At 41.0% G+C, this 288358-nt stretch overlaps 1 long non-coding RNA gene across 1 annotated transcript; it reads left to right on the forward strand.

Moving 5' to 3' along the window:
• The first annotated feature begins 25641 nt into the window (after nucleotides 1-25641).
• On the forward strand, nucleotides 25642-169569 carry LOC129636130 (uncharacterized). Its single transcript, XR_008706662.1, has 4 exons — nucleotides 25642-25954; nucleotides 112348-112436; nucleotides 159608-159815; nucleotides 169341-169569. It is a non-coding gene; the product is annotated as an uncharacterized LOC129636130 (long non-coding RNA).
• Nucleotides 169570-288358: the final 118789 nt, after the last annotated feature.

Below are 288358 nucleotides of genomic sequence, written 5' to 3' on the forward strand. Positions count from 1 at the left end.
ATTGAAATATACATTACACATACACATTCATATATATGTGTGTATTATATATTTGTATATATGTGGATAAATGTATGTATATATTAAAAAAATTTTTTTTCCCGATAGGGATCTGTAGTTTAACAACTTAGATGTGTGAGCAGTGCATTTATGTTTAGGCTATAATTTGTAACTATGGTAATATACTGAGAGGTTTTTTGTGAGAGGTACATTATAAATAATTATTTAATGTTAAAATGGGTGAATGGAAAATCCTGAATATTATGAGATTTTTCATCATTTTTGGTCTCTTTTAGGAAATACTGATGATAATCAATAGTCTCCTCTCTCCTTTTAAAAATAATCCGCTAGTTTTGGGTGACACATTGCTGCCTACCTAGTGACTGCGTTTTACAGCTTCCTGTGGAGGAGGGGCTGGAGTGATGTGTGTGACTTCTAGATAACAGTTTGTAAAGTATGCTCCATTTTCTCTCTTCCATTTCCCAAGGGCTTGGATATCACATGTTAGTGGGGAGACCCAAACTTAACATTTTAGAAAATTACTTAGAGAATGACAGTGCAGCTAAATTAAATGAAAAGTCTCCTGAATGGCCTCATGGATCCCCCTACTGCCCATCTGCCTGGATGGTGACACGAGAGAAGTAACACTTCTGTCTCATGAGGCTCTTTGTTGTAGCAGCAAACCCCATATTCTCAGGTAGGGTCACTAAGGGAGGGCCAGTTCATACTACCTGTGACATATTCTGTGTGGAGTCACAGTTTTTAGGAGTGACAAGTTTTTATTGTGTGTGTAGTGTACTTCATAGTTCATATTCTTAACTAGTGAAACAGGACAAAACCCATTATATTTCCTTTAAGATCATATTCAGCTTTCCACCACTTGAATTAGCTAAATGCTGTATTTAGTAACAATAGATTTAGTTAAAGTACTGGTAAAAAATATACTTACTATTTATTATCATTTGGCATCTTTATACATTTTATAAATAGCATGTTTTCTAAATACTTACTTTGAGGATTATGTTTTAGATAGGGCTTCATAAAATCTCTTATGATTTTAATTTTATTATGGCTTCTTTTGCCCTAACTTGATCTTTGGACCCTTTTCTCTAATGTTCTCTTGCTATTTTCCTTAGTTTTCTGACTTTCACTATCTGAAGTGTATACATTGATTCTAGTTTACCTGCCAACTTTCCTTTGGAAGGGGGAGGGCCTTAAGATGTACTAAAAGCATTCTAACTTTATACCTGTAGCAGCTTTTATCATTCGGCTTCAGGTCAAATATAAAGAATTTAATATCTATAGGAAGTGTAACTATATTAGGTATGGAAGGATATCTTAGAATATTGATTATTTTTCATACTTTTTCATACACATCAAGTTTTTTGAACTTTTAGGACTCCTGACATCATGGACCAAAATACTGTTTATAGCTATCAAGGATTTTATCTTCTATCGATGCGACTATACCAGGGGATTATTTCGGTTAATGCTTAGCTTAGTAAATTAATAACAAGAAAGTGTGGCAGTAGCTTTCTTTTCAGTACTAATATTAGTCTATCCATAGAAATCCTATTCCTATTCATTAATTTCAGTATTCCATTCTTTCCCAAGATCTTGCTTCACAGCAAGCTTTCATACTTCAAACTCAACATGTTAGTGCTCAGTCCTCATTCCCACATAAACACAACCATTTTGAAAACATGAACTGATATTAATTACCCCCTTGGCACCAGAATTCAGGATTTCCTGATGCGGCATGCTAATGTAAAATGCATTAGTGCAAATGCTGGCTCCAAGGGGTAATACTCTCTAAATAAACACAGCAATGTTTTTCTTTATTCACGATTCTCAGGCTATTCTAAAAGTCATTCATCCTCCTTCAGCCACCCCCCCCCCCAACTTAAAACTTAATTTTGAGTTTTAATAAGTTATAACTGGATTTTCATAAGAAGAAATTGAATTCCAAGTTGCAGATCAGTGGCACTTAACTCTGGTTCTTTGAAATAAAATATACCTCAATGTTCCCATGATTAAAGGACTTTGGACCATAATTTACGATAGTCTTCTGGGAGGTAACAGTTTATGTCATTAATATCACTAAATAGATCATTTGATTTTAAAGTTTCTTTGGAAATGGAAAATGATTAAGATCAGTCACTCAAAGTCAGAAAGAATGTGTATGGATTTTGGGGGTTTGTTTTGGGGTGTGTATGTATTTGAACATTCCATGTAGACTTCCGATCAAGTAGGGATGGTTCATGTTTTGATGTATTATCTCCAAAGGCATACTAATAACTAATACTGCTACTGTAAGATAAGACAAAACAATGAACCAAAGCAGATATAGTCACGCTCAAAGAACCAAGTATCTCTGTTGAACAAAAACAGAATAAAAAAATGTGAATTGGTGAGTGAGACTGAAACCACAGATCACCTGGGTTTTGAGTCTAGAAGCAGGTAGTGGTACTTAAGAAATTGGCTCCTGTGAAGTAATAAAAACTAAAAGTAATAAGATTGGAACACTGGAGCCAAGTTTACTATTTAACATCAGAGAAGCTCGAATGTGACTCTTCCCAACTGTTCACACATCCAAAAGGAGGTTTTGTTTTTTTAAAAAAAATCTGCTGATCACTATCTAGGGCCTTCTTTCCAGGCAGCTAAGTATAATGATGCTAGATAATACATATTTAGCATCTTAATATGGAGCAGAACCAAGGTATTCTGAAACTTGGTAATTAGATCTAAAATATTCCTAAAATAATTATTGTAGGGAAAGAAGTTTTTAGAGATTTGGTTCTGAATTTTCTGCAAGGGTCCAGGAGTGCAAATGGAAATGCAGAAAGAAGGAAGAAGAGTAGGGAAAAGAGAAAAAAAGTACAAGTAAAGCCTTTAAATAAACCCATGAACTAAAATTTCAAGATATGTCAGAATCATTTGGAAGAACATGTATTTCCACTATATAAAATTAAAAGTATAGAATGGTCTGACATTTTAAAATGTGAATGCTTAAGCAGCTCAAGGAAATTTATCCAGTCACATCCTTGAATGGATATGAAATTACAAAACAAAAACATGAAGAAACATGTTATATAAAAACCACTGAGAAATCATACAAGTAAATAACATCACTGAAGCAAGCTCAATTGGCATAAACTGTAGGCTGGGCACAACTGAAGAGGAAATTTGTGATTTAGATGACAGTGTGAAAAATTGTCTCATACAAGAACACAAAACGTTAAAATATATATATGAATGAAGGAACATTGAAGAGATATGGAAGTGAAGGCAGAGTTTCAATAAGGTAGCCCCAGAAGAAAATAGAGGGATTAGTAGGAAAGCTATGCATAGATACAGTACTCCTGCCTGGAAAATCCCATGGATGGAGGAGCCTGGTAGGCTGCAGTCCATGGGGTCGCTGAGAGTCTGACATGACTGAATGACTTCACTTTCGCTTTCACTTCCATGCATTGGAGAAGGAAATGGCAACCCACTCCAGTGTTCTTGCCTGGAGAATCCCAGGGACGGGGGAGCCTGGTGGGCTGCCATCTATGGGGTCACACAGAGTCGGACACAACTGAAGTGACTTAGCAGTAGCAGTATGCATAAATAAAAGCTGACAGTTTTCTACAATTCAGTCTATTAATACTTGAATTATCAATTTGCCCTAGGTCCAGTGAGGGCAAAGGAAAGTGAATCCATATTCAGATAACATTATGGTGGTGTTCAAAACATCTAAAAATTACCTGAGAGAAAAGACATATTACCTATGAAGAAATAAAATTTTGGCAAGAGAATTAATCTGCAACAATCTAAAAGACATAGAGAAGCAGGTACTGAGGGAAAATAAGTCAGTCTAAATGTTATTCCTAGCTAAACTAGCCTTCTTCAGTGAAGGCAAAATAGAAATGTTCAGACTTACAAAGACCAGGAGAATTTATCATCCATGGAAGATGTACTTCAGCAAAGAAATAATAATAATGATCAGAAGAAGGTATAGGATGATGAAAAGAGATTACATAAAATTTGTCAAATGTAATTATTCATAGGAAACAGATCACTTCTTTAGGGGATGGAAAAGAAAAAGTGTTAGTCACTCAGTCACTGACTGTTTACAATTTGCAACCCCATGGACTGTAGCTGTCCAGGTTCCTCTGTCCATGGAATTTCTCAGGCCAGAATACTGGAATGGGTAGCCATTCCCTTCTCCAGGGGATCTTCCCAACCCAGGGGTCAAACCTGGCTCTCCTCTATTGCTGGCAGATTATTTACCATCTGAGCCACTAGGGAAGCCCATGGAAAGGAAAGGTAAAGGTTAAAAAAAAAAATTCATAAATGTAAATGTGGTAGGTTGGTTGCATTCATGATCTCAGTTCTTCACCCTTCTCTGAGTTCATGCACCTTTGCCATCACTGAAGAGGCTGAGTTCATTTTCTGGGTTCTGGATTCTGACTTTGGCTGTGTGACTTGCTTTTTATCCATGGGTTGTTACATCCATAGCTGTAACTTGTATAGAGGGCTTGTAGAGGACTGGTGCAGTTCTGCTTCCACTCTGTACCTCTGCCTTTGCCTTGGAAATCTGCCTGGGCTAACCAGCCCAGGAACGGGAGAGTCATGAGAGGCAAAGCCGAATCAACACAGTGAACACCAGGCAAGGCCAGCAAAGCCACCCAGCCAGTCAGCTGACCACAGGTTAGATTCAAGTCTGGTCCAGATCAACTACACCCTGCAGGCTCTTAAGCTTTTGTTTTATTATATGTCACTGACCATATGTGTATGTATTTCTTGGTTTTGAAGCATTATTGCAGCCATAGATAGCTGATACAAAAACAAGATACAAGATAGGAGGCGTGTAGGTTTTCTTTCATGTTCAGGGGAATAGAAAGACTTAAAACTTTAGACTTTGTTGGAAATTTTTAGGGTATAATTGTAAGAGTAATGTTAAAAGTGTCAGCATAAAGAATGAGTCATGTTAAAAAACAAATACAGTTAATAAATTTAAGAGCCAGGAAAGAGGGAGGAAGAGGAAAAAAGGAGAAGAAGAAATAGAGAAAATGTGTTAACCCAGTGGAAGGAAGAAAAAGAGATGGGGTGGTAAAAACTCATGAAGAATATCATAGAATTAGATCTAAATACATCAGTCACAGTAAGTATAAACAGATTTAGCTTACTCATTATAGGATATTTAATTGGGAAACCTAACTATTCTTACTGAGATATTACTAAAACTATAACAAAAAGGTAGAAAAATAAACAGGTATGTTAATATCAAAGTAGAATTTATAAGCAAAAGCAGTAATAGAATAAAGGATCTGACATAATTAAATAGAAAAACCACTTAAGGTATAATAACTTTGGAATGTATAAAGCAAAAACTGAGAATTAGAAGCAAAAATGTAAAACGGCAAGACCATAGTGAGTGAAAGTCACTCAGTCGTGTGTGACTCTTTGTGACTCCATGGACTATACAGTTCGTGAAATTCTCCAGGCCAGAATACTGGAGTGGGTAGCCTTTCCCTTCTCCAGGGGATCTTCCAAACCCAGGGATCGAACCCAGGTCTCCCGCATTGCAGGCGGATTCTTTACCAGCTGAGCCACAAGGAACACCTGCATGGCCTTAGTGGAAGGATTTTAATCTACTTCTAGTAGAAACTTGGCTCTGCTATCCAGACAACAATAAAGATAGAGAAAGATTCTGTCTAATAGAAATGTAGTGTCAGCTCCATATGTAATTAGAATGTTTTCTAGTCGTACATTTAAAAGTAAGGAAACAGAGAAACTTAATAATATGTTTTGTGTAACCCATAGTAACCCAAATGCTATTTCAAGCGAGATAAAATTCATGAGATGTTTCACATTCTTTTCAAAGTAAGTCTTAGAAATCTAGTTTGTATTTCATACTTAAGAGTGCATCACTTGTCACATCTCAAGTGCTCAGCAACCCTATCTTAGTGGCTACCATGCTGGATAGCCTTGATGCAGAAAATCTAATAGGTAAATATAAAGTCCTATACCTGACAGTATACATTGTTTTCAAGTATATGTAATATTTACAAAAATTGACCTTATGCTACTTTATAAAATCTGATCAAATTTTACAGATCCATATTGGATGAGTCACTATCTGACAACGTACATGTGCTGGGAACTTGAAAAATTTATTAGTAAACATCTGTGGTTAAAGAGAAAATTGCAGTGGATATTTAAAACATTTAGAACTGAGCTAAAATAAAAGTCAATATAAAAACTCGTGAGGTGTTGATGCAACAGTTCTTAGAAGTAAATTGATAGCCTTAAATGTCTTTATGTGAAAACAAAAAGGTGGAAAATAAATTCAACTCAGGAATATGGATGAGGAAGCCAAAACTAAACACAGACAAAACAATCTAAGGAAGATTTTTAAGGGGAATAATAAAGATCGTAAATTAATAAAATAAGACAGGATCATCAAATAAGAACCACATCTGTGTTTTGAAAATAACTAACAGAGCTATAATTTGACCATGAAAAAATATTAAGGTACAAGTAAGTACCCCAGGGACAGAGGAGCCTGGTGGGGTGCCGTCGGACACAGAGTCGGACACGACTGAAGCGACTTAGCAGCAGCAGCAGCAAGTAGTTTGAGAATGAGAAAGGAGTGTGGTTACAAATGTACTGTGTATTCCAAATATTTGCTAGAACTATAAAAGATCTGTATAGCCAACCTGATCATAAACTTCTTACATTTGGTATTAATGTCGCAAAATAGATGTAGGATGTGGTCTTTGGCTTCTTTGGGAGTCATGACTAGATTTAGGAAGGAAACCGAATTCTTTCATCACTTTATAGCTCATTTATGAATCTTCCTGTTGCTCAAAGGGAGTCATTGTCAACTCCCTGAAGCAGGCACTTTGTCTATTGCTGGTCTCTCAGTGTGTGGAATAATGCCTGATAGGTAAAGGAAATTCCATAAGTATTAGTTGAAAGTGTATCAGGAATGTTGGTTATGAATTAGGATGTAGAAATTTAGGAATCATAAATGAAATAATGAAACAAATGGGTTAAAATAGAAGGGTTTTATTATTATTAATAACACAGGTCCACAATTCCCTTTTCAAAACTCCCCAGTCCTGACCTATCCTGCGGTCATCTGCCTGCAAAGCCTGGCCTGTCTTTATCTGACTCAGATTCCCCTTGAGGTGTTAATGTAAGATACTGTATATGAAATATCTTGTCTTAGGAATTTCAGATAAGGGATTGTGAACCTGTGTCAATATCTGTGGTGGTTTAGTTGCTAAGTCATGTCCAACTCTTTTGTGACCCCATGGACAGCCCTCCAGGTTCCTTTGTCCATGGGATCTCCCAGGCAAGGATACTGGTGTGGGTTGCCATTTTCTTCTCCAGGGGATCTTCCCAACCCAGGGGATCGAACCTGCATCTCCTGCATTGCAGGTTTCTTTATCAACTGAGCCACCTAAGCTGTATAATAGAACAATACATTTCATTTTTAAGTAGGCAAGGAGTAGTTGCCTGTTTATATTGGTGACTTATTAATTATAGAATTGCAATAAGTTTATAGTTATAAAATGATAAGCAAAGCTAACTTTGTCTTATTTCCCCTTGTTAATAAAAAAAGGGAATTCTCCTCAGGGATGTCTGTTTAGATGAGGAGAATGATGACATTGATGACAACATTCCTGTCTTTGTTTTGGTCTCAGTTATTCTCTACTCTGTGCCCAGAGCTAAATGATTAGGATCCTACAACTTACGAGGCAAAAATGCAGTGTTCCTCCTTCACCCTTGTAGCCCTCTGTGTGGTACACAGAATGATCTTGCCATCAGGAACTTCTTTGTCCTCTCCACATCTTTCTTGTACCCTTGGCTGTGCGCCCATCCTACCTTAACAATGCCCCTTCTGTTTCCTAGAGCTTCTCCCCCACCTCTCCATCACCCTCCACAAACATACCTTTACATTCCAAGTGGCTTTCCTTACCGCATAATATTCACTCAACCATGTTCATTCAAGTTGCCTGTTAAACCTGTTTCCTTTATTAACCTTTTATGGCTTCTAAGCATTTCCAAGTTCCTCTGGTAGACAGCTCCCTTACATGAGGGGCTTCTGACATGGCATTACTGTTAACTAATAATTTGTCTTTTTCTATGAGAAATAGATAGCAAGAGCTCCTTGGAATACCTTGGTAAGCACATGTGGGATCTGTACATTCATATTTGGACTGATGCATAGAGAAGTTTGCCACGACAGACAAAGGAAAGGGTATGAAAATTCAGACTGACAAAGATAAGCCATATTCTATCATTTCAGTTTGGAAACTCAGATAAAACACAAGTCTTAGGTGAAATATAGTATATTCAGGTCAAACTAGGAAGTAGTATTTCTTTCTGAAGATAATTTTACAGAGGCGTCTCAGTGATACAAGGAGGACTGAATGGCTAACGACGTAGGCAGGTGTGGGAGTGGGTGGATAATGAGGATTAGTGAAACTGAGAAATCAAGAGGAAAACTGGGAGATATTATGCCATAGAAACTTAAGGAAAGAAAATAAATATGGTAAAATGGGCAGCTGTGATCTCTGCAGCCAAATGTATACCTCCAGCCATTTTCCAGAGACTGCTTGGCCCTCTGCAGAATGCCCTTAGGATGCATTCAAAGGGGCCGAGGTCCTCCTTTGAGGTGGTACTTCTCAAACGTAGCTTCCTTCTCTGGCTGTAGAGGGCTTCCCAGGTGATGTTAGTGGTAAGAGAGGAGGATTCCATTTCTGGGTCTAGAAGATCTCCTGGAAGAGGAGATGGCAACCCACTCTGGTATTCTTGCCTGGGAAATTCCATGGACAGAAAGGCCTGGGGAGCTACAGTCCATGGGGTCACAAAGAATTAGACACAACTGAGTGTCCGAACACCCAGACTATAGACCACTTCAGCCTGCCCCTCAGGTGGACACTTTCTCCTGGAGTGAGTCACCATCAGGCTGCTGTGCTGTGCTTAGTTGCTCAGTTGTGTCCGACTCTGCGTGACCCCATGGACTGTAGCCCGCCAGGCTCCTCTGTCCATGGGGATTCTCCAGGTAAGAATACTGGAGTGGGTTGCTCTGCCCTCTTCTAGGGGATCTTCCCTACCCAAGGATCAAACCCGCATCTTTTACATCTGCACAGTCAGGCATGTTCTTTACCACCTGGGAAGCCCAGGTACAAACAAATACTATCTGATTCCCCTTATACAGAGATGGGCTTCCCAGGTGGCACTAGTGGTAAAGAACCCACTTGCCAATGCAGGAGACATAACAGATGCAGCTTCCACCTCTGGGTTGGGAAGATCCCCTGGAGGAGGGCATGGCAACCCACTCCAGTATTCTTGCCTGGAGAATTCCATGGACAGAGGAGCCTGGTGGCTTACAGCCCACAGGGTTGCAATGAGTCAGACACAACTGAAGCAACTTAGTGCACACACATACAGAGAAACTGCAAAAGTCAAATCCAGGGTCAGAAAGTACATTGGTAGACGCCAAGGGCCAGGGGGTGGCGGCAGTGGGGGACGGGGAATGGGAAGTTGGTGTTTAATGAGAACAGAGTTTCAGTTTAGGAAGGTAAAAAATCAAGGAGATGGATGGTGGTGAGAATTGCACAACCGTGTGAATGTGCTTAGTGCCACTGAATTGTACAGTTAAATATGATTAAAAGTATGTTTTTTATATTATGTGACTTTTACCACAATAAAAAATTTTTTAATGAATTATTAGTTAGTGTTGAATGAGTAAACAAATGATCCCATGAATGAATGGATAACTTTCATTCCTTGTGATCACTTCCTGGCCTCATTTCACAGTGTTACCACACCCAGTTTCTTACATCACTTTTCACCCTTGCCCTCCCCCCTACCCTCTGCTGCCTCATTTGTTCTCTTTCTTTGGCTCTGTCTCATCTCCTCCCCATACTCACTTTTCTGCTACCTGCCTTTAAATGTTGGTTTCCTCCTCACTACCTTGTCTTACCTTTTTATGAAAAATATTCGCCCTGGGGGAATTTCATCCATATCCCTGATTGGGCTATTACTTATATACTTACTGTCTCAGCCCAGACCACTCAACTTCACTTTACGCTGATGGTGTGCTGCAGCCAGCCAGCTATTACATTTTCAGGAACTTTGTGAGCCAGCTGCCAAATGCCAAACCCAGCCTTTATTATAAATTTACAACAAAATAAATTATAGTAAAAAAAAAAAAACAAAGGTAATAAATACGTAAAACTCATTACTTCCTAACAGTTTTTCTACATTTTAAAACTATTAATGCACTTGAGATTTTGTGTGTCGGTTGTATTTATACATTGAAAGGACTTGATGGTGGCGTATTACTGCACATCTCTTGCAGCTTGCATTCTGCGATGTCATCTTGGTAACTTGAAAACTGCCACAGTGGGAATATTTACGCCATGGAAATTGGGAAATGCTTCAAATCAGGGTTTAATTTATTGTTTAGTTGATTGTCTAGACTTACGAAGGTGATAGAGAAAATGTTAATAATGTAGATTAAGCTTAATAGTGTCATGTCTATAGCTGTAACATGCTGCTAAGTCGCTTCAGTCGTGTCCGACTCTGTGTGACCCCATAGACGGCAGCCCATCAGGCTCCCCCGTCCCTGGGATTCTCCGGGCAAGAACACTGGAGTGGGTTGCCATTTCCTTCTCCAGTGCATGAAAATGAAAAGTGAAAGTGAAGTCGCTCAGTCGTGTCCGACTCTTAGCGACCCCACGGACTGCAGCCCACCAGGCTCCTCCGTCCATGGGATTTTCCAGGCAAGAGTACTGGAGTGGGGTGCCATTGCCTTCTCCTAGCTGTAACATAGTAATGCCAAAAATTGAGGAAATAGTCTTTTCGTATTCAAAAAGTATTACCACTTCAGCGAAGAAATTGGTCCTTTCATTGATGAACAAGAGCAATCCTGACCTACAGCTTTATTGTTTCACTTTCTCTTTTTAAAATTTTTCATTTATTTATTTATTGCTGTGCTGGGACTTTGCTGCGGTTCGAAGGCTTCTCAGTGAGGTGGCTTCTCTTGTTGCAAAGCATAGGCTCTAGGCACGTGGGCCTCAGGATTTGTGGCACATGGGCTTAGTTGCTTTGTGGCCTGGGGAATCTTCTTGGACCAGGGATCAAACCTGTGCCCCCTGCATTGGCCGGAGGATTCTTATCCACTGCACTACCAGGAAAGTACTTGTTTCGCTTTCTCTTAAACATAAATATTGACCATAACTGCACTCATTTGTCAGTTGCATTTATAGGTTTTCTGTGGATCCAAGCACAAAGTCAACAAAAACATTTTATGAGAATTGGTTGGTGATACGGAGTTTACAATAGAGTATTATATTTTATTAGTATGTGTAAGTTGGGCACCACACATCCTTCACATCAGGAAAATGTATAAATGCTTATGTATGCATGCGTTCCCCTCCTCCACCAGGAGCCAGTTATGTATTTACCAACACAAAACTTCTTGAAACCCTCAATATCAATTGCCTACTCAACATCTCAAGTTTAATATCACAGGCATTGAAGACTTAACATGTCAAAAGCAATTCATTTTTCTTATAAAATCTCTTCTGATACTACTCTCTATCTTCTCTATGGGGTAGGGAAGAAAGCTAAGCAAGAGTGTAATCTTGACTGGAAACTAATGTCACTCTAATGGAAGGAGGGGCTGCACCACAAGGTTACCCACCTTGAGCCAGAGGACTGGCCTTTCCTCCTGACAGTTACTCATTGGTTAAGCTCTGCCCACCAGGGGAATGGGTCATAGCCTTCCAGACTAGGTACATACAGTTGATCTAGGGCAATTCTCTGCGGAAGGCAGTAGCTGTGAATTTTAAACAACCAGCTCTCAGAACAGCTGAGGGACAAAAGCATGTGTGCTCAGTCGTTCAGTTGTGTCTGACTCTTGAGATCCCATGGACTATAGCCTGCCAGTCTCCTCTGTCCATGTGATTTTCCAGGCAAGAATACTGGAATGGGTTGCCATTTCCTCCTCCAAGGGATCTTCCCAACCCCAGGACTGAACCCACATCTCCTGCATTGACAAGCTGATTCTTTGAGCTGTGGTGTTGGAGAAGACTCTTGAGAGTCCCTTGGACTGCAAGGAGATCCAACCAGTCCATCCTAAAGGAGATCACTCCTGAATATTCATTGGAAGCATTGATGCTGAAGCTGAAACTCCTATACTTTGGACACCTGATGCAAAGAGCTGACTCATTTGAAAAGACTTTGATGCTGGGAAAGACTGAAGGTGGGAGGAGAAGGGGATGACAGAGGATGAGATGGTTGGATGGCATCACCGACTCAATGGACATGAGTTTGAGTCAACTCTGGGAGTTGGTGATGGACAGGGAGGCCTGGCGTGCTGCAGTCCATGGGGTCACAAAGAGTCAGACATGACTGAATGACTGAACTGAACTAAGTCACATGGAAAGCCTGAGGGACAAAATTACCTTTCAGTAAAGAAGATGTGGGCACCCACAGGATCCACTGTTGCATGGATACATGCAGAAGTGCAAGTCGGGAGAGGTAGAAGAGAAGAGTTGGAGACAGGTCCTGGTGAGTGCATTTTTCTCTAAGAACAAGTTAGCTGCTGAGGGTAGGCAGGATCTTCATGGAGTATGGAGAACTTGACTAGCGTGGGAAGCTTTGGAGCAGCTGCTACATGTAGGCAGTGAAAGGGAGGCTGCCCTGGGCAGTGTAGGCCTCAGTTACTGTTGGGAACCATGGTGGGTGATGACAGCAATTTTCTGTGGTCTCAAGATAAACATTCTTCAGCCGTCTCAGTGTAGCTTCCAGGTGATGCTAGTGGTAAAGAACCCGCCTGCCAATGCAGGAGACGAAAGAGATGTGGGTTAGATCCCTGGGTTGAGAAGATCCCCTGGGGGAGGGCCTGGTAACCCACTCCAGTATTCTTGGCTGCAGAATCCCATGGACAGAGGAGCCTGGCAGGCTACGGTCCATGGGGTCGAAAAGAGTAGGACATGACTGAAGCGACTACACATGGCCTTTATTTCCTATGGTGCTCTCCTAGTCCAATCACAGTCCAAGAGAAAATCCACCCAGCTCTGTTTCTTCATATACTGGTAAATACAAAATATCAAGCTGAATTTTATCTTCCTTGAATCCCTATTTCAATATAAATAAACTTTGCCCATCCTTTTTAAATCTTAGCCCAGGTCATGACAAGGAGAAGTGGATATAGAAGTTCTTAAAATGTCTCCTTTTTGCATTCAGTTTTCAGAATTCTCTTCATGTCATGCAGGTCTGAAAGGTTAAAAATAACTGCACCTCCAGAGACTTCTTCTTGGGCTGTGTTCTTCCTTGGGAATCTCTAAGCTTTTCCCACCCAAACCAGGTCATCATCTTTACCTAATTTAAAAATCTCCCAGATCCAGTGCTCTACAAAAATCAATGAGATCTTTCTCACCAGATGATCCCAGCAGCCACACGTGATAGTCTCTGGTCTGATTCTGCATGAGTTTGATTTTATATACTCTATTGTAATAATTTATTAACTTGATAAAATCTGCTGACTCCTCATGGAAAATATTCTGTTTATATTTTATATTTCCTGCAGCTTCCTTTCCATAGCCTTTATTATGGAGTATTTACATGAGAATAGGGCCTTTGTTTTTTTAAAAGTTCATCTGTGCCTGCTGCTGATTGCCTCCCCTGAAGTCAGAGCCCTCTGTTTGTGACATACATCGTGCTTTTCATATTGAAAGCACTTGGCGAACCTTGAATAATTCATCTTCTCTTCACGTTTGCGGGGCTTCCCTGATGGCTCAGACGGTAAAGAATCTGCCTGCAATGCGGGAGACCTGGGTTTGATCCCTGGATCGGGAAGATCCCCTGGAGAAGGAAATGGCAGCCCACTTCAGTATTCTTGCCTGGAGAATCCCAAGGACAGAGGAGCCTGGTGGGTTACAGTCCATGGGGTCACCAAGAGTCAGACACGACTGAGCAACTAACACTTTGACTTTCATGTCTGTGGGTTATCTAGGAGAGCTGAATTAGCCCCGTTTTACCGGCAGGGCAATGCAGAGAGAGGTAGAAGGCAGTCCCTTGAGGATGTTGGAATTCAAGTGTAGAGCCCTCGTGTCTCTTGTAGATGAAGCCCCTCCCTTGGTTACAGTTAGCTCTGCTGGGTTACAATCTTGTATCTTAAGTTATTCTTGCTTTTAGTCTGTGCATTTGAGATGGAAAGATGTATTAGTGGGAAAGGATAGATGAACATCAGGCGATAAAACTTCACAAATAGTCCCAAGTATGTCTCAAGGGAGTTTTTGCTGTGTCATCTGTTGGTCAAGCTGAAGGTGTTAGTCGCTCAGTCGTGTCTGACTCTTTGTGACCCCATGGATTGTAGCCCGCCAGGCTCCTCTGTCCATGGGGTTCTTCAGGCAAGATACTGGAGTGGGTTGCCATGCCCTTCTCCAGGGGATCTTCCCGACCTAGGGATTGAACCTGAGTCTCCTGCATTGGCATGTGGATTCTTCGCCCCTGAGCTACCAGAGAAGCCCACATATATGTATATGTGTGTATATATATGTATGTATATATTTCTTGCCTGGAGAATCCTATGGACAGAGGAGCGTGGTGGCTACTGTCCACAGGGTCGCAAAGACTTGGTCACAACTGAAGCAACTTAGCATGCATGCTATATATATATAAATGTATATATAAAATCTAGTTTCAGAGTAAATTCCATGAGGAAAACCAAACTTTAACACATAGTTTGCTATAATAATTCTGTTATTAGGAGTTTATCTAAATCAAATCCAGGATCACAGTTTTGATGAATTTCACAATTTTTATAGCAATCGTATAATAGAAACTCCAAAATTTTGGAATTCAGATTTTCAAAAGGATCAGGTTTTCTTAGAAAGAATTCGAGTACTGTGAACAAGGCTCTGCTGTGTGTCATCTATAAGAAAAAATACAGTGGTATTTAAGTAGGGGGAGAGCATGTTCTCATGTGTACGCAAGAATTAATTCCACTGCTATTCACCAACCTTTAGGAATCTGGAAATAATATGCCTGTTGGCTATTTGTGTTAGAACAGATGTAAAATTAATCAGTCCAGCTAACAGTACCGGGTCTCCCTTGGCCAGTGAAAGATTTTAAAAGTTTCCCCAAAATAGGAATCATAAAAAAGTCTTCCAAGTCACATTATTAGTGGGCCCAAATATTGTCATTGTGTTGTGTTTACTCATTCTTCCCATCATTTTTGCCTTCATCCAGGAAACATGGGGTCATTTCTCCCCATAACTCACCTTTGGTTGAAGGCAGTCATCTTGCTTCTTGCATCAGTGCCTTGTTGGCAAGCTTGATAAGAATGACACACCTGATGTTAGCAGCTAGCTCTTCAGCAGCTCTTTCAGAACTAGAGTAAGCCGCAAGTGATGGCCCTGTTGAATTCCAGAGAGTACAGTGTTCCCCCCGTTAGCCATGGTATTTGAGGAAGCCATATACCCTCTAATTCTCTTCTTCCTTCTTTACTCTTTTGCAACTAACATGAACCGTGGAGATGAATTACTTCAGTAAATATTCTTGATTCCTAATCATCTTTCAAGAGTGAGCTATACAAGGAAGTTATTAATTAAGTTGTTAGATGAGAATGACATCTACAATCCATAAAATGGATTAAGGAAACCAAGAGCTTTATATCATTAAAAAAACAAAAGTTAATGGTATTTGAGGAAGAGGACCTCAACTTGAGTCCTAGCCTCAACATTTTCTGATCAATCCCACCAAACAGCCAGTAAATATAAATTTCAGAGATTATGTGAACATCTCCGTTGTTCTGTGGCAGTTATCCAGACTCCTCCTTGCTTGGTTTATGCAAATGTGCTCCCAGGCATCCTAATCTTTTCTACCTTTTTCTCCTCTTAACTCTGAGCATTCTTTAGAACCCAGATTCAGACTCATTCATCGTTGCCTTTTTGCTACATTATCTAGTTCTGGGATTCCTGGGTGGCTCAGTGATAAAGAACCTGCCTGCTGATGAAGGAGACACAGGTTTAATCCCTGAGCCGAGAAGATCCTCTGGAGAAGGAAATGGCAACCCACCCCAGTATTCTTCCCTGGAGATCACCATAGACATAGGAGTCTGGTGGGCTACAGTTCATGGGGTCTCAGAGTTGGACGTGACTAAGTGACCAAACAACAACATCTTGCTCTAGCACCAACCCTTGGTGACTTGGTTCCCACTCTGGCTCACCCAAGACCCTGTGAGCATGGGAGTTACACAGAACTTCGCAGAGCCTCAAGTTTCCTCATGTAAGATGGAGCTCATCATCTATCTCATTTGTTCATGTGACTTTTAAAGTACCCTGATAGCTCAGTTTTATTAGCTTCTCCAGGCACTGGGTTCTACAGATGAATACACTCTAGATCTCTGGTGAAGACAAACAAGAAGTCAAGGCTCAAGGAGAATAGAGAGGAAATTATGGGAGGAGGAGGGGGATTCTACAGAGATAAGAGCAGGTTAAAAGGCATATCAGGTGTAGGCTTGGTCCTAATGAGTCTAAGGGAAAAGTGAATATCCTAGTGTGAACTTTACAGAGATAATATGGCCAAGAGAGTGTTTTTATGCACATTGTTTATGGACTTGTATACCTTCATTTATTCGACAAGTATTTATAGAGTGTTTCTCCTGTGCAAGGCACGATTCTAGGAACTGGGAATACAGGAGTGACCAAACGCCCCCAAATCCATTTCCTCATGGCACCAGCATCCAGGTGGTGTCTGTGTGTCTGTGTGTGTGTACAGTGGCTCTGGAGAAAAAACAGAGAGGATCCGGGTTTGGGCATGGATGGGTTGCCATGTAAAATTGGTGGTCAGGGAAGTCCTTCTTGAGAAAGGGGCAACCAAGTGACCAGAAAAGAGGTGAGGGAGTGAGGCACCGTGTCGTGTCACCTGCTCAGAGTATTTCAGGCAGAAAGAACATAATCATATGAATAGCTCACACATTATTTTTACGTGAGCCGTTTCTTTTCTCCTTGGGTCACTCTGTAGAACCAGTGCACAGTGGTGACTCCAGGGCACTCAGAAAAGAAATGGTTCTACTAAGAGGAACTTGTCTCCGGAGCCACAGGGTCACTGCTTCCTGTAGTCAGTACACAGGCCCTGTGGGGTTCTGGGCATAAGACCGACGGAAAGAGAAAGGCCTCGTCACCCTGAAGAGGTTAGGAAAGCAACTGGAGACACTGGTGAAATTCAAAATATCAATTTTTCCCTTCAACTTTTATGTGTAAATTTACAATTATGTTCTTCTAAGTATAAATGAGTTCATTTTGCCTTTGCTTAGAACCAGTTTATGAGAGGAATGTTACAAATCATCCTTTTGTATTTGCTAAATCTGGACCTAATTCCATTTTTCAAGAAATTGTGTTTGCAGAAATAAGGCCACATGGAAATGAACAAATAATGAAAAATGGAATATAACAAACCCCTAAAGTCCTAGAGAATTAAAGCTCTGCCAGAATTATTTATAAAATGTTCACCAGTATCCCAAAGTATTTACAATTTGCTCTGTGGCTTATGAAGTCTGGTGCCATCTAAACATTCTTGGTGGTTCCATGAGACCCAAACCTTGTTTCTGAAACCCTGTGCCCAGGTCCAGTGCAAAGCCAAGAGCCCCATATGGTGGGATCATCATCTTGACATGCAAAGGTCTTTGTAACTAGAGACCTTTAGGATCATTCCGAAAAGAAGTTGAATTCTGTATGCAAGTCTGGGTTGCTCTCTAGTATAAATGTAGATGATCATCCAATTTCCTATGAGTCAGTGAAGTTGGGGCAAAAGGCAGAGAGTCAGGAATCCTGAATCTGGGATTGGTGGGGGGTAGCAGGGGTGAAGAGGGTTGCATTGTACAAAAATCAACATGGAGGAGAAAAGTGAATACAGATCAGAAGGTCCTTTGAAATACAAATGGGTGTCTCAGCACTAAACAGTCCAGTGATTTATTAATGTTTGAGCGATGTAGAAGCAGATCAAGCTTTAAAAGTTTCCCAGTACATAGCAAAGTCGGGAGGGAACACAGAGGGATTTTGGTGTACGTCCTCCACCACACATCCCTTACTCCCAGGACCCATTCAGATGGTGGAAACACAATGCCATCCATCTGTAACTCTTTGAAACAAGAATCTCACATTCGAGCGTCCCTTTTAAATGGTGGCTACAAGAGCCAACTCTTGCTGCTAGCACAAGGTCTCACAAGGCTGTTAATCATCAAGTACTGATAGCTACTGTTCCACGTTGGATGAATACCAATTAGAGACATGGGGCGACCTGAGGACTGGAGAGGAGAGAGCAGTGGGGGACTGGCTTTGTTGTTTTGGGGAGGGGTTGCCAAAAAAATATTACCTGGGGCGCCAGTGCTCTTCTCGCCAACCCTGAGGGGCGACTGATGAGAATGGCAGACTGATTTACAAAGTATAAAGTAGGGGGTGTACCAGAAGCATCCTATTATTATTAATAGGGTTTATTTTCCTAGACAGTGATGGCTGAATCTTATTTGTTTTTAGTTTTAGAATCAGGTAGCGTTGGTCTAAACTTTATAATTCTCTGCGCCTTTTCTCTTATGCTATTTCCGGAAAGAGGCAGTATGAAGTTCTAGGAAGGCTTAGAAGGAAAAGCCTTGGAAACAAACAAACAAACAAACAAACAAAACTTACCACATGCAAAAGAGAAGAATTTACCTAGGAATGTTTAGGAAAATAGAACAAAGAGTTCTTCCAAGTTAAAGAACATCTCAATGGGAAAACAGTCCAAACTGGAGCAGGTAGCCAAAACCAGTAGGGTTTTCAACACAATGAGATTTTATTTGCTCATGTACATCTCTCCACTCATACCCAGCCAATGATGTACAAACCCAGCATCCAATGTGGAGACTGCCTCTCTTGAGTGCCCCTTCCTTGGTCTTGTGAAATCCCCTGCTTGGTATCAGCAGTCTCTCTGCACCTTTGGATGCATCTTGGGGGCAGTGATTCTCAATATGATCACAAGGTTTTATGCCTGGCTACTATATCAGAAGCAAACTTGGTGAGAACCAACTGCATACTTGGGAATCGGGAAAGAAAAACATGCTTCCCCCAGTTTATTTCAGCGCTGTCTTGCATTGTCCCAGAGTGCTGAGAGCACAGCATGGAGCTGCTTAGAAAACCTGATTAGGTCCCCCAGTGCTGAGCACATAGAGTTTCAAGAGGCTGGGAAATTGTTACCAGTGGAAGAGGTATGAAAAATGGTGCATGTGTGGGGGGAGGACAAAAATTAAACTGAGATGACTAAGAAACATATTAACTCAAATTATGTTTGATTTGCCATCAAGAGCTCTCTCTTCTGGATGCTTGGGAGAGTGCCTCCATGGGGAGTTGAAAACTGTTCAAGGCCTCTTCTGAATTGATAGTGCTCCCAGGGTTGATGTGAGCCGTTTAGGAGTAGGGGGAGCCACGGAGACCTTTCACTTAGTTAGGAGGCGCTTTTGATGGATTTGAGAAGCACAGGCTTGAAGAAATAAGGGGAAAAAATCTTTAGGCTGTAAGAGTTGTTCCTTTCTTCTTTTGTTCTTGCATCTAAGTAGGCACTGAATAGATATTGATTGCATAAAGGAATGTTTATTCTAACATATTAAAATAGTTTGCAATTTGAAACGAAGTTGTGGATCTGGCCAGATGTTGTTTCTCAGATTATTATCCCATGACAAGAAACACTTCACTGTGTGTGAAAAGAGTCAAAAGATGGCTTTGTAGAAATTTCCCTTGGATTTGTGCTTACTGGCTCATTATTTGCTCAAGTGATTCATGATGTTGAGTTTGTGGAAGTCATAGCAGAACTGAAATTGCCAAGTAGAAATAAAAGCAAACCCTATGTAGCAAAATCTTGGATTGAACATGATTGTGGAGGCAACTGGAGGAGGAGAAGAATCTTTAGAGGCTGCCTGGAGGACAAAGCAGATCTTGGCTTTTTGGTTAATATACTAGTTACCATAGCGATTGATGGGACTTTGCCATAAAATGATTTTGTATCTGTATTAACATGGTGCAATGGACCTCATGTAGCTAGGTTTGTCTTTTTGTTTTTTCTTTTCCTTAAAGTTCATTAGAGGATATATGTCCTCAGGTATTGATGTCTTTTGCAGTCTTCCAACAAAATCACACAGAATGTGAACACCGTTCCACCTCTGTTGATAGGGTAGAGTGAAAAAGTGGGAGCCTGAGAAGGCCATGAAAGGAAGCGTTTGGAATCACCCTAGGGAGGACACATTCCTGACTGGCCATATCTATAAAGGACAAATGTTACTTCTGCAAATAGCTTCCTTTTGCATCAAGTCTATCAGATCAAAACCGGTTACTGTACTGGTCACTGTGCTCAGTCACGTCAGACTCTTTGCAACACTATGGACTGTAGCCTGCCAGGCTCCTCTGCCCATGGGATTCTCCAGGCAAGAACACTGGAGTCGGTTGCCATTCCATTCTCCAGGGGATCTTCCTGACCCAGGGATCAAACTGTCTCTCCTACATTGTGTCTCCTGTATTGTGGGCAGATTCTTTACTGCTGAGCCATGAGGGAAGCCTCAAAACTGATTAATCCCAGACAAATGAAGAAGAAAATCAGAGTACTATCTGTAGAAGAAAAACTGAAAGAATAGAAAACTTGATAAATTCAGGCTGCCAAGTTGCAGCAGATTGTTAGATCAGGGGAGGCATATGTCAAGTCTGGGGAGAAAAGCAAGCCATCCTAACAACAGTTCAGGTGCAGAAAGATCAGTCTGAGAACTACTCTGAAAATGTATAGCATCAATATCTTGTCAATGTGTCTGTGAGGAGCTCCGTAAAAGTGGCTCTGTTGAAAAGAAGAGCTGGGATCCAATCCTCTACACCAGTGGTATTTGTAAAGAATTCTTGGAAAATGTTGAAATGCAGTGTGACTTTAGGGAGATCAGCCACGTCATGAAAGTCAAGGAAATGACTGACAAGTGGGGAAGTAGAAAAAAGCTGCCCCTGTCCTGTGACTAAAGGCTTTGTGAATTTGGGCTGACCTGGGTCCTGAAAACAGGTAGAAAGCCAAGATCAGTGCTTCTCTCCTTAAAGATATGAATGAATCATCTGGGGATCTTGTGAAAATATAGATTCGGTCCTGGGTGGGGTCAAGATTCTGCATTTCCAACAAACGCCCAACCTGTGCTCATAATAGTGCTTTCAAAGATCATACCCAGAGTAGCAAGGGGCTGGTATCAAAGACCATTAATTTGAACAGCTAGTAGCGAGGGACTGGACCTTTATATTTTAGTTTAACCAACTTAAATTGCTGTTAAAGAGTTTAGCCTGGTGCTGTGTTCAAGATTATCTACTTTAATTTTATTAGATAATTATTCACAAGTTTTTAGTTGTTGAGATTCTAAATGTATCAGCATATAGGTTGTTCAAGCTGCCTTTTAAGACAGCTACTGTATCGATGTTCTATTCTGATTACAGACAATTTGTATCTTGGGTTGCTGGGGTTTGATTGTGTCTTTCTAGATGGTATTATGTAGGGAAAACTCTGAGACATGACATTTCCCTTATCTAATTCTAACTGCAACAGGATGTGCTGAGATTCCTTTCTCCCCCTTTCTTTCTCTTGGTTTCTTTCTTTCCATTTTTTTTTTTTTTTAAACCACAACTGAGTTCATGGATCTCGGCCAAATCCCTGGAAATAATCCAGACCTACACATTTCTCTTGCCCATTACAACTGAAACAGTAGTAGCAAAACAGAAATAGCTCTATTTATGAAAACATTTCCCCCCTACAATTTAAGATTACAACCGGCATGCCAAATCAATATTAGGGACATGTTTTATACACTTATGTATTTTGGAGGTGGGGAATAGAAATAACACCTTTTATTTCAGAATCAATTTGAAGGGAGCTGACTTCAGATACTGAATAGAGATCTCAGCCCATAATCTTGGGTTCCTGAGCACACAGCACCAGTTTAGTTTCTAATTTACTCTCGGGTGACTTAATGGTATTGCTTAATTATAACAGTTGCAAATTCCATCCTCCAAAATATATCACAGGCAGCCAAACATCTGCAGGGTTTTGTAGTAGGGAGGATGCCAAAATGAAATGTTCATTTTTTGCCTTATTTTGCTTTTATTAGTTTTTAATACATATATGTAATAAACAAGATGAGCAAGACAATATTTAAATATGCACCAGTGGTAATCAAATGTAAGATATTAAGTTGCAAAAATGCCCATTCTATGGAAAGGAATATGCTCCTCCAGAGAATCTAGGCTGTGACAGGGGACATTTTAAAATAACATTAAGTTTCCAGTGTTAGAAAAGAAGTAGGAAGACTCTTCAACATGGGAAGTGCAGATGAGAACTTAGGAAAACGACCCTGCAGAATGTACTGACTGAATACCAACAAGAAAATTTTCCTTTTCTGGGAGGAGGAGGGCTATCTGAATGCAAAGTGGTGTCAACAAACTCAGAAAGTTAAAAATGAGATTAATTGCCTCAAATGTGCAGCTGACAAATGATACAAATGATTAAGATAATCTGTTTCTTTTTTTTCAGTTAGAGAAAAGATGTTTTCAAGATAAGCACAAAGTACATGGCTATTATTTCTAGACATTAAAATTATACCTTCTTTGGCAAAGGAGTGAATGATGTAATTTTCTATATGCCACAGTTTGGGAAATTATTTTAGAGCTAGTTTTTCTTTATTAGGTTATACAAAGATATTCCCCACCCTTAAAAGATACATATATATTTTAAAATTGTATAGGTCTAAGAAAGAGAAGATATGCTTTACCATCATGCCTTAAAAAATTCTGACAAATAAAACTTCAAACTTCACCAATGACTCATCTCCCTTGTGCAATAGTATTTCTTCAATTTAAAAAAAAGAAGAAAGAAAAGTACAAAATATAAAAAAAAAATAGCCAATAAAAAAAATTGCTTCTATGTATGCTCAGTAGGGATCTGGTAAAAATTAAGCTGGGGCTAATGAAACTCCAAGTCCCTGCATCACGCCACAGAGGGAGGAAGGCTGGATATTGCCTGCTACGCGGCAAACTGCTTAAGGAGCTTTGTGAAAGTCTCACTGAAACCAACTTAGCCAACACTCCTGTCCCCCAGCCTTTATGAAGATCATCTCCAATCAGATAATATTGCTGCCGCGGAGGAGCTAGGTGCGACTCCAGTGCGTGCTTACCGCTTAGTCACCTCAGTGAGGTGTTAGCTTGAAAGTCAAGGGAGCCTGGGAAGTGGGTCTTATTAAACAATCCAGGACACCAGGCTCTCGTGGTTGCCCAGGTGGGTGCTAAGCATAGAGATGGCTCATTTTAACACTCACCCATTCCCTTGGCTGAACTCAGCTTTACTTTCTTTTTCAAACCAGGCAGCTTCCAGCCAAATGGTCTTCGGTGCCCTGCCTTTTCTGTGCTTCGTGACCACACTGAGGTCCTTCTTGGAAAATGTTTAGAATCTCCCCCACTAGAAACGCCCAAGACTTGGCCTTTGTGAATCTAGAACTCATGAAGAAACTCTGCCTCTAGATTTATGCCTGTCTTCTATTCCCGCCAAGTCTTTTTCTGGAGACTATTTAATTTCAAAGTGTGGTCCTAGGGTGGCGGTATCAAGGCACCTGAGAGCTTGTTTGAAATGCACAAATTCAGCCCTCACTCCAGAAAGACCGAATCAGAAGTTACTTTGTAAGGAGAGCCCTAGATAAAAGCTGTGCACCATTTTTTGAATTACTGATCTAATTCATTTTTTATAATGACAATTGGTCTACCCAGAAGCATTTGCATTAGAAAAAGGGACTTCTGGTGATGCAAAATTTTGTGCTGAAAGAGCAGAAGTCTGGTAAACAGAAATCTCTATCAAAAGGCTTGGAAATTGGGTTCTCTATGGTGTCGCCATAGCCACTCCTCTTCAAGTTGCACCACCAAGGGAACCCTTTGTCCCACCTTAACCCAAAGCTAAGTCTGGGGAAAAGCCATGACCAACCAAGACAATGGGGCTGAATATATTTTCCTGGAAGTATGCATCTATTTTTCCATGGAGCAGATTAGTGCAATTATTCAGCAAGTATTTATTGAATGTAGGACCATAAGAACTAGAAGTGTGACAATGCCAGTCATAACCCTGGGCTGCAAATCTGGGGACCTCGGTTCCAGTCTCTGCTTACCACTGATCAGCGGTGTTGTCTCGGGGTGGTGGTTGGTTTAGTCACTAAGTCGTGTCCGACTCTTGTGACCCCATGCCAGGCTCCTTTGTCCGTGGGATTCTCCAGGCAAGAATCCTGGAGTGGGTTGCCATTTCCTTCTCCAGTGTTGTCTTGGGCAAGTGCCATGTATGGAGTTGCTACTGCAGAACATGATGGTGACGGCAATAAGAAAGCGAAGGCCATTTGGTGGCTCTTGTAAAAAAGCGCTCTGCTTTTTAGCAGGGGTTTGTTTCCCAGTTGTTCACTGTCGTGCTCAGTCATCTGACTCTTTGCAACCCCATGGACTGTAGCCCGCCAGGCTCCTCTCTCCATGGAATTTTCCAGGCAGGAATACTGGAGTGGGTTGCCTGTCCCTCCTCCAGGAGATCCTCCTGACCCAGGGATTGAACCCAGGTCTCCTGCATTGCAGGCAGATTCTTTACCATTTGAGCTACAGGGTAGTCCAGGCTCCTGCATGAGGACCCTTTAAAAAAAAAAAGAAAGAAACAATTTGTGTAAGTCTCATATTTAAACATTACATTTAAGCTGTTCCATTTAAAGTTGCAGAGGAACGTTCCTAAGTCACATAATCAGTTGTCCCTTTATTCCTGGTGGGGACCCTGAGGCATTCCTATGGAATTCTGTGTTTCCAAAGTTCGAAAAGAATTGAACTCGATGATATTTATAGTCACCTTTGACACTACCAACTTTAACATTCCCCAGCTGTGTATGTGTCTTGCCGCCAAAACCTAGTTCCCCTAAAACTGAGTTCCTCTGTGGAGCTGATAATTAACCTCTCCGCCCAAAGCCTTCTTCCTTTTCTTGTCCCACCTCTGTTTTCCCCAGGACTGAGAAGTGTCAAAGCAAAGGGGGGGTGATTGAAACTGAGCAGGACCCTGGGGGAACCTTCCTAAATATAAAAGCCCACTTAGGCTCCCCACTTCTTGTTTGTAAGAAAAAGATCTTAGTCCCTTAGGCCTTTCCTGAGTTCCAAAGAGCAGGCAGGAGCAATTGCAATTAGGAGAGCGAGGGAATGCAGAAACAAAGGAAAAGCAGTCGAGAACCTAGTTCGGTGATAAAACGGATACCTAGTTCCTCCAGAAGGGAGGAACAACTTGACACACATCTTTGAGCTGTTCTGCAGGAACGAAGAACCACCCCCCCCTCCAGGTGGAGGATGCTGTTATGTGCTGAGCACAAGCACAAAGACCCCAGATTGCTTTGAATCTGAGCACTGATGATTAATGTCACCTAACCTTTCGAGTTGCTCCCCAATGAGGGTCCTCCTGTCCCATGTTCTTTGAGGCAGTGGAGCGAGACAGAGTTGGGTTCAGAAGCAAAGGGTAAAAATGCTTTATTCTTTCATCACAGATTGGAGAGATGCAGGCTCCTGCTGGGAGCACACGCTCTTGCGGACAGGTGTGGGTCATGGTCCGCGGACAGGCTGCTTTACAGGAACCTCGGAGGGGACGGGCCTCATGAGGCAGGCCCAGGTGCGCAGCCCTGGGCTCCAGACGGCAGTGCCGGGCACGGCGCTTCTGCACAAGGCCCGCCGCCCCCACCCTGGATTGCGGGGTGGTGGGCACGGTCTCTGCACACGGCCCTCCCAGGTGAGGTGCCGGGGCAGCCGTTTTACAAGAGGAACTCTGATGTCAAGTGGCAGGTGTGAGGCCTCAGCACACAGCACCCGGTGAGCCAGTAAGAGAGACTACGCACAAGGAAAAGAAGGTTAGACTTTATCACTCCCACTCGAGTCCCTGGAAATTGTTAATGGGCTTTGCTGGTGACAAACCCCTCCTCTGCCTTTTGTCCTGCTCCTCATTCCCAGGGGACGCTGAGGGACGCAGCTGCATTTTCTGTTGTTCGTTGTTCAGTCGTGTCCAACTCTTTGCGACCCCATGGACTGCAGCATGCCAGGCCTTTCTGTCCATCACTATCTCCCTGAGTTTGCTCAAACTCATGTCCATCCAGTCAATGATGCCATCCAACCATCTCATCCTCTGTTACCCCCTTCTCTTCTTGCCCTCAATTTTTCCCAGCTTTCTAAGTGTGGGTGTCTGAGTGTGGGTGTGAGTCTGCTCCTCCTTACACCTGCGGGTGGAGAAGCAGACCTCTTCAGCTACCTTCAGATGTGTTTAGTGGTCCTCAGGCCTCAGTCTCCCTGAGTGAATACCATCTGTCTAACCTTTTGAAGACAAAGGACTCTAGACAATTTAGGATGCTTGGCTCAAATATTAGCAAGGGAATAATGGTCACATGTTACATTTTTCCAAAAAAAAAATGAAGGGATCTACATCTTTTGCCTGGAAGTGAGTGTGCCCTGGTGTCGAGGCCTGAATATCCCTGGCGTATTGTTGTTTAGTTTTGGAAGAAGAGCTTCATGTGGGTCTAATGCAGAACCAGCTCCTGGTGGACAGTAGAGCAACCAGCAGGGTGTAGGAATTGGGGACCATTGGTGTATATCGGAGCGGGGGGGGGGGGCACTTCACTGACTGCGCTGAGGTCCTGCACCACCCTTCATTCCCGAGTGCATTTCTTTGTGGGGAGAATGGAGAGAGAACAGGCTGACTGGCCTGATGTAACAAGGCCCTGGTCAATTAGGCCCTGTATCAGGAGGCCGTGCCCAACAAGGTCTCTCTACAAAGAGGTGCTCATGTCTGGTGGGTGTGAATGTTCAGGTGTTTGATGGACTATCATGGGATTGGCTCCTTATTATAAAGCAAATGCAAATGTTACCTCATTATGTGGGTCTTCCCAGGTGCCGCTAGTAGTAAACAACCCGCCTGCCAACGCAGGAGACTAAGAGATGTGGCTTCGAGCCCTGGGTCAGGAAGATGCCTGGAGGAGGGCCTGGCAACTCACTGCAGTATTCATGCCTGGAGAATCCCTAAGGACAGAGGAGCCTGGTGGGCTACTGTCCAAAGGTCACATAGCTGAACACGACTGAAGTGACTTAGCATGCACGCACATACCACTTTATGTAGTATAGCCAAAATGAGCAATATTATAATCAATTATATTTCAATAAAAGAGACTCCACTGTAGAGAGAAACCATATAAAACTAATGTATGTGATCTTTAATAGTTACTGGGTTGAATTTTTATTTGACACTAAACCTATAGACATCAAGAGGCTAGTAAGAGACTGTTAACAAACACTCAACGTCTATAGAGTATATACGAAGATCGCTCACTTGAAAACATACGTGAAATGGTAAAGGTAGAACCTATTACAAATCACCCATGTGAAACAGGTCATTTGAATAATTATTTCAAATTACAGAAAAAAAGTTCCATGAAGTAACATTTGCAACTCACCTACCTGTGAGCCCCAACCTTGGAGTTTACTCTGGGCAGATGGATCTGCTCTGTCCATGGAGGTTTGCCCTCAGCCATTAATATTATCATATTGTGCCCTTTGTTTAAGGGGGGTGCCAATCTCCAATCTGTACATGCAGGAAAGGATGGCATTCTAAAGGTTCTGTGGATGCCTCTTCTTAGACCTTCCCTGACACCCCCGTAGGTTTACAACCATCATGACTGAGTTTGCTCAGTGTGGTGTTCAAAACTGAGTAGGTGGCTCTGGTGTCGACTAAGAATTCGACAGGCTTTCTCCACGTCCAATGTCAGCTGGGGCTCCTTGGGGTCAGTAGGCCTGCCTCCAGCCCCATCGTGCTCAATCTATTTGGACCATCTGCATTCAAGTGTAGTGGCTGGGATCTGCCGTTTACATCTCTGTGTGGGGACAGTGAGGCCCTTCTCTTTCCCAGTGTCCCTCTTGTCCACATGGGGCGTGCTGACTGGGTCCTAGTTTATTTGGCTGGGTGTCCCTTGATGGGAGCCAGGGCTTGCTCACTGGAATCAAGTCTCTGTGGGTGGTTTAGTCCAGATTTTCCTGCTGACCGACTGACCTTGGAGGGAAACAGCCAGTAGGTGGCCTTGCCTCTGGGCTTTTTATCCTCCTCTATATCTTGTTCTTAAACACCTGCTAGGCAACCTTGACCAGATGAGAGGTAGGAAGCTTATGCCTAGAGCTAGGGGCACTTTGGGAAATGAAATGCAACAGGATTGCCTTCCCTTCCCATGACTCAGGGTCAGTGGCAGGCATTCCCTGAGGTGCTCCAGGAGTGCCAATGGGTCTTCCACCGGCTTCTGATTGATTTCCTTTATCTTTAACAGTTTCTTTCCTGTTGCCTAGACTCCCTTTCAGGATCAAATTTTTTTTTATAATCGGTCAGCCTCTGTCGTCTACCTCTTCTCCATTGTCTCTATGGTCCCAGTTGGGTTTGTTATCTGGGAACACTTGATTCCCTGGTCTGAAAATAGCATGAAGTTCTGAATTTATCTTTCCTCAAACGGATACTATGATTTAAAACAGTATAAATTGAATGCTTACTACCACATTTTCCAGTCCTGGCTTTGTTACATTCCAGGGTGTTTTAATCATCTTGGCAGGTGTTGCAAAAGTGTTAAGAACAAGATGTTAAAAAATGTGATCAGTTCTGGCTCAGGTCCCAAAACAATGGGTGTGAACAGAGGTCCAGACTACTAAGGAAGCAGTTGTGAAGATGTTGTCTGAGAAATGGTTTGGTAACCCTTGGCTGGTCACCTGTCTCCAACCTATGAGCATTGTCGAAGAGACTCAGAGGGGAACTGGACATAAGAAATCTGGGGGAAAGTTAAGAAGTTCCAAAGGGAGAGGAGGAAGAGGTTGACTCTCCTCTCATGCCTAGGGAATGATGCTGCTTCAGGTCTGGCACTGGTTGCCTGCTTTGGCAGAACGGGGAATATTGGTTACCGGGTAGGGGGCAGGCTATACGCTCAAATTTGTGCAACAACAAATGTCAGTGGTTCTGTGAGCAGCAAAAGAGAGAGAACTGATATAGATCATTTGAGATCTGCCCCAAGGTCCATCTGGAGGGGTCCATCAAGAGGATCCTGGAGAAGCACAGACAGATGGCAGTTGAGGGAGGAGGTGTAAGCTGTCAGTCTAAGATGATACCTTTTCCAGCATGTTGGGATTATAAGTCAAGAAGTCCTCTCCTGCCCAAGAACCCACTGAAGAGCCCAGGAGAGGGAGTCAGCTATACAGGTCTTCAGAAGACAGCGTCACACCATATTGTAGCTCTTACCCTCCTCCTTGCTCCTCTCCAACCCCGAGAGATCTGAGGGCCCAGCTGCAGCTGAGATGGGGATGGTGGAGAGGAAAGGGGTAGTGCTGGTAGAGAAAAAGTGGAAGCATCACACTCATCTTTGTCACTGTCAGTGTCCAACCTGAATCAGGCCCAGCTTAATAGTTGGAAATTTAACAGGTACCGGGAGTGGGAGCCTGGTGGGCTGCCATCTATGGGGTCACACAGAATTGGACACGACTCAAGTGACTTAGTAGCAGCAGCAGAGAGTGAGGACTTCCCTGGTGTCTCAGTGGTAAAGAATACATCTGCCAATGCAGGAGACACAGGTTCAATCCCTGGGCCAGGAAGATCCTCTTGAGAAGGAAATGGCAACCCGCTCCAGTATCCTTGCCTGGGAAATCCCATGGACAGAGGAACCTGGTGGGCTACAGTCCATGGGGTTGCAAAAGAGTTGGGCATGACTTAGTGACTAACAACAGCAATCAGAGAGTGAACATTTTATAAATGTACTCAGACTGGGGGACCAGAGTCATGAGACGAATGTTTCTTACCTAAGCAAATCCAGAAAAACTCTTGAAACTGCCCTAATTTTTATCTAAGGAGGTGGGAGAAACTTGCTTCAGATAGGATTAAATTGAAGGACAGTGGGAGACATATATAGTTGCTTTATGCCTATCAGTCTTATTTGTTCAAATGGATAGTTTTACTTAAAACATTATTAATCCAGTAATAAATTCCTTTTTTACTTCTACAAAAAGTATTAAAAATCAAGTAAAAATAATAGTATTAGATTCTTAAAATTTGTGAGTTTAAAACTTTGTAAGTTTTAGAAATTCCCTGGTGGCCCAGTGGTTCAGATCAGATCAGATCAGATCAGTTGCTCAGTCATGTCCGACTCTTTGCGACCCCATGAATCACAGCACACCAGGCCTCCCTGTCCATCACCAACTCCCGGAGTTCACTCAGACTCACGTCCATCGAGTCAGTGATGCCATCCAGCCATCTCACCCTCTGTTGTCCCTTTCTCCTCCTGCCCCCAATCCCTCCCAGCATCAGAGTCTTTTCCAATGAGTCAACTCTTCGCATGAGGTGGCCAAAGTACTGGAGTTTCAGCTTTAGCATCATTCCTGCCAAAGAAATCCCAGGGCTGATCTCCTTCAGAATGGACTGGTTGGCTCTCCTTGCAGTCCAAGGGACTCTCAAGAGTCTTCTCCAACACCACAGTTCAAAAGCATCAATTCTTTGGCGCTCAGCCTTCTTCACAGTCCAACTCTCACATCCATACATGACCACAGGAAAAACCATAGCCTTGACTAGACGGACCTTTGTTGGCAAAGTAATGTCTCTGCTTTTGAATATGCTATCTAGGTTGGTCATAACCTTCCTTTCAAGGAGTAAGCATCTTTTAATTTCATGGCTGCAGTCACCATCTGCAGTGATTTTGGAGCCCAGAAAAATAACGTCTGACACTGTTTCCACTGTTTCCCCATCTGTTTCCCATGAAGTGGTGGGACCGGATGCCATGATCTTCGTTTTCTGAATGTTGAGCCCCAAGCCAACTTTTTCACTCTCCACTTTCACTTACATCAAGAGGCTTTTGAGTTCCTCTTCACTTTCTGCCATAAGGGTGGTGTCATCTGCATATCTGAGGTGATTGATATTTCTCCCTGCAATCTTGATTCCAGTTTGTGTTTCTTCCAGTCCAGTGTTTCTCATGATGTACTCTGCATATAAGTTAAATAAACAGGGTGACAATATACAGCCTTGACAAACTCCTTTTCCTATTTGGAACCAGTCTGTTGTTCCATGTCCAATTCTAACTGTTGCTTCCTGACCTGCATACAAATTTCTCAAGAGGCAGATAAGGTGGTCTGATATTCCCATCTCTTTCAGAATTTTCCACAGTTTATTGTGATCCACACAGTCAAAGGCTTTGGCATAGTCAATAAAGCAGAAATAGATGTTTTTCTGGAACTCTCTTGCTTTTTCCATGATCCAGCAGATGTTGGCAATTTGATCTCTGGTTCCTCTGCCTTTTCTAAAACCAGCTTGAACATCAGGAAGTTCATGGTTCACATATTGCTGAAGCCTGGCTTGGAGAATTTTGAGCATTACTTTAGTAGCGTGTGAGATGAGTGCAATTGTGTGGTAGTTTGAGAATTCTTTGGCATTGCCTTTCTTTGGGATTGGAATGAAAACTGACCTTTTCCAGTCCTGTGGCCACTGCTGAGTTTTCCACATTTGCTGGCATATTGAGTGCAGCACTTTCACAGCATCATCTTTCAGGATTTGGAATAGCTCAACTGGAATTCCATCACCTCCACTAGCTTTGTTCGTAGTGATGCTTTCTAAGGCCCACTTGACTTCACATTCCAGGATGTCTGGCTCTAGATCAGTGATCACACCATTGTGATTATCTGGGTCGTGAAGATCTTTTTTGTACAGTTCTTCTGTATATTCTTGCCATCTCTTCTTAATATCTTCTGCTTCTGTTAGGTCCATACCATTTCTGTCCTTTATCGAGCTCATCTTGGCATGAAATGTTCCTTTGGTATCTCTGATTTTCTTGAAGAGATCCCTAGTCTTTCCCATTCTGTTGTTTTCCTCTGTTTCTTTGCATTGATCGCTGAAGAAGGCTTTCTTATCTCTTCTTGCTATTCTTTGGAACTCTGCATTTAGATGTTTATATCTTTCCTTTTCTCCTTTGCTTTTCACTTCTCGTCTTTTCACAGCTATTTGTAAGGCCTCCCCAGACAGCCATTTTGCTTTTTTGCATTTCTTTTCCATGGGGATGGTCTTGATCCCTGTCTCCTGTACAATGTCACGAACCTCATTCCATAGCTCATCAGGCACTCTATCTATCAGATCTAGGCCCTTAAATCTATTTCTCACTTCCACTGTATAATCATAAGGGATTTGATTTAGGTCATACCTGAATGGTGTAGTGGTTTTCCCTACTTTCTTCAATTTAAGTCTGAATTTGGCAATAAGGAGTTCATGGTCTGAGCCAGAGTCAGCTCCCGTGTTAGGATTCTGCAGTTTCACAGTGGAGGCCCTGGGTTTGATCCCTGGTCAGGGAACTAAGATCCCGTAAGTGGTATGTTGCAGCCAAAAAAAAAAAAAAATTAATAAATTATTGTATGTGTTACTACAGAACATGTAATCAAGGTAATATCAAACATGTTTGACTGCCTCAAATATGGCATAATGGCATTGGTTATTATTATTATTATCTTATAAAATTTTAATTGGAGAGTAATTCCTTTACAGTGTTGTGTTGGTTTCTGCCATACAGCATCGAGAATCAGTTATTATCTATATATATATAAAACTATATATACATATGATATATGTACCCTCCTTCTTGTCCCACCCCCATCCTGCCCCTGGGGGTCATCACAGAGCACCAGGCTGAGCCCCTCGTGCTATACAGCAGCTTCTTACTAGCTATCTGTTTTAACATGGAAGTTTGATCCCTGGATCTGGAAGATCCCCTGGAGGAGGCATGGCAACCCAATCCAGGATTCTTGCCTAGAGAATCCCATGGACTGAGCAGCCTGGCAGGTTACAGTCCATAGGGTCACACAGAGTCAGACACGACTGAGCGACTTAGCATGCACACACGCAGTGTGTATATGTCAGTGGTACTTTCTCAATTCATCCCACCCTCCCCTTACCCTGCTGTGTCCACAGATCCATTCACTACATCTGCGTCTCCATTCCTTCCCTGGAAATATGTTCCAAAATGCCATTTTTCTAGATTCCATATGTATACATTAATATCTTATATTTATTTTTCTCTTTCTGACTTACTTCAGTCTGTATAACAGGCCCTAGGTTCATCTACCTCACTACAATGGACTCAAATTTGTTCCTTTTGATGGCTGAGGAATATTCCATTGTATATATATGTACCACACATTGGTTATTTTTGAATTAAATCCACTCAAGTAACAGCCAATTCAAAAGGGACACTCTGACTCTCCTCTCTGTCTCCATAAAAGGAGGGTATATATCTCTCATGTGAGAAGTGCCCTTCACGCGTCTGGAGGTAGAAGGACGCCCTTACCTCCAGAGACAGGGTGTTTATAAACAAACCTTGTGATTTCTTTAATTTACTACCCCAAGTCCAGGCTCCAGATTCTTCACTAACTGAGCACCCAGAGCCTAAATTTCTTTGTCTTGGCAGTTCCTCACAAGCTTATTCTTTCTCTGTCTAAAAAGTATGAAAGCTGCCTGTGATGACCACTTCTTAAATCCTGTGTCTATGAGATCTACATGTGGATGAATTAAAATTTTTTACTTTTTCTCCTGTTACTCTGTCTTATATCAATTTTATTATTAGTCCAGCCTCAAGAACTCAAGAGGGGTAGAGAAGAAAATTTCCCCTCCCTGACATGTGCTATTGAAAAGTCATTTTTAGGTTATGGATTACATTCTCTTAGGTTAAAACTTTCCAAACCAACAGGTATGTGAGTCTTTTTAAAGCTTCCACTGGGTCACTTTAGCCATATTTGAGTCATGTGAGGGTGAAAAAACTTACTTTCTGCTCTAAGAAAAGTGCTGTGACCTTTTGAGGCTTATATAACTCAAAGAGCTGAAGCCATAAACTTCAAATTGAATGTGAGTAGCGTTCTCATTGAGCAAAGAAAATGAAGTCAAATTAGAAGAAAAATGGTTCATAGTTTTTAGATGGGAGTATTAAAAATTTAAGCCTGTGTCCAGACATTTAGACAATTCACAATAATTTTCATGATTTTAGAGGTACTGAGGTCAGGTTAAAACAAGGCACTATTTGCATTAATCTTTAACTTTGCTCTTATTTTTGGCTCAGGACTTTTCATACTCATGAAATTAAATGCAAATATATATATATAAATAAATGTTTACATTGGCAAATGAAGCACTTTGGTTTGAAATTTTACTGAAGATGAAAGAATTAGTAATAGAGCAATATTATTCATATTTTATGATGAATTTCTCTTATTTTAATCTGATCTTTCTCTAAGAAGGTGAAGAGAGCAACCCACTCTTCTAGACATTGATCTGAAAACTTGGGACATTTGGAAAAGTCATTAAGTTTCTGAACAAATGACTAATATTAAATACATTAAACATAACACAGGAGGCAAATGCTTTTCTTGGTTTTGCCACTGGATTTTGTAGACTGTCTAGGACTACTATGAGACTTCTTGTTCCAGCTGCATTTCATCTGCACTGATACCTCTCTCTGTATAAGTTAAAATGAAAGGGAGGGTGAACCCCATCCTTCCTAAGGAAGGATCCACTGATTGGTGCAAAGGAGGTTGATGAACTCTTCCGTGTTTCTAGGAAACCATTTACTAAAGCAATCACCGGGTGAACCCAAGCCTGGGACCCAGTTTAGGGCATTTTATGCAGGGACTTTTATCAATGTTGGGTATTGCTACTTTCATTCCCATCAAATTCCTCTCCCCAAACTTCCTCTACCTTTAGTATAGTAGGCAATGAGTGGAGCGGGTGGAATCTTCTTTTGGTCATGTATGGATGTGAGAGTTGGACTGTGAAGAAGGCTGAGCACCGAAGAATTGATGCTTTTGAACTGTGGTATTGGAGAAGACTCCTGAGAGTCCCCTGGACTGCAAGGAGATCCAACCAGTCCATTCTGAAGGAGATCAGCCCTGGGATTTCTTTGGCAGGAATGATGCTAAAGCTGAAACTCCAGTACTTTGGCCACCTCATGCGAAGAGTTGACTCATTGGAAAAGACTCTGATGCTGGGAGGGATTGGGGGCAGGAGGAGAAAGGGACAACAGAGGGTGAGATGGCTGGATGGCATCACTGACTCGATGGACGTGAGTCTGAGTGAACTCCGGGAGTTGGTGATGGACAGGGAGGCCTGGCGTGCTGCGATTCATGGCGTTGCAAAGAGTCAGACACGACTGAGCGACTGAACTGAACTGAACTGATGTGGGGAAAGGATAATTCTTGCCTTTGATACTAATTCTTCCCTTTTCTAAAATTAGTAAGCCTCAACTTTTAAAATACATTTATTGCTAACACATAAGAAACCTGTCCACATTCTAAAGTGTCTTTCCAGATACCAGGCTGTGAATGTAATGATCCCTACTTTTTTTTTTCAAACTTGTTAGATATTTCCTTTTTAAAATAGTGCTCCTTCATATATATTTTTAGGGTAAAACACCCTAGTAGGAGTCTTGACCCTTAATATGTTTCTCTTTTTAAGTAGGGGTAACTGTGGTGTAAGAGTGCATGTAGTAAAAATCTTAATCTTATGTATTTTTATTTAAAAATATTTTGTATTTGCTCTTCATTTTAACATAGTTTCAGATTTCCAGAGGATTTAGAAGCATAGTACAAAGAACTCTTGTATGCCCTCAGTCTCCACATTGTTGCCCTACACTGCATTTGCTTTATTTATGCTGCCCCTGTTCTCTGTGTATGTGTGTATAATGTACATATACACATGTATGTGCATTTTATTAGGCTTTTCTGAACTGTATTTTGAACTCTACAAAGATTTTTTTTTTAAATAGTGAATATATGATGAGTGATCTATGATGATCTTTTACTTATTTATTTTTTGCCGCGTGGCACGTGGGATCTTAGATCCCCAACCAGGGATGGAAACCTCACCCCTTGCATTAGAAGTGTGGAGTCTTAACCACTGGACAACCAGGGAAGTCCTTGCCCCTCTACTCTTAAATGCTTGCACGTTTCTTAAAGTAAGGACATTCTGTTACACAGTTAGCATTGATACGATACTATTGACTAATCTCTAGCTTGTGCTCAGTCACTCAGTTGTGTGTGACTCTTTGCGACCCTCTGGGCTATATAGCCCACCAGGCTCCTCAGTCCATGGGGTTTTCCAGGCAAGAATACTGGAGTGGGTTGCCATGTCCTTCTCCAGGAGATCTTCTCAACCCAGGGATCAAACTCGCATCTCCTGTGTCTCCTGCATTGGCAGGTGGATTCTTTACTACTGAGCCAGCTTGGAAGCCCCCATTATCTAATCTACCTTTTTCAAATTGCTGGTTTTCCCAATAGTTTTCTTTATAACAAGTGAAAACCTCAGATGATGCATTGTATTAAACTTCAAGTCTCTTTCATTTTCTTCAAACTGGAACAGTCTCCAGTCTTTCTTCATCATGACCTTGACATTATTGAAGAGTACAAATTGTTTATTTTGTAGAATGTCTCTCAGTTTGGATTTGCTTATGTATTTTTAAAAGTGTAAAATATTCACTATGAAGGAGTTGGAAAATTCCTGTTGCTCTTGAAACTCATAGCCTCAAAATTTATTGACTTATGTGAGCTCAGATATGTGGAACAGTAAAGAGATTTAATCTCTGAATTTATACATACAGTTCCTGAACCATTTGCACATGTGTGTACATTCTTCAGAATTCTGTAGACTTTGTTCTTAAATAAAAGTGGCAAAGGCCAAAGTCATGACTTGGAAAATTTGTAATTCATGTTTCTTATTCTTTTTTTTCTTGTATAATTCATTTTTAAGAGAAAAACTCTTAAGTTCTTGATTTTAATAACCATTACTATAGATTTCTCCCCCCCCCCCCCCCCCCCCCGCCCCGTTTGAACTATTTATTTCACTTTCTCTTAAGTAAAGAGAGGAGTGAAAAGTTGCTAGTGAAAGGTTCCGGAGAGGTTTAATAGATAATTGAACTGGTTTATTAAAAAAGTCCAAAAAGATGTGTAATCAACCAAAGGCCTTTTTTCAGGGACAACTGGCCCATTGCTATCTTTGTCTCTTATTCTTTTATTCTCTTATTCTTATTCTTTGTCACTTATTCCAAGACTTCTTTTCAGTCGTGTCATTGTCTTGGTGACTGTAATATTCAGGCCTATTAGATGAACACGACTTTTCACATACAATATTGTAGGAATTTTTTTTTCAATCATCAAATGAAATTTGGGAATCTTGAGACCCCTCAAAAGTGCAGGGAAAACTTGAGAGATCGGTGTTCTTTCTCCTTTAGTGCAGTAAATAAACTGAAGCATGATGACTATCTCAGGAATCCTGTCTCTCTTTGAATAGTAGATTTTTATCGTAGAGCTGAGAAGGAGGCTGGTTGGGTAACACAAATGCTATTATTGAAAGGAAAACATATGAGCATAAAGCTCCTTTCCACTGAGGGTGAAATTTATCTCCCAGGGTACAAAAAGTTGATCTTTTTCTTTCTAAATTAAAAAAAAATTTTTAGACAAAAAGAAAGGATGATAAATAACTTTTAGAAACACAAATAGCAAATGACATTCAAGCCCCAGATGGCTGTTGACTTTGATAGAATCATCAACTGGACGTTAGGAGCATTTTTGTGTTGGAACTTCTGCAGGTCTTGTCCCTCTACAACCATCAGTTCCGTCTCTCCAACGATTTTCTCTATAACAGCAAATAGTTAGTGTAAGAATTATTGAATAGCTGTCTTGGAAAAACAATTGTAATTCTCTTTGCTGTTAAAAAATGTGACTGGACTCTTAAAATGCTGTACTTCTGATTAAAAAAACAACAATAACCTATTGTATACACCTTTCCTTTGGATTTATTCTTCTTTACAAGTGATTAATATTAGAATTCTTTTAATTGGGCTTAGACATTGCCATGCTTCTTTCCAGAAAAAGCAATGTAAAAAAAAAAAAACCAAAAACCTTTTGTTCCTCTGTTAATTGCTACCACCTGCCTTCCATAGGCACTTGAACTGTTTTCTGGTGGTCCTAGTATATACCTGATTTTGAGCAGCAGCAGGTTAGTTTGGTGCTTATTTACTTCTCGCCACCTCATGTCTTCCCATTTTCTTGCTGAATCAACTTTTTGCGCTCTCAACTTCCTTTTCAATTGTCTTACCTCCGTGGCTGATCTTCCAGGCCTAGGGATTCAGCTTTGTTGCACCACCGCACACTTCAAAGCTATTTCAGCATTCTCACTTCAAAATTAAAATATACATTTTTTTTTTCAGTGACTGAGCCATGAAACACAATCACATGGGATAAGGAAAATGTGGTAGAGTAGAAAAGAAAAAAAAAAAAGTTACAACACAGAAGCAAGTACTTCCCGGGGAATTCACTTTCTCAAACATGTGTTTCCCAGAGCTCAGAAAACACTGATTTCTGTGTTGTTGTATTGTTTCTTTGTTCTACTCAGCCACTTCCTTATCCCACATGATTCCATTTCACGCCTCAGTCACCAAGTAAGAAAATGTATACTTTAGGTTAGATTTTAACTGTAAGCACATTTTTGAAGTGAGCCCCCAGTACTAAAAATGTTAGCACTTTGGGTATTAGCTAGAAGCTAAATGATAGGTTCTAAAAGACTCTTCATAATCCCAAACACAGGAGTCACTATGTAGCTTGGAGATGTAGACAATGGCTCCCTCCTCAAGCCATACATCATTTAACTAGAGTCCTGCAGGGACCAAGGGAAACTCAGCACCTGAGTTGCCTGATGTCGATGTGGGATGGTTCCAGGTTTCAGAACATTGCACAGTTGTAAGGCCGTTGTAATGGGGATGGTGTGTCCCACCACTGTGGGTGCTGATGGGAGGCTGATTTCAAATGGTTCCATATGGTCCCTGCCTATTGGAGGTCTTCCCTTCCTGCCACCACCCTGAAGGTGAAGATGTTCACCCTCCATTCTGAGAAGAGTTTACTAACATTCCGGGCCGTCACAGGAGGAGGGTGGTGTGAGAGGGTAGGTGGGGAGAGGAGGGTAGGGAAACTTCTGGTGTCTTTATGAGAGTCACTCCAACCCAGAGAATGCCTGGGTGATGGGTTGGCTGATGTCAGTTTGGGGGTCCTCAAACACAGGAAGGAGCGGGTGGACTCGGTGCTCTTGGCTCTAGCAATTTTCTTGTCAACCCCCCACCCTTATTGTGATCCCTTTCCCTTATTCTCTCCCATTTGAAGCTGAGAAGGGAATATTTTCTTATTTCCAAGAACATAAAAACACACTTTGCAGATATGCATTTGAATCTTGCACCTTGGATTTAGGTTAGTAGATTTTCTTTTTCCCTGAAATTATTAAGTACCTTAAGCTTTTCCTGCTGGTTCTATTAAAGAAAATAATTTCTTTTCAAAGATGTTAAAGTAAAAGTGTAAAAGTTAGTCTCTCAGTTGTGTCTAACTCTTTGCAACCCCATAGACTGTCACCCACTAGACTTCTCTGTCCATGGAATTTTCCAGGCAGTAATACTGGAGTGGGTTGCCATTTCCTACTCCAAGGGATCTTCCCAGCTCAGGGGTTAAACCCAAGTCTCTTGCATCTCCTGCATTGGGAGGTGGATTCATTACCACTAGCACCACCTGGGAAGTGGTAAAACTCTTGCTCAGACAGTTAACAAACCCTAATTAAGTTCCTAGAAAATTGCAAGCTCTATGCTAGTACTGAGAATTACAAAGAGGGGTGAAAATCTCTGCCTTCATGGAGTTTAGAGTTGAACATGAGAAATAAACACATGAAATGATACAGGCAACAGTAGAGTCTATACAAATAAAGAAATAGTACAGAGCTGGGAGTGATTTATTCTCATGGAGAGAGGGAGTCATCAGGGAAATATTTATGGAAGTGGTAAGGCCTGACCTGGGTTTTGAAGGCTACAAAGGATTTTGATGGAAGAACAAGAGAGAGGCAGGTCCACTTCTCCCAACCTTGTACCCTGCCTTCCTCTGCTGGCTGCACTTGGGATCTTTGAGATCCACAATGATTTAGGGAAAGAAGCTTAAAGCCTGCTGGAGCTTTCAGCATCTGCCTTGTGGATCTAGAGAAGTCTGAAGATTTCAGAGTAAAAAGTGACTTCTGGATACTCCAACAAGCTCTTGGGTAACCAAGTTTGGAAAGCAGTTGTTGGAATTCCACCTAGCTCCAGAAGTCTACTTTTGGTCTCCAAAATCTCTGTTCTTTGAATTGCGATGGGTGCTGAGCACTGCTGCTCCATTCTCAGGGATGAGAGGCTAGGCAGCCCTTGGGTAGATGTCTGGTGATCAGGGTTGAACCAAGCTTGAGATTTCGAAGGGACAAACCAGCATCCATCCAGCGGACAAGAGGAATCCATGCTTTTGAATTTTGGGAATGAAAACAAAGAAGCAACAGCAGCCCTAGTTGGTTGCTTGGCATTGTGGAAATGCGCCTGGTCCATTTGGGAGGCTTATCCAGTGCTGCCAATGGCTTTCAGTGAAGTTCAGGGCACTCAGTTCAGCATGAACGCACTGCTGTTTCAGAGAATTCTTTGTGATCCTGTATGCTAGGACTTGGTGGACTGGACTAGCTTACCTTGGCCAGGTGATCAGCAAGTGTTGACTGAGAAGTCAGAGAACCCCTTATGGTCCTGTTACAAAGTTCCAAGTTACACAAGTGTATCTGTGCAAAGGGACAGCTCAGCAAGGTGGGCAACTGAGCCTAGGATGTTCAGTTTTACCAAAGAGTCTCTCGGACAGCATTTTTATTCCTTCTAAAGATAGGGTTCTATAGTTAGCAGCAACATTATATTAGGTATTCCTAACAGACTATAATCTGACTCTGTGCTTCAGTTGTTTTTTTTTTTTTTTTTTTAGTATTGATTTAAAGTATTTTAAAACCTGTTCTTGAATATATTCTTTGAAAATTGTTCAATGTCTCTTTCATAAAAATCTATACAACAAATTCTCAAAAATGATCAGTTAATGAGAATGACGTGACACAGGATGTAACACATCTCACCTTAGCTATCTGGAAACTCAGAGGTCAATATTCTGATCAATTCCATCATTCTAGTTTTCTAGGTCTCTTGCTCTCTTATCTGTTACAAAATCCTCCTATTGTATAGGTTTTTTTTCTTTATTAGTGGTTTCTAATCCAATTTTACAAACAGTAGGAACATAAAAAAGAAATGTGCAATGAAACCATAACATTTTGTTAAATAGTTTTGCCTCATTTCTAAAACATGTATGTGGAAACGCTTTTGTGTTAAGCACAGGTGAGGGCTCTGATTGTGGCTGCTATTCACTTGGAAGTGTTATTGACAGGAAAGCACTCTTGCTCATACTGGAACGCCTATGTGGGTAGTTCCTCTGTTAAACTCTCCTAGATTAACTTGCTCATCTCAAGACACTCGTATCACTCTAAGCACTCATGTATATGTGTCTGGGTAACCATAACTGTCATTAGTTATGTATTTCATAGAACATAGAAATTTAGAGCTGGAAGGAATGTAATCACCCAAATCCCACTTAGCTGAAACGATAGATGGGCATTTTGCAACCACTAAGAGATTGCAACAGAAGTTATCATGCTGTAGGTTATTGCATGGGCTCTATGGGACTCTCTTCCAAATGTGTAGACTGGGCCTAAGAGACTCTGGGTGATGTTTGCATTGTTCTTCCTTGAATGGCAAACAGAAACTTGGCTTTGGGACTTTCTTCTGGAAAATAAATTTTCATCTAGTTATTTGTTTCTGGTTTCTATTTATACAAAACTACCTTCTCCTCTGGAAGCCGTGATCCTTGAGGGCAGGGGCTATGTCTCAGTCATCCTTTTATTCCCCCTCTGGCACCAGCTCAAGTCCTTGCACAAAACAAACACATAATAAGAGTTGACTGACTGAGTGAATGAATGGCAGACTCTTTGGTAGCACTGTACATTCATTGGAGGAAGATCTTACCCTGACATTTCTTTTCTGCTTAAAAGATGCACTGCCCACAGAGAACACAATGGACAGTGACTGACAAAAACAGAGGATACAGCTGAGTCAGTGAGCAAAGCATCCTCTCAGGAGGCTGGCAAGGAGCCTTAGTTGCCGCTGTCAGTCTCACTACCCATCAGATAGCTGTTCAGGCAGATCCAGGCTAGGAGGGAAGAGCCAAAGCAGTGATGAACGAATCAGAAAGACGAGGTGGAGGATTTGCTGTCTGATGATAGAGATAAGGGAGCTGAAGATGATGCCGGAGTTGTGAGTAGTTCTGTGTCTAGGAGGGCAGTAAAGCTGTACCTGGAGACTGTGGAAGCGGACAGGAAGTAAATTTGGGGAGGAAAGTAAAATCGTTTGTGGGTGGTTCTGCAGAGTTGTCAGAAGCCTGGTTTCCTTCCACTTGCCTAGGGTGTGACCCCTGTCTTTGTGGTCCCAATGGCTGCCAGCGCTCTGGCATCAGAACAGAGGAAGGGCAAGGAGGAGGAAGACAAAGACCAGGGGTGAAGCCTAGATGGTGAAGAGGTTTCCTGGAAGGCACACACTTGTGCTCTTAATCTCATTGGCCAGAATTTTGTTACATAACTGCACCTACTGCCAAGGAAGTTTGGGAAATGCAGTGTTTTAGTGAAATACAAACATGTGTACATATGCTCAGTCACTTCAGTCATGTCCGATTCTTTGCCAACCCATGGACTGTAACTTGTTAGGCTCCTCTGTCCATGGAATTTTCCCAGCAAGAACACTGGAGTGGGTTGCCATGCCCTCCTCCAGGGGATCTTCCTGACCCAGGGATTGAGCCCATGTCTCCTGCGTCCCCTGTATTGCAGGTGGATTCTTTACCTGATGAGCCTTGGGGAAGCCCTAGTGAAGTACATGCCCTAAATAAAATTGGGAGGTCTTTTGCTATTGAAAATGTGAGGCTGAATATTGAGGGAGCACCAACAGTCTATGTCACACAAAGCTAGACATAGAACCTGGACTCTGAATTCCTAATCCAGTGCTCTTTCAACTCTACTAAACAACTGACAATGTGAACTCTATACTGTGGAGGCAGAAAGGAGGACTGAGAAATGCCAAGGGCTGGTGGCACTGAGAAGTGCTCAGGGCTGGCTCTGCCATTTATGTCTCTGTTTTACTTCAGACATAACATAATGTCCTTTGAATCCCTGCAAAACTGTTTGTTGATAAAATGATTTCTGAATTTCTAACAGCTAAAATATCTTATGATTTAAAAAAATATGATAGTTAAAATCAAGTGAACGATTGGACACATCAAAGGACTCAATGTAGTAATTTCATGGATGGTCACTCTGGTTTGAGATTCATAATGGAGCCTCATGATTAGGCTGGATTACAAATACACCTCTTTTCAGAGACGATTTGCCCAAAAAAAGGTGAAAGTGGTTGCCTACTCAACAACTATTTTCCCACTTTTTCCTTGTCTACCAAATCTCAATATTATTTGAATGTTGGTCAGAAATCCTGTGGTAGCTTGACTCCAGAGATGGCTGGCATGAATCCTTCCCTTCCTGTACATGAATGCCACTCTTGCCTTGAGAAGTGGACTCTCTAGAATCTCGGCTGGGCTGGTTTGATCCATAGATTTGGCAGAACAGTGTGACATAACAGAGTATGGCTAGTTCCAGACTTAGCATTACAAAGGACTTGCAGTTTCTGCCTTCTGCCTTCTATGTCTGCCCTGTAAGAAGTTTAGGCTGCTCTGCTAGAAAGAGAAGCATGTGGAAGCATCTTGAAGGACCAGATGTGTGAGCAGGGAAGCCATCTTGGAGAAGGCACCCCGTGGTGCCTTCAGGAGACTCCAGCCTGACTGTAGCCACATGAGAACCCCCAAAACACCCAGATGAGTCCAGTCAGCTCACAAAACCATGAATGATATAACAGTAAATTGCTTTAAACTCCTAAGTTTTTGGATGATTTGTCATATAGTAATAGACAACCAAAACAAACATGCTCAGGAAAACAGCCATTTCTCAGTCCCAGGAAGTGAATCCTGTTTGGTTTAAGCCAATTTTGGTAATTCAGCTCTTTGCCAAAGTATTTTAGGGGAATACATTTGACTGGTTCCAGTCAATGAGATGCTGGGTGACCTTTCTTTACAGATAAAAAGAGACTTATGGGAGGAAATGTATGCACTTTTTAGCCTGACGTTTTTGAGCATACATTTGACTTCTGGAACCATGGCAACTATACTGTGACCATAAGGAGACAGCTCTAAGGATCCAGCCAGTAAGCTGATGATGACAAAGCAAAAAAGATGGGGTTTTTGTCCTTGAAATCAGTCCCAAACCTCCCAAACCTTAGACTTCTTGTTGTTGAATTGCTAAGTCGTGTCTCACTCTCTGTGACCCTATGAACTACAGTATGCCAGGCTTCCCTGTCCTCCACTATCTCCAAAGTTTGCTCAAACTCATGTCCATTGAGTCAGTGATGCCAGCAAACCATCTCATCCTCTGCCTCCCCCTTCTCCTTCTGCCCTCAATCTTTCCCAGCATCAAGGTATTTTCCAGTGAGTCTGCTCTTCGTATCAGGTGGCCAAAGTATTGGAGCTTCAGCTTCAGTGTCAGTACTTCCAAAGAACATTCAGGGTTGATTTCCTTTAGAGTTGACTGGTTTGATCTTCTTGCTGTCCAAGAAACTCTCAAGAGTCTTCTCCAGCACCACAGTAAACCTTTTTGATTTAAATCAGTTTGATCTGGGTTTTCTATTACTTATAGCTGAAATCATCCTAAGTGATACAGTGGAAAAGAAAATCTCTCTAGTACTGCCTTCCACTGATGCAGAAAGAAAAAAACTGAAATGACCAAGTCTCTTCTCTTTCTTTTATACAACTGTGGGTCCCAGAGAAGACAGTCCTTTCAGACTCTTGGATGTGCAAAGGTAGTAGCCGAGGTGTGGGTGAGACCCTAAATTGTTTTGTATAATGAAATGAGAGGATTTGTGTTTTGAGAGAAAGGAGTAGAGTACAGAGAACCTGGGAAAGAGGTTGAAAGTCTTGAGCCCAGATGTGAGCATGCGTCCGTCTGTGCGTGTGAACGGGGGAATGAGAGATAGGAGGGGGAGCTGGATTTTAAGGAGAAAGATGTGAAAATCTGGTACTAGGAAGCCTTCACTGAGTGTGAGGATGGGCTCCAGGCTCTAGGGTGAAGCAGAGGAGACGAAGTGCAAATGAAAAAGGGAGTTAGAGGAAGAGAAGTGAGTGCTAGAGGCAGCTTGGAGGAATTGTGAGCACTGAACGAATGTCGGGCGTGGGGGTTGGGAAGCTGACATGTCAGGGTTTTTTTTTCCCCCAAAAAATCTTTAATTCTGAAAGTGCAAAATGACCTCTTCTGACATATTGATTGCAGACTAGCTTCCTAGACAACAATTATGTGCTAAAAACACATTTTTCCCTCAAGTTTCAAGTATTCAAATTGAACACAGTTTCTTCAGGTCCTTGTTGCTGTTTAGCTCTTAGGCCGTATCAGGACTATTAAGATACCCAGGATAGCCTGCAATGGCAATAAAGGATCTGAGTGACTGGGAAGCGGCATTTGTCAACAGATGAGAGCAGAGCTTTACCCGGAGGCCTGGTTACTTCTCACTGATTTCCTGAGTGACCTGAGCAAGGTGCTCAGTGATTCCGAAACTCAGCCTTCTCATCCGTAAAGAGCTGACCTAGATCAGTTCCTTTTTTAAAAATTAAAAATGTCATTTTAAAATGACAAAAAATAAAAGACCAAAGTGATACATTATTGTTGTTAGAAAAAAATTCAAGTAATGTGCTGGCGGACTTGCCTCTAACATTTGCAGGTCCTGAAGCAAAAAACAAAAACAGCCCATGTAGTCTAAATAGCTAAAGTTTATAAATTAAAGGTAAATACAATTTAAAATGGGAATTGCTGCCCAATTTCCACTTCTAAACAGTGATTTCTCACCTTCTTGATAATATCTGCATTTTCTTTGCTGTTTCAACCTACATTTTCCTAATTAGCAGAGAAGTTCATCATCTTTATTGGCCAATAGCATACCTTCTTCAGTGAATTTCCTTTTCATAATCTTTGTGCCCTTTTTTCTATCAGTTAGCATTTGTCATTTTTATTATTGATTTTCAGGTGCTTTTAATATATTGATACTAATCTGGTTCTGTGGTTTTCAAATTGCTGTCTATGAAGCTCCAAGTTTTTATGGAGCCCCAAGTTTCTGCAGAGCTTTGTGAGGCACGTAGGGGTGTATTTCCTTGTAAATGAGAAGCAGAACAGACAGAGCTCTGCTTCCCTCAACCCAGAGCTGGAGCAGTTCTCCTTTACTTCACTTTGAGATAAGAGCCTTTATAAGATTGCAGGTGTGTGTATTTTAAAAAAGGATCTATTGCTTAAAACAGATGTTTAAACTAGATCATCTTTAAGTATCACTACTGCTTGGAAGTACTATGATCTTTGAGTCTATGAATTAAAAACATGATGCTATATATATCAGTTCAGTTCAGTTGCTCAGTCATGTCTGACTCTTTGCGACCCCATGGACTGCAGCACACCAGTCCTCCCTGTCCATCACCAACTCCATACGCACACATACACACATTTTAAAAAATATTCTTTTCCATATGGTTTACCCTAGGAGATTGCATATCATTCTCTGTGTTATACAATAGACCTTGTTTATCCTTTCTAACTGTAATAGGGGGCTTCCCTGCGCCTCAGTTGGTAATTGCATGTACCAGCTGCAAACTCCCAGTCCATCCCTTTCCTACCCCTCTCGGCAACCATAAGTCTGAGTGATCACTTTTTCAGAGCTTCATGCATTTATTCATTTGCTAAATATTATTGGGCACCTACTGTTTGCTGGGTACTATGCAAAGTGTGGACACTGCTTACACAAGACAGCCATGGTTCCTACCCTCTTAGACTATTGATAGGTGGGAAGGCAGCTAGTAAAAAAACGATTGCAAATAAAGAATGTTGAGGGCCAGGAAAGTGACATATGGCATGTTATCCTAAGTCAGTGATAGGCAGCCAGGAGGAGCTGAACCATGATGTTCAGCTGTAACTTGAAAGTGACCGTGAGCTAGAAAGGAATAGGGAAAGGGGGTAAAGATTGGGGATAGGTGGGCGGGACTTAGGACAATAAATAATGTAAATATATTTAAATTTTCTTGGGGTACTGTCTTGATTAATGACCTGGTCTTTAAATGAGCAAATCTAGAGAGATTTTTGCTTACTTTCATGTATATATAGTATATAAACAATAAATTGTAGTGAGCTGCCATTCTTCTCTATTTTCTTCCCACCTGACTCTCCCTTTAACGTGAATGTAAAGCTTTACTTGGGTAACTTGCAAATTAAAATTATATTTACAAGATGGGATAAACCTAAATTGACAGTCTTCTAGATAGCAATAACATGGAAATTTGAATGAGACATAAGATTTTTGACAAAATTCCAGTAACATAAAGAACCACTTGACTTGAATTCAACCAAAACAATTGATCCAGAATTTACGGTCACTGAGAGACTTCAAACAGAAGTGAACATGCTGTGGGTTATTATATGGGCTTTGTTGGGCTCTCTCCAAAATGAATAGGCAGAGCCCAAGGGAGTCAGGCGGTTTTCACATAGGTCTTACCTGGAGAGAGAACCAGGGTGGATTCTCTGCCAGCACCCTTCTGTCTTCCTCCTTCCTTTCACTATCAAACATTTAAGAGAGAATAGTCTCTCCTCTGTGTTTCTATTTTCTCATCACCACTCAGTATTCGCTTTCTTGCAATCTGGCTGTAGTTCCCATTTCTTTAAAGAGATGCTTTTGACCTTTACTGGTAACTCCCTGATCCCTAATCCAGTAGCTTTTGGTTCAATTCTTCTCAACCTTGTGTTTCCTATAATGTCTGGTACCCTTGTTCTCCTGTTTTCTCTAAACTTGCTGAAAGCCTTGGTTGGAATGATCATGACTGATTTTCCTCTTGTGTATCTCTGACCGCTTTGTCTTCTCCTTCTCTACTCACCTTCCTTTTCTCCCCTGACAATAACTGTATTTACAAGACTCCTTCTCTGTCTTCTTTTACCTTTCTTCTTATGAAGATGAGCCCCATATTTCTATACCCAGACCTGGTCAGGCTTTAATTCAGCATTTGTACATTGCTTTATACCCACCATGGTTACCTCCTCCCTCTATCCAGCACCCAGGAGTGTCCTGTTTTTGTTAATGGTCCCAGTATTCTCCAAGGTATCCAGAGCCCACTATCGCATTTGACTCTCCTTTTTGCTTTTTTTTTTGTTTTTGTTTTTGTGGCCACACCTTGAAGCATGCAGAAGTTCCCTGACCAGGGATCAAACCCATGCCCCCTTAGTGGAAGTGTGGAATCTTAACCACTGGACCACCAAGGAAACACCCTTTTTGCTTTTATGTACATTTCTCTCTCATCTTTCTTCCTTTACCTTCCTACTGGCTAGGGTGACCATACACCCTACTGTTCTCAGTACGGTTTGGATTTATACCCTGAGCATCCCATTCTGTTAGCACCCTCTTTTATCCAGAAGACTGTCCTGCTTAGGTCAGTAGATGAGACAGTCACCCTACAACATACACAACACTATATCAGATCTTCAGTCCCTCTTGCAATACCTCCTTACTGGCCTCTTGCCTCTAGGTGCTCTCTGAATGTAAGCTACAGGAAAAGATCGATTCTCTGCTTTAAAACCTTAACCAACACTTCACTGCCTCTTAAATAAAGTAAACGCTCTTTGGTCTTTGTTTAAGGCTCTCCACCATGTGTTCCCAACCTGTGTTTCCAGAATCATTTCCTGCTTCCCTCTGGAAGTATGGAGCATCAGAGTAATACAAGGCACATGTGAACATGCATTTTGACATGGTTGCCAGGGTGGGCACACAGAAGATATTTTAGGGACTGCCATGACTAGAAATGAGTCCTTTTTCTGGGATAGGTCCTACTTTGGTTCTCCTAATAATAACAAGATAGAAAAGGGCTCCAAGAGACCCCTCAGGTGGTTTTTACTGTCCCTTTATTCCCAGTTCTGGGCAGTATGAAGGTGCTATTTGAGGCCTCTACCCAAAATGGAGTGATTCACAGAACAAGCCATCTAGCACCCCTGAACCAGCGCGGTCCTGCTGGTTGAAGAGATGTTCACGGAGGCTTTGCCCACAACCCACAGCCATTTCCTGGGCATGACCAGGCAACTGCTTTCATTTTGAGGTAGATATCAAGTCTGAGGTGACATCTAACACAAATTTCTTAAGAGAAGACTGGTTTTTGAATCTCTAGTGGAAATATTACTCAGTAAACAAGTATAAATTTCTATTCAAGGATGAACTTGACTTTCCCTCAAGAATTTTGGACATCTCTTGCTGCTGTGCATGGTTTTTTCATGTCCTGAGTTGGATTTTCATGTCCACTAATAATACTTGAGTTTTAACTTAGTAATTTAAAAACATAAGTCTATTTTATTAAGCTTTTAAAAACAAAACTCTATTAAAATAAGAACAAATAACTCGTATTATTTCATTAACGCAAGTTGAAAAACCTATAAGCAACTAGTCTTATTGAAAAATCTAGTTTAATCAAATTCAAATTTAAATTCAAATTTAATCAAATTTAAAGCATTTAAAAATCCACCAGTTATTGAATAGATTTTATTTTCTTTTATACCAATTTGAATGCTCACAGGGCAAATGATTGACTTTAATAAGAAGAAACTTCCCAAGCACTTCACTCTTGTAAATCTACTACATTAATTTGCAAGTAGGGTAAGACAAATGAGAAATATGAAGAAATTCTCTGAACCATTCTGGTATTATTTAGCATGTTTTGAAAAATTCTCTTAATCCTTTCAAAACAATTCTAAAAGTGTTTATACATTATATGTTGGAATCACAAAGCTTAATAACCTGTCAGAATTCATAATATACCAAGTTCTCTTTAAAATACTTTAATACCAGATATGTACTGATTGTCTTAATGGTAAAACCTTTCTTGAATATAACACAAAATCATTAATACTATAGATTTGATTTATTTCATTATATTTATATTTCATTTAGGCCTTTCCCAATCTGGAGAATGTATTTACCCATTAGACTATTTCCTCTAGTGGGTGAGAAGAGTTGATTATTGGGTTGACAAGTCATGGCTAGGATGTGGTCAGAGGTGGGAGAGGATTGGATGTAGGGCTTGAGGGTTACATGCATCTCTGATGATTCTGTATCACCAGCCAAATGGTGAGCTAATCTTCCAAGTCTCTATATCAACTTCAAATCCACACTGTCTCCCCATCTTGTTATTTCATCTGAATCTTCACCCCTGTCCAGACTGCCGTTGTGTGTGTTAGTTGCTCAGTCATGTCCAACTCTTTGTGACCCCATGGACTGTGTAACCTGCCAGACTCCTCTGTCCATGGAATTCTCCAGGCAAGAATACTGGAGTGGGTAGCCATTCCTTTCTCCAGGGAATCTTCCTGACCCAGGGATTGAACCTGGGTGTCCTGCATTGCAGGCAGGTTCTTTACCATCTGAGCCACCAGGGAAGCCCAACTGCAGTTATCCGCATTCAGTTAATTTATTTACTTCCCAGTTTAAATTTGGAAAAGGAAATGGCACCCCACTCCAGTATTCTTGCCTGGAGAATTCCATGGATGGAGGAGCCGGGAGTCTACAGTCCGTGGGATTGCGGAGTTGGATATGACTGAGTGACTAACACATAGTTTAAATTACCATATTTTTCACCTAGACTTTGACAGTATTTAGGGCAATACTGGCCAGTAGAAATATGATGTGAGTTACAAATGTGAGCCATATATTAAATTTTACTGATCAGTTCAGTTCAGTTGCTCACTTGTGTCCAAATCTTTGCGACCCTATGGACTGCAGCATGCCAGGCTTCCCTGTCCATCACCAACTCCAAAAGCTTGCTCAAACCCATGTCCATTGAGTCGGTGATGCCATCCAACCATCTCAACCTCTGTTGTCCCCTTCTCCTCCTGCCTTCAATCTTTCCCAGCATCAGGGTCTTTCCCAATGAGTCAATTCTTCACATCAGGTGGCCAAGGTATTGAAGCTACAGCTTCAACATCAGTCCTTCCAATGAATATTCAGGACTGATTTCCTTTAGGATGGACTGGTTTGATATCCTTGCAGTCCAAGGTACTCTCAAGAACCACATTTAAAAAGAGACAAGTGAAATTAACAATATATTTTATTTCACTCAGTATATCCAAAATAGTATCATTTCACCATGTTATCAATATAAACATTACTTGTATTCTATATCACTTTTACTGTGCTACTGAGGCCGAGATATTAAATTAGGATCAAGATAGGAGCTGGGTGGCTGTGAACAGACTATTTCAGGATATATTTATAGAAAGTCTAGAGATTGCTTCCAGGATCTCTGTGGTTAGATATTTATCCTTTCCTCTAGAAGATAAGCATCCTGAATGTAGGAACCATTTCCTTGCTGCCTCCCAACACCTGCTTCATTAATATATAAATTCTAAGTAAATATGTTTTGAGTGAATGAGTGAAAGAAAGTAAGAGATAGAGTGGCTTCACTGCTTTAGAGTGGACCTCAGCAGGCCTGAGAGTAAGGATGGATACCCAAGGACAGGAAACTTCCCACCTGACTAGCAGATTTGGGACCTGGGACATGTCTCTTTACCAGAGTTCTGGGTCTCAAGAAAATCGTAGCAAGGATCTTCCCAACCCAGGGATAGAACAGGCAGACTCTTTACCCCACTAGCCCCACCTGGAAGCATAAAGAAATATACTTATGCATATATATATGCATATATTTATATATATAATTCATATATATAATATATGTATTTTGTATTAATGATATATAATATATATTTAATATATAAATATATTAAATATATATAATTTGTATAATTTATATATATATAAATAAAATTTGCATTAATGATATTAGCTGTATAACAAGCCACTCCAAAACAAACTAATTTGAACCAATAACTATTTGACTAACAAATAGTTGGATCTTGGATTCTTGGGTAACTGGCATTACTTCTTGTCTGGGCCAACTCTGCTGATTTCAGCAAAGTTTGCTCAAATCTCTGTGTTTAGTTGGAAAGTTGGCTGGTGTCTGGGGGATCTAAGATGGCTTCACTTACATGTCTGGTTGTTGGCAGGTCTGCAGAAGGGTTGGGAGCAACTGGGCCTTGTGTCTTATCCTTTAGGAGGCTAGCTCGGGCTTGTTGATATGGGGACAGAGTTCCCAGGAGAGCAGGGGACCAAGCTCCATAGTGAAAGCACTTGGATGCTCATTATTGCTAATATTGCATTAGCCAAGTTAAGTTTCATAGCTGAGCTCAGAGAGCAGGAGGGCACTCACAGTTACAGGGTAAGAGGCCTGGACACTGAAAGGGGAAAAACTGCTGCCATTTTTGCAATAAATCTACATAGGCAATCAAAACATTATGCATGAAGATGTTCATCACCATGGCTTTTATAGTATAACAATACATAAATGTAATTCAGATGTCCAACAAAAAGCAATAAAAAATTACGATACACTGAGAGAACTATTTGGTACCTCTCAGGCAGTAACATTAAAAATGCTTCTGATAAATGGTTAAGTGAAAAAAGGATATCCAGTTTTATGAATTCTATGGTAACTATGGGAGTTTCCCAGGTGGCGCCAGTGGTAAAGCACTTGCTTGCCAATTCAGGAGACATAGAGATGCAGGTTCGATCCCTGGGTCGGGAAGATTCCCCTGGAGAGGGCATGACAACCCACTCCAGTGTCCTTTCCTGAAGAATCCCAGTGGACAGAGGAGCCTAGTGGGCTACAGTCCACGGAGTCGCATAGAGTCATATAGGACTGAAGCAACTTAGCGCACACACACATGGTAATTATGTAATAAATATTAATTTGTTACTGTTTAGTCACTAAGTTGTGTCCAACTCTTTTGTGACCCCATGGACTGTAACCTGCCAGGCTCCTCTGTCCAAGGAGTTTCCTAGGTAAGAATACTGGAGTGGGTTGCTATTTCCTTCTCCAAGGGATTTTCCCAACCCAGGAATCGAACCTGCACCTCTTGCTTTGGCAGGTGAATTCTTTTCTGCTGAGCCACCAGGAAAGCCCCAATAAACACTAAAACAAATGTTAATAAAAAATGTTGGAAATGAATATAAAAAATTTTCTTATCTATGTTGAGGTATGACATCATGAGTCAGTCTGCCTTTCATTAATCAAAACTTCTCAAAAACTATACCATACACATAAAATCTACCTACAATTTTATTCAAAATCAAACTTCTGTGTTTATTAAAAAGAAATAATTTTGCACATCTCTAAATTATTAATATGTCATATTATAGATACCAAGAAAATATGTTCCAACAACATTTTCCCTTGGTATAAAGGAAAATTTTACAATTTCTTCTTATGAAAGTGTAATATAAGACTACAAGAGCAAGAAGTAATTTAAATATGTTCAGGGACCATTTTCATCTTCAGAATTAAGGATTATTTTAATTTTACATCATTGCCTTTTCTCTTTTACTTTCCTTTTTAGTTTTATCATTTTAGGATTCCCTATTTTTAATTTTCATACAGAGATTTCTTTAATTGATCATTATAATTAAGCATAAAGTCATAAGTTACAAAGTCATATTTTGCTGGATCTAGAGTTCTAAATTATTCATTCCACTTACTGTTTTTAGATTAGTTCATCTGAAAACTTCCAGTTTATTGTTGCTTTTTATTTTGTACAAATAAGAAGACAGCAGAAAAAGGAAGGATCTATAATAAAATAGATCTTCAAGTTGTTGATCTTAAAGTTTATATTGTTTGATACTCTGGTGTCATTACCAGACATCAATTTTTTTCCCAGAAGCCCTTGCTTTCATTTTCCATAAACCTTGTTGTACTCCGTGTATTCCAGCAAACCCTCACCGTTTCTTCTTGGACCTTAACTTCTTAACTAAAGCTGTTTATTGATATCCTACTTTTTTGCAGTGAGGTAGCAAATCAATAAATTAAAGATTAGTTCAGCGTGTCAGCTTCCCTAAGCATTCTGGGACTCATTTACTACTTTGGTAGACATGGAGGCCAGGTGGCAGCCACCCACAGAAATAATGTGTTTCTCTGTCAAACGTTTCTAGAAGTCACCTTTCAGACTAATTACTGAGTTCCGAACTGTTTGAGATGAGAAATTGGATGTAGATCATAACTTCATATGTACTAGCATTATGAGTTAAAGGAAATTATTTTCAATACATCCAGTTTTTATATTACCTGCCAGGCTGAAGATCTAGCTTCAGGAGGATTCTTTGGGGAGACGGTTTGTTCATTACACAAAGCAAGCCCACTGCCGTGACCTGACACAGCCAGTACTTTTTTTTCTTTCTTTCTTTTTTTTTTTTTCCTAGGGCACACATTTCCATAAGCTCTGTTCCACAGTCCTATTTTTATAACCACGTGGGTGGGATATATTAGCGCCACACTGGATTTCATCAATCTTATCTCTTGGAATCGGTACAGTCTATTTACTCTGATATTGTTCCGTTCACTCCTGCTAGCTTTTACCCAGCGTTCATTCCTCAGAGGTCCGTTCAGGGATCTGAGCTGTTTACTTTTTAGATCTTCCTGTTAGTATCACAGTCATTGCCGAGAACTCTCCCCTCAACTGAGAGTTTTACAATTCAAAACCTCATTACATTTTATAGAATCATATTTGGAATCTCTATCCCCAACTGTTTGAAATTGCCTTTATTTTTACTTAAGAGCATTTAGATAGATGATCAGAAACCTTTTGTGTGGATGATAAAGGACAGATTAGCCATAGAAAGTGAGAGGATGAGAGACACCTTAGAACAGTGTTCGGTCATCAGATTTATTATGTTGATGGCCAGTTTTGCCTGACAGGTCTAAGGCCATTCATTTACTGGTTTAGAGATAATGGTCAGAACAAGTTCTATCCCAGGAAGACGGAAGGTCAAAATAGTGGGCAATCTAGTGTTGGAAAATGGGGGGAAATGCACTTTATACCCCACTGGTAGGAAAGTAAGTTGATGTAATCTCTTTGAGAAGCTATTTTACAATATATAGAAAGCCTTAATAATTGCCTAATCCCAATGATTCAGCAACTCAATTTATAAAATTTTACCCTTAGGAAATAATTTTAGATTTAAGCAAGGATAAGAGGATATTCAACATAATTTGGCTAATAGTAGCAAAATATTCGGAGAAGGCAATGGCATCCCACTCCAGCACTCTTGCCTGGAAAATCCCATGGACAGAGGAGCCTGGTGAGCTGCAGTCTATGGGGTCGCGAAGAGTCGGACACAACTGAGCGACTTCCCTTTCACTTTTCACTTTCCTGTATTGGAGAAGGAAATGGCAACCCACTCCAGTGTTCTTGCCTGGAGAATCCCAGGGACAGTGGAGCCTGGTGGGCTTCCGTCTATGGGGTCGCACAGAGTCGGACACGACTGAAGCGACTTAGCAGCAGCAGCAAAATATTGGCAATAACTTAAATATCCAACAGTAGGAGATGGTTGAATAACCTTAGGTATATGCATAGTATGGTGTATTAGGCAACTCTTGAAAATTATGCTTTAAAAACATTTAATACATAGAAAAATATGTGTTACATGTTAAGTGAAAAAAACCTCTTTATAAAATAGTATACATAGTATAATACTATTTTGGAGGAAAAAAAAAGTGTATATATGCATAGAAAACCAGATTAGAAGTATATGCACCAAAATGAGAGTGTTTATTCTTGGGTAGAGGCTTATGAATGATTTTTATTTTCTCCTTTGTGCTTTCCTTTACTTTCTAAAATAAACAACTATTCCATTTGCAAGTAGGGAAAACATTATTTTAGAAAATAATGGAAAGTAAGGCAAAAATGGCTCAAAAATTGTATATGGTGCATACATATATATATACACTCACTACAAGAATTCCCATTAACAAAGAGACATTAACATTTGCAAAAAAGCACATGCAGGCTGCTAAAATGTGATGTGTATATGTATGTGCAAAACCAGTGGTCTGAAAACTCAATGATCTTTATGCAAAAAGGCATAAACAGAATTAACAATCCATATAATTTTCTCTTTCCATAGACAGATTGACTTAATTTTTTAAAAGCAGAAATGTGGGGTTGCTGAAATAAACAATGCCATGCAATGTGGGAACTTTAGACCTCCAAAGTTGTGATATATTCCACTCACATCCTTCCTTCCTAGCCTCTGGTTGAGAAGAGCTGTCAGGATTTTGGGGTGAATCCCTGTGTAGCTGTGGTCTGTGGGGGACATAAGGTGGCCTTAGAGATGTGGGCTGAGAGAGATTGGGAGGAGATGATGCTGCCCCTGTAGTGTTTGTGAGCTCCGTGCATCCTAATAGTGGAGACCAGGCAGGAGAACTTGACAAATATTGACCTACTCCAGTATTTAAAAGGGCTTCCTCTGTGGCTCTAGTGGTAAAGAACTGGCCTGCCAATGCAGGAGATGTAAGAGATGCAGGTTTGATCCCTGGGTCAGGAAGATTCCCTGGAGGAGGGCATGGCAACCCGCTCCAGTATTTTTGTCTGGAGAATGCCCATGAACAGAGGAGCCTGGCAGGCTACAGTTGATAAAGTCACAGAGTCAGACGCGTCTGAAGCACTTAGCATGAATACACCAGAATACATAAAATAATGACAAATAAAATAACTGCAAAAGTGATGGGAAACATTTTCTTTTTTCTATTTCAGTTCCGTAACAAGGGCCACCAACTCATATGGGAAGGTGAAGGGAGCACCATGTCCGCATTTTCCTCCTGTCTGCTCTGCTCCCGCCCAGGACACCCTGGGTGACTTTCCTAAGAGGTTAAACAGGGTAAAATGCTCTCCCTATCCCCAGTTTAGCCTTTATTTCACTCGGTAAACCTATTATCCTTGAACGGTGTGCTGAACTTGCTACTTGCCCGGCTGCTTTGTGAGCCGTGGCATTGGGGCTGCTTCTGCTCCTAAACACCTGTTTTCAAATCTGGCTCATTTGCAGGAACTGGGGTTAACCTTCTAATAGGCAAGGCCAGGAGTCCCTGGGATAATTTGGAGCGCTTGTAGCCCTCTCAGTAGGCCCCTCCTCAGCCTGAGTCTCTTACAACATAACCTTGCTTGGTGGTCAGTAGGAAGATGCCCTTTGGAAAGTGGGAACAACTGGAGATTTTGTAGGGACCTGTGTTTTTCTCAAAGTCTTCACCCTAGAAACTCCACAGTAAACTTGCTGCATCTCTCTGTGAAATATTTGGGGTTACTTTTTGAGGAATTTACTGGAAGTCATTTAGGCAATGTGCTAAATTTTACTTGCTCACTCGAATTCTCCTCTACTTAATTAAAATATCATCAAGAATTATACCACTTTGGCCAAGAGTAGGTAAACCAAGGCAGCCTACCCTTTATTGCTTTTCTGGGATAAAGGAACCTTGCTCCTACTTCTTGTCACTTCCACAGACTTGGCTAAATCCATCCAACCCCAGCTGGGAAATCCCTTTTCAAGGGGTGCCTGCAAAAGGCGTGTACAGAGATATCATCCTAGAACATTCTTCAGGGCCCCCTGGGTGAGGATTCTTATCACAAATGTTGTACAACTGTGTTTCATGTCTTATGCTCCTGGCCCTGATTGGAATTTTTCATTTTTTTTCTCTTTGTCTTTTTTTTTCTCAATGTGTTGGTGTTGTGCCTGACTCTGGGGTGGTGGGTATCAGGGATCCTGGAAAACCATGGCATTTGCTCTCTTATTGCTTCTTCTAAAGTATTTCCTAGATTTTATCAATACATTCTTACTGTACCAGTTGATTTGATTTTCCCTGTACCTTTAGTTTTTCCCTTTCTCTGGCTTCTTCCCAAAAACACATAAATGCTCTCAGATCTCCCCTATCTTAAATAATTCTTTCCTTGGCCAAGATACTGCTGTCTCTCACAAGAGCCCATTCAGTTCAGTCGCTCAGTCATGTCTGACTCTTTGCGACCCCATGAATCACAGCACACCAGGCCTCCCTGTCCATCACCAACTCCTGGAGTTCACTCAAACTCATGTCCATCGAGTCGGTGATGCCATCCAACCATCTCATCCTCGTTGTCCCCTTTTCCTCCTGCCCCTAATCCCTCCCAGCATCAGAGTCTTTTCCAATGAGTCAACTCTTTGCATGAGGTGGCCAAAGTACTGGAGTTTCAGCTTTAGCATCATTCCTTCCAAAGAAATCCCAGGACTGATCTCCTTTAGAATGGACAGGTTGGATCTCCTTGCAGTCCAAGGGACTCTCAGGAGTCTTCTCCAACACCACAGTTCAAAAGCATCAATTCTTCAGTGCTCAGATTTCTTCACAGTCCAACTCTCACATCCATACATGACCAATGGAAAAACCATAGCCTTGACTAGACGGACCTTTGTTGGCAAAGTAATGTCTCTGCTTTTGAATATGCTATCTAGGTTGGTCATAACTTTCCTTCCAAGGAGTAAGCGTCTTAATTTCATGGCTGCAGTCACCATCTGCAATGATTTTGGAGCCCATTATAAGCCCTATTTCTTCAATGAGTATTCTGCATGGTTTTTTAATCTCTTCCTCCCTTTCACCCACTCTTCAAAATTCATAATATTCTCACTTCAGCTCCCACAAAACTACAAAGCTGCTCACATATGGTTTATCAAGTACTCGCAATTGCTCATTTCCAGTTTCTCTCCTAGGTGACCTCTCTATAGCATAAGATCGGTTGTTCTCTCCCTGTTTGATGAGACTCTGCTTTCTGGATGACCAAGACATCTTTCTAACCACTGTCCACTCCTTCTATTTCCTGTTTTCCAGTGTGGTCTCTTTGATCTTCTTTTCTTGTCACTTTAGTCTACACAGTTGTCCTCCCAAGATAATCTCTTGCAAATTGGTGGCTTTAAACACCATCTCCACATGACTTCCAAGTTGGTAACACTAGTTCTGATGTTTTCATGTCCAGAAACATCTCTAGCAACCTCTGCCTTCTTTCCTTGACTCCTCTCTCTACCTAAGTTAAACCTGAGACTACGGTTCCTCTCCCAGTTATAAACTTAATCAGGAGGTTAGATTACTTGATTGTCATTATCTGATGGCTTCATATTGTTCAGAAGTGAAGCCCAGACTCCTCAGGCTGGCACTCAGGGCCCGTCATGAGTCACTTCAAGTCTAGTCAGTTGAGACAGGCTCTCATCACAGCCCTCATTTAGCCAGTCTGCTAGTAGTTATGCCAATATTCTTGAGTGCATCTGCCTCTGCCCTGTCATTCATGACATTTTCAGCATAGGTTATGGCTCAAGAAATAGCCACTAAATAAATGAATGGAGTATCTGCTCAGCTATCAAATGGAGCTCTTTTCACTCTTCTCAGTCCAGTTGCTGTTCTATCACCTCCATGAAGTCTTTCCTGATCTTTTTGCTGGAAACCACCTCTCTTCCTTTGAGCTCCTGTGGTGTTGTTTTCTTATACTAGTCCTATGCCACTTTATACATTTTTGTAGTCTTTCCAGTGCCCATCATGATACCTTATACCCAAGAGGTGATTATTAAATGAAAGACTTAATTCAGTCTTTTTAAAACTGCTGCTGCTGCTAAGTTGCTTCAGTCATGTCTGACTCTGTGCGACCCCATAGATGGCAGCCCACCAGGCTCCCCCATCCCTGGGATTCTCCAGGTAAGAACACTGGAGTGGGTTGCCATTTCCTTCTCCAATGCATGAAAGTGAAAAGTGAAAGGGAAGTCGCTCAGTTGTGTCCAAATCTTAGCGACCCCATGGGCTGCAGCCCACCAGGCTCCTCTGTCCATGGGAGTTTCCAGGCAAGAGTACTGGAGTGGGTTGCCATTGCTTTTTCTGTTTTTAAACTATGTAACACAAAATCCTTGGGATATGAATTTTGTGGGCCCCCTTGAAAAACTTAAAAAACACTAAAATTAAAAAGTTTAATTAATTTTATTTATTAATTTAATGAATTTTATTTATTAATTTAATTAATTAAAAACTAAAATTAAAAAAAAGTTCTATTTTTTTTTAACACCATAGAAATGTTCCTAGAACCTATACAGAGTGGATTAGTATATGGATCTGACAAAGGAGCAGTAGAATATTAAAGTAAAAACCAAATAAGGTCAAGAGATTGGGGTAGTTTTCCATATATTGCACACATGCATGCTCAGTCACTTCAGTTGTGTCCAACTCTTTATGACCGGCCTCCCCACCACCCCACCCCATGGACTGTAGCCGCCAGGCTCCTCTGTCCACAGGACTTTCCTGGCAAGAATACTGGAGTGGGTTGTCATGCCCATCTTCAGGGGATCTTCCTGACCCAGGAATCAAACCTACGTCTCCTGCATCTCCTGCATTGCAGGTGGATTCTTTACTGCTGAGCCACCAGGGAAGACCCTGTTTTCCATATACCAGTAGTTGGTCATTTCCAGCATAATCTGCTATTTCAACAATGTCATAACTTCATTTCTAACTCAACAGCAGGTTGCTCTAATGAACTATGCTGTGCTGTACTTAGTCGCTCACTGGTGTCCGACTCTGCAACCCCATGAACTGTAGCCCACCAGGTTCCTCTGTCCATGGAATTCTCCAGGCAAGAATACTGGAGTGGGTTGCCATTGCCTTCTCCAGGGGACCTTCCTGACCCAGGGACTGAACACAGGTCTCCTGCATTGTAGGCAAATTCTTTACCATCTGAACCACCAGGGAAGTCCTGTATTGTATGAACCTGGCAGCTATTAAAGAGGGTTCTTTGCTTTTTAGCAGTGAGACACATTTATAACAGTCTTTGGGTTGACAGAGTATATTTTCAATGTACATGGAGTTGGTCTGCATATCAGGTGGTGACTTGGCATGAAACCACAGGTAAGCTGTCACGCACATATGCAATGTGGATTCCCCTGTCCACCTGCAGACCTGGCGTGGGTACGAGACAATTTAAGGAGTGTGCTATTGTGGAGGAACTGGGAACATGTTTTCTAATCTTGGACTTGAGCTGGATTTCTGATGACTCCTAACACAGAAAAACCTACTAATGAGGATACTTGTGTAATTTTTTTTTTTTTTTTTGTACTTAAAGTAAAATGTAAAATGTCAGGCAGCTATCCATGACCTACTCCAGGGAAAGGGAACAGCTAATGATTAGTCTTCTGTTTACAATTAAAGTCTGATTTCTTTTCCTAATTTTGGTTGACTCGCTGTTGGTCCTCTGGACTCCTAATAGGCCTTGTGGATTCTAAATAGATTCTGCTTTGACTCCCAATTACCATGCAATTAAAGGACCTCCAAATGCTGCCCTTTAATTTTATGTTCATTGTCTCTAGGCTTTTGTTCTGTAATCTACTTTTAGATACCACGTCAGTTCTTTATAACCTTCTATTTGTTTTTTAGAGATACACCACCCTCATTTTCTAATATAGCCCTTCTTTATAAAAAAAAAAAAAAAAAAGCGTAAGAAAATCACCAAAACAGCTGCATAAATTTAGGGGGAAATAAGTGTTATAAGAATGGAGTAAACGGAGAGAGGACTGGCTTAACAATATGGGTTTGGTAACAAAGTCCAGTCCTGGAATGAGAGGGTGACTACCTTGATCGCTTTGTGCTTAGCATCCTAGGTTTAATTGAGGAGACAGACACTTTGTTTTCTAAAGATGGACCTATTTTGTACATTCTCCTGGAATCTGTGCATGAACTTAATAGTCAGGTGACTGAATAATGGATAGTCAACCTCTATCCTTTCACTGTTCTGGTATAGTCCGGAGGTTCTTTACAAAAAGTTTCCTTTGCAGGCTAGATTCTCTGAGCCTTCCTAGGTGACGGTTAGTTAAGCTGATGAGAAAAAATTAGGGGAGACGCCCCATGGCAGGCAGGCCACAAATGTACATTCTAACAGTGACCTTTAAGGAGCCTGCAACAACCCTTCAAAGAGTCACTCAAATAGTGAATAATTAAGACTTTTTCTGAAAGCAGCAGAAAAAGTGACTTTAATACTTGGGATTTCATCAGGGTAGAACACCTGGTATATGGTGGGGCCTCTTAAATCACACTTGGTCTCTTCTAACTCCAGATAGTGGTGCCCCTAGACCCAGAGACCTTCACAGGTCTGAAGGCTATCGTAAGAAGCCAGGACACTTGTCCTTAATGAAGATCAGTTCAGCACAGTAAGCAGTAATCACCATCAGGCCTTGCAAAAAGTGCTGAGCTACTTTTCCTACTACTTTCTCTTGATGATTCTGGAGGGTAGAGGGGAAAAGTCAAGATATGGGTTACCCTAACCAATAAATAATTGAAAGAAAATGAAATGCAAATTCAAATTCGCTTCTTTTCATAACAACCCCACTTAAACAGCTCATTCAACTGTGTTTGCCAGTAAATGGAGTGGAATTGGAATTGACAGGAGGGGTTTCTCTTGAATAGCCAACTGAGATGCAGAAATGCTTTCTGGTGCAAAACAAAGAAATCAGCAAATGAAGGCAGTCATTCTGAGCTACTCCACTTCTTCCCTTCCTGATGGAGCACCTAATGAAATGTGAAGTGGTCCAGGAGCTATAGGCAGAAGAATGCCTTGGTGTAATAATAGAGAGAGAGGTGTTTGCTATCAAAATGGGCACAGGCTTCTTGGTGAAGGTATAAAAGACTTCCAGGCTGGGCGTAAGCAAAGAGCAAGGCTCATGGTCTGAGAACCAGCAAAAGAGCCTGAAGGGAAGGCATCTTTCAATTAATATCTCCTGAGATTAACGAACAAGACAGTTCTAAATCAAGTATTAATAAAAGCAGATACAAATGTGATGGCATTTAAAAATATTAACAGATGTTTTTCTCTCATTCACCCTTGCTTTTATTCTCTCCTTTTCCTGTACTGCCTTACCTGATTAAGTCCTCTAGAGTCATTGCCCAAAGGGAGGGATATGACAAATATCAAAGAGAAAGAGGAAGTAGGAGCTTTGGTTTCTAAAATCTGAGCCCTGGAAAGAACCCAGAATATTTGGGATACAGATAGGATTTGGTAGAATAAGGTTTGAGGAAAGTTTTCTGTTGGACTAGAGGAAGATTCCCTTGGATTGGAGGAATGGAAGGGACTGCTTGGGGAAGGGAGGAGAGCAGAGATGGTGAAGCGTGCTGGAGGAAGGGCTGAGTGCCCCGCTGTTTGGACAATTCCAGGGGAGATGGTGAGACAGCCAGTCTTCAGAGACTGTGCACAGCTTTGCAGAAGTTTCTGAGTCACAGAGTGATACCCAAAAAACAAGGGGGTCCTGTGCCCCAGTGAGTGCCATGACAGCTGGGGAGAGAGCCATTGGGCCCAAGGGGGGCACAAAAGAATAAAGAACAGATACTTCAGGGCTTCATATGAGGACTAAACATGTTAGACACTGTCTGAGGCCTCCTTAGAATTGAAACACAACCCTGGGGAAGCAAGGCGGATTCTAAAATGGCTGAGACTAAATTTCTAACACTTTGGAAGAATATGGTATTAATGTAGAAATTGAGTTAATATAAAAAAAAATAAAGGGTTTGTAAAAATAAAGAGTTATAAACCACAATTTGTGCTTACTACGAGTAGGACCAGATCCAGGGTTTCTAAGCCTCTTGAGGAAGTTTGTGGGAGGTTGATTTCCCCCTCAAATTAGAGGGTAACTATTTTGAGGCAAATGCCATGACCTGGGCAGAGAACAGGTGGGCAAAAATGAGAGAGACTCTTGGGAGTAACCATGGAGGTTGAAGTGGATTGTGAAGAAATTGAGTTTAAGAGTCTCGAAGAGTACTTTAATCCCCAGGGACAGACTCAGAAAAGGGAAGCAGGAGAGGAGGGGTTGAGGTGGGTAGAGAACAGAAGGAGGGTGCCTTAATGGGATCCATAGAAGAGATGAAATTTTTGATATTCAGGAAAGTCTTCTAGAAAGGGAAGGAGACTTGAACTTCATGGCTCCATCACAGTTCCTGACAGGCCTGATGGGGACGACAGATAAGTCCCATGGACACTTCTGGGGCTTTTTGGAAAAGCAGGTGGAATTCCTCTTTCTTAACGCTGACCCAACACATAACACGCAAACAGGCACACAGCTACTGCAGGAGCCTGGGCCCATAAGCTGGGGGAGACTGACTTGTTTGCAAAACATGCTCAGGCTTGGAAGTGCAGCACTTTGAAGACAGTGCCAAGAATTTGAGAAACACAAGTTCCCCTCTCTTTCCTTTTCTCTTCCCATGAAAGTGAACTTTTCATGGTAGACGGTAGAGAACCACAGCTGATAATGACAAACCTGAAGTAGGGTTGGGGGGATCTTGGGAAAGGAAAGACAGATTCAGGTCTTGACTCTTGACTCTTGGCTTCTTGACTTAGGAGACTCGAGAATCATGGGAGAATTGTTTCACCTCTGGCACCAGGCACCCTCCCAGATTTAACTGAGGAGGAAGGGAGCCGATGGAGCTGGGGAACCTGCCAGTCACAAGACTCACCATCTTGAAGCCAAACTCTGACATGACATAGTCTTACCTGTGGCCAGACTCTCTCTGGTGAAGAGGGCTGTAAATGCAGAAGGAAGATACTGAGGGTCTCCCAGGTTAAGTGATCCCCACTTCATTGAGACAAGAAATTTGCTCTGAAAAAGGGCTTGCCAACTCAAGCCTGAGATGTTTAGTGCCCATACGACCGTGGGGGTATGTTGCTGGAGAGAATTACTATTTCAAAAATCTAGTGTAGGACAGAGATCCAGTTTGCTGGGGGTACCTGGAGGAACTCTTGCAAGAAGGCAAAGATTTACTAGGACAACATGGTGAGAAAAATTTTGCACCAACGTTCATTTCTCTTTTCATCTTTCTCACCCTTGCAGGAGCTCCCTCTTTGCCAGACTCTAGTCTCTGATTATTGTATTTCCAAAGTCTAAATCTGTGCTAAACCTTTAGAAGCAAAGTTCTCTTAATGGAGAACTGATTAAGAATTTTCTCCAAGAGGGTCAGTAAAGGGATCCCTGGGCTGGTTATCAAGGAAGGGAGAGGGTAAAAGACAGAAAGTCTGATTTTGGTGAAAAGGGGTTTCCTGTGAAACTCGAGGGAAGAGAATGAAGCATTCCCCTAAATGTTTTATACATTCTCTTGCATGTGAAAAGTGGTGCTGGCAGCAAGGACAAGTTTGGGCTTAATTTTTCAGGGTTATTACTGGACTCTACCTGGCAAGGTGTTTCTATGCCCTTTCTGGTCTCGTGTGGGCTTCCAGTTGATGTTCTGAAAGATCCCATTGCTTTTGGCTTTAGAATTTCAGAATTCCCTTATTGTTGTACAGACTGGTTCCCTTTTGTTTTGTCCCACTTAGTTGCAAGGTTCAAAGCAGTTTCTGAGGGATGATGAAAAGGGCATGGGCTCCTTAACTCTTTCCACTTGCTTGAGAGGCTGTTTCTAGTATTCATCATCCAAAGAACAATTACTGAGGCCCTCCACGTGTACCCGGCACTTGTCTGGTCCTAGAAATCAGATGGAAGTCCCCTCTCTGCCTGTCTTTCATAAGAACAGTAGTGAAAAGTGAGAATCACAGACCACTGTGACAAGGGCTAGGATTAGATGTGTGCACTAGGGGCTTAAGGAGGGATATGATCAGCCTTTAGGGGTTGGCAGGGGTGTCCCAGTTGCTTTGAATTTGTTTGAGGAGGTAGCTTTTGCAAGAGAATCATAGAGACGTTAATGAGAGGGCAAATCAATCCCTAGAACTTTCTGTCACAGACATCTTGTCCTTTGAAGTAATTACATGTATTTATTGCTTAGACAATGTTAGATTTTCTGCAGCTTTCAGCCAAAAGCAATCCTGACTGATACAATATATATACATATATATTTGCCAATTTTTGTATTAAAGCATGTTGAGAAAAGAAGTTGAAATTTTGTGTTGTTTTGACTGTAATTACCATTCTTTTTTATTTGCACTGCAATTTTACAGGAAGAAAAAAAGCTGGTTTTCTCACTCTAGGAAGATGGGAACAGACTTTTCTTTTTTTCTCTTTCTCTCCTTCCTTCCCTTTCTCCTCCCTCCCTCTTATCTTCCCTTCCTTCCTATTTGAATTTTTCAAAATGTCAGTAAATATCAGTGGGTTAAGTATTATATTGACAAATTGACTTAAATTCATTTCTTACATAACAAATGAATAATGAATAAATAAAGTTTTCTATAACAAGCAAATAAGCATACATATTAATCTCAGTATTAAAGGTTATATAATAATAAACTATTATTTATAAACTAGACCCTCACAGGAGAGCTTCTTGCAAATGACCTATCCAGCGTTCAATTTTATAATGAAAAGACACTGATTAAGCATTAAGATGATAAGAAAGAACCTTCACTCCAACCTGGGTAGTATTTTTAGTCTTAATTTCTTTGAGTTTTAAATATCCTGCAGTTTCTTCCTTATCTTTATCCGAGTTTTAAATATAAGTACCTGAGTTTTAAATATAATCATCTAAGTTTTAAATATAAGTATCTGAGTTTTAAATTTCCTGCAGTTTCTTCCTTATCTTTTTAAAAAAAATTTACAGCCCTGCTCAGTGATTTGTTTTCTCAATATTCTCTCAGTATTCCTGCTATGAAAGGCTTGTGGTTTCTGATTTTAACTTTAATTTTAGAGTTAAGTTTAAGATTTGGGGCTTATAATTTTGGGGTCTGCTGATAGTCATCGTTTTCTCACTGATTTGAAAGGGGACTTATGTGCATTAAGATGCTAACCGTCTGTCATATATGTTGCCTTTTTCTCTATGTTTTATTTGTATTTTAACCTTACCATGATTTTTGCTTTAGAGAATATAAACCAGGTCTATAAAAATAGTTACACATATTTTCTTCTATTATTTTCATGGCTTTGTGGATAACTTTTAAATATTTGATCCATCTGGAATTTATTTTGGTATAAAAAAGTTAGGAATACAGGCATATTTATTTGAGAAATAGCCGATCTTTTGTTTTAATAAAATTTACTGAGTTTATCTCTTTTCTGCTTTGACATACCACCCTAACTCTGCACTGAATTTCATACCTCCTTGATTCTATTTGTGGAATTTATTTTCGATTTCACTCAACTGTTTGTCTATGTAACCATGCCGCTCTCATTTTAAAAATGACAATGACTTTAAAGCCATTACAATAATTGATGTTTCAAGTTCTCACAAGTTATTTTACTTTTTAAGAAACCTCTTGGTTCCTCTTACATTTTTACTCTTTCAGATCGATTTTTAAAAATAGTGCTTACTATCCCAGGCATTTTATTTGTTTTTGTTTTTTTTTCTCCTGTGTTGATGTTTCAGGGAAACAAATTACAAACGTAACATATGCTTGCTATAACAAACCATACAGACAGGTACAAAATATGCCTTGAAAACCTTCCTCTCTTCCTCTTCACTTTTTTTTTTTGCCTCCACAGCATGTGAGATCTTAGTTCCCCAATCACGGACTGAACCCCTGCCCTCTACACTGAAAGGATGGAATCTTAACCACTGGACCACTAGGGAAGTCCCTCTTCCTTTTTAACACAACATAGCCCAGAGACAACTCCTGTTTCCCTGTGTTGAGCATCCATCCATTTGTACTTTCTCCCATTCCTATGTACAAACACATTTCATGAAGTGCCCTCAAAATATTAGTCAAAAGTGCTATTTTATAATTAATAAATTATTAATTTGACTATTTAATAATAGTCAAAAGTGCTATTTTGACTAGGATTTCAGAATAAATATTTGGAAAGACATATTTTCTTTCACATTTTTGGCTTTCAAATCATATAATTACTTAGTATTCCAGTTTTTTAAAAAATATGTACATTACTCATGTATGTCACAGACATTGCATGAGACAGTTAATGGTAATAAAGCACAGTTTGAATTTATCTTATCATGGTATTTCTCAAAATGTGTTCTATAAAACACAGACCCTGCAAGATAATTATGCAAGGAAAATGTTTCCCTGGGCAAATGAGTTTGGGAAATACTAGGTGGTACGTTTTCCTTTTGACTATTTGTAACGTAAGGCAATGTATTAGAAACTCTTAAGTCTTATAATAAAAGTTTAACTTTGTCTGATTCTGTGTTTTCCAAACTTGTTTAGTCAAGGAAACTACCTTGACTATTGACAGGATATTCGGAGAACACAATTTGGGAAATGCTGAGTTACGTGGATTGATCCAGCTACAAACTGGGAGTGGGGTAGTAAAGAACCTGGGAAAACTCCCAGGTTTTTGCTTTGATAAATGGATGGTTGGTATTGTCACTGACTGAGATGAAGAAAGGAAATAGAGGATCAATTTTGAACGTATTGAGTTTGATGCCTCTGGGATATTCGAGTGGAGATGTTTAGTAAGCTAAGAATATACAGGTCTGGAACTCAGGTGAGAGGTCAGAGCTAGAGAGCGATGGGTTTGGAAGTTTGCTTCGGATTAAAGTGTGTTGTCTAAAAAGACCCATTTTAAAATGCACATATATTACCTAGCAAGGGTAAGCATTAAATTATTAATACATATTATATTATCATATTAGCTTACTATCATTTTAAAGCAGAGATCGGGCCCCTGAAGGAATGGAAATCAGAGCTGGTGAATTTTGAGTGGAGGGTCAGCAAAGAAATAGTCTGATGTGATTTCTAAACCTTTAGTATCTGGGGGCCATTTTTTAAGGCTAAATTTTTTTCCCCCAAATTTCCAATTGACCCACACATTTCTGCTTTTAATATTTTTTGATTGAGAAAATATGCCTTGACTGAAACTAGTGAATTAGCTTTGAGAAGAATCAGTATGAAATTAGTAAGAGGTGTATTTCTTCAGTTTACCGGATGTGACAGTGTGCATGTAGATTTCTGATATTCTGGTTACTCCTGTGTCTCCAGGCTAAGATGAATTTCAGAACCCTGACTTTCAGTTTGGGGCAAATGCTGAGTTCTCCCACTTACTCAGGCTCATATTAAGCTCAAATGAGAAGCTGAGGATAAGGAAGATGCTACTATAATTTTTAGGTCAGTCATCTGATATCTTTTCGGCCTGGGTCTATTTTAACCAATACTGAGCTCTTAGTCTGTCTTTCCCATAACTAACCAGGGGACCTCAGTGAAACCCTACTGCCTCCCTTACCTTAACTATTGAAATGGGATAATAGCAATAACTTTACTCACCTCCCAGGGTCCTTGTGCAGAAGTCAGTAAGATAAATAGTTGTGAAAGTGAATGGGAAGGTTAAAAGTGCTCTTAAAAGTGAGGTATTTTCATGGCTTCATTTTAATATGGCTCACCACTAGGTATCCTGAAGGGAGCAATTCCCTGCGAGTGGGTTTAATCATCTGGGCTCACCGTAGGGTGGACTCCATTTAACCCGTGTGTTCTAGTTGATTAGGTTATTGTGTGGAGATCGCAGGAATTTCAGGCTCTACTCCCATCTTTTTCCTTTTGATATAATTTTAATGAGATTTCCCCCCATTCTTTTATTGTATGGCAGGCTACTGCTAGAATAAATATAAAGACGTTTTTAAAAATGCAGAAAACAGGAGGGCTGGGGAGATGGAAAAATACAGGGGGTGAGGAAGGGGATGAGGGTGGGAGGCTGTTCTCAGATCTGCGCAGGTCTCCTGATGACTTTAGAATTCCTGGGGGCACTTCCTTATGTGCCAGGCACTCTGAAAGATAAGAGGGGAAACCCAGCTAAGGCTGCTGAGAGAAATGTCTTTTTTAATCGTTTAAAGAGTGACACATTCCTTCCAAGAAGCTTCATCACCAGACACAGGAATCCAGTCCTTTTCTTTGTATTGTACAAGAAAAACCTGCCTAGCCCAGAATCTTTGCACACAATGGCCTCTAGTGTGTTTCTTCTCTAAATGGGCAGTTGTGTGGAAAGAACAAATATTTTTTTCACTAGACCAATCCAGGTAATACTTAAAAGCCATTTATCCTGAGTTGAGGTAGTCATTTTTTATTAAATGAGTCTCCTCCATTGAATACTAGGAACTGTCACTGACTGTGGTGTCACTAATGAGCAAGTCATTTCATCCCTAGGGCCTCATTCATTTTCTTCTCCTGGGAAGAAGCGTGTGTGTGTACATATGTGCACACGCACGCACACACACACACATGTCTTTGTGTTGAGGTGGGGAGCGAGAGCAGGGAAAGTATTTGATATATGCCAGGTACACTCTGAGGTGGAACACTGAGGTCAATTAATCCAATAACCTCAGTAGGCATCAGTTCTCCCATTTCACAGACAAGATGCAGAGATGGAAGAACTTTTAAAGGTCAAATCTAGAGTAGTTAGGCTAGAGTTTGAACACATGTCTGATTTTTGGACAAACTCTTCCCACTGTACTAAGTTGTCTTTGATTTGATTCAGACGAAAAGAAGTTTCTACTCATTCTTCAACTCTGGAGTGGCTGCCTGGAGGTGGGTACCCAGGAAAGAGCACTGTGAATCAGTCTCATTTATTTGAGGCAGTAAAGGATGGGGGAGTGGGTCACATAAGCCACGTATCTGCCGCCACTTGTTTGTAAGATCTTCTTCACTAAGCTTTTCAACTTGAATATCTCATGTTTCTTTCTGGGTGAGTCCTGAGTCTCTGAAAGAAGGAAGGGAGGAAATGAAACATTTATGGAGCACAGAGAGGATTCCCTCCCAGCCTGAACATCCAAGATTTGAAGAAGAAATCATAATTAACCTAGAGAATTTCCTCAATGTTTCATGAATTCTCTCATCACTAATTTTTTCAATGACTTATTTCTATGCTGCGCTCTTTTTTTGGTGGGGGGGCGGTGGCCAGGAAATTCTGGGAATGAAGCAGAGTTCCTTTTGTTAAAAGGATGAGAGTCTGTCCCTTGGATAAGGTACCATCTTTTCTGGCATTGGGAATTAGTGCCTCTATAAAGACAGCCTTTGACTATACTGATGCCAAGAATAGCATGGAGTCTCTATGTGGCCAAAAGAGTGGGCAAATCTGCCACCGTATATGTCACCATGACACGAGGCGACACACCCTGGCTTGGGAGAGCCATAGCAATTAGGACCCACAGTGGGGGGTGTGGAAACTGTGTTTGCAGCAGTCATTGTTTTTCTTACTGCTTGGGGGCAATTTTAGGACAGACATTATTTATTGTAATTTGACTACCTTTGCTGTGCCAATTTTACCCACTATTCACTTAGAGCATTTTATAGCTGCCAACACTGGAACCTGGTCATCTGCTTATATCCTCTTGAGGTATCTGGGGACAAAGAATCCCATTCCCTTGGCTCCAAGCACTAGAGCAGTAGTTCTCAGTTCTGATTGTACATTAGACTCCCCTGAGGGGTTATTAAAAATATTGTTGGCTAGGCCCCATCCTATGAGAATCTGACTTAATTGTTATGGGTGGGACCATCATCACATTGATATTTTTCAACAGCTCCCCACATGAGCCTCATGAACAACCAAAACTGGGAACTGCTGCTCTGGATGGTTGATTCATTCTACATAACTTGTCAGCTGGAGTCTCTGTGGCTTCTAAAGCCGAGCAAGTACATTGGTGCCTTTGTGTGAATGAGAAAAAAGGTCCCTTTGCCTGGACATGTTAGATAAATATGCTACTTCTTCTGAACTGACAAGCTCCATGGGCTCCATGGGCACATAGCTTGGTGAGGAGAATACACAGTCTTCACAACTCTGTAGGTTAGTCCTGGTGGCCTCTGGCCTTAGATTCCTCTTCAAGTCTCCTGATTTGGCATAGTTCCTCTCCTAATGGTCTCTCCTGGGTCTTGATCTTAGCGCAAATCTCACCTGTTAAAGAAAAACAGAAGGAACACTTCTAAAATGGCCATTTGAAGAGCTCCACTGATCTCATCAGCTATGCAACTCTAACCCATGAAACATGTAAGAAGCAACCACTTGAAGTTTCTGGAAATTTTCTTAAGGGTACACAGCAAACGGAAAAATATTTATTTGAGAAAATCTACTAAACTGCTGTATAGTCAATATAGTCAAAGTTATGGTTTTTCCAGTAGTCATGTACAGATGTGAGAGTTAGACCATAAAGAAGGCTGAGCACCAAAGAATTGATGCTTTTGAATTGTGGTGCTGGAGAAGACTCTTGAGAGTCCCTTGGACTACTAGGAGAACAAATTAATCAATCCTAAAGGAAATCAACCCTATAATTCATTGGAAGGACTGTTGCTGAAGCTCTAGTACTTTGGCTCCCTGATGCGAAAAGCTGATTCATTGAAAAAGACCCTGATGCTGGGAAAGATTAAAGACAAAAGAAGAGGGTGGCAGACAATGAGATGGTTAGATAGCATCACCAACTTAATGGACATGAATTTGAGCAAACTCAGGGAGATAGAGAAGGACAGGGGAGGCTGGCATGCTGCAGTCCATGGGGTTGCAAAGAGTAAGATGACTTAGCGACTGAACAACAACATAACTGCTGTTAAGAGCAATGAATCTGTGTCGCATGAGCCATGGGCCATCCCTCCCCTCCCAGCTCTGTGTGATGGAAGTTCTACTTCAGGCAGGAGTAGCCAACAAGGAGGGCTTCCACTTCCCCCAGACCCCTGTCCTTGTCCTAACTCAAGTGCTATGGCACAGAGGTTTTGTTAGCAAGAGATAAGCTGTAAGAACAGAGAGCTCCATAGTTTTCCCTAAGGGCACTGATTTTATTTGAAATAGAGTGTGGTAAACCTAAGAATGCTATCAAAAACAGTGGGGATTCAGGACTTCCCTGGCGGTCCAGTGGTTAGGACTGGGTGCTTTCACTGTTGGGGCCCCGGATTTGATCTCTGGTTGGAGAACCAGCATTCCACAAGCCATGCAGCATGGCCCAAAAGCAATCAAATGAACAAAAAACAGTGAGGATTTTGATAGTCAATAATTATGAAAAAGTTAGAATGCCATGATAGCAATAAGTTATGAAGGTTAGAATGCCATGATAGCAACAAACAACTGTAGAGCAGCTGGAAATATAACTGAAAGAGTAAAAAAGAGACAGCTAAGAAGAGCCCTCCTGGGATTGCAACAAGCTTCAAAGGCTGGCCTCAAGGATTGTCCTTGTGAAGAGGTCTGAATTTAATTGGATTGGGCTGTGGAGAAATTTGTGACATAGGGTATTGTTTAAAATACTAGGAAAATCAGCTAGCAATTTGTGGAGGCTAAGATCTGGGTATGATTCCAACAGAGGCAGATAAACAGGAAGCTAAAAAAGAGACCAAGGAAGGAAACCATCAAAAAGAGTCCTGGTAAAACAACTGCCAACGCAGGGTGATTGTAAGCCTGTCTGCCAGAAGCTGCACACTGGTGGAGATAATCTAGTCAAATCACTAAACAAATAAACAAGCAGACAACAATAAAAAAAAACAAGACCCGAAGAGGTGTTGGTGAAGAATCAGTATGCAGAGCTGCTACAATCTATTATTTGAAATGCCAGTTTTCAAAGAAAAATAATGAGACATGCAAAGAAACAGAAAGATGTGATTCATTATGCAGGAGAAAAGAGCAGGCACCCAAAAAGCCTTTAAGAGAAGCCAGATGTTGGACTTAGCAAAGATCCTGAATCAACTATTGTAAATATGTTTAAAGAATTAAAGAAAATGGTGCCAAAAGAAGTAATAGAATTTATGATGATGAGACCTTATACAATAGGAAATTTCAATACAAATATAAATTATATAAAAAGAACTAAATGGAAATTCTGGAGTTGAAAGTACAATCAGTTCAGTCGTTCAGTCGTGTCCAACTCTTTGCGACCCCATGAACCGTAGCACGCCAGGCCTCCCTGTCCATCACCAACTCCCGGAGTTCACTCAAACTCACATCCATCGAGTTGGTGATGCCATCCAGCCATCTCATCCTCTGTTGTCCCCTTCTCCTCCTGCCTTCAATCCCTCTCAGCATCAGGGTCTTTTCCAATGAGTCAACTCTTTGCATGAGGTGGCCAAAGTATTGGAGTTTCAGCTTTAGCAACAGTCCTTCCAATGAACACTCAGGACTGATCTCCTTTAGGATGGACTGGTTGGACCTCCTTGCAGTCCAAGGGACTCTCAAGAGTCTTCTCCAACACCACAGTTCAAAAGCATCAATTCTTCAGCACTCAGCCTTCTTCACAGTCCAACTCTCACATCCGTACATGACCACTGGAAAAACCATAGCCTTGACTAGACAGACCTTTGTTGACAAAGTAATGTCTCTGTTTTTTAATATGCTGTCTAGGTTGGTCTGGAGAAGGCAATGGCAACCCACTCCAGTACTCTTGCCTGGCGAATCCCATGGACAGAGGAGCCTGGTAGGCTGTAGTCCATGGGGTCGCTAGGAGTCGGACACGACTGAGAGACTTCACTTTCACTTTTCACTTTCCTGCATTGGGGAAGGAAATGGCAACCCACTCCAGTGTTCTTGCCTGGAGAATCCCAGGGACGGGGGAGCCTGGTGGGCTGCCGTCTATGGGGTCACACAGAGTTGGACATGACTGAAGTGACTTAGCAGCAGCAGCTAGGTTGGTCATAACTTTCCTTCCAAGGAGTAAACATCTTTTAATTTCATGGCTGCAATCACCATCTGCAGTGATTCTGGAGCCCAGAAAAATAAAGTCAGCCACTGTTTCCACTGTTTCCCCATCTATTTGCCATGAAGTGATGGGACTGGGTGCCATAATCTTAGTTTTCTGAATGTTGAGCTTTAAGCCAACTTTTTCACTCTCCTCTTTCACTTTCATCAAGAAGCTCTTTAATTCTTCTTCACTTTCTGCCATAAGGGAAAGTATAATAACTAAAATGAAAATTTCACCAAGGGGTGCTCTGCTGTAGATTTGAGGTGGAAGATGAAAGGATCAGTGAACTTGAAGACATTGATAGAGATTATACAATATGAAGAACAAAGAAAATATAATAATGAACTGAGCTTCAGAGAAATGTGGACAACATTAAGTACACTACCATATACAAAATGGAAAATACTTGAAGGAGAGACAAAGACAAAGGAATAGGAAGTATATTCAACAGAAGCTCAGTTGGTAAAGAATTGGCCTGCAATGCAGAAGACCTGGGTTTGATCCCTGGGTCTGGAAGATCCCTTGGAGAAGGAAATGGCAACCCTTTGCAGTATTCTTGCCTGTAAAATCCCATAGCCAGAGGAGCCTGGTGGGCTTTAGCCCATGGGGGTCACAAGAGCCGGACATGACTTAGCTACTTAGACTCTAGAAGGAGAGGAAAAGACAAATGAACAGGAAACATGTTCAATAGAATAATGGCTTTAACTTTTCCAAATTTGATGAAAAAGACCATCATCTTAGGCAGGTAAAGCTGAGGGTTTTATTACCTGATCTGGGGATTCCGTTCAGCAAGAAAGCCAGGAGAAATTGAACTTACCCGACACAGAGGCAGTTTTCATGAGTAAGCACATCTCAAGTTTGCTTCTATCTTTGGTCATTTTCCAGTGGCCTGAGATGGTTGTTTTTGTTAAGGTTGTCCAGTTTTACACTTATTTCTGTGGCGGTGGCTCTCCCGATCTTCTCACACTGCTGTTGGTGGAAGGTGAGTCTTGGGACACTCGTCTCTGGAACGCAGTCATCATGCCGAAGAGAAGCACAGGGACTGTTTGGAGATGCTGTGTGTGGGTGCTCTGGCCAACAGCCCCAGCTGGGATCTCAGATGACAGGTGTGAGAGAGGGCGTGTCTTTCTTTCTCTGGATCTGGCCCCAGCTGCTGTCACCCCCAGCACTGAGTCTTCCCAGCTGAGCTCCCGGAGCCTGTGGAGCAGATGAGATACCTCTGCTGATCCACTGAACTGGGAATATAATAAAATGATCTGTTTTCCAACTAACTCAGAGTTGATTGTTATGCAGTGGTGGATAATTTGAGTAGCTTAGTGTGGCGATTGGAATACTTTTCATAAAATAGTGGGCATCTGAGGACAAAACTGCAGTCTCCTTTGCCAACATCATTTAATAAGGAAATCAGATTCCGTTTGCGTGTTTTACTGACAGCATTGTATTAGATACAGAATCTGCCTGTTGTCTTTGAGAGTTATCTTTCCACTCTGAATGTTTGCTTCATAACACAAATCTGAATTGCTCTTAGTACTACTGGAAAATCCAAAGGAAAAAAAAAACATGTTTTAAATTATTTGTAAAACATCTCTATTTTGCTGGGAAGGATTACTCCCAAATACAAGACTGATTTTTGCCCCATAAGACATGTACTGAAGAAAGTACTGGGCTGAGAAACCAGGAAACCTGGACTGGAGGCTGGACCAGTGACCTGGACCACGTGACACCGATTCCAGAAGCCTCAGTATTGTACAGAAAACAAAAGATTTTGACTGGAAAATTTTAAGAACCCTTCCAGTGTCAACATTGATGATTAGCTCTAAAGACCTGGCAACTTCTTAAATATTTCTGCCTTTTGCACTATCTTCTGAAATTTAATATTGGCACATCCTCCAGCCCAGGAGTTTCACTTTTGGGTATCTAGTCAATGGGAACACTTGCATTTGTTCACAAGATAGTTCAAGGTGTTCATTACAGTGTCATTTATGACAAGAAAATGCTTAGAAACAGCCTTAAATTAATAGGGAAATGACTCAAGAAATAGTGATACACCCTGTTGTTCAATGCTGTGTAACAATTAAAATGGACAGAGGTTCAGGACATTGTACAGGAGCCAGTGATCAAGACCATCCCCAAGAAAAAGAAATGCAAAAAGGCAAAATGGTTGTCTGAGGAGGCCTTGCAAATAGCTGAGAAAAGAAGAAAAGCTAAAGGCAAAGGAGAAAAGGAAAGATATACCCATTTGAATGCAAAGTTCCAAAGAATAGCAAAGGGAGATAAGAAAGCTTTCCTCCGTGATCAATGCAAAGAAATAGAGGAAAACAATAGAATGGGAAAGACTAGAGATCTCTTCAAGAAAATTAGAGATACCAAGGGAACATTTCCTGCAAAGATGGGCTCAATAAAGGACAAAAAAGTTATGGACCTAACAGAAGCAGAAGATATTAAGAAGAGGTGGCAAGAATACATAGAAGAACTTATACAAAAAAGATCTTCATGACCCAGATAATCACAATGGTGTGATCACTCACCTAGAGCCAGACATTCTGGAAGGCAAAGTCAAGTGGCCTTAGGAAGCATCACTATGAACAAAGCTAGTACAATGATGGAATTCCAGTTGAGCTATTTCAAATGCTGCACTCAATATGCCAGCAAATTTGGAAAACTCAGCAGTGGCCAAAGGACTGGAAAAGGTCAGTTTTCATTCCAATCCCAAAGAAAAGCAATGCCAAAGAATGTTCAAACTACAACATAATTGCACTCATCTCACATGCTAGCAAAGTAATGCTCAAAATTCTCCAAGCCAGGCTTCAACAGTATGTGAACCGTGAAATTTCAGATGTTCAATCTGGATTTAGAAAAGTCAGAGGAACCAGAGATCAAGTTGCCAACATCCATTGGATCATCGAAAAAGCAAGAGAATACTAGAAAAACATCTGCTTTATTGATTATGCCAAAGCCTTGGACTGTGTAGATCACAACAAACCTGAAATTTCTTCAAGAGATGGATATACCAAACCATCTTACCTGCCTCCTGAGAAATCTGTCTGCAGGTCAAGAAGCAACAGTTAGAACCAAACATGGAACAACAGACTGGTTCCAAATCGGGAAAGGAGTACAACAAGGCTGTATATTGTCACCCTGCTTATTTAACTTATATGCATCTTGAGAAATGCTGGGCTGGATGAAGCACAAGCTGTAATCAAGATTGCTGGGAGAAATAGCAATAACCTCAGATATGCAGATGACACCACTCTTATGGCAGAAAGTAAAGAAGAACTAAAGAGCCTCTTGATGAAAGTGAAAGAGGAGAGTGAAAAAGCTGCCTTAAAACTCAACATTCAGAAAATGAAGATCATGGCATCCGGTCCCATCACTTCATGGCAAATGGGTGGGGAAACAGTGGAAACAGGGACAGACTTTATTTTCTTGGGCTCCCAAATCACTGCAGATAGTGACTGCAGCCATGAAATTAAAAGACACTTGCTCCTTGGAAGAAAAACTACGACCAACCCAGACAGCATATTAAAAAGCAGAGACATTACTTTGCTGGCAAAGGTCTGTCTAGTCAAAGCTATGGTTTTTCCAGCAGTCATGTATGGATGTGAGAGTTGGACTAAAAAGAAAGCTGAGCACCAGAGAATTGATGCTTTTGAACTGTGGTGTTGGAGAAGACTCTTGAGAGTCCCTTGGACTGCAAGGAGATGCAACCAGTTCAGCCTAAAGGAAATCAACCCTGAATATTCATTGGAAGGACTAATGTTGAAGCTGAAACTCCAGTACTTTGGCCACCTTATGTGAAGACTGACTCATTTGAAAAGACCCTGATGCTGGGAACAATTGAAGGGAGGAGAAGGCGACGACAGAGGATGAGATGGTTGGATGGCATCACTGATTCAATGGACATGAGTTTGAGTAAATTCCGGGAGTTAGTGATGAACAGGGAGGCCTGGCGTGCTGCAGTCCATGGGGTTGTGAAGAATCGGACACGACTGAGCAACTGAACTGAACTGATAGCTGATTCATTTTGCTGTACAACAGAAACTAAGACAAGTAAAGCAACTATACTCCAATAAAAAAATAAAACAAAGGGAGAATAAGAAAATGTTTTATTAGGTTGACATGACAAAGAGGTATGAGAGAGGTCTATAGCTACCAACATAAATCTCACATCAGTACATAATGTTAAGCAAAATGCAGTGGGACATGGTTGGTTAGGTGAAGTGAGTCATTCAGTCTTGTCCGACTCTTTGCAACTCTATGGATTATACAGTCCATGGAATTCTCCAGGCCAGAACACTGGAGCCAGTAGCCTTTCCCTTCTCCAGGGGATCTTCCCAAACCAGGGATCGAACCCAGGTCTCCTTCATTGCAGGCAGATTCTTTACCAGCAGAGCCACAGGGTTGGCTGCAGTGTGGCAGGGGAATGGTGGCGGGGGGAGGTATCCCTTTTTCTGTAAAGTGGAAAAAACCAATCTGTTTATTTGTGGTATAAGGAAGCTTGGAAGGAAACAAACAAATGTGAGTTGCTTTTTGTCTTGGGTCATTTCCCAGTGATCAGAATTGACTATTTTTTAACATAGTTGTCCAGTTTCATAGTTAATTCTGTGAAGGGGATGCCCCTGACTCCTTCACGTTTTGGGGAGGGGGAGTGAGATGAGAGGGGAGTTGGAATATAAAAGAGTCTTCATGGTTTAGACATTTCTGTATGTAAATTTTTTATGGGAGTGTGTTCATGTGTTTCTTATGTAATGAAATATGTATATAGAAGTTTATCATCTGTTACGAATTTCCTTGCTACTTTTTGAAACCAAAGTTTTGGTTCAGAAAGAAAAATTTCTAAATGTCCATGCAGTTCCTATTTGCCTGAGGGAGAAAAACAAAATCGGACCAGCTGCCAGGGTGGAGAGCATGTGGCCAGTTGAGTAAATCAGCAGGGGGACCTCCTGGTGACCAGATTTGTCCACCCTGAGCAGGTGCCACTGCCATGAATAAGAATTACTATTTACTTTTTACAACGAAAAAGTTGGGAGATGGGGGACTAATATAGAGTGTCTGTCAGTAATAAAAAGGAAATAAATATGGCCCAGTTATTGAAAAGAAACCTAGTTCACTCTCCCTTTGACTGCCAGTTTTGTCCTTAGACTTCAAACTATGAGATCTAAACACTGCTGGGTAGAGAGAAGGAACTCTTCTGCTGAAGCTCCTGTCTGGTGTTTAATTAAACTGTAATATGTAGTAAAATAAACATTGGTGAAATTGCAAGTAACACTGAATGCGAATTGGGATGTTTTAAAATGATAGATTCATGAGAGTATTTTATTGAGACAAACTGAAAATGCCCCAACCCCACTATTTTTAATCCTTTCTTGAAAGCACTCTTGTGCAAGTAATGTTTGTTGAAGAACTGTTGTTGGAGAGTGAGAGAATTTAATTAAGAGTTATAGAAGCCAAAGATTGTAAATGAAAGAACATGTAAAAAAACTCACATTAGAATTGGATATTTTGAAATCTATTACTTTATTATAGCAATAATTTAAAAATAAAATTTATTTAATATTTTGTTACCTTTGCTTTGTTTCATGTTTCGTAGTCAACAAAAATACGTGACCTTGTGTGAAAGTCACTCAGTTGTGTCTGACTCTTTGCGACCCCATGGACTATACAGTCCATGGAATTCTTCAGGCCAGAACACTGGAGTGGGTAGCCTTTCCCTTCTCCAGGGGATCTTCCCAACCCAGGGATCAAACCCAGGTCTCCCGCATTGCAGGCGGATTCTTTACTAGCTGAGCCACAAGGGAAGCCCTATGAATCAATACAATTGATATTATAGCATCTTCATTTATTTTTCTATCCACCTAGTAAAAAGAAACCATTTTATTTGTATTTGTACTAATATGCGAATACTTACCACTAGTACCCACTAGGGGTCAGGCTACTTACACCGTGGAAGTACCGATTGTAGGACGGGTGTTGCTGTAACGGGATACAAGGATTCTTTTCTTCTCAATCACGTTCTTTTGCAGAGAGGTGGGTAGCATTGTTTTCCCTCTTCTGGCACATAATCAAATGTTAAAAATATGGAAGTTGCTGTACCAAAAATATGTGCCTCACTTTCTAATGTCAAAATAGCCAATTTCTAAGTAAGATTTCTTAAGTTTTTTTTTTTAATTCCTAAGATGAATAGTTAGAAAGAGACATTATCTTTAAACTTTTCTTTTGTTGGCAAAACTAATACAATTATGTAAAGTTTAAAAATAAAATAAAATTAAAAAAAAAAGGAAAAGTTTCCCCCTGAAATACTGTGTATTAATTAAACAAATATTCAAAGAAGAGATTTACTATGAAGGACTTCCCTTATGGCTCAGCTGGTAAAGAATCCACCTGCAATTCAGGAGACCTGGGTTTGATCCCTGGGTTGGGAAGATCCCCTGGAGAAGGGAAAGGCTACCCACTCCAGTATTCTGGCCTGGACAATTCCATGGACTCTATAGTCCAGGGGGTCAGAAAGAGTCGGCCATGACTGAGTGACTTTCACTTTAGCTTTTTACTGCAGAAGTGGGAGAGGAAACAGAGGGCAAGAGAAGCGTCTTGTCTCAACAGCAACAGCAATGATAACAACAACAACAGCAACATAAACTTCTGTTCTAGTAAGAGAAAAGAAATATGTGCCAACAACTAGATTCACGGCAGTATGTGGCCAGTATTCTAAGAGGTGTATAAAGATGAGTCAGGTGACATAGAGTTGCTTGGTGGAAAATATGTGCTTTCAAGTCTGACAGGCAAAGCTTTCCTTGAAAGAAGATGGAACCTTTGTGGACTGTTGGTGGGAATGTAAACTGATATAGTCACTATGGAAAGCCATATGGAGGTTCCTCAAAAAAAAATTAAAACTAGATCTACCACATGATCCAACAGTTCCATTTCTGGGTAGATAACTGAAGGAATTGAAATCCCTGTCTTCAAGAGACATCTACACTTGAATGTTCACCATAGCGCTACTCACAATAGCCAAGATATGGGAACACCAAGTGTCTGTGGATGGATGAGTGGACAAAGAAGATGTGATTACATACATGTATGATTAAACAACTGAACTCATAGAACTGGAAAGTAGAATGGTGGTTACCAGGGGCTGGGGGATGGTGTAAATGGGGAGATGTTATTTGAAAGGTATACATTTCCTGTTATAAGTTATGCAGACCTAATGTACAGTGTAGTGAATATAGTTAATAGTGTATGTTATACTTGACATTTTAAAATTTCAAGTATTTTCACCACACAGTAAGATGGGAAATACATAAAGTGATGGATATGTTAATTAGCTTGATTGTGGGAATCATTACACAATGCATATATATATATCAAAATAACACACTGGGTACCTCAAATGCATACCATCTGTGTGGTCAACCACGCCTCAAGAAATTTGGGAAAAAACAGCCTCAGTTTCATTATCTGTGAAATGATCATAATAGTTTGGTCCTTTTAGGATTGTATAAGGGTTAAATGAGACAGCTGTAAAGCAATGAACAGAGCTATAGTTTGTTGCCTTTCTTTATCTGAATGTCAGGACTTGTTTTTCTCTGACCTTCTGCAAAAAGGAGGAACTGTATTTGAGAAAAGATGCTGTTTCCCTTGCTGTAAGAATTTAGAAAGAAAATTCCCGATCAAGGAATTAGGGAATGCTTCACCAATGAGGTGTATATGAATTGCACCTTAAAATTTGTGTAGGATTTTAACAGGAAAAAGTAGAAGCAAGGATTTGATAGGTGGCGAATATGACTTGTAAAACTTGGAAACATTTTGGTTTCCTTGAAAGCCCTGAATAGTTCTGCTTGACTTGGATTATGATACATATAGGGAAACAGTTGGATAAAGTTGGATTTAAATTTAGGGACATATCATGGAAGGTCTTAAATGTCAGGCTAAGGAGTTTGGCCTCTTGGTGAGGAAAGGAGAGTAGTTAGACATCAACTCTAGAAAAGAAAGATTTGGGATTTTAAAAGAAGAATCTTTGTCTTTGCAGTTGGGATTAGGATAAGACTATAATTATCCTAAACTTTTAAAAATCCCACACTGGGTAACTGGTGGAACACAGCTCTAGAAATACCAAGAAAAGTAATATGTTGATTCATAATAATTTATTCTCTGTAGTTTTGGGGGTCTATTCTATCATCTCAAACCCCAAGAAAGGAACAGAAGAAGTTAGTTATAAGATAAGGAATTCCCATACTCCTGTATAATGTATTTAAATTTTATATATATTAATATATATTTCATAAAAGTATTAGTTGCTCAGTTGTGTCTGACTCTTTGCGACCCCATGGACTATGGCCCGCCAGTCTTCTCTGTCCATGGAATTTTCCAGGCAAGAATACTGGAGTAGGTTGCCATTCCCTTCTCCAACGGATCTTCATGACCCAGGGATCGAACTGCCTCCTCATCGCAGGCAGATTCTTTACTGTGTGAGCCACTAGGGAAGCCTTATTTCATATATATATATATATATATATATATATATATATATATATATATATATGTATTTTTTTCCTCTTTTAGTTGAAGAGAAAGACTTTCACCTGAATCCAGTGTGGGCGGTTCCCAGGAACCAGACTCTACTACCTACATGTAGCTCATATGCCAACATGTTGCCATCTTAGGGTAATGATGATAGATTTTAGGGAATCAGAAATGTGAGAGTTGATGCTAATAAAGCGGTCAGCTGTTCTGCCTCCACTTGCAGATTTAAACTGAAAGCTAATCCTACTCAGGAGAAGGGGACAACAGACGACGAGATGGTTGGATGGCATCCCTGACTCAATGGATATGAATTTGAGCAAACTCCGGGAGACAGTGAAGAACAGGGAAGCCTGGTGTGCTGCAGTCCATGGGGCTGGAAAGAGTCAGACACGACTGAGCAACTGAACAACAACAAAATCAGCTACTCTGTCCCTGGGTAGATGTAACCACGGTTACGTAGGTCCTTACTGTGCTACAGTCTTCCTTATACCAACAGATCATGAATTATTATTCCTTTTCATTGTATCAGATGAGATCAAGTTAAAATGATGTTTCACATAAGGGAAACACACACACTGCTGCTGCTGCTGCTAAGTCTCTTCAGTCGTGTCTGACTCTGTGCGACCCCAGAGACAGCAGCCTACCAGGCTCCCCCGTCCCTGGGATTCTCCAGGCAAGAACACTGGAGTGGGTTGCCATTGCACACATACCTCTTAAATTGCTCTGGGGTAAAAGACTGCTGCTGCTAAGTCGCTTCAGTCGTGTCCAACTCTGTGTGACCCCATAGATGGCAGCCCGCCAGGCTCCCCTGTCCTTGGGATTCTCCAGGCAAGAACACTGGAGTGGGTTGCCATTTCCTTCTCCAATGCATGAAAGTGAAAAGTGAAAATAAAAGTAAAGTCGCTCAGTCGTGTCTGACCCTCAGCGACCTTATGGACTGCAGCCTTCCAGGCTCCTCTGTCCATGGGATTTTCCGGGCAGGAGTACTGGAGTGGGGTGCCATGGGGAGCTGTTTTTGTCATACGGTTTGGGGGTGAATTCCAAAATTCCATTTGCACTTTTTTTTTTTCTATGCTGTATTTTATTCATTTGGGAGACAAAGGAGAATGAAATTATTGGAAGAAACTTTTAAAAATCCCACACTGGGTAACTGGTGGATAATAGCTCTAGAAATACCAACAAAAGTAATATGTTGATTCATAATGATTTATTCTCTGTAGTTTTGGGGGTCTATTCTATCATCTCAAACCCCAGAAAGGAACAGAAGAAGTTAGTTATAAGATGAGGAATTCCCATACTCATTACTTCTGCCCATGGCTTTCAGCTGTATTTATCAGGACAACTTTGCTAGGTGCAATCAAACAGCACACTGTTTTGAAGGCAATTAAAGCAGGAAATAGACTTAAAAAACACATCATATATTGAATACCTGCTTTCAAATTATCAGAGTTTTCTTTTTGGAAAAAAGGTATGCACTTGTGTGTCTATGTCTATGTGTGCTTACTCTTCAAGTTAAACGAGTATCACTGCAGATGTGTACATTATTATTTTATAACCCCAAGTGAATATTACCCAGACAGGCTATATTCAATTGATATAGATATAAACACAGCATTGTGGTTGGGGTTGATTTACAGGGAGGTGAATCTGGTTGATGAGCTTGTAAGGTTCATTAATACATGACAACTCTTACCGGAAATTGGGTAGCATTTGGAACCAATTATTGTGAAGGAGGATTAATAACAACATGTTAACAACATTTAAGTATTGGTACAGTTTGCAAAATCTTTTAACATGTATTAGCTGTACCCTTCAGTGTGCAGTGTACCCTTCCTGCACAGAAGCAGGAAAAAAAAAGATGTTAAGTCATCTTGCAAAGATCCTTGCTAACCTGACGGCCCACTTGGGGTACCAGGCCAATCTTTTAACAGTAGCTGAAGTTCTCTAACTTTGAAAAAGAGAAAAGGGATTTGTTGAAACTGACAGAACCCATCTTCTGGAGTGCACAGTGTACAGTTGACCAAACAGTTAATTTAAAGTTAAGTACATATACTTTACATGACAATTATGATCAAGTAAACTATGGATTCAACTCCAACCTCTCTTCACCAGGGAATGGGCAAAACAGAATAGAGTTCTGGCTAGATTCTCTTCTTTAACTGAGCTAACTGTCTATCATTTGCTGATCCATTGTGTCTACCATCATCCTGTGTCCCAAACAGGTTACTTACTTGGATGAGGGGAGATACAAAGAAGAAATGTAGAGATCTCAGATTTTCTGATGGAATTTACTCAAAGTTCAGAATAAGTTCAGATTTTCCATAATTCTATCTTGATGAGTCTAATGATTGCTCTTTTTTAATTGGCTAGAGCATTGGTTCATGCAACACTACAAGTAAATCCACAAACTCTCTGACCCAGATATCTGGCCATTAAGATTTCACATTCTCTCCCCCACCCTTAACTGACACTGCTTTCTACCTGGCCACCTTTGTGCTTAAAATCACCAAACGCTGGGATGGTATATTTTGCAGGAATATTAACAAGGTGGTCTGAAGCCATGTCATTCTACAACATAACTTTTACCAGCTTACTCCTGAGAGCTTTCAGATAATACAATAATCCTACTTCATTTCCCTTCAAAAATAGCTGCTGTGTACTGGGCCCCTGGGCCATGGTAGAAAGTAACCAAATTCTGTAGTGTGTCAATTGCTAAATACTGTGTCTGTTATGATCTACAGTGAACTTTGAATCGAGGAAGGGTCACCCAGGCTGGCACTTTACATCCCATAAAAACATTAAGAATTGTCTTGAGCTTTATGAGTTTAGGGAATTTGCTTTAATAATTTGATTTTTAGCAAGGGACAGTTTTAGATCATCTTTTGTCTTAGATTTTTTTTTTTTTAAGTGAAAGTGCAGAGATGAATCTTATTTGTTTTTGAGAGTTAAATGCATTATAGAGAATAAGGATGCTTCTGGGTTCCTGTGGGTTTACTTTCCTTCTCGGGCAATAGATTAATCCTTCAACTCCACTATTTGCTATAGAAAAACTAATTTCACTTCTGCCAATAAAGTTCTTGGACAAGTTTGATTTTCTCTTGATGAAAATTAATATTCTCTCTGTTTGCCCCTGCTCTTCTCTTTGCTAAGATACAGTAGAAGTTTATAGTCTTTCACCCAGCTCATGATCAGGCCCTGTTTGTCCACAAAGAAGCTAGAAACTCCAGGTGGGTGGCCTGACATTTCAATGGTATTATGCCACTGATGGGTTTAAACTCTGTATTTTGAATGCCTTGTATTTAGAGGTGAGATGTTTTGAAGATGCATTTTTTATAGGCATTTAAAGATGCATTGAACAACAAAATATTAACCTTTACTTCATTTCCACCTGCCCCCTCTGCCAGTCCTTGCGCTAAACAAAATTTTTTTCTGCTTGGCATCAGGAAAACTTATTTTAACAGAATGCTTGAAAAAAAGGAGAAGGAAAACAAAAACCTCTTAAGAGTGAGGTTTACAATGTGTTCACATCTTTTTTTTCCTTTTTTTTTTACAGAAATGGAAATGGATCTTGTGTGTACTTAGTAGAGTCTGAGGCTCCAAAAATTTTGGAGGATAATTATTCTGTTTCACTTATGGGCTGAGATGTTTGTTTTTGTTTTCGTAAGTCAGCACAATTAAAGGAACTTTGAATTCAAGCACAAGCAAAAACCAATTATGCTGAACAATTACTGGTAAATAGATTTTCCTTGACTCACAGTAGGCTAAGCTTACCAAAGGCTTACCCGTTAGGATATTTGGGTGGTGTTGGCAGGGTAACACCAAGCAGAACTGTCAGGTGGGGTGCTCTTTCTAGGGAGGCAGGTACTGCACAGGGAAGAGCAGGCAGGGCTGAGTCTGGCAGACCCTGGGTTTGGTCCTAGCTTAGGTACCTGCTGGCTGTATGATCTTGACATATTTTGCTATTCCTTCACTCTGTTTTATTTTTCTCATCAGCACTTATCACTATCTGCTAAACTATAGATTCATTTTAACGTGTTATCTCTCTCCCCTAAATTCCTTGAATTAGCTCTGTGAAAGCAGGGACTTTACCTGTTTGATTTTTGCAATATTTCCAGGCACCAGAAGAGTGCCAAGCATTTATAACTCATGCTCAATAATTATTTGTTGAATGAATGAATGTCAACAGGGAATAATAACCCTGCTTCACTGGGGTGGTAGGATTAAACACCTTGTGTATACAACAACTAGACGAAAGGCCAACACACAGAACTATTCATTAGATATGTGTTCCCTTGATCATTTCTCTTAAGTCTCATCCCCCTCTTGGGTGTGTGTGTTAGTTGCTCAGTCGTGTCCAGCTCTTTGTGACCTGACCCCATGGACAGTAGCCCGCCAGGTTCCTCTCTCTATGGAATTCTCCAGGCAAGAATACTGGAGTGGGTTGCCGTTTCCTTCTCCATTCATCCCCTTTTAGGCATTCATCATTCAGGTGTTCCTTTCAAAGCCTTAACACTAAACAATAGGTGTATATGGCTAATGAACTTTCCAGCAGTTCTTGATTTCTTTCTTTAAACTTTTCTTTAAAAAAAAAGAAAACTCTGAGAATGTATGTAAATAAGGCATATATATAGTAAGAGAAAGACAAAGTTATTTTTATTTGGGAACAGAAGAAATAAAGGGATAAAAAAAATCTTTACTGCACTGAAAATACAGAGACAAGAAAGACATTGTTCTAGCCGTCCATGAGTCGAAAAATGAGAACCATCCTATGCGCTGAGTGGAATGATAGACACAGAGCGGTCGAGTGACAGCCAGAGGGAACTACTCCCTCACGCCCATCTGCGGGCACCCCTGCCCCGCCTCTCACGGCCGCATGACTGTGGCTACCAAGTTCTTCTTTCAGTTGAGAAGTATGAGGATTAGACCTCTAGGTATCTTCAGGCTTTAAAATTCTTTCATCATTTTCAGGTCTATGGGTACAAAGCAGTTACAAATGTCCAAAGCTTGTAACCACAGGTTTGCCACTTCAGCAAGCTTCTAGGTCACACTTAATCCATTGGTCTGTTCCCTGGAAATGAAAACCATAGATACTGTCTCTTTTTCTCTCCAACCCTCCTCAGCTGTGTGTGAGAGAGACATGGCAAAATAAGATCAATCTGACAAAAACAAAAAATTCTGGAAAGAACTAACCGCTTGCCTTCCCCTCCTGCTTAGGAGTTCATTTGAAGCACTTCTGTGTAAAATAGGCATATGAATTCAGTGGCTGAGATCAGACTAGGGAGGTGAAGTTTTTATTAACAAGGTTTTATTAAATCTTTGAGATAATTGCAAGACCCAGGATGTTTTGAACCTAATGGGACATCAGTGCAGTTGAACTCCCAAACAGCTGTCATTCATTTTGGGGTAAAACTTGTGAATTAATCCCTTGATGTCTTTTTTTACACTCAGTCTCCTTTTGGACTGTAGGAAGTGTGCCTCAGCTAAAGGTTAAACTTTTAAAACTGTTCAGGAGACATCCTTTCAAAGCTTTGTGTGGAAAATATTCTTTTAATTCAAATTTGGTGAGAGTTGCCAGGGTAGCAAATTAAAGATTTATTGTCTGGGAATTTTTGGATCACAACCTAACATAGATCTGGTTGTTTTATTCTGTAATGTTTGGAGGTTTTCCAGCCACTGAGCTTTCTACTTGGGCCAGGTATTGGAAGCGTAGCCAATGCACTGATTGATTAATCAAAGCAATGCATGTCGTGAATTCTGTTTCTGTAGCAGATATTCAGAAAAAGGAGATGTAGATGTAGCTGTTTAATGGTGTTTTTAACCAGATCATGGCAAGTTAGCAGTCATTTCATATCATGATAACCATACAAGGATTTCTTCTATTTAGGCAGACAAACCCTTGGAAGATCAATATAGTTTTTGCAAGAGTGTGAACTCACTAAACGATGGCACACCCAGGATCACAAACAAAAGCAAAAATGCAGTTCTGGGTGACTGTGCCATGTAGCTACTGAACCCAGATCAAATGCAATAAAGTGAAAGGGTATTTTAAACTTCAGAAACTTCAGGATAAATGGAATGTTACTGATCTGAACTCCCCCAAGGCACCCAAATGGATGCACTTTTACTCTGTTTTGAAATTAATTCCAAGTCCAGGGAGTGGAATACATAATGTCTGTAATAATTTCAGAGTGAATCCCAGGGAAATTAAACATTAAATCTGGCTGAGATTTCACGTTATAGGAATTATCGAATGTGTGCCATTAGCAAACATCATTCAGCAACTCACTGTATCTGAAGCCGCAAGGTTTAAACAAATACTCCAGTGTAACGTTTCACTTGTTAGGAGGCGTGACCAAACAATCAAATTACCAAGAATAAAATGGGAGTTCTAAACAGGCTGGTGGTGTAAATAAAACCACTCTCAAGCTCTGCACTAGGCATTGCTCTCTCTTTTGGGTATCTTTGAATCCAAAAGCTAAGAGAAAGGTGTACAAAATGAGTTTAAGGCCTTCTTTCACTAGGCATAAAGATTTTTAAATCACATTTTCCTCCCTCACTATTCCATTCGCTTCAGCTGAGTCTTTGGGCTTTCTCATATATTTCACGTTATTTCTTTCATACACACACACACACACACACACACACACTGTATCTCCTCTCTTTATCTCCTCTTCTCTCTCTCAATTTTCCCTTACAAATAGTTTATCTTCCTGAAAACCTTATTACAGAACTGAAAACTTGTAGCTGGCTGGCTGAGATGGATTTTTCCTTGTACGTTGGCTTTATGACTAACAGGTCACCCGTTCTTTGTTTAAACTCTGAGTTCATCCTCTCGGCTCCCTCATTTTAGTACCAGTGCATCTCCACACAGTGGCCAGGGCTCTGCTGTGTGCATGTTGTTCTCCTGTCTGTAGCATCTCTGATTAAACTCCCTGGTTGACCACCTGAAGTCCACACCAAGCCTTTGCTTCTACCTGTCAAGGGGAAAGAGGCCAGAAGTTCATTGCTGAGGAGTGAATAGTGTCTGGCTTCTCCAGACTCCGGGGTTCAGGGAACACTCTGACCTTTGCCAGCGCTTCTTGCCCCCGGGAGCAAAGTGGATGGTGGAGGATAAGACTTGCTGCTGCTGCTAAGTTGCTTCAGTCGTGTCCGACTCTGTGCGACCCCATAGACGGCAGCCCACCAGGCTCCCCCGTCCCTGGGATTCTTCAGGCAAGAACACTGGAGTGGGTTGCCATTTCCTTCTCCAATGCATGAAAATGAAAAGTGAAAGTGAAGTCGCTCAGTTGTGTCCGACTCTTAGCGACCCCATGGACTGCAGCCTACCAGGCTCCTCTGTCCATGGGATTTTCCAGGCAGGAGTACTGGAGTGGGGTGCCATTGCCTTCTCCGGAGGATAAGACTTAGAGTAATCAAAAAAATTCCAGACGTGGGCAGCATCTGGTCAAGTCCCCAGACACGACGCCATGTGTATGTGGAGCCCTTGGGATTCTGGTGGGGAGCACGTGACGAGTTGTAGAGGTTGGGCCTGGGGTCTGATAGCACCTCTCTCTGTGGCAGCTGCTGGGCCAGCCTGCTGTTGGTATCGTGGGGGACCAGGTCTTTGAATGTCAAGGGACCTGGAAAGCCTACTTAGCTCCTGAAAAAAACCACCAAGCCACTCAAAGTTTAGGGCTGGCTGGTACATATATATGACGAATGTGTTTTCTGAATGAACCCCAAGTCAGTCCATGCTGTCCGCCAAAAACTTTTCTAGTTGTGTTTTTAATAAATGGCCTTTACTGAAAGGAATGTAGTGACAGGCAGTTGGAGCCATTGCTAAAACTGGGGATATGTGGTTGACGCACGTAAGAAGGAGGCCGTTGTTTCCAGCTCTTCCCTCTAGGGCTGTAGCTCTCTTTGTAGGACGTGTGAAGGGATCCTTTCCCCTGTAAAAGCCCCTGAGTCTTTAATGCACACAGGCATATTGTAACTTGCAGTCTGACAGCAAAATAAAAGTCACGATGTACGGTGCGCTGCCTCAGTATATTTTCTCCATGTATGACAACGTGGAGATGGAAACCCTTTTAAACTAAGCCGAGAGCACCCAGGAGCTAAATCCGAAGCACATAAAACAAAAATCCCAATTTAACAAGTGGAAGGAAATATCACATTCCAGCTGCACTATACATAGCATTAAGAATTTTATTTTCTGCTTTTCCAAGAAAACCTCCCTGAACTTTAACCCCCTGTGACTCACAGAACCAAGAAGAAGGCCTTCACTCCCCCCTGCCCCCCAACTGCATTCCCCCTGTCCCCTGATGCAGGCTGAGCCGAGCGCTGCCCGTGTGACGACCTGCCAGCCTCACCGGCTCAGTAATCTCACCAGCCCTTCTCTCCCTTTCCCCACTGGATGGAATGTTTTTTCAGCTGCTGTCGGGGTTCCAGCGAGAAGTAGGCGTGTGCGACAGGAGGAAAAGGGCTTCGGGAAAACCAACTATGTGGGTTGCCTGAAGGAGTGTGTTAGTTGGAAATAATGATTCCACTTGGAGATAGCATTCAACAGCATCTTTTCCTTTTCATTTAACACGTCCCTGGGTTTCGGAGAGTCGGACTTCGCTGCGTTGCCGATTAATCTCTTCTCCCTCGTATTTCACCTTTAAGGAAGTGGCCACATCTGGACGCACTCACTGCTCTGCTGACGCTCCTCCAGGGCAGAGCTCTTGATGCACAGAGCAGCCTAATCAGCAGAAGGGGTGAGGGGCAGGACTTCCAAGACGCTCTCCAGGAGTGCTCAGCCAGATGGAGAGGATCAGAGTTTGCTTAAATGTAAACATCCCCTTATACGTCACCGTCACCGCACTTTTCCCTAGGAGAGTGGCTCCCTCAGAAACTCTGAGACCTTTCTTTGGGGATGTAAAGGGTTTATAGATACATGTGTGTGTATGTGTATATATATGTGTATATGTGTATATATATATATATATATAACGGAATCCATTTGCTATACATCTGAAACTAAGACCACATTATTAATCAACTATATTCCAATATAAAATACAAATTAAAATGAGTTATAATCATGAAAAAAAAGCTAAAAAAGAAGTTTGAAAGGTTAACATTTTATATTTGCCTCTCCAAACACTACAGCAAGTCTTATTTCAGCTTGTCCTCTTTTAAGGTTTGGTTAATAGTCATCCAGTTTTTCCATAATAAGGATCAAGAGCCAAGGCTCTTCAGGACACTTCTGCCTTCCATCTAGATTGGAATATTGCCCTCAAGGGCGAGGGAAGGCAAAGGCTTTGTTTGAAAGCAGCGTGTAAGCTAGGGCCATTCTTGCTGCTACTCTCTTTCTAGCCTGGCCTAGTCCAAGTCCCCAGAGTTGTAATTAACTTGGCCCCTTGCCATTTATATACTTAATTGGGCCAAGTGACATTAGGGCTTGAGTAGCTCTTTTGTGGAAACATGTAAAAGCAAGTACCTTTTCTTTATAGCGACCCTGAACCAATAACTAATGATCCCCTTTTTATTTGCAGGATGCAAGGGCTTCCAAGTTCAGGTAGAGAGCAATGTAAAATTCATAACTTTTAACTACAGAAGTTATTCCTGGTTTCTAAAGAGCAGCCAGAAGAAATTGGTAAAGGCTCATTTGGACATTTGACCACTTTTGGAATCATTACTTAGACTACCAGTTTCCAAATGAATCTGGTCCTCAAGACATTTTGTGGGTGGAGGAACAGATTTAAAAAAAAAAAAAAAGCAAAACCCAGAGTCCCTGCTCTGAAGGGACTCTGTCAAATTTGAAGTCTCTTGGGCATTAATGAGGAAACTAGAATTGATTTATTTAATGTATTAGATACCATAGTGTAGATGGTTTATCAAAATAATATAAATAATATCTGTGCTTTTCCTTTGATAATGTCGAGTTGTCACTAGGAGACACTGTCTCGCTTCTCTTTCATCCACAAGTGGCCATGTGACTGGTTCTCTGTGATAATACATAAGTATAGAGGATATGTAGTCACTGTCAAGATGAGGCTTTCAAGTGCATAGGGGTTTCTCTGTTCTCTCTTTCCCCCTCCCCCTGCATGAAAGCTGAGGCCTCAGGGATGGTGGCAAAATGTACAGAAGGACCTGGATCCCTAAGTCACCAAGTGGAGGAAAACCACCCAAATGACCAACAAAACCCTTATTGGACTGTTAGATAAGTGAAAAATAAATTCTGTTGTGTCCAGTCATTAAAATTGCCATTGATGTTCAGTTGCTCAGTTATGTCCGACTCTTTTGTGACCCCATGGACTGCAGAGTGCCAGGGAAGTGCCCTATCTTTCTCTCTCAAAGTTTGCTCAAAGTCATGCCCATTGAGTTGGTGATTATCTAACCATCTCATCCTCTGCCGCCCTCTTCTCCTTTTAATTCAATTTTTTCCAACATCAGGGCCTTTTCCAATGAGTCAGCTCTTTGCATCAGGTGGCCGAAGTACTGGAGCTTCAGTTTCAGCATCAGTCCTTCCAATGAATATTCAGGGTTTGATCTCCTTGCAGTCCCTTGGACTCTCCAGAGTCTTCTCTAGGACCACAATTCAAAAATATCAGTTCTTTGGCACTCATTCTTCTTTATGGTCTAACTCTCACATCTGTACATGACTACTGGAAAAAGCATAACTTTGACTAGATGAACCTTTGTTGGGAAAATGATATCTCTGGTTTTTAATACCATGTCTAGGTTTGTCACAGCGTTCCTTCCCAGGGGTGTCTTTGAATTTCATGGCTGCAGTCACAATCTGCAGTGATTTTTTTATTTTTTTGATGACTTTGGAACCCAAGTCATTAAAATGTTGGAACTTATTTATCACAGAAACCAGCATGACCCTAATATACCAGTAAGTTGGTGTCTGATTTTTATATTTTAAATGAATAATTCGTTTAGTAAAAAAGCATAGGTATTGTGTTACTGTGAACATTCATAATACAAGATAGTGTAGACCATCCTAGAAGGTCATTGAGACCATGAGACTCCAATTCAAGAAATAGAGGTCAACCATTTTCATTTCCAATCTGTCATCTTTTCTCTGACAGATTATCTTCATCTTGCTCTAAAAAAGGCAGATTAAAACTGGCAAATGGATGCCTTCTGCACAATAAGAATCTTGTATTTTAAAATCCAGCACATCCCTGCATTTTTTTCTGATGTTTGTGTTGTTACAGAGGTTGATGTTGCGAGCCCATGTATAGAATGCCCATATGGAGTTAGTATAGTGTAAGCCCAAATTTCTCAAATTGGGGCATTTACTTTTGTATTATGAAAGAATGCTACAAATTCCAGTTCATTTGGACCTTTCATTCTTTCCCACATTCAGCCAGCACCTGTGCCAGTAGTACTCAGAAAGCTTGATATCACGAGTTTGCTTTCTGGAGGAAAATCTTGACCTAGGTAAAAGATAATAAAAACGTAATAGTTGAGTAAGTCATGTGGTTCATTAATAGAAACCTGTGCGTGGTCACGGAAGTGTTTTCAGCAGTAACTCTAATTTTCAAGAGCACAGATGTTAAACTGCTCTGCCCCTCCAGACGTGCTCCTAGAGGGATCTGTTGAAATGGAGCAACGTGTAGTTTAAAACACACTGCGCCTTGGAGAATGGAGAGGTGCTTACTTATTCAAGTGGTCCAACACCTTTGTTTTTCTTCCAATGAAGGTCAAAACGGAGCTCCTAATATGTGTTTGGCTTAAATTTAGCGACATACAGAGTTTACTCCCATCAGTACTTCCTCTCACCTGTGGAGATACACTGTGTTATTGTACTACCAACCCATATGTTTTCCATCTCTTGCTTGCCTTGGTGTAGTATCTGTTCACTGTGGGTTGGTCACTGCCTCCTGTGAACACTTCATGCAGAGTGACAATAGACTGACCTTCACGTTTACTCTGTTCTGTTCAGCTTGTGTTAGCACTATCTTGAAATAAACACAAATTCACTGAAGAATATTTTCAACCAAACTGAGCTTTAAATACTGTCAGAGCAGCTAAGACAGGAAAGTTTCAAGGAATTTTGTAATTGCTTGGAATATCAGTCTCCCCTACCCTGACCTCTGTGCCTTTTTTTTTTTTTTGTATGAACTTTAATATGAAATATATATATATTTTTCAGGAAACCAATCTGACTGCTTTTATAGAAAATATTTCACGTGTTCTCCTTTTTTGGGGATTTTTGTGGCATAGTGAGTTCAGATTCAATTTTATGAAAGAAAAGGAAGAGGAATCAACATTGATTGATTGATTTAATTCAGTTAAGAAATGCTTTTAAGGCACACTGAAAGTGCAAAACATAATATGAGGTGGTCCTGTACCTCCAAGAGGGAATAAAACAGACATGGCACATGTTATAATAGGACTGCACAAGTAGTAAGAACAAATAATTCTAAAAGTGATGAGTATCACAAAAGAAGATATTGAGGACTCTACAGGCTCCTCAGATATCTGTTGCTTCATTTGGAGATGTCTTCCTCAGATTGGGAGAATCCAGAAATGTTACAAAATCAACATGCTATTAGAGTATGTTTAAAGTACACTGAGTTATAGACCAAATATGTAGACTAAGTTGGCCCTCAGGCATTGTAGGTGTGTGCTCAATCGCTCAGTCCTGTCTGACTCTTCACGACCATGGAGTGTAGCTCACCAGGCTCCTCTAACCATGGGATTTCCCAGGCAAGAATACTGGACTGGGTTGTCATTTCCTTCTCCAGGGGATCTTCCCCACCCAGGGATTGAATCCCAGTCTCTTGTGTATCCTGCATTGGCAGGCAGATTGTTTATCATTGTACCACTTATATGTAGACTAAGTTGGCTGTCAGGCATCGAAGAATTTCAAATAGGAATAAAGACTGATCCTCTTTCTGACTTGGTGGATTATGGTGAAATGCGTGCAAAAGTGGTACAGCAGCACAGCAAAAATAATGATAATATTCTATGAGAAAAAGCTTGCTAGGGCTTAGTGTGTTACTCTTTACCAGGTGTCCTTCTCCCCTCCCTTCCTTCCTCCTTCCTTTCCTATATCCCTCCTCTTCTCTTTTTGAATAAAGCAACAGTACTTAGAAATGAGGTACGAAGTTTAATTATGCTCCCACCTATTCGAACAAACCATAAGAAACAGAAGAAAAAAATGCAGGGAAAACAAATTGCACTTGTTCTCTATGATCATTTTAAACTGGACAACACAGATGGTGATTATTTGAGTGTGAAAATTGGGCTGTAAAATGAGTATCTTCAGAAATGTCAAGTATAAATGCCCTTTTTCAGGCAAACATGGTACTGAATGAATTCCAACAGTCCTCTACCCAAGGTTCTTCATTCCATGTAAACTGAACATAAATGAAAATTTGTCTCTAAGAGAGATTTGCCAGTGCCAAGGTACACTTGGATGAGAAGACAAGATGCTGGGTTCTTGAGTACTTTGTAGGTTATGGTTGAGAAATAGGTATCAGAATCTGGGTTTCAAGCTATAAAGAATCTGTGTACCAGCTTTGTAGGGAAAATGCACAAAACACCATTAATAGGATCAGGCAGTTCAATGGCCAAGCTGATCTCATCCTTCTTCCATTTTCAAATGAGATTGGGAAAGTTAAAAAACAGGGTAGGAAAAATGGATTTACCCTTAACAACTCAACTGTCCTCTTTTAAAAGATGTACGATCTGATTACAAGAATAAATTAGAGAAAGATGTACATCTCGTTTAGATGCACAAGAATTGGAAGGGAATGCAAATCATGCAATTTTACGATTAAACACAATGTAGATTCTAACTGAAGCTACTGCTTTCTTGTGTTTACTGGAGAGGCGAGCGACTTCACTTTCACTTTTCACTTTCATGCATTGGAGAAGGAAATGGCAACCCACCTCAGTGTTCTTGCTTGGAGAATCCCAGGGACGGGGGAGCCTGGTGGGCTGCCGTCTATGGGGTCGCACAGAGTCGGACACGGCTGAAGTGACTTAGCAGCAGCAGTAGAAAGGGAAAGGGAGGGTTAAAGAGGAAGAGGGAGAGAGAGAGAGAGAGAGAGAGAGAGCTCTGTACAAGATACAGATGCAAAGAAACACATGATTGGAAAGGATGGTTGGAAGAAAAAATGCCAAGAGAAAAAGTAAGTTTCTTTCTCATCCAAATAGCCTTTTCTCCTTGGAAAGCAGCAGAAAATTAAGAAAGAAAATACAGAAGCAAGGGGTAAATAATACTATTCCCTTTTTGTTAACACTCTGCAGGTGGTTCACTTGCATTAGACAATCCTATGGTTCTTTAGGATTTCTGAACAGATTTTTCCCCTTAAATGGTGTCACATTTCCACCTCTCAGCCATGTGGGAGTAGGTGAGTCCACTGAGAGTCGATGAAATGCTGGAACCAGTGTATGGAAGAGGCCAGGGGAAATTTGTATGGCTTCAATCCCAGTTTTCCTCCCAGTACCCTGATTGTCCAGGATACTGGATCCCAATGGGTGGGAAATACTCAAGTTCTTAGTAGGAACACATTAAAATCGAAGGTCGGAGAGAAGGATTTGATGGAAAAAGACTTCTGAGAGATTGCAGCTCTTATCACCTGATGGGAACTCATCTAGTTCCCCCTAGAAGGAGGTCACAGATTTTATGTGAGTAAGAAGCTGGGCACCAGCTCCAGGCTGAAGCATTAGACTTCAGTCTGCAGGGAAGGGATAGGTTCTAGTTCCTCCCTAAGGTCTATAGAGAAAACTGGACACCAGATACAAGGGCAAAAAGGCTAGATAGGCTGCACACAGAGAGGGTAAGCCCACGAAGTTTCACCAGATGTTCCCAGAAGTGCCTGGTTGCCTAACTGTACCCTCAAGGAACCAGATGAGCCCAAGAGCTACAACTATGTCCACACCTAATTTGCTGATGGAAAAGGCCCTGGCTATATCAACAGAATTGACTCTCTGATCAGTCAGGGGCCAAGGGGAGCTCTCTGTGCAGGTGGCAGATGCCACTGCAAGTGTCTGTGTATTGGAGGGTAGACGGTAGAATTTGGGGTAGACCCTGACTTAATAACTGCTTAAGAACATGACTGAGTGACTAACACTTTCATACTAAGAACCACTGGATTATCAAAGCATGGTTTCTAAGCCACACTTTCTGAAATACTACTACTGCTCACTCCACAAAAGAAAGGCTGAGAACCACTCTGCAGGTGGGGAAAATAAGAGGAAAAAATTATAAGTGGTTACTTCAGTTGTGAGACGGTTGGATGGCATAGCTGAATTGATGGACATGATTTTTGAGCAAGCTCTGGGAGACTGTGAAGGACAGGGAAACCTGGCAGGTGACAGTCCATGGGATCACAAAGAATCAGACATGACTTGGTGACTGACCAACAGCAGCTTCAATTATAGTGAAAATTGTTTTCAAATTTGGTATCCCAAATTTGGTTTTTATGGATGGAGGAGCCTGGTAGGCTGCAGTCCATGGGGTCGCTAAGAGTCGGGCACGACAGAGCGACTTCACTTTCACTTTTCACTTTCATGCATTGGAGAAGGAAATGGCAACCCACTCCAGTGTTCTTGCCTGGAGAATCCCAGGGATGGGGGAGCCTGGTGGGCTGCCGTCTATGGGGTCGCACAGAGTCGGACACGACTGAAGCAACTTAGTAGCATGACCTTTGTTTATTATACATCAAAATATTTTATTTCTTTTAGACACACATCTGCAGATCTTTTAAGAATCAATTACTGTCAAAAATATTTTAAAAGCTTCCTGGAAGTTTTCTGGTATATATTCTTTACCAGAATTGCTAGTTAGTAGCTCTGTACCAGATTAATGCTTCATATAGCTCAAAGTTGAATAACTCCCTTTTATTTTTAATGATCAGTTATTCATTGATTGCTGTTAGGCCTAGGGAAGGATTGTAAAAAGAGGAAGGTTATAAGGGTTTACTCTTGTGTTGCATTTGACATTGCTTCTCCTCCTGATTTGTTCAGCCCATTAGGTTTTATTTATGAAAGTTCTGTAGAAAACAAACAAAACACTAATACAGAGCCAAAAAACCCCCCAAAAAATGAAGCAAAAGAGGCAAAGGCTCAGGGAGATGAAGACAGCCTCACTAATGAGTCCCCAACTGATTAAAAGCAAATACATTTCTATTCCTAGAGAAGTGTTAAGTAACATGTGTGCCATGAACTGTTTAACTTTAGCAAAAATAAAGAGTTGCCCTCAAATTTGTTATGAGAGGACAGCAACACGGGAGCTAATTATTTCCCAGGTGCCCCTGGTCTGAATTTAGAAATAAGCTACTGCTGGCAACATGTGGAAAGGGCCCATCTCTGTGCCAGCTTGACAGATAACTCATCTTTCTGGTTATCCTTACGGGGACACTGCATCATTGTTAAGCATTAACTTTACCCAGTGGTGCTGGCTAGATTCTTGGGAGTTTCACAGTATAATAGGGAGTTAAGTATTTGGGCTGTATAGTCAAGACTTTCTGTTTGAATCTTTGTCCTGCCTGTGTGACTTGAGAAAAGCACTTTGTGTCAGTTAGCTTGTGCTGTGTAATAGACTATCCCCAAGTTTAGTGGCTTAAAAAAAAAGCATCATGTGTTTGCTCATGATTTGATGGGTTGACGGTTCAACAGGGCTCCTTTGGGATAGCTTATTTGTGTTCCTCACAATATTGGCTGGGTTCACTCATTTTGTCTGGGGCTTCAGATGGGGCCCTTCTCCACATAATCCCTCTTCATCTAATAGACTAGCCTAGGTTTCTTTATGTGGTGGCTGAAAGTTCCCAGCAGCAAGAGAGGGTAAGTTCCAAGGAGCAAGGAACTTTCAAACCTTGACTTGTATCATATTCACTATTGTCCCATTGACTGAAGCAAGTCATGTGACCAAGTCCCCATTCAAGGCTTAGAAACCTAAGCTCTAGTTCTTGAACAGGCGTGCATTCAGGCAGTTGTGACCAAATTTAATACCATAATAGCAACAATCCACCACACTACTCTGTTTCCAGATTCTCATGGATTATATGAGGATATCCTAGTATCTTTCAGAATTCTTGTGAAAATGAAATGAAATAATTTATGTAAAGTACTCAGCATAGAGTTAGCTATAATTATATTACTACTAATTAAGAAAGGAAAAGAAAAATAAAAGAACTTAGAAGGAATAGAATGCAGGAAAAGGATTTTGGATAAATCTTGAAGGCTGAGGTGGGAGAAGGCTCTGGGGAGAGTTTGTTGATGATGTCATTAGGGACTAATATTTAACTGGATACTGGCTCCCTGTTATCACTGCCCTTTGAGCTTCTTATTAGCTTTTCAATAATTTAGAAACAATTACTTCCATATCAGAAAAATAGATTCTATTAATGATTTTTATTTTCAAGAGTTTTCTTTTTTTAGTCACAGCGGTTGTGTTAGGATGTATGTTAGCAATTGTGTTAGGAGCCATGGTGGATTCTCTTTATTTTATGCATTTTCTATAATGGAGTTATGTAGTAAATATTAAAAATAAGGAAACATTAAAAATACCAAAGAGTTTGAACAAAATTTCTTTTTGTTTTATTTAAGTCCTTTTTAGAATTCTCCTGGAATTCTAAACAATTTCTCATTTGTTTCTAAAGCTGACAGTTTTCAAAATTTCCTTTGTCATCTTAGAAGCATCAACTGGTCTTCTCACTATACCCTGAAAATTTCCTTGACATGTGCAAACTCTCCGCCCATCTGCTTTTTTGAGGGATTAGAACTTCCTAATTCCAAAATGCCTGAAGGTTACATTTGGAACAAGCATTTGTTTATGTTATGATACAAGTTAAAACTTCATTTAGCTTTCTGGTCTGCTGGAAGAGGAGTTCTATAAATTTAAAATTGCCTTTTACAAGTATGGAGTTGGAGTATTAGCAGTATAAATTTGAAGGCTAAATGAACAACCACACACATTCCTGGCTAAATGAATTAAAGAAGCCTGGAAATTTAAATTTATCCTCCCACCCTCTGCCAAATTTGTTAGAAAGTGCAAGAAAAATCACAGCTGCAAGTGAGGATTTAAACCAGATTTTTTTATTTGGTGAACTTTTCTGAGAGCACCCAGGCTTATGCATTCGTGCATCAGAAGAGTCAGATCAGTCCCCATTTCTGAAAGTGTGGTCTGTGGGCTAGTTGGGATGGAATCACCAGAGGGGCTCTCAGTCACCTGATGAATGTTTGTGCTTTCCTGGCAGACACCCCCCTCTGTTGTCATCCCTGAAGCTCCTGCTCCTCTCCAGTTCACGAACCCATAAGCACCATCTCTTCTAGTCCAGTGTGGGCTGATTATGTGTCTGGACCAATCAGTGGTCTGAAAATGCTTTCTGGAAAGGCATAGAGAGTTCATATTTTAGGCCTTGAAGGCCACTGGGTCACTGTCACAACTCCTCAACTCTTCTGTTGTAGCTGAAAGGCGGCGGTGATGGTTTAGTCGCCAAGTCGTGTCTGACTCTTGCGACTCCATGGACTGTAGCCTACCAGGCTCCTCTGTTGGTGGATTTCCCAGGCAAGAATACTAGAGTGGGTTGCCATTGCCTTCTCCATGGCATCTTCCCAACCCAGGGACTGAACCCAAGTCTACTGTGCTGCAGGTGGTCTTCTGCACTGCAGGCAGATTTTTACTGACTGAGCCATCAGCTGGAAGGTAGGCCCTGACAATGTAGAGTGAGTGCGTGTGTCTAGACTCCAATAAGACTTCATTTACAAAAGTAGGCATCTGGCCAGATTTGGTCAATCCCTCATCTAGACAGACTCTGGTCTAGAACATTTTAGTCTTTTCCACCTCCAAATCAAAGGGAAATTAAAACAAAACCCTGTTCTGCTTAGTTCCTCAGAGGAGGCAGATTTATACAAAATGAGATCTGAATACCTCTTGGCAACACCAGGTGCTGTGCAGAAGAAACGGAAGTGTTCTGACTACCTAGCCAGGGGCATGGAGGGAAGTAGCAGATTTGGACCACAGTGGCTGAGATGACTACTTTCTAGATGAATGTGAGGGGAGGACAGCAATATTGAGTGGCTTCCATAAGGTCATCTGTTGAGTGGGTGGCCAGGTTAGGAGCTGACTATGAAGATCCCTTTGTATTCTCCAGAGCTATGGTTTTCTGACTTGAGCATCAGAACCAAACCTCCTGGGGGCTCCTTAAAACACAGATTGCTTGGTCCTACTGCCAGAGAGTCTGGATCAGTAGGTCTAGGCTGTGGCCAGAGATTCTGCCTTTCTAGGAAGTCTGTGTGTGGTGATGATGCTGCTGGCCCAGGGGCCATACCCTAAGAACCAAGGCAATGGGATAGGCCACTCTTATCATATCTGGGAGCAGCTGAGCAGTCTCTCGTTGTATAAAGCTTTCCAGCAGCGTCTGTTTCACACTCTGATGCACATAAAGTGCTGTTGTTGTTCAGCTGCTGTGCCGACTCTTTGTGACCCATGGACTGCAGCACACCGGGCCTCCCTGTCCCTCACCATCTCCTGGGGTTTGCCCAAGTTCATGTTAAAGTGCTTCAGAATCTTTATTTTCTTTCTGGGTAGCAAGCTTAACATATCTCCGAGAGGCAGTCCACGTTGGCATCATTATTTTTTGACGTGAGATCAACCTAAACGTGATAAATGCACCAATAATGGGTATGTTAAACAGCCTATCCGTAATGAGGCTCTGGCCCCAGTGCTTCTTGCTCCTGAGAATGAGTACACACGATCACCAGGCCGGTTTCTGGAGAAAGTTCTTTACCAGCTCCCTATGGCATCCCCACACTCTGCTCCAACCCCTCCTGCTTGCCTGATACATCCAGTCACATTTTAATGGCTAAAATGGCTTTGAAGCTTTCCCCATGGAGCCAATTTTCACTCTCAGCACAGGGCATCTCCTGTCCTTTCAGCAAGGAGTCTAGTTCAGTGATAAGTTTTCACATGAGTCCAGAACTCAAATATGTTTTGACCTTTGTCCTGATGGCAGTGTCTTAACGTCGGCACCAGAGGTAGATTTGTCGTGGAGCTTTTCTGATGAGACAAGCTCTCCAAATTCATCGAGGCCGATGGCAGGTTTTGTCAGCAAGATGAGATGTTGCCCACAGCTAGTCAGCCGGCTGGAATTTTTGGTGCTAATGGCAGGGATTCATCGAGAGACGTGTTTAGCAGAGTCACAGCTAATATGATTCTAGATCCTCCCAGGAAAATGGTGAGCTTATAAACCACAGAGCACTGATATTAAGGCAGCTGTTTTTACACTAGCCCCAGATTCATGACTGAGATTCCTTAATGAATTCTTTGGGGGTTGGGGGGTATAAAAGCCAGCCAACCAAACTGTTCAACTGAAATATCAAAAGCTTGGAAAAAAGATCTTTAAGAGTCCTGAAATGTATTACAACTTATCTCCAGAATTCTGAACAATACTGACACCAGTTTAAGTGCGTCTGTTGATTGTAATCCAAGAGAAATATCATACCTCTTGGCTTTGCCCTGGGCAAACTTTTCACTGAAGTCATTCCTTTTGCTTTTTGTTATGGTTACCTCACCTCAGTCAGAACGCAGCAGGCTACCAAAAATGTGAGGCAGACACTTCCAGTTCCCGACATATCTCTGCTTTGGAAATAGGATGGACTCCACTGACTTTTTCTGAATTTGGTCTTTACTTTAGAGATACAAGAAAGATCTGATTAGACACGGGAGGGGACTCGAGTGTCAGCTTGAGAGAAGGACACTGTGTCTCACAACACACACATGCCTGGATTACTAACTTGGCCAGCCGCCTGGAAATATTGGCACCACCCAACAGCTCCTCCCGTTTTCTCAGAGGAAAGCCCTGGGACAGTGAGTCTCGACAACAGCTCCTGTTCCCAACTGGAAACTTGTCAAGTCTTCTAGTTCCAGAGTCAAAATATTATATTGTTTGAAACTTTATAGGGCACACTATAATCATGAGGCTCTTTTAGATGTTTTCAGCTTTAATGAATTTGGTCCAGGAATCATCTTTATGAGAGCTCATTTACTGCAGGCAGTTTTGTACTTAATTGTTAACTCAGACCCCTGAGAAGGGCTGGTGAGAAAGTCAGTTTTCTTTACTTTTTTTGTTTGCTTGCTTGCTTCTGTGGGAAAATCTTTCTAGAGCCTGAGTGGGTAGCCATTTCCTTCTCCAGGGGATCTTCCCAACCCAGGGATTGAACCTGGGTCTCCCGCATTGTAGGCAGGCTCTTTACCCTCTGAGCACCAGGGAAGCCCTCACTTTTGGTGGGGTCATTCACTCATTCATCCATTCATATATCAAGTAAGAGTGTTACAGGTGCCTAGCATTGTGGTGGGAAGTTACTGATGAGAGATAATCTCATCTTCTGAAATGGAGTTAGATGTGCAGACACATAATTGTAAAGCAGGATGATACATCCACAGTAGATATTTATATTACTTAGGGGCTTCCCCAATGGTTCAGCGGTAAAGAATCCATCTGCAGTGCAGGAGACACAGGAGTCATGGGTTCAGTCCCTGGGTTGGGAAGGTCCCCTGGAGGAGGGCACGGCAACCTACTTCAGTATTCTTGCCTGAAAAGTCCCAAGGACAGAGGAGCCTGGTAGGCTATAGTCCATAGGGTCACAAAAAAATGGACAGGACTGAGCGATTGAGCACAAACACACCGGAGCATAGAAGAGGGGAAATACTGTCTTAAGAGATCAGAACTGTAACATTTGATCAGAGCCTGGAAGATGAGAAGGTGTTTACTAGGAAGAGAAGTGAAAAGATATTCCAAGCAGAGGGCATGGGATACACATGGCAAAGAAAATTGTACTCACTAATTGTCCCTGTGTGCCACGGTGTTTTTCAGATTGCTTGCATTGGATTCATGAGACTGAATCTTAGTGAAAGGGATTATAAGCAGAAATGATGCATTACTTATTATCCTAGGCACCTAAGCCTTTCAGTGCCTATTCTATTTCTCTTCTCCTCCTGTGGCATACTTGGTAGTAATGCGTTGAAATGGATAAGTTCACAAGACAGAGGAGCTTGGATCTCTAGGTCACTGGATGGAGGAGAGCTCCCTCAGACCTGCATCCCTCTTCATCTGAGAGAGAAACTGACTTTCACTGTATTCAGTCTATCTGTTGTGGTTGCTGCTACTGCTAAGTCGCTTCAGTCGTGTCCAACTCTATGCGACTCCATAGACGGCAGCCCACCAGGCTCCCCTGTCCCTGGGATTCTCCAGGCAAGAACACTGGAGTGGGTTGCCATTTCCTTCTCCAATGCAGGAAAGTAAAAAGTGAAAGTGAAGTCTCTCTGTCATGCCCGACTCTTAGCGACCCCATGGACTGCAGCCTACCAGGCTCCTCCGTTCATGGGATTTTCCAGGCAAGAGTGCTGGAGTGGGTTTCTGTTGTGGTAGCTGGCATTAATTACTCTGACTAATGTAGTATGTGAAAAGATTTGGAGAGTAGTAGAGTCTGGTGTACCTAGAGAATGTTTGACACTTAAATAGAGCTAGCAGGCTAGCATATGGAGAGAAGAGTTTATGAGTGAGTTGGAACCAGATAGGAACTGTTTTCTAAGCCATGTTGAAGAGATTGAATTTCTTTCTTGAAGTGACTATGAGATGTGTCTATGAGAAGTGTTTATGCAGGAAAGTATTTATGCAGGGTAGTCATGTAATCAGAATTGATTTTGGAGATAAAACTGTGGTGGAGTGCATAGGATACATCAGAGTAAGTAAAAGCAAGGCAGAAGTCAGTTAGAAGTTACTATAATAGTCTAGGTAAAAGGTGGTGGAGGCCCAGGATGTGGAAATATTTCTTGTTTTTTCTTTTTTTTTTTTTTTTGCACCAAATTACTTAGGTTAAGAAGGGATGTTGCTTCATTTTACAGGTTAGACCACAGGTCTGCAGACTATTGCTTTCCTGCTTTTGTAAATCAGGTTTAACTGTAGTAGAACCACACCCATTCATGTATGTGTTATTTATGACTGCATTTACCGTGTAATGACAGTGCTGAGTAGTTGTGACAGGGACTAAGGCCTAAATTATTTATTATCTGGATCTTTAAGAAAAAACTCACCTATCCCTGGGTTAGACTCTACAGACAGGCATCAGTTGAACCACCATGCTTATATAGAGATACCTGTACCTGGCTACTTGTGTAAAGGACAACTTTGTACCAACTAGTTCATATCTGTTATTACACCCCTGTTTAGCTCCCCTGTGTAGCAACATAGTAGTACTGGGAAGTAATCTTGTCTCCTCTCTGAATGGTCAGATAGCAAGGGTGCAATTATCCAGTGTTTCACTAATGGAAGCTGTTTTACATAGCTTACATGTGGCTATGTATGTATGGCTTCTCTTAATTCAGGACTTTGTGCTTAATGCGGTGAATTGAGCCAAAGTCTTTAAAAAGCATTTTTATTGATGGGTTGATTTGCTGCATTGAGTCTTAGTTGTGTCATGCAAGATCGTTCAGTGTTGCATGTGGACTTGCTAATGTGGCTTCGCAGTTGCAGTGTGAGGCCTAATTGCTCTGTGGCATGTGGGGTCTTGGTTCCTGGACAAAGCATTGAACCAGCATCTCCTGCATTGCAAGGCAGCTTCTTAACCACTGGACCACCAGGGAAATCCTGAGCCATAGTCCTTTAAATGACTAGTTCATTATCTACCCTGTTGTCCCAGATTTCCCATGTACAGAGCCTAAACTCCAGACTTCATGGGACAGTGCAGAAAGCCTGTTTTTGTCTTTGGTCATGTATACATGCATGCCCATATAAAGATGACATACACCATGGACAGTTATGAACCTTGCTTTTCAAATTTAATTATGTATTTTGGAGCTTGCTCCTTTTCAGTAAACATTGTACTCATTGTACCAATAAAATTGGTATTTTCATCATTGACTCTTACATTGATTTAGATCTCAGAATGGAGAGGATGTGCAGATTAGTAGCCTCCGCAAAACCCCTATATAGGATATAAAGTCTGGAAATTTCAAGACTGGATACTGGATATCCATTCAGGAGTCTAAATATTGCTCAAGGAGATTAAGGATGCTGGTAAGGTTTGGAAGAGGTCTTTGGAAAGGGTGGGTCTTTCAGGTTTCCGTTTACTATCTGTGACATCTTTACTGCTGGTAGTCACCGGTGTGTGGCTATTTTTGTTAGGCACAAGATATGGTAGCTAGGTTTTTGTTTTTGACCTTAGCAGCTGCACTAGCTATAAAATACAGCAACTTTTGGTTTGAACAGTTTTTTTTGGCATTGATAAGTAGAAACATCTTTGTTCTCCTTACATATTTCTTTGTAGGCCAGGATTTAGGAACATGGGTGTGCATGGTTCCTGCCTTTATATTGTAAAGGGATTGGGAGCAGTCATTGATTAGCTGTCTCAAATCCTGTTCTTTCACTTCTTTTGCCCTGTAACCAGTTCTAGGGTCAAAGAAGGGGCAGTGTCAAGACCATCCCCTTGGAATCATGTGGTTTGTTCATTAGTTATTGAAGCCAACGTTCTTCCTTACTCAATATAGTCTGAAATTGACTATTTTTTTTTTTTTTTGCCAAGTATGTGTGTGTTAGTCATTCAATCATGTCCGATGCTGTGCAACCCCATGGATTGTAGCCCACCAGGCTCCTCTGTCCATGGCATTCTCCAGGCAAGAATACTGGAGTGGGTAGCCATTTCCTTTTCCAAGGAAGTGTGTTGCCTCCTGTTATGGTTGTAGATTTCATGAGCCCAGTCAGGAATTCAGACACAGGCAGAATTTTTGTTATTTAATCTGTAAAGAGGACTAAGAAGTCATCCTCTTAAGTTAGGTGGAAGAAAAACTCAGTGGAGTTAATGGAATTATTGTAATCTCATCTTTTTAAAAAGAAAAAGTTAAAAAACCTTGTGTAGGTCTCTGGGAATCAGGTTTGCTGAGACTTTCCCAGAGGAACTGGATAGGATTCAAAGCAGGTTTTCATCTGAAGTAGAAACAAGAACAGGGGGAGACTGAAAGAAAAATAGTCATTTTGATTAGACTCAAGGAAGAAAAGAATTTCTTTAAAAAAATATTGAGATTGAACAGCTTAAGATAGAAAGGAAAGGGAAAATGAGATCTACTAGATCATAAGGGAAGGTTGGGACCGTGGAAGCCAGGTAAGAAAGATCTGAAAGGAGGAAAGAGGTTGAGATCCTGGGGGCCAGTTGTTTCAGGAGATTCTAGGTCAAATTCTCCTCTGCAGCCTTGATAAGCCCCTAAATCCCACTGTATATTTGATGATTCAGTCATCCCTTCTCTGTGGAGAAAGAAGGAAGTACTACACTGGGACAATTAGCTATTGTCCTCAAGAAGTCACATAAAAATTTGTATTTTTCCCAGAAGAGAAATTTTATATCATTTCAACATATAAGCTGTATATTATTGGCCATGTATTCAAACACTGTGGTAGCTTCATCTTTGAGATCAGTCTAGAAAAGCTACCTCAGATGGTTGACCGTCATCATTGCTCATCATTTCTAGCCCAGGCAGTTTCACTAAGAGGACCAGGGCATGTCCACCCACTGCCCTGCTTTGCAGCAATGGTCTGGTTGTATGTAGACCAGGCCTCCATGCTTGCTTCCCTCAAGGGACGGAGTCCAGGCTGTGTGGGTGTTTGGAGGCATTCATCTCACAAGCAAGAGACCAAAACCCATGAGCAGAATTGAAATGTTGAGTAGTCTGCGTAGAGTCAACAAAAGTCACCACTTTTGTTACCACAAAGTAGTGGTAACAAACTATGTATTAACTGGGTGTCTGGATCAGTCAGTGGTTTGGACCTGCAGAGGCAGGTCTGTGGTCGCTATGCCTCTGTCTGCCTCCTTGACTATTTTAAAAGAAATACAGGTGGGTCTTGTTCAAGGTTGTTGGCAAGCACCTGAAATACCAGGCTAGGCTGTTAGAAAAGGGAACATAGCCATGTTTACTGCTTGTCACAGGGGGACTGAGAGAGTTGGTTTTTTAGTTGTTCAGTCATGTTTCACTCTTTTGAGTCCCCATGGACTGCAGCCTGCCAGCCTCCTCTGTCCATGGAATTTCCCAGGCAAGAATACTGGAGTGGATTGCCATTTCCTTCTCCAGGGGATCTTCCTGACCCAGGGATTGGACCCGCGTCTCCAGTGTTGGCAGGTGGATTCTTTACTATTGAGCCACCTGGGAAGCCTGCTACGAGAGCCACTACATCCGAAAAGTGACCAGATTACAGAGTTATTCAACAGAGGAGCATGGTCAAGAACTGGGAGAACCCCCAGGGAGCCAGAAGTCCCTATTGTGAGAAGCTTATTAACGAGGAGTCAAAATAAAAGTTGTGGGGGAGACTGGGATGGCAAGGCTGCACTTCTGGGATGGAATTGATCCTGGAAGACTAAGGAGATGAGCACTGAAAATTTTAATCAGAATTAGATGAGTTTCGGGGTAGCACAGAAATTGTAGGTGGGAATGCAGCTTTTGTTTATCCCTCCAGGGAAAGTTCCTGGGAAGTTTATGGAAGGAAAGAGAGAAGAGGTAGGGAGGGGGAGGAACACTACTGGGACTAAGTGGTGAAACAATAGATTATATGTGTGATAGTCACTCAGTCATGTCCAACTCTTTGCAAGCCCATGGACTGTAGCCCGCCAGGCTCCTCTGTCCATGGGGATTCTCCAGGCTAGAATATTGGAGTGGTTTGCCATGCCCTCCTCCAGGGGATCTTCCCAACCCAGGGGTTGAACCCAGGTCTTCCGCCTTGCAGGCAGATTTTTTACTTTCTGAGCCACCAGGGAAGCCCAGATTGTATGTAGTTCTTGGTTAATTGTTGTCTGGTGGGAGGTATTTCCTTTTTTTTTTTTTTAAATTTTATTTTATTTTTAAACCTGAAACACTGTATTAGTTTTGCCAAACATCAAAACGAATCTGCCACAGGTATACATGTGCTCCCTATCCTGAACCCTCCTCCCTCCTCCCTCCCCACACTGGGAGGTATTTCCTGATGCAGGATTATCCAATTTAGGAAATAGAGGCTAGGCAAGATGAGTTTGAGCAGTTTTTTTTTTTTTTTTCAGACTGTTCGAGAAATCTTAGACTTTATTTCTTTTTATAGGGGCTCCAGGAAAATATGCAAGAATATGAAAAAAAGATACATATCTGGGCTAGAGAGAAAAGGAAAAGGAAAGAAGGCTCTGGGATTTAGTCCTACATGTGAAAGAGGAGGAATGGATTTAGCCTGGAATTAGGTTAAGAAAGGAAAGACCCAGCTCCACTGCCTACTGCAATGAGTAGGAGGTGGGCCACTAGAGGTCTATTCTGTTACTGCCGATGGAAGGAGGAAAAAGATACATTTCTATGTTGCTGAGATAGCACATGTTGTGCTCCCTTTTGGATTTCAAGGTGTCAGTTGGCTTCAAACTAGGAGTAGTAGAAAACCCAATTTGGCCTTGAATCAAGCAGGCTTCCCCAATCCAGTTTCACCATTTGCAAAAAAATATTTGGATTCATTTGTAAGCCTGAGTCTGTATCTTAGTTTGCTCAGAACTCAGTGTGGAGAGGAATCAGTTAGATTAAAAAGTATCAGACTTTCTGTATGGTAGGCTCTGCCCTAAATTCCCTGCATGGATCCTTTTATTTAAACTACATCAAGCTGTGCAACGAACAGAGGTGCCCTCACTGCATTCTGCTGATTTATGAGATTACTATGACTTCCTTGGTGGCTCAGACAGTAAAGAATCCATCTGCCATGCAGGAGGCCCAGGTTCGATCCCTGGGTCAGGAAGATCCCCTGGAGAAGGGAATGGCAACCCACTCCAGTGTTCTTGCCTGGAGAATCCCATGGATGGAGGAGCCTGCCAGTCCAAGGGGTTGTAAAGAGTCGGACAGGACTGAGCGACTAACACTGTTATTGGTGTTGTTAACCTTGACTACTTGCTTAAGATGGTGTCTGTCATATTTCTCCACTGCAGTGTAACTATTTTTCCCTTTTCATACTCCATTTGTTATAGACTGTTTGTGTGCTTGCCCCAAACTTTGTATGTTGAAACCCTAACCTGAGAGAGCTAGCCATGTGAGGATACAAGTTTGCAGCCCAAATAAGGGCTCTTCTCAGAACTTGACCTTGATCTTGGACTTCCAACCTCCAGAACTGTGAGAAGTAAATTTCTGATGTTTATAAGCCGCACAGTCTGTGGTTCTTGGTTAAAGAAACAGGACTGGACAAAGACACTCTGTGTGGTTGGTATCAGCCTCATTTTACCGATAAAGAATGTGAGGCTCAGAGAGCTTCAGTCTTTTGTATTGAAATTGGAATTAGGATGTAGGTTGCACAATTCCAGAGTTTGTACTCTTACTGCCTTAAATCACATTGCTGGAATATTATTAGCTTGAACTCAGGGATCTATTCTGAGATGGGACCTTCTGTACAGACACCCAGCTGTCCATGGCTTCCTCTTCTTGTGGTGGCTTTTAGGAGGAGCCATAGGTAGGGCTGCTCATAAGTGCTCCCTCTGGCCCTGACCTCTGTCTCAACATGGGCTCTTTTGAAAATAATCATCAGGAGCTATTGGCATGGCTGTCCTCTTCAAACTCACAGGCTCATTAGAATGGAAAATGAGTCTAAAAAAAATCAAACGTGCATTGCTATCCTCTTTTACTAGGCTGTGTTTGTCAGCTGGCATTGACGCTTGTGAGGTCTAGAATATAGCAGATGAAATGATGTGACCAAGACCCCCTATTTCCTGGCATCAGGGGACTGATGATTGGGACAGAGCATCCCAGGAGAGAAAGCTGCCTGCCACATGCATCCATCCACTCGGTCATTCATTAAGTCAATCAGCTGGTCATACAACCAACTCGGACCATCTTTTGTGCTGGATTCTGAGGACAGAAGGTCGGAGATAACACAGTGATAATAGTAATGGAGTGGTCACAACAGTAGCAGCTAACATTTATTGGAGGCTTATTTTGTACCAGGCATTGTACTAAGAGATTTCATGTGCATTAATATAATCCCCACTTAATGCATTGAATGGCTTGTAATTTGTCCAGAGTCACACAGCTTCATAAATGGTAGAAATGAATAAGAACCTTATTTATTCTTGAGGAATTCATAATGAGTAGACTGACATGTAAAAAATTGCAACGAATAATATATTTCTGGAAAACAGAGAATGGAAAGTTTTTTTTTTAAATAAAAACCTAAAGTCCTTTAGTTTAATATCCATTGGGTTTTCCAAGAGTCAACACCCTCGGACTTCTTTTCTGGACTTTGCAGTGTAAACATTCATTCCTCCCACCTCCTGCCCTTAATTCACCTGGGAATTTTTATTGTTATAGATTATCTGCTGGCCTGAATTGCCCTTGGAATTCCAAGCTCACACCTGGGTATCCTGGACTAGGGAATGGACCCAGACCAGCTCGCCTTGGTAATCTGGAGCAGGTAGACGGGCTGCACGGGGGGAAGAAATGGAGTGACTCTTTACTGTCTCCTCTGTGCTGGGACCATCCATTACTGTGTCTGCCGGCACAGGCCAGAGACACTGCAGCTACTAAGAGGACTGCAGATGACTCCCCATGTAACTTCTCTTAACCAGCACATAAGTGTGTTGGTGGCTGTTTCCTGGTTTGCCTGGCCTGACAGGGCCAAGGCACAGTTGGCATCCTTCTTGCTGAATCTCTTTTAATTAGCTGTTTAATGACCATCGTTCTTTTCCTTGTTGGGCTTCCCTAGTGGCTGAGTTGGTAAAGAATTCACCTGCAATGCGGGAGACTGCCTGCAATGTGGGAGACCTGGGTTCAATCCCTGAGTCAGGAAGTTGCCCTGGAGAAGGAAAGGGCCACCCACTCCAGTATCCTTGCCTGGAAAATCCCATGGACAGAGGAGCCTGGAGAGATGACTAAACTGCTGGAGGCCTCCAGGAGCCTTGATTCCTGTAAGGCAGCACATATTGAGTCCAGCCTTGGCAGGCAAACCCTGATAGGCTTCTGCACTCCCAGACTGGGTGGCTGTACGTGCTCATTGATTGCCAAGCACCCATTTTCCCCCTGTGGGTCTCTGAAATCCCAGATATGGAGGTGGGTTGGCAGTGTGGGGGTGGATGAGGGGTGGGCAGCTGTGTGCTGCTTTGTGACAAGTGTCCCCATTGTGTCTGCTTTGGAATGTGCTATCCTGGAGCTAATGACACCTCTCCATTAAATTGCAGTTTTTGCTCTCAGCAGCTTTGCCCTATTGTCCAGGCCACTTGACCTGTCAAGCAGAGAGGAGAGGGTGTGTGGGAAAGGAAAATTCCCTCCCTGCTCACAGGGAGAGAAAGGCTGCTTGCATTCTGAGGGGCCCTCAACTCTTCAGAGCTGGCTCGGCCTATCTCTAGACGTAATCAGATGCAAATAAAACAAAGCCTTGGCGCTCTGGCTGTGCAGTGCTCTCTATCTGCACCGTGAGTCACTGTGCCCAGAGTAACGGCTTGCCTTGTAAGCTGCTATCAAGTGTGTGCGTGTTTTCCTTTTTGAGAGCTGACAGTTCCCAAGAGAAAGGACACTTCAGCTCTGATAAAACTTTCCTTCTATTGTCTGAGTTGTGTGTTTGTTTTCTGGCAAAGCCCACCGCTGCCTGAGCATTGTGTGCTGTGAAACACTTTCCATTTTTGTACAGCGAGGCCAGCCAGGGTCTTTGGGGGGTTCTTACTAGTATTGCCTGAAGCGAATACCACAGCTCAATAGCAATTTAATATAGTAATCAGGGAGCAAACTGTGCAGTTTGGGCACATTGTGATAATTATTAACTACATCTATTAGTGCTACGGTTCTAGTAACTAATATTTACAAAAGGTTCCCTGTGTAGGGGAGACCTTGCCCAGACACAAATGTCTGAGTTATTCCTAAGTGATTGTCATGGGCCCTTTGAGCCAATGTTCATGTTCACTGTTTAAAGACGAAGCATCAATCCCGAGAAATCAGACTTCAGAAGGCCTGCTTCATGAATAACAAATTCTCAGGGCATAAGCCTATGCTGAGGTTTGGAACATTTTGTGAGTTTTGGGGAAAGTGTTCCTGGGGAAAAACATCCAAGATATAAGTTGAGAGAATTGGAAGATAAAATTAAAAGGGAATATCATTTAATTGGTGTCACCAAGGAAAAGTCAAAAACATGTTCCCCTTTATGTGACAGTAAAGTAGCTTTGGAATATCAATGAATCAGTGATGGATTACCTGGATGAGTTAACTGGATGCAGTGGGTGTTGGTGAGTGGCTTTGAGGGTGGATGCAGTTGCTTGCTACCATTGCTACCCTTTAGCCCAGAGATTCAACAAAGTCAGTTACGCAGGATCAATGAAGCTGATAAAAGCATGAGCCTTCTTTAAGCCTTGTAATTCTGCCATTGTTCAGATAATGTTCCCAGACAACATGAGTGTCTCATATCTGTCATTTATAAAATAGCATCATATGTGTTTTCCCTGAATCTTCTTCAACATGTATTTGATGAACATAGTTCATTGCTAAATAGTATTCTGGGTAAAAAAAATGGAAGAACTTTATGAACTTCAGAGAATTGTTCATTTACAAATTTGCTCATTTTTTTCATTATTCTTTTATTGTACTCCTACTATGGTATTGTTCTAGGGACTGAAGATACACAGCATTGAAAAGGCAGATAACCCTTTGCTCCCAGGAAGCAGGGAGGAGACCCCAAATTTGTAAATGAATGAATAAATAAATACAAAATAATTACAGAGTGATAACTACTATAGAGGAATAAAGCAGCATTGGAGAGAAACTACAGGCTGGTCATGGAGGTCCTCTCTGAGCAGATGATATTTAGCCAGAAGTCTGAAATGAGAAAAAAAAAAAAAGTCAGCCATGTCCCTTATTAGAAAGTGCGTCTTGAAAATCATTGATTTGTTACTCTATAGTGTTGGGTTTTTAATCTGTCATCTGTGAAATTCTTGAGCAATGTTTCTCAAAGTGTGTATAAGGATCATTTGTATCACAATAACTCTGGGTATTTGATTAAAATGCAAGTTCCTGGGCTCCATTCAAGAGCTACTTAGAATTTCTGGGGCAAGAAGGTCTTGGAATCTGTGTTTTAAAGCACTGCAATGAGAGTGATGGGCCTCTCCAGCTGTACACAAAAGGTGCATGCTGAATATCAGATCTCAGAGACTCTTCCTTTCCTCTCTTACAGAAAAGTTAAGGAGCAGAAAAGGAATTCAGCCTTTCCCATGTCTCATTTCATCTACAGAGAGAAGGAATTTAAATATGGGTTGGGGACAACATAGAGTCTCCAGGAACACATAGTAATTGCTATGGTAGGGATGTTACTTTTATGGGAGGGGAGAAGCTGTCAATAATTCTCTTTTCAGTGTCCTGTAGGCCTGGATCAGGAGGATCCAGGAACATCAGTGTGAAGGCTGTGTGGAGGTAAGAAGTATTGAGTTAAGGGCCAGTCTTACACCTGGACCTTAGAAAGAAGTACACTCTCTTCCCTTCCTTGTGGTTGGTTGATAAGACAGGATGCCTTCTACTGAAGAAGTAGCTTCTGTTTCCCTGACAAAGCCAAACAAGACCAAGTAGGGTCCAGAAGTGGAAATGGACAGAGTGGATGACTAAGGTTGGCTTTAGTCTTGACTAGAGCTGAAAAATACAGGGAAGATGTCTTGATTTCCTTTCTAAACCCTTTGAGCCATTGGTCATCAGTCAAGGCAGTTTCCTGCTTCATAATCAATCTAAATGGATGCCCCAGACATCTATTACCATAGGTTATTATTAACACAAAACTGGTTTCCACCTCTGGGTCTTAAGGGAAAAAGCAACAGGGTTCTTTGAAGGTTAGTCATAAGCCAGCTGCAGTCTTCGTTCATTCATTCAACAAATATTTATTGGGATTTAGACATGGGTTTGATCCCTGGAGAAGGAAATCTCTTTGCAACCCACTCCAGTATCCTTGCCTAAAATCCCATGGACAGAGGAACCTGGTAGGCTATATAGTTCATGGGGTCGCAAAGAGTCAGGCACAACTTGGTGACTAAATAACAACAACAGGTATTATACTGGGTGCTGGGGATATATTAATAGCAGTGTATAAAATAAGCAAAATGCCTGCTTTCTTGCAGTTTGTGTTCTAGTAGGGTGAGGTAGACAATAAACAAATTAAGAAGTAAAGATACACTAAAGTTAGGGAATGGTAAGGGCTGCTGCTGCTGCTGCTAAGTTGCCTCAGTCATGTCCGACTCTGTGCGACCCCATAGACGGCAGCCCACAGGCTTCCCCGTCCCTGGGATTCTCCAGGCAAGAACACTGGAGTGGGTTGCCATTTCCTTCTCCAATGCATGAAAGTGAAAAGTGAAAGTGAAGTTGCTCAGTCGTGTCCAACTCTTCGTGACCCCATGGACTGCAGCCGACCAGGCTCCTCCATCCATGGGATTTTCCAGGCAAGAGTACTGCAGTGGGGTGCCATTGCCTTCTCCCATGGTAAGGGCTATGAAGAAAAATAAAGAACAGGAGGTGGGATGAAGAGTATCAGATTATTTCTTTATAGACAATTTCCCCATGGAAGTGACATTCAAGTAGAGACCTGAATGAAATGAGGCAGTGAGTCTCGTGGATATCCCCATGGCCAAAGACCAGAAAAAGATTTCTAGTCGAAATGATAACCATTAGTAAGAGTATGAAATTGCCAAGAAAAACATCTGGGCTATACATTTCTTAGAACCAGGCATCAAAGAGGTCAGTGTACTGAGGAAGCAGAGCTTCATGACGATGATCACTGTATCTTCAGGTACAACCAGTCATGTAAGCAGTGAGATAAGCTTCTAGACTCAAGGTGCTTTGTAATTAATTGAATGTGAACAAGCCACGAGCCATCTTTAATTATGTATTTAAGTATTTTCTATGTGCCTGGCATTGTTCTTAGTGCCTCAGATGTGTTTATTTAATTATCACAATACTTTGAGGTAGATTATTATCAACTCCACTTTATATATAAATAAAGTGAAGCATAGAGAGGTTAAGTAACTTGGTCAACATTACATACCCGTAAATGGCAGAGGGGGCTAAACCCAGGTAATCTGAATCCAGGACTCTGTGTTACCTTGCCTCTCAGCTTTACTGTGTGATATGAAAACATATTGGAGTTTTAGGCTTTATGTTTTTATCTTTGCATTTCGTGATTTATGACTCATCTTCTGGTTTGTTGGAGGTAGCTGCTTTTCCTTGAGAAGGTTTAGGTTCATGATGGCAGAAGACAGAGATAATATTCAGCCTATTTAACTTTCAATATAGACTTGAAATTCAAAAAAGGAGGGGAGTTGAGGATGAATTTTACACCATCACAGTAGATTGGAAAAAGAATACAGGAAAAACCAGATCACATGGAGGAATTGTGCAGAGGTGGTGTGGGAGTATGGCAAAGCTGGGAAGGGAGGGCTGGAAATGGGGAGAGGTCCATGGTGAGGTTATTGAGAAGCTCTGAGTGCTATCAGCAGCATTACCAGCGAAGCCCGTAGGAGCAGAGCCAATCCTTCAGAATGTTCCTTGCACGTTAGAGGGCATAACCAATGGCCTGAGTAGGGGAACTGGGAAGAACCTGGCTTGCTCTTTGTGGTACTGTCACGTGAGAGTCATCCACCGCTAGCTGCCTGCATGTTGCCCATGCATCATTCAGTAGAATGAGGTGTACCTGTGCCCAGAGAACTTATTGAATTGTACTTGAATGGCCTATGGGGACCATCTCCCAGTCCTGTACTCTGAGCGATCTAGAGGCAATGGTGTTGCAGCAGAAAAAGCACAAGTACTGATTGATATTTGATGAAGGATGGGCAGTTGTTGTGAGTGAGTACTGGTATGGTGGAAAGCAGTACATTGCAATTATGTCAGCCAGTATCATCTGTGAGAGATGAAGGATCGATTCTCTGCCTGACATCACGTGGCAGAAAGAAGAAATTGCAGGTATTGATGTTTTGAGGATGTGGAAAACTTAGAGGAAAGGCTGGAATTCCAAGAGTTACTTAAGTTCTGCCATCATGGAAAGTAGATTCTCAATAAATACAGAAAGGATCTCATTTCATTGTTTGGTTTGTTTATCGTCTTATTCTCACTGGACCAGCCCTGTTAAACATAGGGCCTAGGACCTAGTAGGCATTAAATAATACTTGTTGAATGATTGAAGGCTGAGCTGTATGTTAGTGAATGAAAATACTCTGCTGCTGCTGGTGCTAAGTGGCTTCAGTCATGTCCGACTCTGTGCGACCCCATGGACTGCAGCCTACCAGCCTTCTCCATGCATGGGATTCTCCAAGCAAGAACACTGGAGTGGGTTGCCATTTCCTTCTCCAATGCATGAAAATGGAAAGTGAAAGTGAAGTCGCTCAGTCATGTCTGACTCTTAGCAACCCCATGGACTGCAGCCCACCAGGCTCCTCCATCCATGGGATTTTCCAGGCAACAGTACTGGAATGGAGTGCCATTAAAGTACTTTTAAAATGTAAAGATTTCTTCGCTAGATGTTGCTTATTTGTTACAAATACTGTTTCTTTTTGGAGAATTATTGATTACCCAAAAATCAATGGCATATCTGAAGATGGATAATAGTACTTTTACTTTTCAGTTGGAAAATGTAGTACAGAATACTTCATTTATATGATCAAAAAACTATAAAATATCTTAAAATTCATATGAAAAACATTCATGACACCTTTTTCAGGAATCTGACAACCCAAACCATTGAATGGCATAAAGGAAGACTGAATCAGATGAAATACAAACTTAATATGATCTAGAAGACTGGCAAAAAAACAAAAACAAAAAAATTATCTTAACAATACCATGTGTTGATAAAAAGATGGTGAAATAGGAGTTTGCTTATATGACTTGTGGGAAAGAAACGTGTATAAATATTTTGGAGAACAACTGGCATTATTGGAATAGTGCTAAATTGGAAATAAGCTACATGTTCCTACATGAAAAGGGAAATAGGTAAATAAACTCAGGCTGTATTTATACAATGGATTAAAATCACACAGCAAGTAAAGATGAATAAGCCAGATCTATATGTTCACATTGATTATATCTCAAAATATAATGTTAAGTGAAAAAAATCAAGTTATATAGAAATGCATGTAATCCAGCACCATTTATGTGAATTAAAAACACTCAAGATAATGCAATACATTCTTTATGCTCAGACGGGCTTCCTTGGTGGCTCAGATGGTAAAGAATCCATCTGTAATGCAGGAGGGCTGGTTCGATTGCTGGGTCAGGAAGATCCCCTGAAGAAGGGAATGGCTACCCACTCCAGTATTATTGTCTGGAGAACTCCATGGACAGGGGAGCCTGGCTGGCTACAGTCCATGGGGTCGCAAAGAGTCAGACATGACTGAACGACTAACACTTTTTTTTTTTTTAAATTAATATATAGTTAAAGGACTTCCCTGGTGGCTCAGACAGTAGAGAATCTGCCTGCAGTCTGGGAGACTGGGGTTTGATCCCTGGATGGGGAAGATCCCCTGTAGTAGGAAATGGCTACCCACTCTAGTATTCTTGCCTGGAGAATTCCATGGACAGAGGAGTCTGGTGGGCTACAATCTGTGGGATCACAAAGAGTCAGACATGACTGGGCAATTATATACATACACATAAGATAGTTACAGTATGAGCAGACACACTGCTTTTCTCTAACACGGGAGAGATGGAAATGAGCAGAGGGACATGGTCTATCAGGTGTGTTTCTTGTGAATATCAAGAAATGTGAACGTTTAAAAATATTGGGTGACACACGCAGGTATTTGTGATATTTTCTTTCTATTAAATAACATTACAGAACTTTTAAAAATGAAAACTCATACATACATAGATACTAAAACCATTGTAATTCTTTATAACAAAAAAATTGGTCTTGTCAGTTTTCTCTTTTTTTTGCACATGATGAAATAAGGATCCTTTGGCAAGATCTCCTCCAAATGAAATGACAATTTACATAGATATATAAAACAAGGTTAAAATAAAAAATATATACTGAGGAAAGATCATAGAAAGTAAGAAAAGATATTCTTTAAACATTTTACTAGTCCAAAAAGAGAACATTTTACTTTGTCATCAACAGAGAAATATCCCCTGTATGATCTCCAAGGGAAAAACTGAGGTCAACATGAGAAGACTGCAAGAGGAGAGATTTTGCATCAACATTAAAAAAGAAAATCCTAATAGCTTGTGGTTTAACTGTACAAGAATGTGCCTCTTATTTATATCATAGTCCAGCGCAGGTCGAGTAACCCTCCTGGCAGCACTCCTGGTTGGTTATTCAGGTGTCTGGTCTTCTTTCCTCTTGTGATGCTGCCTTATCAACATGCCGTGACCAATGGATGTCAGTAAAGGGGACAGTAAACAGGAGGGGTTATGGAGAGAGTTTTCGTTCCAGGCCAGAAAATGGTGGGCATCATTTCTTCCATCAATGGATTCACCTATTCCCAATCCCATGGCTTCAATTTAACCACAAGGCAGCCAGGGAATGCAGTCTTCCAGTATGCGAAAAAGGAAAAGAATATGGGACATGAACATCTGGTATTGTCTCTGTCAGAGACACTACAGCAGAAAAAAGAATGAAAAGGTAGCGCTTTTTACTTTATTTTATTTTGCAATGTCCCCTTGACTCCCCTCCTCCAGGGGGAAAGATAACAACAGCTGTAAATTGCTGCCTGGAATAAGTCCCAGTTGTAATAGGGGGATAGAAGGCCAAGGGGACGCCATAGTTAGAAAAGTTTAAAAAAACCTAATATGTTCGAGTCAGCGGGACCTGATGGCTTGCCCTGTAGGATACTGAATGGATTTTCAACTTTCATCTTGGGACTATTAGCCAGTGTTTCTTCCAAATCACAGAGGATTGGAAAAGCCCCTAAGGACAGCAAAAGGGTAAATGTCCAAGAGGAAGACAAGATGACACTAGAAATTTCAGACATGTGAGCTTAACATCAATACCTGGGAAGATCTTGGAATAAATCATCAAATAATCAATTGGATGGCGCTTGAAAGAACATAAAATACTAAGTAGCAATCAGTAAAGCTTTGTAAAGAGCAAATAGTGCCAGGCAATTTAACTTCCTCCCATGATTATGAGAGGCTACATACACCAGGGGAACTGATAGATGGGATCTATCTTAATTTTAGTAAGGATTTTGATTTTTTAAAAGTAGGTATAGTCTTTGACACATTAGAAGAGTGTGTTCCCATCTATACTTCTGCCTGAGGCTGGAAGGCTTTATCCCAAGAGGAGTTATCAATGACTTGGTATCAATCTAGGGGGACATATTGAATACTGTCCCAGAGGTATTGGGGCCAGGATCTATCCTACTCAATAACCATATTGATGGCTTGGATGAAGGAATTAAGACTATGCTCATTAAATTTGCAGCTGGCACTAAATTAGGTGGGGTTGTTATTGCTCTGCAAGACAGAAATAAAATTCAAAATGGCCTTGACTCATTGAGAAAATGGCTCTACAAAAGTGGGATAAATTTCAACAGGGACAGTATAAAGTGGCACAGGTGCCCCCACAGCCCTAGAACAGTGTCTTGGGCATACTTGGGGCTCAGCAAATATCGTGACTACCTTCCTTGTGGGGTTGTTGTGAGGATCAAAGTGTGATAATGATGCGGAAGTGCTTTGTAAATCTCAAAGTGCCTCACAAATGAGAAAGGTCTGCACCAATGCGAGCAAAGTTATTATTAAAGGCAAGGAAATATGTCCTGTGAGGCACTGTGAAGGGAACTGAAGCTGTTTAAGCAAGAGAAGAATCAGTGGTGATTTCATGAGTGTAACCATTTTATGACGGTATTGACAAGAGAGATGGTCATTTCGTCTCTATTTTATTTGTGTCAAGGAGAAAGGGGGTCGAATGGTACTAGAGGGATTTCAGTTAAATGTGAGGAAGAACTTCTTATCTAGGTTGGGTCCACCCAGGGGAGAGGCTTACCTTCTCCTGCCTCACAGATGTTCCATTTGTCCAATGTTGACTTTTCTAGTTCACTGCGACTAAGAGCAGGCTCTCTGCAGATCCCTGTTGTAACCCTGATGTCTGGGACCGGACTTGAAATATAGCACATGCACAATAAATACTTGTTGAATGAGTGAATGTCAAGGGTATAAAATACTGGCTCAGATCTCAGGGAGTCTTCATTCTCGGAGAACCTACAAAATGAGGGTGATTTATTCAGAGACCAAAGGATCTATCCAATGCTGATTTCATGACTCTATGTCAATCAAAAAGAAGTGAAAATGTTTACGATACATTCTCATCCCAGTCTTAGCTTTGGTTCTGTAACTGCTGGTGGAAGAGATTATTGGCAAGAGCGGAAGGAAGAAAAACAATGTGGATTTCGTCCCATCCTTACCTCTTTCCTATGAAGAACCTTTATGAATAGAACCCCTATGAAGATAAGAGGAAGAGGAAAGGGTCTATTTTCTCCATCTCAGCTGTTTGTTGGCATATTTGCATTTCTAGAACCTCTGAACCAGGCCACAAAAGCCATAATCAGTCACTTGATACTGAGACATTCCCATCCCAACTCTGCCTTAAGGCTTGAAGGGCGCCCGATGGGCTGAGGAGGTCCCTGTCCCCATGGCTTGGGTATTCTTGAAAGTCCCAGTTGGGATTCTAGACTCATTTTCTTCCACTGAAGCCTGTTTTTGATGGATTATTGCAGAATTTATATATATATATATATATATATATATATATGACATGCATTATCTAATTTTAAAGGTAAGCCATAAATTTTCCAAATGAATATTCTAGAGGGATGCTCAGAAGAGGTCACTCTTTGGTGGAGTTAACCTGAATGTCTTCCTCGCAGCATCTAACATTACCATCAATGACTTGGAGCTGGGAGTGTCCACTCTCCTTCTCAGTTGCTAAGTGAGATAAACTGAGCATGTATTGAGCTATGTAACTGAAGGCCGCAGTGCTTAATCAGGGACTCAGGCATAGGCCTCTGATGGGTCAATGAACCACTGTAGCCAAAATATATTTCCCTGTGTATATGAATATGTGCTTTTTCCTGAGGAGAGATCTCTCAGTTTGGAAAGACTATCCTGGGGTTTTAGGGAAAAATCTAGTGGTGAGAAGGTTGGATTGGTCCTACAAAAATGGAAGGGATGGCAGAGAAAGTGCTTTGGTACAACTATGTGGGAGACCTGGGTTTGATCTTTGGGTTGGGAAGATCCCCTGGAGAAAGGAATGGCTACTCATGCCAGTATTCTCACCTGGGCAATCCCAAGGTCAGAGGAGCCTGGCGGGTTTCAGTCTATGGAGTCGCAGAGTTGGACACGACTGAGTGACTAAGCATGCATACATGTGATATATGGAGCAGCTACTGTGGGAGACAGTTCAAACACGGAGTCAGACGGTAATCACTGTCATCTGAGAGGTCCGTGTATTGGCACGAGAATGCACATAGAAGGTAGAGATGTGGGCCAGTCCCAGGAGGAGGGATGCTGTGAGGGAGCAAGAGCCTCAGTCTCAAACTCAGAAGTGCATATAAAATTATTTTATTTTCTAAAGTGGTGTAATTCGTAGAACCCCTAGGCTAGTAGGAAAGTTATTCTCAGTCATTTTAGGATTCTTTCTACTCTAGAGCTGTGACGAGGTTACAGGGGGATGACACAGGGCATAGAGAGACCCTGTGGAGGTCGGTCATATGTCCCCATAAGTCACTGATAAGATGTCCATTGTCCAGTCTGTGTCTGGAGAAGTAGGCAAGATGAGGGCCTTCTCTTTGCCAATACACAGACCTCTCGGTTAGAATTATGGGGTTTATGGATTATACCCACGTGAGGTGAGTCTCAGGGCTTGATAAGAGAGCTGTAACTCAGACAAAGCTGACCCCAAGGAGTTTATAGGAATTAAGGCACCAAGTGTGTTTCATGATCAGGAAAAGGGCTTAGGGAGAACGTGGACTCCCAGCAGTCATGACTGGGCCTGTGGCTGGTCCACGGTGATGCTGGAACAGCAGGATATGCTGAGACAGTTGGTGCACTTTTGATGCTAGGCAGAACTGGCTTGAGAATTGGGGTGGAACTGAGTCTGGAAATGAGGGGCATTATAAACCTCCCTAGGAGAAGGCAATGCCACCCCACTCCAGTACTCTTGCCTGGAAAATCCCATGGACGGAGGAGCCTGAAAGGCTGAAGTCCATGGGGTCGCTGAGGGTCGGACACGACTAAGCGACTTCACTTTCCCTTTTCACTTTCATGCATTGGAGAAGGAAATGGCAACCCACTCCAGTGTTCTTGCCTGGAGAATGCCAGGGACGGGGGAGCCTGGTGGGTGCCGTCTATGGGGTCGCACAGAGTTGGACATGACTGAAGTGACTTAGCAGCATAAACCTCCCTAGAAAAGTCTATGGGAGGCCAAAGCCAGAGGCATGACTGCATGCACTAGGAAGAACCTGTGCATGCCTGACAAGTTTGGTCATCCATCACACAATAATGAATCTGCATTTACCTTGAACTGTGATGCCTCCATTTAAGAAAAAAGTCAAGCTGCCTCAAACTTCAGTTCTCTCTTTCCTCCAACTGTTGGATGGAAATATTTCACTTTGAAGCCTTTAAAAATAGCAACTGCAAGGTTTTTGTCTAAAGTGGGGAGGTTATTTGGTGGTTAATATATTGGGGCCAACTGGCTCTGCTAATGGCAACAAAAATAGCAAAAATGTTGAGAGTAATAGTGGTGTCTGTCATGTGCCTAGAGCTTCTTGGATGTTACATTAATAGTGATTACATTCAATCCCTGGGTAGGGAAGATCCCCTGGAGGAGGAAATGGCTACCTACTCCAGTATTCTTGCATGGAGAATTTTATGGATAGAGGAGCCTGGTGGGCTACAGTCCATGGGGTGGCAAAGAGTTGGACAAGACTGAGCAACTGACACTTTCACTTCACTTTCATCACTGCTGTATTAAGAAAATGAAAACTGGATGAATGAAAATGATGCTTTTACCCAACTTGCCTTTCACTTTAAGGAACGCAGAGGATCAGACATTGGGGAAGTCTCACAACTTCCTAATTGTTGGGAGGTCTTCCCAACAATCCAGGGTAAGCTAAGGCAAGTAAGTGAAAGTGAAAGTGAAGTCGCTCAGTCGTGTCCAACTCTGCGACCCTGTGGACTGTAGCCCACCAGGCTCCTCTGTCCATGGGATTCTCCAGGCAAGAATACTGGAGTGGGTTGCCATTTCCTTCTCCAGAGGATCTTCCCAACCCAGGGATTGAACCTGGGTCTCCTGCATTGCAGGCAGATGCTTTATCCTCTGAGCCACCAGGGAAGACAGGTAAAGACTGAGAAATTTGTTCCAAGTCCAGTCATGGCTCAGTTGTGGAGAAGAGACCAAGGACAGGTTCTTAATTCCCAATTTCTTTCTTGTAATAAGTATTTAGGAGCTGCAACCCACCACTCCCTATGTGTTCTCTCTCTCTCTCTTTTTTTTTATTTACTTCTTTTCTCTCAAACAAGTACAATTCCTATTAGAGTAATATTTTTAGCCTTGGTTTGCAGTTGGGAAAATGGTGACAGAGAGTTTTGGCAATGCCCTTGTCTGGGGCAGGGTGAGGGGCACATGTTCCTGGGATTGATTTTCATCCTTAGATGCCCTGGTTATATAATATTCAGAGCAATGTCCTCTGGAAGGTGTCTCTCTTGGAGGCTTCTGCATTCAGAGCGATACTTCTCTATTTAAAAATGATTTTAAAATCCCCTTTCAACCAGTAAGTATCCCCAATGAAACTTCATTTCCATTAAAAAAACCAAGGTTGGAGACTTTGGGGTGCATCTGTTAGGAGGCCTGGACACATGAGGGTAGCTGGGGAAATATGTAGTTGAGGGTAAGGCAGATGAAAGGGGGACTTCATACCCTAATGGCAAATATGACTCACCATTAAATGGTAAAAACAACTTACTGTAATATATTCCAGTTCCAAGTTTACCTTTCTGTTCTCCCCAGAGCAATTTCTGAAGGGATTTAGTTTTTATCCCTATTGCTAATAGTCTTCATATTTCTGTAATAACCACAGCACCAACAACAGCATCTAAATGTGCCACTGTTTCCTGGGTACCGGGTACTATTCTAAATGTTTTACGTATTTCAGTTCAGTTAATATCACAGCAACCTTATGAGGTAGATGTTATTATCATCTTCACGTTATGAATGATGAAATTGAGGTACAATTTCACAGTGAGTAAGTGTGAGAGACAGAATTCGAACCCAGGCCGTTGGCTTCAGAGTCTTGAGTCTTCTCTTTAACTGCATGGCTATTCTGCGTGTTACTTTGAGAGTCACCTTGTTTCTTTCCTCTCCACACCCAGTTTTCGGTCCTGTTGATTTTTCATTCACAGGAGTTTTTCACATACCTTTCACATACCTTTCTATTTCAACTATTCTTAAGATAAGGTCTCTACTACTTTCCTCTGGCCTCTAGGATCTTCAGGGTTCCCAGGTGGCACTAGTGGTAAAGAACCCAGCTGCCAAAGCAGGTGGATGTAAGAGACGCGGTTTCAATGCCTGGGTCGGGAAGATCCCCTGGAGGAGGGCACGGGGACCCACTCCAGTGTCCTTGCCTGGAGAATCTCATGAACAGAGGAGCCTGGTGGGCTATGGTCCATAGTGTTGCAAAGAGTCGGACACGACTGAAGCAACTTAGCGTGCACATATGACTAGGGGCTTCACTAATCCAGTTAGCATATTTTTGTCTCCTAAGATGTTACTCCCAAAATATACATCCTCTGAACATAGATCATAAGTGACTCCCACTCCTCCGCCCCCACATCTACAGAGGAATATCTCCTTCCTGACACTGCAGACCTTTCACATTTACCATCAACCTGACTTTCTAACTACATCTCCCATTGCTCTGACACACAGCTCTGCTTCAGCAAGACTAGGAGTAAACGGAACTCATCCTAAGCGTTCCTGCCTCTGTCTTTGCTCTGCTTGCCTGGAATATTTGTTCTTCTTAGCTCCATTTTAATTCTATTAGCTCTTCAAAGCTAAACTGAAGTCTCAACTTCTCTATTGCTTTCCTGGAAAAAACTCCCTTTCCATGTGTATTTTTTTCTCTTCTATTTGGATAAGACAGATGTCAGGATCATTAAATTGACAATTCAGACAGTAGACAGTGATCATGTATTGGTTCAAAAGACTTCTTGAGTCAAAAGATAACTTTGTAATGGTGATTACAGGAATGGAGTTGATCCAGCTGGAAGATTGTTCCGATTTATTAAACTTTTTTCCTCCTAAGTTAGATAAGGTAGCTGTTCAGTTCAGTTCAGTTGCTCAGTTGTGTCCGACTCTTTGCAACCCCATGGACTGCAGCACACCAGGCTTCTTTGTCCTTCACATCTCCTGGAGTTTGCTCAAATTCATGTCCATTGAATCAGTGATGCCATCCAACCATCTCATCCTTTGTTGTCCCCTTCTCCTCTTGCCTTCAATCTTTTCCAGCATCAGGGTCTTTTCCAAGGAGACAGTTCTTCCCATCAGGTGGCCAAAGTATTGGAGTCTCAGCTTCAGCATCAGTCCTTCCAATGAATATTCAAGACTCATTTCCTTTAGGATTGACTGGTTTGATCTCCTTGTAGTCCAAGGGAATCTCTAGAGTCTTCTCCAACATCACAGTTCAAAAGCATTGATTCTTCGGTGCTCAGCTTTCTTTATGGTCCAACTCTCACATCCATACATGACTACTGGGAAAACCATAGCTTTGACTAGGTGTAGCTTTGTTGGCAAAGTAATGTCTCTGCTTTTTAATATGCTGTCTAGGTTGGTCATAGCTTTTCTTCCAAGGAGCAAGCGTCTTTTAATTTTATGGCTGCAGTCACCATCTGCAGTGATTTGGGAGCCCAAGAAAATAAAGTCTGTTACTATTTCCATTGTTTCCCCATCTATTTGCCATGGAGTGATGGGACCAGATGCCATGATCTTCATTTTTCTGAATGTTGAGTTTTAAGGCAGCTTTTCCACTCTCTTCTTTCATTTTCATTAAGAGGCTCTTCAGTTCTTCACTTTCTACCTTAAGGGTGGTATCATCTGCATATCTGAGGTTATTGATATTTCTCCTGGCAATCTTGATTCCAGCATGGGCTTCATCCAGTCCAGCATTTCACATGATGTCCTCTTGAGAGAGTCATTTCCTAGGCAGGTTGATAGGGAGTCTAGGGGTCCCCAAGGAGAGAGGGGTCTGGAATTCTCAAGGAGGAAGAAAGGACAAACTTTTTTTCTTTTTTCGCATTCCTTAGGATTATATAACAATAATGTATCCTGCCTAAGGACAGTCTTTGGATTCAACCTTCTGTTATCTTAAAATGTAAATTATGGGAGTAGACCTGGTCTTTACAAGGATGTATCTTGCCTGAGGACAGTGTTATCTTAAAATGTAAATTATGGGAGTAGGTCTGATGAGGTCTTTACAACCTCCAGACATTCTTTGGATTATATAACTTCGTTGTTAACACCAGCAAGCGGGTACTCTTTCTGCCTCCTTCTGATGCCTATGTCAGAGGCTTTCTCTGTCTCCTTTATACTTTAATAAAACTTTATTACACAAAAGCTCTGAGGGATCAAGCCTCGTCTCTGGCCCCAGATTGAATTCTTCTCCTCCGGGGGCCAAGAATCCCCATGTCTTTGCGTGATTCAACAACAACCTTTCACTCTGCATATAAGTTAAGCAAGTAGGGGGACAACATACAGCCTTGATGTATGCCTTTCCCGATTTGGAACCAGTCTGTTGTTCCATGTCCAGTTCTAACTGTTGCTTCTTGACCTGCATACAAATTTCTCAGGAGGCAGGTAAGGTGTTGTGGTATTCCCATCTCTTGAAGAATATTCCACAGTTTGTTGTGATCCACACAGTCAAAGGCTTTCAATCTGTAGTCAATAAAGCAGAAGGTAGTTGAGCAAATATTAGTAGTAACCAGTCATCCTCTCCTCTGCCTACATTCTAAGGAAATTAGCCAATGAGAGAAGAGCTCCCTGTTTCTAAGGCGGTGGGAGAGAAGTGGATTGGAAAACCAGTTATTTGATGCCAGACTGAAGCTGGGGGACACATTTTAAGTTCTGAGTCCTGGTCATAGGCAAGAACTATTGTTGCTGACCTTTCCTACAGTCAGTCAAGACGGTGCCCTGGACCTAGCTTTATTGTTAAGCATCCTCTGGGAAGGGGGAGATGGGGATCTTTGATGTTAAAGTTTATCCATATTTTTTGTAGTGCTAGTCATGTATTAAAGGGCTATGGATGGTGTTCATCTCTGGATCTCTTGTCTTTTCATGGCAGAGACAGTATGTTAAACCTTTGCCCAGCTACCGTAGTTTTAGCACAATGCTTTATATGTGCACATGCAGTAGATACTTAATAGGTAAATCTATTGGTTATAATCACATCAGAGAATCTTATCTTCTTTCCAGTCTGATATATACTTAGTGATTTTCATCTCTGCAGAACCCTTGCCTGACTTCAGATACTATCCTGGGAGAATGAATACAAAATTTATAGAGATGCCCAGGTAAATGGTGTTGAAATAAAAGTTCATATGCAGAGTTTGGTGAAAGATGCCACAGAAAAAGAGTTTTTGCTTTTCAAATGTGATAGGAAACAACTTGGTTGACCTGGGAGAGTTTTGAAAGGTATATAACTTCAAAGTTCAGTTTTGACTGAAATAAAGGCCATGCATTTGAAAGAGGACCCATGTGGCTCTGGGTGGGGCTATTTTAATTGAGCTGACCAAGTCACTGGGATCAAGAATGTCCAGAGGGGAGGTCCAGAACCTGGGTTTTCCATGACATAAGCTCATTGGTGGAAGGCCTTGGCTCTCCACTGACCAGGATGTCTGCTGACCTCAAGATGTGTTTTAAGAGTTGCTTTATGATAAGCATATTATTCTGTGGGAAAAAAGTTGCTTTATGAATTCCTACAAAGCATTTTGAAATTTTGAGTGAAAATTTTCTTCAAACATGTCTGTATAGCTGAGATGAATTTACACATTTTTTATTTCTAGCCAATAGATTCCTAGTGTGGGTTTTTTCATTACTCATTTATTCATTAATTCATTTCTTTATTCATTCATTAATTCATTTAATATGTATAAAGCATGTGCTAACCTCTGATGCTATAAAAGATCAATAAGATCAGGCTTCCCTCAAGAACTTTATTATCTAGCAGAGAAAGATACAAGTCATTTAAAGAGATGCACGACAGTGTTGATGGCTCAGACTGTAAAGAATCTGCCTGCAATGCAGGAGTCCGCGTGCAATGCAGAAGACCTGGGTTTGATCCCTGGGATGGGAGGATCCCCTGGAGAAGGGAATGGCAACCCACTCCAGTATTCTTGCCTAGAGAATTCCATGGACAGAGAAGCCTGGCAGGTGTCTCAAAGAGTTGGATATGACTGAATGACTAACACTTTCAAAGTGCTATAGATGCGAATGAGATAGCTATGGTGTTCCTGGTGCCACTGAAAGTGAAAGAGGGCAGTGAGGAAAGACCGAGCACTGGAGTGCAGGGGTGATCAGAAATGAAATTTGCCAGGGAAGAAATGTTTGGATTGAACTTTAAAAAGACAATTATCAGGGAAAAAAATGAGGAGCCGTGTGGAGCGGAGGGAGAAGGCACTCTGGGCAGAGGGCGAAATAAGAAATGGGAAGGTGCAACTGGCTCAGCCCCCTCAGGGCCATCGCTCTAGTGTGAGCAGAGAGTGAAGTACGAAGGGGCAGGGGAGGCAGAAGAGGCATCTGCGTTGCGTTCAGAGTGTCTTGTGTGGCCAGCCCAGGAGTTTGTACTTCGCTGTTTAGGCACTGGAAGGTGTTTGGTTTTGTTTTTAAAACAAAACCATAGTTTTATTTACATTTCAGCAGTTTATTCATGTACATCTTTTTCTGTTCCAGGATGGAATTCAGGATCCCACACTCCATTTAGTTATCACATCTTCTCCTCCAATTTGTGACAGTTTCTCAATCTTTCCTTGTTCCCATGCACTTGACACCCTAAGAGAGTGTGAGTCAGATATTTGTAGAACGTCCCTCTGTTTGGGTTCATCTGATATTTTCTCATCATTAGACTGGGATTATGGATTCGGGGGAAGAATACCACAGAGCTGAAGTACCCTCTCAGTGCATCATATTGAGGGATACACGGGAACAATGTGACTTCCTAATGGCGATCTGAACGTTTGACTACTGAATTAAGGTGGGCTCTGTCAGATTAGGAGAAGGCAATGGCACCCCACTCCAGTACTCTTGCCTGGAAAATCCCATGGATGGAGGAGCCTGGTAGGCTGCAGTCCATGGGGTTGCTAAGAGTCAGGCACGACAGAGTGACTTCACTTTCACTTTTCACTTTCATGCATTGGAGGAGGAAATGGCAACCCACTCCAGTGTTCTTGCCTGGAGAATCCCAGGGATGGGGGAGCCTGGTGGGCTGCCATCTCTGGGGTCGCACAGAGTTGGACACGACTGAAGCAACTTAGCAGCAGCAGCAGCAGCTGTCAGATTACTTTGCTGCAATGTTACTGTTTTTCCCTTTTCATACTCCATTTGTTATGGATTGAATGTTTGTGTCTCCCTGCCCTCCCCCACCTCCTTCCTGTGCTGGACTCCTAACCTCCAAGGTATTAGGAGGTGGGGCCTTTGGAAAGTGATTCGGCCATGAGGGTCTCAGGAGTGAGATTCAGTTCAGTTCCGTTCAGTCGCTCAGTCGTGCCCGACTCTTTGCAACCCCATGAACTGCAGCACGCCAGGCCTCCCTGTCCATTACCAACTCCCAGAGTTCACCCAAACCCATGTCCATCGACTTGGTGATGCCATCCAGCCATCTCATTCTCTGTTGTCCCCTTCTCTTCCTGCCCCCAATCCCTCCCAGCATCAGAGTCTTTTCCAATGAGTCAACTCTTAGCATGAGGTGGCCAAAGTATTGGAGTTTCAGCTTTACCATCAGTCCTTCCAATGAACACCCAGGACTGATCTCCTGGTCCTGGTTGGATCTCTTTGCAGTCCAAGGGACTCTCAAGAGTCTTCTCCAACACCACAGTTCAAAAGCATCAATTCTTTGGCGCTCAGCCTTCTTCACAGTCCAACTCTCACATCCATACATGACCACAGGAAAAACCATAGCCTTGACTAGACGGACCTTTGTTGGCAAAGTAATGTCTCTGCTTTTGAATATGCTATCTAGGTTGGTCATAACTTTCCTTCCAAGGAGTAAGTGTCTTTTAATTTCATGGCTGCAGTCACCATCTGCAGTGATTTTGGAGCCCAGAAAAATAAAGTCTGACACTGTTTCCACTGTTTCCCCATCTCTTTCCCATGAAGTGATGGGACCGGATGCCATGATCTTTGTTTTCTGAATGTTGAGCTTTAAAGCCAACTTTTTCACTCTCGTCTTTCACTTTCATCAAGAGGCTTTCTAGTTCCTCTTCACTTTCTGCCGTAAGTGCAATTAGTGCCCTTGTAAATAAAAAAGAGACTCTAGAGCTCACGTGTCCATTTTGCTATGTGGGACATAGCAAGCACTCAGCTGTTCATGGACCAGGAAGCAAGCTCTCACCAGACACCAACTCTGCCAGCACCTTGGTCTTGCCAGCCTGTAGAACTGTGAGAAAGATACTTCCGTTGTTTATAGGCCACTCAGTCTATGATATTCTGTTAAAGCAGCCTGAATTGATTGTGGAAGTAGTTCATCAAGTCCAGTCTGTACTCAAAGGGAGGGGACTTGCCTCACTTCCTGGAGAGAGGAGTATCAAAACATTTGTGGACATATGTTAAAGCCACCATAGTAAGTGGCAAATAATTAATACAGAAAGATATTTGAGGCTATACAAACATCTTGTTTCTCCTTAATATTTCACTTTCTAGTTTTAGTGTTCATTAGCGGATCTTGCCTGTGGCAATGATTACTGTGGTGTTCTAATGGTAATTTTCTATTTCTCTCATTACTTTTACATTTATTATTTGGAATTCTTCTGTAAGGAAGATTGGTCCCTTCTCCCCCATTTATTTATTTGTATCACTATGGACTCATGTGTATTTATTAATTCTTGTGTAGTTCTAGGGTTATAACCAATACTATTGTTATTTAAGGGGCTTCCCAGGTGGCTCTAGTGGTAAAGAACCCATCTGTCAATGCAGGAGACGTAAGAGACATGGGTTCAATCCCTGAGTCGGAAAGATCCCCTGGAGAAGAGAATGGCAATCCACTTCAGTATTCTTGCCTGGAGAATTTCATGGACAGAGGAGCCTGGTGGGTTGCAGTCATAGGGTTGCAAAGAGTTGAACATGAATAAAGTGACTGAGCACGCACACATTGCTATTTGTTTTGTTTCTCCAGTTATTCTAGCTTTGGCTCTTCGGAGCTCTTTCAGGTTGTCTCCTATGTTTTTTATTTTTATTAAAAAAAATTTTTTTTTTAATTGAAGGATAATTGCTTTACAGAATTTTGTTGTTTTCTGTCAAGCCTCAACATGAATTTATGTCTGATTTCTGTGTTGTTTTGACATGTTTCCATCACTGTGAGTATGTGCCTCCATGCATGTGTTTTGAGTACTTCATTGTTTGGGGTATTACAAGATGCTCCAGACTCATATTTTATCTTCTCTGTCTCAACCCTAGAATCAGCCATGCCTCCAGAGAACCTTGGCTCCTTTTATTGGAAAATGGTATTTAGAAACCAATATCTGAGCACGGGATGTGCTTGTTGCTGCCTAATCACTGCTTTTAAGCTTTTAAGTAGAGAAGTAAGAACTATTAATATAATTAGAATGTGTCCTGTCAGGCAATGCACAGGACCAGTAAGATGACTGAGGATGCCATGCCAATTGTCCCAGCAAGAAATGAGGAGGCACTGAACCTTGTCAATGAAGGCCTTGATGGAAAGGATAGTATGGATTGTTGTTGCTGTTTAGTTGCGAAGTTGTGTCTGACTCTTTGTGACCCCATGGACTGCAGCACTCCAGGCTTCCCTGTCCTTCACTATTTCCCAGAGTTTGCTCAGATTCATGCCCATTGAATCTGTGATGCTATCCAACCATCTCATCCTCTACTGCCCCCTTCTCCTTTTGCCTTCAATCTTTCCCAGATTGAGGATCTTTTCAAATGAGTTGGCTCTTTGCATCAGGTGGCCAGAATATTGGAGCTTTATGGCCACCTACTCCAGTACTCTTGCCTGGAGAATCCCATGGACAAAGGAGCCTGGCAGGCTATAATCCATAGGGTCGTACAGAGTCAGACACGACTGAAGTAATTAAGCAGCAGCAGCAGCAGCTTAAGCATCAGTCCTTCCAATGAATGTTCAGGGTTGACTTCCTTTAGGGTTGATGGTTTGATCTCCTTGCAGTCCAAGGGATTCTCCAGCACCACAATTCAAAAGTGTCAATTTTTTTGGCACTCAACCTTCTTTATGGTTCAAGTCTCACATCCATACATGACTAGTGGAAAAACCATAGCTTTGATTATATGGATCTTTGTAAGCAGAGTGATGTCTCTGCTTTTCAATACATCTAGGCCAATATTTTGGCCACCTGGTGGTCTAGTTTTTTTTATTAATTTTTAATTGAAGGATAATTACTTTACAGAATTTTGTTGTTTTCTGTCAAACCTCAAAATGAATCAGCCATAGGTTGATACATTTATCCCCATATATTTATCCCCACCCTTTTGAACCTCCCTCCCATCTCCCTCCCCATCCCACCCCTTTAGGTTGTTATAGAGCCCCTGTAGGAGTTTCCTGACCCATAGAGCAAATTCCTGTTGGCTATATATTTTACATATGATAATGTTCAGTTCAGTTCAGTCTCTCAGTTGTGTCCAACTTTTTGCCACCCCATGGACTGCGGCATGCCAGGCCTCCCTGTCCATCACCAACTTCCAGAATTTACTCAAACTCATGTCCGTTGAGTCAGTGATGCCATCCAACCATCTCATCCTCTGTCATCCCCTTCTCCTTCCACCTTCTATCTTTCCCAGCATCAGGGTCTTTTCAAATGAGTCAGTTCTTTGCATCAGGTGGCCAAAGTATTGGAGTTTCAGCTTCAGCATCAGTCCTTCCAATGAATATTCAGGACTGATTTCCTTTAGGATGGACTGGTTGGATCTCCTTGCAAGGGACTGCCAAGTGTCTTCTCCAAAACCACAGTTCAAAAGCATCAATTCTTTGGTGCTCAGCTTTCTTTATAGTTCAATTCTCACATCCTATACATGACTACTGGAAAAACCATAACCTTGACTAGACGAACCTTTGTTGGCAAAGTATGCTGTCTAGGTTGGTCATAATTTCATGGCTGCAGTCACCATCTGCAGTGATTTTGGAACCCCCCAAAATAAAGTCTACCACTATTTCCAATGTTTCCCCATCTATTTCCCGTGAAGTGGTGGGACCAGATGTCATGATCTTTGTCTTCTGAATGTTGAGTTTTAAGCCAACTTTTTCACTCTCCTCTTTCACTTTCATCAAGAGGCTCTTTAGTTCTTCTTCACTTTTTACCATAAGGGTGGTGTCATCTGCATATCTGAGGTTATAGCTATTTCTCCTGGCAATCTTGATTCTAGCTTGTGCTTCTTCCAGCCCAGCATTTCTCATGATGTACTCTGCATATAAGTTAAATAAGCAGGATGACAATATACTGCCTTGACATATTCCTTTTCCTATGTGGATCCAGTCTGTAGTTTCATGTCCAGTTCTAACTGTTTTTTCCTGACCTGCATACAGATTTCTCAAGAGGCAGGTCAGGTGGTCTGGTATTCCCATCTCTTTCAGAATTTTTCACAGTTTCTTGTGATCCACACAGTCAAAGGCTTTGGCATAGCCAGTAAAGCAGAAATAGATGTTTTTCTGGAACTCTCTTGCTTTTGCAATGATCCAGCGGATGTTGGCAATTTGATCTCTGGTTCCTCTGCTTTTTTAAAACCAGCTTGGATATCTGGAAGTTCATGGTTCATGTATTGCTGAAGCCTGGCTTGGAGAATTTTGAGCATTGCTTTACTAGCGTGTGAGATGAGTGCAATTGTGTGCTAGTTTGAGCATTCTTTGGCATTGCCTTTCTTAGGGATTGGAATCAAAACTGAACTTTTCCAGTCCTGTGGCCACTGCTGAGTTTTCCAAATTTGCTGGCATATTGAGTGCAGCACTTTCACATCATCATCTTTCAGGATTTGAAACAGCTCAACTGGAATTCCATCACCTGCACTAGCTTTGTTCGTAGTGATGCTTCCTAAGGCTCATTGACTTCAAATTCCAGGATGTCTGGCTCTAGGTGAGTGATCACACCATTGTGATTATCTGGGTCGTGAAGATCTTTTTTGTATAGTTCTTCTGTGTATTCTTGCCACCTCTTAATATCTTCTGCTTCTGTTAGGTTCATACAATTTCTGTCCTTTATTGAGCCCATCTTTGCATGAAATGTCCCCTTGGTATCTCTAATTTTCTTGAAGAGATCTCTAGTCTTTCCTATTCTGTTGTTTTCCTCTATTTCTTTGCATTGATCGCTGAGGAAGGCTTTCTTAACTCTCCTTGCTGTTCTTTGGAACTCTGCATTTAGATGCTTATATCTTTCTTTTTCTCCTTTGCTTTTCACTTCTCTTCTTTTCACAGCTATTTGTAAGGCCTCCTCAGAGAGCCATTTTGCTTTTTTTGCATTTATTTTTCTTGGGGATGGTCTTGATCCCTGTCTCCTGTACAATGTCACAAACCTCTGTCCATAGTTCATCAGGCAGTCTGTCTATGAGATCTAGTCCCTTAAATCTATTTCTGACTTCCACTGTATAATCATAAGGGATTTGATTAGGTCATACCTGAATGATCTAGTGGTTTTCCTTTTTTTCAATTTAAGTCTGAATTTGGCAATAAGGAGTTCATGATCTGAGCCACAGTCAGCTCCTGGTCTGTTTTTGCTGACTGTTATACAGCTTCTCCATCTTTGGCTGCAAAGAATATAATCAGTCTGATTTTGGTGTTGACCATCTGGTGATGTCCATGTGTAGAGTCTTCTCTTGTGTTTTTGGAAGAGGGTGTTTGCTATGACCAGTGAGTTCTCTTCGCAAATCTCTATTAGCCTTTGTCCTGCTTCATTCCATATTCCAAGGCCAAATTTGCCTGTTACTCCAGGTGTTTCTTGACTTCCTACTTTTGCATTCCAGTCCCCTATAATGAAAAGGAAAACTTTTTTGGGTATTAGTTCTAGAAGGTTTTGTAGGTCTTCATAGAACCATTCAACATCAGCTTCTTCATCATGACTGGTTGGGGCGTAGACTTGGATTACCATGATATGAATGGTTTGCCTTGGAAATGAAAGAGATCATTCCGTCATTTTTGAGATTGCATGCAAGTAGTGCATTTCAGACTCTTTTGTTGACCATGATGGCCACTCCATTTCTTCTAAGGGATTCCTGCCCACAGTAGTAGGTATAATGCTCATATGAGTTAAATTCACCCATTCCAGTCCATTTAGTTCGCTGATTCCTAGAATGTCGACGTTCACTCTTGCCATCTCCTGTTTGTCCACTTCCAGTTTGCCTTGATTCATGGACCTAATATTCCGGGTTCCTATGCAATGTTGCTCTTTATAGCATTGGACCTTGCTTCCATCACCAGTCACATCCACAACTGGGTGTTGTTTTTGCTTTGGCTCTTTCCCTTCCTTCTTTCTGGAATTATTTCTCCACTTATCTCCAATAGCATATTGGTAACCTACCAACCTGGGGAGTTCATCTTTCTGTGTCCTATCTTTTTGCCTTTTCATGCTGTTCATGGGGTTCTCAAGGCAAGAATACTGAAGTGGTTTGCCATTCCCTTCTCCAGTGGACCACATTTTGTCAGAACTCTCAACCATGACCCTTCCATCTTGGGTGGACCTACACAGCCCTATGGTAATGTAAGTTTCCCTGTTACTCTTTCCATACATTTCACCCTCTCCTCCCCTCTCATGTCTATAAGTCTATTCTCTATGTCTGTTTCTTCATTGCTTCCCTCTAAATAAATTCTTCAGAACCATTTTTCTAGATTCTGTATACGTGCATTAGAATATGATATTTATCTTTCTCTTTCTCTCTCACTTCACTCTGTATAATAGGTTCTAGGTTCATCATAGCTTTTCTTCCAGAAGCAAGCATCTTTTAATTTCATAGATGTCACTTTGTGGATTATCTAGACATTGGTCTCCAGCAGATGTAGCCTGAGTTCAACTCTGCTACTTGCTGGCTGTTTAGCTTGGCCAAAGCTTTCAACCTCTCTTGCTCTTAGTTTCTTCATTTAGAAAAAGAGGTTAAGAACACCTGTCGAGAGAGTCAACTGAAACAAAATGTGGAAGTCCTTGGTGATGTCAAACAATTGTTCCAAGAATCTAACTTTATTGATAAACAGTCTTCAATTTCTCTCTTTGCTTTTTTGGTGGTCGAGGGCCTAGCACCCTAGAGAGGCAAGGAGGCATGGATACGTCATGGGAAAGGCCAGAGAAAGGGGCCCGGGGAATGGCAGACATCCTGCCAATCTGAGTGCTATGGAATAGACTTTGCGCCCTCTCAAATTCACGTGTCGCATTACCCAGTGCCACTGTAACTGGACATGGGGTTTTTCGGAAGAAAATTAGGTGAAGATAGTGGGGCCCTGATCTGATAGGATTGTGATTTCATAAGATGAAGAGAAACAGATATTTCTCCCTGTCCTGTGAGGATCCTGTAAGAAGGTGCCATCTGCAAGTCAGAAAGAGTTTGCGCTAGGAATTGAAGAGGCTGATGCTTTGATCTGGGACTTTTAGCCTCTACAACTGTGAGAAAATGAATTTCTGTTGTTAAGCCACTCCAGTCTATGGTATTTTGTTATGGCAGCTTGTGTTGCCTAATCCATTGATTATAAACCAAGGGAGCAGAGGAAAACCATGGAACGTGTTCACAACAGTTGTGACGAGCAACGGCTGGCAACTGAGGCGGTGTCTGTGCCCACAGCTTCTCCACTGCTCCTATCAGACAGGGTTTCCCCAGGTTTGCGTGGCCTGAGGCTGGGTGGTGGGAATGACTGAGAACATTGGGCTGGCATGGACGAGAGAAGGTGGCTCCTAAGAATGCTGTTGGCTTAACTGGGCACCAGGAGGCTGCAGAAGAGAGTGCTTTAGGAATGTTTCTTTGCTGGGGCCTATACGGCTAGTGAAAGTATTTCCTGGTTCTCCTTCAAATTAGGATTTGTAGTCTGGAAAAGAGTTTTTCTGTGCGTTGCTTTACTCTGTGTAGAAAATATAGCAACGTACTATCTCCATGTGCAAGACGTGTGCAGTATGCCCTTGGTCTTGCTGTTAGCCATTGTAAGACCCAAGATGTCTTGTATTTGGGGATTTAAATAATAACTTCTGAACTATTTTGGAGCTTTCCAGGGCAGCTAGAGATTTGGGTGGCTTGTCTGCTCTGTCCTACTGATTTTGCCTCCAACCAATTGCCTCATTGGCAGAGTCCCCAGTCCAGCTCTCTAATCGTGGAGTAGAGGGGCTTCTTATTTGACTCTCTGTCTTCTCCCCCATCCATCCCAGGACCTTCTTCTGTGCTGCTCATCCTCTCCTTGTTTCTCCACCCCCAGAGTCTCTCTTTTGCTGGTCAGTTCTCCTGCTCTCTTTGCCTCCTTATTACCTCTCAGGAGGCTGAGGGTGGTGTGGGTGAAGGGAAAATGGAAAGGTACCTTGACAGAGTTGGGATGCTAAAGTACTTGTAAAATAATAAAATTTCTTCCAGACCACAGCTAACCATCCTGTGAGGAGTTTAAGCTCAAGAGTGTCTTTGTCTCCTTCAACCATTTTAGTTCTGTATGTACAAATCCTAGGAAGAGGGAGAAGAAGGGGGAAAAAACCATATCATTTCTCGAGGATAATATAATCCTTGATATTTGAGTATGTTCAATGTTCCAAGCACTCTTCATGCATTAAATAGACTCAGTCATTATCCCATTTTCTAGGCACCATTGTTATACCCATTCTAACAATGGGGAAACTGAGGTTCAGGGAAGTGAAATAACTTATCCACATTCTCATAGCTAGTCAGTGTCAGAGCATGGTTTCAATTTGAGGGTGGTGTGACAATTAGAGCCTGCCTTTTAACTATGGCACTATGCAAAGTTACAGAATCAAATCATGTATTTATGTTTATAGGGAAGTACTTTTACTGGACTGGATATGTACTGCTGATATCAGAAATGTCTGAGAACATAGATGATACATGGGTGACAGTGAGAGAAGACCCAGGCACCCAAGTGAGAGAGGATGTGCAACAAGAAATGGCAATGTACGATAGTACCAGTGTTTGGCTGGCGAGGAAGCTCTGCCAGGTGGAGAGCTAGGGAGGCTCAAGACCCCATTTCCCGCACCGATGGCCATGGCTGCTAAGCTTACTTCCTTTCCTTACACCGCCTAGCAACTATTTTTCCATAGCGATCCCTTTAGTTCGGCTTTCTGATATCATCTAGACTTCTACATAATTTAGGAACTTCTTTGATGCAGCACGATTTGCTGGGTTTGTAATCTGAAAGGCATCTGGGGGAAATTTCTTGTAAGTGGGCCATGGTGAGCACTTGGAGTCTACGGTGCAATCATTTCATCCTCATTTAGTGCTGGCTCCCCCATGTCCACGCCAGCTCCAAGTCCTTTTGGATCACTTGTTCTTTAACCTAAACCTTTAGTTGCCCCATTTTCATTGTTATCCTAGAAATAGCTCACAATGTCAGAAGTTCTTTTGATGTATGGTAGAATGACTGAGCGACTGAACTGACTGACTGAGAATGTCATTCTCTCCACTTTTTTTTTTTTCCTATGACCCTTATAGAAATGATCTGTTTTGACATTTTGGTCATAGGATGTGTCAGATTTTTCATTTGTCACTAGTAGAACTTGTTTGTGCACAAAAGAACCAGAAGGTTTGGAATATTTATGTTATACATAACTAATTTTTCATTTACCTATTGCTTGTAAAGAAACCAACCCAGGGGACCTCCCTGTTGGTCCAGCAGTTAAGACTCCACACTTTCAATGCAGGGGACATGGGTTTCATCTCTGGTCAGGGAACTAAGATCCCACATGTGGTGCAGGGTGGCCAAAACAAATAATAATAAAAAAGGAACCAATCCAGACTTATTGGGTTGAGAACAATTTCATATCATCTCTTCAAGTTCTGTTGGTTGGCTAGGCTGAGGGATTCTTGCTTGGGATGTTTCATGTGATGGAAGTCAGACATAGTTGAATCTGGAGTCATTTAAAGTCTTGATGGGGCCAGAAAACCCCCGATGCTTCCTCATTCCTCATACCTCATCTAGGAGGCCTGGCAGAGCTGAGGACCATGGGACCTCTCCTTGTCATGGGACTCTTAGGATAGTAAGACTTGTTACACAGTGGGTGGCTCCTTGCAGAGCAGAAGCTGAAGGTTTCTTATAACTTCAGAAGTCACAATGAATGATTTTTACCACATTCACCATTGGTCACATATTCACTGTGGAAGGTACAACATAATACCTAAGGTCTTAAACATTGGAGGCATGGCTCACATGGGACCATCTTTGAAGAGTAGTTATCTTAGTCTACATTTTACCTCTAATAATTCAAACAATTCCACATGCAAAGTATACTCACCCCTCCTTACAAGACACTGCCCCCTTTCCCTCACAAAATCTTGTCTCATTTTGGCATTGGGCTCAGTGTTCTGGTTATCTATTGCTGTATAACAGGGCACTCCAAAACTGTGACTTTAGCTGCCATTTTATTATTGTGATTCTGTGGGATGTTTGGGCTCCCCTGGGATATTCTGCTCCAGGTGGGGTGATGCTGGATCATCTTCAGCTTGACTGGGCTGAAAGGTCCGAGATGGTTCCCTGCATGGCTGGCAGTTGATACTTGCGGTCCTGGTCTTGAGCAGAGAATGATAAACACCTGTAGACTTTGACGGTGGCTTTCCTGGTGGCCCAATGGTAAAGAATCCATCTGACAGTGCAGGAGATATTGTTTGATCCCTGGGTTGGGAAGATCCTCCAGAGGAGGAAATGGCAACCCACTCCAGTATTTTTGTCTGGAGAATCCTGTGAATAGAGGTGCCTGGTGGGTTACAGTCCATGTGGTCACAAATGAGTCGGACATGATTTAGTGACATGATTTAGCTACAACAACAACAGACTTTGACTATTTTTGGTGAGTTCAAGACGGACTCAGATCTCCACATGGACCAGGGGCAGGCTGCTTTCAGCCAGTGGGTGTGTGACTCCCCGTGAAGTTTCCTTGGGACTAACACCATTTTTGTAATGTGTGTTTAGGGCTTTAGGGCACCAGGAACCCAAAGGGTGAGTCCTACCAGGGGCCGCTTGCCACGTCACATGCAGTAGATGGGGAGAGACCATTGCTTCTCATCTCAGGCTCCTCCTCTTCAACTCTGCTGTTTTATAACCACCGTTGAGTGTATTTTCTTTCTCAAGCGTGTGCTCTCTGGCCTCTGTTCACAGTGACTAACAGTAGACAGAGCTGGTGAAAGACATGAGTACCATAAAGAAAAGCCATCAATGCCCAGGCATTGCCCCATCCGGCAGCCGCTGTCACCGTTTCCACTCAACTTCTCTGTTTGTATCCTGTTTCCTCTTATTCCAATCCATACACACAGGTGGAGTTCCCACAGTTTCCCTGGAGAGAGCTGTGCTGTGGTGAGAAGGCAAAAACAAACCAGAAATCATATCTCATCCTGAGGAGCTAATGCTGTGTAAGGCAGAAAAGATGCATTTACAAATAACCAGACCATACTGCAGAAACGAGTGCAGCCTGAAGAAAGGTGCAAACTGCCTGTTACAGGAGGTCAGAGGACAGAAAAATTCCACTTCTGTTTTCTGTCTTTGATTCTCCTCCCAGCTCCAGACGAATTATTAAATGTCCCACTTCAATTTCCCCAGATGTCTAATGAGGAAAACATACCTTCTTTTACACGTCTTGCTGGGGAGTCGTGAGTTAGTGACAAGGTATCTGAAAAGGCTTTGGGATTTCATTTTCACAGCATCCAAACACCTCTTTAACCTTCTAGCACGTGAAACCAGGAGGGCAGGTGAAGTGGTTTAGATCTGTGTGTGTGAGCCTGCGGATGTCTGTGTGTGCACACGTGTGTCATGCGCATGTGTGTGACCGCCACGCTCCAGAGGAGGCCGCAGGGGGTAATAAAAGGGAGGCCTGCTGGGACCACCAATTTCTTTTTCCCATCTGTGATGGCTGGGCCCCGTGCTTCACACTGGGAAGGGTATCAGCAAACTCTTCTCTGCCTTGTGGCGCGGCTGCCTTTAATTCATATTTGCATGTGTTGTGAGACTAGCCAGGCAGCTGAGCGACTGCCCAGGAGTGGAGCTTGTGATGATGCAGAGAAATGAAATCACTGTTTAATGAGAATCGGTGAGATAAGGTCCACAGATGGACCATTCGGGGGGCTGTGTGTGAACCACGGTATTCCATTCATTTTATAATATACCTTACTGTGGGCTTAAATTGCATTCTTAGAAAATTTAGCCCAGCATGACTAGTTCTTCTTAGAATAGCATCACTAACATAATGTTGTATTCAATAAGTCTATTGCATAAAAGGTTATCTTGTAATTTTTATCATTATAAGTCTCCAGTGCTTCTAGAATCTACCTTCAAAAATACTGCAAAATGATACTTTTGATGCAGTTGTGTTTTGGAGTAAGCTCTAAAAAGCTGTGTCTACAAATTCTATGCCTCAGTTTACCCTCTATAACGTTGTTTCTATTTTTTTACAGGTCTTTTTAGAAATCAATCTCTAAAAGAATATACTAGTGATATTTTTCCTATAGCACTTAATCTTTGACAGTGTTTTGATTGTTTTTTTGATTTTTTCTCTATTTTTATCTTTGCGGTATATGTGACTAAGTGTAGGGTTAGTAGTTAGACAAACTAGGGTCTGAATCTCAGCTCTCAAACAGTTGTGATCATAGGCAAGTCACATATTGTTACAAAGACAAGGTAGGTACAAAACATTTAACCCAGCCTATCATGTATTAGAAATGCTATAATCAATTCTAGCTATTATTGTAAGAATGATAAATTTTCTGGTTTAGCCTCTCTAACCTAACTATAACTACATTATTCTTTGAAAATTTCCCCTGACCTTGTTTTGTCTGTATCTGTGGAATTACTTTTCTTATTGAAAGACACATTATTCACAGCTGGTTTTAGGCTCATGAGTTCTTCTTACACAGTGGGAAACTAATAAATGAATTAAGCACATATTTCATAAAAGATTGCTGTATTTATATGTGTATACATAAATATAATTTTCAACAATGAAAAGTAACTTGTCATGAATAGCTTATTTCATGAGATAAAAAGATAGGACAACAGTAAATGACACTTAAAAATGCAATTATGGGTCACACAAATCTTCATGAAATTACACAAGATCTTGTGATTGTATTACACTGAAAAAGAAGAGTGGATAGCAAAATAGCCAGCCACCATGAGAATTATTCTATTGGAGCAAATTATTAGAAAAGGAAGAAGTAAACTTTCTAGGAATTTCAAATCACAAAGAATTTAGATCGAAGGAATTTGCCATCGCGTTTTCTCAAATAGGCATTGAATTTTATGTTGGATTAAAGAATTGGTTTAGGGAGGGAGTGGTTCCTCAGAATGAAGCTCTTCCAGGCTCCCTCCTGCTTTGTTTTTGCCTGGGGCATTGTTTTCTGTTTGCCAAGACCAGCTGCTTCCTTGCTGGCCAGGTTTCCATTTAGCAGCCCAGGGCTGCTTTTCTGAAGTGGGGGAATCTGCCCCTCTGAGGCTGGACGGGGCAGCTGTGTGTCCCCAGGCTGGGCGAGGAGGATGAACTGCCTTGAGGCCTGGCTGGATGCGTTCTTGCTACTGTACTTTCACCGTGCTCTCTTCTCGGATCTTCAACAAACGTAACCTCCGCCAGCTGTGTCTGAGCTCCTCAGCTCTGCTGCCTCTGGGAGGCAGGCCGGCAGACAAAGGGGGCTGGCTCCTCGTTAGATGCCAGCTTTTTTTTTCCACATGTCTCCGGGAACAGTTACTAATCATATCAGACCCTGAAACAATTGAAGACGTTCCTATCTGCTAAGCGTGAGATCTGTTGCTAGCACACAAACAAATCTCAAACTACCTTAACACAAACACAGTAACACGCACATTGTAAAATGTACCATTAATCAGCCATCAACAAGAATTCATTCATTTATTATGTGATGTGGGGGAGACAGAGGAATACAGCCCTGCTCTGTAAAGAGTTAGTCAGACCTTTAGGGGTAAATCTTGTCCCCCACTGTAGCTGAATGGACCTCCTTGAATAGAGTCATTGCTGATATAATTAGTTAAGGTGAGGTTTTACTCAGGATGTGTGTGTGTAGGGCTAATCCAATAGGACTTTATAATCCTTATAAAATGAGGAAATTTAGACACAAGCACCCCACAGGGAGAATTCAATTTTTTCATAAATTTGCCACTGACAGGCATGACCTTGCTTATTTTCGTTGATTTATTTCTCAATTTTAAAAAAAAATGAAGTATAGTTAATTTACAATGTTGTGCCACTTTCTGCTGTACACCAAAATGAGTCAGTTAAACACACATACACATTCTTGTGTTGTATTCTTTCCCATTATACTTTAATCACAGGATACTGAATATCCTTCCCTGTGCTATATGTCAGGACTTTGTTGTTTATTACACTACAAGTGTAATAGTTTGCATCTACCAACCCCAAACTCCCAGTCCACCCCTCTTCCCCCCTCTCCCCTTGGCAGCTACAAATCTGTTGTCTATGAGTCCGTTTTTGTTTTGCACCTAGGTTCATTTGTGTCTTATTTTAAATTCTAGATATGGTATTCGTTTCTCTCTTTCTGACTTATTTCACTTAATATGATAATCTTTAGTTGCATCCATGTTGCTACAAATGGCATTGTTTAGTTCTTTTTTATGGTTGTGTAGTATTCCATTGTAAATATGCACCATATCTTCTTTACCCATTCCTCTGTCAGTGGACAGTTAGGTTGCTTCCATGCTTTGGCTTTTGCAAATAGGGCTGCTATGAACATGGGGGTGCATGTAACTTTTTGAATTATGGTTTTGTCCAGGTATACTCCCCGGAGTGGGATTGCTGGATCATATGGTAATTTTATGTTTAGTTTTCTGGGGAACCTCTATATTGTTCTCCATAGTGGCCGCCCAACTTACATTCCCACCAACAATGTAAAAGGGTTCCCTTTTCTCCACACCTTCTCCAGCATTTGTTATTTGTAGACTTTTTAATAATGGCCTTTCTGACAGGTCTGAGGTGGTACCTTTGTTGGTTTTTTAAAAGTCATCTTTTTTCCCCACACTTAAACTCCTAGAGGCCGGTGCTCCTGTTTGTTCGCTTTAGTGCTTGGCACAAAGCAGATACTTGAAAATTCTCTGTTGCAAGAAGACATAAATAGAAGAGTAAGGTTTAATTTGGGAAGGTAGACTTTTGCGTGTGGGCATAGCTGTACTTCTCCCCCTTCTCTCCCTCCCCCCTCCCTTCCTGCTTTCTTTCCTTCTTTCCTTCCTCTCTCTCTCCTGTCACTTTAAGGCTAGAAGAAAGTATCTGTGCTCACTGCACAAACGCACGTTGTTCTCTCCCTACTGTGGTGACTGTGGTTTTGTCTCGTTTTGCACTTCACTCTGTCTCTGAGCTGCAGAGAGGTCAGGTGGTCAGTTCTCAGTCCTGCTGGGCCACCTCTCCTGGGAGGAAAGGCAGTACTAGGGAACTAGCCCTGCATTTGCGGTGCTCAGAAGCCACTGACACCGAATTGTTCAGGGCCCCTCCCAAGGACCCGTGGAGGAAGGCATTACCTCCACCTCTGCATTTGAGTGGAAGAGGCTCTGTACATCCAGGAATGGAGGACCAACGTGTGGATATGTCCATGCAGTCCTGTGCATCAGAAAGACTTAGGATGGGATACATTGTGCAAGTCCTACTTCCTCCTTTTAAACACCCAGTAAAACATGAAAAGGGCTCAGAAACATAATTTGGTCACTGAATGATAATGGCTGTGTTTGGGCTCACCAGCTGGAGAAATACAGGAAGGTTGGACTGAGATGATAGGCAGTGGGTGGAGGAGGCTACTGGGAAAATGCTTCAGATAAACGTTTCGGGGATAAAATCCTGAACCAAGGGAATGACAGTGGGAACAGAGAGGAAAAGACTGATCTGACTGTTGATGATGTATTTAATGTTCAATGATTAAATGTTATCTTTATTTATGTACAATCCATACTTCACCTACTGCTGAGAAGGATTTGAAGGGGATGACAAGTTGAAGGTGAGGGATGAGTTAAGAATGACTCTAACTCCCCAAGCCTGAGTGGTGAGGAAAAGAAGGGTATTCCTATCTGAGTCAGGAAGGGCTGGGAGGAGAAAATACTTGTGAGCAGACAATGACGTGTTCAGTTTTGGATTTGTCACTCTTGAGGTGATGACGCATATTCAGATAGAAGAGTCTCCTAGACTATTGTAAACAACTTACTCAAAGAATTCCTGCCATTCATAGGCAGGGTGCCTGAAAAAGAAATATATGTGATGAGCAGATAAATATGAACCCCATAGCTTGTAGCTGTAGCCATTGTTTGTGTTGTACTGCCTTTCAGTGTAATAACTGGAGAAGGTGGTGGCACCCCACTCCAGTACTCTTGCCTGGAAAATCCCATGGATGGAGGAGCCTGGTAGGCTGCAGTCCATGGGGTCGCTAAGAGTCGGACATGACTGAGCGACTTCACTTTCACTTTTCACTTTCATGCATTGGAGAAGGCAATGGCAACCCACTCCAGTGTTCTTGCCTGGAGAATCCCAGGGATGGGGGAGCCTGGTGGGCTGCCGTCTATGGGGTTGCACAGAGTCGGACATGACTGAAACGACTTAGCCGTGTAATATCTTTGCTCCAAAGGAGTGGTAATTTTGATTATCATATGTTTGCACATGCATGTACCCTTCCCCCCCAACACACATTCCGAGAAGTCTATTTTCTGTGGTTGCATCCTAGGATCTTGAAACTATACCAAATTGCTTGAAGTTTTGCTTTCCTGTATCCCGGGAGAGCCCTTCTTCTGCTGCTTTGTGTGGTCTCTCCACTCTCATTCTCCGATAGGAACCCCCGTGTGTTGTCCTGAGATCTCTTCCTCATTTCTTGAATAGAAGGACTGCGTTTCCTGCAGCCTCAAGTAAATTTTCTTCTGCTCTCCTTCATCTGAGAGACGCTCAGAACACTATAGTGTTCTCCTTGGAAAAACACATGAAACAAGGTGTGGTAGGTAAGATGGGTAAGGTGGGAACTCTGCAAATGTGCACCAAGTTAGGACTTAGAAGCAGAGGAGTGAGGTTACAGCTGGAAATATCCAAGGATGCTGATGGGTGAAAATGTCTGATTGGCCAACGCACCCTCCTTAAAGGCTCACAAGTGGAAGGGCATAGATTTATTACCTCATTTCTAGAACTGATTCTTTCATAGAATCCACACCAAGATTTTATTACTTTCTATCAGTTCAGTTCAGTTCAGTTGCTCAGTTGTGTCCGACTCTTTGCGACCCCGTGAATTGTAGCACGCCAGGCCTCCATGTTTATCACCAACTCCCAGAGTTCACTCAAACTCACGTCCATCAAGTCGGTGATGCCATCCAGCCATCTCATCCTCTGTCGTCCCCTTCTCCTCCTTCCCCCAGTCCCTCCCAGCATCAGAGTCTTTTCCAGTGAGTCAACTCTTCGCATGAGGTGGCCAAAGTATTGGTGTTTCAGCTTTAGATTACTTTCTATAGTGTGTGTCAAAATTCATATGTTTAATTTTCACCAGTATCTAAATCTTAAACTCTTTTTGATTCAGTGGGGCCCAAGAAAAAGATATTTTTCTTTTTTTGTTTCGAAGTTGTTAGAAACATAATTTTTTAAAATTATGCAAGCCAAACATTCACAAACAGAAAGACATTAATGAGTAGAATCTGTTATCTTATCCCTCCCTTGAATTCCATTTCTTTCAGGAGGTAGCTGGTAAACAGTTTGATATATAGTTTTCTATGTCTGTTTCTGTATATTTAAATATAATATATACCTGAAATGCTCTGTCCCCAGGTGGTCACACAGCTGGCTCCTTCAGTTCAGATGCCATTTCTTCAGGGAGGCCTTCTCTGATGACAGGATCTCAGTTAACTCCCACCTTTCCCTATCCATCTATGTTTCCATTGTGGACGTAGCTTTAGGCTCAGATGGTAAAGAATCTGCCTGCAATGCAGGAGACTCGGGTTTGATCCCTGAGTCGAGAATATCCACTGGAGAAGGGAATGGCTGCCCACTCCAGTATTGTTTTCTGGAGAATCCCATGGACAGAGAAGCCTGGTGGGCAACAGGCCAAGGGGTCTCAAAGAATCAGACACGACTGAGTGACGAACACTTTCACATGGGGAACAGCCAAAGAACGAATGCAAGTGGCTTCTAGAATCTGGGAACAGCCCTCAGATAATAGGCAGCAAGAAAATGGAGGCCTCTATCCTAAAACTGAAAGAAACTGGGAGATAATAAATTTGTGTTGTTTGAGCCTCTAAGTGTGTGGTTATTTGTTAATGGAAATGACAGAAAAGTAATTCATCATCAGAATCATCTTGGTTTTTTATTGGTTTTCTTATTTATTGCTTGCCTGCCCAATTGAAAGTCAGGTTTAGGAGCCTTTGTCTATCTGGCCACCACTTTGTCTCTATTGACTAAAATAATTCAGTAGGTGCTAATTTTGCAGTTGTTGAGTGAATAAATGAATATGAAATATATACATATTTGTATGAGATCAGTGTATACATATTACCTGATGAATTGCTTTTTCCACTTTATGATATGTCTTATGGATCTTTCCAGATCAGTTCTGTTTTTTCTCTTTTAAAATTAATTTTTAAATATTTATGTTTAATTGGAGGATAATTGCTTTAAAATGTTGTGTTTATTTCTGCCATACAACAATGAGAATCAGCCATAAGTGTACATGAGTCCCTTCACTTCTGAACCTGCCTCCAACCCTCTGTCCTAGCCCACCCCTCTAGGTTGTTACACAGTACTGGGTTGAACTCCATGTTATATAGCAATTTCCTCCTGGCTCTCTGTTTTAGATTCCATATCAATTCTCATAGCTATAATTCATTATTTTTGTTACTACATTCAATTCATGATTGGATGTTTAACTGTCTTGTTAATCATTCCCTTACTGATGGACATACAGGCTATTTTCAGTTTTTCTCTGTGTGTGTCTCTGAGCACATGTCTAAGTATTTCTAGGGGACAGAAACGGAATTGTTGGTCAAAGGATATGTCCTTGTAAGCTTGATGGACAGTGCTAAATTGCCCTCTAAAAATACTGCACAATAGACATCCCGAATAATTGAGTAGGAGAGTTACTATTTCTCTACACTCTTGGCAATGTTGGTCTTATTAATCCATTTGATATTTTAAAACTCTCTGGTAGGTAAATATTCAATGGTATATTTAATATTTGGTCATGCAAATTCACATTTAATTTTTTCCTTACCTTGTGTATTTTAAATATTCAATTATATTTTCCTTTATAAGAACTTTACACTCAGTATGTTGTTTTTTCAGATTATTTTTAATATATATTAATTTGGAGAGAATTATTACATGCAAAGGGACTTTTCTGGTAGCTCAACTGGTAAAGAATTTGACTGCAATGTATGAGGCCCCCGTTTGATTCCTAGATTGGGAAGTTCCCCTGGAGAAGGGATAGACTACGCACTCCAGTATTCTTGGGCTTCCCTGGCGGCTCAGATGGTAAAGAATCTGCCTGTAATGAGGGAGACCTGGGTTCGATCCCTGGGTTGGGGTGATCCCCTGGAGGAGCACATGACAACCCCCTCTGGTATTTTTGCCTAGAGAATCCCCATGGACAGAGGAGCCTGGCAGGCTACAGTCCATACGGTCACAAAGAGTTGAACATGCCTGAGCGACTAAGCACAGCACAGTTACATGCAAACTATTGACTCCTTTATCACATTTATTATCAGGCTAATCTTAGTGCTTTGATGTTATCATGATATGATCCTCTGTCTACTACATTTTCAAAGTGGATATTATTGACAAGTAAAGATGCTAGTGGTTTCTCTTATATTAGTCACAATAGTTTTCCAGTTGATTATTTTAGATTTCTGGGTAGATAATCACATCATACACAGATAATTAGTTTTGTAGGAATTTGTTTCCATTTTCCCATCTAATTTCTTTTCTGTACTTCTTGTATTGGCCAGGACTACCAGTATCATGGTCATAATTGATGGCAGAATTTCTTGTCCTGTCCTTAGCTTAAGTGGAAGAGGTTTTATTTTGCTTCTTACTTAACTCAGTTTGATCATGTATACACAGATTTTTAGATTCATTATGACTTAATTGGAGAAATTTCCTTTCTTGTTTATATCAAGGAATATGGGCAGACAGTAGATGATGTGGTGGCTTAAAGAATGAAGAATAGGTCTGCAAAGATTGTTGTTTTTTGGTACAGTGCTATGGAAAGAAAGAGGGAGGAAGAATAGAAACTTAAAGTACAAGGAAGTAGGATGAAAAAGAAGGTAAGAAGAGCTAGGAGAGAGACAATATGAACACAAAACAAGACAATAACAGTAGAGGGTGCATGTTCCCAGACCTCAGTAGAAAATGTGGCTGGATGACTTGCCTTTTGGGTAGAAGAAAGGACATGTGTGGCAGGAGAAAGGGAAAATGAATGATAGGCACTGGGTGAGGATGGCCATGATGGGCATCGTCATGGCATCAGGACTGAGGTGGAATTGTGGGTAAAACCTTAACTGCCAAGATTTCCCAACACATGGCCAGAAATCCTGCACCATCTAAGCAATGACAGTGCTGTACTCAAACACCTTTGACCGCTCCAACTAATGTTGATGGGGCTCAGATGTCAGGGTGTGGCAGGGTTGTCTGTGTGCTTAAGACTGCGCAAGGTTGGAGTTGTAAGCACGTTTTCCACTGTAGAGTCCGTCTGGCACCCCACCCTCCACCTGTCTCCACAGAAGTGGACTGCTCAAAGGTGACAGAACACATTGTGGGATGCTGTACATGTTCTGCCAATTTCCAGCTCACATGAAGCATGCAAGTGCCTTGGAGAAAGATAAGGATTTTCCTCTGTAAATGTAATCAGAATGACTGAAACTCAAGTTTTCCTCGGTATCTCGGTACTGTATTACAGCATCTCTTCTGTACACCTGCCACTCTAAAGATGCCAGACTCTGACATCTGCATATTTCCAAGTCCATATTATTTTAAGGGTCTTTTCTTCATAATCATGATTTTTTTCCCTTTAAGTCATTTACTAGGAATAAGCTTAAAGTTAGTTTATTTTTTAAATGGCAAGTTGTTTTTTTTTTCATTTTTCCTCTCTCAAAGGAATCTCTACCAAAGTTCTCTTCTCCTAGGCTGTCACTGTACTTTGTGGTGTTATTTTCCTAACACTTACGTCACTGTTGATGTCAGTTCTCCTAGACTGTGTGGCCTCTGAGGACTGATAACTGTGTCTTTTTGACTTGCCTTCTTTCGTTCTTTACACAGTGCCTGGAATAATATAAAGAGTAATCAGCAAATTTGTTAATAAATTAATTCTTAAAAGAAATGAACAAGATAATGTATTTACATGTATTTTTCTTAGGAATAGTCTCAAGATGGTGGTTCAGAGTGAATTTATCCAGGCAAGCATGAGAATGGAGGTAATTGCTTTGCCAAATATATTTTAGTAGTTTTGCTTAATAGAATACTTTAATTGATTTGTCATGTGAATATTGGTTGATATCTATGCCGTTACCATGGAGTATACCATCACAACCATCATCATCACCAGACTACTAGGTAGTGTTCTTGGAGGTATAGGATTTCAAGCACTCTTTGGTGACTAATTCATTCTTTCTCTCATTATTATTCCTATGAGCTAGTAGGTGGTGGGGCATAATTTTTTTCTGGACTCTGTGTCTGGGGAACTTCTTCCTGGGGCCAAGCTGAGCAGATTCACTTTCTTTTTACAGCCCTTTGTCCAGAAGGACAGTCTTTGCATAAAGACCAGAGGTCACTGGGTTGTTGACAGGGAGGGGTCTGTGGATTCCTTAGGAAGGCGCATAGTCACACTCTGAGGGAAGGGAGCTGGCTGGGCAAATTTCCTCTCATTTTCTGGGACCTGTTGCTTTCCAGTCCTGCTCTGGACAGTTTCCCTTTGGGGCTTATGGGTTTTCGGAATAAATATCATAGGACCATGAACCTCTTCCCAGGTGGCACTAGTGGTAAGGAACCCCTCTTCTAGTGTTAGGAGACATAAGAGACACAGGCTCAATTCCTGGGTTGGAAAGATCCCCTGGAGGAGGGCATGGCAACCCATTCCAGTATTCTTGCCTGGAGAATCCCATGGACAGAGGAGCCTGATGGGCTACAGTCCACAGGGTTGGAAAGAGGCAGACACGACTGCAGCGGCTTAGCAGGCACGAGCCTCCTCTCATTCCTCTATATTCTGCAGGGAGCTTCGGCAGGAGCAGAGGGGAAAGCTCTGCTTGTTCTTTCTTATTGGGGAAAATGAGGCAGGTTCAGTATTGATATGGCATTTACAACAAATCTTAGCATCCTAAAAGATTTCAGATTCATAAAGTCTAGACCTAGAAGAAATAAACTGATTTAATCTCTTTATTTTAAAAAGGGCAAAATCGATACCTAAAGATCACCCAGTACTAGAATAGGACCAAACCTTAGAGTCCCTGGTCCAGGACTTATTTGGTGATACAAGTACTTGAATAATTATTCAGTTAAAGTGTTAACATTATTTGAGTATAAAAATTTACTTATAACTTTTTAGTAGAGGAAGAGATCATTTAATTCCTAGTCCAAGAATAAAGCAGGACATTTTCAAGATACACTTTTGTGGAAACTGCTCTTTTAAATATGTACTTGATTATGTATTAGTCATGTGTTTTCCGAAGAAATAGAGCCACTGAGTCAAAGTATAAGACTGACTTATTTTCTGAGTTTCTGATTCTAGAAAAAAGTGGCAGCACAGAGCAGAGCTGGGAAGAGGCAATGGGAGAGCTGGGGTCTGGTCTGACTCTGCCCCCAGCTTTCCGCGGGCTGTCGAGTTCTGTTTAGCTCTGGTAGCTCGCCTGTAAAATGCCTTCTTTCCCTCGTAGGATCATGCGGACACACACGAGCAAAGTTAAATCAAAGTGCTTTGAAATACACTTTCTTTACAGAAAGGAATTGCATCCCTCTGTTTATGTTAATATGCAGAGCTATTAGCTTAAGACACACTCCTGAGAACTTTATTTCAAAATGCCAGGTATTACCGTCTTTGTAGACTTTCACCAAGAAGAAAAATGTTGTTAACTTTGGAGAGAAGGTTAAGAACAAAGGATAATAACCCTAGGCTGAGGGTTTCAACTCCTGGCCTGTCTCCTCCATGTCACACACCTGCCCTCTGGCTGGGGCCATCGGTGATAGCAAAAGTTAATTCTGAGACTTCTGGAACTTAAGATAATCCATCACTTCAAAGCATCTACTCTGCCAAAAACGTTGCCGATCTCTCAGTTTACAATGTCAACAAGTACTCACCGTTGCTTATAAAGAACACTTTGGTCCCTATTTCACTTTGGAAATGGTGGAGGGAAAATTTTAAGCATCTTAAATATTTAAGATGTTGTATGAATTTGAACTAAGACACTTTGTCTGAAATGTGTGACTAAGTGTGAGAGGTGTGGGTTGAATAAAATGCCAAAGAAGGAAAGAAGATAGTTGACAAGAAAGGAAACAGTGCTAGCCGAAGAACGCTAGGACAGCTGTCTGCCTGCGTTTGTCTAGTAACTGAGTTTATTGCTCAAATGTAATGACTCTGTCTTAACAGCAAGAAGAAAGTACTGGAGCAACAGGCTGTTGGTCGAAGCACATCTCACACTTTGTCATGGTAAGCAGTTGGCCCTTTCAACACCGTTCCTGTCAACATATAGGTCACTGGGTTGAGTTTTGTGACACATTTTACCCCTCTGAGGTCCTGACTCAGACAGTAGAGAGTAGGTGAATGGTCTTAGCTGCTCACATAACTTTTCCTTTTTTTTTTTTTTTTGCTCAGGGTTATTTCTGTTTCTGACAGTTCAGACAGTTCATCACATAAATCTGGGGTAGAGATCTCTCATGTTAGCGGGCAGTGAAAGGCTTAAATCATTTTCTGTGAAGCTGCTTATGTTGCTACATCATTGATGCTTTATCACGTATTTTTTCGCTCTTTCTTTGGCCAGGCAAGGATATCTATATTAGGCAAATGAAAAATGAGCAGCGCTCTTATCCTCTTGTTAATACAGCTGGTCCTATTCCAAAAATCATACACTACCGCTGACAAATCACCGTAATAATCACAAGCCTAAGCTTTAATTTCTTGGACCATTTTTATAAAGCATTCATTTTTCAGCTATTAGGGTAGACAAAATTGTTTTGAAAAAACATCTAGAGTTTGTAATGCTTTCTTACTTGAGACCTGAAGTTTATTGACCAGAGCCTCAGTTCTATTGCTCAGACTAATGCATGGCCCCAGGAGCATCTCTCTGTCATGCTCTGCCTCAGTTTCCTCATCTATAACATCTCTTATCTTCAGTTCCCAGCACTGATGAAGTGACAGAGACATATAATCAGTTTCTCTAGAGGGCGCTCTTTAATGCAAGGTATTATTGACACTCAGATATATGTTTTTAAACTGAGAATTTAAATTTTTTCCCTCAGAAGACATCTTTGAAAATTTAAGAATTTAAAATTATAAACCTAAAAAATAATGTTTGCTTAGTCACTCAGTTGTGTCTGACCCCTTGGACAATTGCCCATTGGACTCCTCTGTCAATGCCTTTCCCAGGCAAGAATACTGGAGTGGATTGCCATTCTCTTCTCCAGGGCATTATTCCAACCCAGAGATTGAACCCAGGTCTCCTGGATTGGCAGGTGGATTCTTTACTGTCTGAACCACCAGGGAAGCCCATGTGGAGAGTTGTCCCCAAAGGATGTCCCTGAGAGAAACACTACGGCTCCAACACCAACATTTTTTTCTGTAAGCAAATATCTAACAGAGAAAATGAAATTACCTAGTAATCAAAAATCTAAAAGAAAAAAAAAACACAACTTCTGATTGGCAGAACGGGCATCTTATCTCCTGTTATGTACCTCGAAGAAGCTGCTTAGTTATTTTTAAGCTGAAATGTGAGGAAGGCAAGTTTTGTTTTCAAAGATGCTCTGTATTCCCTTTCTTCTTCCTTCTATACTATGTCCTCTCTTCTCATGGATTCTCTGATCCCTGGACAGCTGATGCCCTTGTGATGCATCTCAGCTCTTCCTAAGTGTCCTGCCTATACCTGTTACCCCAGGGAGTGCTTTGAACTCTGGATTTCATCCAACCCTATTTTCCAACAAAATTCCCCCCTTGTATTATTTTCCTTCATGACCTTGTCTAACAGTAATAGCTACTATAATAATGGATGAAGGCATGTCTGTCCGATGAAGGAATATTAATATTTTAATCTACAGGAGAAACAAATGCTGGGCATAATCGATGCTGTGATGGAGAGCTCTTTGCTATCAGATCACTCTGATCCAATTCCTGTGTGTTATTCTCAACAGACATGGAAGTCAGTCCATGAAAGGCCTGCTTCTAGGTCCCAGGAGAGCACAGGGCTCTAGCTGCATCTCACCAATTCAAAGAGTGAAAGTGAAAGTTGCTCAGACGTGTCTCACTCATCGTGACCCCATCGACTATACGGTCCATGGGATTCTCCAGGCCAGACTATTGGAATGGGTAGTTTTTCCCTTCTCCAGGGGATCTTCCCAACCCAGGGATTGAAACCCAGGTCTCCCGCATTGCAGGTGGATTCTTTACCAGCTGAGCCACAAGGGAAGCCCAATGTTAGTTTCTCATTCGTGTCTGACTCTTTGCAACTCCATGGACTGCAGTCCTCCAGGCTCCTCTGTCCATGGAATTCTCCAGGCAAAAATACTGGTGTGGGTAGCCATTTCTTTTTCCAGGGGATCTCCTCAACCCAGGGATTGAACCCAGGTCTCCTGCATTGTAGGCAAATTCTTTACCATCTGAGCCACCAGGGAAGCAAAAAAGTCACCAGGAGCCTGTGCAGCTGATTAGCAGCAAACACCTACTTACTTTCTCAATGCTCTGAACAAAGAGGCCAAGCCAAGGATGTTCAAGTCCAGTCTGTCATGAGTTTCCAGAAAATGACTGACCCCGAAGCCACAGTGCTTTCAGAAGGCCTGAAATTAGAGATGGTAATGAACTCATAGATGGGTGAGGGGAAAGGATTAACACGTGAGCTGCCCATTTCCATGGATACAAGGCTCCTTTCATTTATTTTTACTGGTCTTTTTACAGGGAGTCAGAGCTCCAATCCGATAGGACATCTGTGCTTCATTAGCTGTGTTTCATTAGGTTTATAATGTGATTTAAACGGACCCCTCAAAGTTGTAACAGGGGAGGCTCCTGAGAGTCCCAAGTTCCAGGCCTTGCCTCGCAGGGGGCCTGCAAAATGGCTACATGAATGGAGATGAGTGTTTCGAGGTCATGGGGCTGCTGGATGATGGATCTCAGGCTTGGATGAGGTTGAAAACATCTTTTATTCTGCAATTAAGGTCTTAAAAAAAGGGGCCTGCTACATCTGAGTGCATCTCTATAGGGAAAAAGAAGAATTTGGCTGAGAAGGCCTGGAAGGCTCTGCTAATTCTAGCAGTTCTAGCAGTTAGAGGTCCCTCACCCACCACTATAGTCTTCGTTCTCTTTGCCTTGGAAGTCAGCACAATTAACATGTGTTTTTTAGGCTGTGGAAAGAAATGCAAACCATGCTGGTGGTTTGGTGGGCTGCAACAGGAAGCAGGAAGCAGCCACTTTTTGAGTGTCCCCTCTAGCAATGATTAAAGTAGAAGCAGGTAGTCAGTCATGTGACAGGGTTGAAATGTATAAACTGGGTATCACACTGCTCTGAGAATAGTTGCTATGGTAACCCAGACAGAGATGGAACAGCAGTAAAGGAGAGCTGCCCTGAAAGCAAATGTTATTGATTAAATGAGATTTTTTTTTTTTTTGGTGTGGTGGGGGCTGGTGCTGGAAGTGGTGAGAATGGGCGTAGAGGCAGGTGAACCTACGCTAATGACCATATGGACAGTGTGGTTCTTTTTTTTTTTTTACTTGGTCACTCAGTCATGTCCGACTCTTTGAGACTCCATGAACTATTGCCTGGCAGTCTCCTCTGTCCATGGGATTTTCCAGGCAAGAATACTGGAGTGGGTTGCCATTCCCTTCTGCAAGGGATCTTCCTGACCCAGGGATAGAACGTGGGTCTCCTGAATTGGCAGGTGGATTTTTTACCAACTGAGCCACCAGGGAAGCCCCATGGTTTGTTTACATATTGACAGATCTTGTCAGGAGTCCTCAGAGAAACAGGAAGTTAAATGATCATCTGCATGAGTTACTGTTTCTGGGGCTGAACTTTTGGATTTCAATGTTGCATAGTAAATTCATTGTTTCTTAAGAAAATCCAACATGCTGCAACCAGCTGGTATAAGTTAGCCTTGAGTTCAAAATCCGATCACTTGAAGCTATGTTGTTTTCTGCAGAGTTTATGGCTATGTCCTCTAAGCACCTGATTATTTCTAATTGGGTCCCACACTCTGCTTTAAATTGTTCACATTACCATTCCAGAGGTAGTTATTTGGTTGAGGAGATGGAGTGGCCCTCTAAATGTGTCCTTATTCCGACTTTGGAAAGTGCATCCCCTGTGAACTTCTTGCATTGGAACCCATCTACGCTTACTTTCTCTTAACTGTTACATTGAGGAAAGAATCCTTGTCCTACTTTACAGGACAATTGTGAGAAACAACTTATTAATGATTACAAAGCAGCTTGAAAATACAAGCTCTTCACAAATGCAAGATGATAAAAAATTCATAGAGTAACAATAACAATAATTCTATCAAGGCCACTGGGAAGATGACTGGAGTGTGCCCAGAGGTCCAAAGCGGGTATTAGGAACTGTGTATAGGAAATTTCCCTCGATGTATACCACATGACATATGAGACTACCAGATACCCTGGACTTCTTCAACTGTCATCTATGTGTGTATATGCAACTCTTGGAGCCCTGGTGGTGGTGGCTTAGTCACTAAGCTGTGTCCATCTCTTGTGACCCCATGGACTGTAGCTCTCCAGGCTCCTCTGTCCATAGGATTTTCCAGGCAAGAATACAGCAGTGGGTTGCCATTGCCTTCTCCAGGGGATCTTCCTGACCCAGGGATTGAACCCAGGTCTCCTGCATTGCAGGAGGATTCTTTACTGACTGAGACACCAGGGAAGCCCCTTGGTCCGCTGTACAGACAAATTGCAGATTTGGCAAAAGTCTTTTATTTTAGGGAATTGTTGGTCTGATATTCAGAGTCCTCAGCATGCCCTTACTAGGAGCTGGTGGAAATGGTGTTCTAATATCACCAATACCACTCACTCTTGAGACTGATGACCTTCCCTTTGTCCTCTTGTCTTTCCTTTTTGCAGCAAGCCACACAATACAATACATTCCTTTGCTAGCAGATCTGTTACTAAAGGAATTCATGCATCTTGCATCTTGAAGATGCATTATTAATGCCTGGACAAATCACATCAGGTGAAACGCAGCAAGTCCCTGGCACTGAAAAAAAGGAACAAAGGCTGGTTCTACAAGAGAGCGATGGATGAGACAAATTATAACAGCTGGGAGTTTCTTGTAAGTAAGGTGGCATAAAAACCAGAAATGCTAAAATTGTGTGCACAGACAGTAACTTCATTTTTTTCCTGGTAGAACAGATTACACATGGTGCTGGAAGAAAGCCACTCTAATTGTGGCTTCGTTAAAGTCATGGCGTTGCAACTCTTTGAATTTCTCAGCAAAAGGGGCCTGCTTGCTGGTGACCAAATTACTTCCAAGTGCAACCCCAGGCTCTTGTACATGATTTCTGAGATGGACTAGGAAAGATGGATTTTTCTAATGGAGCCCGTAATCAGCTCTGGCTGCACAGGGGAAAAAAATAAGATGTGGCTGGGGAGAGTTTATCAGGGAACTCTGAGGGAATGGAGACTGTCTGGGAGAGGTGGAACAGAGTCCCTCTTTTCACCTCTCCTGGCCAAGGTGGAGATGCCTGCGTAGGCTGATGTGAGGCAGTGGTTTACCAAGAGTGTGATTCATCCTCTGGCACGAGAACTTATAGATCCTTTCAACTTTAAAACCAGGGGATTGGAGATAGATAAATATCAGGAGTATTTCAAATGGATTAGAAAAGGCCACAAGTGAACAATCATTTAGCTGTGTCGATCCATGACTGTGCCTACTCCCAGCAGTCACTAATGACTCATGAGCTGCTCGAGCACTCATGAGCCCCTTCTCACCCTTTTCTGTTGGGTCCATGACAGAGAGGACTTGTTTTAAATTGCAGGCCACAGCTAAAGTTTATGGTGACGTTAGAGGGAGGCATTTTTCTAAACTACTTCTATGTCATCAGTTTATTAAATAAGACTTCTTTTGGCACCTTGAAAGAAATGATATTCTTTTAAAGTAAGAAAGCTGTTGATACGTTGGAGAAAGCGGCAGTGGTGTGTGTGTGTGTGTGTGTGCTTGTGTGTGTGCATGCTTGTGCCTCACGCATACCATTCTCTTGAGGTTTCTGTGTAATATTGCCCACATTTTCTATTTGGAGAATCACTTTCTCCTACATATACTCAACAACAAACATGAAACCACCTAATTATATTTTCATAATCGTGATTAAAAACCGTCTAAATTATCCTGCTTGATGTACTCAAAGAGTTTGTTGATTGCTTTTTGATGTGTATTAGAGCTCCATGCGCAGCCACATCAAATGATTTGCTTCACAATGAAATGGAGGAAAAAGCCCTTTAATATGCATACACACTTACTTAAAATATACATATATAATTCATACCTGGCTAATTAGCCAGCATCAACACAAAATCTGTGACCGTAAAATAATTGTGGAAAAGTTGATTACCTTCAAATAGTACATTAAGTTTGTATATACATATATATATATATATATATGCATATAAATATATATGATTTTTTTTTTTTTTGCACAATATTGCTTCTACCTTTTACAGAGGCCATTGGTCTTTTGGACAATCAGTGCCTCTAAGTGCTTTTCACATGCTGATAAAGAACCTTGAGATTAAGATTTGAACTTTAGAACTTTTATGACAAATCATGTGTAAATGCTCCCCTCTTAGAATATATGTTCCTTTTGATGATAGAAGGGTCATGGGCCAGTTTTCATGAAGTAATAGACATGACCAGCAGACTCCATGGTGGGCTCTTCCTGCTGATTCCCCCACAAAATGAGCAAGTGCCCCTATCCTTCCTGCTGCTGCTAAGTTGCTTCAGTCGTGTCCAACTCTGTGCGACCCCATTAGACGGCAGCCCACCAGGCTCCTCTGTCCCTGGGATTCTCCAGGCAAGAATACTGGAGTGGGTTGCCATTCCCTTCTCCAATGCATACATGTGTGCTAAGTCACTTCAGCTGTGGCCGACTCTGTGTGACCCTACGGACAGCAGCCCACCAGGCTCCTCTGTCCATGGGATTCTCTAGGCAAGAACACTGGAGTGGGTTGCCATTTCCTTCTCCCCTGGGGAATAGCCGTGTGAAGACTCCTTGTGGTTCTCCTGTTGACACACATTAATTGGTCCCAGGGCAGGAGGAACTCACATTTAGGTCTTTGTGTCAAGGCAGCTTTTTGTGTTTGTGTTAACATTGCAAGATGTGCCTACAAATTAGTAAATTTCATTTTCACACTCAAATTTCATCAGCTTATTTCTAACAAAGGTATTTGTAACTGTTTACTAGTAGGGTGTCGTGCTCTGTGTGTGAATCCTTACAGGATGGGAAGCCTATTTGTTGCTTTGGGAAAGAGTGGTTTGGAATAAACAGCAGCTGACACGTAGGCCAGTGCCTTATGAGGTGTGCATAGAAGGCGGGGCAGGGGGGCGGTGAGATATTTTTCACATCAGTGATGACTGGTCTTAATAAAAAGCTGAAGTAATGAAGGCTTTATATTTTAATATGAGGAACAGTGACTCATCTATTTATTCAACACTGAGTACCTGTTGTTTCCCAGGCACCAGCTAATTCTGAAGGGTAATGGCAAAGCAAATAGAACTGAGATACGGTTAATCCCCTGGATGGGGAGGTCACATAGAAAGAAACTCAATATAATGTGCAAATTGATATAGTTGAGATATGTGCAAGGGACCCCAAGAAGATGGAGGAATAACTGCCTAAATCTGGTGGGAAAGGCTTTCCTGAAGAGCATCTTGAAAGGTGAGTTGGACTCTTTCCATGAAAAGGACTTCTCGGCTGAGGAAATTCTGGGCACAGAGGTCAGAAGTGGGAGGGGGCATGGCATGGGAGGATTTGTTGAGTACTCTTGTGTTACTTCATTTTAAGTTGTGAGGAGAGAAGAGGCAGGAGGACACGTTAGAGGGGCAAGGGGCTGGAATGTGGAGTCTCAATGTGCTGCTCTAAGAAACTTGGATTTTGTCTCATAAGCAAAGATGAAATTGAGGCATATCACGATCAGATTTGTGTTTTGGAAAGCTAAGCCTTTTGAAATGTGGAAGATGAATTGAATAGTGGTAACAAAGATTGGCAGAAAGGAGAGCAGTCAGAAAGTTATTAGAACACCTCCAGAGAGAGGCGCTGCCAACCTGAAAGAAGGCAATATCAGTAGGTTACAGAGGTGGAAGCAGTCCTGGCATCTGTCCCCACTGACGGCAACATGACCAGAGTGATTGAAGCCCCTCCTTCACGTGCACCTCAGACTTCAGCCACACCAGACCATTTGCAGTTCCTTTGCAATGCTAGTTCGATTTGCAAATGCTATTGAAAAACTGCTGACTCATCCATCCTGCTGACTTCTATTTTACTTTAAGATTCACTTCCTGCATTACCTCCTCTGGCAAGCCCCTTTTCCCCAGGCTGAGCTAGGTGTCCCTCGTTTGGACTCCCATAGAACCTGACGTCTTTCTGATGAAGCTTCTACCACACTACTTAGTACTTGGTTATCTGGAGGGGGCCCTACTCATTGTGCGTATGTAATAAAAGCAGCTACCAAGCAGCGGGCATTCAATGAATACCCTTTGAATGGCCAAATGCAGTAGCTTACTGTCATTTCATCAACTACTTCAACAAAAGAATACAAAGTGCCTGTCATCCTAGGATATATCACTGGGTATCTTTTCTATTGATTCTAGACCCGTGGACTGTAGCCATAGAATGTAAAATCTCATGGTACTTTGGCAATTTTGTGGTGATTTCAGTTCAGTTCAGTCGCTCAGTTGTGTCCGACTCTTTGTGACCCCATGGACTACAGCACACCAGTCGTGATTTAGATCAATATTAAAAAAAATGTAAGTGGAAAAAAGAAAGGCCTCCAAAATTGTCAATGTGGATGCCATATATATGTCAGAGAAATGGGCCAAAAAATTCCCCTTACCACCTATATTTATATTCTTATTGACCCAGGTAACCAAGAAGTTGTTTCTTGTCTACTGTTGTAGAATCAGACATTGAGTTTTAATGAGTTTGCTCAGACCTTTAATTATACAAGTGCATTTAGGATTATGGTCTTGGGTTAAGTATTGCCACAGAGCCTTGAAATATGACATCACTACTGCTACTGCTACTACTGTTTTGTCTTTTCATAACTCAGCAAATGTGATGACAGATGGTCAGTGAATGAGATGAAAGGCACCTTACTTTTCCTCTGGTTCTGTGCGTTGTCTCTTTTGCTTCTGTCCCACATTTGTCTTAACTTATTACAGTGATGACTTGACCCCTTTTATACCTATAGAGATGCTTATGGTGTCCCTAAGTAGACAAGAGATCCAGAGTTTCTTGTCTTCATTCTTTTCTGCAAAGAGTTTCAAGGCAACTTAGAATGATGAAAATAGCAGTAAACTGGTTCAAGTCTAGGCTCTGCCCCCAAGAGCTTTGTGACTTTTGAGAGGTCACCAAAACCTTTAGCACTGCACTTCCTCTCTGTGGAACGTGAAAGTCGCTCAGTTGTGTCCGACTCTTTGGGACCCCGTGGACTATACAGTCCATGAAATTCTCCAGGCCAGAATACTGGAGTGGGTCGCCTTTTCCTTCTCCAGGGGGGGATCTTCCCAACCCAGGGATCGAACCCAGGTCTCCCACATTGCAGGCAATTTTTTTTTTTTTTTTTTTTTTTAACAAATAAGCCACAAGGGAAGCCCACAAGGGACTTCCCTGGTGGCTCAGACAGTAAAAGTGTCTGCCTACAATGCCAGAGGCCTGGGTTCAATCCCTGGGTTGGGAAGATCCCCTGGAGAAGGAAAAGGCAACCCGCTCCAGTACTCTTGTCTTGAAAATCCCATGGACAGAGTAGCCTGGTAGGCTACAGTCCATGGGGTCACAAAGAGTCAAACACGACTGAGCAACTTCACTTTCACTTTCTTCTCTGTGGAACAAGGGAGTTAGGCTGAATATTGTAATCATTCTTTTCATTTCAGAAATAATCTGCACTTATTATAACCATTTATTTATGAAGAATGTGTTAACCATCAATTTGAGCAAAGCCCTGCTCTAGATCAGATAGGAGACACCAGGAGAACAAAATCAGTCCATAGGAGATAACTATTTAGCATGTCTATTTTGCTTTTGAAATTTTGGGGCTGTGGGTCTTGATTTTTCTTGGGGACCGACTTTATTTTATAGTCAAAGGTGATGTGGCTTTGAGTCTAGAGTCAAAAGGGAGTTTAGAGGTCATCTAATTGAACTTCCATTCCACTATATAAAATACCATATGGATGTTTGGCTTTTCAGGTTATTCCTGGACACTTTCTGTATAAGGAGTTTATGATTTTTAAAGGAATCTTAAAGATTCCCAAGTATAAGAAAGTTCTTCCTTATATTGAGATGAAAAATATGCCTCTATGACATACAGATATTTTTCATTCATTTAATTTCTCACTCATTCTGCTTACAAGTATTAATAGAGTATCCATCATTTATCTGGTGCCATGCTAGGGCCCTGAGATAAACCAATGAAAAACACAGAATTGGTCCTTGCCTTGAGGGATCTTAAACTCCACTGAAAGGGCAGGCAATTAAGCAAACAATTGTAATGCATTCTAACAAGTACTATGACAGTGGAAATATAGATGTGTTACAGCAATGTTTAGGAGCATGTCAGATCTGAGCCTGAGTGATCTGAGAGAGCTTTTCTGAGGGTCATCTAGCTGACAGTGAAGGGTGTGTGCATGTGTGCTCTGGACTGTAGCCCTCCAGGATCCTCTGTCCATAGGTTTCTCCAGGCAAGACTATTGGAATGGGTTGCCATGCCCTCCTCCAGGGGATCTTCCTGACCCAGGGCTCAAACTCGCATCTCTTGTGTCTGCTGCATTGGCAGACAGGTTCTTTACCACTAGCACCACCTAGGAAGCCTGAAGGATACAGCCATGCTCAATGATATGACCCCATGGTCTCTAAAACTTAAGACAGTATTTCCCTCAAGCCCTTTTCTCTAGGCTAAACATAAAATAATCCTTTCAATTCTCACTTTCACACACCATAAGTATGCCTCCAATATCTTCTCATTTACCAATTCAGTAACTTTGTTAGAAAATAAATGAAATTTGTTTGGCTTTATGTCCTCTGAGTGAACCCATTTTGGCTCCTAGTGATAATCTTTTCCTCTCAAAGTGCTTACAAACCATCTATTAATTATCCATTATAGAATTTACTTGGGACTCAGTATCAAGAGGTATTCTGAAGTGTTTGCTATTTAGAAATTAAAACTTTCGCCTACTTGTAGTTTTTTTGGCCTCTCTGGTTCTACAGGATTTTCCAAAAATTACTAACAGTGCCTCTCCAATTGAATTTGCACACTCTTATCTGGGAGTACTTACCCGAGTTCAAGTACACTTTTTCTGTCATCTCCACACTCATACTTTCTGGGTGTGTCTTAATTATGTTTATTCTCAACATTTCTGTTGATGATCACCCTCTTTAGGGAAGATGATTGCAAAGTAAAACTATTGTTTTATTTTTAACACCTGATAATATTGTGCCATCTTTCCAAACAGACACTATTCCTTTTATGTTTCAACTATGGCACACAATAAATGCTTTTTTGGGGGGTATCTTCACCAGTCAGAGCTAACTTATGGCCTGTGAACTTGGTGACATTCTTTGTGTGGTTTCATTGTCTCCTCTCCCTCTTCTTTCTCCTCTGAATCATTGATTATGCAACTTTCCTTCTTTTTCATTCACATACCTTATAAAAATTGAACGTATTAGATGATACTCTAAACAGCTGCCTGGATTTCTGGAGATGTTTCCCCTTTGTTAACATTATTTACAATTGTATAGCCAGACTTCCATTTTTAGTGTCTCCAGTACTTCTTAGGCCATATCTTCTTTCATGGTGGCACTTTCTCAGATTAAAAAAAATTCCCTTCTAAAATCTAAGATGCGCTAATCTTATGGCATTAAAAAAGGGGAAGAGTGAGTGTTTATTGATTATTTACAATCCTTCATCCTAGTGTTGTCTCTTATTCACTTTCTCAAAATTTTTTGGAGTTGGTTTGATTATTTCAGTTGTTCAAACGAGAAAACTGAGGCTCAGTATATTGTCCAACCTAGTAAAGAGTAAAACTGGCATTTTAGCCTGAATCTGTCTGATTCCCAAACTCCTTCTAATGTACCAGAGCTAATTACTCCCATTTGCGGGCATATCTGTGTGTTCCATGGATTACAGATTGTTGCCACTTCTTTAGAAAGTCAGAATTCATCTTCCTTAGAGGGTAAATGGATATCCCAAAATACCAGTGCCACTATTTCTTCTGTGTATCACATCATTCCTCTCCATGATACCTTGACAAAATTTGGTTCTCTATTGGGAAATAGATGGGGAAACAGTGGAAACAGTGTCAGACTTTATTTTGGGGGGCTCCAAAATCACTGCAGATGGTGACTGCAGCCATGAAATTAAAAGACACTTACTCCTTGGAAGGAAAGTTATGACCAACCTAGATAGCATATTCAAAAGCAGAGACATTACTTTGCCAACAAAGGTCCGTCTAGTCAAGGCTATGGTTTTTCCAGTGGTCATGTATGGATGTGAGAGTTGGACTGTGAAGAAGGCTGAGTGCTGAAGAATTGATGCTTTTGAACTGTGGTGTTGGAGAAGACTCTTGAGAGTCCCTTGGACTGCAAGGAGATCCAACCAGTCCCTTCTGAAGGAGATCAGCCCTGGGTGTTCTTTGGCAGGAATGATGCTAAAGCTGAAACTCCAGTACTTTGGCCACCTCATGCAAAGAGTTGACTCATTGGAAAAGACTCTGATGCTGGGAGGGATTGGGGGCAGGAGGAGAAGGGGACGACAGAGGATGAGATGGCTGGATGGCATCACTGACTCGATGGACATGAGTCTGAGTGAACTCCAGGGGATGGTGATGGACAGGGAGGCCTGGCGTGCTGTGATTCATGGGGTCACACAGAGTCGGACATGACTGAAGTGACTTAGCAGCAGTAGCAGCATGGTAAAGAAGAGGAGCCCTTCGGAATGAAAGAGCCTACTTAAAGCTCTTGGTGTCCATCAGCAGTTTTTTGTTGTTGCATAACGATTTCCACAAAGGTAGCCATTTGCAGGGCTTCCCTGGTAGCTCAGCTGGTAAAGAATTCAACTGCAATGTAGGAGACCCCAGTTCGACTCCTGGGTTGGGAAGATCCCTGGAGAAGGGTTAGGTTTCCCACTCCAATATTCTTAGGCTTCCCTGGTTAGGCTCAGCTGGTAAAGAATCCACCTGCCATGCAGGAGACCTGGGTTTGATCCCTGGGTTCGGAAGATGCCCTGGAGGAGGGCATGGCAACCCACTCCAGTATTCTTGCCTGGAGAATCCCTATGGACAGAGGAGCCTGGCGGGTTACAGTCCAGGGGGTCGCGAAGAGTCAGACACGACTGAGCGACCTCACTTTCACTTTTTACTTTCATGCATTGGAGAAGGAAATGGCAACCCACTCCAGTGTCCTTGCCTGGAGAATCCCAGGGACGGGGGAGCCTGGTGGGCTGCCGTCTATGGGGTTGCACAGAGTCGGACACGACTGAAGTGACATAGCAGCAGTAGCAGCAGCAGATTTACTATCGCACAGTTCCACTAGATAGGAGTCTGCGTATAATTTAACTGTGTCCTTGGGTTCAGGGTCTTACAAAGATGCTCTCAAGGTGTCAGCCAGGCCCCAGACTTGACTGGGGCTGGATCCACTCCCAGCATTCGGTCCCCTGCAGGCTGCTGGACTGAGAGCCTGTCGTCTGAAGAACACTCTCAGTTCCTTGCCACATGGGCTTTCCCAGCACAGTTTCCCCAAAGCCAACACGGGAGTGACTCTCCTCTTGAGATGAGCATTACAATCTTACGTAGCATAATCTCACATGGATTCATGGACATCCCCACCTTGGACAGATTCTATTAGTTAGAAGCAAGCCATAGTCCACATGTACTTGGTGGGAAGAAGCCACAAGGACATGGATACCAGGAGGTGGAACACTGGAGACCGTTTTTAGCATCCATGTGGCACAGCATCCATGCTTTTGCATAGTGACTTTTGCAGTTCTCTGAGGATTTTCCTTGTCAATTTACCCTTAAATGACCACAGAAATACCTTCTGGCTGTTTTTTATTTTTTTGCCCTTTCTTTTTCTAGTGTTGAATCTACTATTCTTCTATGAACTTTCAGCATATAATAAGTTCTTTTAGTTATAATTATTTAATATCACTATTTTAGCACAGGTACACAATACACTCTAGAGAAGGAACTGGCAACCCACTCCAGTATTCTTGTCTAGAGAATTCCATGGACAGGGGAACCTGATGGGTTATAGTCCAGGGGGTCACAAAAGTTGGGCATGACGAGTGACTAACACACACACACACTACACTCACACATACACGCATACACTTGCACACACAGTAGAATACCTCACAGCATCGCCTCAGAGTCCTTCCCAAAGACCAGTCACCTGTTTGGTCCCTGTGGTCACATGCAACATTCTGTCCCTGACCTATTGCTTAGGCTTATAAGTCATTTCCCAGATTTGAATTCTTTTCTTCCCATAAATATTAAAGGAAGGAAATTTGCTTCTCTCACCATGACCTTTCTAGTCTTCAAGGCTTGTTTATGTGTTTTAAAGAATTCATATCAACATTATGTCTCTTGCAGGAACTTTGGCCATTATACCCTACAAGAAATAGCCTGTGGTCAAGTTAATTCAAAGCAGAATGCATGAAGTCTGTGCTGGCAGGCAGGAATGACAGTATTGACCCACGTCTCTGCAGCTATCAGCCAAGTAGACCACTTATATCGTAAAGAAAATCAGCACGGCTGGAACCTCAGCTGTTAGGACTTGAGTTGGTATTTGCTTCTTTGGACTCTCATTTCCCACCCAATATATTTCATTTTATTACAGGAAAAATAATTGAGGGCTTCAGCAAAAACAATTAAATAATTCAGAAACTAGTGATTTTTTTTCAAATTTGTAGCTGAATCAAATATTCATAAGATGTAGATCCGTAGGTACATTTCTTAGATGGGAAGGGCATGGGACCACCAGGGCTGTATCACACTGTGGTTGACAGAGCTCAAAGGCAGGCAGCCCTGAGCTTGGTGTTTATGTAAAAAAAAAAAAAAAAAAGTGCTCTGTACCATTGCCTTAAATCCATTCTGCCATGTCTAGACCCCTGGTGCTTGTCACTTGACGTGGCATCATTGACAATGACTGGAGCTTCAAATACACCTTTTATCCTCTATGGTGTTTCTAGTATCCTTTTCAGTAAATTTTTAATGACCTTTCAGTTTGGGGCCAAACAGCATTTGACAGAATGCACCATTGTCTAATACTAGCACTTAGACTGGAGTGGAGTTTTTAGATAGCAATTAGTATCCACAATGCTATCATGATATTTGTGAACATACTTTAGTGTTGATCTTAATGATCCCATTACAATATGCTCTGTTTTTTTCACAAATGTGATGCTCTTGCTTTTATGATACTGTGGAGAAGCTCTGGATTTGACTTTTGATTGTAAAGGACTAAGCTAGTATGTTTTTCCTTTCTGGACCTGTGACTTGCTGGCGTATGATCTGTTGAAGGTCTTTGGTGGATTCCCAGTGTAGCCCTGCAGGGCAGTGTGGGAGAGAGCTGCAACTATTCTACATGGAATCACTAGGGCATGGAGATGCTAAAGCAATGTTTTGTGAACCATTAGGTGTGATGAAAGGTCTCATGAGTGTCCAAAAACTGTAGGGCAAGACACAATGCTTCAGACAATATTTGTCTTTTCCATAAAACAATTCTGAATGTTTTTGACTATGTGTAGGTTCTTCTAAATGTATAACTGCCACCACCTTTGGTTTGCATGAGTGAAATAAACAACTTGGTACTTGAGTAATAATTCAGAAAACAGCCCAAAACACTCTTAGAAGTAAGAGGAATGAAAATGTTTGCTGCTGTTACTCCTAATTATTCTAGGTGGTATTATACAATTTTAATATTTGGGCTTGGTTTTTATAGCTGTAGAATGGCTATAGGTAGTAACCTATCTATATGGCATAGCCAGGCCCCATTAGAAGTTAGATCGTGACAAGAACAGAGGGAGACTCCCGGCTAACAAACCCAGAATGAACCCAGGATGAACGCATAATCTCCTATTGGGGCTGAGTAATAAAATAGGGTTGATCTTTTTTCAGTTCTGGACCTTTAGTGCTCCTTGGACATTTTTCAGTCAAATGCTTATAAAAATAAAAACGTATTTTTCTGTAGTGTATTTATATTGTCATTTAGATATGACCTTGAAGTCTATCTCTGTGATTGATTTCTGACTTCTCTGTTAGGAACCTGCCTTTGCAGAGCTAAAAGGAGTTTAATGGCATTCAATAAAGTTACTCTTGTATTAATCTGTTCTCTTTCCAAACCATATTTGTGGGTTTTCTGTTTGTTTTTTTTTTTTTTCCATCAGTTGGGTTTTAGATTTCTAAATAAAACCCCAGCTGGCACGGATTTCATATTTCTATATTATGATCATATTTATTAATATATACCCAAAAAGTATTCTCTATTTAAAATTTATGATGTGGAATAGTTACAGACAGTTTTGCTTATATCACTTTCTTTCATATCCTAGAGCACTATTTCTGCCCCAGGCACTTTGCACATGAGATTCCTTCTACTTGGAATTCTCTTTCTTTTTGCCCAGTTAATTCACCTTAAAAACTTAGCATAAAGTAGTTTTTCAGAGAATCTTACATGAAATCTACTTTGCCTTGAACTAGGTCTGTTTTTTCAATTAAAAGTTGTGAAATTGATTCTTTTTATTTATTTTTATTTATTTATTATTTTATTTTATTTTAAAACTTTACAATATTGTATTGGTTTTGCCATATATCAACATGAATCCGCCACAGGTATACACGTGTTCCCCATTCTGAACCCTCCTCCCTCCTCCCTCCCCTCAATTAAAAGTTGTATATCTCTTTTTGGTGGCCTAAATCTCAAATATTATTAGATAATATATTGTGCAGCCAGTTGTTTAATATCTGAATTCCCAGTCAGAATACACAAGTCTTGAAGTTGAACACTGTCTTCTTCACAGTTTTACCCTAAGCTCCTCACTCAGATCCTTCAGCTACTATTTATTGAATATTCAGCTACTATTTATTGAATGAATGAATGAATGAATATTATTTGAAGAATTTGGCCAATTTTGATCCAATTTGATATATTATTAACAGATAGCAATGTATACTTTAGATCTAGTTGTGGCTTCAACTACTGCTGATTTTCTGATGTCCCACAAATCTATACAGAATTCTTTTCTGAGCTCAACATCCACTTAACCAACTCCTAATAGAACATCCTTTTCTAAACCTAAGAGAAGCCTTTAAATCTCAAGTTACCCAAAGTGGATCATGACAGACCAATAGGATGTATATATATAAATATATATGAGGAGATTTACTATAGGAGTTGGCTCACATGGAGGCCAAGAATTTCCATGATTTGTGTCTATAAGCTGGAGACCCAGAAAAGCCAGTGGTATAATTTAGTTTGAATCCAAAAGCCTGAGAACCAAGGAAGCGAGTGGTCTAAGTCCCAGTCCAAACCCAAAAGCCTGAGAATTGGGGGAGGGGAAGGGAACCTAATGTAAGTCTCAGCCTGAGACCAAAGTCCTGATTTCCAAGAGTACCATGTCCAAGGGCAAGAGAAGATGGATGTTCTCTCTTTAGAGAAACAGCAACCTTGCCATTCATTTATTTTCTTGTTCTCTTAAGGCTCTCCACATTTTGGCTGATGCCCACTTGCACTGGTGAGGGTGATATTCTTTACTCAATCTAAAGAGTCACATGTCAATCGCTTCTGGAAACACCCTCACAGATAAACCCAGAAATAATGTTCTACCAGCTATTTGAGAATTCCTTAGCCTAGTTAAGTTAACATATACAATTAACCATCACAAGTCACAAAATTTAGTAACATTTTCTGGATGGGGATTCTCAAAGGCAGGGAATTCTATAAATTGGGGTTTTATAGTCATGGATCCATTAGAAGTTGTGGTCTGAAGGGTTTATATGAAATAAAATTCAAATACACCTGATTGTGAATTTTTAACTCATTATAATGGAAGTATGATTCAAATTTGAACCAAAATAGAGTCAAAAACAGCTATTGGGAGAGAAGAGGAGCTATTTCTCATATATCTTTGTTTGGAATCAAAAAATGCATCTTTCCTTCTGAAGAGAAATTAGATATTAAATGACATTTAACATGTGACAAGTAAACAGTGTCTAATCTGATAGCAGAGGGACATGATATATTCCGAGATAGATGTTGAAATTGAGCAAGAAACTGAGGTTGGAAAATCATCTTCCCTAGTTACATATGGGGAACATTGTTGTTGAACAAAGTTTTAATGGAAAAATTTGTTGAACAGGATCCCACATAGTTCCATTTTAACAAGACTGGCTCCAGAAGTTGATCCGGTCTCGTGACTTAGTGGGAGTGTGTCAATCTCTCATTCGTGTCCAACTCTTTGGGACCCTATGGACAGTAGCCCGCCAGGCTCCGCTGTCCATGGCATTCTCCAGGCAAGAACACTGGAGTGAGTTGCCATACCCTCTCCAGGAGGTCTTCCCCACCAAGGGATCAAATCCACGTCTTCTGCCTTGCAGGCAGATTCTTTACTGTTTGAGCCACCAGAGGCTTCAAAATGCTTCATTCTTTAAGGCTTTTCCATATACCAACTCTCAAATCACTCTCTGTATCTCACACTTTTCTCAACATCTATACCAAAAAGTATTCTCTTGAGAGGCGAGAAAAGATTATGATATTTTAAATTTTACAAGAGACATGCTGAATTTTAGATTTTGGAGGAAATATGAAAAATGAAATATATCTGGAGTAGTTTATCACAATTCTGGAGCAAGTACTGGGTGAGGAGATATCCAGTAACGTTACAGTTCATGGAACTGCCTTGAGTTTATTCTTTACCCCCATATTGGTCATGTTGGAGTTAGAGTTTTTGAATTTCAAAATGTTTTTAGTAAAAGAAATATTTTCTGTTAGGGGTCAACTCTGGTCAATTGTTTATCCCTCAGTGCTCAGTGAGCTTCTCTTCTTCTTCAAGTACTCAGCCCAGGACATTGCATGCAAGACTTTTAATAAATGAAAGAACTTGCAGAGCTCGAAAAAAAACCGCATTTTTTCAAGGTCCAGGAATTGATTGGTGTGGTTAAGTGATAAGAGGACTTATCAGAAACATGTAGTCACAGGAGTTGACACTTGTGTCTGGCAGTGATAAAAGGAACCTTCCTTTCCTTTGTGATCATTTGTTTTTTCTTTGCCTCGAGGATGAGAAGATGCAGTCACTTAGAGTTGTGAGCTTCCAACGTAAATAGCATTTCCGTCCTAATTGAGAAATAGCCAGGGATGGATGAACCTTGCCCTCATGGACTTCAGATGTAAAGTTCCTGGAGTTTCAAACAACTCTGAAGACTTTTAAAAGCATTAAAATGCATTTTTCCTATTATAAAAGCAATCTCTGTTTAGGTTTTCTTATATGTGGATAGTAGCAAAAAAATTAGTATATTATTTTCTAGTAGCACTTAACTATTTTCCAGTGACTTTTTGATTTTTTGCCATTTCACTTATAAGAGTGAGACAATCTCATGGAAGGAGGTTGCTTATCTTTCTATGCTTAGTACCTTTGTTTCACATCCATTTATGACTGTGGACTAAATGAGCAAGAGAGGTTACTGCAACCATTGTTTCAGGTCTACAGTCATATAACCAATAACAGTAACTATCACACAGGAGAAAGTAATCTGATTACTAAATGGGCAGAGGAATTGAATAGACATTTTCCCCAAGAAGACATACAAATGGCCAACAGGTACATGAAAATGTGCTCAACAGTGCTAATCATCAGGGAAATTCAGATCAAAACCACAAGGAGATATCACCTCCCACCTGTTAGAATGGCTACCACCAAAAAGACTAGTATTGGCAAGAGTATGGAGAAAAGGAAATGCTTGTACATGGTTAGTGGGAATGTATGGGGGTGGGGTACAGCCATGATGGAGATTCTTCAAAAAATTAAAAATAGAACTACTATACAATCCCACAATCCCACTTCTGGATGTATATCCAAAGAAAATGAAAACTGGATATTGAAGACAGATTTGCCTTCCCATGTTTACTGTAGCATCGTTCACAACAGTCAAGATATGGAAACAAGCTAAACAATCAATGAATGAATAGATAAAGAACGTGGGGCATATATACTCGACACAATGGAATATTATTCAACCATGAGGAACAATGATGAACAAGGGAGTCAACATTGGTATTAATAATAACAATAATAATAGTATCATCAAACTGCTTTCTAAGTGAGCCCTTGGGTAAAACACATTGTTTTCCTACCCAAAATCTACAGTGTTGAAAATATTCTCTCTCAGTGAATCTGAGGGGAAATAGGCATTCTCATACATTGCTTGTGGGAAGCAAGCAATGGGAAAAATGGTATAAACCCAGTGGAGGGGATTAGACAGTAGCTAGCTAAATCACATACACTTGTCTCTTGACTAGCAATCCTCTTTTTAGGAATCTACCCAAAGACTGCCTGGAAAATATGAAAATATATATACCCAAGGCTATTCATTGTAGTATTGCTTGTTTCAAAAGACTGGGAACGATGCACTATCAACAAAGTTTTAGATGAATAAACTAAGGTACAATTGCACAATGAATACTATGCAGCTATAAACGTAAATGTGGAGTTACCTATGTATACACTGCTCTGGAGTGATTTCCTGGACAAATGAAAACCAAAGAGCAGAACAGTATATCTAATTGTCTTATATCTAAGAAAGGTATGCGATAAGATTACAGATCCATGAGATACTCCAGGCAAGAATACTGGAGTGGGTAGCCATTCCCCTCTGCAGGGGATATTCCTGATCCAGGAATCAAACCCAGGCCTCCTGTATTGCAGGCAGATTCTTCCCTAAGTCACCAGAGAAGCCTGTATAAATATTTTGCTCATACTTAAATAATGGAAGGATAAGACCAAACTAATAAAAACAGTTGTCTCTGTAGGAAAGGAGGGACACAGCAGATAGGATAAGTGCTTTGTAGTACTGGGTTTTGATCTGTGTGTATGTTCCATACACGATCAAGGAACAAAATCAAATTGAAACTGGTAAGCCCTCCAAATCAAAAGCAAAATGAAACAAGCTTATTAAAATAATCCATCCCTTATGATGCACATGAACTCAGGCCTGGAAGTGGAATTACACATTTTTTGTTGTTGTTGTTCAGACCTAAAACTGAAGAACTAAGAGCTGAACTCCAGTTGATGGGAGGAGGCATCTTGGAATTCTGGTTTGCTTGTGGACCTTGGTTGGTTGACCAGTCTCCTCTCATTGCACCTACTTTCTTTATTTGGTAGATGGCCATATCACAGGAAAAGTAACATTGATCCCTAACAAAGCCAATGATAACATACTTTGAAAGAGGTATGCTATAATTGTGTCATCTGGTCAGACTTACTAGTGAATGAGAAAAAAAGCTATGAACAGCAAGCAGCTTAGGATTCCTGAGCGAATAGGATACCTTAGGATACCTCAGGCGACAGATTTGCACTCAGAGGACCGAAGTTGTGTTGATGAAGAAGCTATTGGTGCATCTGAGCTGTCAGTCCTTGGACGTTGTCCTTGGAGCCATGTTCCCCATCTGCACGTACGGCGTGGAAGAACGTGGCATCTGGCCGCTCAGCAGAGCCAGCCAAAGAAGTCAGTCCCAACTTTCAAGGCAGCTTTCCTCCAAGTCGTTCTGGATGAAGATTCTGAGCCCGTGCTCCAAGCACTTTCAAAAAGTTTCTTCAGCCATAGGGAGAGAGTGAATGGTGCTGCAAAGCTGCCAAAACAGGATTCAAGTTTCCCTCTTGGAGCGGCTAGAAGAGCCAGCTTCTTAGGAAGCAGCCGGCTGCTGCGGGATGACATGGGGCCCCAGCAGCGCTGAAAAGTCTCCGACTACCCTGAAGCTGGAGGCCGTCCCAGGGAATCTACGCAGCGTCAGCTCGGGCAGGCCAAATGGCCACTCGGAGCTGCCAAAGGCTGCCTGGATCACTAGTTCACATAAGCTTGGGCTCAGCAGGCTAAGCTGCTGGCATTTGTTCAGTGGGGAGAAAAAATAAAATAAAATAAACTTTGTGTGGCAAGTGATAACCCTGACATTTCAATATATTTACCACAATGATGTTTCCTAGAGTCACAGAGTAAAACAAATTAGAATTATAAATACCATGCAATTTTCCTAACAGCTCTTGTGAGTTATTAGTGGAAATCAAATCACCTTAGTCAATCAAAGGCAGCTTAAATGCCACTATGCTCTTCTCCCTGAAGAACTGAAAACACCTATCATTCCTATAAGAGTGCTGCAACTCCTTCCTTGCAGTGGAGGTTAAGCATGTCTGCATAAATATGAAAATCAATTCAATGATTTGTACCTGTCCTTAGTACTTGGTTACCTCTCTGTGTGTGTGCTAGGTCACTTCGGTCATGTCCGACTCTGTGCAACAATATGGACTGTAGCCCACCAGGCTCCTCTGTGCATGGGATTCTCTAGGCAAGAATACTGGAGTGGGTTGTCATGCCCTCCTCCATGGGATCTTCCCAACCCAGGGATCCAACCTGTGTTTCTTGTAGCTCCTGCATTGACAGGTGGGTTCTTTACCCCCCAACCACTGGAGGACTCTGATTTTGACCCTAAATTCTGAAGCAATGCTTAAAGCTTCTTAGAAGCTCTGGAAGTGAATAAAAACATAACATTATCCTTTTTGCATGGAAAGTCACTGTATTAGTGTTGCACTGTCTGCATGTATAGAGAATTTAAAATCAGTGTGAACTCATGATACTTCTATGTGAGATGTTGAATTGAGGATCTATGACTGTTTTTCAAGGAGACTTCTTGGTGAGGAGCAAGACACTCAGAAGGCTGTTTGAAGTAAATCTTTCCTTCCCATTCACCTACACCTGGGGGGAAGCAGAGAGGCCCTGGTTCCTCTCATGGTCACGGGCTGTGGTAATTGCTGGATATTTGGATGAGTTGTCAACTTGATAGCTGTTTGTTATGTCCTACTTAATTGGAGCCCTATAGAACAATAATGAAGTGTCCTCTCCATGCAGATGACTTTGTGATTGATGACCCAGCTGAGGAAATCATTTACAAATACAGGCCAAAATCCAGCCCGCTGATGGATCTCATCTCATATTCTCTTGGTCCTCTGAGTGTGGCTCTTTGATTGACACCCCTGGTATTGTGATAACCCAAGAGAAAAATCTTGCCTCTAGACACAACAAAGGCCCTTAAATTGACTCACTCTTATTGAAATAGAGTGAAACTTTGTTAGTCTCTTTTTTAGCTGATGGAAGTTTTAGTGCATATATATTTTTAATGCTGTGTGGTGAAAATATTACACTGGAAGTAATATTGGTTGATTGACATTTTAAAATATTGAGTTCTGTCTTTACATGGTCATTTTCTCGGTTAGATGTGCAGAAGCAAGAGGGTGCTGGAGGCACAGTGATGCCTCCTTTGGGAGGGGGTGTTGTAAAGGGCACAGAGGATGTGTTGATTTAATGATCAATTTCAACTTACACAAGATTTCCTACTCCTTTCAACAACAAATTAAGTTACATAGCAATACTTCTGTGTGTGTGTGTGTGTGTGTGGTTAAAGGTACTCAGCTCACATTTAGAAATAATTGGGTTAATTTGAAAATTATAAATGAAAGACAGAATATTCCAAGCAAGAATGACCTAATAACCTGCAGCCAACCTTTGTAGGGAAAGCTGCTGTTAGTCCTAAGGAGGGCTACTGAGATTTAAAAATAAGAATCAAATGGCTAATATTCACCAGTTTTTGTTCTCATTATAAGGCAAAGGAATCTATTCAGGCAAGAGGGTTTGGAAACAATGAAAGGAATTAGAAGAATGTGAAATTATGTGATTAACATTGATGCAATATTAAGTGCAATGCTTTTATATCCATGTAGACAGATTCTTGCATTTATGTTTTCCCTGAGAATCATATTAAAGAGAATTAATGTTTATCTGTTGTTCTCAGACCTTAGAAATGTACTCCCATGGATCTTGAGTAAAGATATTGCCAAGAACATAAGGCAATTGACAACAGTATATAGTGACCTATGATATCTCATTCAATTAGAAAGTAAGTATAGAGAAATCCACCCATTCATTCACTCAGTCATCCCTTATTGCACACAGCTACATATTGGGGGCTTACTAGGTGGCTGAATTTCAGGGTTAAAATGAGATCTATATCAATTCTGTGGTTATAAAAATACACGTGGTTATAGGTGGTACATATATAAATCCATGTTTTCATGGTTTCATTTGAGTGTTCTTGAGCACCTATTAAAAGTGAGGTACTGTGGTAAGCATGACTGGAAATACAGCAATAAGTTGGACAAAATTCTCTACCTTTTTGTGATCTGTAATCACCTCTTGTCAGTCCTGAGGAGGGTCGAGCTTGCTTTAGAGAATGCTCCATGAAGCGGACAGTATTTGAACTGGACCCTGGAGGCCTTGGTGGCTTTCCCTTGGTGGGGATGTGTGGAAGAGGAAACAGAAAACTTTCTAAGGAACGGTTCAGAGGTGGAGAGTGGCAGGGAATGTTTAAGAATGACCATTTGGCAAGGCACAGTGTGGGAGCAGAATGCTGGAATGAGCCAAGAGGAACAGCTGCAGGAGATAAATCAGGGGCCAGATCGGAGCAGGCTTGCCTCGAATACTGGAGCGCGTGAGCTTGGTTCTTACCCGTTGGGGTACCATTTGTGCTTTCTGAGGAAAGCGTAATGAGACCAGAGCTGGGCTAGAACAACCTTTATCAGTGGCGGTGGAAAGGATGCTTTTAAGGAGGAGAAACCCCAGGTATGGGGACCAATTAGACGAGTGATGGGGACACACGTGGGATGTGCTGAGCAGCGAACTGACAGGACTCGAGGACTGAATGTGGAAGATAAGGAAGGAGGGGTCAAGGTGGCCTCACACTTGCCAAATGTGAGTGGGGAGAAGGAAAGTCAGAGATGGGAAATATTTGGAGTTAAAATGATAAGTTCTACTTCATGCTGCGTGAAAATGCAGACCATATAATTTCTCTTAACACAGTGATTTCTCCTTTTCACAGTAAAATTTCTCCTAAAAGTAAAAATTGCTTTACTTCCTAGGACTAAATTGTCAAAAGGTTCTTAAAGTTGGCATTGCCCAGGGAGTGACTTCCTACTGCAGGTAAAAGCAGTCTTAGGAGCACTGACCTGCCTTTCTCAGCGTTTGTACTACAGGAGTCTTTGAAATTACAGCACCTACTTCAGGACAGGTAAATAAGATGACCCCCTCAAGTCCCCTGGAATAACAGGGATCTGCCTGCTTGGAGCTAGGAGTGCAGAGGTGAGCTGGCTGGGGTCAAGGCAGCCCTGGATTCCCTCACCACCTCTCTATCCCTGAGAGAGTGACTGAGTGGGTGGTGTCAACAGGGGAAGAGAGAGTGTGATGGTAGATGGTGTTGCACACTTGCGTTCCCTCACACGTTGGCCAGCAGTTGATTTCTTTTGCCCGTTTCCTGCTCATCTTAATTATCTGTTTGGCTCTTCCTTTTGGTGTTACCTTCTTATATGTTTTCCTTCTCTCCAACTCAGAGAGAAGGTCTGAAAGTACAGAGATGGGAAATATTTGGGGCTAGGGAAATATTTAACCCCAAGTGTTTCCCATCCTCTGTTCTTTTAGAACTTTTTCCTGCCATCTGTTTTATTTTGATTTTTATTATGAAATAGTCCAAACATACAGGAAAAAAAATCATAAAGAATAAGCAATATAAAAAACACCTTCTCATCTTGAAACTTTACGAACATTAAAGTTTTGCTTTATTTGCTTTGGATCTTTTCTTAAGAAATAAAAGTACTCTTTCCCTGTGTCTCTGTATAGGTATAGATATAGATGTATCTCATACATGCATGAAATCTGTTTGTGCATCTCCTCCACACCATGACACTCCCCAGATGTCAGCACTGTCTTGAATTTCTCCTTTTCATTTCCATGCATGTTTTTATATTATTACTGAGACTACATATATACCACATATAAATATTAAATACTGTTGTTTTGTACTTTTTTGATCTTTGGACTGATAATATATGGATATTCTATAACTGGCCTTCCTCCCCTCAATCTAATGTTTTTGAGATTTATCTGTGTTGATAAATTCACCTTTAATAATTTGCCTTGATAGCTGTATAAAGTCCTTTGTATGAATATACTGCAATTTATTTATATAATTTACTCTTAATGAACATTGTTTCCAATTTTTTCCTTTCTACAGCAAAAATGGCTACAATTATTCTTGTGCATGTCTTCTTGAGCACATACACTAGAGAATTTACCTGGATTACATATAAAGAATTATTATCAGGCATATCATCTTTACTAATTATTGCCATATTGATCTCCAGAGCTGTGGACCCAGCTTGTATGCTCAGTAGCAATGTATGTGGGGTCAGGAAGATCCTCTGGATAAGGGAATGGCTACCTATTCCTGTATTCTTGCTTGGAGAATGCCATACACAGAGGAGCCTGGTGGGCTACAGTTCACATGACTGAGCGACTAACACACACACACACACACACATGTCTGTCTGTCTATCTATCTATATCTTCTCTTAGTTTGGGACTAGATTCTATTTGTGGTATCTTTGGATGTAGGAAAGCTTTCAATTCTAATGAGCTAAATGTATCAATCTTTTTTATATTGTCTGTTCTTTTTTTAATCTTTTCTTCTATTGTGTTTGTTCTCTGTCTTAATAATAATAATAATATAACATGTATTATTACATGTTATAACAACCTTATGGACTTAATTGGCTTACCTTCCTACTTTTTTATTTTCTGAAACTATTGTTGTTTAAAGTGGCATTAAGGACTTCCCTCGGAGAAGGCAATGGCACCCCACTCCAGTACTCTTGCCTGGAAAATCCCATGGACGGAGGAGCCTGGGAGGCTGCAGTCCATGGGGTCGCTAAGAGTCGGGCACGACTGAATGACTTCACTTTCACTTTTCACTTTCATGTATTGGAGAAGGAAATGGCAACCCACTCCAGTGTTCTTGCCTAGAGAATCCCAGGGACAGAGGAGCCTGATGGGCTGCTGTCTATGGGGTTGCACAGAGTCGGACATGACTGAAGCGACTTAGCAGCACTTAGCAGCAAGGACTTCCCTGGTGGGCCAGCGGCGAAGACTCTGCCCTCCCAAGGCAAATGGCCAGGGTCATCGGGGAACTAGATACACATGTTGTAACTAAGAACCGACAATGCCTAATAAATAAATATTACAAAAGATAAAAAGAAAATGGAGATTATACATTTCTTGAAGGTTTGTTCAACTTTATCTGTAAAATTATACCCCTAATTTTGAGGAGGGAGATTTTGTGAGTAGAAGAAATATTTGGCTGCTACTGTTTTTGATGTGTGGTTTAATAATTTACTCAGGTTTTCTATTTCTTCAGTCAATTTTGTAAATTAAACTTTTATGGAAAAGTTTCCATTTATTGGCATAAATTAACTCAAATTATTTTTTAAGTAATTTTATTCATCTCTATCTGTAATTATGTCCTTTTAATTATAATATTACTTATTAAGTTCTTATTTTCTCAAAGATAAACTTTTATTTCATAGAGTCCCCCTGTTGTTTGTTTCTATTTCATAAATGTCTTGTTTTACATTTTACTTTATATGCTTTTATACTGTACCCTGGTGTTCTTTTCCTAGTTTTTTAATTTGAATGCTTAATTATTATCTTCTTTATTTACATTTTACAGCTTTACTGAGATATAATTGACAAAAATCACAAGATATTTAAAATGTGACTTGATATACATACACGTAGTGAAAGGATTCCCCCCATATAGTTAATTAACATGTTCACCTTAAAAATAGTTGATTATTTTATAACACATTCATTGACAACCATACATTTCACTTTAAGTAATATTCTAGATGCATATTGCAAGCGTTGAAATGTCTGTTTAGCATTATATAGTAACTTCTGATTTTGTTTCAACCCAGGAACATATAGAGGTCCAATTTTAATTTCCAAACACATATTTCTCAACTTACTATGTTTTTACTGTTGATTTTGATTTTATTTGTGTTGTCTTCAGAGAGTATAGGCTGCATGATATGTATTCATTGGAATTTATTAGGGCTTCCTTTTTGACTTAGGTATCTTCCACATTTATCAATATGGGCTTGAAAGCACCTGTACTTTCTATTTTGGGCATATAGGATATTTCAGGGAGAAAGCAATGGCACCCCACTCCAGTACTCTTGCCTGGAAAATCCCATGGACAGAGGAGCCTGGTAGGCTACAGTCCATGGGGTCCCTAAGAGTCGGACACGACTGAGCGACTTCACTTTCACTTTTCACTTTCATGCATTGGAGAAGGAAATGGCAACCCACTCCAGTGTTCTTGCCTGGAGAATCCCATGGACGGAGAAGCCTGGTAGGCTGCAGTCCATGGGGTCGCACAGAGTCGGACACGACTGAAGTGACGCAGCAGCAGCAGCAGGATATTTCATAGATAAAACATATTAATTTGCTGTTCAAATATTCTATGTTATTACTCTATTTTAAAATTTGAGGTATTCGTTTTATTTCACCTAAGAAAGGTATAACTTGAGAATTATTAATTTCTCATGATCTCTCAGATTTGGCTTATATATTTCAAGGCCTTGCTGACTAGAGTGGGTTCAAGGGAGAACAGCTCTGTGCATTCTTGTTATTTGGTACAAACAGCATCATAATTAACTCACTGACCTCTATGTTCATTCTTTCAACAAATATTTACTGAATACTTATGATGTGCCAAGCAGTGTTCTAAGTACTGTGATTAGAATAGTGAACAACTCCCTCCACCCCAAATTCCTACTTTCAAGGAGCTTACCAGTGGAGAGAGAGACAATTTAGCATAGACCACCAGTCTCTAAGGTTTGGCAGCTACAGGTGCTGTGAGCATAAAGCAGGGAAGGGGAGAGAGATGACAGGTTGGCATGAGGAGCTGCTGTTGCAGGAGGTGGTCAGAGATGGCACCTGAGGAGGTGATGCTTCAGGACTGAACTAAGCAAGGTGAGACACCCAGTACCCAGGGACAATCATTCCAGGCAGAAGCAGAAAGGCCCTGAGGAGGGAGTATGTTATGCTGAGGGAGCACAGCTCATATGTTTGAAGAATGGCAAGAAGGCCGGAGTGACAGGAGATGACTTTCCCTTTGAATGGGTACCTGTGTCACCTGCAAGGGAACTAACTTATTGAAACAAGAGGGAAGGAGAGCAGTAAGGAGGCTAAGATGACAGTCCAGGTAAGAGGCATGATAGAAGTGGGAGGATTTGGAATGTATTTTGGAAATGTGGCCCACTATTTGCTGATGAACTGAACGTTAGATAGACTAGCAAGACAGGAATCAAGGATGGTTTCTAAGAGTTACGCCTAAGCAACTGGGTGAATGAGATCACACTTAGTGAGAGGGGAAAGACTTGGGAAGATCAGGTATGGGGTAAAAGTGAAGAGCTTGTCCTCAGAGTATTAGCCTGGTGAAATGGCAACCCACTCCAGTGTTATTGCCTGGAGAATCCCATGGATGGAGAAGCCTGGTAGGCTGCAGTCCATGGGGTCGCAGAGTCGGACATGACTGAAGCGACTTAGCAGCACCAGCCTATTCGTTATTGTCAGTTGTTTGTCTGGTTGCTTGCATATCTACTCCTGGACCCCCTGTCTCTCTGCCCTGCATCACAGGGAACTTTAATACAATTAACTCTACCCCAATACTTTGGCCACCTGATGCGAAGAGCTGACTCATTGGGAAAGACCCTGATGCTGGGAAAGACTGAGGGCAAGAGGAGAAGGGGGCAACAGAGGATGAGATTGTTGGATGGCATCATCCATTCAATGGACATGAGTTTGAGCAAACTCCAGGAGATGGTGAAGGACAGGGAAGCCTGGCGTGCTGCAGTCCATGGGTTTGCAAAGAGTCAGACATGGTTTAGGGACTGAACACCATCACCACCTGCATCCTGCCCACAGCCTCTGCGGCTGTTCTGAGGAGGCAAGAGCAGTCTCTGCTGTGAGCTTGTAGATGGAGAAGAGAAGACACTGGAAGCTTGAGCCCTCAGCCCCATGAGTAGTGTGTAAGTTTGGGCAAATCAGAAGGGCCGGGAAGAGAGAGTGAAGAGTATGGTGCTGCTTAGAGGAAAGGAGAGATATTCAGAATGATGACTGGAAACTGACCATTGGTTTTTGATAACATGAAAGTCTTTGATAACACTTACAAGAGAGTTCTTCTTTTTTTTTTTGAGAAGTAGAAACTATAGCTTGACTAGAGAGGGTTCACGGGATTTTTGTGGTTGATATTCCACAGTAATGCTATTCATGTGTTTTGACTTGAGTTTTATTTTGATCTGATGTTAGATTGCCACACCAGTTTTGTCTCTGTGTGTGTTTGGTCAGTGTATTAGCTTGCTAGGGGTGCTATTGTATAACAATGTACCTCAGCCTGGGTGGCTTAAACAGAGAAATTAGTTTTCTCACAGTCTGGAGGCTTGACGTCAGACAGCAAGGTGTCAGCCAGGCTGGCTTCTTCTGGGGCCTCCCTTGGTTTGTAGACAATCCTCTGGCATCTTCTTCCTGTGTCCCACACTTCTTCTGTACCTGTCTGAGTGCAAATTTCCTCTTCTTATAGGGATGTTGGTAATACTGGATTAGGGCCCACTCAAAGGACCTCATTTTAACTTAATTAACTCTTTTTAGAGCCTATCTCTAAATACTGTCATGTTCTGAGGTTCTAGGGGTAAGGGTACAACACATAAATTGGGAGGAAGGAGATTCAATTCAGTCCACAATTATTGTTCATTTAGTGCATCTTTCATTTTTTTTGTTTTGCTTTGTTTAGGTATATTCTTTATAAAGCAGCAAATGACCGGACTTAAAAATATGCAATCTGGTTAGATTGTTTGATCCAGTGGGAGTCTTTTAATATGTAACTTTACTCCTTTCCTTTTATTGTGATTTTAATATTTTGATGTATTTCTGCCACATTCTTTTATAATTTCTGTTTATTATCATTTTCTTTACCTTTTTCTTCTCCAAATTTCACATGAATTGAGTGAGTTTTCAATATTCTACTTTCTCTACCTTGCTGTTTGAAAGCTATAAATTGCCTTTCTATTCTTCTGGTAAGGATCCTTAAATTGTAAACATGTGTAAGTCTCTATACATTTTTAAACAAAGCTTAAGATTATTCTGTGTTTCTATTGTCTTCTAGAATATTTTAAACTCTCTTTTGAACATACTCCACATTGTTACCTAGAGATTTAGATGTTCATTAAAATTTAGCATTTTTATAATTGATTTTTAATTCAATTTTCAAGCATATTTGATCAATTTTTGTAATCTCTCTGATTTTGTATGATTGTCTTTGTATCAGCCATAACAAACAACCTTAAAAAGCAGTGGCTTGAACAACAGAGTTTTATTTCTTGCTCACATCCCTGGTTGGCTAGAGGTTCAACTCCTGCATTCTGAAGCCACTTAAGGGGCAGCACCTGTTTTGAAGAGTGTGGGTGGTGGGGGTAGAGGAGAAGGGGTACAGTAGACTTGAGCTGGCTCTTAAAGCCTCCATGAAAGAGAATTAGGCATCACTTTGCTTGCTTTTGTTCTGTTTGGCCAAAGCAAGTCGCATGGCCAAGCCTGACTTCAAGAGATATAGGAAAATCTAGTTCTCCCCTGGGTAAGGGAACATAGATTGGATCTGATCTATGTGCAAGTCATGTCCATCTTCACTCTGGCTTCACTGTCCTTCTTGCCAAAACATATTCTTTAATAATTTCTTTAATGAGTATCTGTGGGTGGTAACTCTTTTATTTTTGGAAGTATAAAATGGCCATTATTTTGCTCTTACTCTTAATTAAATGTTTAGCTGTGTATTAAATTTGAAGCTTACTATTTCTTTTCCTGGGCACTTTGAAAATATTATTACATTGTCTTTTGGCGCCTATGGTTGCTAATGAAAATTTTGTTGCCAGTCTAATTGCCATTATTTTGTCCATCATCTATCATTTTGGGCAGCTCTTAGATTTTTAAATTTCATTTGGGCATTCATTTTTTTTAAATCCTACTCAGAGGTTGGAATATACATTGAATCTGAGGACTCCTATCTTTCTTCAGCTCTGGCAAATTCTCAGCCATTATTTCTTCAGTTCTTCTGGAACTCCTTTTCAATGTATGTTGGAACTACTCAAGTTTACTAATTCTTTTCATCCTGGTCTATAATTTGTTCTATTAATTTTTCTGTTTCTGATATTTTCCTTTCCAGAATTCCTAGTTATTCCTAATTATTTCATAAGTGTCTTGTTTCATTTCTGTGTTTTTATTTTATTATTTATTGTTATATTTTTCTGTTGTTGGTTTTTGGCCATACTCATCATACATATTTTTAAGTCTTTGTTAGATTGTTTTATGACTTAGATTCTATTTAGAGTGATTTATTTATTTATCTATCATTCTCTTTGTTAGCATTAGTTTTCTCTGTGTTCTAGAATTTGAGTGTGCAAGCTCACATTAAGTGGGGTGATTTTCTCACTTTTTTTCTTGCTCTTTTCCTTTCTACTTTCCTCTTTCTGCTTAGAGACTTGGCTGTTGCTTTCACCCAGGCCCCTAACACCCTACTTTTGATCAAGGTTTTATAATTGTACAAAATTTCTGAAGGTACTAGGGAAATAGCTGATTCATTCACAGACTCAGAAAGCTTGGTTCCTCCTTTGCCAGATCACAGACTTTCTAACAGCTAAAGCCTTGGGCTTCGTTCAGTAGCATTAGAAAAAGACTTCCTTTCAGGAGCAGTGGCTAACCACCTCTAGCTTCTGGCTTCAAGTAGTGAACTTGGCTCTAGGTATCTTTGTGGCACGGAACCATTTTAATCTCCATTATCTTGTAGGAGCAAGTGTTTTGACTACTAGCGGAGTCTGAGAGGTCATGGTCTGAGCATCCTTACTCTTGTCTATCATTGTTTTGGGTTTTTCTTTTTAGATCCATAGGACAGTTTGGCTAACCTTGATACATCTTTCCTGTTTGTTGCTTATTTTTCTTTTTGTTATTTTTTATTTCTCATCTATTATTTACAAGTGTTTGAAGCACAGGTTTAGATCAACTTTGGGTTTTGAACTTCCTAAGTTATTTTAGTGGGAAATACCTTCCTCTATTCCTGCCCTCTCAATCCCTTTATCCTAAATGCCATCAAACAAGTAAAGTTTAGATCATAAACTAAAAGGAAGACACATCTTAGAAAATCCACAGTGATGCTTTATTTTTCTTGGATTCTGGGAGTAAAGAATGCATTGATGTCACTCTTAAATAGCACAACAATTATGAGCATGGGCTGTACAACTCACCTGCTATATGACCAGAGCCTTCTCTGTAGTGCGGGGATAAGAAGTTGTAACTATTGTATGGAGCTGTTGAAGAGGGTACATGGAATAATAAATGTGAAGAGCCCTGCACGGTGCCTACAGATGGTAAGTAACTGTAGGGATAGGGATACACAGTTCAAGTTCTAGCTCGAGTGTCCTCCCTAGCATTTATGCTTTAAAACTTTTGTACCAGTGGCAGGGAGGGTTATCTAGTAAGTAGATAAGGCAGTGTTAGAGTTACTGGAATGGCTTTCCTTTTCCCCAAACAACATTTTTGAAATCTCATTATTAGAGAGACTTTTTATTTGGATCAATACATCTCTGTTTAAATTAAAAGGTTTTCCATGGGCTTCCCTGGTGACTCAGATGGCAAAGAATCCGCCTGCAATGTGGGAGACCTGGGTTCAGTCCCTGGGTTGGGAAGATCCCCTGGAGAAGGAAGTGGCCACCTATTCCAGTATTCTGGCCTGGAGAATTCCATGGATGGTTTAGTATTTTATATATCAAGCTGAACAGCAGGGTTTTCCATGCATGTACCTTCCTATGTATCATATTGGTCAAGTGGCTTTCCTGATTGCTAATAGAGGGATAAAAAGGAGTTAGAGTTTTATCTGGGCAGGAGAAAACTCATGACACTGCCCAGAATAGGCTGACGGATCTGCATGGCATATGCTGGTGGGGTTTCTAGCAATTTATGGATGGTGTAACACGGATAGACAGGAACCTCAGGGGCAGGGATGAGAATGCAGGATGTATCATGCAGATTTGACTAAACGCTACTATTTGTTGTTCGGTCACTCAATCGTGTCAGACTCTTTGTGACCCCATGGACTGCAGCCCTCCAGGCTTCCCTGTCCTTCACTATCTTTCAGAGTTTGCTCAAACTCATGTCCACTGAGTTAGTGATGCTATGCAACCATCTCATCCTCTGTTGCTCCCTTCTCCTCCTGTCCTCAATCTTTCCCAGCATCAGGGTCTTTTCCAATGAAACTGTACTAAGGTAGCAAACAATCCCCAAATCTCAGCAGATTGCAACAACAAAGGCTCATTTTACTCAGGTTTTGTGCCTTTTCTGAGAAAACATGGCTTACTGCCAAATGAAAGGCTAGCATGGTGGGGCCATGCAATGGCTCTTCTGCTTCTGCTTGGAAGAGGAACATCTCACTTCCACCCACATTTTATTGGCTAAATCAAGTCACATGGCCAAGCTTGAGCTATAATACTGTCCTCCACAGCTTAACTGCACATGTGATACTGGCTGATCCATTGTGGGATCAAGAAGTATCAAGTCCTCTACTGCTTCCTCAACACCATGTTCTTACCATATCAGGCAGAGGGTGCCCAAATATGTCAACGTATTCATGACTAATATTGCAAAACCACAATGAATTGGGAAGCTCAGTAGAGGTGAAATATTATTAATATCAATGCCTAGGCTTGTTATGCACTGAATTCTGTCTCTCTTCAAATTCACATATCAAAATTCCTAACTCCTAGTACTTCAGAGTATCACTAAATTTGAAGATAGGGCCTTTAAGGAGGTATTTGGGTTAAAATGAGGTCAGTTGGATGGGCAAGAATTCAGTATGACTGGTGTCCTTGTAAGAAGAGAAAATCAGGACACAGATACACACCAATGGGGTATGATGTGTAGACACGGGGAGGAAATGATCATCTACAAGTCAAGGAGAGAGGCCTCAGAAGAAACAAAACTGTTGACAACTTGATCTCAGACTTCTAGCCTCCAGAATGGTGAGAAAATACATTTCAGTTGTTTAAGCCACCCAGTCTGCACTATTCTGTTATGGCAGCCAGAGCAAATGATACAAAGCTTTAACTTACAACACGAGAAGGATCTATTGACCTCCTCCCCGTATATAACATGATGAAGAATTAATAAATTGCAGTCTATCCTTGTAGGGGTTAGTGTTGAGGAATTCTCATGGGACTTTCCAAGGGTAAGGACCATCCTCATTGCCATGAAAAGTCTGCCTCTTTGTTTCCCACCGCACAGTGCCTTCTTGCTGGCCATCCCATTGAGATAATAATGGTTGAGGTCAAGCCCATTGGGAGTGTTCCTTCCCACTGCTGGTGCCAGTGTGCCGTTAGTCTAGCTGCCTGTGTCTACATGCTTTTCTTCTCTCAATTTAGATACAGACACTTGAACTTGAGATTTGTTTATGATAAATTTATTCTCAAATTCTAAACAAGTAATACATTATGGATGTGTTGGAGTCTAAACAATCAAAATATGAGATAGCTCTGTTGGTTCAAATAGCCACATTGCATACTTGTTTCCACTCTGGCACTCTTTAGGCTGTTGTAGAAACAGCTGCCAGTGAATTGTGTGTGTGTGGAGGTTGGCACATACAAACATACTTGTTCTTGCTCAATAAAGATGTTGTGAAAAGAAATGATGAGAAATACACTGTTCACTCTTCATGTAGGAAAATGCCTACCAGACACATGTCATTTAAAGTCATACTCAGTTGATATTGCCAGTCATATTTACTAGGAATGGAATTTTTCTCAGAGCTACCCTATATGCAGAGTCTTCCTGGGTTTGATGCTTAAAGCAAAGATGCCTCTATTTTGAACACTTGGGGTTTTAAAAAATCTAATTTATTCTGAAATCCCTTCTGCCTTCTGCATTTAAAAAATTGTGTCTGAATCCTCAGTGCAGTCAGAGTGACTGTTTGGTAGACAAAATGTATCCCTAAACCATCAAGGGATTTTCATAAGCAATTGGGATTACTCCAAAATACATTGCAGATTGGTATCAACTATCATATTTGAATTTGTATTCTAGCGCTGAGAGCAATTTGTAGCACATTATAAATCATGGCTCCTCCCTCACAATTTCAAAATGCTCCTGTCACTGACAAGCACTAAATATGCTGTTGCTACAGCAGCAACATCAGAAATTGCCCAGAGATATCACACAACACTGAGTGACAGAAGAAAATTTCATAATCACTTTATAAGTACAACCCTTCAGTATAGCCCCATCCCCTTCAGCCGGAGAAAAATTGAGATGAGTTTGGATGGAGAATGTTAATTGGAAACTGATATGCTTAGCTCTCTAGCACAGTATTGGGCTATTATCAGGGCTGTCTTCCCATACAAGGAAACTACAAAAAGTTAACTTATCTCTCCCCCAACCCCAAATAAAAGCTTAGATTCCAGAGAGTACAAGCCAAATCCACAGAGGAAATCCTAAAATTGCAAACTCTATAGCTATGAATTGACCCTAATAATAGCTTTTATTATTTAGATGTAATAAAAATTCTAATGATCTGCAGAACAGTAAAATCTCTAGGTTAACCGGAGATCGAAGTGTTTTTTTGGACTGTGCTATATGAAAGCCATCAGAGACAATAGAGACTTGATAGATATCCACTCTAACATTTGCAAAAAGCATTAACAATATATCACACTTCACTGCCAGCTGCACACCCATAATATTATTCACAAATTATGTATTTAAGATTGGGGAGCCAGAGACATTTTTGTAATGCTAATATATTAAGACATCCCCTCCAGAGAGGTTCTATAGAACCTCTGCCTGTATTTTTCATATCCACCTTACCGCTTGACCATGTGATGATTTTGAAATTGTTGCCTGGCTACACTGATCCCTATTTCCTAGAGTATTATCTGCCAGTGTTTAGGGGGGTTATGTTCAGAAGTGTTACTTACAGAAGCTAGACTATAATATATATAATTTATCTAAGGAAATTTCTGAAATCATTAAAAATACTTTTAACTGTAAGTTGATTCAATCTGAGGAAAGAGAAAAGGATTACTTTGAATAATGAAATGATAATAAGACCAGAAGAATTAAAATTGAATAGCATGCAAATAACATGGGCATGGGGATTATTACTAAAGGTGTACCTTTATTCTTATTATTTTGATTAACAAATGACATAGAAACTACAGAATAGAAAAAAATAAGTAAATTTATAGCAGATGCTTTTATAGAGACCTAAAACTTTAAAGTATCCCAAAGGAAGTTGAATTAATTTATGATGAGATTGGAGTCTTTGATATCTCTATTAAGACTAATAAGAAAGAGGCATATGGTGGGGAAATATCAGTAAGGTAGACATGTCTGGCTAAATGGTGTACAATGAAAGCATTAATTAAGAGACATGAACAACAATAATAATAATAGCAGCAGCAGCAAAATTAACCATGATGGTAATAATAACTAAAAGCCTAGGTGAAAAAGAAAAGCAAGTAAAAGGGTTAGAGGTCATTCTTTGTTATGATTTTATGCAAGCAATCAGGAAATGCAACCCTATAGACCTAGTCTGACAGCTGATTGGATTAACACAGTTCCTTTTATTAGACTCTGGGTTGTTGGAATCAGATTAGTCCACTAGACACTGAAGTGGAAGCAAGAAAGTAGGGACAGAGGACCATCTTGGGTGAAAGAGCAGGGGTAAGAAGAAATAATAAGGTCAGCCTTTTAAGTTTCTGTTAGACAGAGATGGGACAGAAAATTGTGATCTTCTGATAATGCCAGAAACTCATTTTAGCTGCTACCTTTTTTCTGCAGTCAACATTTATTTGAGCCTCTCACAGTGAGAGAAATGATAAATTTAACTTACACTTTTTGCTCTTTACTAGTCTATCCATCTGATGAAACTGAACAAGAAGTAGGTACCTATTAAATTGGAAATCCATACATCAGCTTTCATTTATTCTCAAAGACAGTTGTGGTTAAGAGTATTACCTTTGGTATCAAACAAACCTGTGTATGAGCCTCAACTTAGTTTCCTCATCTATAAAATTAAGTAAAAATTATCTACCTTACACAGCTGATGCAGTGACTCAGTGGGATGGTACATATGAGCAGTAAGCACTAGGCTTGATCCATAATATGCATTTAAAAATCTTTAGACATGATTAGATTAAAGCTATTGATATTATTATTGTTATTAGTGGTTATAAGTTAAAATAATATAGAAGGGCAGAATTTATTTATGTTAATAGGAAAAATTTAATACATTATTCTAAGATTCATTGGGCATCTTTCAATACTTGAAGGAAAAGATTATTCTCTTATTAAAAATATGCATAATAATTTCACAGTAACTTCCTCAGAGAGAGATATATTCATATGACTGTTTTACTTTATGTAATTTTCATATCCTAATGAAATAATGTATAATTTTCATTACTATATAATGAAAAAGTAGTTTTTATGAATAACTTGGTCCTGTAGCAGAGAAAGTTGGCAAATTATGTTTGTAGTACATTTAAGAAGCCCACAGTGTTCTCAACTACTCCATCTGACATTTATTTAATACAACAGAGAGTGTCTACTTGACAGTGAGAAGGGAACATTATACAAGTCACCATGTTCTGCAGAATTCTTGTCAGCTTGCTTTATGTTCATTTAACTGGTTGCTCTTTATAATTACCATGTGCCTGGCTAGATTTCAAATTACAAAAGGATTATTCAACTTTGCTGGTCCATGTTGCCCTCAGCCTTTAAACAAACAGGACTTTAAAAATGAATATTGGCCCTAAAGTAATCCTTTCCTCATAAAACAACTAAAGAAGAAAAACTCCTTAGTGGAACTTACAAATTAAAAACTCTTTTGAGGTAGCAAGTAATTAAGACTGTTTGTTCTTTTACTTCCCAAACGGAGACTGAAGACTCCCACCACTGGGTAGAATGGAATAGTTATGTCAAACTTGCATTCCTGCTGAGGACAGTCAGAAAAGACGGATAAAACACACATAAAAATCCCTGTGTTTAAAGACATCGAAGAAATGGAGAAGTAAAGAGAAACAGATTAAAGTTCTGGAGAGGAGAGAACCTTTTAGAGATTAGCTAACAATTTTCATTCTCTTTGTTTTTTGAACGGAGAAGGCAATGGCACCCGACTCCAGTACTCTTGCCTGGAAAATCCCATGGATGAAGGAGCCTGGTGGGCTGCAGTCCATGGGGTCGCTAAGAGTCGGACACGACTGAGAGACTTCACTTTCACTTTTCACTTTCATGCATTGGAGAAGGAAATGGCAACCCACTCCGGTGTTCTTGCCTAGAGAATCCTAGGGACGGGGGAGCCTGGTGGGCTACTGTCAATGGAGTATCACAGAGTCAGACACGACTGAAGCGGCTTAGCAGCAGCAGCAGCATAGGTTCCAGGCATTGGCTGAAATTTTTGGTTCAAGGAGTCTCAAACACTTGATTACTTTTCTCCTCAAGATATATGCCAAATCCTGAAGGAAATTTGTGAGACCAACAGATACAGAGAGGCATTTCCAAGAGACTCTTGTTTCTAGAGAAACAAAAGATTCACTAGATTCTCTTAAAAACTTTTGCTTTTAAAAGTGCCTTGCTTTAGGGACCAGGTTTAATTAGAACTAGACTGTCTTACTAAAATTGCAACACAGCCTAAACTCAGCAGAGTCCCTAAGTGCATAAGGGGAATCACCCTTCCCTTGAGTCTATTATACCTAGTAGAAGTGATTAACTTTCTCTGGTGAAAGATTCTGGCTATCATGTCTGTCATTTAAATAAAACTCATTATATATGTCAAGAAACATGGTCATATAACATCATTGCAAGAAAAAAATCGGGCTGTAGAAACAGACTTATAGGTGATGTAGATATTATAATTAAATAACATGGGCTTTCAAATAACTTTATTATTATACTCAAGAAAAAAAGAAATATAGATTAAAAAATGAAAAATTTCATCAGAGACTGTAGAAAAAAGCAAATAGAAATTTCAGAAGTAAAAGATACATTATATGAAATTAAGTCACAATAGATGGGTTTAACGTAGACTAGACACGAGAACTAGAAGGTAGATCAATAGAGTATATCCCCAAGTAAAGTATATATAGAAAAGAGAATGGAAATAGGGATAAGTGTGCAGTAAATATGTGGGACCACAGAAAATATCTGACATGCATATAATTAGATCTAACTGAACGAAAGAAAAAAGAAAACCATAAATCTGATGGATCAAGTAAAGAACAAATAGTAAGATGTTATGTATACCCATTATATCATTAATTATATTAAATGTAAATGAAGTAAATGCTATCAATAAAAGACTAAAATGGTGAGATTTTTCTGAAAAACAAAAATTTAAATCTGTGTTGATTACAAGAGGTACATCTTATACTTTAGATGTATAAACTAAACTAAAAGAAATGGTTTAAAGTAAAAGAAAACATGACAAAGTATCAACCAAAGGAAGCTGGTATAGTTACTAATACCAGACAAAAAAATCTTTAAAGTATTACCAGAGATTAAGTGAGACATTTCACAACTACAAATAAGCCAGACCAACAGGAATATATTGCAATCCTAAATTTGTATATACCCAATAATATAGTTTAAAATAAAGCAAATGGTAGAAATAAAAAATGATATAGAAATATGTCAGTGTCATTAAGGATATAGAATATGTGCATGACTTAATGTAATTGACATACACATAACACTGCATCCAGCAACATCCAAATTTAAGATTTTTAAGTGCACAGTAAACATTTAACATCATAGATGATGTATTGGTTAAAAGCAAACCCCAATAAATGTCAAAAGATTAAAATTACTCAGGGCATATATTTTATCTACAATATAAATAAGATCAAAATGAATAGCAAACAGGTAATCAGAAAATCAGAAAATCCCCAATTGCTTTTTCAGTTGACTGATAGCCTCTTAAATAACCAATAGGTGAAGAAGAAACAGTAATAGAAATTAGAAAGTGTTTTGACCTGAATGATAATAATACAGTATATCAAAATTTGTGGCATGTGGCTAAAGAAGTGCTCAGAGAAAAATTTAGAGGCTTTAATGCATACCTTAAAAAATAATAAAAACTGAAAATTCATGATTTAAGCTTCCATCTCAAGAAGCTAGAAAATAGAAACAAGAAGTCAAATCAAACAGGAGGGACAAAATAATAAAGATGAGAGCAGAAACCAATGAGATAGAAAATGAATGTAAAACAGAATAAATAAACCAAACCAAAAATTGGTTCCTTGCAAACATTAATAAAGTTGATAAACCCTTAGAAAGATCAACTGAGATTAAAAAATAGAGAAAATACAAATTACTAATGTCAAGAATGAAACAGAAGGCATTACTGCAAACCCAAATTAAGAAAATAAGATATTATAAGCAATTTTATGTCAATATATTAAAAAATTCAGAAAAAAGATCAATTCTTCAAAAACATAATTTACCACAATTGACAGGAGAAATGAAAATATTTAAGTATACCTATATGAGCTGAAAAAATTGATTTTGTTAATAAAAATTTTATTATAAAAACCCTGAGATATCTTTATAAATACAGTTTGTCAATATGGAAGCAAGAAATAGCATGAATCTTAAACTCTTCCAGAAGATATAAATAGAAAAAAAAAATATTCTAACTTTTTTTTTTTGAGGTGGTATAATCTATAATTTTGATCTTTAAACTGACAAGATCATTAAAAGAAAGAAAAATTATAAACTCATGTGTTTCAACAGCTTAGATATAGAAACTCTAACCCAAATTGAATCCAATAGCATGACAGTAGGTAGCACATCACAGCTTTATTCCAGGAATGTAAGAGTTTGTTTTTTTTTATCCATAAAATATATATTTTTTGTTAATTAGCTGCCTTGCATGCTCTTTAATACTTTATCTTATTAAGCAAATCCCAAAAAACATAATTCATCATATGAATAGATGCAGGAAAAGTTTACGATAAAATTCAAATAAAACTTATTTATCATTAAACTCCTAACAAAATGTAAGCAGAAAGGAACTTCCTGATGTTATTTTTGCATTACCTACAAAAGATAAAAAAAAAAAGTGGTGAGCAAATATCATAATTATGATGAAATAGTGGAAGATTTCCCATGAGACAGAATGAGACATGGAAATCACCCGTAACTATTGATTCTATTGGTACATCTGTTCAATAGTGAACTGAAGGTCTTAGTTGGTACATTAATTTCAAATAATACATCAGTTCAGTTCAGTCACTCAGTTGTGTCCGACTCTTTGCGACCCCATGAATCACAGCACACCAGGCCTCCCTGTCCATCACCAACTCCCGGAGTTCACCCAAACTCATGTCCATCGAGTTGGTGATGGCATCTAGCCATCTCATCCTCTGTCGTCCCCTTCTCCTCCTGCCCCTAATCCCTCCCAGGATCAGAGTCTTTTCCAATGAGTCAGCTCTCCGCATGAGGTGGCCAAAGTATTGGAGTTTCAGGTTTAGCATCAGTCCGTCTAATGAACACCCAGGACTGATTTCCTTTAGAATGGACTGGTAGGATCTCCTTGCAGTCCAAGTGACTCTCAAGAGTCTTCTCCAACACCACAGTTCAAAAGCATCAATTCTTCGGCACTCAGCTTTCTTCACAGTCCAACTCTCACATCCATACATGACCACTGGAAAAACCATAGCCTTGACTAGACGAACCTTTGCCGGCAAAGTAATGTCTCTGCTTTTGAATATGTTATCTAGGTTGGTCATAACTTTCCTTCCAAAAGTAAGTGTCTTTTAATTTCCTGGCTGCAGTCACCATCTGCAGTGATTTTGGAGCCCAGAAAAATAAAGTCAGCTACTGTTTCCTCATCTATTTCCCATGAAGTGATGGGACCAGATGCCATGATCTTAGTTTTCTGAATGTTGAGCTTTAAGCCAACTTTTTCACTCCTCTTTCACTTTCATCAAGAGGCTTTTTAGTTCCTCTTAACTTTCTGCCATAAGGGTGGTGTCATCTGCATATCTGAAGTTATTGATATTTCTCCCGGCAATCTTGATTCCAGCTGGTGCTTCTTCCAGACCAGCGTTTCTCATGATGTACTCTGCATATAAGTTAAATAAGCAGGGTGACAATATACAGCCTTGACATACTCCTTTTCCTATTTGGAACCAGTCTGTTGTTCCATGTCCAGTTCTAACTGTTGCTTCCTGACCTGCATACAGGTTTTTCAAGAGGCAGGTCAGGTGTTCTGGTATTCCCAACTCTTTCAGAATTTTCCACAGTTTATTGTGATCCACACAGTCAAGAGCTTTGGAATAGGCAGTAAAGCAGAAATAGATGTTTTTCTGGAACTCTCTTGCTTTTGCGATGATCCAGCAGATGTTGGCAATTTGATCTCTGGTTCCTCTGCCTTTTCTAAAACCAGCTTGAACATCTGGAAGTTCACAATTCATGTATTGCTGAAGCCTGGCTTGGAGAATTTTGAGCATTGCTTTACTAGCGTGTGAGATGAGTGCAAATGTGTGCTAGTTTGAGCATTCTTTGGCATTGCCTTTCTTTGGGATTGGAATGAAAACTGACCTTTTCCAGTCCTGTGGCCACTGCTGAGTTTTCCAATTTGCTGGCATATTGAGTGCAGCACTTTCACAGCATCATCTTTCAGGATTTGAAATAGCTCAACTGGAATTCCATCACCTCCACTAGCTTTGTTCATAGTGATGCTTTCTAAGGCCCACTTAATTTCACATTCCAGGATATCTGGCTCTAAGTGAGTGATCACACCCTCATGATTATCTGGGTTGTGAAGCTCTTTTTTGTACAGTTCTTCTGTGTATTCTTGCCACCTCTTCTTAATATCTTCTGCTTCTGTTAGGTCCATATCATTTCTGTCCTTTATCGAGCCCATCTTTGCATGAAATATTCCCTTGTTATCTATAATTTTCTCAAAGAGATCTCTAGTCTTTCCCATTCTGTTGTTTTCCTCTATTTCTTTGCATTGATCACTGAGGAAGGCTTTCTTATCTCTCCTTGCTGTTCTTTGGAACTCTGCATTCAGATGTTTATATCTTTCCTTTTCTCCTTTGCTTTTTGCTTCTCTTCTTTTCACAGCTATTTGTAAGGCCTCCCCAGACAGCCATTTTGCTTTTTTGCATTTCTTTTCCATGGGGATGGTCTTGATCCCTGTCTTCTGTACAATGTCACGAACCTCAGTCCATAGTTCATCAGGCAGTCTATCTATCAGATCTAGGCCCTTAAATCTATTTCTCACTTCCACTGTATAATCATAAGGGATTTGATTTAGGTCATACCTGAATGGTCTAGTGGTTTTCCCTACTTTCTTCAATTTAAGTCTGAATTTGGCAATAAGGAGTTCATGATCTGAGCCACAGTCAGCTCCCAGTCTTGTTTTTGCTGACTGTGTTGAGCTTTTCCATCTTTGGCTGCAAAGAATATAATCAATCTGATTTCGGTGTTGACCATCTGGTGATGTCCATGTGTAGAGTCTTCTCTTGTGTTATTGGAAGAGGGTGTTTGCTATGACCAGTGTGTTCTCTTGGCAAAACTCTGTTAGTCTTTTCCCTGCTTCATTCTGTATTCCAAAACCAAATTTGCCTGTTACCCCAGGTGTTTCTTGACTTCCTACTTTTGCATTCCAGTCCCCTATAATGAAAAGGACATCTTTTTTGGGTGTTAGTTCTAAAAGGTCTTGTCGGTCTTCATAGAACTGTTCAACTTCAGCTTCTTCAGCGTTACTGGTTGGGGCATAGGCTTGGATTACTGTGATATTGAATGGTTTGCCTTGGAAACAAACAGAGATCATTCTGTTGTTTTTGAGATTGCATCCAAGTACTGCATTTCGGACTCTTTTGTTGACCATGATGGCTACTCCATTTCTTCTAAGGGATTCCTGCCCACAGTAGTAGATATAATGCTCATCTGAGTTAAATTCACCCATGCCAGTCCATTTTAGTTCTCTGATTCCTAGAATGTCGACATTCACTCTTGCCATCTCCTATTTGACCACTTCCAATTTGCCTTGATTCATGGACCTAACATTCCAGGTTCCTATGCAATATTGCTCTTTACAGCATCGGACCTTGCTTCTATCACCAGTCACATCCATGCAGCCTGGCACTCTCAGCCGCCACCCCTGACCTTGGGCGAGGGGTAGCTCCTCTCAGCTGCAATTCTGTGCAGTCTGTCCAAGGTAAGAGAAACCCAAGTAAAGATGGTAGGTGTTGCAAGAGGGCATCAGAGGGCAGACACACTGAAACTATAATCACAGAAAACTAGTCAATCTGATCACACAGACCACAGCCATGTCTAACTAAATGAAACTAAGCCATGCCGTGTGGGGCCACCCAAGACGGACGGGTCATGGTGGAGAGGTCTGACAGAATGTGGTCCACTGGAGAAGGGAATGGCAAACCACTTCAGTATTCTTGCTTTGAGAACCCCATGAACAGTATGAAAAGGCAAAATGATAGGATACTGAATGAGGAACTCCCCAGGTTGGTAGGTGCCCAATATGCTACTGGAGATCAGTGGAGAAATAACTCCAGAAAGAATGAAGGGATGGAGCCAAAGCAAAAAAATAATACATATATACATAAATATAAGTCATATGCATTAGAAAGAAGAAATAAAATATTTACATTACAGAGAACATGATCTTGTCAAAAATTTAAATGAATCCAGAGACAAGCCATCATAATTAAAAAATGAATTTAGTAAGGTTACAGAGTATAAGAAAAAAAATTAGAGTTAGTAAGTAAATTTAGTATGCTATCTGGATAAAAGATCTTTTGCTAACACAGATTTCTTTTCTCTGTACCAACAAAAAAAATTAGAAATTGACATTTTAAAATGATGCCGTTACAATAGCAACAGAAAACATCATATATCTAAGGGTAAATTTAATGTAAGATATGAAAATTAAAATTTACATTTTAAACCCCAAACCATGATTAATTGGTGGAATCAATGGAGCAGAGACATTACTCTGTCAACAAAGGTCCGTATAGTCAAGGCTATGGTCTTCTCAGTGGTCATGTATGATTGTTTAAGAGCTGGACTGTAAAGAAGGCAGGGTGCCAAAGAATTGATGCCTTTGAACTGTGGTGCTGGAGAAGATTCCTGAGAGTCCCTTGGACAACAAGGAGATCAAACAAGTCAATCTTAAGGGAAATAGACCCTGAATACTCCTTGGAAGGACTAATGCTGAATCTAAAACTCCAGTATTTTGGTCATCTGATGTAAACAGCTGACTCATTGAAAAAGTCCCTGATGCTGGGAAAGATTGGGGGCAGAAGGAGAAGAGGGCTTCAGAGGGTGAGAAGTCTGGATGGCGTCACTGATGCAATGGACATGAACCTGGGCAAACTTTGGGAGATGGTGAGGGACAGAGAGGCCTGGCATGCTGCAGTCCATGGGGTCACAGAGTCAGACATGACTGGGCGACTGAACAACAACCACCACCACCTATGGAAAAGGCAACAGTGCTGTCCAATGGGAAAAGGAGAGTATTCTAAATCCATAGTGAAAAAAGTAAAAGTGAAGTCGCTTAGTTGTGTCCAACTCTTTTCTACCCCGTGGACTACAGCCCACCAGGCTCCTCTGTCCATTGGATTTTCCAGGCAAGAATACTGGAGTGGGCTGCCATTTCCTTCTCCAGGGGATCTTCCCCACCCAGGGATTGAACCCGGGTCTCCAGCATTGCAAGCAGGTAGTTTTACCATCTGAGCCATGAGGGAAGCTCCAATGATTACTTAAATAAGACATAAGCATTTTTGATACATTAGAATTATATTCAAATAAACTCCTGTTCATCAAAAGACACCATTAAAAGAATAAAAGGGCAAGCCAAACCACAGAATGGGAGAAGATATTTTTAAAACATATAAATGTATACATATTTTCATATGTATACATTCATATGTATACATAATGAGGTTTCATTCAGAATATATAAAGAACTCCTAAATGACAAAAAGGAAAAGATAGCATGATTCCACTTAAACATAGTTTAAAAGCAAGCATAACTAAGTTATGGTGTGAACACATGATAGTTATTTTCCTTGCCTCATCTAGAGATTCCAAGGGGGCATGAGAGGAGCTCCTGGTGTCTTGCAGTTGTTCTATTTCTTGATCTGGGTATTGCAGACATGTGGTGTTGATGTTGGGAAAAATCATTGTGATCTATGCAAATTTGTATGTACGTTAAAATTTAATGAAAAACTAAAACCAAAAACGATGCACCAAAATCCAGATCTGCTGAGTACCAGGAAGCTGTTGAAGAAAGTCAGGGTGCCTGTTGTGGAGAAGCACCTCCTCTTTCTTTCACTATTTCAACTGCTATGGCCAATGGCCAAACATTTTAGGTCATACAGCAGCAAAAATAGTTTGAATGAGGATATGCAATATGTAAATGTTTACACATGTCCTCATTGTAAAACATATATGTAGTGAATTATTGTATCTGATGTACATGTTTGCACATGATGAGCACATGATCATAATTAAGTGTGTAAAGGATGAAATATAGATAAAATAAGCTATATTTTACAAATAAGGTTTTTTTCTATTAATCATATAAAATCGCATAAGGTTTTTTTTTCTTTTTCAAAAAGAAAAGAGTGTGAAAAGAATGTGATTCATTCAGTATGTCAGGTGTAATTAGGTCATCACTGTTTTTACCTTATATTGTGTCCGATGATGAGCTTCTACTAGGAATAAAAGTATTCAGCTCAGCCATTTTCTTATTTACTTGTGCTGTATTATTTATGCTCTCTTCAATCTGCTGTTTCTTTGAAAGAATGTTTTAAAGCCATTTGTTCATTTTTGAGAGGAATAATCTATTTCAAACTGGATAATATAAACCATATATTCATTTAACCAGACACATGAGTTTAAGCTGTAAGTCATGGCAACTTCTTACAGTGCTGCTCTGGAAAATGTCTTTTCTCCCCTCAGTGCCACATGACACTGGACCAGGGTCAATTCATATATTTAATGCATCTAAACGAATTTGTTTCTCGCTTTAGCATGAAAAAGATGATACAGGAATTCTAATATTTTCTTCCTGCTCCCTGTGGATTGTCTTGAGGATACCTAGAATGTATGCACTCTTTGATAGGTAAGTGAAGTCGCATAGTTTTGCTCATAAATCATAAGTCAGTGCAATTACATCTGGGACCAAGAGGAAGCGTACAGTTCTAGTGTAAACCTCACCATGTCCAATCCATAGATCAAGTGGAATGACTTTTACACTACAGCTCCACTGGACACAGCCAAGTTTTCACGGAACGGTTTTTTCCCTCTCTAAATTTTCAGAAAAAGAACAATGGACTCTCCTGTCCCTTTCTCATTCTGTCCTTATGGAAAATCTCTTCTTGTGCATGTCCCTTTACTTCCCTAGATCAGATTTCCTCAAATACAAAATGAGGGATTTATAGTAAGTGAGCATGAGGCTCCTTCAAATTAAAGTAAGTGTTATGGGACAAATTACATCCTCTTAAAATTCATATGTTGAAATTATAACTCTAGATACTTCAGAATGTGACTATATTTGGAGATAAGGCCTTAAAATGTAATTAAATTTAAATGAGGTCATATGGGTTGACCCGAATCCAATATGACAGGTGTCCTTATAAGAAGAAAAGATTAGAACACAAATAAACTCAAAGGGAAGACCATGTGAACACACAGAGAGAAAATCACCATCTATAAGCTAAGGAGACTGGCCTCAGATGAAACCAACCTCCAACTCAGATATCTAGCTTTTAGAACTGTGAGAAAACCTTGTTGTTTAAGCCACCCAATCGGTTGTATTTTGCTATGGCAGCCCTTGCAAACAAATATAATAAGCAAAAATTTCCCCTGCTTTATTGATATATTAACATAATTTGACATATAACCCTGTTTAAGTTTAAGATGTATATCATAATGATTCAGTATATGTATATATTGTTAAATGATTACCACAGTAAGATTAGTTAACACATATTTCATCTCGCATAGTTATAAAGATTTTTTGAGAACTTTTAAGATTTATTCTCTTAGCGACTTTTGAATACACAGTAAAATATTGTTAACTGCAGTCACCAGCTGTACATTCGATCCCCAGAATGTTATTATAACTGGAAGTTTATACCCTTTGGCCACTTTCACCGATTTCCCCCTTACAATAAATAAACTTGGAAAACACACCGTATTTGTTCTTATAATTGAAATTTGCTTTAACAACAACATTCTGATTCTAAGTTATCCCTACTAAACAACTGAGCATAGGAGAAGCGACTAAATTTATTTTCTGTATCTATAAAGAAATACTCAAACTTTTAAACTTGCTTGACAGGAACCTTACTTCCCTCTCCTACTAAGTAGAGACAGACTATTACACTTTAGATTTTCTCTAACAAACATTATACCATTAGATAGGTAGACAGCGTTCATGAGAAGCCAAGAGAATCCAGAGGTATTGCAGGTCATGGCCATGGTGGTTTTACTGTTGCTGTTTAATATTTATGGAGTGCCCAGAGCTATGTGGAAAGATTACACAGGGCTTTCTTGTGCAATGCCCAAGTTTCATCTGATGAAAATACTCCTTTCCTTGTTCAGTCACCAAAGATTTTCTCAAAGAAACAAACTACCTTATTTGAATTTATAAAAACGTGATTAGTTTTCATTCCATTTATATTCTAGTAACTATTTTCAAATAAAACATCTGGTGTCCAGATAGGAAGGCACTAAATCACATTTATACCTGAGAAACTGAAAGAATGTGAATCACCAAATAGGTTGTTTGATCAAGGAGAATGGACCAAGGTAGCTAATTGGACTCTCTCCTTGTCTTTCTGATGGCCAAAGGCTGTTCTGGGAAGTTAACATAAGCATATGTGAGGGAAGATGTTAGTCAGTAATGCTAAAACTTTGCATAATCCATTTAACAAATTACTTTTTTAAAACTAAGGTATGCTATCAAATGAAATGAATACATTCAGCCAAATGTTAAAAAAATAATTTAGTCTCTTGCTTCATTTTGAGGAACAGCAGGCAGATAAAATACACAGCAGGGAGAGAGGAGGGATTTTGGACTCCAGGCTCTCAAGTTTTAAGCTTCTGGTCTGGGGCTAATGGGCTTTTGGCTGCTGGGAAATGAGTAAAGGAATGAATATTTCCATAGCCTATGGGTTTATGTGTGGGCTAATCAAGGAGACAGTCCTGAGTGGTTTTCAAACTGTGCTTTCTTCACCAAGGGCAGCATGAGGATGTGGTAGATGGAGGGATGGGAAACAGGTAGTCCTTGTGTCTCTCACCTGCTTCTTCAACCAGGAAGTTCCACTTTTGTTGTTTTCCATATTGAACTTTATTTAAAGATTTCTTTTGAGCAACGTGTTTGAAGACAAAAGCCACTTTGAGGACTCATTTTAGAATTTGCTCTTGATAATTTGATCAGAATTTTGTGCTTGGACACAGTCATAACGTGGAGTAGTAAAGACCCTCCAAATGCTCCAGACTTTTCATGCCACCATGTTTTCCCCTCTGACAGAAATACTTCCCTCTATGTGATGACTATCTCTTCACCCTGCAAGCCCCTTCTCATCAAGTTTATGATTTCTCCTATGGCTCTAAGTGCAGATCGTTTTCCTACATCAAACAAGGATGCAAAGATTCCTGTTGTCATAATATTGAAAAGATTAAGCAGTGGCGTAATCAGTACCATCTTTTTAATGTGAAATGTCTCTTTCCTGAATATAGAGGGAGGGGAAGTTCTCTCCCTTCTTACTCCCATCTTACTCACCACTTTTTCCAGCAGCGAGAAGGATGAACTGGCTCTTGTTGGCTTCTGGACATGCTTCACACTTGCTGAAGGTTCTCATTCCCACCAGTCCTCGCATCAGAATTTAGTTACTTCTGTAGTTTGTCCCTGAGAACTTCAGGCCCTAGGAATTCATTCATTCACTCATGCATTCAATCACTCATTCATTCAACTTGCATCTATGGAGTGCCTGTTCCTTCAAGACACAATGACTAATTTGATCATCGCAGCTCTCAAGAAACTCACAGTTGAGGGAGAAACATACCTATGAACAATAACAATATCCATCAGAGCCAGTATCATATACCTCGTGGGGTCACATATACTTTGAGTCACAGGTGTTTAAAGTTAAACTGAGTCTTGTTTTTGTATTAGGTGGAGAGCTGTTTCGTTTGGATGACTGTTGAAAATAAGACAAATTGCCCTTGGGCCATGACCCCATGCAGAGTTTCTAAGGGTAGTTGATCCTTTCTCAGTATGAGATTTTAAAATATACTTGGCAAATGAAAGCAGTAAAACATCTCATAATGCTTTTCTTGTCCCCCCAAACTTTTAAAGTTATGTGGGTCTGGGATTGTCTTTCTTTTGAGGTAGGATGTGGTGTGGCACTTAGAAATCACATTTGACAGCTAGAATCTGCATCCTTCTCATAATGGCTTTAAGAAATGAAGGGTTCGTTTTCCTCACAGAAAGGAAGTTTTGAGGTAGTTAATACTCGGGAAACCCCAGGGACTGATAAGATGATTCTATGATGGTTCTTGGGACCCAGGCTCATTCTAATTTACTGCTCTGCTATCCTTAGCACTGGTTTCCACCCTCAAAGTTACAAAATGATTCCTGGAGATTGTTATCATGTCCACATTCCAGATAGAAAGGGGGAAGGCAAGGAGCAACAGGGATGTGATAAATATCTTTTGACTTTTTAGGGGTTCTCTGGAATCTCTGAAAGCACATAAACCATTTTTGTCATCATCTTATTGGGCAGAACTCAACTTCAGCGCTGTACCTAGCTAGCTGCAAGGGAGGCTGGAAAATATTTTTTAACCCAAGAATCTTGCTGCTTGGAATAAAATTGAAGTTTTATATTTAGGAAAAGAAGAGAATGGATATTGCTTGGGTGAATTGCAGTCTTGGTTACAGATGGTTTGTTCATTTTAGTAATAGCTCTTTTCCTTCATCTTCCTTCTTTCTCTGCAATAACTATAAAAACAGGCATGTACCACTGGGAGATTTTCCAGTTCCAGAAAGGAAGAAGCTATTCTGATGTTGTATCAGACTTTCCTTCTTCTAAATTAACATTTCAACCTATAAATTATTATATTTTAATGTGACTATTTTCCTTCAAGTATCACCAAGTTTAATAATATTCAGATTTTGTCTTTATTCCTTAATTTAGTCAAAGTATATAAATGATTACCTCACCATTGAACAGAGGTAACTTTATGGATTCATATTCTTTCAATATTAAAGAATTATTTTATACCAGTGAAAATATAAAATATATATATATATCTTGCTATTAAATATAATTGCTTTTCAAGTATATCTAAGGTTTATCTATGGTCTGAAATTATAACTAAAAATTGAAAAGACAGGTTTCATGTGGAAAGTGTTAGTTGGCAAGGGATATTAGAACATTTTGGGCTTCACTCATGGCTCAGAGAGTAAAGAATCTGCCTGCAATGCAGGAGACCTGAGTTCAGTCCCTGCGTTGGGAAGATCCCCTGGAGAAGAGAATGGCTAACCACTCCAATATTCTTGCCTAGAGAATTCTATGGACAGAGGAGCCTGGTGGGCCACAATCCATGGGGTCACCAAGTCAGGCATGACTGACTGACTAACACATGTGTAGTATGTTATTAGAGCACTTTACTAATTAAATTGTTGTCTGTATTTTATAGATACACACTGAGACACCAATTGCTTAAGTGATTTCTTCAAAGGCAAAGCTGTATCAGTGATAGAGCCAAAGATAAAACTCAGGATCCCTGACTCCTTGGCCCACAGTGTAATGACTGAAGAACTCAGTAAATTAATGCATTGCTTTTGGACCTACAGGCTAAATTAATAAAGTCAATATAAATTAAAATTCAGTTGGTATATATGATGGTTGTCTCAGGCATTAGAGCTTTTAGATTTTATCAGCAACAATGACTAAGGTGTTAAGAAGGAGCCACTACTCAGAATTAATAACTACTTACTCAAAAGATTAAGTACCTCATTCATTCATTCTGTTACAGAACAATTGAGGACACCTAACTAAGAACCAGACATTATTCCAAGGTTGGATATACAGAGATGAATAAGACACTATTTTCTCTGGAAAGCACTGTCTAGTGGGCAAAACTGATGTGAAAACAGATGACAATGTAATTCTATAAATAATACAATGTGTATATACTCAGAGCACTGAGAGAGGAAGCATAAGTGAGTAGTGACTCACCTGATGCAGCACTTCAGAAGAAACTTGTTACAAAGGTTGACTAATAAAGATGAACATGCCAGGGGAGGAATGGAAAGGCTTTCTTGTCATGGGGCACAGAGTCGGACATGACTGAAGCGACTTAGCAGCAGCAGCAGCAGCAGCAGCTGGGGCTAAGCACCCTTCTTTTTTTTTTTGCAGAGTTCTGAATTCTCTGAGAAAGACAAAAAGTTCAGGTAGATTGACAGAAAACGGTCAACTTTATAATACCTGGATTAGATGACAAAAACCTAGATATACACTAACAACAGACATCCTAATAATCCACCTCAGAAGTGGACTTACTCTCTTGGCAGCAGGTACCATTGCAGCAGCCTCCTAACTTGGAGCTGTCTCTGCACAACTTCCAGTATGAATGGTAGACCAGGTTTGTGCTTTCCTTGAAATGGGGGAGGGAAGGGGATGAGCTGCATATGCGTTTTCCTATCCCAAACTCACCTGTCAGATAGGTCCCTTCCCAGGGGAAGCTGGAACCAGAGGTCACAGAGGCAGGGAATGTTGTACTAGTGATATTCCCTCCACACAGAACAGCACAGTTAGAAGAAGGCTTAAGTGCTTCTCCTGAATGTTTCTGAATATCCTGAAGATAGCTGCTGACGAAAATAAGAACTTTTTAGTATGGACCCTGTCAAACATACACAAAAATAGAGACAATGGTATAATTAATCCCTGTGTACCTATTATTCAACAATTTTCTGCATTTTGCCATACGTCTATATTTTTATATTTTAGTGATTGGAACAGTCAAGAATTAGTATCAGAATGAACATACTGTGTATTAAGTCAGACCACTGAGTGCAATAGCCTGTTGGTTTGTAGCATACAGACTCATACCAGTCTGTGGAAATCATAAGGGTTATTTTTTATGACTCTCATGTCTCCCAACACAGAATACTCATGTGCTTTTTGTATTATCTCCTGTCTCTTCTCCCTCCTCTATCTCCACCTCAGGAGCTTCTCTATGGTGGCAAGTTTGAGATCACCCTCTAGTTGCAAGAACACTGGTCTGTGTAGAAGTTGTTCAGTCACTAAGTCATGTCTGACTCTGTGACCCCATGGATTGCAGCACGCCAGGTTTCCCTGTGCTTCACCATCTTCCGGAATTTGCTCAAATTCGTGTTCATTGAGTCAGTGATGTCATCCAACCATTTTATCCTCTGTTGTCCCCTTCTTCTCCTTCCTTTGATCTTTCTCAGCATCAGGATCTTTTCCAATGAGTCAGCTCTTTGCATCAGGTGGCCAAAGTATTGGAGCTTCAGTATCAGTCCGTCCAATGAATGTTCCGAGTTGATTTCCTCTAGGATTGACTGGTTTGATCTCCTTGCTGTCCAAGGGACTCTCAAGAGTCTTCTCTAGCACCACAGTTTGAAACCATCAATTCTTTGGTAGAAGACATAATAGTAAAACAGTGCTGACTAAGGATTTTTTGCCATGCCCTTGAGAAAAGTAAAAATATTTATTCTATTTCACTGATACTAAGGAGTCAGGTATTTATAGAGATGGAAGGGAAATAAAACAGTCGCTCAGTCATGTCTGACTTTTTGTGACCCCATGGACTGTAGCATGCCAGGATTCTGTTCGTCACCAACTACCAGAGCTTACTCAAACTCATGTCCATAGAGCTGGTGATGCCATCCAACCATCTCATCCTCTGTCGTCCCCTTCTCCTCCTACCTTCAATCTTTCCCAGGGTCAGGATCTTTTCCAGTGAGTCAGTTCTTTGCAGCAGGTGGCCAAAGTAATGGAGTTTCAGCTTCAGCATCAGTCCTTCCAATGAATATTCAGAACTGATTTCCTTTAGGATGGACTGGTTGGATCTCCTTACAGTCCAAGGGACTCTCAAGAGTCTTCTCTAACATCACAGTTCAAAAGCATCAATTCTTCAGTGCTCAGTTTTCTTCATAGTCCAATTCTCACATCCATACATGACTACTTGAAAAACCATTGACTAGACGGATCTTTGATGGCAAAGTAGTGTCTCTGCTTTTTAATATGCTATCTAGATTGGTCATAGCTTTTCTTCCAAGGGGCAAGCGTCTTTTAATTTCATGGCTGCAGACACCATCTGCAGTGATTTTGGAGCACCCTGAAATAAAATCTGCTGCTATTTCCATTGTTTCCCCATCTATTTGCCATGAAGTGATGGGACTGGATGACATGGTCTTAGTTTTCTGAATGTTGAGTTTTAAGCCAAATTTTTCACTCCTCTTTCACTTTCATCAAGAGGCTCTTTAGTTCTTCTTCACTTTCTGCAATAAGGGTGGTGTCATCTGAATATCTGAAGTTAATGGTATTTCTCCCAGCAGTCTTGATTCCAGCTTGTGCTTCATCCAGTCTGGCATTTCACATGATGTACTCTGGATATAAGTTAAATAAGCACAGTGATAATATACAGCCTTGACATCCTCCTTTCCTGATTTGAAACCAGTCTGTTGTTCCATGTCTAGTTCTGACTGTTGCTTCTTGACCTGCATACAGATTTCTCAAGAGGCAGGTCAGGTGGTCTAGTATTCCTGTCTCTTTAAGAATTTTCCACAGTTTGTTGTGATCCACACAATCAAAGTCTTTGGCGTAGTCAATTAAGCAGAAATAGATGTTTTTCTGGAACTCTCTTGCTTTTTTGATGATCCAACAGATGTTGGCAATTTGATCTCTGGTTCTTCTGCCTTTTCTAAATCCAGCTTGAAAGTTCATGAATTCCTAGGCAATCTTAAAACTAAATAGTCTTAAAAAAAAAATAGAATTCCTAAGCAGTCTTAAAACACCTCTTCAAAATACTTTAAATGGTTGGTGTGCTGATTAAGTTCAATGTTTGTGACCTCATTCCTACTCTAAAAAGATGCTGTTCCATTGTTTGGTGCAAACCTATTTTCCCAAACATTCCCCCTCTAGTGGTAGTATTCTGTTCTGGAAACACACAGAGCAATTTGACAGCATCAAATATTTGCTAGCTTTTCAACTGTTCGAAGATAGTCTTCATTTCTTTCCTTAGCTTTATCTTTTTTGATTTGAATACAAGATGCTTTCAAATTTTTTTTATTGGGACACCCTCCAGAATCATCTGAATACTGGGTTTCCCGTTCTGGGTGCACTCTTGATTATCATTGTCCCACATTAAGATGTGATGCCTGAAACTGAACACAAGTTACTGTACAAAAGCATATTGAGACCTTTTTAATTGTTCTTTTTCTGAACTATTCCTCAGTCTGTCTCACTGTTATGTATGCACGTACCTCATCTCCCTATTTCAGTGTAAATTCCTTTAAGGTAGTGTCTATGACTGATAATGATAATAAAAATAGTAGCTGGAATTGCCCTGTGATTCAGTGGTTAGGACTCTATGCTTTCATTGCCAAGGGTGCAGGTTTAATCTCTGGCTGAGGAATCAAGAGGTTACCTGAATAAATAAAAGCTCCTGCCCTCTGGAGTCTGAAGTCAGGATTATTGTCTTTGGCTTAAAGTTTTCTTTTCTTTTCATTTCCTTCCTTTCGTTCTTTTCTTCTTTTTTCCTATATTAAAAAAAATCAGTGACAGCACAGTTCATATTACGCTTCTGGCCAAATTAAATGATAGATATTTCTCATGTAAATTGTATTAAGTCAGCAGATCTTTCTGTGTTGTGTCCTTGGTCTTTTGAACATAATTTTTTTTTTCATTTATTCTCATTAAGTTCCAGCTTGTCCCAGCTATTGAAAAATTCCTGAATTCACTCAGAAAAGTAGCTAATCTTTTTAGCTTTATATTTCTGTCAAATTTGATAGACTTGTTTAATTGAAGTCATTGATGAAAATGTTGAATTGGATAGTGGTCTGAAATGTTCTCCTAGAAACATCCCTCCAAATGAATAAAATAAAATTAAATTATGCTTTTAGGCATTCATTTTTTTTTTTAAATAAAGACCCTAATAGACCCTCATGATGACTTAGTTTCTTGTCCTTTTGATTGGCGTTATTCACCATAGAAGAGTCAGAATTTATTTCTTCAGCATCTCCAATCTTGAACTGGTACTTCTGGCCATAAGTGAATAAGAAGGACTAGACTTACCTTCTTACAGTAAATTATAAAATTATTTTAAAAACACAAAACAACTGTTTAGGGACATCAAACAACAGATGCTACAGGACTGTGACCTCTCAGAGAAGGAAAAATGGTGTTAGTTCTATAATCTCTCACTTTTGGTTTGGAAACAATAGACAATAGGAACAGCAAGGCAGAACCCATTGAGGAAATGATGACCCGAATTTGGGGAGGCTGAGATGGCTGAGATTTGCAGGGCAGAACTTAAGAAAGGAAAGAGCCATTCAAAACAAGAGCTCCAGAAACCTGTAAGGGAATGCCCTTGAATCTTTGCTGAATACCAGGCTGTATGTGTATGCATATGTGTATGTATGTGTGTAGATACATCACCACAGAGCTGAGCAAAGTCCAACCAATTACTTGCAAGCTCAACAAAATCCAGAGATCACACAGAAGCAGCAGAGTTGAACGCCTGGAGTAAAGGCTATGTAAGACCTACCAAAGGAAAGCTTAAAAATAGACTTTGAAGGGACCCAAATAATGTAACCACCAAAACAAAGCCCTGTATTCATTCACAGTAATCAAAACTACCCATTCTCTTCAAGTATCTCTCTTAAGCTCAAAAAGTGTTTTTTGTTGAATGAATGAATAAATGAATGAATAAGTAAGCTAAATCTTGATTGGGTGTTAAGGTAGTTCCTACTTTTAAGAAATATTTGCTCAGACTTTAAGATCAAGCTCAAATGTAACATTTTTCCTCAAACTATCTCAAAGACATCTTTTCTTTTTCTGAACTATTACTGTTTGTCTCACTGTTATGTATGCACATACTTCATCTCCCTATTTCACTTTAAATTCCTTGGAGATAGTGTCTATGGCTGATAATGATAATAAAAATAGTTGCTGGAATTGTCTTGTGATCCAGTGGTTAGGACACTATGCTTTCACTACTGAGGGTGCAGGTTTAATCTCTGGCTGAGGAATTAAGATCCCACAAACCATGCAGCTTGGCAAATATATATATATATATATATATTAATATCTATATATATATATAGTAATAGTAATATATAGATAGTAATAGTAATATATAGTATAGTAATATATATCTACTATATATATATATAGTAATATCTATAATTATTCAACATTTAGTATGTGCAGAACACTCTCCTAAGTCCCTTCCATATGTTTAGTCAGTTAATCATGACCCAGAAGGAAATGGCAACCCACTCCAGTGTTCTTGCCTGGAGAATCCCAGGGACAGCGGAGCCTGGTGGGCTGCCGTCTATGGGGTTGCACAGAGTTGGACACAACTGAAGCAACTTAGCAGCAGCAGCAGTCCTGAGATATGCGTCTATCATCCTCCCATTTTACAGCTCAGGAAGCTAAGACTTTGTTACTTATCCATGATCTTATTGCCAGTAAAAGGTGATGAAAAAGTTTGAACCTAAGCTTTTCTGTCCCTAATTTTCTGTCACTTGCTAGTATTCTGCAGTCTTATGGCCCATACATCTTTGTATTCTTAATAATACTTAGAACATGGTAGGTACTTTGTAAATATTTGTGAACAAATGTATTCAGTCATGTGGGGGATGAGTTGTGACAGGGGACTCTGGCAGATACAGCCCTGAGCTATAAGAATGCAATTTTTTAAAAAGCAGATAATGAATACTATAGGCCAGGGGTGGAACAGAAGACATTTTCCAGTCTCCTCCAATCATACATCTGGGGTCACAGCCTCCTCTACCTAGACCCAATTCTAAGCCTGCTGATGAGATGGCTGCAGACCATCTGTCTCGTAAGGTTAGATCTCTTCAGGAATCCTGGAAGTTCTTGCTTTCTGAATTTTATAAACCTCAGGCAGTATGTTAATTATAGTGCACAGATTTGTGCTTTTTGATTTCCAATGTTAAAAAAATGTGTAAGTTTGGAAGAAAAAATTTAAAAAAATCCTGAATTTCAGGTCATAAAGATTGTTCCTAATGTAATATAAATGCAATGTGAAATAAATGCAATGTAATGTATCATCATTAGCTGAACGTCAGGGTTGAAAGTAATGAGTCATCCTAAAAAGTCTTTGATTCCACCGAGTATATTTATTTATTCTGCTTAAGAACTCAACTTTGGTATTTAAATGGACATAGTTTATGGATCTATTATTAATGATATTATTAAATGCTTCAAGCTCATCAGATTCAACTTTCTATTTTGATTTAGTTCCTCTTACTTACACTTTATAGATATTAAGGCCATGTACTTAAAAAAAAAAAAAACAAAAAAAAAAAACAGCCTGGACAAGCATTGAGTAAATTGCACTGAAAAAGTATCAGCGTTTTCATTTATTGTTACTGTTCAGTCGTTCAGTTGTGTCCAACTGTTTGCAACCCTGTGGACTGCAGCACACCAGGCTTCCCTGTCCACCATTTCCTGAAGTTTGCTCAAACTCATGTCCATTGAATTGGTGATACCATCCAACCATCTCATCCTCTGTCATCCCCTTTTCCTCCTGCCCTTAATCTTTCCCAGCATCAAGGTTTTTTCCCAATGAGTCAGCTCTCCGCATCAGGTGGCCAAAGTTTTGGAGCTTCAGCTTTAGCATCAGTCCTCCCAATGAATATTCAAAGTTAATTTCCTTTAGGATTGACTGGTTTGATCTCCTTGCTGTCCAAGAGTCTCTTAGGAGTCTTCTCTAGCACCACAGTTCAAAAGCATTAATTCTTTGGCTCTCTGCCTTCTTTATGGTCCATCTCTCATATCCCTACATGACTACTGGAAAAATCATAGCTTTGATTATATGGACCTTTGTCAGCAAGGTGATGTCTCTGCTTTTTAATACACTGTCTAGGTTTGTCATAAGAAGCAAAATTTTAACTCTTTGTATCTTTTAAACACATAATGCGATTTAGGAATATATTTATTCACTTTCTAATTATATCCAGTCTTTGACCCTTGAATTCTGAACTAGCTGGCATTTTGAAAGATTCAAACTATGGGTCATTAATACATTATTACAAAATAGTGTTTTTGTGTTTAATAGAATCACCAAAAACTTATAAACATATTATTGCAAGAATCAAATTTCTTGTCCCAAATGGTCTTTCAGAGTTCTATAACCTGAACTGAAGTCTCCTATGAATATGAATTATGGGTGATCTTAACAAGAATTCTTTCTCTAATTGGAAAATTTAATTTGATTAAAACGACAATTCCACACATATAGTTATATTTATTTCCATTCGAACCTATAAAAGGTCTAAAAATGTTTTCAGAATGTTAAATGAGGTCATTATGAGTTTCCTATGGTTGAGTAAGGATGCACAAATTAGTATTATAACACTGCAATTAACATCCATCTTGACCGGGTTAGATTTTGCCCAAATTTTCCTTTTTGCTTTTGAACTGTGCAAGAATTATTTTGAGGTAAAATAGTGCTTAGGAAGAAAAAGCACCACTGGAAACTGGAGAGACTGCATTGCTCAAGGATTTTTTTTTTTTTTTTTTAAAGTAAGTCACTTGCTCTCCCCAGGGAAATAAAATATATGAAAGAATCTCTTTGCATTTTTTGACCCCAAGTAGAAGCAAGGTCAATATTTCCTACTTATCATCCATTTCTTACAAGTCCTTCATATCTCCATAGCTCTGCATGCATGAACACGTTTCTTTGCAGACCTTGCTCATGCAGCAGAGTGATTCTGGTTCCTTACACACTTGGAATGGAAGTAAGCACATATGGCTGTATGAAAGTGAAAGTCGCTCAGTCATGTCCAACTCTTTGCAACCCATGGATTATACAATCCATGGAATTTTCCAGGCCAGAACACTGGAGTGGATAGCCTTTCCCTTTTCCAGGGGATCTTCCCAACCCAGGGATTGAACCCAGGTCTCCCACATTGCAGGCAGATTCTTTACCAGCTGAGCCACCAGTGAAACCTATATGGCTGAATAGAGGAGCAGTTTTACCCCTTTTTGATTATAATCTTGGCTATTGATGGAGATAAATCATGACCTTTCAAATGTAACATCCAGTTTCTACCAGGCCTCCTTTTATGTGTTTAATAATATACATCTGATGAGGATGGTGACCATAAAAGAAAGGACTATAGATCTATTGGATGATTTTATTAAATATGTGGTCAGATTTTACTGTTAAGAATAAATAAAACTTTCCTGAGAAGCTTTCCTAAAAATTTCCTAAAAACTTTCCTAAAAATTTCAGTCTCTTGCTAAGTCCAGTCTCCCTTTGGTTAAGGAACTTATTTGCTCTGAGCCTCTGTTTTCTCATTTATAAAATGAGAAGGTTCAGCTTTCTGTTGCTCTCATCCCCAGGTTATGAGATTCATCTTGTTCAAAAGCCACTAACATAAATCTATAGAATATTTAGGCTTTATGAATCCTACCTATTGGCCTTTTGCAATTATGGTAATGGAGACTTAAAATGGTTTCAACGATTTATTTTTAAAGATGTAGTCTTAATATAGGTCTCCCACATACTTACTTTTATTATTGATCTAGAGCTTTTACCATGCAATTTGGTAACATAAGGGATATTAAAAGGGTGATTTGTGATATACAGAGAGGCCACAAATTCCCTATGTTTAAGATCATGTCCTCTGGTAATAGTTAATAATTAAGCTGATTTAATGTATTTCAACCTCTCATAGGCAAGGAAACTGTTACCTGATTTTGCCCACTCTGGGTGCCAGAATTCAGATATTAATTATCAGGTACAGTTGGCCTAGCCTAGACATCTATGTTTCTGCAGCTAATTCATTATAGTAGGATAGTGAAAAATTGCTAATAATGAGAACAGAATGATAATATCCTGATTTTGGATTTATACAATGTATTTCAAAACACTTTTCCTGGACAAGATTTCACTTCATCCTTAGGGCTATTCAGTGACATTTAAGTACACACTGCTGCTGCTGCTGCTGCTAAGTCACTTCAGTCATGTCCAACTATGTGCGACCCCATAGACGGCAGCCCACCAGGCTCCCCCATCCCTGGGATTCTCCAGGCAAGAACACTGGAGTGGGTTGCCATTTTCTTCTCCAATGCATGAAAGTGAAAAGTGAAAGGGAAGTCGCTCAGTCCTGTCCGACTCTTAGCGACCCCATGGACTGCAGCCTACCAGGCTCCTCCAGCCATAGGATTTTCCAGGCAAGAGTACTGGAGTAGGGTGCCATTGCCTTCTCTGAAGTACACACTACTGATGTAGCATCTCCTTAGTCTAGAACTAGTTCTTAGTTCAGATGAATATGATCCTTTACCTGATTATTTTGTGTCTTTCAAGGATTTAGTGAATCTTCATAATTTTATAAAGAAAATTTTAGCATATAACAAACTCTACATTATCTAAGTCATGGTAGAATGAGTAATAATTACAATAATTCCTTACACATATATATGTGTATGCATGCTAAGTCGCTTCAGTCATGTCAGACTCTTTGCAACCCTATGGACTGTAGCCCAAGAGGCTCCTCTGTCCATGGGCTTCTCCAGGCAAGAAAACTGGAGTGGGTTGCTGTGCCCTCCTTCAGGGGATCTTTCTAACCTAGGGATCGAACCTGCATCTCCTGCATTGCAGGCAGATTCTTTACTGCTGAGCCAGTGGGGACGCCCTACATGTATATACTCTGATAATTTATAAAACATTTTTGGATACTTTATTACATTTTTACACTATTTGTATTGAATATAACATTAGTAAATAAATTCATGGATGATAAAAATTATTTTAATAGAAATTTGAACTATTTCTCGGAAAAAGTAGATAATAGAGTAATTGTCAGATAGTGATGTTTAACTCATTTAAAACACACGTTGATTTGTGACAAATGCCTGATGGTGCCAAGGTGATGAGACATTTGCCCAAATCTTCAATTCCCTTGGTGTCTTGTTTACAAGGGTCTTCAATGTGGAGTTGACTTCCACACAGTACTGAAATTCTTCCAGTCACCAAGAGTGGTGAATTCCCTGAGTCATATTCATATCACAGATCCAGAGGGCCTGGTTCTTCTCTCACTCTTAAAAATAAGAAAGTTTATGTATTTCCTGTTGACGTTTCCATCATGGAGAAGTTACCAAACATTTATGAAATCATTGGATCATAAACTTCAAGAATTGGGTCAGATAACTAGTTCCTAACACAGTCCTACAGCATCCTTGTAATTACACTTGAGAGAAGCTCACTTCACCTCAAGGTAGCCAGTTATTTTGCAGGGTACTACTACTTGCGCTGCAGTACTCGACGGTTCCAGAATCTATTTCCTTTTAATTTCATAGCACACAGTAGTTCCTACTGTTGACGTAGCACAGATAAAGTCAGTCTTAAGTCCATATGATTGCCTTTTAAGCATTTCAACATTGCTATTTGGTTTACCCTTTCCTAAGATGGAAATCTCCAACTTCTTCAGGTCTTCCCCTTAAGCTTTTAGTTCTTTATCCCAGTGAGCCTCCTCTGGATGCTCTGTTGCTTGGGAATGTCCTTTTAAGATGTCACGTTCAGCTGTGGCAGTCTGACTTATGAAGAAAACAGTGGGACCATAACATCCCATAATTAGGTTATGATTTTCCTATTAAGGCAACGTAAAATTGAATTAGTTCTTCCAGTTTTTTCAATACATTGTTGCTTCACAAGGAGTGTATTGTCTACATAATCTCTAAATTTCTTTCACATGAACCATTTGTTGACAAATGTGGCCTATCTTCATCTAAAATTTATGTAATTGTTTTAAATCAAGTTCAGGACTTTTAATGTATTATTTAATCTTGCTTTTTTAACCATTACTTTAGCTTATTATTTTTGGTGTACTTGTTTTGCTGTATTTTGCTTGCATTGAATCTCTTTGAAGAACAACTTCCTCTCCTCCTTGGACTTTGAGTGGATGGGTCCTTCAAGCTTCAATTACAAGGAAATTACAAGGAAAATTAAAGGATTAAATCACTGTAGTTGGTTCTATGATGGCACATGTCCCAAGTCAGGTTAATAAGCAACTCAGGGCTTTGACTAGAACTCTTGAGCAAAAGCGACATTCTTCCCATTATGGTTGTTGAGCTGGTAGAAAATAAATCTGGGAATCTAATGTCATATTTCATCTCATTTGGGAGGACCTGGCTTAAAATGAAGCAAACATAAAGGAAAGCAGAGCCAGGATGTAGAGTGTCTGAAGCTTGATTTCATTACACGAGCAGCTACATCCACCTATGCCTTAAGTGAGTTATCCTCCCCACCCGAGAGAGCTTGTTTTCTGAAGCTACCTTAAACTGAGCTTCTGTCCCTGGTAATCAAGAGTTCTGACAAATATATGGGCTTTGATTAACTCTCCTAACATTGTGTCTCCCTTAAATTGAATAGGTATGCTTCCTGTGTCTTAACCTTGGTAAGTGATAAGAATATTGATTAGGATGGAATTTTTTTTCACGTGCCATCGATAAATACTTTTTGATGTTGTGACTTTAATTATGAACTAACTTACCTTCTATCTTTTTCCATCCCATATTTATTCTTTTTGTCTTAAAGGGAAGATTAGGGCATTTTCAAGTGTTTTGCTAAGGACCAGAAACTATGCCTTTGACATGCTCATAATCTATTTTCTGAGCAACTTTGTTAATAATGGTTAGAGCCAGATTGGTTCAGTACATTCTTGATGATCTCCTCCTGGTTCTAGTAAAACCACCACATACTTTCCTTAAAGTTTACAAATCGTGGAGTTGTTAATTCAGACTGGATTACCGCAGGATTCATTTACCATCCTGTGAATCCACTTTTTATTCTTTTGGCAAATTGCATAATATTTTCCCATTCTCAACCTCTTAGCTTTTCTCCTTTTTTTAATATTCCTCAACAGTGGCTGAGTGGTGACAGCCAAGCATTCTTTGAGCACCCTGGATGGGGTTTGTAGGACCTGGAAACTTGAGCTTTTGTAAGTTTTAACTATCTGAACTTTATGTTTATTTTTATTATGGTTATTTACCCTTTCCAGATTGAATAGTATATTCTTTTATGGAGAAGAAATGAAACACGGAATTTCATACCTCTGTCCTTCTGCCAAGTCGTTAGACTTTAACAAGCCATTTTCTCTAAGCTGTCACTTTTCCTTTGCTCCCTTTTCTAGCTTCAAACTAAGCTAAGAAAACTCCTTGTACTTATCTTTAGATTTTTTTGGTATTCTAATCTGTGGCCTTCCCAATGCCATGGACCATTTTAATATCTTACCTTGATCAATAGCCTTGCCAGTGATTTCTTTTGATAACACTCTTTTAAACCCCCCCCCCCCATTTCATTTGGGAATTGTCTGTGTAGGTGTGCTGGTTTTTTTTGTTTTTTTCTTTTGAGATGTCCACACACCTCTTTTCTTTATCATTGATATCATTTGTGATGGCATATCATATCTCATTTTAAAATAAGAATAATCTTTCACTTCTGAGCACTGAAACAGCTGTAATGGTGTAGTAAGATTAAAAACTGAAGGGTAAGAAATAATTTTAATAGCATCAAGAGTCAACTGAATTTGGCAGAATTTTTTATTCATTCCACTTTCATTTAGAACCTACTATATGCTTCCTCATACCAACATGGATTTGAATTAATCTAAGATCAGATATCCCAGGGGCAGGGGAGCCTCGTGGGCTGATGGCTATGGGGTCGCACAGAGTCGGACACGACTGAAGTAACTTAGCAGTGAGATCAGATATACAGATGATACTACTCTATGGCAGAAAGTGAAGAGAAAACAAAGAGCCTCTTGACAAGGGTGGAATAGAAGTTAAAAAGCTGGCTTGAAACTCAACATTAAAAAAAACTAAGATCATAGCATCCAGTCCCTTCACTTCAAGAGAAATAGAAGGGGGAAAAGTGGAGCAGTGACAGGTTTTATTTTCTTGGGCTCCAAAATCACTGTGGAGGATGACTGCATCCATGAAATTAAAAACTCTTGCTCCTTGGAAGGAAAGCTATGACAAACCTAGACAGCATATTATTAATAAAAAGCAGAGACATCACTATGCTGACAAAGGTCCATCTAGTCAGTTTTTCCAATAGTCATGTACACATATGAGAGTTGGACCATAAAGAAGGCTGAGCATTGAAGAATAGATGCTGGAGAAGGCTCTTGGACTGCAAGGAGATCCAACCAGTCAATCCTAAAGGAAATCAGTCCTGGGTATTCATTGGGAGGAGTGATGCTAAAGCTGAAGCTCCAATTCTTTGCCCACCTGATGTGTAAAGCTGACTCATTGGAAAAGATTCTCATGCTGCAAAAGATTGAAGGCAAAAGGGGAAGGGTGACAGAGGATTAGATTGTTGGATGGCATCACCAACTCAATGGACATGAGTCTGTTGGGAGATAGTGGAGGACAGAGGAGCCTGGCATGTTGCAGTCCATGGGGTTGAAGAGTCAGACATGACTTAGCGAATGAACAACTACAACAGCACCAGGTGTAACAAAACTTGACATTGCCATGCTCCAATGAAGTGAAATGAACATCCCCTGACTTACATTTATTTTTTAGCTGTTTTTTTAAAAATCACTTTATAAATCTTCACTAGATCTATTAAACTTGATCTTCCTTGAATTGATTCAAGTGTGCATTTAGGATATTTCTGCCACCTATATAGAATCAGGTTATCGAATGGCTTTTTAAACTTGAATGATGAGGCTACGTCCAAATCTAGAATCTACTCACCGAACACATTAGGTGGCTGATATTCAAGTCATGAAGTGATCAGCATTGTATATCTTGAAGAAACTTTAAGCCACCTTGTTCAATTCCCTCATTCTGAGGAGGAGCAAACTGCAGGTCTGAGAAGTTGAATACTTTGTCCAAGAATATACAACTGTGTGAGAAATGACGAGAAGTTAGTATTTCCCCACTATGTAGCAAGGGTGTTCAAGCCTCCCATAGGATGTGCTAGACAATATTGCCACAATTCTTTTAAAAGTTTACTTTATAATAATTGATTGCTCATCCTTTTGGAGTTCAGTTCTGTCCTGAATATTCATGGAAAGGACTGATGCTGAAACTCCAATACTTTGGCCACCTGATGGGAAGAACTGACTCATTGGAAAGGACTCTGATGCTGGGAAAGATTGAAGGCAGGAGAAGAAGGGGGCGACAGAGGATGAGATGGTTGGATGGCATCACCCACTCGATGGACATGAGTTTGAGCAAGCTCTGGGAGTTGGTGATGGACAGGGAGGCCTGGTGTGGTGCAGTCCATGGGGGCCGCAGATTCGGACACGACTGAGTGACTGAACTGAATTGAGGGGAGGCTAACATTCTCCCCCATCTGTTATCATGGATGCGTGCCCCCCTTAGCCAGCATTCCCCCTGCAGCCTGGTGCTCCTGTTCTTGCCACTGTATTATGACACCCAGTGCGGCTCACTTCCTGCCATCTCAGGCTCACCGTCTCTCTGGAGGCCACCCCTCGTTTCCTGGTATCACTCTGTGTTAGAAATGGGTCTAGTCCTTCACTTTACACTTCCCACTATGAGAGCTGAATCCATATTATAATATTTACAAGATTTTACTGAAGACTAGGCATGAGAAGGAAATTGTAACATAGAGAAGTTTAAAATGAAATACTAGATAAGACCCCTCGCAGGATGTGCCCACCTAACCCCCTCCAGATATATCTGTCTGGGGGACTTCTCTCTGTCCTGGTCTTTTCTCATGCCTTATTGGGAGGGATTTTTTTTTGTCATATCTCTCTTCTCTGGAGTCCAAGTTCTCAACTTTCCCAATCCCCTAACAGAGAAAGAGATATTGTCCTCTTCTAAAATGAACCTCCTGAAGGGCCACAAGTGAAATTTCACTTACTATCTCACGGACATGACTGAGCAAATGAACTGAACTGAACTGAAGGGCCACAAGTGAAATTTTACTTACTATTTCACAATCTCCTTTTATGTAAAACCATGCATGGGTGATGTCTGCTTTCCTTAGGGAATCCCACAGGTAGGGTCTTCCCCTATGACTCCAGAACAGAATAGTACACACAAGTCTCAGGCAATCCTATGATGGGACAGAAAGCTGCAGTGTATGAAGTCCAGGTGCTCGCCATTTAAAAGTAACAGCTTTTTGAGAGTCTCTATTCCTTAGGGGTTTAAAAGTCATGGGGTCCTAGCTCTGTCAGTGTTACCTTCTTAGATTGACTATTTCTAACCGTGATAACAACAAAACAAAGGGCAGCCAATAGTATACAGAAATGCTGACTTGATTAGAATATTCTGTAGATAAAATTAGAAATAAAGAGTTCTTTATGGAGAGAGTGGGGCTTCCCTGGTGGCTCAGAGGGTAAAGCGTCTGCCTGCAATGTGGGAGACCAGGGTTCCATCCCTAGGTCTGGAAGATCCCCTGGAGAAGGAAATGGCAACCCACTCGGGTACTCTTGCCTGGAAAACCCCATGGGTGGAGAAGACTGGTAGGCTACAGTCCATGTGGTCTCAAAGAGTCGGAAATGACTGAGTTACTTCACCTCACTTTTATGGAGAGAGTAACATGGAAACTTACTCTACCATATGTAAAATAGATGGCCAATGGGAATTTGCTCTATGTCTCAGGAAACTCAAACTTGGGCTCTGTATCAACTTAGAGGGGTGGGATGGCGAGGGAGCTGGGGGGGAGGTTCAAGAGGGAGGGAATATGTGTATACCTATGGTTGATTCATGTTGAGGTTTGACAGAAAACAACAAAATTCTGTAAAGCAATTATCCTTCAATTAAAAGGGCTTCCCTCGCGTCTCAGCTGGTAAAGAATCCGCCTGCAATGTGGGAGACCTGGGTTCAATCCCTGGGTTGGGAAGATCCCCTGGCAAAGGGAAACACTACCCACTCCAGGATTCTGGCTTGGAGAATTCCATGGACTGTATAGTTCATGGGGTCACAAAGAGTTGGACACGACTGAATGACTTTCACTTTCACTTAAAAAATAAATTAATTTAAAAAAACAGCTTAAAAGAGAGTTTTTTCCAAATTAAAAAAAGACATGTTTTATAGTCATTGTTATCTGTGTTTAGTTCATGAATGATGGCAATAATGCTAAATAACTATTATTGAGTTCCTACAGTGTGCTGTCTATTGCACTAAGCACCTTACATATGTGTATGTTTCTTAAACATGATAATCCTTTGAAATGTAGAAATTAAAATTCTTGTTTCAAAGATGAGATTAAAGTTCAGAGATACTAAGTGATTTGTGCAAGTTCACATAGAAAATCAACAGTGGTGTCAGGATTTGAAAATAGGTCTTGATGGACTAAAACCCAGGCAATTTCTACTACATCATCATCATTACAACTGACATCTAATCATCATGCCGATTGGGGCATCTATTTTGTTTAGGACAGTGCTTTCCAGTGTCTATTCAGAATTAAAATGCAGTTTGTTCCAACTGAGATGCACTTTTAGAGCAAAATACGCATCAGCTTTCTAAGAGTAAAGAGTGTAAAGAAAAATCACAACTTTTTGTATTGATTGCATGTTAAAATGACAATATTTTAGACCGATTGGATTAGATAAAGTATTGTTAAGATTAATTTTAGCTGTTTGTTTTGATCATTTTTGATATGACTACTAGAAAATTTTAAATTGCTCAGTTGGTTTATGCCATATTTCTATTGGCCAGCACTTATCTGAAAGCTTTAGCCTGATGAAGCGTATGGCATAAGGTGACTCAAATGCAATACAGAGTTGGTTTTCTCTTTTAAAATTAACAACTTGAAGGGATTGGATCTTCAAGTTGAATCTTAGATGAAAAGGACAATATATCTAAAATTACATGACCTTACTTTTAAAGCAAGAGCCTTGTGTTATAGGACTTGACTTTTTGTATTTATAGGTGTGTGTGTACACTGTCTGTTGCAAGTGATTATTTTAGTGAAATATGTTTCCCAGTAAATGCAAAACTAAGACAGACACAGTTAAAGACAAGGCCATCAGCCACTGGTTTGGAATGAACACTGGATTTTAGCAAAAGCATGGCTGGAATGATCAACTGCTGAAATCTCAAGGGCTAGAGGGGCATTGCTCATCTAATTTGCTTTGCCTTATACCAACCATTTCCCTATAAACTGTAAAAAGGAGACAGTCTTTTAGATATTGGTACATGAACTATGGGCTTCCCAGGTGGTTCTAGTGGTTAAGAACCCAGCTGCCAATGCAGGAGACATAAGAGACACGAGTTTGATCCCTGGGTCTGATCCCTGAGTCAGGAAGATCCCCTGGATGAGGGCAGGGCAACTCATTCCAGTATTCTTGTCTGAAGAATCCCATGAACAGGGGAGCCTGGCGGGCTACAGTCCACGGGATTGCAAAGGGTCGGACATGACTAAAGCAACTTAGCTCACATGTATGCATATGAACTATGTTAAGTGTATTGATTTTTATTAAGATATAATCATTTTGTTGCCAGAAATTTGAGCAACTCTGGGACATCCATGCAGGGGACCAGGAGCCAGATGGTTTGAAGTTCACTGTGCATCTCAGAGGGAAGAAGCTCTCAGCTCTGGTGTGCATGAGAATGAACCTTTGAAACACACAGGACCTTCACCATCTCAACTGCTTCTATCACCTCTGCCACCACTTCTCAGCTCCAGTGAACGTGGCAATTGTTGCCATTGGATTACTAACTAGAATCTGAGAGGAAACAATGGGGTTTCATGTTTCAAAATAAACTGAAGAGACTTTGTTTTTCCTGAGATGCCCTTGACCCTGAGAAGAGAGGAAAGAATTGGGGTTCCATGCAGATTTGGTTTAAGTCAACCTCACTAGAGTGGTCAGGGTCTTCCTTGGTGGCTCAGATGGTAAAAGAATCCACTTGCAGTGAGGAGACCTGAGTTTGATCCCTGGGTTGGGACGATCCCCTGGAGGAGGGTATGCCAACCCACTCCAGTATTCTTGCCTGGAGAATCCCATGGACAGAGGACCTTGTAGGCTACAGTCCATGGGGTTGCAGAGAGTTGGATGTGACTGAGTGACTAAGCACTGCATAGCAAAGGGAGGTCAGAGGCATCCAAGAATGAGGGTTAGAATATCAGTAGAGAACTGTGGGTTAAGAAGATAACCCTGCCCCAACACTTCCTTCTTTCCCAGGATGTTATGAAGCATGCATGGCTCTGAACCTGAGGAGTATTTTATTGACTTCAAGTTAAGTTAGAATTGATTAGACCAAGAGGTCCATATACCTGCTCAGTTGTCCAGTACTTAGTCCAGCCTGGCCTTGGTCAGCAGTGACCTTTCAAGGAGGAGGATGAGAGCCCCTGAGCTTGTCCAACTCCTCCACTGAGTAAAAGCTCAAAGAATGTCTCCCCCTCTTATTTTTTTTTTTGGTTCTCACACCCTGGCCAGCAAAACCTTGCACAGCGTTTTCTTGTTCCAGTAGCTGCTCAAGCGTGTAATAAGTTGAGTTCCAATGAATTGGAACCTCCTGTTTTAGGTGATGTTTCAGCAAGTTGCTTTTCAGCTGGAGCTGGGTCAGGAATATTTTTTCCCTCAAACATTGACAGAATGGCTGAAGTGTTCAGATTTTCTGTGTCATCACCAAGATACTTGTACGTGTTCCTGTTATGATGCAGAAAATCATTTTCGAGGATGTTTAAGGAATAAGGGCAGCACGGCATAAAATGGAAATCTTCCACAGTGCAAGCTGCTTTCTGCGAACACACTGAAGGGTAGTAGCAGAAGCGAAGAAGAGATGTAAGAACAGGAGGGAGGCCGCACAACGGGGCTCCCATTTCCTCACTGTGCTGAGGGTCGCCTGTGTGTTGTATTGAATTTCTCTTGCAAGTAAAAATGCCTCCAGCAGTATCAGGAAATGGATCTTGCCTCATCTGCAAGAAGTTTCCTTTTCCTCATAGATGTTTCTGTACTGACTGTCTTAGTGCGTTTGGGCTGCTGTAACAACCCAGTAATGCCGGAGACTGGAAGACTTATAAACAACAGAAATTTATTTCTCAAAGTTCTGGATGCTGGGGAGTCCAAGATCAAGGTGCTGGCAGATTCAGTGTCTGGTGAGAGCCTGTTTTCGGGTGGCTTGGCTGTAAAGAATCCACCTCCCAATGCAGGAGATACAGGAGATGCGAGTTCGATCCTTGGGTTGGGAAGGACCTCTGCACAGGGAAATGGCAACCTACTGCAGTATGCTTGCCTGGGAAATCACATGGACAGAGGAGCCTGGTGGACTATAGACCATGGAGTTGCAAAGAGCCAGATATCACTGAGCACACAGGCATGACAGCCTGCTTCCTGGTCCATAGACAGCCATGTTCTGGGGTGTCTTCACATGACGAATAAGTGGTGAGGAAACTCTCTGGGGTCTCTTTTATAAGGGCACTAAGCCTATCATGGTGGGCCTCAGCCTCATGACCTAATCACCTCCCAAAGGTCCAGCCTCCAAATAGCATCACCTTTAGGGTTAGGATTTCAGATAAGAATTTTGGGAGAACAACCTGAACAAACCTTCAGCCCACAGCACTGACTATTGCATTATTTGGTTCTGTTGATACACTTTACCCAATATATTACCTGAAAAGTGAATGTGAAAGCGTTAGTCCCTCAGTCTTGTCTGACTCTTTGCGGTCCCATGGACTGCAGACTGCCAGGCTCCTCTGTCCATGGAATTCTCCAGGCAAGAATACTGAAGTGGGTAGCCATGCCCTTCTCCATGGGATCTTCCTGATCCAGGAATCAAACCTGGGTCTCCTGCATTGCAGGCAGATTCTTTACCATCTGAACCACAAAGGAAGCCCAATATATTACCTATTCAGTAAGAATTCACCCGACCTAAAGAGTTATTTTTAATGTTGACAAGGACAGTATGTCACATTTAATCTGTTCACTGACTAAAAAAAAAAAACACAACCAACACCCCCCCCCCCGCCTCCCCCCCCCCCACACACACAGAAAAACTAACGTTTTGGTGAACACACCGCAAGGACCTTTAGTTAAATGATCTACAAGGAAGATCTAGAGATAGTTTCCAGCCAGAATCCTGCCCTCTGCAGGTTCGCTCAGGGCATGCAAATTACAGAGTCAGAGTAGCAGAGGTGAAGGGAGCAAAGGGTGAAGGGAGGGGACAAGTGTGAAGAGCAAGTCGTAGAGAAAGGTGTAAGCTGGGGAGAGGTAGCAAAGCAATGGCACCCCACTCCAGTACTCTTGCCTGGAAAATCCCATGGACGGAGGAGCCTGGTGGGCTGCAGTCCATGGGTCGCTAAGAGTCGGACATGACTGAGCGACTTCACTTTGACTTTTCACTTTCATGCATTGGAGAAGGAAATGGCAACCCACTCCAGTATTCTTGCCTAGAGAATCCTAGGGACGGGGGAGCCTGGTGGGCTGCCATCTATGGGGTCACACAGAGTCGGACACGACTGAGGTGACTTAGCAGCAGCAGCAGCGAAAATTGAGAGGAGAGACGAGTGGGAGATCTGGAAAGAGGAAACAAAGAAAAAATGGAAGAAAAGTACTAAATGGATGTAAGGGGAAAAAATTTAGAAAGGAAGCCCATGGTTTTGAAACGATCAGGCAGAAGGATCACCAGCTGTCAACTTGATTTTTCTGCCTGGCCGAGAAACCTTGACACGCCTCTATGCCTCGTGGCTGTAGGGGTCTGAGCCTGGAGGCAGGTTTCACACAGAAAACTGGTGGTCTGAGGCTGGGGAGGGGGTCATGCTCTGGAGACCTGTGTGTACATTCATGAATCTTCGGGTTTCTAGGGAGGTCTTACTTCGGATATGGCTCTTAGACACACGCCGTGGCCAGCAGGACAGAAAGGGGCTCAGCTTGCCCCTGCCCCCATGCACGGATGAGTTGCTCTCTGTTCTCCAGCTGGTTCCCTCGAATCCTGGGCCCAGCTGTTGAGACAGCAGATTGTAATTCACTCTGAAGGCAGCTTCCTGTCTATGACCTTACTAGGTGATGACCCAATCTACCCAGAGACAGCTGCTGCTTCTGGGACCACATATGAAGAAAGACACTATGGATCTTCTCTTCTCTTAATAGTGGAGAAGAATCATTTACTCATCTGCATGAAAACACACTCTAACTCACCACCCCCAACCTCAGCACCCAGGAAGCCACATTGAGGAAACTGGCACGGATATCCTTGAATGCCAGTGGAACGCATCTGGCTGTTTAGGCTGTGTGTGTATGTGTGTGCGCAATAATGAATACATTTCCTCAATGACAAATTCTTCCTATATGGAGGTATCTCCAGGAGGGCAATGACCCTTGACCAGTTGATTTTGGTTAATCTATGGCAGCAGCAGTCCATAGCCACACAGCCCACTATTCTTCTCTCCTGAGTTATGGGGGAAAGGCTGAATTTCAAACTAACCTGTGAAGAGTTCTGATTTCCCTATTGCCCTTTTGCTGACCAGCTGCAGAGCCATCCCCTTTATGTCTGGCTTTCTTGGATCCTCAGTAGAGTGAGAAATATGCTAATAGTAGTGTTCCTTGACTTGACTCCATCACCACTCTAGGCCAGCAATGTTTAGATTCCACGGGAGTTACAAATGATGCCCATGGCAGGCAGAATTCCAAGAGGACCCTTAATGGCCATGTCCTTGAGTATGAACAGGAACTGCAACTTGTTTCTAACTAATAGGATACGAAAAATGTAATGGGAAAGCACTGCCAGGATTAGGTTGCTTTCTATGGCAAAGGTGAAAGATTCTGCAGGTGTAACTGAGCGGGAGTGAGTTAGTGAGTGACAGTTACTCAGTTGTGTCTGACTCTTTGTGACCCCAGGGACTGTAGCCCACCATGCTCCTCTGTCCATGGAATTCTCCATGCAAGAATACTGGGGTGGGTTGCCTTTCCCTTCTGCAGTGGATCTTCCTGACCCAGGGATCAAACTCAGGTCTCCTGCATTGCAGGCAGATTCTTTACCATCTGAGCCACCAGGGAAGTCCTCTATTCAGTTGACTTCATGTTAAAAAGAAAATTATCCTGAATGGGCCTGACTTAATCAGGTGAGCCCTTGGAAAGAGGATCTAGAGATCAGAGATGGGAGAAATAAATTTCTTTCCCCCTGACCTTGAAGAAGATACCATGAGTTCTACAGCTTCAAGGAAATGAATAGTTGACAACCATGTGAGCTTGGAAGGGGCCCTTGATCCTAGGATGTAATTCTAGCCTTTGGCTGAAAATATGATTGCAGCCTTGTAGAGAACCCACGGCCCAGGAATCATGTCCTGACTCCTTACCCATGGAAACTGAGAGAACAGATGTGTGTTGTTTTAAGCCAGCGAGCTTGTAGTAACTTGTTACAAAACAATAGAAAATGAATATAGCATCTCCTAAGAAAGATAGTGAAGCTCTCCTTAGATTAACCTGTAAAGTCAGTATCTACCATTTGTGACTAATAACTATCTATGGAGCACTGACTCTGCCAGAACCTGTGTTCAGGTCTTTGTGTACATTTTCTCTAAAGCTCATAACCACCCAGGCAGGCTGCTAGTAGTGAAGAACCTGTCTGCCAATGCAGGAGACATAAGAGACGTGGGTTTGATCCCTGGATCAGAAGATCCCCTGGAAGAGGGCATGGCAACCCATTCCAGTATTCTTGATTGGAGAATTCCATGGACAGAGGAGCCTGGAAGGCTACAGTCCATAGGGTCATAAGGAGTTGGACAGGAATGAAGTGACTTAGCACGCACACACATGCCCAGCCAGGCAGATATTATTTTGCAGGCGAAAGTGCTAAGACTTAGCATTGTTCAGCAATTTTCCTGAAAGAGTGGAGCCATGATTCAGCTCAGCTTTCTCTCAGAAGCCTGGGCTTTCCCTGCCCACCACGCTAGACCATGCAGGCCTATATTTAGCGGTAGATGAATGTTTATTTATTTGTAGAGCCCATCTACCATTATTTATCACTGAACCACAGAGATTCTTCCAAAATCAGTGCTTTCTGAGAACCCTCCTTGGGAAAAGCCCTTCCAAGTGGGAGAGGGCCTTGATCATGGTTGTGCAAAGAGGCTAATAACTAAGTCTGAGGGCATACCTGACCATCCATGGAAGGTCATTCATTCATTCATTCATTCTCTTGCATTTATTTACTGACTTGGCAAAGAAACACATCCCAGGGAAGAAACAGAATGGATAGTTTACTGAGGGGGTAAGTCAGATCTTTTAGAGTGTTAGAAAGAGGGTGTTTTGGTAATTGTGCCCACTAAGGAAATCAATCTGTCCTATTCTGGGTAAAATGGAATAAGTCCATAATCTGCATAGGATGAGCTAAAACAAGTTTCCTGTTGAAGAGTCAGGAAAAAGTCCTCAGTTAAGCCTAGTAAGTTCTGATTTTTGATAGTGGTCATGAAACAGAGCATCCAGTTTTCATACCTCCCTGGCAAGTGCAGGTGCGAGTGGAAAATTCCCTTGAGCACCACAAATACTTCCGGAATGTCTATGGTGTGCCTGATGCTGTTCCAAGTGCCAGTGACACAGTGAGGGAAAAACAGAAGCAAAGACCCTGCCTCTTGCAGCTTTTACATTAGTTGGGGCCTTGGGAAATAAACAGAAATCCGTGCTGCAACATCAGGATCAGCCTCCCTCTTTGTTGGAGACACGTGGTGGAGGGTGGGCGTGGGCAGGGGGCGCGGCTTGGACAGTTTTTGCAGCAATGCCGTTGGGGTGAGAGAAGTTGGTGGCTGGGCCGAGCGCACAGCAGTGGAGGCAGAAAGAGATACTTGGGAATGATGGATGTGGACCCGTGGAAGCCCATGATTGAGGAAAGATGTCACAGCAGCTTCAAGAAGCCTTCAGGGGATCAGGGGCTTGTGAAGGAGAGGACAGAGGTCACGGGTGAAGTCAAAGCAGATGCAGCCCCCTCCTCTGGCCCTCTTCTCTTCCCCCTCTCCACGCCTCAGTCACACACTCAGGGGGTCCTGTCCTTCTGCAGACTGAGCCCACAGGCAGGGATCAGCAGCTGCTGGCCTCCAGGTGTTTGCTTGGTGGAGGCTGTTTACAGACTTCAAATGCAGTTTGAGTTGAAGCAATTTCCCCAGTAGCAGAAATCACAGTGCAGGTTTCTCTTCTGACAACTGAACAGCAACGTTAGAGGAAAACTTCATCATGAATGTTTAATACAAACATGAAACCACAACGATCCCAGGACATGCCCGTGTAACCAGGTGCCAAATTTTGGCCAGGATGTTATCCTTTTGGAGGGAATACAGAGAAAGAGAGCAGTAACCCACGATGAAGCTTGGACATACGGATTGTTGTCCTTTGGCACCTTCACTTTTTGTTAAATTGGAGTACAATTTCTTGACAATGTTGTTTTAGTTTCTGCTGTGCAACAACATGAATCAGCTGTCTGTGTAAATGTATCCCCTCTCTCTTCGGTTTCCCTCCCCCCACCGCACCCCCTGTCCCATCCTTCTGGAGCACCCAGCAGTGCTCCCAGTGCTATACAGCAGCTTCTCACTAGGCACCTTCATTTTTAACTAAACATAGTTAGGTTGCCTTTTTAGCACAGACTGGTGGGCTGCAGTCCATGGGGTCGCTAAGAGTCGGACATGACTGAGCAACTTCACTTTGACTTTTCACTTTCATGCCTTGCAGAAGGAAATGGCAACCCACTCCAGTGTTCTTGCCTGGAGAATCCCAGGGACAGGGGAGCCTGGTGGGCTGCCATCTATGGGGTCGCATAGAGTCAGACACAACTGAAGCGACTTAGCAGCTGCAGTCCTTTACCACATTTTTACACTGTTACTCTGTTGCTGAAATTCCACTTTATTACAACTTGCCCAAATTGTCGAATCATATGAAGTACCCTGATGCTCTTCAGGGTTTAGTCAATCCCAAACTCACCCTGTCCAACCCAAGTCTCTCCTTGAACCCCTCCTGTGCCAGGGAAGCTTCTTTTTTTCTATGATATCCCTTCTGGTTGTGACAGTTTTAACCATTACAGAGTGCTTTCTTATGCTGAGCCCCAACCAATTTTTCTGTTAATATAATTTCCACTCATTCCTCCCAGTTTTTTCTTTGGAAGATAACTTTTACTTACAAACTAAAAAGTAGAAAAACAAAGTTCTATTCTTGCTCTCACATCTGATTCTGCTTTTTGTTTATAGACCCAGGAAACCTTTGAAAACGTGTGCAAGAAGAATGATTAGGGTTGGCATTAAATGCTTAAGTTTCTAAATTGTCTTAGAAGTCTCATCAAATTAAATCAGATCTGCAGTGTTAAATGACAGCAAAAGAAGCTTAGATCAGTCAAAGGGAGCTGGAATGGGATTTTATTTTTCACTCCCAAGGTGGTTGTCAGCTAATATTGTTCCTGAGGTGAACTTAGGTCACTGTTGTAAGTTTACATTCAGGATTCCCAAGCCAAAAAATTTCCTTGGAAGAAACCATTTCCCTTTTGTTAAATACAAGATAAACAGGCATCCCACTGAGATGGACCTCCTCCCTCCCCAGCCTGCCTGCACTGCAGGAGTTGCTGGGGCAGAATTCACTCCAACAGCTTAGGTACACGTTGCTGAGAAAAGGATGGATTTCTTAGAATGATAATTGATGGAATCAAAACTCTGCTGGAGAGGGGTCCAGAAAAATAGTCTACCCCCAAGGAAAGAGAGGAGAGGATAGTAAGGAAAGGAGAGGAGGAGAAAAGAACAGAACAGAAGGATCATATAAGGATTTCCCCCTGAATTTATGGAGATCAGTCAGTCCTAAAGGAAATCAGCTCTGAATATTCATTGGAAGGACTGATGCTGAAGCTGAAGCTCCAATACTTTGGCCACCTGATGTGAAGAGCCAACTCATTGGAAAAGACCCCGATGCTGGGAAAGATTGAAGGCGGGAGGAGAAGGGGATGACAGAGGATGAGATGGTTGGATGGCTTCATCAGCTCAGTGGACATGAGTTTGAACAAACTCTGAGTGATAGTGAAGGACAAGGAAGCCTGGTATGCTGTTGTTCATGGAGTTGCAAAGAGTTGGACACAATTGAGTAACTGAACAACAACTAGCAAATTGAATTTATTTCAATAGAATGCGGGACAGATAATATTATATATACTTCTATATGTGTGTAGAAATGTATACCTGTGTGTATGTGTATGTGTGTGTGTGTGTGTGTGTGTGTATCAGCTGCAATGGTGGAGGTAGTGGGGTGGAGATGCTATATTTAGGATTAAGTGTTTTGGTTCTCCATGTGACAATATTTTCCTAAAACAGACTCAATAGTTTTGCTTGTATATTTAATAGTTTCTTATAGAGACATTCCAGATGTTAAGTCACTGTAGAGATTGCACGTTTTTAAACCTCACATTCCACATGTTCAGATGGCCAGAGGGATTATGATGGAGTAACATTCCTTTTCTTAAGCCCCACTAGGTTCAGAGCAGAGGCATTCTCGCTCCATGAGGAATCACTGTGTATATCAATTGTTCTGCTTACCTTGACCTTCATGTCAGGTGAGGCTTTTATTGCCATTTAAGCAAAGATGCTGAGGATAAACCATTTTATCTTCAAGGAGCTTAGGAGGAACCATAAGGCAAAGTATTTTGCCCTCGATGTAAATGCATCTCTCCAACAATTTATTGGCAGATGTATCTGGGTGACAATAGATTTCTAAATTGAGTATTCTGCCTGAAGAATGGCCTCTGATGTGCATTAAGACCTGTATTGTAATAAACACACCTCTCAATTTGTGGGGCTCTAGTTTCCTGATTATATTATGCATCAATCTTTAGGACAGTTGTCAGACTGTAGTTGCTAGCTGAGCAGTCAGAGTAAATGGATATTTCTTGGCACAAACCTTACTGGTTAAGTCAAGGAGAATCTTTTAAGGCATTTGAGAGGGCTATATCGGGTGCTTTTTAAAGATTAGCCTTAAAAAGATTCTGGTCGTTTTCTCTAAGTGCCACATCATTTAAGACATTTACTCCTCCTGGCTCTAGTTGTTGTTGTGTGTAAGAAATGCCAGAAATGCATAGGCTTCTGATAGGTGCAGACACATTGTCCTAGGGACTCCTGACACTACTAGGTCCCTCTCCCCTTCTTTCCTCCTTCCTTCTGTCCACAAACATTTATGAGTACCTACTAAGTGCCAGTTGCTGTGCAAGGTGATGGTATCCAGTGACAAACGAAGGTATATAACCCTTCCCTCTTTGAGCCTACAAGACAGTACAACCTCAGCTGGACTTGCTGGCCTCTCTCCCTCTGTCTTTCTCTGTCAGAAGTCTAAACTTGGCTTCAAGCTCCAGACTTTGTAGCCATAAAATACTGACTTGTAACTGGACTTTGCTGAATTATCTCATACATCTGTTTGCTAGTGTTGTGATGGGTTGATGTGTTTCACCTTCAGGAATCACACTTGCGTTTTTGTCAAGACAAGTACTGCTTTAAAAGTGTGGTTAGACGGACTGTAGGACCTCCCATGTTTAGTCCTGAATGCCTAGTCCTCAACGGAATCGGCAGTGTTTGATTAAAGGCAACAAAATTACTTTTAAATCCCAGGATAGGCTTTACCTTTGAAATATGTTCCATTTTTGACTACCAGGGAGTTTTTAATGATTCTGTTTTATCTCCATGGTTGGTCATACCTCTGTTTCATTCCTTAAAAGTGGGTTGCCATACAATGTACAATATACTTTATTTATCACATGCATATGTGCTAAGTCGCTTCATTCGTGTCTGACTCTTTGTGACCCTATGGACTGTAGCTCGCCAGGCTCCTCTCTCCATGGGATTCTCCAGGCAAGAACACTGGAGTGGGTTGCCATTTCCTTCTCCAATGCATGAAAGTGAAAAGTGAAAGTGAAGTCGCTTAGTCATATCCCACTCTTAGCGACCCCATGAACTGCAGCCTACCAGGCTCCTCTGTCCATGGGATGTTCCGGAGTGGGGTGCCATTGCCTTCTCCATCATATAGAGCAGTGAGATCCTTATATCAATGTTTTTATTTCCTCCTCACATCCTGTTCATTATTGTTGTCATACGTTTCGTTTCCACATATGTTAACAAACCCCATAATATATGGTTATTATTTTTGGTTTAAACAGTGAATTATCTTTTAAAGGGATTAAAAATTAGAAAGTTTTTTTTTTTAAGATGTCTTATATGTTTCCCGCAAGCTTATTATTTCAAATGTTCTTCATTCCTTTGTGTAGATTCAAGGGAAAGATTGAAGGCAGGAGGAGAAGGGGACGACAGAGGATGAGATGGGTGGATGGCATCACCATCTCGATGGACATGAGTTTGAGTAAGCTCTGGGAGTTGATGATGGACAGGAAAGCCTGGTGTGCTGCAGTCCGTGGGGTTGCAAAGAGTCAACATGACTAAATGACTGAACTGAACTGAACTGAAATTTCAATCTAGTTTAATATCCTTGGCTTGAAAAACTTCTTTCCGGTTTTGTTAGCACATTTCTACTAATGGTGAATGCTCTCTGCTTTTGTTTGTCTGATAAATTCTTTATTTTGCCTTTATTTTTGATAGATGTTTTCACTGGGCATAGTTTTCTCTAGAAGTCTAGATTGACAATGTTTCTTTTCAACACTTAAAAGATGTCTTTCCACTGTCTTCTGGCTTAAACATTTTCTGACAAGAAGTCTGCTTTAATTCTTATCTTTGTTCTTTGTTATATGAATGAGTGCGTGAAAGTTGCTCAGTCGTGTCTGACTCTTTGCGACTCTGTGGACTTGTAGCACACTAGGCTCCTCTGTCCATAGAATTCTCCAGGCAGCAATACTGGAGTGGGTAGCTGTCCCCTTCTCCAGGGGATCTTCCCGACCCAGGAATTGAACCAGGGTCTCCTGCATTGTAGGTGGATTCTTTACCAGCTGAGCTACAGGGAACACAACTTCAAATGCATCACAGAAGTTGAGAAAACTTGGGGACCAGCTGTGGTCTAGGCAGGCCCAGGCGAGTCATACAGGCAGTTCCGCTGGGCTTTTACTAGCAGGAACTTAGTGTCCCAGGCCGTGCTCCGGAGCACAGCCATGACCTTGACCACCACGTTGTAGGTTAGCACCAGCTCATACACCTGGCTGGCCATGTTCTTCCAGATCATGGGGAAGGGGTCGCAGAGCAGGAGGAAGAGCTGTGGGAGGACCTTTCTGCTCACATCTCTGGGGAACTGCACCAGCCCACAGAACACTGTGATGCTGGACTGCAGTTTCTGGACGTCTTTGGAAACTTGATCTCTTCCTTATGTTATGTAGTATGTCTTTTTTCCTCTGCTTGATTTAAAAACTTTTTTTCTCTTTATTACTGGTTTTCAGTTATTTGATTATGATGTGCTTTGTGTGATATTCTGCTTGAGGTTCATCATACTTACTGTATCTGTTAGTTTATAGTTGTTAATCACATTGGAAAATTTGGGTCATTATTTCTTTTTCTCTCCTCAAATATTTTTGTCATTTTGCTCCTTTCTCCCATTTCCTTCTGGTATTTCAATTACATATACTTAGACTATTTGACGGAGAAGGCAATGGCAAGCCACTCCAGGACTCTTGCCTGGAAAATCCCATGAACAGAGGAGCCTGGTAGGCTGCAATCCATGGGGTTGCTAGGAGTCGGACACGACTGAGCTATTTCACTTCCACTTTTCACTTTCATGCATTGGAGAAGGAAATGGCAACCCACTCCAGAATTCTTGCCTGGAGGATCCTAGGGACGGGGGAGCCTGGTGGGCTGCCGTCTCTGGGGTTGCACAGAGTCGGACACAACTGAAGCGACTTAGCAGCAGCAGCAGCAGCAGCCATAGACCATTGAGTCCTGTTTTTTTGTTTTTGTTTGTTTTGTTTTGTTTGTTTTTCAGTCTTCTTTTTCCTGTGTACTTCATTTTACTTAGCTTTTATGGTTGTCTTCAAGTTGACCAATCTTTCTTCTGCAGTATCTAATCTGTTGTTAATTCTTTCCAGTGTATTTGTTTCATTTATACATTGTTGCTGTTCTTATTTTTCATTTTTGGAAGTTCTAATTGGGTATTTCTTTCCTTATTAAGTTCATCTTTTCTTTATCTCCTTCAGTATACTTTAAGTTGAGCTGTTTTAATTCCATTTATCTGTGCTAATCATATTCATCACTTCTGGATCTGTTTATGTTGAATGATTTTTATTGTAGTTACGTGTCTTTTTTCCTTGCTTCTTCTATCTAGCTAGTTTTACTCAATGTTCAACGTTGTAAATTTTTTTTTTTTTTTTTAACTTATCATTTCTTTTGGTTTTTCTAAACTTTATTTTGTATTTATTTATTTTTATTGGAGTACAGTTGCTCAACAATGTTGTATTAGTTTCTGCTGTACAACAAAGTGAACCAGTTACATGTATATTTATATTCACTCCTTTTTTAGATTTCCTTCCCATTTAGGTCACCACAGATCACTGAGGAGAGTTCCCTGTGCTATACAGAAGGTTCTCATTAGTTATCTGTTTTTTACATAGTAGTGTATATACATCAATCTCAATCTCCCAATTCTTTCTCCTCCCACTACCCACCCCCACACCCCTGGTAACTGTAAATCTCTACTTCTGTGACTCTATTTCTGCTTTGCAGATAAGTTTATCTGTACCATTTTTCTAGATTCTACATATAAGTGATATTATACGAGATTTTTCTCTTTCTGAGTTACTTCACTCTGTATGACAATTTATAGGTCCATCCACATCTTTGCAAATGCCACTGTTTCATTCCTTTTTATGGCGGACATAGTATTTCATTGTATATATGTGCCACAGTTTCTTCATCCATTCCTCAGTTGATGGAATTTAGGTTGCTTCCATGATATTGTAAATACTGCTGCAATGAACACTGGGGTGCATGCATCTTTTTAATTATGATTTTCTCCTGATACACGCATAAGAGTGGGTTTGCTGAATCATATGATAGCTCTATTTTTAGTTTTTTATGAAATCTCTGTACTGCTCTGCACAGTGGCTGTATTAATTTACATTCTCATCAATAGTTTAAGAGAGTTCCCTTTTTCTCCACACCCTCCCCAGAATTTATTCTTGGTAGATTTTTTGATGATGGACATTCTAACTGGTGTGAGGTGATACCTCCTTGTAGTTTTGATTTGCATTTCTCTAATAATTAGTAATGTTTAGCATCTTTTCATGGGTTTGTTGGCCATGTGTGTGTCTTCTTTGGAGAAAAGTCAACGTTGTAAATTTTATGTTGCTATGCACCATATCTTTTTGTATTCCTTTAAGGAGTGTTAGACTTTGTTTTGACACAAAGCTAAGTTAACTGGGCTAAGCTGATATGTTTAAGACCTGTCTTTAAATTTAATTAGGGCAAATCTAGAACAACTATTATTATTGGGTTAATTTAGCTCCATTTCTAAAGTGTGCCATTTCTAAGGAGAAGTTAATAATTCTCAGCCCTGTGTGGATTCTGGGATTTGTTTATCTTATAACTACCCAATAATTGTTCTTTTCTTTGAAATTGTTTTTTTGCTGGTCTCATGGGGTATTGACTTGTTCATGAACAGATCAAGGAAAAATTTAAGGGGACTCCTATGTAGATTTCTGGAACCCTTTCTCTGCATATCTTCCTTTGTTCTGAAAATTCTAGCTGCTCTGTCTTTCCTGAACCCTGGTCAGTGTTTTCTTAACTCTACAAGAATTTTAGGCTTTGTTTGAGTTTTCATTCCTTAGTCCTGGAAACGACCTCCAGGTTGCAAGGTGGGACAATCATAAAGCTCATCTTTTTTTTTCCCCCTTTGTATCTTTTTTTCTCTGGGATCACAGTTTTTCATGTCTCTGTTCAATGTCAGAAAGCAGCTATTTAATATATTTCATTTTAATTTCTGTTGTTTATATTTCTGTAGTAATTATTCCTTCACAAGAGGGAAGTTGAATGATATATTACTGATACATTTTAAAGCACATGGCAGATGTGAAAAAAAAAAGAGAGCAATTTTATTTTCATGTGTAATAAGACAGAAATTTTAGTCAAGACCTTTAAAAGATAGATATAAGATATATCAATATGAGTCAGAAGGCAGATTTCTCTGTAGCGTGTGATAAAAAACGAGTAACCAAAAAATCAGTTATATGACTCTTAAGATCAACGTGGTGGGTATACAGGAATGTATAGTAGAAACAGAGAAAGATTGTTTTGAGGGACCTTTCCAGAGAGAGCTAATGTTCTTCTGTGATCCTAGCTTTACCAGAGAGAAAGGTAGATATTTCCCCTTCATTCAGTCCTGTGAGAAGGGCTGTAATGTGACCTGTTTTAGAGATTGATATGTATTTTGTAAACTTGGGGGAACTTGGAGGCCATCTGAGAAACTAATGTATGAGGGGAGAGTGTAGAAACTGCTGATAGATGAGTCAAAGGAGAGGTGGTTATTTTGCAATGTGTGTTTTCTTAGAATTTGCCAGGGTAAAGAATGCATAAGTGCTGCCTATAGGCCAGATGTGGGATACTCATGAGCAAAAGGAAATTAGGGAGAATGTAACACAAGACGGAATTTTGACTTTATTATGAAGCTGAGCATTCTAATTGTAAACTGAGGCAGTGTGACATAAGTACGAGAAAAGTTTACCTACTTGAGTTTCTTTTTTTTAAGTATATTAGTATTTGGAAGAAATAGCACCAGTGAACACACATAAAGGATCAGTGTGTTGTAAAATAAAGCCCTTTAACCAGTGTGTCATGCTTATTCTACATACTTGAAAACAGCTTTAATGACTGTCAATGTGCCCATCCCTAAGGGGTGATTCCACTCCATTTCACAGGCACCCTCTTTCTCAGATTACCTCAAAGATTGAAAGAGATTAGGGAACTGTTCTGAACAATGAGAAGTAAAAGAAAGTCTACTTGGAAAAATTTTGCTTCCTGATACAAGGGGAATATGAGAGAGGAACTCTCACTAGCAACACCTCTTGCCTTTCCCTCCTGATTTGAACATGATTGTATTTAGAGCGGTGGCAGCCATCTTGTGACATGGGGCAACAAGTCTAAGGACAGAGTTGGCATGCTGAGGCTGGCAGGAGAGCTTACCGCAAGGTTACGTAATTGGCACAAGAGTAGCATCAGTGCTCATAAACTCAGCCTCCTCATGCAGAAGGAGGTTCAGTGCAAGTTCAAGACCCCATAGTCAGTGATAGTGACGGTGAAGCTTATTTTCCTGCTAGATCAGTTCAAGAGTTTGTTTAGAGTATGTTTTCTGGAAACTAGCCTCAAGCCTTATTTTTACTCCTTCTATCATTCTGTAAGTTACCCAATATCCTTATGGTAAGATTGATATTACCTTCTCATTCATCAGTAAGAGTCAACTTCCTTCACTTTCTTTTAAGGACCTTGATGAATACAAAGCATATAGAACGTCTCATTTATTGGCCCTTTGGGCCAAGAGTCAAGTGTTTACTTGTGTTAAAAAGAACTATGACTCAGGAGCAGAAATCTGTCTTACCCCCCTAGTTTAGTTGGCATACTGAACCGGCAGTGGCAGCATTGTCAGGGAAACCATCATCTGAGATGTCTCAAGAGATAAGCAGCACGCAATGGCTCTACTGTTTACTTCTTGACTAAGTTCGAACTTACGCCACCGTACATACCTGTGGCAGTGGCCTCAGGTTCTAAACAAAGTGTCCAGTGTAGCTGAGACTATTTGCTCTCTCTCAGTGTACTAGGTTACATCATTGAACGCCATCTTTAAATCCATAGGGTAATATGATTCATGTGATCCTTGCGCTCTTTGCCCACACAGGAACTGTGACTTTGCCATACTTGGTATTTTTGCCATAATGGTACTTTTACTCACGAGTGTGTATGTAAACCTTCCTTCTTGTAAGGTAGTAGGAATATCTATGCTGTCCTGACCTTTGTGACTGTGGAGCCCAGAGACGCTCTTTTGGCTGCTGGCCAGTGTTCAGATCATCACAGTCCTGGACAGTTGAGAAGTGGCAGGGATTAGACGGCCATGTGGTGGGTGATGGGGACAAGAAGGTCAGCACCAACAGAAGCAAAGGGGAGATTTACAGAACCAAGACCCTCATCTGAGAAGCCTTAGGGGCCACCTGTGACTTGCACCTCCCAGAACTCTGGATCTGTTGGGGCCGCAATTTTACTCTGAGGGTAGGTTTGAAGAAAGACTGGGATACTATAGAGAGAGATCCTTGATGCTATGGGTCTCACATAGCCACCCAACTGGATGAATGATATCACTGCCATGTCCCATGCTTCAGCAGTGATGGCCCATTCATTTTATTGCTTACTGTTGCAAGAAATGGTCTGCTTTTTTTTCTTTCATGTGTCTGATTTTTCTGAGCAGGACATTTGGAATAAAGCCCTCAATATACATCCTGTTAGTGAGGGAGGTTTTTTTTTTTTTAATGCTATTGAAATTATAGCCCTGAACAATAGAGTAACATTCATACACCCAGGCCCCATTAAATTATTATTTTTTAATGGTGCAAATGTTTCTGAAATTGACTGGTACAATATAGACATGCTGAGTATTCACTGTATTATTACTTTTGGGCAGCGGGAGGGGCTGAGGAAATGGAATAAAATGGTTCCAGAATCTCAGCAGTGCATGATGGGGGCACTAAACACATAGTTACACTTTTTAAAAAAAGATCTAGAAAATATAATAGCAAGGGAGCTTTATCTGAGAAAGTTTATTTGGGAAGTAACACAGTGACTAAATTATTATTATTGACTCAAAGGTGGTTTAAGAGAAAAAATCGCGCCCTCAGTGCTTACAATAAGTTAGCTGGTTTTTATCCAGAGCAAGGCCTCTTTCCTTTGCCCACATTTCAGAGTTTGTATTCCCCTAGTTAATGACTTTAAAATAGTAAACTCTTTCTGAAAGGGTACCGTAAAGTTGGTGATATCTGGTTAAAATGGGAAGAAACTGACAAAGATCAAAGCCCTGACTCAAACCTGCCAGGCTCTGTCTGGGCTGCCTGTCCGGGCCATCCATTGCTGTCCCTGCGTGGAGGTGGCACCCACGGCTCCTGAGTGGGAGTGCTCAGCCTGATAAGTCACGGGATGCCCCTCCAGGCCCCAGAGTGGGGATGGGGAGGCCAGATGGAAGGAAGTGTGCTCAGCACTCTCACCACTGGCTGGCTGCCATCACCCGGACACTCCGCACTCCTTGCCGAGGGAATGTCACTGTGCTGCCTGCGTGACGGGTTGGCTGTCCTCAGAATCCTCCCGGGCAGGATGCAGCAGCACCGTACCATGTTGTCATGGTTACTTAGCCATCTCCCCAGAGTCGTGACATCAGTGTCTCCGAGGGGCAAGAGCTCTACCTCATGCATATGCATGTGCTCGGCAGGGGCCTGGCCACATCTGAGCATCTTACAGTATTTTAGTAGAAAATGAATAGAGAGGGAGGGAAAGGTGACATGGGGAAGGATAGTGAAGATGACAGGAGGGCACGTTATTAAATGAAGGGACGAAGGTACCCGCTGGCTGTGTTGGGGGAAGACGTGAAGGGTTAATGCTGTGTTGGGATTCCCGGTTTTAAATTAACCATCTGCTTCGTCACACCAGGCTCTCAGTCACACTTTCAGAGTTCTATACTTTTTAGATGACGTCCATGGACAATATTACATTTCACTCTCAAAACAACCCATGACAATGTAATGTCCTGGGGGGCTATCAGATGAGGAAACCGAGGCCAGAGAAGGTGGGCACCTCAGAAATTTCACACAGTTAGCTGTGGGGTTCATACCGCAGGCCACTTCCCTAAACTCCCAGCTCAAGATTCATTTTTGTTTCTGCAACCTCTTAGGAACCGATAGCTTCCAGAAGGCAGAGGTTTTTCAGGGGACAGTATTAAGTGGCCATCTTCTCCACTAGGCTGAGTTCTTCATGAGTGAGCATATTGTCTGAATCATTTCTGTGTCAGCAGCACCTCCCACATAGTAGGCACTTAATGAATATTGAACTGAATAACTATTCATGTCTGAGGGACCCCAGGGCTTCATAAAAAGCCAGATGATCTACTGCTCTGCATTGCAAATGTACTGACACCAAATTTGAAGTTAACATTTTCCAGTGATGTTTCAAGAGTAAGGCTGTCTGGGGGGTCCCTCCAGTTAATGCAGAGCTACTTGAAGAGGGTGCCCCCGGCCCTCCACCTAGATAATAGCCCATGTCTCAGAGTCTTCTTGTGACTGTGATAGTCACCCATGACCTCCACATACACGTGGAATAGTGCGGGAACCCTGTGCTCGGGTGCGGATGGTGACACAGGGAGCCAAAAACCCAACAGGTAAAAGATTACTTTTACCTATTACTTGGTGCCATGTAATTGTCACATCAAGGAAATCCTGCCGTTTGTCACAAGTTATTTAGCAGTTGAAGTGATTGAGCCAGAACCACGAGAGTTAGACTAAATGAGGGATATTTCCGAAGTTAATGACACACGGGGGATTCTTCATCAGAGAATTCACCCCACTTATGTGAGGGCAGCTGTGGCATTTAGGCCACAAACAAGCTCGTGCTTCAAGCCTGGGGATGCTGATCCCAGTATTTCCTGTTCAGGGAATGGATTTGTAACAGACAAGCGGCATTTATTACCACCGGGCTTCTAAGCAGCACCATCGGCAAGCATCCAGGGCAGAGATTCTGGAGGTTGAGAGATGTGTCTCTTCTCTCACTATATTCCCCCTTGGGAGGGTCCGTGTCAGGGGAAAAGTGATTCAGGTTTTCGGGTTTTTTCCTCTAAAGCGTGACTTGTGGTTTTTGTTTCTAAACCCTAAAAGGAGCTGGAACATGGTTGGGCCCATCTCATTATCCCAGGTATCAATTGTGGATCATAAGCTACCCCAACACTGGGCTTCCCAGGTGGCCCAGTGGCAAAGGATCCACCTGCTAAAGCAGGAGACACAGGATAAGGAAGTTCAGTTCAATCCCTGGGTTGGGAAGATCCTTGAAGCAGAAAATGGCACTCCAGTATTCTTGCCTGGAAAATCCCATGGACAGAGGAACCTGGTGGGCTACAGGCCATGGGGTTGCAAAAGAGTTGGACAGGACTGAGCATGCATGCACACAGGTGACATCCAGATGGTGGAGACGATGGCTTTGTTCCTTTGTTTAGGGCCTTGGTACAGAAGGTTGGGCTCAGCTGGGAGTGTCAATAGAATCCCTGATGTGTTAGCTCCTACCTTGGTCATGTCAGGGTAGCTGGATATTTTCCATGGTGGCTCGGGGCTCCTAGAATAAGGTTTCAAGAGGCCAAGTGTTTCAGAAGGTTCTTAAAATAAGTCTCCTTATAGTTTGGCCTCAGAAATTCAAGAACATAACTTCTGCTGCACTTTCTACCTGTCAGATCACTAAGGCCAGCCCAGTACAGGGGGAAAGGTTGACATTCTACCTCTGACTGGGAGGAGTAGCCAAAAATGAGCAGTTGTCCTTGATCTAGCCATCCCAGTTCACTCTCTTGGTACTTGAGAGAATCATCATTTGCAGTTGGCATCGAGAGGCAGCCTTTTTTTGTCCTTTTCTTGCTGCTAGTCCTGTGTCCCTCCTGCTTCCTTCACTTTTGTCTTGCTCCCAGTCCTACGTTCTGGATCCCCTTGCCCACTTCTCCAGCTGCCAAACAGGAAAGCAATGCTGTTAAGGAGTTGGCAGATGTCTTTTTCAGAACTCAAATAAATGAAGGTCTAAACAGAAGAATCTGGGGCACTGTTTGATAAAATCTTTCAAGGCAAGAAGCATTTCGTGTACTCCTTAAGTTCTACTGGGCAGGTGGCCTCCTGCTGTCCTCTACTCCAGGATGTTTTTAACTGGAGAGAGGCAGGAGGCAAAAGATTGTTTAATGGTCAGTGTGCATGAGAGTGTTTATTACAGCTTTCATTTTTAAGTGCATTCTCATTCCTTCAACACTTATCGAACATGTAATCTGTACCATGCTCAGTGTTAAGCTGGAGAAGAAGATGGGAGTGTAGCCCTGAGTTGGGGAGGTCACATGGAGGTCAGGTGAAGAGAGTCACCTGGTAGCCAACCACCTTTGTTTTTCTCCTCAGATTTTTTTTCCTTTAAAATTTTTCATTTACTTTTTTGGCCTCCCTGGGTCTTCATCGTTGCATGTGGGCTTTCTCTAGTGCATGTGCTTCTCATTGTGATGGCTTCTCTTGTGGTGGAGCTTGGGCTCAGTAGTTGTGGCACATGGGCACAGTTGCCCTATGGCATGTGGGATCTTCCTGGACCAGGGGTCAAACCAGTGTTCCTTGCATTGCAAGGTGGATTCTTAACCACGAGACCACCAGGGAAGCCCCTTTCATTTCCTGAGGAAAACAAGAAGAAGTGTTAGGCGAATGTATGCTCCTCAGTTCTGTCTCATCACAACAAAGATTTGGAGTGGCAGACATTAAAGCCCTTGGCATGTCACACCCGTGACAGCTCTCGGGTTTTGGACAGACCGTGTTATAGCTCTCAGGTCTTGAACAGACCGTGTTTTAGCTCTTAGACAAATCAGTGTTACAGCTCCGTGTTACAGCTCTATTTTATTTAGAAAATAGCAGGAAAATCCATCCTCGAGGCGTGAGGGCATGTCGACCCAAAGACACGAAGAGAAGAGTGCCCCAGCGTGCGGGAGAGAGAGAGAGAGGGAGACCCCCGGCCCTTTGGCTCCCTTTTATATGTCCTTTCCTCTCCGTGGGCCTGGCTTATGTAAATTGGGCCAGCCAGGAGTGTTGTTTGTCCTACCTGAGCTCCTCACTGCTGTCCTCGGATCTTCCTTTGTTCTATTTTTGCGGGCTTTTCCCTTCCTTATCTTTTAGCCACCGCCATTCTGGACTCCTGTTTTCTATTCTAACTACCTAACATAAGCCACATTTGCCCTCTTGAGTGCTGCTCCTTCAAATGCATCCCACAAACTCCTGTACCGTGTTGGAGCAGGAGCTGGGAAGGAAGCAGGGAAGGAGCTAGAAAAGGAGCCAGGAGGCCACCTGCACTTGGGCTGCAACATTGGGCCAGCTCCTTTTCTTCCCTTCGCCATCTGGGCTCTGCCCTCACTGTCTCCCCACAGCCCTTCTCTTCAGGCAGCTCTGCTCAGATGGTCCTGCATTTTTTGTCCTGGAACATCTCTGCTGATAATACCCCTCAGACTCATTCTATCACTGCATAACCCACTCCACAACCATAGTGGCTTTAAACGATATATGTCACAGTGCTGTAGGTCAGAAGTCCAGTTGGGCCTGACCGGATTCTCCTCTCAGGGTCGAGTTGTCATTTGAGCTAGGCTCCTGTGTGGAGGTTCTGGGGAAGAACCTGCTTCTAAGCTTACTCAGGTTTTGGGAAGGATATAGTTCCTTCTGGTTGTAGAACTGAGGCCCCCCATTTCCTTGACACATGGCCTCCATATTCAAAGTTAGCAATGGCACACTGAGTCCTTCTCATGCTTCATATTTCTCTGACTCCCTCTTTTAGTTCTGCTTTGACTGGTTTCTGTGATTATATTGCATGCATGCTAAGTCGCTTCAGTTGTGTCTAACTCTTTGCAACCCTTTGGACTGTAACCCGCCAGACTCCTCTGTCCTTGGGATTCTCCACGCAAGAATACTGGAGTGGGTTGTCATGCCCTCCTGCAGGGGATCTTCCTGACTCAGGGATCCAACCTGTGTCTCTTATGTCTCCTGCATTGGGAGGTGTGTTCTTTACCATGAGGGCCACCTGAAGAGTCCCATGATTATATTGGACCCACCCAGATAATTCAGGATAATCTGCCTATTTTTAAGGCCTGTAACCTTAATTCCTCTTGCAAAATCCTTTGTCCCATAATGGTGTGAACATCATTAGAATTTTCACAGATTTGGGGATTAGGCTATGGATATCTTTGGGGGACTAGTATTCTGCTTACTGTGCCTTTCATTTCACTGTATATTGCTGAAAAGACTATTAACCTGTTTGGAATCATGCTTTCTCCCAAATGACAGAACATAGAATAGTTTTGTCATATATGTTCACCAACTACAAACTGGAGGTTGACAACGACTAGAACATTTTCAAACAATTGCAATACTGTCCTGGGCTAGATTTGGAGAAGACCCAGACGACTTTTCTCTTGATCTGGAAGAGTCAGAAAGAAGACTTTTTGAGAAGAATGGGAAACCATTCACAATATATATGATAACAGAAACTGAAATCATCACTTGGTAAAGCCCTACACAGATCACAGGTCATCTTCTTCTGGGAAAACTTCTAGGACCTCCAGATGGATCTGAGAGCTATTCCCATGGTGCTCTGTTTGTAGGACCCATGGCAGATACTCTGCCTCTGCCAAGTGTGTTCATAACTGATTCCTCTAACACACAATTGTGTTCATCTCCATCTCCTTGGCTCCTAGTGCAGTGTCTGGTGCATGCTTGGCAGTGTTCAGACAAAGCTCTGTGACAGAACAGGCTTAGGACAGAGCTCTCACCCCTCTCTATTCCTAGAAAGAGAGGCCAGTGTTATGAAGAGCCAGCAACTAGCAACAGGTCGTGTAGATGCTTGTATTATATAAAGAAATATGAGGAGAAGTGAATGAAACTCTTACTGTACTGAATTGTATGCTGCTGCTGCTAAGTCGTATCAGTCATGTTCGACTCTGTGCTACCCCATAGATGGTAGCCTACCAGGCTCCGCCGTCCCTGGGATTCTCCAGGCAAGAGTACTGGAGTGGGTTGCCATTGCCTTCTCCAATGCATGAAAGTGAAAAGTGAAAGTGAAGTCGCTCAGTCGTGTCCGACTCTTTGCGACCCCATGGACTGCAGCCTACCAGGCTCTTCCATCCATGAGATTTTCCAGGCAAGAGTACTGGAGTGGGGTGCCATTGCCTGCTCCGACTGAATTGTATAAAAAGGCAATATTCATCCAGAACCTGCCACCCCTTACTGCACAGCAGACCTTGAGTTAGACATCTGTGATACACACCTGAGTAAGTCCAGCCCCTGCCCTGAGCACCTGCCCTCAGGTGCAAATAGGGTACACCATATTTGTACACCAAATCCTGTATGAAAGATTTTTGTTTGACTGTTTCTCCTTTCTTTTATTTTTTTCTTTTTATTGACTAAAACACATATACAGAAAGTCACACAAATTGTTAAGTGTATTTCCACAAATCGGATAATCCATATAAGCAACCACCAGATCAGGAAACAGAACACTACCCATACAGTGGTGTCTTTTTTTTTTTTTTTCCATTCCTGTGGTCATTATTTCACACCTCCTGGATGGTGCCGGACCTTAGTGTCAGAGATGGATCCAGACCTTCCCTGTAAGTGAAAAAACAAGGTGGCACCCCCTTCCTGCCTTGGACACTGTCTTGGTGCCATGCTCTTTGCTCTGATATTTAGCAATGGGTTCTGTTGGGAAGAGAAGTTCCAATTTTCCTTCCTAAGGAATCATGGCTACCCCAAACCACAGCAGAGAGGAAGCCCACCAAGCTCTATTTCATACACTCTATGTACAAAAAGGCATTGTGGAATGTGGGCATTAGGTATAGCTATCTAAACAATCTGCTTATGCAAGAGCAGAGTATATATTCTGGGCTAGATTTGGAGAAGAGCTGGATGACTTTTATCTTCCTCTGGTATATTATGGATATTATGGAATATTCTCTTTCCAAGAATATTATGGAGCAGTATATAAAAGACACCAATTAAAGATATACCAATGTTTGAGGGGAGGGTGGTGGGGCTCCATCAAGGTGCTTCAGGGGCTGTCTGAGGGGCTCATGTGTGGTGGTTGAGGGAGCAGGAAGGAGGCAGGATTCTGGTTCCCCAGACACAAGCAGAGTAGCTTGTCTTTGATCTGTTTAGCACACTGGGATTCCAAGTCAAATTTTACTTGGGAAAAAGGGTTTGTCAGTGAGAAAGTCTCTAACAACACTGGTGGGTACTGTAGGTGCCTGGGATTCTGGGAGGAGAGAGAGAGTGTCGTGCTTCTGGTGGGCAGGTCTGGAATGGTAGAGCAGGAGTGGGTGCATCAGGACGGCAGGTGAGGCCCATCCTGGAAGGAATACGTGAAGAGGGACCTGGAGAGGCCTTTGAGGGCCACAGGGTATATGCAGGCATCATAACTTCAGAAGCCCATTGGGGCCAGACCAGGAATATTTGCAGGTGAGCGGTGAGGCTTGGTCCATTTGCCCTGGCAGAAGGGCAGCTGCCCTTGGGATTCTGTGGGGGTTTGGGCTCACTGAGGCTAGATCTTCAGATTTTCCAAAAAATGTTGGAAATTCAGATTGTTCCCAGCAGATATCCTGATTTTTAAAGCATTGGTTCATTTTGTTAAGAACACAGTGCCCAGGGACTTCCCTGGTGGTCCAGTGGTTAAGGATCCACCTTGCAATGCAGGGGACATGAGTTTGATCCCTGGTTGGGGTCACAAAGAGCCAGACATGACTGAGTGACTTGAACTGAATGGGGGAACTAAGATCCCACATGCTGTGGAGCAACTAAGACCACATGTGGCAACTACTGAACCCACGTGCTCTGGAGCCTGTGAGACTGAAATAGAGTCCATGGGCCACGATGAAAGATCCCGCCTGCCACAACACAGCCAAAATAAATAAATTAATAAAATTAATATTAAAAAAAAAGAACACAGTGCCCAGGGCAACTACAGCCCCTGGGTGACTGAATGAGTAGGACAAGACGGCAGTTGGAGCCTCTGCAGAAAGTTGACTCAGGAGAAGCTTTCAGCCCCATCACGTTGCTGGCCAGAAGACCAGGCTGCACCCTGGGTTTGTTGACTATTTTCCCCTCAGTCTTTGAAATGTAGACACATTCTGATTGGAGCAAGATAGCATGAGCTACCGTGGAAAAGCATACAATAACCACCTTTCTTAACAAACAACTTGAATCTGCTAAGGAAAAAACAAGCCCTTTCCCCTTCCGGAGGCTTCTGTTTTTGCATTTGTAACTAGAGCTGAGGATAAGTGGCGTTTTCCTCTGTGACTAGGTGTTTTGTTCTTTGTCGGTTCCCCACATCTACATAATTTCCCAAAGTATTGTTTTTTGTCTTTTTTTCCACAAATGTTGACTACCTCTGGCAATTTATAAAAACATTACTGGGGATTTCTCCTCACGCACCTACCACATTTACCTCTTGGACCAAGAAATGACCAGGTCATCTGAAGGTCCGCACTTTGAAAGTCGAGATACATTATTCCTTTAGAAAGCGGTAGGTGCCACCTCTGCTCCTTTCCATCGTGATATTAGGTGCAAATCAAATGAAAGTGGAATGGCTGCTGCAACCGTGTAGGAGATCAAAGTCCTAATTACTCATTTCTAAAATCTGCTTTTCTGACAATGGCTCTTTTATAATCTGTAATCACATTGCGAAACGATGAAATTTGCTTTTTCATATGAGGTTGACTTAGCTTTCATCTAACACAATCCCATTCATCACACCTGTAAATGTACTCCAATGTGCTTAAAAACAAAACAGCCCCCCCACCCCAACACACAGGCAAAACACCATTACCACAAAGAACCATTCCTCCACTCCACCAAAACCCAATAAACTTTTAACATGTAAGCGTAATTTGCAGTTGAGGTAGCGCTCTGATACTGCAACATAATTAATTTATGGTCCCTTCCTTTGATTATGTCTGGTCGTCACTTCTGATCAGAAAGTAGAGGCATTACTTTTGCCTCCATTAGAGGCATAGTTTTCACTCATGCTAGGCCAATCTGTATTCCACCTCCGACAACACCTGTGGTCACACATAACAGCCAGCAGATCAGTTCCCCTGGACATCAGCTGTCCAGTGTTTACTGACACCCACCTAGAGTAGCCCATTCATTTCCTTACCTGAGAAACCCCAGAATTGTAGGATATATTCTTAGGTAATAGCTCTTGATAACAGGAGCACTTGAAGACTCAGAAAGTAAAATATGTGAATTCATATTCAGTTTTAATAAACTGAGGTAATTAGTCAGTTGAAACGCAATAGAAAGTGACAGCCTGTGACATAGAAAAGACGGCTGGCTGACAAAGACAGAGCTGTTCTTCATTGCACTAATATCCGTTTCTTCATCAACATTGAATTCTTCAATCTTTTGGCATTTCAATTACATTGTAAAATGAATTTATAAAATTTGCACATCTATGCTTTTTTTTCCTCTTGTTCTCCTGAAAACTTGAAAAGAAACTTTTCATGCATGTCTCCTATTTCCCCAACCTGCACACATGCTAGGATTTAACTAGATTTCGAGAGTTGTATGTGTTTGGAATATCAATTGTCCATTGCAGATTCAAGAAAATATGTATATCTCAAATAAATGGACAAAACAAAGTGAGGGGAAGGATTCTAACAGAAGCTCTCTGAGGGCAGAGATCTTATCTTTCTTTTTCCTAAAGTAGTAGCCCTAAAATAGTTCCTGAAATACTGTAGGCCTCAGTACAACTTTAGGGCTTCCCAGGTGGCTCTAGAGGTAAAGAATCCACCTGTCAGTGCAGGAGACACAAGAGATGTGGGTTTGATCCCTGGGTCAGGAAGATCCCCTGGAGGAGGGCATGGCTCCCCACTCCAGTGTTCTTGCCTGGAGAATCCCATGGACAGAGGAGTCTGGCAGGCTACAGTCCATGGGGTTGCAAAGAGTTGGACATAACTGAGTGACTGAGCAGCTCCCCCACAATACAATTTGTTGACTAAGTAAATTAATAGGGGGAGAGACCAGTCAGAGGATTGTAGTGGTTTTAATGGTGACACCCCAATGGGTGGGCCACCTCTGAATCCCTGGCAACTGTCTGTATATGATCTTATTTGGGAAAAGCAACTTTGCAGATATAAACCACTTCATCTTGAGATGAGATCATCTTGGATTATCTGAGCAGACCCTAAATCTAATGACAACTGTTCATATAAGAGACGCGCAGGGGAGACTGAACAGGCAGAAGAGGAAGAGATAACACGACAGTGAAGATGGAGACAGGAGTGATGAAGACACAGGCCAAGAAATGCTTGAAGACACCTAAAGCAGGGAGGAGACAGGGATCAGATTTTCCTCTGGAGCCTCTAGAAGGAGCGTGGTCCTACTGATACAGTCAATTTCATACTTCTGGTCCCCAGAACTGGGAGAGAATAAATTTCAGTTGTTTGAAGCCACCAAGCTTGTGGGGATTTGTTATGGCAGCCACAGGAAACTAATACAGAGACTAAAGTGAGAGACATGAGCTGTATTAGAATGTGTCCTGAGCAGAAATGACAGCCTCACGGTAGATCTAAGGTGCGTGTGCTTGCTACGTTGTGTCCGACTCTTTGCAACTGTAGCCCGCGCCAGGCTCCTCTGTCCCTGTGATTCTCCAGGCAAGAGTTGGTTGCCATTTCCTTCTCCAGAGGATCTTCCTGACCCGGGCATCAAACCTGCGTCCCTTAGTCAAACCCACGTCCCTTACATTTCCTGCATTAGCAGGTGGGTTCTTTATCACTAGCACTACCTGGGATGCCCAGATCTAAGGGTAGATTTGTGCTACCAGAGGTCACCTTTTGGTTTCTGTGTTCCTTCTGTAGCAATAAGGGGCGATGCTTACATGACTGAGGTGTCTGGACAAAGGACCTGTGATCTCTTGTGAGACATGCATTGACCCTGCCTGTGGCTGTAGAATACAGGGTTCTCCAGGTGGGGACCTTCTGAATGGGGAGTATTCCTGGGTCCTCCGTGACTGTCACGTGACTTGAGTTCTAAATGAGATGCAGAGGGTCAGAGAATCCCACACTTTGTAAGTTGGGAGAATCTTAAAGATCATTTTCATATGAAGATAAAGAGAATGGAAAGCAGTGAGATAAACACATGTCCCTTGCAGATACCAGGAATGAAATGCAGAGAGGTGGCTGGATGGTCCTCCATCAAACTCAGAGGGCTGCTTTAGCCAATGGGAGCCAGACAGGTGTAGTAAGACCTCTTCATTGCCTTTTGATCTAACGCCACATACCTTGACTTTGCCCTCCAGGCCAGCCCTTCTCACTAGTTGATGATGACTGCATTTGGGCAACAAGAGAAAGGCAGACCGACAAACGCGGACTTACATTTTCACCTAACACAGCCAAATGGTGAATGATTTGGCTTGTACCCAGTTTTGCTGAAACTATGAAGGTCCAGTGGGATTCAGCTTTGATCTTGAGAGAGGCTGTGAGGGGTTTGTTTTTCACAGGGGCTTTAGCCTACAGTTAAGTGCAAACACCTGCGGAAGTAGTGGTAATTAGTAGGTAATTAGTAGTTAATGTTCTTAGAATTTAAAAAGAAAGCTTACATAAGTAATTACTTACTATTTCTTATAATGTGCTGCTTTTCTTGAGATTTCATATCCCCAGAACATTTGCCAAGTTCCTAGGTTCGTCAACATACTAAATTGTTTATTAATTACACACGTATATTGCTTTCACAAAAAAAAGAAAATACATTAAATGTTGGAAATAGGAATGAGTTATCTTTTAAATTATAGCTGAAAACTCATTTAAAATTACAAAATATGAAACTGATGGAGGCTCTGGAAGGTGGCCTTGATTTTTTTAAAAAATGGGATATGACTGGGAATGAAGAGATGGATAGAGAAAGAATGTTTAAGACCCTGTAATGAAACGCTAAGTGTTAAATACATCTCACAGAGGGTCCTTTTCATGTCAGCAGACACACATCTATGCCTTGGCTTGTCAGAAAGACCACCAGGGCCCCCATTCTTATAGTGAACACTGCCAAGCAAGCAAGGCTAAGTGGTTCTAACAATCTCAGGCTCTTGAGGTGACTGAAGCAGAGGGACACATATTAATTAGTGCACTCTGACTCTATTTTCAAAGGATTTTTGCTTTAGAATTCTTAAAGCAGATTTCCAGCCCTTAAACCCTGGAGATTCTCTATGCCAACTGGAAATGGGCATTCATTCATTTACCTTGTTTAGAGGCTAGCGCTTTGAGAATGATGTCTAAAATCTGTTCCTCACTCTGAATCACTTCAAACCTTCAGCAAAGCAATCTTATAACTTCAATTTTCTCATCTTTAAAATGGGACTAATAGGTATGTTCCTTTTCTTCTCCCATGTCCTGCTGCTACACACAAATGTACCTCTAGAACTGTCAATTTATGTCACCTTTTAAAACCATAGTGGAGGAAAAAGTTCCAAAATTATATATCCATTCACCACAGCCATATCTAGCAATATACACATGTAAGAATAAAGACTGTGCTGTGTGCTCAGTCGTGTCTGACTCTTTGAGACTCCGTGGACTGTTGCCCACCAGGCTCGTCTGTCCATGGGATTTCCCAGGCAAGAATACTGGAGTGGGTTGCTGCTTCCTCCTAAAGGGGGTCGTCTCGATCCAAGGATCGAACTCAATGTCTCTTGATTCTCCTGCATTGCTGGGTGGATTCTTTACCACTAGCGCCACCTGGGAAAGCCCAAGAATAAAGACTAGGTGACAAATATATATACTTCAGTGATTGTTTATTCCTGTGTGGCTTTATTACTTTTAAACTAATCACTTATTATCTCAACAGAATTCCAAGTTAAGGAATCTTGAGAAATGCTTAAAGTAGGATATTTGAAGAATACAGAAACATCTGAAAATTGAAATCAAGATTCTGAGATCCAGAGAGGTCAGAATAGAAACCCCTCACCAGATAATACTCACACAGACTTTTTCCTAATAAGGGATTGCTTACAATGATTGTTCAAAGAAGCAGAGGGGAAGAAGGAAAAACCAGGAAAAACTTTGAGAAAAATAGACGTCAAGCTGGCAGACTTTTTTTGTTTAAATTTTTAATCGGAGGATAATCACTTTACCATGTTGTGTTGGTTTCTGCTATCAACCTGACTCTGCCATAGGTAACATATGTCCTCTCCCTCTTGAACCTCCCTCTCACCTCCCACCCCAGCCCACCCCTCTAGGTTGTCACAGAGCACTAGATTGTAACTCCCTGTGCCATACGGGAAATCTCCACTGGCTATCTAATCTTACATAGGGTAATGTATATGCTTCCATGCTACTCTCTCAGTTGGTCCCACCTTCTCCTCCCACTCTGTCCACAAGTCTGTTCTGTACGTCTGCATCTCCATTTCTGGCAGACATTCTAAAGTGGTTTGTGTTTCTCTGAACATTTGGGATGTTAATCTCAGATAAAAGAGAATCTCCTCTTTTAAAATACTATCACAGGAGAAAAACTTTAAACTTCTTCTTTTTTGAAGATATTTTTAAAACTGCATGTCAATAGCTGATAAATTTAATATACTACTAATGGCATCCATTTTACCTTGGGCATCTTCAGTGGACAAGGATAATACTCTGTATTCTTTGGGAGCATTTTTTTTTTTTTTGGTTCTTTTATCTGTTCTCCTCCAGGTGGAAGAATATCCTTCCTTAAGCCTTTCCTCACAGATCTTGTTTTCTGTTTTTTGTCGTTACATGTGTGTGTACATGTATGTGTGTGTGTACGTATGTACCTGGCCATGTTATTCTTTATCCTCCATTTCATATCACATATCACAATTTGTATTATTCATGTATTGGTTATTTATTAATTGTCTGTCTCATTCCCTCTAGACAGTAAGCTCCACCAGGACGGAGACTTTGATGATCTTATGGCACAATATTTACCCAGTGCCTAGCCCAGGGTCTGGCACAGAGCTGGGATCCAACCAATATTGGTTAAATAAAGAACAGAATGAATGAAACAACATTTAAGCATTGACTCAGCATTGACTATAACAAGGATACTGCAGATTCTGTATGCAGTGTTTGCTTTTAGACTCATACTGAAAATTCTAGATAAGTCTATTAGTCACTGTGGTTCTCAAATTCTTCAGCCTTAAGTGAATGTTGTGAATTACTCAAAGGTCCTCCAAGTTGCCCATGGCTTTTTCTGATACTGCACCTGCCCCACCAAATCCACTTTGCTGTGTCCACCATTTTTCAGTGTACTGAGGAACCACCAATTTCTCAGATGCTGACTGTCACCCCAATTTGCTGCCCCTTACACGTTTACTAAATATTTACTATAACACGGTTGACCTATCTGGAATATTAGTTTCCAATATATTTATTCTCATATTGATGAGTATGAATCAAAAGTCATGCCATACACATTTGTAAATAAATAAATATATCTCTGGCTTCTAGCTGTGTCATTTAGTGGAACCTATCCTAGACACAGTAAATGCAATCATCTTTATTGTATAGAAAGCTCAGACAAATTGGTAAGAAAAGCAATGGATAAATGAAGATTAGTTGTTAATAAACAATTTGCAAAGGAGGAAACAGATTGGTTAGACAATTCATGGGAAAACATTTGATTTCTCTGGTGATCAAATAAATGCAAATTAAAATGATGGGAGATAGTTTTGCTTATTAAATTAGCAAAAATGTAAAGACGTTCTGATGTTTTTATCCTTAGAAGATTTCCTAGTTTATCTGTGCTCTTCCTTCACTTTCATTTTGTTTCTCAGTTTCTTTTGTTGCTCTCTCTCTTCTTTTTTTTAATCAGTTATTTCCTTTGGAATTAAGTTTTGGAAACTTATAAATATTGCTTTGGAATTTTTCTTTCCTAAATGTATCTGTCCTTAACATGTTTCCAATTCTTTGAACCTGTTTACATTTGATTTAAAAAAAAAAAATTACTTTTTGAATTTTCTCAGCATCCGTAGTGAATTCCTCTCCCAGGATATTTTCAGGAGAAGGAGGGTAAATAATGAGACCATAGTGTTAGTTTGAAATTCTTTCTAACCTGTTATTTATTCTATTTTTAAGTAAGTCGTACTTTTTTTTGTCTGTAGTTTTTGATATGGACTACTCTAGAATTGTATATTAGACAAAAGTTCTAAAAAGAAAGACAGGCAGCTGAATTTCAGATTTTTAGTGTGTCTGTCATGCGACAAGAGATTTAGCATGTGCATTTGAGCCAGAGGATTCAGTGTAGCAACAGTGGCAAACGCAGTTCTCTCAGCCCCTCCGTGGTCAGAACACAGCCGTGAACAAACACACTGAGGAGCCATTTTTCACTGGCAGGAGAGCGGCAGATGTACCCGCTCTGTCTCCAACTTTTGCTAAACTGTAGTGGCACAAATCCAAGTTTCAAAGAAGTATCCTAAGCCTCTGGTCCTTTCGGATTGTAGCTGTCTGGTTTTTACAGCATCGAGATTGCCTGAGCTTATGACACTCAGGAGTGTAACAAGGACCTGAGGAGCTTCACGCTGCGGCTAGCGCTGTTTACTCAAAGCCATCTTGGAAGTTCACTGAAGCAGGGGCCAGATCTTTTCTGCACTGGGTGCCTTGGGGGGTGATCACAGACACTGATTGGGATCAGAACTGCACTGATGTGGACAATATAGATACAATCATGTCCAGATTTAGAGTAAGATGCTACATCGTGTTCCGGATCAAATTAATACACTAGGTTTTGTTTATGTCTTTTCATGGAGAACAATAGTTGCTCTTTTTGCTGCCTTGTTCCCAGTGAAATAGTCCGTGTATAGAGTTTCCCTTTTCAGTTGCAGTTGTGTCTACAAATGCTATTCTCTGAACGACAGCTAGTCTCAAAGCCACCAGGCATGCGATTGCCTGAACAAAGAGGTGCATTAAAAGAGTCTTGACAATTTCAGCTCCTAGAAACACAGGGGTCACACAAATCTGCCAAGTTGAAAGAAAACAAATCACTAGGGCAAGGCATTTTATTTAGTTCTAAACAGCATCTAGCACATGGATAGCATTCAAAAGCATTAATACAGCCGTAATGCAAATCAACATGGGCCTGCAGTCTAGGAGCTGAAAGAAATTAGGCTAAACCCTAAAGAAATCAGACCATGAGTAAAAAGGAATTTCAATAAAATTATCAAACATTATTCACTAATATGGCAGTCAGTCACCCGTGCATATCTTGTACTGGGGTGAGTTACAAAAGCAGTCAACACTTACAGGTAAAGACTTCAAGTGGAATGAAGGAGACAGGACAAACACAAATAAACAGAAGCAAAAGGGGCAGAGACCATTACACCACAGGCAAAACCAATGTCACCTCTTCAGATCTTGAGAAGAGAATTGTAGCTATTTATATAAGTAGGGAGGTTGCTGGGAGCTTGGAGGGAAGATTTCTATATTAAAGCGCGTGTGGTATGTTTCTTTTATTCAGGTATCACTAAAAATATGCATAGAATGTCAGGCACAGCTTAGGTGGAATTAAAATGATCATATATAGATTCTAAATTGATTCAGGGATTCAATAGGCTAGGGTACTAAGATCCTGGGTCTGCTTAGACTCATTCCTGCTTTCCTTCATTCCTTTATTAATTCAAGAAAGGTATTTACAGCTTGTTGTCTGTAGAAATGATGCTAACCACTGGGGGTGTGCAGAAAAATAAGTCATAATTCCTGTTCTCAGGAAAATCATAGTCTAGTGGAGGAGACAGACCTGGAAAATAGATAATTATAATTCTAATTATAATAGATAATAGATAATTATAACAGCCTTCAACTGGAGGGTTAGGGAAAGCAGGATCTTTAGAATGGGTGGGTTTAGTCAGATACAGGGGAGCTAGAGGTGAGGATGTAATGGTTGTGTGTTGTTTTTTCCAGGAATGGTTAAATTCCCTGTAGCTGCCCAGAGTCCGGGATGAGAAAAAGTTAGGTAGATGGGAAAGGGATGAACTATGAAGGGCTTGGAAGCTCTGCTAGGAGACTTGGCCTTAGTACTGTAAGTAGTTGGGAGTCCAGGAGGCATTAAAGAAGGGGGAGACATGAGCTGATCTGTGCATTCCAGAGATAACTCAAGAAATTGATAGATATCTCATTGGACCATGTATGGATGACTGCTGTGTTAGTGAAAACCTTAGATAATTTTATTGAAATTTCTTTTTGCCTATCATCTGATTTCTTTAGAGCTCAGTTTCATTTGTCTCAGCTCCTGGTTCACAGGTCCAATTGATTTGCACTATTAATGCTTTGGAGTGCCATCCCTGTGCTAGGTGTATTTTAGAAGTGAATATGGTGTCTTCCTTTGTGATTAGATTTCTTTCTGATGGGTTGTTTTCCTGAAACATCATCCATGGCTGAAAACGTGGAGAAGAAAACAGCTGAGAATCTTCTCCTTCCTTTATTGCATGTTCTAGGTGCTGAGTCTAGGCCTGGGTACTCCAATCTTCCTCTTTCAAGGCCCCAGTAAAGAGAAGGAAGAATTGCATTTGTGAAAAGTTAACTTCTAGTGGTTGTTCTGTGTTCTGCAGAAACAAGTCAGAGCTTCATTGTATCCAAAGGGCACACAGTAGTAGTTCCTATCGTCACTGGATGATAAAAATCAGGAAACACTAGAAACAAACACTAATGCAATGCTTACTACATGTCAGAGTCTAAGTCCTTTACCTTCATTCATTTAATCCCTTTCTGTAATACTTGGAGATTCGTACTATTATCATGAAGAACCTGAAGCACAGATAGGTTCAAGTCATGCTTTGTGTAAGGCTGGAGTAGGATTTAAGCCCAGACAGTTTGGATCAAAAGGCTGTGCTATTAACTACTTAGCTCTACTCTAAAAGTTGTCTGTGTGTGCTATGTCACTCGGTTGTGTCCAACTCTGCAACCCTATGGACTGTAGCCTGCCAGGTTCCTCTGTCCATGGAATTCTCCAGACAAGAATACTGGAGTGGGTTGCCATGCTCTCCTCCAGTGGATCTTCCTGATAAAGGGATCAAACCCACATCTTTTTTGTATCACTACTACAACATCCTTTACATTCTTGATCACAACCAGATCATATACTTCCCCAAACAGTATATTCCAGTGTTGGACAGCTCAATTTATTATGAAGTTCCTCTTCTAAATGGAGAAGTAATCTGCTTTCCTGAAAGATCAGTAAATTCATTGTGTTGATTCTGCTTCTCTGGAGTCCTTCAGAGTTAGTCTAACCCAAGTATCTGAAAGATGCTCTTTTGTTGCAAACTCATGGAACTATCTGGGCTTCCTGTTAGCTCAGCTGGTAAAGAATCTACCTGCAGTGCAGGAGATCCCAGTTTGATTCCTGGGTCAGGAAGATGTGCTGGAGAAGGGATAGCCTACCCACTCCAGTTTTCTTGGGCTTTCCTGGTGGTCCAGGTGGTAAAGAATTGCCTGTAATGTGAGAGACCTGGGTTTGATCCCTGGGTTGGGAAGATTCCCTGGAGAAGGAAATGGCAACCCACTCCAGTACTTTTGTCTGGTAAATTCCATGGATGGAGGAGCCTGATAGGCTACAGTCTATGGGGTCACAAGAGTTGGACATGACTGAGTGACTTCACTTTCAATTGGAGCTTCTCTGGATGGCCAACATGGTTTCCAACCCCCCTGCCCCACCCCGAGAATATTCTTTTCTGAATGGAACATAATTTCCCAAGTGTGGTTTGAACAGAAGAGAGTATTGTTCAGACTGTCATCCCTCTTGTTCAGGGTGTTTTTCTTCTTTTAATGGAACCCAAGATCCAGTGGAAAAGTCTAGGATTTGTGTGGGTGGGCTGTGGTAGATTTCCTTGGCAGGAGTGAATACTGCAAAGTGAGATACCAATGAATGAAAGGAGGGATGAGAGCACTTACATACAGGAAAGAGGTGGAATTTAAAGCCCACAATGAGAAATTGAAATCTCATGGAGAATCAACAGGGGCCCACTGAAGTGTTCTGAGAAAGGGAGTGACACGGCCAAAGTAGCTCTGGGGTTGTTTGGGCAAGTCCATTTCCCTGACCTCATCGACCTCCCAGCAATGGTAAAGGTGGAGGAGCCCTGTGAACATTTTGTGGGCCTGTAAAAGGTTTTTGTTGATAGGTTTGTTGTATCCTGCCTTCAAGAGAGTAATAAATAAATGATAAAGAGACTTATCTGGAAAGGTGTGTTGGTATTTGAGTTCAGGTATTGGGCTGGGAGCTAGGCACTGTATATTCTGTTCCCGAATTTGCTGTGTGGTTTGAGGTAGGTCAATTTACCTTCTGCATCTCCGTCATCACACTCACTTGTTTGTGAAGTACTTTGTACTCCTTAAACAAAAGATGTTATCACTGAAAGATTTATTTGCTGAATGTTTTTGTACTTAGAAAGGACAAAGTAGAACTCAGGATTCCTGAACTTCTGCAGGGAAACTAATCCACCATTTTCAAGTAGAATCACATCAAAAGCTTACTAAGCACATAGAGCGTATATACAAATGGTGATATGAAAGAGGAAGAGGAGAATGTCATGATGCTGGTGATAATGATAATGTGATGGTGATAAAATGCTTATCGAACCTGTGCTGCATATTTTCAAAAACAATTTTCCCATTAATCCCCCCAACAACTCTATGAGCAAGGTACATTTATTCTTCAACTTGGTCAAGGAAACTGAAGTTCAGAGAGGTGAGTGCCTTGCTCAAGGTAATAGAATTAGAAGTGATGAAGTTGAGATACAAACCCAAAGCTCTAAGATTCTAAAGACTAAGCTTTAAACATCTCTGCCATAATTTTCCAAACTTGCCTGATCCCAAGGGTCACCTGTAGTGCCTATTGAAAATCCTGAGTTGCAGGTTCCTCCTGTAGAAATTCTACTTCTCACATCTGGGTCTAGAAACACGTTCTTTTAAGAAACACCTTAGGTAATATTCATAATGGGAAGTTGGGGTTGTCAGCTATACAGCAGGGGTTGACAAAGAATTTTCTTAAGGGGCCAGACAGTGGATGTTTTAGAGTTTGTAGACCATGTTGTTTCGGTAGCTACTTTGTCATTGCAGCACAAAGTCATAAACAGGATGGGCATGAATGAGTGTGGCTGTGTCCAGATAAGACTTTATTCACAGAAACAGGTTGGACGTAGCCTGTGGGCTAAGTTTGACACCCCTTGCTGTGTATCTTAATTTTCTTTAGAGGAATCATTCGTAATTTCCTTAAGACCATGTGAATATATTCCAAGATTTTCTCCAAAATGAATTTGAATTTTAGGGTACAATTTTAGCTCATCTTCCCTTATTTGTCCCTGAGAACCTGCCTCATAAGGAACTCCAAGGACATATTCTGGTCCATGGAACTTCATTCTCTGGTTAGCCAGAGTCCCACACAATCATTTTCTGTGTAGCCCAAAAGCTGTATATTTTCATCTTTGTCCTTGTCATGATGTCTAACATATAATTAGTGCTTAATAAGTATTTACTATATTTTTAATTTAGTGAATATTTACTAAGCACTAAATGCATCATGCTAGGTACCATGGTGGCTCAGATTTTCAGGTAGAGAATTGGAAATGCATATCTGGATTTGAAAAAGAAAATGAGAGATGCAGATTTAAGGTTGTGGGGGGATAGCACAGCAAGTTAGAAGAGAATAGAGTAGCGGAGGGAATGCTGACGGGGGGATGTCAAGGCCAATCTATGCTAAAGCCTGAGATGGGAAAGTCAGAAAGGAAGACAACACTTACTGGATGACAGAAACTAAGGGATGAGGGAATTTCAAGAAAAAAACAGGTTGTTCAATGCAGTCAACTATAAAGAAATCTAGTAGGATAAGTACCAGCTATTAGGAAGAAGGACATTCATTCATCTTCAAGAAATTTCTTTAGAAAATATAGTCATAAGCCAGCTTGCTAAAATAGACACTTAGGCTTCCCTGGTGGCTCATATGGTAAGGAGTCCACCTGCGATGTGTGAGACCTGGGTTTGATCCCTGGGTTGGGATGATCCCCTGGAGAAGGAAAGGATGACCCACGCCAGTATTCTTGCTTGGAGACTCGCATGGGAGAGGAGTCTGGCATGCTATAGTCCATGGGGTCACAAAGAGTCAGACTCCATTGAAGCGACTGAGCACGCATGCCTGCATGCAACCAATGGAAGGGATGAGAAGAACACTTGTGATCTAATTACCATGGTTCTTTTAGAAGATAGAAAAGTATCTGGAGATCAGAAGAAGAAAATGAGGAAAATATAACACCAGACCACATATTAGACTTCAGATGATAGGCTTCTGTTAAATACTAAGTCAAAACAGGGACTAGAAATGGTGGCCCTATGTAAAAATGTCATCACTTGGACCTGGGCTTCCACTAAAAGTTTCTAAGCCTGGAAAGCTTGTGGTGAATTTCTTTTATTTGCCTCACCCCCACCTGAGTATCTAACTCAATTAACTGTCCCCTTCCAATGCTTTTTTTTTTTTTCTTTTAAAGCTAAAAGAAAAGAACAGGTCAAGGGCAACAACAGCAGGAAAACAACATCCATTTCTGGAGACTCCAGTTCCTTGTTTTTCCTAGGGAGATATTATCTGTTGGTCTCTTTTATAATATGAATCTTACTGCTTGAAGGGGAATCCAAGAAATTGGAAAGACAAGACCATGAGCAACCTTGTATGGCTGAGCATCAGATGGTGTGCTTTGCCCAGTAAGGTCAAGGATGGGAGTCGTCTGTAGAAGGGCTAAACACCTTTAGAGAATCTGAGGGAGCTATGGAATGCCAGTTTGTAATAGCTCCTAGAGATAGGAGGTCAGCAGAGAAACTATACCGATGAGCAACTGAACCACATGTATTCTATTTATTATCTACCTATCTACCTATCTATGTCTATATCTACCTATCTACTATCCTCTATCATTTATCAGTCTACTACCTCTTATGTGTGTAGAGGGGACCATAGCCAGCTAATAGTAGCCAGGTGGTAGGTGAGGGTGGGTGAACCAACCACAAACAAGGCATCAGGTAAGAGAATTGGATGGAAAGAGGGGGACCCTGAGGAGGGCTGGCAGCTCTAATAATTGCTTGCAAGAGCACTTGTTGGTGCTACACCCACTGATTTCTGCATCAAGCTCTAGATATGCTGCTTCCATTCTAAGAAGTCATCATGGTGGGGGCTGAAGTGGCCTGGCAGGTGAGGGCATCTTGCCAGAGGTTGCTTAGGCATTTTAGATACTGAACACCAGCAAACATAGCCTAGCAATAAACACCTTCGCAGCTCTAACACTTAGTTTCTTAGGATCTCTGCTGAGAATTTTAGCTTCCCAGCAGATAAGATGGAATCCCATAACTTTTACTAAAATCAGAATAGTTAAAACTCATTTCTAAAGGTTTTTTGGTTTCATTTTTGGCCTAGTATCTTCATTTTTCTAGGTTGTCACCATTTTGCCCATAATCAGTTTTTATACACCAAAACGAAATCATCCATCTTCCCCACCTCTGTGATTAATCCTCTTATTATTCTTGTTTTCTAACTTTAGATTAATCTCTTCTTCATCTAACTAACACCATTTAATACTTGGGAGAGCTAGAAATAGAACACCTTTTTCTGCTCTTGAAGATCAATCCAATACTTGATGTACAGATTCTTGGTGCACACAAAAAAGGCATAAACACACAAAACTTAAACAAATGGAAAATCAGTGTAGCTGCGTCAAAGTGATTAGCTCAATCAAAAAGTATTTGTTTGCTTGTATTCAGAGGGAGTGAAAGAACGCAGGACATTTGGACCTGAGTAGACTTACAGGTGTGAGCCTCTGTAAAGGGGGAGCCTTGAGCAGGATTCTCTGTAAGGCGGAAACATGAGCTGGGAGGCTGGATGCCTGCACGGGCCATGTCCGGGGTGGCTGCCCCGGGTGGGTTTCAGAATGTGTAAAGGAATTTTGGTTCTAGTAGCTACTATAGTTTTTCAAGTGTTAGTTGCTCGGTTATGTCTGGCTCTTTGCGACCCCACTGACTGTAGCCCATGAAGCTTCTCTGTCCAGGTAATTCTCAAGACAAGAATACTGGAGTGGATTGCCATTCCCTCCTCCAGGGGATCTGCCTGACCCAGGATCTTGCATTGCAGGTGGATTCTTTACCGTCTGAGCCATCAGGGAAGCCCATAATTTTTCAAACAGAGGTTTTGATTAATTTAAGTTATTTACATAGGCAATCAACGAAATATGTAAATACAAGTCTTGAGCAAATATATCTAATTTGTTCTCATGATCTTTAAAACTCATCATTTAATTCCTTACAAATTGCAGAGTTCCCCCCCCACCCCACTTTCTAGGTATTCTTGCCTTATATTTTTAGGTGAACATTTCAAGCTTCCTATTGTTCCCAAATGGTTGAGAAAACTTTTGTGGGGTTCATATGTTGCAGCTATGGCTTTTCTCCTCTCATGGCCTGTGTACATTCCCTTCTCTCCTGAGCTTTCACAAGGTGAATGAAATGAGCATCTCCTCCACAGAGGAGTGCTTTCAGGGTAAATCTTTTCTTATCGGCTCCTTGTCTCTCTCTGGCCAGCACAGTGCCTGGTACATAGCAAGTACTCCTGGTGCACAGATGGCCGATTGTAGTTGCCTTTCCTGATGTTACAGGGCGGGGAAAAATGAGGACTTTATGCTCTTAGGTCGAGCAGATCATAGGTTCATCCTGTTTATGGAAACAGTTGGTGCTGAGTTTTCTTTGAGGGTTTGAAGATGAATATACACACTGTAAATTCAAGTATAAAGTTTGATCAACTCTATCTCAACACTGGCAGTCACAAAAGTTGTTATTATCAGTCCTGCAATTTTTAAAGCACTGCATTGAGGTACAGCTGTTTGATTTCCATTGACTTCCAGCTATTGTACATTCACATAATGGAAGCAGTTTGTCCACATGAATAAAACATCAATAAGTTGTATGTATAAGTACCATTTAAGAAAAAAATAAAGTAAAGCATACTTATAATATATAAAAAACAGGAAGGCAAAGGGACCAATTTTCTGGTTAACAAAAGGTTCTCACCTAAATGAATGTCTCAACGCACTCCCCTAGATAAGATTCAGGTAGAAACACAGTCACCCACATGCTTCAGGAAAAGCAAAACTACCCTTGTAAGAACTGAGATCACCTAGACAGTATTTTTTCCTACAATGGGTTTTTCACTTTTTACTCTTTTTAATTGATTTTAAAGAAGGTTGTGGCTGTGGGAACCTCAGGACTACTTCTTTAAGCTCCCTGAGCTGGAGTTAAAAGCTGGCAGCCCCAGCTGGCTTTCCTTCGTCCCAAAGAACTCTTTCTGAAATTAATGTGGCTCAAACCGGGACTAAGGCTGCCAGTTGTCCAAAGACAAATCATTGGTTTTAAGAAAAATCCCCCTTTTAATGAATCACAGTTGAATTTGGATTTAAACTCAGCTCAACAAGCAAACAAAGCAGAGGGCTCTTGGAGAAGTTGAGCTTGAAGCTGCCAATGTGCTGCAAGTCACGCGGGGCTTTCAGCACCATGACAGCAGGGCATGTGGAACCGAGGAGGCAGCAGGGACTACGGGTGACCCTGTGGATCACAAGTGGGTGTGGCAATGCTCTTGCCTGGGAAGGTCCAGGTTTCATTTCCCATCTCAGTGTACTGCACAGAGTCTGTGTTAAACATGGGGCATGCTTCCAGTTGCTAAGCAGGAAATACATACACACACACGTAAAGGACACCTTCTGCCCCCAGGAGCTTAATATCTACCTAAGAAAATCAGGCCTATACACATGAGAAGAAAGACAAATTAAAATCCTGACTCTCAGACTGAAAGCCAGATTCTCAGACCTGGCTGCATCAGATTCACCTGGTAAGCTTGATGGTCAGAAACACACATGGACGTGTACACCTGTGTACACACACACACACACCAGCACCAGCACAAATAATGACAACCCCAAAATAAGTCCCTGGCCTCACCCCAGACCTCCTGTTGAATCAGAATATCTGGAGATGGGGTTGGAAAATTTGGAGGTTTATTCCTGTTCATAGTCATCTTCATAGTTTAGAAGATTCCTATTCATAGTCAGGTATGAAAACCACTAACTCAGATGGCAGATGGGTTTGGGTAAGAGATATGGATAGTTCATGCTTAAGGAGAAGTCACTGGGTTTCTACTGGTGAGGGAATGTTCCTAGGAGAGACAGGAGAAGACTCACATGTGCACCTGCTCAGTCATGTAACCTCAGAGTGTATCAACGTGTCCTGGGCTTGGACCCACGTGGAACTCCCCAACGCAGGTAGAATATGTACCTTCACATCCTCTTGTCTTATTCGAGAGCTGGAGTCGGAAACACTCACCATCCATACTCCCCTCTGTTTCTTAACCTCTGCTTGGCAGTTTCCCCTGTCAGCCGGGCACCTACTTCTACCCAAGTTAGTTAATTCCCCACCATCCTTTTAAATTCAGCTCAACAAAGAAGGAATTGGCAACCCACTCCAGTGTTCTTGCCTGGAGAATCCAAGGGATGGGGGAGCCTGGTGGGCTGCCGTCTATGGGGTCGCACAGAGTCGGACACAACTGAAGCGACTTAGCAGCAGCAGCAGCAACAAAGAAGACTTTCCTCAGCCCTTGGAATGGGTCTAGTTACCTAGTTACTCTCATAGCATTCTGCCTACTCTTTTGTTGTAAGGAGAAATAGATGATCAAATCAGCAGTTTAATATTTACGTTTCCTGCTAGAATGGAAACTCTAAGAAGGTAAAGACAAGATCTAGTGTGGTACCTGCCCATGGTACATGATCTGTATTGCTGAGTGAATGCACTCTTGTATTGAGACTCCTAGAGGGTTGGGGCAGAGAAGGCAATGGCACCCAACTCCAGTACTCTTGCCTGGGAAATCCCATGGACGGGGGAGCCTGGTGGGCTGCCGTCTATGGGGTCACACAGAGTCGGACACGACTGACGCGACTTAGCAGCAGCAGCAGCAGCAGCAGCAGAGGGTTGGGATAGCCACAAAATCCTGGGGCAGAATCTATACAGGCAGCACAGGGAACACATGGAGGGCCTGTTTGACTGGCAGGAACCCAGCTCTCAGGACTCTTCACAAATTATGTACTATTTCTCAAACTCCCCTCTGTCAGGTTTTGATAGGTCTTTTCATAATCTCATTCAGCTGCTTTGGTCTCTCTCAGACACCAGCCTTCTTTGGGCTCCATCTTTTGCTTTTCTCCATGAGCTGTAATAGGCGGGACCACAAGCTCATGGGGTACCCAGTGCAAGACCAGAGTCCAGCCTCCCAGATCTAAGATTCATTCCTGAACCTCTCTGCTACCTTTGGTGACCTTAAGAAGGATCAACTAGGATAATGAGAAATTATCTCCCTAATAGAGCTGGCCGTTGTCGTTGTTGTTGTTTAGTCGCTCAGTCTCTTGAGACCCCATGGACTGTAGCCCACCAGGCTCCTCAGTCCGTGTGATTTCCCAGGCAAGAATATTGCAGTGGGTTGCCGTTTCCTTCTCCAGGGGATCCTCCCAATCCAGGAATTGAACCCAGGTCTACCCGCATTATAGGTAGATGCTTTACTGTCTGAGCCACCATTTTTTATTAAGGAAAAGTCAAAATACATGAAATGCCTCAGAGAGGATAGCAACAATTTATATTAATTTCTGTAGTAAATATTAATCTCTTCATTGTACAGCTAGCACAAAATACTTGTAACTCCACAAATGTCCTTTAGCAACTTTTAAAAACATCTAGAATGCAATTATGAAAAACTGAAAAAGTTAGATCCTAACTCATATCATAGCTCAAAATAAATTCAAGATGGAGCAAAAATTTAAATAAAACAGGAAAAACAAATAACTGTATAAACCAGAAGCTATAAAGAAAAGCAAACCTGACTATAAAATTTTTAACAATTTCTATATAGATTATAGATACGGAGTATCGTAAGACGGATTAAAAAATAACAAACTGAGGAAGTTTATGCAATACACAGGACAAGAAGTGAATTTTCTTAATTCATAAAGCACTCTTAAAAATCAGTTAGAGGAGTCATTGGATTAAATTTATCTGTTGAATTAAGATTCTTCCCAGCAGGAAAAAGCTCAGATGAAAGATGAAATCAAACAAAAAGTAAATAAAGCTGCATTTTCTCTTTCAAAAAACCCAAAAGGAAACCAGAATATCTTAGAAAATAAAGAAATAGGTAATTCACAGAAAAGAGAAGATAAATAACAAGACATATAAAATGTATGCCCATAAGCAGAGTTTAGAGATTGAGATATTCTTTTGGAAAACACAAAAGCTTAAAAATGTTTGGTATTAGAGAGGGTGTGGAGACTCAAGCACACTTAGGCTTTTAGGTGGGAGTTTAAATTGGTACATATTTTGGGAGAACAATATAGCAACTGATGCGTGCGTGATAAGTTGCTTCAGTTGTGTCCGACTCTTGGTGACTGTATGGAGTGTAGCCCGCCAGGCTGCTCTGTCCACAGGATTCTCCTCGCAAGAATACTGGAGTGGGTTGCCATGCCCTCCTTCAGGGGATCTTCCCAACCCAGCAGTCAAACCCGCATCTCTTATGTCTCCTGTGTTGGCAGGAGGGTTTTTTACTACTAGCACTATCTGGGAAGCCCATAGCAATTGATATGTATATATAAAAACTTAAAAGTCACATGCCTTTACCAGCAATTCCACTTCTAGGAATTTCTTGGGAGATATACTCACAGCCAGGCACAGAAATGCATAATAAAACATTTGCTGCAGAATTATTTGTATATCAGAAATAGCAAAAAAAGGAAAAAAGCAAAATATTCATTTCTGGAGAATCAAATAGATAATGCAGTCTATGACTTTAAACTAGAAAATAAATAACAGGCAGCCATTAAAAAATAATGAGGTATATATTGACTTAAAAAGATATCCACAATATGTTAAGTGGAGATAGATCAGTATATCTATGGTATGATTTAACTTATGTAATGAAAATAAATGGAAATAAATATTTGATATGAATAGAAATATCTGGAAGGCCATAGACCAACCCAGAAGCTCCTCTGAAATATGGTGCTAATGAAAGGAACAAGGAATTTTACTTTTATAAAATTAATAGTACAATATATAATATATTCATTTGTATTTTTAAAAATAAAAGTATGCTTTTTTCCTCCAAAGATAACCCTATCTTTTATACAAAAAGTTAACAGAAACAACAAAAACCAGATATAAGTTATAAGCTTGTAAAGAGCAGGGATACTATACTATTCTTTCAGTAGTTTAACTCATCGTTTTTGAATGAACACTACTTATAAGTAGAATAACAACAACACAGTAAGCCATGGCTCCCACTCTCATGGAACCCACTGCCCAGTAGCTGCATATTTGTCTAACATTAAAAAGTACAATAATAAGGGAATCCTGGATATCAACTCTGAATATTCATTGAAAGGGTTGGTGCTAAAGCTCCAATACTTTGGCCACCTGAGGTAAAGAGCCAACTCTTTGGAAAAGACCCTGATGCTGGGAAAGATGGAGGGCAGGAGGAGAAGGGGGTTGTCAGAGGATGAGATGGTTGGATGGCATCATCGATTCAATGGACATGAATTTGAGCAAACTCTGGGAGACAGTGAAGGACAGGGAAGCCTGGTATGCTCCGGTCCATGGGATTGCAGAGTCAGACACGACTGAACTACTGAACAACACAGCAAAGGGAGTCCACTGTGCATGCTGCTGCTTCAAAGAATGAAGTGATGAGCTCCACTTGAGAAAGTCAGAATTTCACATAGTACATTCTTGCCCTGAGTGTAAAAGAAGAGTATCAGTTCTAGGACTTGATTTTACCCTTCTTGAACTCTAACAATTTAATGTAATACTGCTTCATGGATATCAAAAGAAGACATGAGACTCCTGAGTCAGAGACAAAGGACTTCATTATTCACTGAAGAGTAGGCAGCATGGGTATCAGCATGTGCATCCATTTCCCTTGCCTCCAAGTCCACTGGGGCAATGCCTCAGGTTATGCTTTGCTGGTCGCACACCTGACCCCTTTAGTTATTCCTCTCTGGTCATAGTTATGATTACTTCTGGATTCACTTCACACACTTCCCAGCATTTGTCTGAACGTTTGGTTTAAAATATTTGTATGTACATAAGAGCATTGTATTTTGGGGAGGGAGTGAAAGTCGCTCAGTCGAGTCCAACTCTTTGCAACCCTGTGGGCTATATATAGTCCATGGAATTCTCCAGGCCGGACTACTGGAGTGGCTAGCCTTTCCCTTCTCTAGGATACCTTCCCAACTCAGGGATCGAACCCAGGTCTCCCATGATGTGGGCAGATTCTTTACCAACTGAGCTATCAGGGAAGCCCTAGGGGAGGGAGGCTAAGAGATACAACCCAACCCTGCCAAAGTCAGCGCACCAACACCTTTGATGATCTTAAGGGGCTTTTCCTGTAGTTGACGCCTCACTAGGAAGGGCGGCAAACTTCCTCCTTCACTGTTGATTCCTTTGCAGCGAGATGAAAATGGAGGGCTTAGGGCTGAGTAAAAACAAAGCACATAACCTAAGGCAAGTCACGAAGAGGCAATTTCAGAGCCATAGAGATTGTAGCTGAGGCCAAAAGAGATGATTTCTAAGGCTTAGGACTGTTATTGGTCTCTTGCGATGTTAATAGCATGCTTAAAAGCCAGGACCAAGAAAGGGGGTAATGTCGCTTTAACCGGAGGAGTAAAGGAGGCTCCCAGGCTTAGCGCTGGCCAAGTGTAAAGCAGAAAGCCTAGCAGAAAATAATTGAAGCCCCTGCGAAATATTTCAATTTTTTTATTGATTGAAGGCAATTATCCCTTAATTGCATATTTAAATGAGGTATTAGGAGGTTTAACTAAGCAATGCCTCTTAATTGCTGCTGCACACTAGGTGTCACAGATTGTGTTTATTTCATATGTTAATTAAAGAGAAAGGGGTATTTTATTTTATTGACTACAAGGTTCTCTAAGGCTGTGTTGTTTAGGACAAAGTACGTCTCAGGTGTTTATCGCACGCTGGGTATTAATATCATCATTAGCGCGAGGTTAAAGTTTTTAATGAAGAGGTGTGTCTCCATTTTATGTGTTTTCAGCCAGTGAGGCATCTCCTAAGTGGGGGAGGGGGAAAGGCCCCAAATCCCATGGAAACAATTATCTTTATCAAAGAAATATTGAGCCCCTTCCTAGGCAATGGTAAAACAAAGTGCAAGTCCTGATACAAGCAGGGAAAACACCACCAAATTATTGAAGAATTAGGACTGGTACATGAAGCCCTAACGGCTGTAGGTGCTGTTTGTGTTACAAGCAGCGGTCCGTGTATTCTGCAAGTTGCTGCATGATTCTGTGATAGTGAAATGTATTACTGCATGTTGACAACAGAATAAGGTAGAGATCTTTTATTAAAAACTTGCATTCTCCCCCTTGAAACAATATTTGAAATTCCTAGTGAGACAGGTGTTTGTGGACCTGAATGGTTTAGGTGAGGTTTGATAACCTATGGTACTGGGTAGGGCAGAAAGAAAGGTTTAAGCATCATTTTCTACTTTGTTTCCTTTCTTCACAGTGTGATACAATGATCACAATTTAAAAAAAAAAAAATTGTTTGTTATCTACAGTTCTCTTAGACTGACCCAGGTGCCTCCTCAGAAGATAAAGAAAATGCAGAATGCACCAAATAAGATGGATTAGGAGGACCCTACTGTAGGAACTCCTTGAAACTTCAAAATCTATGAATGAATAAATGCATAAATAAATGAATCAGCAATAGCAATATTACATGTCATTTTTTGGGATCTCTTGTTCTGAGATGGAGAAAATTAATTAAATGATATTTTTGCCATTGTTTTCTATTAACTTTTGCATTTATTCATTCACATGACACATATTTATTGACCCTCTAGGATGTGGTCTGCAGTGGGAATTTGATGATGGGCAAGAAGCACAATAGCCCTGTTGATGAAGCTTGCAGTTTTGTTAGAGGATAGGGACATAAGACAACCACCCAGATAATGTGATTCTTCCAAACAGTAAAGGGTCAGTGTGGGGTACCATAAAACATCTACTGGGAAGGTTGGCCTCCTCTGGAGGGGTGGACAGGTAAAAAGAAGTGATATCCCTACATTTAGGCTGAGACTGAAACACTTGGAGGTTATCGGTGGATTATTAGAACATCCTGACACCGTGCAAACGTTTCTGAATAAAGTTGTTGTCTCCCAAAAAAACCTCAATGACAATTATATTATTTATTTAAGCTTTATATAGATTTTAATGATTTTACTCAGTCTGTAGAAATAGTATTGTACCTTTTATTGAAATGCTTTGATATGTATCCCAGTTGAAAATTGATAAAAACTTAACCAGTGGGCTATTTTGCACATTTTCTATAGCCAATAGGCTATAGATAATGTGTGTATTTTTCTGTCATATATAGTCTATGAACAAACAAAATTCAAGCCGTTGAGAGGTTTAAGCAGTTGAAGAGGAGAAAATTCTGCAAGAGAAAACTCCTGCCTTGCCTTTAAGAAAAATTTTTGGATGGGTAGAATGCTTTGTGTTGTGAAGAATAGTTCCAATTTATGGGCTCATGAGCTTATGAGTGGAATTTGCTTCAATCCTTATCTTTATGTTACAGCAATGGCACCCACGTATGATAAGTCTCCACTGGCAGAATTTTGAAAAAGTAATTCCAATGCAGTGAATATAAAAAAGTGCTATCAAGGAAAAATATTTTTTCTTCCCTGGAATAGAAACCATTATTTAAACTGTTAGATGCCTCAGGGTTCTATTCATACAAAATCCATCCCTGCAGTCAAAACCTATTCTTTCCCAGAGATTTCATATATATGTGTATGTGTGTGTGTGTGTTATATTTCTGTGACCCAGACCAAATAATCATAAGAGGAAATAATTAAATAATCATTTTACTTCAGTACAAGTCTTGGGAGGGCCACAGATTCTCAGATAAAAATAACTACAATGATTTTTAGTATTTTTGAAGTGGATAATTTTGCACTCAAAAACTAATTTTGGGCTGAGCAGCTGGCAGTGTCTCTATGCAGATTTTTAACCCCCAATAGAATGCTACATATCCACAAAGAATAAACTAAAGCTCAGAAGAGAACCACAGAGAATAATCTGTCAGTCTCTCTTGCTTTGTAAAGAATGGGCATGAATAGTTTGGTTAAAAACAAGAAAGAGAAAAGGGCTAAAGTGAAAGGGAAAATAATGCAGGTAGCTCTCCTCACCTGAAAGAAATTATGTTAGATAATCTATCTGTTAGATAATTGGTGTGCCGCAGTCCATGGGGTTGCAGAGTCGGACACAATTGAACAACTGAACTGAACTGATTTGTTAGATGGTGAGAAACAGATCAATATCAAAGTTTTCTAAATTTCGTCTTTGGTTTATGGATGTAGGTTTTAAGTGTACAGGTTGAACCTGTAGAACTTATTTTAAACTTTTATAATTTGTGGGGCTTTGTATGAAAACAAAATAGATTGTGAAAACGTTCGTTTCTTAGTCATACCTGACTCTTTGTGACCCCATGAACTGTAACTTGCCAGGCTCCTCTGTCCATGGAATTCTCCAGGTGAGAAGAATGGGTAGCCATTCCCTTCTCCAGGAGATCCTCCTGACCCAGGGATCAAAATAGCTTAATTTTGTACAGTTTGCTAAAAATGTATATGCTTTTGTTAGCATATTGCTCGGGAGCCTCCTCTGGCCCTGGAAGAAGCTGTAGGTGAGGGGCCTCCTGAAGCCAAGCATCATGGCTTTTTTGGTAAGTCCACTTCTGCCCCACTTATCTCTGTACACATACTCCTCTTGTTACACAAAAGTCCTCTAACACACTTGGTATACAGTGGTTTACATTTTCAGCATCTAAAATTAGGCAAGGTTTCCTAGGGAAATAAAATAAAGTTGCTAAAGTGTGTATCACAGGAGATTAGAATGCTATAACATAGAACTGAACCCTTTAATGTTTACTAAGATTTTTATGTTATAACTTGGAATGGCAATAACATTAATCTTGTAATGGCGACTGATTCAAATGTGTATGATGACTGACTTCTACATTTTAAGATGTTCTTTGATAATCAGTAAAGGAAAAAAGACATTTTGAATATATTGTACTTTGTACACTCCATTCTAAAAGTATCTTGGGTATTGCCAACAAATACTGGTCTCTGTGAAATTTTGGGATCTAAGTAACACTGAACTAAGCTTTTGTACAATTAATCCATGGTATCAAGGATCTTCTTAATAGAGATGGCTGGAAGAAGAATCCTGACTTGGCAGGGCAGTGGGAAAAGGATGACATATTCAAGGAAAAGAGTTAAACATTAACCTACTAGCAATTTGGAAATTTGGAAAAAGATGTGTGTTGTCCCCAATGTTGATAAGCCTACAGGGATTCTCAGTTGTCAACTGATATGGCCCCAGAGAAAGTTTCAGATCAGATCAGATCAGTCGCTCAGTCGTGTCCAACCTCTTTGCGACCCCATGAATCGCAGCACGCCAGGCCTCCCTGTCCAACACCAACTCCCAGAGTTCACTGAGACTCACGTCCATCGAAGAGAAAGTATACAGGTAACTAACTTGCTTTATAACTTTCAATCTCAAGGGAAGGGGCATGTTCTGAATTAAGAGGTCAGTTTTCCATCTAAATTTTTCATGGCCCAATGAGTGAATGAAAACATGCATTCACTCATCCACTGGAAATGCCTTGCTGAGCAAAACTGATAAGGTTCCTACCTGTATGCAGGTCAAGAAGCGACAATTAGAACTGGACATGGAACAACAGACTGATTCCAAATCGGGAAAGGAGTATATTAAGGTTGTATATTGTCACCCTGCTTATTTAACTTATATGCAGAGTACATAATGTGAAATGATGGGCTGGATGAAGCACAAGCTGGAATCAAGATTGCCAGGAGAAATATCAGTAACGTCAGATAGGCAGATGACACCACCCTTATGGCAGAAAGCAAAGAAGAACTAAAGAGCTTCTTGATGAAAGTGAAAGAGGAAAATGAAAAAGTTGATTTAAAACTCAACATTCAGAAAACTAAGATCATGGCATCCAGCCTCATCACTTCATGGCAAATAGATGGGAGACAATGGAAAAAGTGACAGACTTTATTTTGTTTTGGGGCTCCCAAATCTGCATTTTTTTATGGCTTCCCTGGTGGCTCAGAGGATAAAGCGTTTGCCTGCAATGCAGGAGACCCAGGTTTGATCCCTGGGTTGGGAAGACCCCTGGAGAAGGAAATGGCAACCCACTCCAGTATTCTTGCCTGGAGAATCCCATGGACAGAGGAGCCTGGCGGGCTACAGTCCACGGGGTTGCAAAGGGTCGGACACGACTGAGCGACTTCACACACACTCACACACACAAACCTGCAGATGGTGACTGCAGCCATGAAAGTAAAAGATGCTTGCTCCTTGGAGGAAAAGCTATGACCAACCTAAATAGCATATTCAAAAGCAGAGACTACTTTGCCAACAAAAGTCCATCTAGTCAAAGCTATGGTTTTTCCAGTAGTCATGCATGGATGTGAGAGTTGGACCGTAAAGAAAGAGGAGCACCAAAGAATTGATGCTTTTGAACTGTGGTGTTGGAGAAGACTCTTGAGAGTCCCTTGGACTGCAAGGAGATCCAACCAGTACATCTGAAAGGAAATCAGTCCTGATTGTTCATTGGAAGGACTGATGCTGAAGCTGAAACTCCAATACTTTGGCCACCTGATGCGAAGAACTCACTCATTGGAAAAGACCCTGATGCTGGGAACAATTGAAGGCATGAGGAGAAGGGGATGACAGAGGATGAGATGGTTGGATGGCATCACTGGCACAATGGACATGAGTTTGAGTAGGCCCTGGGAGTTGGTGATGGACAGGGAGGCCTGGTATGCTCCAGTCCATGCGGTTGCAAAGAGTCTGACACAACTGAGCAATTGAACTAAGAACTGAGACTACCTTTATGTATCAAATACAAACACTAATGAGTATTGAGTAATAAGCTGTGATGAACAGCATGAGAGAAAATTTCTGAGTGCTATGAGAGTATTTAAAAGGGAAGCCTAATTGAATCTAGGGGTTGGGGTTAAGATTTTGTGTTTGGCCTTTCCAGAAAGCTCCACTTCTAAGTGTCTTCTCCCATGAGCCATCAAAAAAGTAGCAGATTTGAGGTCCCTATGGTCATGCTCAACTTATGCCTGGAGAACATGAGCACACTTAGAGACTTGAGCTTGAAATGACCTGGGAATTGAGGCTTTTATAGAGATTTCAAGCAGTTTGAGGTTTAGCTATATCAGAACTACCCTAGGCTAGCTATCTGGGAGCTTTGCAAGAGGAAGGCGAACGGCAGTTAGAGGAATTGATCCCAAGGGACCAGGCATGTTCTGGAAGTCAGGTATTTGCAGTCTGAAAGTAGGTGTGTGTGGAAAATGCCGGTTAGAGAAATACATCCTGTCTATGTTTTCACTCCTCAGACAAGTTTCAGCTAGCAACTGGGGCCTTGATCCGGACAGTGTGAATGAGTTTTATTTCTATTTTTCTATTTTTTGTTTTTTTACCTCTGTGGACATTAGCTCTTGAAAGCAAGCTCAGAGAATTAGAAGTAGGAAAACCCTTGCCACTGAAAGTGAATTGCTTTGGGGCCTTGAGCCGTTCGCACTCATTTAAGTGGGTTTCTTTCTGTTTTAAAGCTCTGCGGTCCTCAGTGTACTGGCGTTTGTTCCAGAGGGGCACCATGACCTCACATAGCCGCAGCCAAGAGAAGTTTGATGAAAAGTTACTCATTATAATACGTGTTCCTTGAAGGCAGGACTTTGGAGATTGGATTCCTTCCTGTATGTCCTCTGTGCCTGAAACGGTGCCTGGCTCCTGCTGGGTTGTGTGCATGCTTGCTTGCTAAGTTGCTTCTGTCATGTCTGACTCTACGTGACCCCATGGACTGTAGCCCGCCAGGCTCCTCTGTCCTTGGGCAATACTGGAATGGGTTTCCATGCACTCCTCCAGGGGATCTTTTCGACCCAGGGATCGAACCCGCGTCTCTTACGTCTCCTGCATTGGCAGACGGGTTCTTTACCACCAGTACCATCTGGAAAGCAGCTCCTGGTGGGGACTTAATATTTATTTGTGGAATGAATACATTACTCTTTGGTTCGATGCTATTTCATTTAAAAACACTTAGAATCTCAAGATCTGTAGCTCTTCTTGGCCAAGAGCAGTATTGTGACTCTAACGATGTGGTCCTTTCCCAGCTCTAGGGGAAAAAAAAAAACCTTTCTCAGCAACGTGATTAGGACAATATTGCTTACAATACATGCTACTTCCTGAGGCTTTTTAAAATTGTTATTTATTTAAGAAAGTATTATGTAAGCGAAGGAAAGATTGATATTTATCAAGGATCAACAACAATGATATGTATAATTTCAATTAAAAATGATTAACAAAACAGGAAAAAAATACAGTGTTCTAAAATATAGTCTGTTGTGGAGTAGCTTCAGTGAACGAGCTAGAAATTTTAATCAGATGTCTGCCTTAATTAATAGAATTAACTTGGTGGTTAAGAATATAGACCCCATTTTAAGAGACCAAATGATCCATAGATTCTTTAAAATGTTTCAGAAAAGAGTTCAGGCGTGGGGTGGGTCAGCTTTATTGCATTTAAAATTTACAGTTTTCAAGGTCACAGCTACATTATACTTTCTTTCCCTTTTTAAACTTAAAAGAACTTCATCATACAGTTCTGGAGGTCAGAAAAGAGTCTCAAGAGGGTAAAAGAAGTTGTCAGGACTGCTTTCCTTTTGGAGGCTACAAAGGAGATCCCATCACATGCCTTTTCCAGCTCTTAGAGTCTGTTCATATTCCTTGGCTCCTGGTCCCCTTCCAGCAATGGTGTCACTCCTACTATTTTGGTCATCTTCTCTGACTCTTCTGTCTTCCTCTTCTAAGGACCATTATCCAGGACAATGTTCCCATCTCAGATCCTTACTCACGTCTATAATCCACCTGCCAATGCAGGAGATGTGGGTCTGATCCCTGTGTGGGAAGATCCCGTGGAGTAGGAAATGGCAACTCACTTCAGTATTCTTACCTGGAAAATTCCATGGATAGCGGAATCTGGTGGGTTACAATCCATGGAATCACAAAGAGTTGGACACAACTGAGCATGCACACATAATTACCACCACAGTGTTAGCTAACACCTCCATCAATCCTATAATTATCATTTCTTTTTTGTGGTGAGAACATTTAAGAATTACTCTCTTAGCAACTTTCAGGTATATAGTACAGTAGTATTGTCTATTATCATCATGCTGTGCATTATATCCCCAGACATTCATCTTCTAATTAGAAATTTACAGTCTTTGACTAACATCTCATCATTCACCATTCCCTTCCCCCAGCCTCTGGTAACCACCATTCTACTTTCTGTTTCCATGAGTCTGGTTTTTTAAGATTCCACATATAGGTAATATCATAACAGTATTTATCTTTCCTATCTGACTTATCTCACTTAACATAATGTCCTCAAGTTTCTTCCATGTTGTTGAAAATGACAAAATGTCCTGCTTGTTTATGGCTCAATACGATTCATCTGTCTATCTATCTCAAGTTTATTTTATCCATTCATCTAAAGACAGATACTTAGGTTGTTTCCATACCTTGGTGGTTGTAAATTATGCTATAATAGATACAGGGGTGTCAGAGAAGGCAATGGCAACCCACTCCAGTACTCTTGCCTGGAGAATGCCAGGGACGGGGGAGCCTGGTGGGCTGCCGTCTATGGGGTCGCACAGAGTCAGACACGACTGAAGAGACTTAGCAGCAGCAGCAGCAGCAGCAGCAGATATGGGGGTGTAGATATCTCAACATCCTGTTTTCATTTCCTTTAGATGTACACACAGAAGTGAAATTGCTGGGTCATGTTGTCTGCATGTTCAGTTATGTCTGACTCTTTATGACCCCATGGACCGTAGCCTGCCAGGCTTCTCTATCTATGGAATTTTCCAGGTAAGAATACTGAATTGGGTTACCATTTCCTACTCCAGTTGCTGAATCATATGGTAGTTCTATTTTCAATTTTTTAGAAACATCTATACTATTTTCCATGGTGTCTATGTCAATTTACATTCCCACTGAAGTGCAGTTTCCCTTTTCTTTACATCATTGCCAACCACTTGTTATCTATAGTCTTTTTGATAATAGCCATTCTAATAAGCAATATCTCATTGTGGTTTGATTTGTATTTCCTTGATGATTAGCCATGGTGAGCATATTTTCATATACTGGTTGGCTATTTGTACACCTTCTTTGGAAAAATGGATGAATGAAAAACCAAGACCTAACTGTACAATGCCTACAAGAGACTCACTTAATCTTTAAGGACACTCATATGCTCAAAGTGAAGAGATGGCAGAAGATATTTCATGCAAGTGGAAACCAAAAGGGAGCAGAGGTAGCTATGCTTATGTAAGTCAAAATACTTTAAATCAAGAATAGTAACAAGACACAGATAAGGCAATTATATAATAATAAAGAGTCAACACATCTAGAAGACAACAATCACAAATATGTATGTATTCAACATCAGAGCACCTAAATATGTTAAGCAAATACTAACTTATAATGGAGGGAGAAATAAATAACAATATAATAATTGTTGGAACTTCAATACTATACTTTCAGCATTAGATTGAACATCCAGAAAGAAAATCAAGGAACAATGAAACAATGAACTTGACCCATACTTTAGAACTAATTGAACTAACAGACTGTATTTGATAACTGTATTTTTGGTTACTTGGCTAATCATCAAGGAAATACAAATCAAACCACAATGAGATATCGCTTATTAGAATGGCTATTATCAAAAAGACGATAGATAACAAGTGGTTGGCAAGGATGTAAAAAAAAGGGAAAACTGCACTGCAGTGGGAATGTAAATTGACATAGACACCATGGAAAATAGTATAGATGTTTCTAAAAAATTGAAAATAGAACCACCATATGATAGGAGATTTTATCCAAGAATAACAGAATATGCATTCTTCTCAAGCATGCATGGAACATTCTCCTGGATACATCAAATGATAGGCCACAAAACAAGTCTTAGCAAATTTAAGAAGATTGAAATAATATCATGTACCTTTTCTGACCACAGTAGTATAAAAATACAAATCAATAATGAGAAAACTGGAAAATCTATAAATATGTAGAAAATAAACAACACACTCCTGGACAATCAGTGGGTCAAAGAAGTAAAAAGGGAAGTAAAAAAGTATCTTGATACAATTACACTTCTAAATAGAATGGTTGCTTAGCTTTTACTTTGCGACTTGATGCATTTTATCAGAGAACTGGAATGCTCTTCTGTGTGCAAATGAAATTAGCTATCTTTCATGTTTTGTTCACTGAAAATAAAGATTAATATTTAATTTGTATTAATAAGTTATTTTATTGATGTTAATCAAATAGCTATTTAGCTTTTAAAAGATGTTGAATAATTAGGGGAATGCAAATCAAAACCAAAATGAGATTATCACTTCATGTACAACAGAATGGCTAAAATTAAAAAAAGACAAATAATAAAAAAGCACTGGAGAGGATAAGAAAAAATTGAAGCCTTTGGATAGTCCTGCTAGTGAGAATGTAAAATGTGTAACCACCCTGGAACATGTTGGCACATCTTTATTTATTTTTTTTTTTTTCTTTTTTTTTTTTTAATTTTATTTTATTTTTAAACTTTACATAACTGTATTAGATTTGCCAAATATCAAAATTAATCTGCCACAGGTATACACGTGTTCCCCATCCTGAACCCTCCTCCCTCCTCCCTCCCCATTCCATCCCTCTGTGTCGTCCCAGCGCACCAGCCCCAAGCATCCAGCATCGTGCATCGAACCTGGACTGGCAACTCATTTCATACATGATATTTTACATGTTTCAATGCCATTCTCCCCAATCTTCCCACCCTCTCCCTCTTCCACAGAGTCCATAAGACTGTTCTATACATCAGTGTCTCTTTTGCTGTCTTGTACACAGGGTTATTGTTACCATCTTTCTAAATTCCATATATATGCGTTAGTATACTGTATTGGTGTTTTTCTTTCTGGCTTACTTCACTCTGTATAATAGGCTCCAGTTTCATCCACCTCATTAGAACTGATTCAAATGTATTCTTTTTAATGGCTGAATAATACTCCATTGTGTATATGTACCGCAGCTTTCTTATCCATTCATCTGCTGATGGACATCTAGGTTGCTTCCATGTCCTGGCTATTATAAACAGTGCTGCGATGAACATTGGGGTACACGTGTCTCTTTCCCTTCTGGTTTCCTCAGTGTGTATGCCCAGCAGTGGGATTGCTGGATCATAAGGCAGTTCTATTTCCAGTTTTTTAAGGAATCTCCACACTGTTCTCCATAGTGGCTGGACTAGTTTGCATTCCCACCAACAGTGTAAGAGGGTTCCCTTTTCTCCACACCCTCTCCAGCATTTATTACTTGTAGACTTTTGGATCGCAGCCATTCTGACTGGTGTGAAATGGTACCTCATAGTGGTTTTGATTTGCATTTCTCTGATAATGAGTGATGTTGAGCATCTTTTCATGTGTTTGTTAGCCATCTGGATGTCTTCTTTGGAGAAATGTCTATTTAGTTCTTTGGCCCATTTTTTGATTGGGTCATTTATTTTTCTGGAGTTGAGCTGTAGGAGTTGCTTGTATATTCTCGAGATTAGTTGTTTGTCAGTTGCTTCATTTGCTATTATCTTCTCCCATTCTGAAGGCTGTCTTTTCACCTTGCTAATAGTTTCCTTTGATGTGCAGAAGCTTTTAAGGTTAATTAGGTCCCATTTGTTTATTTTTGCTTTTATTTCCAATATTCTGGGAGGTGGGTCATAGAGGATCCTGCTGTGATGTATGTCAGAGAGTGTTTTGCCTATGTTCTCCTCTAGGAGTTTTATAGTTTCTGGTCTTACGTTTAGATCTTTAATCCATTTTGAGTTTATTTTTGTGTATGGTGTTAGAAAGTGTTCTAGTTTCATTCTTTTACAAGTGGTTGACCAGAGTTCCCAGCACCACTTGTTAAAGAGATTGTCTTTAATCCATTGTATATTCTTGCCTCCTTTGTCGAAGATAAGGTGTCCATATGTGCGTGGATTTATCTCTGGGCTTTGTATTTTGTTCCATTGATCTATATTTCTGTCTTTGTGCCAGTACCATACTGTCTTGATAACTGTGGCTTTGTAGTAGAGCCTGAAGTCAGGTAGGTTGATTCCTCCAGTTCCATTCTTCTTTCTCAAGATCGCTTTGGCTATTCGAGGTTTTTTGTTTTTCCATACAAATTGTGAAATTCTTTGTTCTAGCTCTGTGAAGAATGCTGTTGGTAGCTTGATAGGGATTGCATTGAATCTATAGATTGCTTTGGGTAGTATACTCATTTTCACTACATTGATTCTTCCAATCCATGAACATGGTATATTTCTCCATCTGTTAGTGTCCTCTTTGATTTCTTTCACCAGTGTTTTATAGTTTTCTATATATAGGTCTTTAGATTCTTTAGGTAGATATATTCCTAAGTATTTTATTCTTTCCGTTGCAATGGTGAATGGAATTGTTTAAAATGTTAAACATACAGTTACCAAATGACCCAGTAATTCTACTCCTAGACTCAAGACAAAAGCAAACACACGTCCATACAAAAACTTGTGTAAGTATTCATAACAGTGCTATTCTCAACAGCTAACAATGTCACAACCTAAGTGTCCATCAGTTGATGAATGGATAACCGAAATTTGGTTTATCCATACAATGGAGTATTAGTTGGCCATAAAAAGAATAAAGTATGATGATCAACATGGATGATCCCTGAAAGCATGATAAGTAAAAGAAGCAAACATCAAAACCCACATATTGTATGATTCACCTTGTATGAAATGTCTAGAACAGGCAAATCTACAGATATAAAAAGTAGATTAGTGTTTATCAGAGGTTGGGGCAATATAAATGCTAATGGGTATGTGTTTCTTTTTCAGGTGATGGAAATATTCTAAAATTAGCTAGTGATGCTGGTTGCATAGCTCTGTGAATATACTACAAATCATTAAATTATGTACTTTCAAAGAGTGAGTTGTATAGTATGTGAAATATATCTTGATAAAGCTATCATAATAAAAGATGATGGAAATTCTTATCTGTTTCTAGAGTGCAAACTGGTCTTAAAAAGACTATAGAGACTTTATCCCCACTTTTCTCTTCACTGCCTTCTCTTCAGTACCTCATTCCTTGGCTCTGCTGTCTGTATCCCACAGTTCACAGGGAAAAAGAGAAGACAGAAAACTAAGGAAGGAGAAAATATAGAGCTCTTCTAAACAATATCTTTTTTGCCTCAAAAGGAAGTGGCTGAAATTATAAAAGAGCAGAAATGAACTAAAGACATGTTTCAAAAACTGAGTATGATAGCTTCCTTTAAAGTAGAGAAATGTATCAAAACTAAATAGAACAAAATGAATACAATTTAAGCTTCTCATCATCCAGTAGTACTCAAGTAATCAAGTGAAAGCCACTCAGTCGTGTCTGACTCTTTGTGACCCTGTGGACTATACAGTCATGGAATTCTCCAGGCCAGAATACTGGAGTGGGTAGCCTTTGCCTTCTCCAGGGGATCATCCCAACCCAGGGATCAAACCCAGGTCTCCTGCATTTCAGGTGGATTCTTTACCAGCTGAGCCACAAAGGAAGCCCGAGAATACTGGAGTGGGTAGCCTATCCTTTCTCCAGTGGATCTTCCCAATCCAGGAATCAAACCAGAGTCTCCTGTATTTCAGATGGATTGTTTACCAATTGAGCTACTACTTACATAAACTTTATAAATAAACATATATATGTCAGGGGATCATGCTTATAAACTTTTTCTTCATAAAAGTGCACAATCAAAAAAGTTAAAAGTTTGGAGACCACAAGCTAGTCCATGGTACTCTAGGGAACACTAGCTTTTCAAGGTTAAACACATAGATTTGGTCAGGCAACCTGAGTTCAAACCAGCCTATGCTCTTTAAATCACATGCTTACTTAGATGTATCTGTCAATATTTGTTCAGAAGAAGACCAGGTATTTCAATAGAAGGCATTAATTTGGGGAACTAAGTGCAAAGGTGTTTGAAGGACTAAAAATTTCAAGAAGAAAGAGTGAGGTTAGGATTTGTAATACCAGGAAGTTGGTGACTTCTGTTGGGCCTAGAGAAACAAAGGAGGGGAAAGGTGTTAATGGAGACTAGGATGCAGTGGGACTGAGGACCCAGAAGGGAAGGCTGTCCAGCCAGAGCAGGAACCATTCAGAAGCAGCCCCCCTGGGAGAGAGTGTGCCACAAACGGAGGGAGACATTGCTGCCATTGGCTGAACCCCTGCAGAGGAGTCTGGGAAGCTTAACTTACAGGGATTAGTCTTCCTAGAAAACCAAGTGAAGCTAAGGAAGGGCAAAGAATGAACATGTGGTTTTATCCTTTTTAAGAGAAGAACAGTGTGGACTTCACAGGATTATTGTGTCACTAAGTGAGATTATGGAAAAACCCTTAGTACAGTCTGACACATGATAAGTGCTCAACAAATATTAACTAATATTTCGCAGTTTGAACTTAAATAGGAACACTCTGTGTACTTGAAATTGACATATTTGGGATTCTAACATAGCACCAATTCATTATAAGAAATATTAGTGTTGTAATTAGACTAATGGGATTCTTCAGTAAAACTGATGTTGAAAGATAGTTGAACACCAATGTTATAGGCTGATTGTGTTATAATGGCAGAAAAGGATAAGTGAGACTTAGGCAAGTAAGTGGCAGAGCGCAGATGACGGGACCCGAAGACCAGGATGCACAACTTAGCCCACTGTTAATCATTGTTGACTTTGGACTTAGGGCCTCAGAGATTTCACTGGTGAAATTAGTAGCCTAGACTAGATGACCTCTAATCTCTTCCCATCGTTGCTATCCTCAGAAAGAACAGTACAGAGCACAGAAGCCCATTATTAAATTTGTTGATGAGAATGCCAACTACTCTTTTGGCTTTATTCTTTTTCTTTTATTGTTGTTTTTCACTCAGTTAAGGGAAGATTTCGTTGTCAACTCAAGCTGGCTTTCTTTGTCATGAAAAAAAAAAAAGATCAGGAAATAGATTTCTTTATCTATATATTTATATATATGCAAGAAATCTATCATTAAAAGGCCATACAATAGTGTATCAATTGCATCAAACTTAAAGTAGTTAGAATCAATTTCATTCATGTCCAACTCAGTAAACACAAATTGCTTATCCAATAGCAAATAATTTAGATTCTGAAGAGAAAAGATCACCCCATGTGTCTATTAACTGTCTTCAGAATTGATGCTAATCATTATGATCATCAGTAAGTCATGATCAATGCACGCTGTTTAATCCTGTGCAGCAGACGCTGTGTGCCGGGCCCAGAACAAAGCTTGGCCTCTGCTCTTTCAAGCTGAAGGGTTTACATGCCAGGAACTTACTAAAGCACAACTGTTGAGCTGTGACTTACACCCTTGGACCTTCTTTTCAGGACAGCTCCTTAAGAGAGAGAGTCCCATGTTTGCAGCAGTAGATTCAAGGAAAATATTCTTTTACATTTACTGAAACTAAGTGCAATTTATATCAATTTATATATTATGCCTCCTACACAATAAAAAGTACTTGCTTTGAGGACATTAAACAAATTCAAGTTCTAATTGTAGGTAGCTGATCATTAACATTTATATGCAAAAATATAAAAGTAATATTATATTGGTATTTTTAATATCTCATTTTGCAAAAATTCTCAATTATATCTTTAATTTTGCTTTTCTTCTTTTTCCTTTTATCCTTTTCCACCTGACCCTGGAATTATCTGTAGTGTGTACCAGCAATTTCTTTTCTGGGTCTGGTTTTCTCACTTTATGATTCCTTATTTCTTATGTCAAGTTGGAAGTTGGAAATATGGATGTTCCAATTTCTGTCCAATTGGGAGTGTTTCAGTTGCAAAGTCCATGCTACACCCAGGGCCATAGTGCTATGCTGTGCTCCATCATGTCTGACTCTTTGAGAGCCCATGGACTGTAGCTCACCAAGCTCCTCTGTCTGTGGGATTCTCCAGGTAAGAATTCTGGAGTGGGTTGCCATTTCCTTCTTCAGGGAATCTTCCTGACCCAGGGATCAAACCTGCGTCTCCTGCATTGGCAAGAGGTTTCTTTACCACTAGGCCATAGTGTGAGTTACTAAATCTTGGATAAAGAGAATATGCTTCCATGAGAGGGGAGGAGAGGAGGAAGACCAATGTGGAAAAACAACAGAAGCTGCTTTGTGGCAGGAGAGGAGGGTAAGCAATTGTCCCTGCCTCTGGATATGTGTCATTGGGCAAAATACAAAGAGTGACAACCGAAGTCACATAAAAATGGGGAAGAGAGAAACTTGTTAAAAGAAAAAGGAAAACTGGCCTGCTAAACTTGGTCTAACCAGCTT

The sequence above is a fragment of the Bubalus kerabau genome, chromosome 21 (genome assembly GCF_029407905.1).
Source record: "Bubalus kerabau isolate K-KA32 ecotype Philippines breed swamp buffalo chromosome 21, PCC_UOA_SB_1v2, whole genome shotgun sequence".
In the NCBI taxonomy this organism is placed as follows: domain Eukaryota; kingdom Metazoa; phylum Chordata; class Mammalia; order Artiodactyla; family Bovidae; genus Bubalus; species Bubalus kerabau.